At 36.1% G+C, this 212008-nt stretch overlaps 3 protein-coding genes and 1 long non-coding RNA gene across 6 annotated transcripts; 2 read left to right on the top strand and 2 right to left on the bottom strand.

The window, feature by feature from the left end:
* Positions 1-1867: 1867 nt before the first annotated feature.
* Positions 1868-198709, top strand: LOC123876891 (microtubule-associated protein Jupiter-like). Its single transcript, XM_045923292.1, has 7 exons — positions 1868-2111; positions 15467-15559; positions 191704-191866; positions 192325-192487; positions 195149-195241; positions 197010-197263; positions 197395-198709. The coding sequence occupies exons 1-6, from the start codon at positions 2053-2055 to the stop codon at positions 197144-197146; spliced, it is 708 nt and encodes a 235-aa protein (XP_045779248.1). The 5' UTR covers positions 1868-2052; the 3' UTR covers positions 197147-197263; positions 197395-198709.
* LOC123876895 lies at positions 141095-165507 on the top strand. The gene is made up of 4 exons (XR_006798452.1): positions 141095-141106; positions 143326-143330; positions 156180-156184; positions 165380-165507. It is a non-coding gene; the product is annotated as an uncharacterized LOC123876895 (long non-coding RNA).
* Positions 198710-199569: 860 nt separating the features above from the next.
* On the bottom strand, positions 199570-202814 carry LOC123876892 (D-aminoacyl-tRNA deacylase). Of its 3 annotated transcripts, none has more exons than XM_045923293.1 (5): positions 202681-202814; positions 202052-202142; positions 201315-201441; positions 200872-200980; positions 199570-200140 (listed from the first exon to the last, which is right to left on the bottom strand). In XM_045923293.1, the coding sequence occupies exons 1-5, from the start codon at positions 202721-202723 to the stop codon at positions 199980-199982; spliced, it is 531 nt and encodes a 176-aa protein (XP_045779249.1). In that variant the 5' UTR covers positions 202724-202814; the 3' UTR covers positions 199570-199979. The 3 variants fall into 3 exon arrangements, with proteins under 3 accessions (XP_045779249.1, XP_045779250.1, XP_045779251.1); XM_045923294.1 differs by having other exon boundaries at positions 202688-202814; XM_045923295.1 differs by lacking the exons at positions 199570-200140; positions 200872-200980; positions 201315-201441 and having other exon boundaries at positions 202048-202142.
* Positions 202815-206009: 3195 nt separating this feature from the next.
* Positions 206010-210823, bottom strand: LOC123876821. Its single transcript, XM_045923186.1, has 2 exons — positions 210664-210823; positions 206010-207361 (listed from the first exon to the last, which is right to left on the bottom strand). Exons 1-2 carry the CDS (start codon positions 210695-210697, stop codon positions 206973-206975), a joined length of 423 nt encoding a protein of 140 aa, XP_045779142.1. The 5' UTR covers positions 210698-210823; the 3' UTR covers positions 206010-206972.
* Between the last annotated feature and the right edge of the window lie 1185 nt (positions 210824-212008).

Below are 212008 nucleotides of genomic sequence, written 5' to 3'. Positions count from 1 at the left end.
GACATGGCGGATTATCAAGGATTATCCTAACTCTTGACTCTAAGCAGCATTGACAATGATGCCAAGCTGCCAAGAGTCAAGAGTTTCAATTTCACCCGAGCGCACACATCAGAAAAAGAAATAAAGGAGAATTATTATCATAGATAATTACTAATAACGGGTACTTATTATACTAAAAATCTAAAATCTTAGAATTAAAGCAGCCGTAGATCGAAAAAAACAAGCAGCAGACATCCGTTTTCGTGCGGACATGATTTTTTTAAAAACTAGGTCGGATACACGTACCGTGAAATTTATTGGTGTTGATCAACCATTTAACTTTTTACTTTCGCGCTCACTGATCTCTACTATTATAATTTAGATGAAGAAGCGGACATTGTCTAGTACTTAAATGAATACAACGCTCTTTGTACGTGTATTCCATACTTTCACACTGAAGGATTTCAGTTTGAACGCCTTCATATTGCGTTAGTCCGTACAGTATTGTATTATTAAATGTTTGTGACTATACCATTTCACTGAGATGGTTCGTTAGGTAGGGCGCGGGTTGTGGGAGGGCACAGCCTATGGGAGGGTGACCGTTGACTTAAAAATCAAGAAATTTAACATCGCACTCTACCCCACGAGCTGCTGTTTCAGTCAAAGGCACCCGTACAGTCACTGCCCGTACCGAGTAAATTGATAGACTGGGGCCACATTTGCGACGCCGTACCTTTGCATTACAGATTTAGGCCCTTCCACAATACTGGCGGTGCGATATCGCATCGTAAGAACGACGTCGTATCTCAAGCTATTCCCAAACAAATTCCCAGTTGCGTTACGTAGTGATATTCTTTGGAGGTATTGTGCGTTGTCGTAGAAATATTATGATGCGATGTCGCTCGCAAGTATTGTGGAAGGGCCCAAAGGGTTCGGCTTTGGAGTTGAACCGCATCACCCTTCCTCTCTGGTCCTGTCCGTTGCGGCGCGGTGTGGTGCCGGAAGACATCGCGTAACGCAACGGGTACCATGATGAGAATGGCGACTTCTACTTAGGATAACGCACCGCCGCACAACGTATAGTGTGGCTTTCATTCATATAGTGAAAAATCTTTGATCTACATTCTATACGAATGATGCGGTGTGGTAATTGCATGGCAGGACGCCACAGTGAATGCGCGCGTACGTGTGTAGATTTATACTATAAGGAACTGTATGAAGTCCGTTAAATGCAGGAGCGCGGCTCCTACATACATACGGATTTCAGTGTTCGAACGTCTTCATGGACTGTCTGATACTAACAAAATCGTTTAGCAACTCTAGTAGTGCCGGATTTCAAGAATTGAATTACATTGCGATGTACTGTCAATACTCAATATATACTCGATAGATCGCGATATCGCGTATCGCGTGATAATATTGATAGTGTACCTAATATGCCTCCATACAATTCATTGTATTACAAATTTTGAATTAGGCTTGGGGCGAATTTGGCGTTAGAAACTTGATAAAAAAGAATATTGGCCATGTTAATCATGACTTACCTACTCTTTACCATCTAAGCGTAAAGCTTGTGCTAGGTACGACAATAGGGCAACGGGTGTGGTTTGAACCGCCGACCGACCTTTTTAATTTCAGTCCGCCCCTTAACCGTTTAGCTATTGAGGCTATAACATTGTAGACGGTTAGAGCTCATTTACAAGATGACATCACGGTTCTAGAAGTTAGAGCTACATTTGAACGGAAAAGATTAGCAAATATTAATTTAGTGACAAAAAGAACAAAGGGAAATCATATTTCATAATAATAACTGCCATCTGAGGCCAACTCGAACACCTACTTGCAATTCGCCCACATCACAATTTTGCCATAAACATAATGTGCCACAGTTCGCTTTATAAACTCGCACAAACTGGCACGTAGAGTATTAAAAAAGAAGTATTTTCAAAGTATTTTGACATACGTTATTATTAAATTTTAGTGTGAATTTGTTATTATTTGTTTTAGCTTTAGTAACGTGAATATTTTCGGTTTTTGTGCGAAATTTTAGTGTCGTTTGTGTTTTTTTGTGCAATGTCGTCCACACTCATATTTGTTGGTCTGCCGGAGGATTCCAAGAGCTCTATAACAAAGTAAGTTTGTTATATAGCTGTTTTATTATACCTAATTTATTTGTTATAAGATGGGGTTGTGTCCATGGCTATGGCCTAGATCTAGAAGGTCATATTTGATTTAAGGTGAATAAAAAAAGCAGGAAAATATCGTGAGGAAACCTTGAGGAAACCTAGATGCCTGATAATTCTTTCACCTTTAAAAAGGTACATTATTCCAGATGTACATAGGCAATACATTATGTTGTTCAACCGGAGCAATGTCGGGGCGGGCTAGTAATATTATGAGTAGGTATCTAATAAACCTACAGTATAAAAAAAGCTTTAATTTTCCGTTCCAAAATATCATCAGACTACCAAGTAGGTAAGTAGGCTCATTCAAATGAATGATAGCTTTTTTTTGTGAAAGCATAAGTTTAATAAAATTAAGTTTCATAAAATAGAGGTTTTATCTTATACTTAACTTTTCAATTTTATTATCAGTAGTTAGGTGTTACATTTCCCTTTCGAAATAGCAGCTTCTTTGTAGGACCTCATCTTCACTTTCCATCAAGAGAGAGTGAAATTATGCTTATGAGCAAACTTATTGCTTAAAAGTTTTATGCCTTTTATGGAATAATTTTGCGCAAGGAAACGCCAATATGGATTATGACATTGAAGCAAGAGCTTTTGCACACGGCGACCTTTGCACGTGCTGCAAACGCGCTTAATTCTGCATACCCACCTACGCTTACGAAATCATTATGCAGCGTTTGTGAGACATGACTCACACGAGGCTACGCGCATAAGTGTGGGGCTCTATAGGAGAGAAAAGTGCAGGCTGTGCTTTATCATAGTGATCATCATTATTATCAACCGATAGACATTCACAGCTGGGCATAGGTCTCTTGTAGGGACTTGCACACCCTACAGTCTTGCACCGCCTGAAACCAGCGGCTCCCTGCGATTCGCTTGATGTAGAATGTCCAGCTAGAGGGGATCACTCAAAACGCTGCGCTTTCCGGTGCGAGGTCACTATTCTAGCGCCTTGGAACCTCAATATCTATCGGTTTTTTAGGGTTCCGAACCTCAAAAAGAAAAACGGAACCCTTATAGGATCACTTTGTTGTCTGTCTGTCTGTCCGTCCGTCCGTCCGTCCGTCCGTCGTGTCTGTTAAGAAACCTATAGGTTTGACCTAGATCATGAAATTTGGCAGGTAGGTAGGTATTATAGCACAAGTACAGGAATAAATCTGAACACCGCGAATTTGTGGTTACAATATCATTAAAAAAAATTAAATGTGTTTGAATTTTCAAAGTAAGATAACTATACGAAGTGGGGTATCATATGAAACGGCTTTACTGTATATTCTAAAACAGATTTTTATTTATTTTTATGCGTAATAGTATTTGATTTATCGTGCAAAATGTTGAAAAAAATACCCCAGCACGGAACCCTCAGTGCGCGAGTCAGACTCGCACTTGGCCGGTTTTTTCATACTATGTGCCCTGCCCATTTGCCACTTCAGCTTTGAGTAAACTGTCGGTTACTCTGATTCAGACTATGGATGTCATTTCTCAGTTGATTATGTAGAATTCCAAAGCTCTATCCACTGGCCACTGAGTGACTCTGAGTTTTCTTATGAGGTCCACAGTTGGCGACCATATCTCGAATCCATATATCATCACTGCCAAGTGCTAACACGCACTGTGCCTTGTTCCGCCGTCTTTAGGTAATTGCAAAAAAAACGCGTATGCGAACCGAACAACTGAAACCACACGGTTCGAGCTGGCAGGCGGCAAACCGCCGGTTCTACAAGACAACAATACAATTAATATAACACAACAATCTACAATACAATACAAACACTACAATACGCAACAACAACAATCAATCTCTATATCAATTAATAGTGTTGTACTCACACACACACACACACACACACACACACACACACACACACACACACACACGCACACACACACACGCACGGCTGCAAAATTTATTGCGTGTCTTTGAATCCCTCGCTTCGCTCAACATTCTATTTTTGAACCACGGGCATAGCGAGTGTTTCTAAAATAGAATCTTAGAAACCTTCACTTGCTCGGTGTTCAATACAAACACTCGCGCCAAAACAACTTTGCAGCTTTATATAATACATAACAAGGTATTATTTGAACCTAATTTGTGAGCAACGACAAGAGAATAATATAGCTAAACCGAAGGTTACCCACAGATATAGGTATTTAATTAAACTAAAGCGGATAATTTCAATTACAAGAGTATTTAACTCTGGCGCCAGGGTGCCTTTAGCTTCTAGGATGTGGTCTTAAGTCTAATTGAACGTGTGGGTTGCACCAGATTTATTTGTACTTGCAACTGGTGGGTGGTAGGCGGGCTCGCTACCTTGACTCGCCCGGATAAGGAATACGATGTTGTTATGTTTTTGTTTAAATTGGGCATTGTCTCGTTTGTACTAATATAGTAATTGGACCAGTAGTTTTCTATTACGTAATAGACATTTAACTAAAAATAGACTATTCAAATAGCTAGGTTTCCCTTTTAATTTATTAGGTAACTAGCTATAAAATATTCGCTATTTGTGCCTCACTGTATGAGGATGGCGGAGGCATTGCTCTTATAAGGAAAGAGTGCGAATTTCGTGAGTTTATAAGTATTGTGAGATGAGATATAATGTGGAGACTGACGAATAATCTTCGGAACCACTGCAATTATTTGATTTGAAGAATTCTTTCATTATTCCATATGGATATAGCCGGGGCGGCCCACTAGTAGATAATAATAAACCAACTGCAATTTATTATGGCGACATCTACGTACTGGATACATCTAATCTAGATATCTTTAGTAGGGATTTCCACAAACTACGATCTTCCACCGCTTATCGCCAGGTATCGATTCGATTCTCGTTTTATTTAGTGGATAAATAGGAAGAAGCATTGTCGCTAGGCAAACAGAAGAATTTTTTTTTCAACTGCTAAGTCTGCTAAAGCCCATAAGAGTGAAATATATTATGTACCTATATAGAATTGGTAATGTTAGTGTACCAGTTAAAGGAGTTACTACCTACTACCTTTTAGGATTTGCTAAAGACGAGAGGATAACATTATTAAGGTCTTACTGACTTTAATCCTAGCCTTATTTAAAGTTAAATCAGTGTTAGATAATTCCGTCATAACTAAACTAGGTTACGTAATAGGATTACTGGGAGCTCAGACGTGACAGGAGTGTAACTGGATAGATTTCCGGGAAGCCTTGCAGTCTTAGCCGGCGACTGAGGGCTGGGGGCAAACGCATAAATCCGCCTTGAAAACAATACTGATTGCAGGGGCGCGGCGCCGGCTTACACTCCTGTTTAATTACGCAGTCGCTGCGAGATTTTTTGAAGGGAAGTTGAAAAGCGTCGTTTCCAACCGGGAACTTGACATAGCTACTATGTACCTCGTACATGTAGACACCATTTCAACCCACGTTCGATTTGCTAAAAAATGTTTAAGTGTTATCACCAAAAATATAGGAATAATTTATAAAATGATTCTAAATAAGTTTGCTACGGACCAAATAAAAACTTACTTAAAACTTTGGACCATTCCAACATAGGTAGTGGCCATTATCCATGACTCTACCACTGGTTGACCAGAAGTAGATTCTACGGATATTTGCATATTTTACCTGAAACCCTGAAAGTTGTATTATCTAGTCAGTACGGTTTTAAGACCGCGACCCAAAAAGAGGGGTGTTATAAGTTTGACGCGTGTATCTATGTATCTGTGTACCTGTCTGTCTGTGGCATCGTAGCTCCTAAACGAATAAACCGATTTCAATTTAGTTTTTTTAGTTTCCTTATAGAGGTTTTTGTGTCGGGGGTTTTTAAATTTTGAGTTATTAAAATTAGAGGCGTACTACACACAACCCATATGACCTTGTTACCACGACAATGAAATTATGATAATAGTGAAAAACCTAACTCCAACAAAAGAACAGGGCAAAAGCGCTGGACAAATCGTGTTGCTTACGCATTTCTGCAAGGTTTTTGCGATTTGCTTACCTTTTAAGCAAACTAAGGAAAACTAAAGAGTCTGTCTACAATGAAAGATGACGAGACAGAAGAGTTACTAGATTACCAGGAAGCTGGCGTCTGGCGGGTACCGGGTGCAAATAAATCCGCAAACAATGCAGATTGCTCGGAACTCTGAAGCGACGCGACGGGGTGCTACAATGCTTTTAATTAAAATAAACTAGTCCATTATTTTGAAATAATGCTTCGTTACGACTATTCAAGATACTTTACAGACGTAAATAACGCTTGAGTACCTATATTTTATAAATAATAGGTAGTTAGGTTAATTTTTCTGAGGTTCAATAAATAAACTAAGGTATACTTAGTAAATAAAATATAATAACTATAATTTGAGTATCTCAGGGGCGATTCCACCAACGTAAAATGACGAGTCTTATCCGAGAGTGAATTTGATATTTTGGCAGGTTTTCAATACAAAAACTGTCATTACGCCCAATTTATTCCTCAGTTAAATCGACGACGACAACATTGGTTTTCATCAAAATAGACTTCTAGATTAATATGAGATAATCCTCATAAATTATTATTAACACCAGAAAAGGAGTCATGTATCTCTGAGCAAGTTTCCCGCATGCACCATCCTTCCAGTCTCGCGCACATACTACTTTGACATTTAAAAACTTTCAATCATAGCAAAATAATATACTTAGCACACGTAAAACTACAATAATCAGGCAACACAACAGTAATAATACTAAATTCCTACGTACTTCAATACACACTGTCGTAATCATAAAGAACACATATTTTACTAGACAAGTAAACAAACCAGCCCTCGTGCAAAACGGTGGATGCTTGCTATTGACCTTTTAGCCACGACCAATGACCACTTTGACGTTTAATTAGCAACAAAGTTGGGTTTGAAATATGATTCAACTCTCCTACCTGGTCAAGTCTCCCGGACTTCCCCTAAGTACCTACTAGGTATATTATTAAGCGATATCGTTGTAAAACCAATGTTTCGACGACAATAAAACGATCATTAGCACATCAATACTCACATAACATATCGTTTAGAATGATTAAAAGCTTATGAGAGTCACGCACGTTCGCCGCAAACAATGGCCGCCGCGGCGCTCCCTCGCGGAAGCTGCGCTATTACGTGCTCCGCTACTCCGGTGCTCGTCTGCCGCCCTGGTATTTTGGGCGAGGTATTTCGTATTATTATGAGCTATTTTTGACTACATTTACTGTTTAGGGAACATAATAATTATGGGTTCTAAAAATAATACCTACTTACTTAGTCATTGGAAACTTTAATTAGTTGTGATTGATCCTCGGCAACCTGGGCGGTCTACTTGGCTTCTGGAGCGAGCTTGGATGGCTGGAGTGAAGACTTCGGCGGGGAGGGGCAACGCACGCACAACAGACGGAAACGTTTAAGTGCGGAAACCAGCCCAGAGAGAAGATAGTTGTGATTGAATAGATCACAAAATATATCAGACTATAGCTGACTTCGTTCCCGACTCTCTCTAAAACTCATTGATTTTCCGGGATAAAAAGTAGCCTATGTGTTAATCAAGGGTATATCTAAATCTATCACCATTTCTTTTAGCCAAATCCGTCCGGTAGTTTTTGTGTACAAGAGTAACAAACATCCATACATACATATATACTTAAATACAAACTTTCGCGTTTATAAGATTAGTAGGAAGTAAGGATTACAATAATTTATTGTTCATCACCGAAAATGCAGGAAATGATAAGTGTAAATATGTGTAGGTACATATATTTAAATAAAGGATAGTAATATTATATTATTATTTATTCTAAACTAATTTTCCCAATTTAAAAAATACAATCTATACTAATAAATAAAATTGGAGCGTCTGTCTGTAATTTCGAAATAACTACCTCATATTAAGCTCATATGGTTATTTGAACGATACCATAACTGAATCACACGTTTTTAAAATTTTTGTCTGTCTGTCTGTCTGTCTGTCTGTCTGTCTGTCTGTTTGAAAAGGCTAATCTTTGGAACGGCTGAACCGATTTTGACGGGACTTTCACAGGCAAGTAGAGGATTGACCAGGGCGTAAAATAGGCTACTTTTTTAACCGACTTTTAAAAAGGGAGTTGTGTTTTTCTACCTATGTACACCGAAATCTCCGAGATTTCTGAACCGATTTGCGTCATTTCTTTTTTAATCGATAGAGGAACTTTGCGACATTGTTTCATAAAAAATTTGGAGTCCAACTCCTCAATCCTGATGCTGCAGGGGATCTGACCAATCCACGCGGGCGAAGCTGCGGGCATCAGCTAGTATTTAATAATAGGCGACATGTTGCGGTGTCATAATTCATATCTACCGGTTTCGTACCTTGAGTATCTTTTATACTCCTTTTATACCTACTCACAATACTTATACATATAATTATTTCTACAAGAAATATTTTGTCGAAGGCTTACTTAATATCCTAGTTATCTACGAGTAGCTTCATTATTATACTGGCTGGGTATGGCAGAACCTTATTAAAAATACACCCAATCGAATTAGGTAGGTATACTTACATGACCTACTAGTCAGAATGATGTAGTCTATATTGTAGGTGGTATACGTGACATATTTTAAGCTTTACGGCGTTGCCTAGATAGCTTACTTGCGTGTAATGTCTGTATTTTACTCGTATAAATTAGAAACCAGGTTTTGACACAGGTGTGATGCCCCACTGACATCCCTGTGGCTTATACGTACAGTGGCCTGACCACTTTTCAACGAGTGACACATCTCGGTCAATCCATTTAGGCCTGGGCAGACTAAACGGTGCGGGTGGCCGGTCACACAGACCGCGTAAGCGATTTGTAAGTGTGAAGCCACACGATGCGTTGCGTCGGCGGTGCGGCGCCTGAGCGGTGCCGCTGTATCATCCTACATAGATATTGGATCTTGGGATCAGTGAGACCAAGCAGGGAAAGCTGGTGCGTTGCAACGCCATACTTTTTGCGGGAGCGGCAGTGGCACCCAATACTCAAATACACAGAGGTGCGGCGCACCGGAGACGCATCATGTGGCCTCAGACCGAGAACTACGCAGTCCAATTTTTACCAGCTTTTGGAACTGCGTGGGATGCCGTCTAGCTATTCACACGCACGCACTTTAAAAGTGCGCAAACTGGCTTGTGCAGGTAAGCTCTAAGGTACTCGTAGGACCATAGTTTTTAGCTTAATCGTAAGAAGTATTCTTGTTTTTGAAAATTCCCATGTTTTTGGCGATAACTCAAAAACTACTTTTTGGATATAAACGCTTTTATGATTCCATAGCAAGGCACCCTGTAGTGTGTAAACTGTTTCGCCATGTCCGTCTGTTTGTCCATCCGTCCGTTTGTCCGTGGTTTAGCTCACAGACTATAAGTACCTACTAGAAAGCAGTAATTTCTAGGATCCGTGTTGGACTTGTTACCGTCTCTTGTTCTGTCTGCCCAAGTCTTTAGAGTCTGGGTTCATTACTTTATACACTTCTTTTACTGGAAATCCGCAAGTATGGAAGTAAGATTTTCTGAAATAGAGGATTCGATGTACATTAGTCTTGTAAACTTTCTGTTCGGAAAATGGGAATTGATAGTTCAATTATCTGTGCGTACCTAACATGAGTTTTCTTGATGTCAAATAAATACTTACCCATCTTTTCAGTATTAATCAAATAGTTAACGACTGCTTCACATTATTTCTAGTCGCTGGATCCAGTATATTCATTCTAGTGCTAGAATAGAATGTGTCATTGTCTTCATCTTTATTATACTCTATATATACCCTGTTAAATTGTTATTAATATGGACTGTGAATAACTGGATTGGGTGTCTTAGTTATTCCAGTCGCGATATAGGTGAGCGCACTGAATTCCAGACTATATCTTAGTCTCAGCCGGTAGATGCCCATTGCTGAACATAATCTTATAGGATCTTCCACACTCAGCGCTCTTTTGCCACTTACGTCCAGAATCTAAACTCCATTTTATTACACTAATACTGGAATCATTAAGTGCAATTTTTCAGCTCCTACAGTTCTGTGGCCTAAAATTTTGTAAACGTTTCCTACTCTATCGCTTTAACTCTTGTGAGACAGAATTATGCGAGAGCAGTCCAAAGGGAGCACCACCTTAGGTAGGTACTTACCTATATTTTTCAGGGCATGTGACCAAATGAGTCTGACCTGATGCTACTGGAACAATGTGGACCAGCCATTATCTATTTGCGGATCTGTCATGCGGATGGTTTTTACTCTTATCTGGTCATGTTTAGACAAACGCGTTAATTAGCTTGTCAAAATAGAAAGTGTTGCTTCTACGTAGTTGTTTAAACAGTAAATTCATCGATATCAGATGGCTAAGCCGATTGCATTGTTGCTTCACTTGCTATAGTTAACAGTTGTAAAGGCTGTCGTGTCTTGAAGGATCGTGATTGTTCGTTCGCCCCATCTTGGTTACGATATCTGTTAATTAATGGTCTCGATAGAGTACCTACGTAGAGAAATAGATAGTGTCAATTAGAGAGTGCAGTTGATAGAGGGGGTTTTGTGTTTGTTTCGGGCTACAAATTGGTTCGGTGAGTTATAAATTAAGTAATGTTTTATTAGTTGCTTCCTAATTGTTTTCGAGATAAGGTGTTACTTACAGTTTAATTCAATGGTAGTTCATATACAAGGTGAGCGGTAAAACGTCAATTACGTACAGGTTTATTGTTAATATTTGAAAAAACTATGATAGTTAGAACAATGGTTTTATCTTTCCTGTCAAATATATGTATTCTTCTATCGACCATAATCATTTCAGTTATTTCAGTTTTTTCGATCGATAAACTTTGGAGATAAGGGGGGCGGACCGGTATTTTTTTCAACATTTTGCGCGATTAATCAAAAACTTTAGTAATGCGTAAAAATAAATAAAAATTTGTTTTATAATACGTACAAGTAAAGCCCTTTTATATATGAATACCCCATTTGGTATAGTTATCTTTCTTTGGAATTTCAAACTCCAAATTTCCCCTTTTTTTAATTAAATTAAAAATAATTTTCGATTTGTTTTGATTCCAATGATGTTGGGCTACTATTTGTTTTTGGAATAATCGACTGAGACAGACAGACAGACGGGCGGAGAGAGGAAAGTGCAACCATAAGGGTAACCCTAATACTAAATTCTTTCTATGTACGATGCTACCTACCTAATTAATTTATTGTGACTTTAAGTTCTTCTAGATTTCTTATACGTACTTACTTAAGTACTAATAAGGTAAGTTATGAGCGACCATCCATCACGGGAAGTTTAATAGCTGTCACATACTAGTTCTCATTCGCACCTATACCAATATATAACTTCCTTTTGCACTTTACGAGTTTAACTTTTTATTTATCTACGTGAGATAAATTAAACTTCGATAAATTAAACGTTAATTATTATGAACGAGTAAACTCACTATTTTCAAATAGGTAGGTAATAAATATACCACCTACGAGTACTTAAGAGAACGCAATTAACGCTCTTAAAATGTTTGTACTTAACCTTTTTTAAATATTAGGCCTGTTTTGTGCCAGGATTGGGGACATTATGGAGAACTCTCAGACATGCAGGTTTTCTCATGAAGTTTTTCCTTCACCATTAAGGTCTCGGCACACATATGGGATCGGAAAGGGAACGTCACCGTATCGCCTCGAGCCGTTCAGAATGATTTGTATTAAACTCCCTACTGCAACGCACACTAATCGGAATCGTAACGTAATCGCCTCGCCTCGGAACAGGCTCCGAACTTGCAATTCCCGCGCTTACGGCTCATCGTCCCCGCGCTTACGGCTCATCGTCCCCGCGCTTACGTCTCTCCGTACCCGAGCTCACATCTCCACATCTCCACCAGCGGGCGGCGAGGCGTAAGCGCGGTGTCGCCTAGCCGTAGCCGAGTTGACGTACAGGCGCTGCTGATACGCTTTCGTTACGTGCATACGGTAGGTTGACGCCTGGTTGACAGCGCGGCGAAAGGCGTTACGGTTACGATCCCTTTCCGATCCCATATGTGTGCCGAGACCTTTAAGGTGCAACACGGGTCTGCAAGCGAAATTCCAATTTAATTTGGTTTTTCGCAATCTGTAAACTAATACGACAAAGTAGGCTTATGGCACTTTAATTGCGCTGATGGCAAACCTCCTCACAGGTTTATATAAAAATCTTAACTTGAAAGGGTCCAGTTTAAGAAATTAGTTATAGCATCGACTAATTTGTGAGTAACTCATGCCAAACTCATTATTTTGACTAATTTCTTAAATAGAACACTTTCAAGTAAAGATTTTTATGTAATCCTGTGAAGATGATACTGCCATTGTCGGAATTAGAATGCCATAAGCCTACTTTGTCGTATTAATTTACAAATTGCGGAAAACCAAACCCGTGTCATGCATCTTAAAGCAATCTTCCTATACTTTAATCGAACCCCGGACCTCCCGTCGAGGCCGACGTCTTTACCACTAGGCTGTCACCTCTAAAATGTACCTACTAAGAGTATACTGGGATATAGAAGTAAGTAGATACTTGCTCTGACCGTTGCGCCAATTACTGCGCTCAAGTAAAATCCGCTGTTGACCTGTAAAAGTACAGAGAATAGCTTTTACCATTACCATTAATGAAAACGCAATCCCGTAGCCCGTAGGCGTTAGACGTACGTACATGCATTAGAAGCAGCCCATGTAATGACTTACCATCTATGTAAAGTCGGCTTCACATTATGACGCTAAAGCTCGCGAAATTACTCAAACTAGAATGCGAGCTTTCTATGAAATCTTTGAAGTTCCTCGTCGTGAGCTACTTACTCTCACTGAAAATGTCTGTCTATCTCGTAACAAAAGATTTTATGAAGGTAGGTATATTATCTTTACTAGAAAGTGAGTGTGTGTGAAAAACTGAAAACTGAAAAAAAAATGCCAGTGCATGTTATAAGCTCGCGATAACCATCTCATTATAGTAATATGTGGCTTTTATATTTCAAGTTCATAGACTCTTTGATAATAATTGGATAGGTACCACATATCTAACAGACTTTGGAGTTCCTTTGACCTTTTCGTTTCCCCCGAGCATTGAAGAGCAGGTTAACCGTCGGCTAAGTGTCAGCATGTGCTGTATGTGAAAGATCTAGAAGCCCACGGCATTATTATCTTGGCATAATAACTCTTACCATTTTTGAGTGGAGTTAATTTTGCGATGCGCTCGTTAATGTAGAGTAGGCTTAATGTTAGGGCGAAATTCACTTTCGAATTGGCCTAAGTAATAACGCCTGTTCTCTGTTATTCATGATTGTAAGAAAATCGTGCCGATCATCTCTGTAATAGAATCATAAAATAGATTGCGTTTCTCAATTCGTCCCAGTTATCTGTGGAATAATGAATTGTATCTGCTATTAATAGGTATCTAGCACAAAAAGCTGTCGATATTATTAAAAATGCATTAGTAATTTAGTGGCTGGTTAAACAGATAGTGCTTTAATGATTTAAGAACAAACTTTTCTTTAACGAGGGTTTTTACAGCATTCCTTTGCTGGCATTGTAACTAATTCTGTATACAATTTCTAAACAAAAATAACAGGTCTAAATGTTGCTATTAGCTTTTATGATTTAAACCTGTCTATTTAATTTACCTTAGGATTATATCCGTACAACTAATGAGTACAACAGAATTAGCCATATTGATTTTTTGATTTAATTTTTTTACAGCCCTGGATATGAGTCCTATAAGACCTAACCACATTGTTTGTACTTAGGTACCTACATACGAGTAAAATACAGCGTTTGAAAATAAGAGAGTGGAATAGTTTTCATGGGTCTCGCTTGGATGCCGGTAGCTGCTAGCTACGGGCGGGAAATGGCTAAGTTTCACTAGCGCTAATGATCTATAATACGTAAAGGACCTTACACAATGTAACGCTGCGTTTTTGACTGCAGATTATCTCTACTAGTTTCCATCGCTTTTTAAGTTACAGTGGGTTATAAAAAATTTATTCTATCAGAGATTGAATACGTTTAGTATAACGAATAGCGAGTACTTAATTACTATAATACTTTTAATAATATGTAGGTATACTTACACAAATATTATAAAGAGTTAAAGGAATGTAAGTTTGCATGTAGGAATTAGAATCGGATTATTGGTTCCGGGGAATACCCTCATCTCCAGAATCAATAATCAAATTTTGAATAGAATAAATACTTTGCACGCTGTACCTTATTTATAACTGGATGATAGGTACACCGTCCACGGCTGGACATAATCTTGTAGGGACCTCCACACGCCGCTGTCTTTCGCCACATGACTCCCTGCCATATCGTCTTGTATATGTCGTCTGTCCATCTAATGGTAAGGTTCGCCAACACTTTCCGGTGCCAGGTTGCCATTCCAGTACCTTTCTCAGATGCGTTTTCTATTTTATTTTATTTTAGATTCTTGCAATGCTCACAGCTGATGCCAAAGCGCATTACAAGTTACGACTTACATATTAACATATATTTTTTATAACTACCTATACATGAGACAAACCTATTTATACTTATAATTAACCACGTTTAGGCTCTGATGCTGAGCAATTAACTGATTTAGCGCAGAAAGTGCGCGGAGCATTAAACGCGTTGCGTTTAATATTCTTATGGATAAGGTGCTTTAAACAGTAGCGGTTTCATGCTACCGTGACCACTAGCTGCTAGCCGCTGACGTGGCGAAGTGGTGGCCATTAGTAAATGATTGCCAGTAATTGATTTGTGCCCTCTAGTTTATCCGTTCTGGTCGAGCGCCTTTTCATTTTCTAGTTTTGTTACGTTCTTTGACATTATATTTTATCGTAGTCCAAAGATATTGTCTGCAGAAGGTATAATCAAAGAATTAGTCTGTTAATATCCCAATGGTGCGTAAACCTCTATTATGATCTCATAGAAAACGGTGAAGCCAAGCCATTTAGCGCACCTACTGGTGCAAATTACAATTGCCTGTAGAAATAGAAACTGACAAGGGGTGAGTATGTGTTTAATAAAACTGCCATACCCCTTCCAACTTAGCCCTGTCTAAGTGGAGCGGAGTGGGTGATCTGGTGAGCTTCAATTGTGATCTCGGATAACTGGAGTAGTCTCAGTAGTGGAACTGAACCAGCAGCCTCATGTACTTACAACGGACGGACAAGTGCATATACAGACCTAAGAAGAAATAAAGATACTAATTACTATTGCATTCAAACTACTACCATTAGGGCTTCCTTGCTTATCCTTACTAATATCCTATGCCTCTGATTATTCTTTGCCTTTCCTTTCCTAACATATCCCTTGTTCTTTCATTAGGCTTGCGTCACCGGTACCTTCAGGGAGTGAGTGCGAGACATTGGTTTCACAAGTCGAAATCCAAAGTACTGCCGCCGACAGCACCTCCATAGGGTGAGTAAATTGACATCATCATCATCATCGTCAAGTTCAACCGATAGACGTCTCAAATTCATTCAAATTCAAAATATTTTTATTCAATTAGACTTTTACAATTTCTTTTGAATCGTCAAAAGCATCTGCCACTGGTTCGGAATGCATTTCCTATCGAGAAGAACCAGCAAGAAACTCGGCGGTTGCTCTTTTCAAATCTATCCGCTAGACATAGGTCTGGACTACCATATGCCATGGTGCTGCGCCGCCTGAACCTAGCAGCTCTCTGCAGGCTGCGACTCATATTAATTTGTTATTGTCTGTCTATCTTATGAGGGGTCTGCCAAGGCTGTGCTTCCCGCTATGAGGTTGCTATTCTAGCACCTTGGGAGTTGGGACCTCAACGTCTATCGGTTTATCGAACGATGTCCCCATTGCCACTTCGTGAAGATTCGGGATAGCACCCGCTTAAGCATTTCTCCGAAAAGTTTTCTTCGATTTATTTATTTTTAAAGATAGCTTTAAAGTCAGGTGAACAATTACTTACAATATTAGGTAAGTACCATAATTAATATAATGACATTATATTCATTTTAAAGTTATTCAAGTTTTTGTAGTAACAACTAAGGCTGGTAGATTTTAGTGTAAACAACTTTAAAACAGAAATGTCTGACATCCAGATTTAGATGAAAAATCGGCGTGTACTTTATTTAAACATCTGGTAAAACTTACCAAAAAATTGGAAGATTCGAAAGCCTTGAAGGTTTTCGAATCTTCCAATTTTTTGGAAGAAACCCCTGGAGAAAGCTATGTAAATAGTTAGTTCCCATTACTCATAAAACGTACCTACATAGAGCAAGATATTGCGGGTCGGTGTGTACTGTGTGCCCTCTTTGTATTGCGAATGGGAAAGCGGTCGAGAAGCGTTAATTTTGGCTCACTTCCAAACTGCAAATCCGTTTGACGGAAAAGTCTAGTAGGGAGTAATGTCACGTAAACAAACATTGTATCTAATGTATGGAAATGTAGGTATGGAAAGAATAGACGATAAGTTTAATGTCATTTGTAAAAAAATAACAAATAGTATAAAAATATTACGCAGTAGAAAATTTGATGGTAGTAAAAATTTCAGCGATAATTTAAATTGTAGGATAGAAATACCATAGCAAATTCATTTCCATCATCTCAACCCTTCGCGTCACTGGCCCACTATTGAGCACGTGTCTCTTGTTAGAATGAGAAGGATTTATACCATAGTTCCCCGCTAGCTACTCGTAAGTGCGGATGGGCAGATTTTACTCCCTTTGAAAACATTAAGACTATAGAGACCTTTTAGTCATGTAGGCATATTTCCTCGTGTTTTCTCTTTCACCATTAAAACAGTTTTATATTCTAATTGCTTTAAAGGTAAGTAGGTGTATAGTGCGTTTCATCGAATAGTACCTATGGCGTTATGTGGGCTCCCCTGTCTGTCCAAGTCATTGGCACGCTATTTGCATAAGAAGACGCAGATTTCGTTTATTTTCATTTGATTTTCCTGAATGAATGAAATGAAAATAAACAAAATCTGCGTCTTCTCATGCCAATATGGTGCCAACGACCACCCAACAAACAGGGGAGCCAACATAACGCCATAGGTACTATCCGATGAAACGCACTATACATAATATAGGGATCTCCGAAAAGTTTTAGGTGCATCTGGCGTGCCGTGTCCGGGATAGAACCTCTGGAATAGAAAGTCGAAGTCGTAACCATTAGGTCTATCACTGCTTTTTAAAACTATAATACGAGTAGGTACTTACTCAAAAATATCCTCACATTTTTCTGATTAATAGAGACTAGAGGATGCCCGCAACGTCCGCGTGGATATAGGTTTTTGAAGATCCCGTGGGAACTCTTTGATTTTCCGGGATAAAAAGTAGCCTATGTCCGTCCCCGGGATATAAGCTAACCGTGTACCAAATTTCGTCAGAATCGGTTACACTGTTGGGCCGTGAAAAGGTAGCAGACAGACAGATACACTTTCGCATTTATAATATTAGTATGGATAATCGTGCAAAGAAATATCAGTGAAGTCTCGGTAAATTGTCGTCGAACTATTGTCAGCTCAATTGCCTATCAGGAAAGCGATCCCGCAAGACTAATCATAAACTAATAGATTACTTACGTAAGACATTAAGGTATGACATAGTAAGAAGCAAACATGAGCACGAATCATGCGAATCGTCCCGTCTCCGGCTGGCACGTCCCAATTCATAGCGGGCCGATACCAACCGATCGATACGACAAATAATACCGTGATTGATGAGTTTCGGCTGGCTGAGTCGTTCCGAGAGTGATTGTGATCCCGACCTGGTTTTGAAACGAAATTATTTATTTGGGGCATGCGTGAGAAGTAATTCTTTATTAAGGACATGCTTAAGAAGTTGCGAATTTTTGTAAGGCTAATATCCGCCTACTTTTCTGTCCTCGATCCTTAGTAGTAACTATCTAGTACTAGTTGGCTCTGAATCCGATAGGATGTGGTTGAATTTTTAGCTTGGAAGCTTGGAACTGGTTTTGGCAAACGATACCTACTTGCTAACCCAACCAGGTGTTAGTCTGATATTGCAGCTTTGTGGTTACCAATTTCTAGATGAACAGAAATATTTGCAGTACTTATGTATATAGATTATGAAATATGATGACTGTATGGGTGGTTGATTTGTATGTTTGTACAAAACGCTTTTAGTGAATGGTGCTTAATGTTGCATCATCATGCTTATTGCATTCTCTCTAGAAATTGTGCCGTCATTTCCTTACTTGCATATTTCGACGCATAATAATCGAGGGATACCAGCAATACGGATAACTGAAAATTCCTATAGTTATAGTCGTTTCGGTATTCAGAAATTGATTAAAAAGCTCGGCTCGGTAAAAGCGTAATTTAAAGCTCTGTAAATTATTTACTTGTGCAACAGATTGCTCTTTGTGAATTTGAAAACAACAAACTTTTTTTCTCTCGTCTGGCTTTACACAGATTAGCCAATGTCAAGTTTGTAGTTATTTACAAGTTAGGGAAACTATATAAGTATGGACTTCGTCAGTGCCGGCGCTCGCCGACACACGCGCGGCGCCCGCCCCCTTAGAGCGTTTCCAGTCAGTTCCACCACCAAAAAACACCAGGAAATTACAAAAACCGGCCACTTTTAACAAAAAAATAAACACTCCAAAAAGGCACCGCACGGCCGCCAGCAAACGCCAACACAGACGAAGTCAACAACAAACTTAGATATTGTAAAGCTTGCAAAATTTCGACTTACATATTTAAATAATTGCATAATATGAAGTGAAAGTCGATGCAAATGGGTACACAAGATTTCAGAACATAGTTAAAAGTAAGTACTCTCATAGAAAGAGTATCGTCATTCGAGAAACAAATTCGAAAATTCCTGATTGTGAATTGTATTTACCAGTTACCTTACACCACTTTATAATAATCATTTTGTAAAATACATCTTAATAGCCGTTTGTGAAATGCCAATGAACTTTATGAAACCAACCTGGGATGATGAGTCTATCTCCTGAGTGACGCAGCAAACCACTGGAGCCCGTGCTTAACAGGGCTCTCTCCGTCACTCGTTTCATACAATCGTAGTTCCAATTTCATTTGAATATTAAGCAACCAAAGTCCATGAAATTTTCCAGACATATTCTAGAAACTAATATCTGTGTCTCTGTGGTGTTTTAGATTTTTTTAAAAATATGTAGTTTTGAAATTACAGGGGCTCAAAGATTTGTATGAAATTTTCTAAGACCGCGTAACTTTGAAACCGAATATTTTAACAGAAATCTGGAAAACCACAGACATAGATATTAGTTTCTAGAATATGTCTGCAAAATTTCATGGACTTTGGTTGCTTAATATTCAAATGAAATTGTAACTACGATTGTATGAAACGAGTGACGGAGAGAGCCCTGTTAAATGCACGCCCATTCATGTTTCAATACATTTATCACTATTATCGGAATGCTCACAATAAACAACATAATTTACATTCTAGGACGATGTGAACAGATAAATAGTTTCTAGCTTTGAATTATTTGCAATAGTCCGCTCTGAGTAAATTGTTGATGTCGATGGTATTCTTAACTTTCTGAGAAGATTTTAGGACGACCGACGACGGTTTGTAGACTCAGGAAGTTTGTTATCAATTTGTTTGTAACTGCTCGATTCTATAGGAAGGACATTCCTAATTCTTAATTAGTATTAGATTAATTTAAATATCTATATTAATATGAATAGTAGGGCTTTGAAGAACCTTATTGAAATAAAAAAATTCTACTCTATTTTTTTTATATTTCTGTTATGCGCTGCAGGGTCTTGAAAAGTCAAGGCAAGAGCTACGAAGCTGATTCCGATGCCAGTAGATACACACTTTACAATGAATTGATTTTAAAATTTCTGTAACCCGGTTATCTTTGTATAAAAAAACTTAATTTAGAAAGGAAGTATATCTAAAAACACGTAACAGGTAGGTACCTACTCTCACTTTGGATGCATAATTTATATCTGTTCATGAATTGATAAATAATGGTTCGGTTTGGAAATCTTAAACCGCATAACCGTTTCAAGTATTTGGTGAAACAATGGAGAGTTTATGCCAGTTGTGGCCATTTAGTGGTCACAAATAAAATGGAGGTGTCCGTTAAGATTCCAATTCAATCTATTTTACTTGTTAGTTTTTAGGACAGAGCATTTCTGAGGGAATTCTGCTGCACCTTTGTTCAAGTTTCAACATAGAAATTCGTAGATAACTTTGCTAAGGTTATGGTTTTAAGTATATTAAGCTCAGACTACCGATCAAGTAGATTTTTAACCCCCGACCCAAAAAGAGGGGTGTTATAAGTTTGACGTGTGTATCTGTGTATCTGTGTGTCTGTGTATCTGTGTATCTGTGTATCTGTCTGTGGCATCGTAGCGCCTAAACGAATGAACCGATTTTAATTTAGTTTTTTTTGTTTGAAAGGTGGCTTGATCGAGAGTGTTCTTAGCTATAATCTAAAAAAAATGGTTCAGCCGTTTAAGAGTTATCAGCTCTTTTCTAGTTTTCTTGTAGAAAAGAAGGTTAGATAACCGTTAGGTTCATAATATTATGTCAATAGACAAATGTCAAGCTGTCAAGATGGACGTTGCCTAAATACATAATTATTTATTTAAAAATGATGTTTTGAAAACTCAGATACTTTGGATCGTCGGGGGTGTTATAAATTTTTAATTTACACTTGTTTGTGACTAAGGAAACTTAGTTTAGCGAGGAACGAGTTATTCAACAGTAAAACTAAAGCTGTTTTTAAGAGGATCATTGTCAACGATCCCCCGTCGATTTCCTACGTATGATATTATTGTTCTCATCTCTATCTGCCCTGGTTCGTGTATTCTCGGTTCCTAGATCGGTGCATTTGTGATAACCAATTCTAATTGCTGTGATTGGCTGAATTTACCATGTTCTTGCTGCGACAGTGAGTTTGAGCCACTAGCGGAACAATGTTAGCCGGTCAGAAATGATTGCAATTAGTCAACCTGTATGACGTCCGTGTTCTGTTTTTGATTACAAAAAAGAAAAAATTGTTGTTGCAATCATCAATTTTAGCAAATAGTGAAAGAGAGTCGACCAATCAGAGGTCACAACTACCGTCACACTTTCTGTGAAACTATGGCAGTAGGCTTACCGAGTAATGAAAACAATTTTTCATTCTGTAATGTCATGTGGCAAGTAGGGTTGCCACCTGCCTCTTTTTGATTTACAGGCTACCACCATCAAAAATACGGGGTTTAGATTTGAAGAAATTTAAAAATTTGAAGTATTTGAAGAAATAGGCGGTGGTTCTCTCTGAAATGCATGGAAAGCCTATTTAGATATTTCAGTTTATTTGTAAGTTTTGTATTTTTTCTCTGTATGTTGCCGTGTCTTGATTGGTGAACTGTGTTTGCAATGTGATTTTAAATAAAAGATTTATTTATTTAAATAGCTTTTAAAAACTCTAGTTTTGTAAAGCAAAATGTTATACATTTCATGCATACAATCTTTGCATTTTAACTTAAATTTACATTTAACTTGTAATTCCACCTTCACAGTATCAATACTATGGCCGTAGCCAGGAATCGATTTCGGGAGAGGTTTTATCAGGGCCGGAACTGAATCCTGTCATGAGGAAAATAACATTCGCTCAACTTTATGGGCTAATTACCTGGTTAGTGGAATTTCGCCTTTCAATTTGACAGTGAGATAAAATACAACAATAAAAAAGCGCGAGCGCAGTGAGCGTAAGTGTTTTTGGTTCAATTACAGAAAGAATTAAAGTGAAAGGGAAACGAGTTTAGCCATAGCAAGATTTTATTTTTAAAGCTCCCTATCCATACTAATATTACAAATACGACAGTATATCTATTTGCCTATCTATTTGTTACCCTTTCACGGCCCATCTTCTTTACCAAAATTTTGGTACTTACTATTCAGAGGTAACTTGCATCCCAGACATAAACTTTTTAGCCCGGAAAATCCCCCACGGAATTTTTAAAACTCTAAATTCATGCAAACGAAATTGCGGGGCTTACACCAAGTAATACAAATTCAAAGCGCGAGTGAAGTGAGCGCGAAATGTTTGATATATTTCCAAAAAAAAATTGGTAAGCAAATGCAAGAAATAGTGTAAGTATTATTTTAGGCTTAGGTTTTTGACGGCTTCCCAGGCGCAGTCGCCATTTCTAAATTTCTGGTCTGGTGGGAGGCTTCGGTCATGGCTAGTTATATGGTTAGTATGGCCCTAACGGCCAAGAAATTAGACTGCATCATCACTTACCACTAGAAAAGATTAAAGTCACGGGCTAACTTGTATAAAAAAAGGCTAACATCCTCAAACCAAGCCCCGCCGCCTTGGCTACGACCATGATCAATATCGAGTGGGTTTCGGCTACGCATTGCCGCAAAAGGAAAATATTCTTTCTACTGGACATAACGTCAGTGTTCGGTTTCGCCAGCCAAGTGCGAGTCAGACTCACGCACCGAGGGTTCCGATTCGGGTATTTTTTTCGACATTTTACACGAGAAATCAAAAACTGTTATGCATTAAAAAAAATATGCATAAAAATAAATAAAAATCTGTTTTAGAATTAACAGGTAAAGCCCTTTCATATGATAACCCACTTGATATATGTAGTTATCTTACTTTGAAAATTGAAAATACTAATATTTGTTCATGAACACAATGACAGACGGATAGAAGGACAGATGGACAGACGGACAGACGGAAAGACAGACAGACTGATAGACAACGAAGTGATCCTATAAGAGTTCTTTTTGCTTTTGAGTTACGGAACCCTAAAAATATTTAGTTTTATTTGCCCCGTATTTTATTTTCATAATTACCGGTTTCTCTATCCTGACATACGGGGTAACCAGTAAAATACGGGGCCTCTGGCAACCCTATTCGGAAAACACTGTCACATTCAAGTTAATGTCAAATATTTTGTTTTCAATTACAGAAAGCTGCATCAATCATTATTACAATATTTTCTTTGTTGTGATTGGCTGAATTTTTGAGTTTCAGCCAATAAACAGACTGTTTGCCAATTAAACGTCATAACAATATAAATGCCAGAAAGTTTAACCAAATAAAACAAACTTAATGAGAACCTAGTGAGAATGCAAACGGCACACAATTTATAATACATATTATGTTAGTCGTATATAATAGATATTATAGTAGTCGTTCACTTTGGTAATAGTCAGATTGTCATCAGTAAAATTGATATTGGTCGATGTATCGTAAATTATTGTTTCGGTGACAAATATTTTTATTATCTATTTATCTTTGAACAGAATGGAATAGAATGAAATGGAATGGAATACAATGATAAATTTTTATTCCTGTAAACTTTTAGGTAAACTTCAAAGTGTTTTTGGATGGTCAGAAAAATTTACCACTGGTTCGGAATGCCGTTCCTACGTTTTCTAGGGTTTCGTACCTCAAAATGAAAAACGGAACTCTTATAGGATCACTTTGTTGTCTATCTCTCTGTCTGTCGTGTGTGTCAAGAAAACCTCTAGGGTACTTCCCGTTGACTCAAAACCATGAAATTTGGCAGGTAACCTAACTGCGTAATTTTGGGTAGTTTTTTTAATCGATAAAGAAAGTTTGCGACATTGTTCAATAAAAAATTTGGATTCCAACTCCTCAATCCTGATGTTGCAGGGGACCTGACTACTAAAGCTAATGGGATTTAAAAAGTGTCGATTATTAATTGATATTGAAGGTATCTATACCAAGTAAACACTTTGTCGTTGACCTCAACCCTGATGCTGTAAGAAATTGCATTCCTAAATCCTGGTGATCCCTCGGGATTTGAAAAGGATAATCCGTTTAAATATTCTTACGTGATACAGAAACAAGTTGCATCCCGGGGACGGGCTATTACGGAGAGGCAACTTTTGTTCTGGGAAATGAAAGGATCGGGATTTTTAAAAACCTAAATCCACGCGAGCGAAGCTGCGGGCATTAGCTAGTTGTAAATATATTTAGAAGCTACTATAAGATAATAGATAAGGTACTTATTTCCTTATATTTTTATTGTATGGCAGCGCGCGGTTTTAAATTATAAATTGCACGTCCTGTCCTTTTCTGTAATACATTTTTTTCTCAATATCTACCGCTTTATCTCATAGCAAGAGTCCGTAAGACATAATACAGTGAAAATAGGCAAAATATACAATTTTTGCAGTTTCCACGTCAGTACCTGTCGAATTTTTCTAACAGTGTAAGCAGCAGAGCTTACCATCAAGTGTTGATATGTGGGTGTTCCATAGAAGCTTTGCATCAAACATTATACCGAGAAACACGGGGTTCTCCTTTATTTTCAACATATGATTATTTATCAATGAATTTATGTCATTTAAGGTCCTGGTATTGGGCAGTGTGAATTCAACACACTTAGATTTCTTTGCATTTGGAAGTAAATTGTTAGCAATAAATCAGAAAGTGACCTGTGATATGGCATTACATATAGTATACATTGTCAAAAATTATAATATTAAAGCTGTGCGTATTGCGTGAGGAATAGGTTGCAAGAGAGTTGCAACTTGCAGGGTTTGATGCATACGCTATTGCCAGCAAACATGAGACATATTTTTATCTACAGGCAACGTCTGAGTAGGTAACGCATACGTCTAACGCAAGTTGAAATGTATTTAGTTAGACCTATCGACAAGTTTGGAGTCGGGTGCAGTCTAAATGTGGCCCGTGTGTTTAGACTGTCCGTTTCTGTCAGTTTCACGTGTCGTCCCCCGCACTTCACCACCCCGCTTGCACAAATCGAGACAGCACGAAATTTTCAAGATTTCTGGGTGTAATTTCTGGTTTTCGTAGTTCCCACATAATTATAACAATATAAAATATATAACGATAATTTTTTTACTACATAATATTCATTAAATTTTCTAGGTCTGTGGTTTTTCCAAATTTCATTAAATTGCTTCGTTGTCTAGAAAAACGAGCACAAAGTTGGGCCTTTTTTTAAAGAAAAATACAAATCTTTGAGCCCCTGTAATTTTAAAACTACATATTTTTAGAAAAATCTAAAACACCACAGACACAGATATTAGTTTCTAGACTATGTCTGCAAAATTTCATGGACTTTGGTTGCTTAATATTCAAATGAAATGGGAACTACGATTGTATGGAGTAAGTGACGGAGAGAGCTCTGTTAAGGCATCATGGGTGTCACTTTACTGATGACCTTTCTAACATACCCTGTCCTCCGCCTTTATCATTCAGTAACTTCCCAACCTACTTTTTTAACCCCCGACCCAAAAAGAGGGGTGTTATAAGTTTGACGTGTGTATCTGTGGATCTGTGTATCTGTCTGTGGCATCGTAGCTCTTAAACTAATGAACCGATTTTAATTTAGTTTTTTTGTTTGAAAGGTGGCTTGATCGAGAGTGTTCTTAGCTATAATTCAAGAAAATCGGTTCAGCCGTTTGAAAGTTATCAGCTCTTTTCTAGTTACTGTAACCTTCACTTGTTGGGGGTGTTATAAATTTTTAATTTACACTTGTTACTATTATGGCATTATAAAGTTAATAATGGACTTCGTCTGCGATGGCGTTTGCTGGCGCGCGTGCTGTGCTTGTTTGGAGTGTTTTTTTTGTTAAGAGTGGCTGGTTTTTGTGTTAGTTGGTGTTTTTTGGTGGTGGAACTGACTGGGAAGCGCTCTAAAGGGGCGCCGCGCGTATGTCGGCGGGCCGGCGCAGACGGAGTCCATACTTGTATAAATTCAATAACTTGAAAATATCACAAACTTGACATTGGCTAATCAGAGTAAAGCCAGATTAAAGAAAAAAAAAAAAAGTTAATAATTTCGTCTAGCCTTACAGACAAAAGAGGTAGATAAACTAGTAAGAAGCATTGGTACAAAACCATGAAATTAATCAATATGAAAATTGCTGGCTGTCTGCTACTATTCAGAAAGTATTTCGTGGCCTGAATATGGAGACTGCCTATAGAAATGAGAGATAGTCGACCGAAGTTGATGTTACATTTTGTTACGGTATCATTTATCAAGACATCTTTTTCAATAATCACAAATACAGACTAGCCAACTTTCAAATCCAATTTATAACGGTAGCCTTTCTTACCACCAACGGATTTTCTCGTTTACTGAAATTTTTCAAGGTTTGCGTAATCATGCAGCCTAGCTGTAGTAGTATAATATTATTATAAACTAACAATTTAAATCATCCCCGTCCATAAGACAAGTGCAAATAATATTAATATGTGTAATAGGTATAATAAATACATTTGGATGACTGAGATTCCTACACCGGCTCAGAAAAAGCTGATAAATAATAATCTTCAAGAGATTGAACAGATTTTTATCAAACCTAGCTAATAACCATCTCGATGAAACAGGCTTTCGAATAAAAGAAAGCGCATTCAAATCGGTTCATCCAACGATGCCACAGACAGACACGCAGATAAAAGACACGGGGTGTCAAAAACTAGGGTGAATCATAGTTTATAGCCAGCTTGTTGATGCATCTATAGAAGTTTTAAAGTCGAGTAGGTAAGTACCATAAACCATTTCGTTTTCTCTCAAATGGAATTTATTAATATCCGTAGATCATCGCGGGAGATTGCACTGGATCCAAAGACAATTCCGAGCCTGTCGACACTTCAACACCTCTTGATATAGCTGGAGGTATCGCAGACGGACGACAATAAAACTATCCGTCATAATAATGTCTATATTTTGTTGAACAATCTGGGCCTAAATATGAATAATATTACGCTATTACTTCTAGACTCTAGTACAGCGGGTAAGGTATGAACTTTGGTTTGGGATTGGTTTTCACAATATAAATAAGGAACTAGGAATAAAATAACTCGTAATTTGTTTGTTTTGTTTGTTTGAAAAATGTCTTTATTATCAAATATTAAATATATACACAGTTTATGTCCCGGTAACACAGGATAAACACAAAATAATAAATCTAACACAGTTTGGCAGGCTATACACGCCCCTTAAAAAACTTACCAATATCATAGTTAACACTCCATTCACATCATAAATACATCACAATAGGTTAAAAAACTAAATATGCAAACCTTAGTACACGGTTAACACTTCTACACATATATTCTAACTCGTAATTAAAAAGAATAAAACCCGACTGCCCCGCCAAAAACGACCTAAAAAGACTTTTTCCCATCTGAAAATGGCAGCACGCAGCCCGCATATTTATTTAAAAAAACAATTTAGAACCAGTGTCACTCGGGTTGATGTAAGGATACTAAGGATATGGATGTTGATACAACCAAATTTGTACAGGCATTATAAGTTATAGTGGAATAAAGAAACTTACATAGACATATCCTGAAAAAATTACATTCCTTTTTTGGGAGCCGTGTAATAATTTTCAGAACATCGAACTTAAAACCGGTGCTTGTGAGTTTAATTCATTTAAGCCCTACTTGCTTTAAAGTGATTTAACTTCTTAACATCCTGACTGCATATGAGTTTTGGTTATACACATACCTACTACCTCTTACTCGTGGATTTTGGACGTAATGTTTGTTAATATTTGACAATTTCCGATAGCTCTATAATCGCGACTCTATATTCGAAAAGTCTCAAGTGTGTCCTGTTCCTTATCCTCAAAAATGTCGGTGAGTTTGCAACTTTTGTGCACAATCACTCAGCAATGTAAACCAGTGAATAATGATATGGCTGTAACGATGAGCTATTCAACATCAACCCATTGTCAGTTCACTACTGAGCACGGGTCTCCTCTCAGAATGAGAAGGGTTTATCCATAGTCCTTGGAGAACTCATACTCCTTGAATGGACTTCATACTCCCTGGAGAATATTCTGGAGAACTATCAGGCATGCAGATTTCCTCATGATGAATTCTTCAGATTTCCTTCATCGTTACAGCAAGTGACATATTAATAACTCAAATCGCACATAACTCCGAAAAAATAAAGGTGCGTGTCCCGGATCGAACTCTCGATCCCCGAATAAGAGGCGAACCTCTTAACCACTAGGCATCGCGGATCTCTATCAACAATTATATTGCAGAAAATTATACCTACTGTCGATGTCGGGAGGGTAATTTTGTTAGGTATAAGTGTGCCTATCTGTAACTTGACATTCGAGTCAATAGTTATTAAGTATTTAATATATTCAGTTTAAAGTATAATAATATAATTAAAAACGTTTACTTGAAGCGTTGTCAGACATTAATAATTGCAATTTGTCCAATAATAATAATTGCAGGACTGTTAGATATACCTAAGTATTTTTCTTGAAGGTTTTTGTTGAAGGCATAATAATATTTATTATGTCTACTGGACTGCATATTGCACAGAAAAGATACTTATCTAAATTGTAAAAATTTTATTCAAAGTTGACGGAAAATTATTTCAATTCACTAATTTTGAGCCCATTTTACGCATGTAAACTTCCATTTCGAAAGCTTATGTAGTCATATGCAAGTATTTAATGAGTAGATGCAACTTCTATAAGTAGATATTTAAATATTTACTAATTTATTTCCCTTTTTTAAATAACGCCAATTAAAAAAACCAAGAATTTATTTTCTTTTTGAAGGCTGAAAATATTATAATGTACGAGTAATTCAGGTAAAGGTTGCAATCTTTTAGTTTATGTATAAAAAACTAGGAAACAACAAATAGCATAAACAATCAAAGCTATCTTTCGTGTGATGGATTTAGGTAGAGAATCTAAAACCTTTGAAAAAGGCATCCTTCGCGTCGCACTTTCGAGTACAATATAGAATAGATCCATGGTTGACAAGTGTAAATTAAAAATTTATAATACCCCGGACAAGTGAAGGTTACATTAACTAGAAAAGAGCTGATAACTTTCAAACGGCTGAACCGATTTTCTTGGATTATAGCTATGAACACTCTCGATTAAGTCACCTTTCAAACAAAAAAAACGAAATTAAAATTTGTTCAGTAGTTTACGAGCTACGATGACACAGACAGATACACAGAACTTATAACACCCCTCTTTTTGGGTCGGGGGTTAAAAAATCGGTAAACGAGCATCAATTAATTAGGACGATCAAAACTAAAACCTTTGACAGCACCTTGTCTGTCGACGAATGTTTTACAGCGAAGGGCGTGCACGGTCGAACGCGCCGAGCTTTCGATCGTGACGCGATATCGTATCGGTTTCGGATTACACCATCGATGCGTAGTAGAGGAAAGTCAGTGTCAAGTTGTGCGTTAATAAATATAGCGTGTATTACGTGATACGACATCTAGTTTTGAAGTTTTTTTTTTATTGACACCCAGTTTTGCTCCCGGTGTGAACTACTTAATTAGTAAATACTCGTACATGTTAACTCAGACGTGGTGTAACAGTTGATGTCTCTCTTTTTGCGTTGTCGAAATTCCACGGATATATAGGTACGAAGCGAATTGCCTCCTCGTTCCAAATTTGAACCGTGAGGATATGGAACGCCCTTCCGGCATCAGTTTACTCCTGCATTAACATGGCCCATACCTTCCAGCCAAGGTATGGGCGCAGAGAGGTACTTACGGGCAGAGTATGGCAGCTAGCTAGTTCTTGGTGTTCAATTTACTGTTGTTTCGCCTCCTAAAGAAGAAATCCATTAGATTTAATCAAGAATTGAATTGTAATTAAATAGAGTATAATTGTTACGTTATTCGTAAAGCAATTAATTAAATACAAAAATAATTACGACTTCGATACGTATATTTAAGAATGTAGGCCGACAGCAAAAATATTATGACTAATAACAGCAACATCGTTATTACATTTCACTCAGCCGTTCGTTTATTGATAAATAGTTATGATACAATCCTAATTCCATCATCTCGATTGAAATGGGCGAGTATTTCGTTGAGATGGATTTAAACGACAGTTACAGTCAGTTGTAGATTATTTAAATGGCCAGCGGAATAGGTTTTATAGAAATCTGTTTTGGAATTAATGGCGGATCGCTAAATCTACTTTATAGGGTCGATAGTAAAGTCTTCCGACCGCTGATTATGCTGGGAGCTAGGGCCACTTAGGGCAATAAAGCTTGGTATTATTCTTCAATCCAATTGCATAGTTGATCAGTTGATAAATTGATAGATTACGCTCTGTAATGGCTCATTACTGTATCGGGCAACGTTCCCATGAGAGCACGACTACTTATGTAAGAATGTGTGTCTGTCATTTTGTTCGCCCGTCGACTATTATTATGAGCTTTAGCCCTAATATTCGTACGAGCGGCGTTACAACCCGGCGTTGCGCTGAAGATACAAAGTGCGCGTTAAAAAAGCGTTGACGTGTGAACAGATACTTGGGAATGCATTTGTTCTATTTATGCGCTTTTTAACGGACGTTAAAAAAGCTCTCGTGCGAATGAGGCCTTAGCGTATCTAAGTGAAACGTCAGCGATATCAATCAATCAGTCTCTGACCAACCATGTTCGACTCCATCAGAATCTGCATAATTTGTGGTAGGTCATTTTGGTAAGGCACCCCTACTTAAAGTGGCTACAGATCCTCTGCTGTTTTAACTGTTCAGTTGTAGTATTGTAAGGAGTGTAAAGGAAAGTGAGAACTGAACAGTTTAAGCATTTCAGTTAAGGGAGAAGCTTCCGGGCACGATACGCAGAGAGACGCAAGGTTAGAATGCCGATTCCGTAATTTTTAGGGTTCAAGGGTTTTTAGGGTTAAAGGAATAACGGAACCCTTATAGGATCACTTTGAAAAAATACCCGAGTACGGAACCCTCAGTGCGCGAGTCTGACTGGCACTTGGCCGGTTTTTGATGAGTAGATATTTAAAAAATATTATTTAGGAAGAGTTCTAGACTATCTGCAACTTTCAAAGTTGTTTTGCACCTATCTGTAATTATGCAGCTTTCGAAAACAATATTTTCTTATTAGATTTTTTTATGGACCATTTGAATTTACTTCCTTGTATTAGTTTGATATTACTTTTTTTACAGTGTAAATTCCTTTTCTTTTTCCCTGCAATGTCTGCAAGTCGCGGTGGTTACCTGTGTTAAGTGGGCATCATTATACCCCGCAGATGCACTTCGCGGTTTTCATGATTACAGCTGAATCGGTATTTCGTCTAGATTCTAAGCCATCACTCTAGATTTGCGGTAACTAGATGTGAAATTGATATCGAAATAAAATAAGATCATGATTTTGTATAGGTTACTGTTTGATTGGCTTCTAGATTCATAGTTTTGCAAATAATAATTTATCGAGAAAGAATTTTTATTTAAATTTTCCTTGAAGACTTTTTCAGTTTCTGTTGGATTTTTATCTATAGGTACCTACTACAACTACTTTCTGCATACAGATTTCAAATCTACAAAAGTAAGTATTTGAAAAAGTTTATAAGAATGAAAACTGTTTCTATGGGTTTTATTTTTAACCGACTTCCAAAAAAGGAGGAGGTTCTCAATTCGTCGGAATCTTTTTTTTTTATTTTTTTATTTTTTTTTTATATTTTTTATGTACGTTGCCCGATTACTCAAAAACCCCTGGACCGATTTGGAAATTTTTTTTTTGTTTGAAAGGGTATACTGTGCAGGTGGTCCCATATAAATTTGGTGAAGATCTGATGAATATCTTCGGAGATGGAGAACAGAACTCCTCAATGGATAGGAGCAAATTGCTCGCGATCAGTGTAATAGCTTAGTAAACAGTAGGGTTTTAACTGGGCACTGAGCATATTATAGTACAGTGGGGCCACTAAAAATTGTGAAATAAAAAAATTTCAAAAGAAAAATAAAACCGACTTCAAAAACGACAAACACTAAAAAGTAAAAAATAACTTTTGTTTAGCTACACGTGTAATGTACCTAGGTATGAAGTCGGGCGAGCTTCACTCTTGGATTTCTAATTTTGTTTTAATATGCTCGCTCGACTTCATACCTAGGTACATTACACGTGTAGCTAAACAAAAGTTATTTTTTACTTTTTAGTGTTTGTCGTTTTTGAAGTCGGTTTTATTTTTCTTTTGAAAATTTTTGATTGTCGATAAGACTGTGGTAATTACGTCTACTAGGAAGTATGTACAATGTACATAATTATATAACAGTGCAATCATGTTTGATTGCAGTCATATTATCTGATATTGCTCGTTAAATGCTCCCGCAGTTAATTAAATATCCTTTGAGTTAAGTAAACAGGAAATATTAGGAATTGAGACGGCATTAAGTGCCAATCCGGGCTAAATTGATCGTATGAAAAGGGCAACCATACACAGGATTAGAATATCCTGCAAGGTATATTGCCGTTCGATCATTTCATTTTCTTGGAAAAAGTAGGTATTAAAACTTAAAAAGCCTTATACTTACATGCAGTGGTAATTTTCATTTTTTTTTTAATCTAAATTAGTATAACTACCTATAGAATTTTCGACAAATGATCTTTCTTACTGCCTGGCATTTATCCATCTATGCGATATGATAATCGAGTGTAGGTATATCTGGTAGTACTTAGTTTTTCACCTGAGGAGCACCTTAGGCTGCATCATCATTTTTCAGCAGGTCTGATTGCAGCCAAGCGCTAGTCTATTGATTGAGAATTTAATGTTGCACATTTCTTTTCGGCTTAGAAAGTAGAAACTACTTAATTACCTATTTATTTTCAATCTCCATTGCATTATTTGGCATAATATAATGCAATAACATAAATAATACATAACAGCACACAATAATACAGTTTTGCATCATACAATTGCAGATTGCTGTATTGAAACGTACCATTCTACGTCGCATCGTTAGAAACGAGAAATTATAATTTATTACGCATGCGCTATGCGTGTCTATTACGGCGATTAGAATAATTTATTGGTGTTTGATTGTGGCTGCGATACTTACGCGTGGCCGGCGTGTTTCTCATAGCTCTATGCAACGAGCTGAAAGGAGCTTATGGAGATATGGCTCCAGTACACATTTGGCTTAATAATATATTCGTCCAGCCTACAAGCTAAGGGAAAAATATGGCACGTGACACGTCGCATAAGTTCTAATAAGACATAATTAAAAAATTTAGAAACGCGACTGCCCTGCCAAAAACAAACTAAAAATTTAAAAAATCAAATTTGAAAATTGTGCTAAGTATATTGAATTAAAAAAAAATGTAGCTATTGTCACAATGAGATGATATTATAAGGATTCTAATGATATCCCATACATCCAAAATTCAGACATTTAGAAGTTATGATGGAATAAAGAAACTCACATAGATAGATAAATACTAAATACATATTATACATGAACCCTAAAATCATTATATTTACTTCTTTTTAGGGGCATTCGTGTAAAAATGAAATAAGTATGGCACAGATAAGTATGACACATGATTTTTCCGCGTAGCGTAATCATATAGGTATCCTCATTCCATGAATTTTCCAAAACCCTATGAAGGTGTAAAACTGGAAAATCGAATTTGTTTTAAGGAAGTACCTATAAGTTTTATTTTAGTAAGTTCTTAACTATTCAATTTTAAAATGTTAATTAATCGAAATTCTGTTTTTGTGACATTCCATGTTTTGCCCCTGTGCCCTTTCATTTATAAACACTGATGTTGTGAATTGCGGTAAGATTCTTTGATGTTTGTATATAAAACCTACTTGCGGAAAATATTATATACCAACTGGCACTGTAGATACATAATATTCGCCGAGAGTGTGCCATGTGTGCTTGGCTAATGTGTACAAGGCTTCAGAGGAATGAAGAAAATCAACTTTGATATAGACTTAAACAGCAACAATGCCAATTATGTTTACCGCTAATACTTGATGTGATTTATGAATTAACCTATCTAGCTAATCCCAAAAAGGTGGTATCCCCCGTCTAAGGCGACAAAGACAAAAGTGAAGATGATGGCGATAAAATAAAGTAACATTCAGTAAATAATTTGGACGAAGAAAATAATTCGTGTACCTACTTATTATACACAGGTAATCGTAGAGTTTGATATGGTAAAGACGTTTTAAAATAAAGCAAAGAATACTTATTATTTATTTTTAATCCACGACCCAAAAAGAGGGGTGTTATAAGTTTGACGTCTGTGTCTGTGTATCTGTCTGTGGCATCGTAGCTCCTAAAAGAATGAACCGATTTTGATTTAGTTTTTTTTTGTTTGAAAGGTGGCTTAGTAGAGAGTGTTCTTAGCTATAATCTAAGAAAATCGGTTCAGCCGTTAGAAAGTTAACAGCTCTTTCCTAGTTTTCTTAGGTTTTGTGTCGGTGGCTTTTTAAATTCTGAGTTGTATATTTCGGCATACCTTAAAGTAACATCTATTACAAATAACGATTACCATTTTAACTAACAAGAATACCTTGAACGACACAGCAGTTACAGAAAGTTTTAGAAATAACAGTTTATTTATGCCACAACAATATTGGCTGACCAAATTCACGACTTATTGATTCAAATGTCCAACATCATGCACTTCAGTAAGCAACGAAATCAAGAAATGAATTGAATGACTTAGTCATTACATTTTGCTACACACGAGTACGAGTGCAATTCCGCAATAGATCCAAAACGATGTGCCCAATAAATCAAGTGGGTTCGTTACGAAAGAGCCGCCGGCCGGAGCCCTATTCGCGCGCCCTGAAGATGCATAGATTGCCATGATTTGTGGCCGGTAGCCCGTTAGCTTTTGTAACATCCACTTGTGTATCCGAACCCTGCCATTCTTCATTTATAAATAAGATTAATAAACTTATATTGCGGTACTCTAGCTCTGCAATACGTCTATCATTCTTGGAGGTGTTCTAGATTTACATCCATTAAAACGTCCAATAACACTCCAATGATATATTGTCGTCGTCATCAACCGATAGACGTTCCAGTGGGACTAGGTTTTTTAACCCCCGACCAAAAAGAGGAGTGTTATAAGTTTGACGTGTGTATCTGTGTATCTATGTATCTGTCTGTGGCATCGTAGCGCCTAAACGAATGAACCGATTTTAATTTAGTTTTTTTTTGTTTGAAAGGTGGCTTGATCGAGAGTGTTCTTAGCTATCATCCAAGAAAATCGGTTCAGCCGTTTGAAAGTTATCAGAATTTTTCTAGTTACTGTAACCTTCACTTGTCGGGGGTGTTATAAATTTTTAATTTACACTTGTTGTGAGAGCGATGCGATGAGGCTCCCTGCAAACTCGTTTGATTCAAGATTCAAGATTCTTTATTTGCAGAAACATTTCATTGATTTCATCCGTCAACTTACCAACACTGCGCTTTCCGGTGCCAGGTCACTACTAAACTAAGCAATAGAACATTTAATTATTTGGTCTTAAAACCGTACATTTATATCATGTTCTAACTTAATTAAACCATCAGAACCAACAGAAGAAAACGATATACGATTGGGCATCGGATTGGGATAGGAATTTGTTTATCCTCTGTTTAATCTCTTGAAAAATTCCCTATATTAAGCTTTGCAGGAATGCGCAGAAGTTATTCAATACTAGCTGATGCCCGCAGCTTCGCCCGCGTGGATTGGTCAGATCCCCTGCAGCATCAGGATTGAGGAGTTGGAATCCAATTTTTTTATGAAACAATGTCGCAAAGTTTCCTCTATCGATTAAAAAAGAAACGACGCAAATCGGTTCAGAAATCTCGGATATTTCGGTGTACACAGGTAGAAAAACACAACTCCCTTTTTGAAAGTCGGTTAAAAAAAGTAGCCTATGTTACTCCCTGGTCAATTCTCTACTTGTCTGTAAAAATCCCATCAAAATCGGTTCAGCCGTTCCGAAGATTAGCCTTTTCAAACAGACAGACAGACAGACAGACAGACAGACAGACAGACAGACAGGCAGACAGGCAAAATTTTAAAAACGTGTGATTCAGTTATGGTATCGTTCAAATAACCATATGACCTTAATATGCGGTAGTTATTTCGAAATTACAGACAGACACTCCAATTTTATTTATTAGTATAGATAGGTATAGTCAAAATAATTTAGTATTCATTGCAAATTGAATTCTAATTCATTTTTAGACTTCCGCTACTTAAAAATCTATGCCGAGCGTTCTGCGTTATGTACCCTTCAGCTATCACACGCAAACATGTTATCAACTTAAAGATAGTTTCATTGTAACCTCCCATCTATACTTTTTAGGGTTCTGTTCCTCGAAAGGAAAAACGGAACCCTTATAGGATCACTTTGTTGTCTGTCAGTCTGTCTGTCCGTCCGTCCGTCCGTCGTGTCTGTCAAAAAACCTATAGGGTACTTCCCGTTGACGTAGAATAATGAAATTTGGCAGGTAGATTTTCATTTATTTTTATGTATAACAGTTTTTGATTTATCGTGCAAAATGGAAAAATCCCCGATTACGGAACCCTCAGTGCGCGAGTCTGACTCGCACTTGGCCGTTTTTTTTAATTTATTTATATTTATTATACTTAGAGAATATACAGGGCAATTTTGTTAGATTCAGCGCCACAAAAACTTATCCTAGTTTAGTCTAAGAATAAATAGGCTATTTTAAGTCCAAACAAATGAATACAATGTCAACTTCTTGTCCAGAAATTAACTCATAGATAAGATTAGATAAATTACAAAGCTTTCTGTTTGGAATTCAACGGTTGTGTCCAAATCTATTCTTATGGCAAGCGAGACTAATACAAATGCCATCTCCTGTCGCCTACAGTTAAATTAATCCTATAATAATAATAATTACATTATCTTATCGCCTTGATGATATCTATTTATTTAATTTATAAATTATTTATAAAATATTTTATGTCTGTTTGTTAAACATATTATTATTTATTTTCTTGTCGAAATCAATAATTAAATTTGAATTTTACGATCATCGGTGTGTGGGCGGATGTTTGAATGTGGAATCAAAAACTAATAAAAATTTAAATCACTCAAGCTCAAGTTGCTCTTTGATTGATTGCTTTAGCTCGTTTTTGCTACTGAGGAAGCTCATTTAATTAATATTTTATTTTTTATTTTACAGGTAAGTGCCTCGTTGAGCTTGGAAAGCATTTTGGTTAGTATTTATATAAGTTTTGCAATAAGGCCGCCCTTGCACCCTTTTTAAGTTTCTTCTATATATTGTATTCTTTTCCTGTACTGTGTATGTGCAATAAAACTGCTAAAAAAATTATCAGTAAGTACTTATGAATATTTAGCATAAGGAAACTGTTAGAATTGGTTTTGAATATTTTAATTTCATAAGTTTCAGATTTTAGTAGGTTTCAGAAGTTAGCTAAAAGAGTGGAGAGTTCTAGGACTTGGCATGGGTGTCACGTTTCACCTAGGTATACATAGACTAAGTACCTACCTACTTACTACTATGAAATCTATGAATAATGTGCAGGGCGCGCCATCCACTTAATAACATAATTTTTGACCAAAAAACACAATAGGTCCAAACTACTCTGTTTAGCAATATAAAATAAAATATATTTTAGAACTTAAACTGTCTTCTTCTTCTTTCTCTTGCCCTTTTCTCATTCCATTTGGGGACTTTCTGTCCTGAAATGTCATTGGCTAGGACCACCATGTGCCTAGGGATCTTCCACTCCCTCGTGGTTTAATTATGTAATTAAAACTATGTATTAAGTATACAATAACTAGGTTATATATTATAACTAGGTTAGTATACCTAGAAAACTCTTGAATTCATGATGCCGTGTACAAACCAAAGGAGTATGGGTTTAATGAAAATTGCCATACCATTTCCAGGTTAACCCACTTCCATCTTAGACTGCATGATCACTTACCACCAGATTAGATTGCAGTCAAGGGCAAACTTTACAAAGGTAAAACCCCGGCCAGTTTCGAAGTTTGAATCCATTCGGGAGAGTAAAATTATGTACTTAAAACTTAGGTTGGTATACCTGAGAAAACTCCTTCATGATTTAATTAGTGAAGACCCGGCTAGTTTCGAAGTTTGAACCATCCCGGGGGTTTTCCATTACTCATGAGCTAAGTCAGCGAACTTAGTTCAGTTCAGGATGCCGCAACTATATAAATAAAATAATTACTGTATGAAAGCAATAATTCATTAGAAAGCGCATCCTAACTCAACAGCGAACGTCCAAACAGCCGCATTAGTCCAACATTAACCAGAGTTCTGCGTCGAGCCCCGGGGTGGCCGTTAATAACTTTACGGTTGCAACAGAGAGCGGCGCGCGGACGCATCCAACTCGTAAACTTACGAAACGCGTAAACAGAAATAGATGCGAGCAACAAAGGGCTATAGGCTAAGAGCTGATGACTAAAGAATTTGTAGCAAGGATTAAAATCACCATAACCACTAGGTCGTCGTCGGCCTTCGATTGACTATTCGGGTGATCGGGGTTTCGAGTTCGGGCACCACACCTCTAATGCTTATACCCGCGACTTCGTTCGCGTGGATGTAGGTTTTTTAAAATTCCCGTGGAAACTCTTTGATTTTCCGGGATAAAAAGTAGCCTATGTGCTAATCCAGGGTTTAATCTATCTCCATTCTAAATTTCAGCCCAATCCGTCCAGTAGTTTTTGCGTGAAGGAGTAACAAACATACACACACACACACACACACACACACACACACACATACAAACTTTCTCCTTTATAATATTAGTGTGCTGAATGAATATAATTTTATTATACACCACAAAATTAATACAGATAAGTACAAAGCAAAACAAAAATATAGGCAGATACAATTTGGCTGCCTTATCGCTCAGAATTATGATCGTTTTTAGCAATTAAATATCACTTGCTTTAACGGATTCTTCATCTAAGTTTAACAGTGAAGGAAAACGTCGTGAGGAAACCTTCTCCATAATGTTCGCAAAAACGTTTGAAGTCTATTAATCCACTCTGTGGCAGTGTGGAAATAATTAGCAGATGGCTCTGCGCCTATTAAGCTGAAATAGGCCGGCTTCCTAGTAGAGCGATCTACTAATTTTAGTCACGGAACCCGCTGAACTGTTTAGGTGAGACGCCTGTACGCTTCCGTGAAAGACTTGCAATATGATGAGTTTGTTTAGAAATCGTGTTTTTAGATTTTGTAACATACATGTTTTATATTGCAAAAGCCATTAGAATACCTTGATTTTTTTACAAACAGAAACTCTTTAGAAAAGATAGCAGCACCAGATTACACAATTTGGTTTTATACCTACCTAGATTTTTCCAGCGACTTAATCTGCTTTATGTAATTAGTATTTTACAGCTTATCTCTCGGGAATAACTATCTATCAGTGAAAGAGTTTTTAGGATCAGATCATTAGTTTCAGAGATTATCCTACATTCAAACTAACAAACTCCGTAAATCCTACGATAATCTCTATCTATGGTGTTTGCCACTATGCGCATGAGTGTCACAGTCACACACAAAAGCGTATGAAAAATGCACTTTTTAAAATTCAAATGAAGTTGTCTTTTAATATCTAGAGTTTTATAATATCTTTTACTTACCCCTAATCTCAAGCTGCACGTGTAGTTCAGTGTAGAAATCATGGGAAGGTATTGAGTGGAAATTTATTAGTCTCACAGGAGCGAATCACTGACCTTTGCCCCGTTCCCACAACTAATTCGAGAGGCGTTAGAAAGCTACCTGCGCCTGCGCCGGTACATGGTGTTTTAATGGTTCCTCCACATCAGAGAGCTGATATTTTACTAGAGCGTGAAATATCCCGGGAAACATTTCTTGACAGCTTTTCTTAATGCAGTCTGCTTTCCGAAATAGGGAAGAGTCATACCTGTACCTATATTATAACCCATAAGAACCTGCATGTTGGCCTGGATGAAATTTTAATTGAATAAAATAAGTGTAAGACTTGCTTTTACGCTTTTGTCTGTCTATAAGACCGATAATTTTATCAAGTAACATATATAGGTAAGTATGTTTATTAATTCCAACTTCCAAGCTTACGTATAAACAAAAGCTTGGATGTTGGAATTAATAATATTGCGTTTTTTTCGACGCCTATAAATGTATCAAGGTTTGCTCTTCCATAGATATCATCTCCCTGCTCCACATAAGGTCACAAATCGCGTTCACTAAAATGTAACAATGTTTCACAGTGGGAGGTGCCGTGCACCTTACTGTGTTTTTGATTAATGAAAAGTAATCAAAATGGCGGAACAGTTCGACATTCAAAAAGGAGAAATAAATTTATACTCTTGCATGCTCTTATTATACAAGTTTTCATTTAAGAGGGGTCTCTCCGTCACTCGCTCCATACAAGCGTAGTTCGTCTCTTATTGAAATACTAACCAATCATACTCAATGGAAGTTTGTAGGAACCTTCCAGGAACTAATATCTATGCATGTGGTTTTCCAGATTTCCGTTAAAATATTCGGTTTCAAAGTTACGCGGTCTTGGAAATTCACATACAAATCTTTGAACCCCTGTAATTTTAAAACTACATATTTTTAGAAAAATCTATTTAACACCACAGGCACAGATATTAGTTTCTAGAATATGTCTGCGAAATTTCACGGACTTTGGTTGCTTAATATTCAAATGAAATTGGGACTACGATTGTATGGATTAAGTGACGGAGAGAGCCCTGTTAACTTGCCTTATTAGTTAGTGTGTAATCAAATCTTGCAGTTGCAACTTAATGTTAGACCAGTTACCGCCAACCAATAAAGTTGGGAACACATAATAATAAAACTTATATAGCAAAGCAATAATAATTATGGTATTTACCAATGGAGGCGGAAAGTGGCCTAGGGACTTTAACTTCACAACAAACTCATATGTTTTAATACATGACTTAAATAAAAGCGTGTTTTAAGATAAAGTTGAAAACTAGAACCCAACTATGATCGTGTTAATAAACGCTGAAATATTATGGTAAAATTGTTTTTCTGTTACTCGGTATATTTTAATGCTGTAGTAAATTTATATTCATAAACTCCTAAAATTTTCTCCTCTTTCATTTGATATCCTAATCGATACAATAGAATTTTTTTTTGGAGACCCGCACAGTTTTAATGTAACATCCGTTAGGTCAATTTTTTTCGTATCAGATATGGCCTATGTTACCCGGATCTTTACAACGAATCAATTGACACCCCATTCATGAAAATCTGTCCAGTAGTTTAAGCGCTACGGTGGAACACACAGAATCTGGATACATACTTACATACATACATACATATATAGACTGCTAAAAACACAACCCTTCCGGTTTTGGCGTAGTCGGGTAAAAGGGGGGTTTTAATTGACTTAGGTATATTATTATTTATCATTATTTACTCAAAGAATTGTGGAAATTATTCCGACTGAATTATAGCACTGGTGTGGATTACACTTTAGAAACTGTGCGTGCATTGTGGAGTATCTTGTAGCGAAGAAACGTTACATGAACGAGTCATATTTGGAAAATCTAATTAGGTTTAGGGAATATATACCTGTAATATGCAAGAGCATCCTTAAAAATTTTATATCGTGTGAATTTTTGTTTGCCATACTTAATAGTTAAATATTTCGAAAACTTAGTAGTTAAATATACCGAAAAAAAGATTAGGTAAGTTTATAAAAAAAAACTAACTGGATGATTACGTTAAATAAATTTTAACAAATTTGATCAGACAAAGCGTTATTATCGATAGGTAGCTATAGAGCCCAAAATAATTACCTAATTTAATTATATATTTTCTAATAATTTAATTTTCTAATTTTCTAATTTTTGTCTGTGTCTTTGCACGCTTCACGCTGAAACTACTGAACAGATTTGTACGTAACTTGGCATATTTATAGCTAATATGTACTGCGGTCTATGGGTAAATGTATGTGATGGTTCTTATACGTGAAAACAATAGGGATAGTCCGGGATAGAGGAAGATAATTTTTGTTGATATTAAGTACTTCATAATTCCGTCAAATCTCAACCGATTTTAACAATACTTTTATGAACAACTTCAAAAAAGCAGAATAGGTATTGATTTGATCCGTTTATTTTTTTATTATTAGCAATAATAATCTCAAGGACAATTTTTTTCCCAATCTTAATTTACATAATTTCAGCAGGTGATCACGAAACTTCTGCAAGTAAAGACTCTTTCTATTTTATACTCATCATCTGTTTTAATATCGTTTATTAACGAATCGCCCGTTGCGGTTGTCCGATGATTACCTTTCTAATCCCAAGCTGGCATTATGCTTTTCATCGCTTATGTAATGGAATCGGCTCAGAAATCTTCGGCATAAGCAGTGATTTATCAATATAATCCGGTCGAATTTAATTGTACTTGACGTTATTATAATCTATAGATTCTATAGAGTGACTACTCCATCCAGTTCTATAATAAAATAAGTGGATTTAATGCTTCGTATCTACAGAGTCGAAAGCGATTCGAAACGGTGAGAGATTTTTTTAGCTGTTTAAAAAGGGCAAATGTATATTTTGTTTAAGAAAGTATTTACAGAATTTCCTAAATAATCTTAGCTTATACTACTTAACATTATTTAGGATATTCCACTATACTACATCCATACTAATATGATAAATGCGAAAGTGTGTCTGTCTGTCTGTCTGCTACCTTTTCACGGCCCAAAAGTTAAACCGATTCTGACGTTTGGTACAGGGTTAGCTTATATCTCGGGGACAGAGATAGGCTACTTTTTTTCCCGGAAAATCAAACAGTTCCCACGGGATTCCCAAATACCCATCCGCTTAACCGATTTGTATGTTTGGTACCGAGGTAGCTTCCGTCCCTGTAATTGACATAGGCAACTTTTTATCCCGGAAAATCAAACTGTTCCAACGGGATCTTTAAAAACCTAAATCCACGCGGATGAATCCTCTAGTAAATAATTAATTCTATAATACTAAATAAATATACTACATACTAGGTAATTTGATTTTTTAACCCCCGACCCAAAAAGAGGGGTGTTATAAGTTTGACGTGTGTATCTGTGTATCTGTCTGTGACATCGTAGCTCCTAAACTAATGAACCGATTTTAGTTTACTTTTTTTTGTTTAGTTATAATTCAAGAAAATCGGTTCAGCCGTTTGAAAGTTATCAGCTCTTTTCAGTTACTGTAACCTTCACTTGTCGGGGGTGTTATAAATTTTTAATTTACACTTGTACTTATCAATAAGTAAATGCTACTTATTCTGTTACAATAGGTTGCTACTTAAAAACTTCTTTTCTATCTCCTATTTTTCTTCTGTTATACTAGATACCAAAAAAACTCTACGAGTACTAACAGTCAATTATTATCGTAATAAAACGTTTGCTCGTGAATCCTTTGACGATGCCATGCTATCATTATGATCGGAACGAAAACAGTGAGTCGGTGCCTTTATTATACTATTCATGCCTGGTTTCGTAATGCAGCAAAAAAAAAGAATCGAATCAATATAGATCGGCAATTTGATTTTATGATCGAAAGTTCAGACAAATGATCGCTTTACTTTAGGGTTGCCATATCTTAACTATGACTATAGGACATAAATTCTATGCATGAAGCATACATAAAATGATATATTATGTTTACGAGTTTTTTTGCTAAGAATTTTGGCATGCATGAAAATTTTAGCTGTACTAAGGAAAAGTGCAGTTTCTCCTAACCGTTATTTTGCAAGTGCTGTGTTTTCAATACGAAGGGCAGAATTATTATTAGGATCATTATAATTATTAGGATAAGGATAGGATTAGGATTATCAGGATTGTAGGAAATTTAAAAACTTAGCTCGTTTTGTAAAATCAGGACGATACCAATGAATGGGTAACTTTACTGTACTTCGCTTGTAATTGATTATTATTATTAAACTAGCTGTGCCCGCGACTTCGTTCGCGTGGAATAGTGACTTTTCGGGCAGCATATTTTGAATTAATTGACATAACTTTTTTATTTATGAACTGATTGACATGAAATAAACATTAAATGTTAAATGAAGCTTATTACAATATATTAGTGAAAACCGTATCTAAATCGAATAAGCCGTTTCTGATATTAGCGTGCACAAACACACAGACAAACAGACAAAAAAAAATTTAATTACAATTTCAGGTTCGGCATCGATATAATAACAACCCCTGCTACTTTTTTTATATATTTCCACTGTACAGACACCACTTTTCTACAATTTTATTATATGTATAGATATTACGTCTCAAAAGGAAAAACTATTAACTTTTAATGATTAACAAAGAAGTAGGGGCGTAGATATCAGGTTAGATTTATTATTTAATGAAAGTCAGTTTTATGTAACTTGTTTATAATATGCTTGTAGAATGTAGGCAGTGTCGCTAAGTGGTTATATTAAGTACGAGTGGATTCCTCGAAACATGATATAATAGGGAATAGGCGTCTATTGAGTAGATATAAATGCGTATACAGGATGAAAATAAAATAATCTTACCTGCTTTTGCAACAAATATAATTAGCTTAATAATTTTTTTTTTTTAATAAAAGTGGGGAATGATCTGCAATCTGTCTGTTTATCTGTTACTTTTAGAGAAAGTATTCATTCTGAATGGACATCGGGAACTTAAAAATAACTGTTACGCGTATAAGTTACGGGCTTCAAATGCCAATCAAAACCAATGGAATGGTAGATTAATAAAATAACCAATAGTTAATAAATAAGTAAATAATTTTAGCGATTCGTAAATTGTAAAAATCAGTATAAAAATAAATTAGATAGCAACATATTACATTCAAGTTGGTACATAAGTACATATAATAAAATATTTCTAAGTTCTCTATCCTCCTGTAAAATGTTATGTTCATGTAAAAAAGGCAATTAAGTAGGTATATACGTTCAGTGGTTTATTGAGATTTAATTCACAATATCATAAAAACTCATGCAATTAAAATGTATGAATGAATTCCCGCGTCGTATTAGCGAGGAAAGCTCTTACGAATGGCTTGCAACTTTTACATGTACAGTTAAGCGAAAATAGCAATCATAGCACGTGGCGGATTGAGAAATTATTTCCTTTATAGTCGTAGAGAAGCTACTATGGGACAAGCACCGCCTAGACTGACTGACTGACTGTTTCCGGTGCGTTGTGGCGCGCGCCGCACCGCGCTGCTGTGGATTTGAGTATTGGGTGCTACACCGGCGCGGCGCTGCATTGCCGCTCCGGCAAAAAGTATGGCATTGCAACGCACCACCACTCCCCGCTTCGTTTCTCTGGTTCCAAGTCCTTTGCGCTTGCAGTGCGGCGCCGCACGACTTATTAAATCAGTGGATAATCCGTACTTTCGTGTCTAATAAGTATCTCAGGTCAAACTATTTTTGATCGTTGAAGAAAATAACTTCTATGTCTTGTCGAAGATGATATTTTTATGAGCGTTAGAATGGGTTTTTATAGAAAATATTATATAAGTTTTATATAAGTTATAAGGGACACTGTAGGTACTCGTTAGATTTCTGTAATCTGTTGGAGTCACTAGCTCTCCCCCTATAAAGACTTCGCGCATTAAACTCAACTTAGCGGAAAATGTAAATCGACTTTGAAGTCAATAAGACATGAATAACGCGTATATCTCCGATTATAATCTGTTCGCGGGGTTATAAGTTACTTACTTATTTATACACCAGGTACCTACATGAAATGGAGCCTTCGGAATTTATCTACCAATAGGTGTCAGTAGAAATCGCTGATGTGAACTAAATGTTAGCGGTTTCTCGGTAATTTGCTGTTACGTTATTTATTGTTTACCAGTTTGCATTTGACGGGGCTTTACATACTTATTCGTATGTGTGACTAGCTGATACCCGCGACTTCGTTCGCGTGGATGTAGGTTTTTAAAATTCCCTTTGGAACTTTTTTCATTTTCCGGGATAAAAAGTAGCCTATGTGCTAATCCAGGGTATAATCTATCTCCATTCTAAATTTCAGCCCAATCCGTACAGTAGTTTTTGCGTGAAGGAGTAACAAACATACACACACACACACACACACATACACACACACACATACACACACACACATACAAACTTTCTCCTTTATAATATTAGTGTGATTCTACGCTTAGGCCCAACTCACACTTGCAGAGTGCAGTGTTAGCTGAAGAGCAGTGTCTTTTTTTAAATAAGACCCACATAAATAAAGTAAACGGCGTAAATGGCGTGCGGCGCGCAGTTCGGCCAAGTGCGGTCCCGCCGCCATCTAAGTACTCTGTGCCGCCGCTATAATACTCCTATTTCGGAGCTTTATAGTGGGCACCTTTTGGCAGGTCGGGGGTTCGATCCCGGGCATTCTATTCTTTGAGAGTTAAGTGGGTTTTAAATAATTAAAATATCACTAGCCTGAACGTTGAAGGAAAACATCGTGCGGAAACCTGCATGCCTGAGTGTTCTCCACAATGTTCTCAAAGGTGTGTGAAGTCTGCCAATTTGCACTTGGCCAGCGTGATAGACTATCCAAACCCTTCTCATTCTGAGAGGAGACTTTAGCTCAGTAGTGGCGCAGCGATGGCGATCATGATACCTATTACCTATCGCATCTAAAATTACAAGCAACGTTCAATAATAATAATAACTCTTCAGAGAGTGAATGCATCTATATATAGCGAATACTTATCGCTCCATATCTCAACTGAGTTTCGAACCAAAGCTACAATAAATCATTGTCGAAATTCCACGGTATTGTACACTTTCTTCTAAATATTTACTAATTGTAGTCGTTACGGGACCGATGCAGATCGCTTATCTGTTACCCCGCCCGATTCTTCATAAAGGCGCGGCTACATGGAACAGATACGTAGATTATAATTAAGAGTGAATAGGCACCTTCTAGGTAAACGCGTCCCATCTTAGACCACATCATCACTTTCCATCAGGTGTGATTGTGGTCAAGCGCTTACCTATAGTGAATAAAAAAAAATATATTACTTTAGTACTATTAAACTACTATGCACTATTATGTACTAATAAGGAAAGAGGTTTAAGGCAGATCAAGAGTGGGACTCTCATAGAATCATGTAAAGGCTGTAGTAGCCGAGCAGTAGTAGATTGCTTGAGTATAGTAGGTATCTCCCTCAACAAAATCCAGAAGGAAGTTCCACGAGGGGAATAAAGGACTGAATCATTCTCATCGGAAAAGCAGCGTTGGTAGACCCCATTAGATGGACAGACTATATCAAACAAGTTGCAAGGAGCCGCTGGATTCAGACGCCACATAACCTTGGCATGTGGAAGTCCCTGCAAGAGATTCATGTCCAGCTGTGAACGTCTATCAGTTGGAAACAATGACGTAAGTTGGATGTTCGAAATATGTGGTTAGGAGGCATTTAAGAGGCCTTTACATATCATAATTTCTAAAGTCCAAAGCAGTAGGTATCGAGTTGTGTCGTCTTTGAAATTTTAATATCTCAAGAAAATAGGAATGGTTTTGGTCGATAACTGTTAGGAATATTCTAATACTTAGAATGTCAGTAAAGATCTTTCTCGCAAACCTACGATGAAAAGTGCAAAGGAAGAAATACGTCAGTACGAGTTTAATTACTTACATAAAGTTCCGTACACCAAAGGTTGCCAGTAAGAGATTGCTATAGCAATTAGGCCACCTTTGCATCATCAAGTATAGTTTCTTCTAATGTTTAATGTGTATATTTTTGGGTGTGCCAAATAAATAAAGTTTACTGTGAACTAAAACACAGTTTCAAACTTTGTGAAATAGTTAGCTGTTAGCAACTGGCAGTTGTCAAGGAGTGGCTAAGGGTATTATGTAATATCTGTGCCAGTTAGAAGGTAAACTCATCAAAAGTTTTATAGAAGCACGCGCTATTTTGCGGAAGTCCATGATATGATTAAGCTTTTGCTTCCTTGTATATCATCAAAAGTTTACCCGTTACAAGATGGGGGAACAATAGATAGTGTGTTCCGTCGTGATAATTTCGTTCCTTGTTATTTCGCCATTCTAAAACCATTGCACCTAAATCTTGTGGTGGTCAGGCAGCTCACGCGTCCGCAGCACGACCGCTCGTGCTGCGAGAGACAAAAAGGCTAAAAGCAGCCAATAAACTGTTACCGGCCAGTGCCATTACTTTTATTGTTGACTAGAATAATGGAGTGAAAGAAATTATTGAAAAGTGTGGTGCATTTATTTTCACGCGAATTGATAAAAAAATTACCAATGGCGTACGGTTGCGGAATAATATTAAGCTAAATCTTCCGAAACACAGAAAACTTTTCCTACTGCCTATTCTAGAGATCTTTTATAGAGATATGTGCTTCCCTGTCCACTTTTTCTTACCTTTTCTCTTTATTGTTACAACTTTCTGGTACGAATAATAAATTAATAAATAAATAAGTTTTCATATTTAGTTTCAAACATAAGTAGGTATTTATTTTGTTGGAACTTGGAATAACTTTATTACCTGGTACTCGTTACATCCTACAAAACAAAATAATCTGAAATATCCTAATAAACCTAAATTTAAAATGTAGGCTATTGTATCTCCATAATATTTCCAACGCCTAGTCAGTTTATAGCAGCCTTTGATCTCTCTAAGACTTTAATATACGGTTTAACTATTAAGATTTAAATAAGTGTAGCCTGTTAGAAACACCATATTATTAGCATACATGTCGGAAATGGTCTTCTTTTATGGACTTGGTTATAATTATTTTAGCATCACTATTTTATTGATTTATATGATTTTTATGATAAGCGGTCAAATGATCTGGGTTTCTTCTACATTACCTGGTAATAAAACTACTAATCAAAATAACGAAATATGTACTCTAATTTCTAATTAATCTTTAATTAACTTCACATAAGTGTTTCTTGGTTAGAAAATTTAGTTCAAATGCAAGCCAAATTGGAACCACCTATTTTTGATCTTCGGATTTTCAGTTTTACACTCGCTCCAGGTCTGATGTCTATCGCGGACATATACCTACTTGGAAGGTATAGAAAAAGCTTACATCCTGCAGACAAACGTACTATTTTTTATTTCGGCTAATCAAAGTTTCAATGGAATTTTCAAAAAAACTTCCACGTGAACAAAGTTTAGCGCCTAAAATCTATTTGGTACAGAAATAGCTTGCACCCTGGGTAACGGACTGGTTCTAGTACAGATCTCCTTATTTCTGATTTGATCACGTAAAGAAACTCCAAGCATAGGCAGCTCTCCCCATCACCCGCTGTAGATATAACTGAGATATAAATGATTCAATTTTCAAATCCAACGCTTTTCCTTGCTATGGAAGTCGGACCGGTCTATTAAACTGTATCGAACGTTTAACATCAGATATCGTTGATATCTGTACAAGTGTACATGTTGAACTGAATTGGAATTAATCAAGTTTGACTCCATTAAATAAGTCCTAGATAACGTCCGCTTTGCGGTAGGTAAGTACCGCGGCGAGCAGAGAGTTGTTACATCGCTAGAACAGCATCTCCTTCAAAACCCATTTCGAAGGACAGTGCTTAGGTTGAGTCCATCAAGCTGATTGGTGTACAAGTTCACTAGTCGTGCGTACATAACCATAATTGGTGCTGGATAATTAAATAAGTCCGAGATGAGTCCGCTTTGCGGTAGGTAAGGACCGCGGCAAGCAGAGAGCTGTTACATTGCTAGAGCAGCAACGTCCATTTCAAAATCCATTTCCAAGGACGTGATTGGTTTGTGTCCACCCAAGCTGACTGGTGTAGAAGTTCACTAGACTTACTTATGTATAAATTGGTGCTGAATAACTAAATAAGTCCTAGATGACGTTTGCTTTGCGGTAGGTAAGGACCGCGGCAAGCAGAGAGCTGTTACATTGCTAGAGCAGCAACGTCCGACAAAATCCATTTCGAGGGACGTGCTTGGTTTGTGTCTACTTAAGCTGACTGGCGAAGAAGTGTACCTACTAGTGTTTTGCTTCTGTATAACTGGTGTTGGATAACTAAATAGTCCTAGGTAACGTCCGCTTTGTGGTAGATAAGTAGCGCGGAAAACAGAGCGCCGCGCCGTAGCATTGCCAGAGAGATTTTCCAAATTGTCTCTGGTCTAATCTGGTGGGAGGCTTCGGCTGTTGCTAGTTATCGTCCTACTGGCAAAGCCGTGCCCCCAAGTAATTAAGTGTTTTGGTACGATCGCGTGTAGAAACCGATCAGGAGTATGGGTTTAATGAAACTGCCATTATAGGGTTTGCTTCTCCATGAATTACACAATGGCGAAAAGACTCAAAACCGGTACGAAGTTGATTGGAAAACAGCATCACCGGTGGCTTTATAGGTTTTAATGAGTAATCGGTATCTGCGGTCGGTATCTTTTAAACATTATACAGTTGTAACTTGTAATATGCTCAAATACAAAACATACAATAGGTACCGGTTCGATATTTGCATTAAAAATCAGACTAAGTATTTTCTTATAGATATTATACTTACCAGTACTAATGGAAAGCTTGCGGTCAAATACTAAAGAGGCCAAAGACAGAAATAGTAAAAGACCCTATAAATAATAAAGTTTCCGAGTTTAGGACGTTACTAGGTAAAAAAAAAATAACTACATTTCCGTCATACATTTGACATGTAACAATAATAAAATTATAATTAAACGGTGGATAAGTTTTCATAAGTAGGTATTTGGTAAGGGCATTGCTGCTTTCTAAGTTTAAGATTTTAGGGAGCTATTTAAAATCCCCCGTATGTTTAGTTAAAAAGTAATTTAAAAAGATGGCTCATAGGGATGACATAGAATTCCCTTTATATATTTTGTCACTAAAATAAATGTTTATTTACTAAGGCTATATCAAAAAAAGCCAGAATAGCAAAAAGTTAACATCAAATACCATGCTCTCTAAATAAAGATTAAAAAAAATCAGATTTTATTCAAAAGCTTTCTACAAAACAAAAGTTAAACAAGGCCGGATATTGATAGTAAAATTTGTGCTAGGAAATAAAGCAATGCACAATACATATCGTGTTATACTTGTTAGATAAAGATTAGAGCTGAATAAACAGCACATTCATTCAATACAATGTGGTACAAGACAGATACGAATGTTCCGCGGTTGTAAGCAGTTTATCAGAGAGTCCGCCAGCTAAAGGTTAGTTTGCGACACGCTGTGGTGGTGTCGCCCGCCCCTTATCTGTTTACGCCGTTGTTCGCGAATGTTGATAAGGTACAAGCGTATGCGCCGACGCAGACGTTAGATACGTATAGGTACATAAATATAAAGTCAGGACACATCTGGTGAAATTCCGCGTTTAAACCCAAGGACTTCATATTCTTTATGTACCTTCTGAACTTCACTATGGAATATCCCAAAAAATATCTAGTATAGGTATGAAATAATATAATATGTAGTTAACAAAAAGTCAAAAACTCATTTTTTTGTTTTGGTGTTTATTAGGTACGGTAAATAGATTGATTGGCATATTTAAAGCTTGCTCTTGTCCGGTTTTCTATTTTGTTTGTATATTAAATTACTTTAAGAATGTGTTCCATACAAACGAAGTTTGTTTGTTATTTGAATACTAAGCAAAGTTACACGTTAAAAATTTTCATACTACATGTTTGAACTTTGAACTCCCTAACGTAACTTTGAAATTACATATTTTTACGGAGTCTGAAAAACCATATTATATACAGAGTAATATTATTGAATTGTAGTGTGTCTACATAATTTCATTGCGCTTGATTCCTAAAAGTAGGTATCCAAATAAGAATCAAACTCCATAATATTTAATTTTGTATGTGATGCGTTTTAGAGTGAACTGTGACATTATTAAAGCATTTTCTTTCATAAACTCCTACTTGTTTTTAACCCGACCCAAAAAGAGGGGTGTTATAAGTTTGACGTGTGTATCTGTGTATTTGTCTGTGGCATCATAGCTCCTAAACTAATGAACCGATTTTAATTTAGTTTTTTTTTGTTTGAAAGGCGGCTTGATCGAGAGTGTTCTTAGCTATAATCCAAAAAACGATTCAGCCGTTTGAAAGTTATCAGCTCTTTTCTAGTTACTGTAACCTTCCCTTGTCAGGGGTGTTATAAATTTTTAATTTACACTTGTAACTACACTAACAATGTTCAAATATAAACATTTCCGTTCGTAATAAATAGTTTCAGAAAATGTTTTTGTCGCATTCCTTAACTTTGGAAGGGGCGCTACCTGAGCGCTACGCTACAGGCGTGAAATTTATCACAATGAAAATCGTGAGCGCCGCCTGCGCACAGTCCAATGTTTACGCGATCAGATTCTATCGACTGGAGATAGCCTGGGTTGTAATTAGAACGTAAAATACAGTTAATTTTTCTTAAAACTTCGAAATTATGGAATTCATACCGACTTGCGTTTTGAGATACGAATCTGAGTGACTAACATACCTATACAATGTGGTTGATGTAGTGGGTAGCATGTAAACGAACACTGTATTATATTACTGATTTTTTTAGCACTGCGTGCTACTGTTTGTTGACCCTAATAAATAAAAATAAAAATGAAACTAAGAATAAAAAATAAAAATAGAAAGTCGAGAAGCCGATACAAAAAGTTGGTCTTTCGTGATCGTTAGTAGCCAAAGCCAGGACGGAATGGAAATCTACTGTTTTGCTACTATATAAGTACTATTAGGTAATAGGTGTAGGTACTAATGGCAAAACCCATAAAGGCCATAGGCTGTACCTACCTGACATAATTATTCTTTTAATTCTTTTATAAGGGTCTTAGAATCAAGTTTGTTGTGGGCTTTACTCAGACTTGGGCGCGTTTGGAACCCTCGTAGCTTTAGTTTTAAGTTACGTAATTAATTATCACCACTATATCGTACAAATTTAACAATTTCGACCATCAAAAAGAGTACAATTGTACCTACTTTGAATAAATGAATTTGAGTGATTAATCTTACAGGACTAAAATAAATGATAGCCGTTCTATCCATATATGAAACCTAGTTAACCTGCTCAACCCTTGCATATCCGTTATGAAGATTATCCACTTAATTTGACTGTAATCGTGATGACAGAAATAGGTCCCACATCCTGAAAATCAATCAACGTGCATAATAGGCACGGGATACTCTAATCCATACCTACTAATTAGGTATGTCTGTTTGTCTATAAGATAAATTTTTTGAGGCTGAGATAGCCTGAATTCTTGAGACTGACGTTTGACTACTTCTAACCACGATTTACTTTTTAATTATCCTACGAAAAAACAGGTATTCCTTACTGATTCCCGCCATTTTTTCCGCTATTTCCCGGATCATCCGCGCAGATTAAGGTTTTTAAATATCCCGTGGGAAATCTTTGATTTTTCGGGATGAAAAGTATCCTATCTCCGTCGCTAGGATGTATGCTATCGCCTTGCCAAATGTCGATTTTGCTTTGGCAGTATAGGTGGGAAAAGGTAACAAAGAGATAGCTACTTTCGCATTTATAATATTAAAGTATGGATTTGCTTTTCATTTGGTATAATTATTTAGCATTTTACTTTTTTACTTTTACTTCCTTTACTTATCAGCTGTGAGCTGTCCATAAACCAAAAAGAGAGAGTAAATTACTATTTCAAATTGAATATGATATTACTTAAAAGATAAGTAATAACAAAGATAATAAATCAAACTAAGTACCTACCTACCAATTTTTTGCAAGGCTTAAGTACTCTATAATTTAGAATTGATATTTATAGTGTAGTTTAAGCAATTAAATATCACTTGCTATAACGGTGAAAGAAAACATGAGGAAGTCTGCCATTCGGCAATTGGCAGCATCATAGACTATGGTCTATGGCCGAACCGTTCTAATTTTAAGAGGAGACCCGTTCTGAGTAGTGCGCTGGCGATGGGTTTATGATGATGATGATGATGAAAGATGCATTTCCACTGAAGCGGAGCGGAACGGAATCTTGTGGTTTCAACTAATTAGATTATGTATTGATGACGCCTAACATAATCTGATTGGTTTATTGAACACGCTTCAATGGAAATGAATCCTAAGGGTACCTGCTCACTAAAGCGGAGAGGAATGGAGACATGAATGTTGACTATTGGCGTTCGCCTAATCAGGTAAATGAAATGAAATGACGTAAATCCACAGAGCCGAAGTCGTGGATATAAGCTAGTTTATACGCATACATGTGTTTTTTTTAAATATCTGTACACGTTTGACTGTTACCTCACCTGGTGGTAAGTGAAGATGCAGTCTAAGATGGTAGAAGGCTAAGCTGGAAGGGGTATGGCAGTTTAATTAAGGCCCATATCTCTAATCGGTCTCTACACAGTACGCACGGGAACACTAAATCGCGTACGAACCTTCGCATATGAAAGTCGAGTTCCATATACCTAAGTTACCAAACTGCCCCCGTCGGGAATCGAACTCGGGACCTCCCACTTAAGACAACAGCGCTCACCACTGCGCTGGTAGGTCGTCATAAAGTAGTAGCATGTAGTTGAAAACTTAAAAATTGCATCGTTGTGCAGTTTCCAAGCCACCATTAATTACAGCCCTAATGGAAAGCGAGCCGGATAGTGCTAATCATATCCCATCTGTTTTATTACGAGCATTAAATAATTAAATCCAATGCGTTAAATAATACCTACTTCCAGCTTGATAATTATTGACTCTCCGTCTCATATAGCTGCCTATGATGTTTCGTTAGGGTTGTACCCTTATGATTAGTACATACATACGGCGTACGCGATATCTTTTATTTCGAAAACGGACATAAGCTACTGCTACGGCTTCTATTTATCTTGGAAAATCAAAAAGTTCCTTCAGCATTTTTAAAAACAAAAATCCATGCTAACGAGGCTCATACCCGGCTGAGTTTGTTGTCAGCTCTTCTCAGACTTCGGCGCGTTTGGAACCCTCGTAGCTTTAGTTTTAAGTTACGTAATTAATAATAACCACTATATCGTACTTTAACAATTTCGACCATCAAAAGGAGTACAATTGTACCACCTACTTTGGAAAAATGATTTTGACTTTGACTTTGAGGTAACTGAATGTAACTTCTTAATCATTAATTTGTTAAAAAGCTTGAATAAAATAAACATTAAAACAGAAGAGGTCACTGACACAAAAGCCAGCCTTATTCGTGATATCACAAAAATATCATTAAGTAATTATTGTTCATTTAAATATTCAAATTAGAGATACAAATAACAATTCACATTCAAGTAGGTCAAATTTACACGGGAACTCAACTCTCCAGTCATTATAATATGCTGATTTATTACCAAGAAGCGTATTAATATATAAAATTACCGTACACAATTCATTACATTACAAAGTGAGAATGTTCGGTGCTATTGTAAATCACGTAAAATGTTAATCAATCGGAATCGTAGAGATGCCCATTGGTAGTATCTACTGCTTCCTTTTAGCAGCTGAGTGGCTGACAGTGTATTGCTTTAGGCGTCATTCGCACGAGAGCTTTTTTAAAGTCCGTTAAAAAGCGTTCAAATAGAACAAATGCATTCCCAAGTATCTGTTCACACGTCAACGCTTTTTTAACGCGCACTTTGTATTTTCAGCGCAACGCCGGGTTTTAACGCAACGCTTTTTTTAACGCTCGTGCGAATTAGGGCTTACTCTATGGTGCCCGATTTTTAGTCCCAAATTCTACCACCTTTCGATCGAATAAAGACGTATTAAAACGTCCCAAACGCTATGTGAGTGTCTGGGTTGACATTTATTCTACAAAAAAAATGCAAAAAACAATCCGACAGTAAATAAAACGTTCTTAAATATTAAAAGAATAATAATTTAATATAAAATTAATATATTAATATTTAATAGGTATAATTTATTATAAAAATAAATATTAAAGAATAATTCCTCTGAACCAAGTGTAGGCATCATCATTAATACGCTTAACCACTTGCGCCAGTCCTATGAGCAAGGGTATCCTCTCAAAATGAGAAGAGCTTAAGACCATAGACTATCACGCTGGTTAAGTGCGGATTAGCAGACTTCACATATCTTTGGAACTATATGGAGAACTCTCAGACATACATGTTTCCTTACGATCTTATTCTTGTAAAAACCAGTGGTAGAATAAGAAGGGTTTGACCATAATCTACCACGTGGCCAAATACGGATTGGCAAATTTTACACATCTTTGAGAACTCTTGCATGCAGGTTTCCTGTCTGTTTTTCTTCGCCGCAACCAATCGGCTCTCACCACTTTTCTGGATAATAGGGATGATGACTACTAGTCAAATCAGTGACTTTTTATCAACCGTCAAAACGCTCGCTTAGTAAGGGAGCTTGTGTGAAATTCACAGATGTGACGTCATAGACATATTTTGACATAATTGGACGTACTTTTTTAGTTAAATCGATAATTTAAAATAGTTAGCTAACTTAAAACTAATATTTGATGTGGATTTTATGAATTTTGGAAGTCTCTATATTTATTGACTCCTAATAAATAATTTATTTTAGACATAGGCACCATCCCAATTACTAGATCGAGTGTGGATATTGATATTTTTAAAGTTTATACAGGACTAACAGCAATAATAGAGTCTATCATACATTATTTATATTGTTAAACATCATAGCTCTTACTTAATGAATATTAATAGTTGTCTTTTCGACATCACTGATTGATTTATTTTCTAGTATCAATTTCTCGTAGGTATCATTGTGAACAACTAGTTATACTGGGCTGTGTTACTAGGTAACTACCTATGTAACGAACAATTGGTTAGTACTTAACCTGTAGGTTACTATTTTATCACTTAGGTAGGTAGGTAGGTACCTACTTATCTATATTTTCGTTAGAAGAGTTATATGTAAGAAATATGTAAATTCTGATATTCGAGGAAATTTTAGGCCTAGAAATGAAATATGGGTAGATATTAGTGACAGATTAATAAAGCCAAATCATACTAATATTATAAAGGCGAAAGTTTGTGTGTGTGTGTGTTTGTTACTCTTTCACGCAAAACTACTGGACGGATTTGGCTGAAATTTGGAATGGAGATAGATAACATCCAGGATTAGCACATAGGCTACTTTTTATCCTGGAAAATTAAAGAGTTCCCACGGGATTTCAAAAACCTAAATCCACGCGTACGAAGTCGCGGGCATCATCTAGTACAAATTAAATATTTAGTAACTCAGATGTCTCAATTGCATTATAAATTAAATTATTTTTATTTTGATCATAAAATCAATTCGATTGCGATTAGGCAACCACAATTTGTTCCTCTTATGAATGACAAATGAATGGCTATCGATCCATCTACTGTAGTTTGGTAAGCTGTGATTGACAGACGAACATGTTCACACGGGTATAGGTATCTTCTTCATAATGAAATTCCTAACGCCTAGAGTAGGTAGCGACTTTTGAAACTTTATACAATGTATTTAAATCGACCTACTATTACAGTTGTATACTTTTTGTTTTGTTTTACAATTATGAAACGGGTACCTCCACCCTTAATTCAATCCGGTGGTATTTTTGAAAATCCTTTATTAATGGGGGTTAAGACCCCCGACTTGAGCTGTGTGTTAACATACCCGTCAGTCAGTTTTCCTTTTATACATTTAAAGGTAGTAAAGTATAAAATATAGGTGTATTTAGCATTAATATTGTAATAACGAATCTCTATGGAGTTGTTGCTATATGATTAAAAATTGGTACTTATTACTGGTAGACCTATCTAAATAATATAATATAGAATATAGTTGCAAATACATAGGTATTTAGGTATAATATTATTGTTGCAAACTTCGGACAAACCATCGAAATTTTTGTTTTATTAACCCCCGACCCAAAAAGAGGGGTGTTATAAGTTTGACGTGTGTATCTGTGTATCTGTGTGTCTGTGTATCTGTGTATCTGTGTATCTGTGTATCTGTGTATCTGTGTATCTGTGTATCTGTCTGTGGCCTCGTAGCGCCTAAACGAATGGACCGATTTTAATTTAGTTTTTTTTGTTTGAAAGGTGGCTTGATCGAGAGTGTTCTTAGCTATAATCCAAAAAAATTGGTTCAGCCGTTTGGAAGTTATCAGCTCTTTTCTGATTTTCTTATTACTTTTATCCCAGGACCACCAGAGGTTACGTATTTTCTGACACAGGAAATATGTACGCTTGAGTAGTGTTAGTAAGTACTAAGAAAGCATGCCTAGCCTACGTGCTAGCTTGCTTAGACGGCCAATTTTCAGGTATCTGATAATCAAGGTACATAAAAACATTACTTACCTCACGTAAATTCGCCAAACTGATTTTTACGTATATTTTAGGCAATATCCTTAAAAATATGTCGCCAATACTCCCAGACACTTCCCGCGTCGGCCGTATTGCTTTGCAGACGCTTTAAATCTCCCAAAATAAGTAATTACTTAACTGCACGTACATTCTGATGCTCCATTTTTATATATGTCCACCAAACAACTATTTTAAAACCTTTTACAAGAAGACAGACCGATCCAGAGGGCCAATCATCCCCTAAATTCAATTTTAATGCCTCTGTGGGTTTGAGCGCGAGGGCATCATTATCTACGCGCATGAGAATGAGTAAGACATGTATTAGGATATATTGACTTCTCTCTCACTCTCTTATAGTTTACTTATGTCAATTAATTATTAATATTTAAAAAAAAAACTGCTAAAAATTAAAAAAATTGGAGAATTTACGTGAGGTAAGTAATGTTTTTATGTACCTTGATTACCTGATACCTGAAAATTGGCCGTCTAAGCAAGCTAGCAGGTCTGTAGGCATGCGTTCTTAGTACATACTAACACTACTCAATCGTCCACATTTCGTTCGTCAGAAAATACGTGACGGCTGGTGGCCCTGGGATCTTTCACTATTGTAACAGAGGTTCATAATATTATGTCAATTGGCAAATGTCAAGTTGTCAAGATGGACGTTGCCTAGATACATAATTATTTATTTGAAAATAATGTTTTGGAAAACTCCGATACTTTGGATCGTAGGCGCGGAGTTTCTAATTTATAAAATATTATAATCACAGTTAAACGAGAAAACATCAATTCAATTATAATATCCAACAGTCAACCAAAGGCCACGAACAATCAACCCAAACCCAAACCATAGTCAAACTATTTTTAGGGTTCAGTAGGTATCTGTAGAAAAAAAAAGATGTTGTAGGTAGCCTCGACTGTTGTAGTCGCGTAGGTGTGCATGGCACCATTAAATATCGTAGGAGGCGATGACCCTCCGCGCGGCTGAGGTTCCCGCATCGTAGTCGCGCATGTTTGGATGATGCATTAGGCGCACCTTCTTTTTATTTTATCTGCTTGAACTCGGCTTATTTACTTTGACAAAATACGTTTAAAATTCATCGTCATCAGGATCAACCCATCGCCGGCTCACTACTGAGCACAAGTCTCCTCTCAGAATGAGAAGCTACCACACTGGCCAAGCACGTATTGGCACACCTCACGCACCTTTGAGGGAGCATTATGGCCAACTCTCAAGCATGCAGGTTTCCTGACGGTGTTTTCCTTTACCACTTCGTTGTCTGTCTGTGTGTCATCTTTCAAGAGAATCAAAACTTATAAATTGGGTACTTCCCGTTTACGTAGAATCATGAAAGGCAGGTAGCAATATCTTATAGCCCAAGCACTCTACTCCTGTGGCCCAAGTAAAGAGAAAAATCCGACAACTGAATTGTCATTACATAAAAAAAAACTTGTACGGAACTCTTCATGTGTGAGGCAGACTCGCACTTGACCGGTTTTTGAAAGTTATGTCAAATAAAAATTTGACATGCAATAACAAACAAAATTAAGGACTTCGTCTGTGGTGGCGTTTGCTGGCGCGCGTGTTGTGACTTTTTGGAGTGTTTTTTTTATTAAAACTGACTGGAAAGCGCTCTAAGGGGGTGCCGTGTGTATGTCGGTGAGCGTCGGCACAGACGGGGTCCAAACTTGTATAGTTTAACTAACTTGTTACAAATAACTACAAACTTGACATTGGCTAATCATTGTAAAAGCCACACGAGAGAGAGAGAACAAAATTAAATACAAGCCACTTTTTTCCTTATTTCATCGGGTGAAAGTCGATTTCAATTTAATCGTAGGTATATCTTGAAAAGCGAACTATTATACGACTACGTAAAATGGGTACATTTTTAAAGCAACGACATGTTAGAAACAGATATTTCGTTTTGGTCGTGTTAAACTATGTGAGTCATTCAGATAATTCTTGATTTAGTGATGTTCGGTCAAAAATATTTCATGGAACGTATAATTAACATAACATTGATGTTACTTTTGAAGAGATATTAGCTGCCTTATTGGATTTATATTATTATAGAAATTGGGTTTTAGAATGGCACAAATAAACGGTAATTTATGAATAAAGTTTAAAAAGCGTGAAATAAAAATTAAATTAAAAATTTAAAAAACCCCCGACACATAAACCTCTAAAAAGTAAAAAAATAATAGGTAAATATGTATGGGCCCTTTAAGAATAGTATAAATAGTAAAGTTTTATCCAAGCGCTCGTTGCGTCGGGGGACCGCTAAAGACTATTCTTTCTAAAACAGATGACTTTCATAGTTTATCATAGGTAGCGGTCCCCTGGCGCAACGAGCGCTTGGATAAAACTTTACTATTTATACTATTCTTAAAGGGCCCATACATATTTACCTATTATTTTTTTACTTTTTAGAGGTTTATGTGTCGGGGGTTTTTTAAATTTTTAATTTAATTTTTATTTTACTAACTAATATTATTCCAACTAGGTCACAGGTCATAATACAGTCATAATATAAAATTATACGTCATTATTGCGCCGTACTCGGTTATTCTAGTGTTCGTTCATCTTGTATGGAGACTGCAGAGCCTCATTTGAATGAAATGGGTCACATAGCCTTTGTTTAGTCGCGTCTTTGTGGTCAAGTACCACTTGTAAGCTCGCTCCACTTGCATGTCTACACTTCCTATCGGTTTTATTTTACTTGAAGGCTGCAGAGGAAAAACATAAAATTCAGTAACATTTAATGGCTTTCGAGTATGTTTTTCACCCTGGGAAATTGGTTTCGTCGCTCTCAGGAGCTCGTGGGGCTTGATTATATCTTTTTTATTTTTACGATTCGAAGAAAACTAAATTTTACTAATACGGCTATAACGTCAACACCCATTCTATAAAGAGATCACATTTTGAATTCTAGTTTATTCTAGGTTGAATTGAAATTCTTGGTTTTTCCCCTGTAGTCTTCACTTGGGGATAGATTATAGAAAAATGATTGTATGAATGAAATGAATAAAAATATTATTTAGATCTTTAGTAGCCAAAAACACCAGTGCAGTGGGATTCAGTTGGCCTTCGAACAAATACGATGGTAAGATGGTAAGATATAATTTGACAGTCCTGCCAAGGTACATTCAAGTTGAGTACTTAGTTCTGCAAAGAGCTTGATGACTACAATGCCACGTTATTTGGTCTATTTCTCACTTTATACATTTCAAAGACCACCAACTAGTTAGTTCTTCGTACATATTAAGTTTAATTTTACAAATTTTTTTGCTTGGATATTTTTTATATTTGAAGAAATTCAAAATACAAGAATCACTACTGTGCAGTAACTACGTACAAACAAATCTCTTTAATTAAAAGTTTACATGGTCTTCATATTTCAAACGTATTGTAATATACTTCATGACCAAGAATCCAAACGCAAATTGATGCAATTATTATCGACTAGCTGACGCCCGCGACTTCGTCCGCGTGGATTTAGGTTTTTTGAAATCCCGTGGGAAATCTTTGATTTTCCGGGATAAAAAGTAGCCTATGTGCTAATCCAGGATATTATCTATCTCCATTCTGAATTTCAGCCAAATCCGTCCAGTGGTTTTTGCGTGAAGGAGTAACAAACACAAACACACACACACACACACACACACACACACACACACACACACACACACACACACACACACACACACACACACACACACACACACACACACATGCACACAAACTTTCGCCTTTACAATATTAGTGTGATGGCATCAAGCGTAAAATCTGTTCTCAATAAAAATAATTCCTCTACTCTATTATAGGTGTACTCTGTGCAGACGTTGCTAGTGATTTATTCATCGTCCCACCATGACTGCTTTGATAAACATCGTCAGATCAGCGAAGTAATCCGTTTATTACAAATAAAGTTTATTCTCATTTAGATGGATTTACTTTGATTAATGAAGAGGGGAGAGAAAGTGCGGTCGCAGCTGCTATCGTTCGCCGGCTTTGTTTGGCTCTCGGTGTTACCTTTACTTTCATATTTTACTCACAATAATTATTTGTTAACAAATATTAGGGCAAGTGCACATCATATTGCAGCTACCTGCTACACAAATCAATTCCAGATCAATGGGAAAAAGCATCAATCAAAGCAACCTCAAGAGTAAAGCATTTTTGACTTTTCTCCCAAGTGCCTAGGATTTGCGTGATGTAGCACAGGAGTGGCAAGGACGGTTAAGAATCGGAGGAGGAGTTTATTATAATAACGGATTACTGATCCAGTCAAATAAATTTTGCTTATTAGTACCTATCCTGAACCACGATGATGAACTCAGGATTTTTATGAAGAATTTTCTAAATTACTTATTCTCTTCTGAAGATGTTTCGGCAATTCCTGATAGTACCTACTCATTGATTAGCAATGCCTAGGTAAATTTTATCAGTTAGATATTGTCATCAGGACGTGACCTGTCCGCACGTCTATCCATCGCTCTATAAAAATACTCTAAATAGTTTTTTTTTACGATCGCAGATTTAAATTAGATAATGTCCAAGAAATGTGGGCGACGGAAACGCTGTCGTTACTCGTTATCTTACGGAATAATAAAAACATGACTTTCCATAGGAAATGTAAACCTCGAAATAAGAACTAAAACCTGTTAACGTTTGGTGATTAATTTCTAAAAATAAATTCAACAATGTTTGAATTATCTTAATGGTATTAATTTGATATTGATTTCATGGTATCGATCCGGAAGCCTAAGTTGTGATCGAAGTCGTTCACCAAAGGAAATTGTTTATAGAAAAACAAAATATCCGCTAATAATAATCGAATCTGGGGCTAATTGATTACTAGGCGGACGTCGGAGAGACACCAAAGTCTGTTCTAGTTTTCTGTTTGCTAATTTATAGGCACATCTTTACAGACTATAATTTATATATCAATTTTTTACTTACCCGAGCACTTTTGTATGCTGAGGCAAAATACTGGCTTCCTATAGAACACAATATCCTAGTGTGTTATATTGAACTAGCTGATACCCGCGACTTCGTTCGCGTGGATGTAGGTTTTTTAAAATTCCCGTGGGAACTCTTTAATTTTTCGGGATAAAAAGTAGCCTATGTGCTAATCCAGGGTATAATCTATCTCCATTCTAAATTTCAGCCCAATCCGTCCAGTAGTTTTTGCGTGAAGGAGTAACAAACATACACACACACACATATAATATTAGTGTGATCATTTTCTATCTAACTTTGAAATGAATTTTGAACGCTAATTAGTAACTTTGTTATTAATATCTACCTATTATTATTTCTTTGTCTAAATACGTATTGTGTTTAGATAAAGAAATACACCAAAATATCCGCGTGAAAGACTGGCTCCGCCTTATCTGATTCTATAGCATAGGGAATCCTAGATTGGAGGCTAGGAACTTAGCTTTTTAACGTTTTATATAACAACCTATATTTATGAATCACTTGCATTAGAAAGATTTCTTTTACACGGCTTTTATTTTCACTTGCAAGTCACGGAGGTATGGACATAAAATGATAAGTAGGCAGATAATTAGATCTAACACAAAAACTCTTTTAAAGTGGCAGTAATTTTTTGGATAGTGGGTCACCGCACCGCTTATTATTTTACCGTTTATGAAGTGTCTTTTGTAAAAAACGAGTTTATGGCATGTTAAAATGCATCACAATAGAGCACGTCAATTGCCATCTCAGACTAAAGTTACAAATCATAGATGAGGCCGCTATTAATAAATTGAAATGCTGGTTTTTCATTAGGAGATGTCATGCTTTTCTATCGTAATATACCTACGAGGCTTTATAGCGAGCCATTGGTGTGGTATCCACAAATCAGATAATTTCAAAACCTTATTTCATTATTAAGGTCATCCATTCATCTATGAGGGAATGCTTAGTCCTCCAGATTAGATCTTTGATTATTTATTGGCTATCTGTTTACAGAAACAAAACACAAATAAGTAGGTAGATACTTAGGTGACGAATCTGTGATATCTGAAATTAATTTTTAACAGTTTCAGTTGGTTTGAAGTTTTAATGCACACATAGTAATGATTATTATTTGGTCTGTAATTATTATTATTGACGCTTATAAATATTGTTATGACTCTACTAATTATTATTTATTATTATTAAAAATAGGGCTGCCATTTTACCACTAGATTTACGTGATTACAACATTACGTGCGTTAAAAGCGTATGAAGCCAGTGGCTTTACAAATATTTTTGAAAGGCTCCATCTATCTTTTTTAATTTAGTCTGTGTTGCCATTACGGACGTTGCGACCAATTTGGGTATTTTCGAATCTCACTTTCATAGTCATTAGCTGTAATTTCGCTACATTTTACGAACCGTTAGACAGCAAACCATATATTTGACAGTTTTAAATGCACTATGCCGAAATGGCTATACTTTCCCGTGTCAGTTTATCTTTTTGCCTGTAACTTATTTCCCTTTTAAAATGTTATGTGTTTACGTATTTTACCATTTTTGCCTCGTAGGTACATATACACTTATCGTCATTATAAAAGAGACATTTTACAACTCAAATCTATTTCATCATCATCATCATCGTCAGCCTGTGGACGTCCACTGCTGGACATAGGCCTTCCCTAAAGAGCGCCACCACACCCGGTCCTCAGCCTTCCTCATCCAGCCACTTCCCGCCAGCCTCTTAATATCATCGGTCCATCGTGCTGGAGGGCGTCCCACACTACGTTTGCTTAAACGCGGTCTCCACTCAAGGACTTTCCGGCTCCAACGGCCATCGCCTCTACGACAGGCATGGCCTGCCCACTGCCACTTCAGCTTGCTAATAGTTTGGGCTATGTCAGTGACCTTGGTTCTCCTGCTAAAATCTATTTATTTATTTTTAAACAACTTTTAACGGCACCATAAGATTGCACATTGACGTCTAATAATAAAAGTACGCTGGACTTACTATTGCTGACTTGTTTTTGGAGCAACCTGGTTATCGCCTTTTTGCGATAGCAGCAGTGAGCGTCATGTGAGCGTACTACAAACATTGTCTTTGTTACACACTAAATGTTTATAGCGAAACAGTGTCAACACGAAGACCATTTGACACAAAGTGTGAATTTTACTTCCCGATACGCTCGCTAGGGTGTTTTGAATCGGCACAAAACTAACTGTCATTTTGTATTGTACACCTTATCTAGCGTACCTACTTGAATATTATGTCTATATCTGTGGTACCTACTGTATTATCGCCCCGCTCCCACCGCCACTCCCGCTCCGCCCAACGCTGTCGTCGAGGCCACAGCCTATAGAGATAAATCTAGAAGTTTCAACTTTCCCGCCCAAATCGCTGTCATTGTCACAGATAATGTTATAGGTACTGCGGTGCGCCCTCGATGTCGTTTTGTGATGAATTTGTGCACTTAGAGTAAAACGCTATTAAACTGCAATTTGGGTGAATTCCACTGTTTAAAACGGCGTGTAACTTTCTTTTTAGATGAGCACCATCCAAGAGGTTAAATAGACTGTGAACCAGGCTGAAAACACTGGTTATATCTATGATTTCTATGACTATGAAAGCGAACAATCGTTTAATCGTTAGACGTCAAATTAATGTAAACGACTCGCCTTGAAACACCAAAGTTTGACAGCTACTGGAGACCAGAGCTATAAAAGTCCGTCATTTTTCAACTTACATCCATGAAATTAGTATCTAGACTTTTAATTGAGTGTGTTGTGGGCTCTTCTCGGACCTGGGCGCGTTTGGAACCCTCGTAGCTTTAGTTTCAAGTTTACGTAATTAATTATCACCACATCATCTTACACATCCAACAATTGACAATCAAAAAGTGTGCAATAGGTGGTACCTTTAAACTTTGAATAAATTATTTATTTGACTTTGACTGTGACTTTGAATTAGGTACACTCCCTTGCCGATTTTTAATATTCCACTCGGGGGCGCAAGCTTCGCGTGATGTCAAGTAGGGTGACATATTATAAGTATGTTTTCAGCCTTATGTTAGTGCATACTGCATTCCATCATAGACTGACTATCAGATTCCATCAGATGTGATTGTAGCAGCCAAGCGCTGGTCTATCATGTCATTATTTTGTAAATAATAAGGAAGTGCTTTCGAAATCACCCGACAATCGGATAGCGTTTATCTTGACATCCTGACAATTGCATTTAACTTTTAAGAGAGCTCTCTCCGTCATTCGTTTCATACAAACGTAGTTCCAATTTCATTTGAATATTAAGCAACCAAAGTCCCTGAAACTTTGTAGACATATTCTAGAAACTAATATCTATGTCTGTGGTTTTCCAGATTTCTGTTAAAATATTCGGTTTCAAACTTACGCGGTCTTAAAAATTTTCATACAAATCTTTGAGCCCCTGTAATTTTAAAACTACATATTTTTAGAAAAATCTAAAAGACCACAGACACAGATATTAGTTTCTAGAATATGTCTGCAAAATTTCATGGACTATGGTTGCTTAATATTCAAATGAAATTGGAACTACGATTGTATGAAACGAGTGACGGAGAGAGTCCTGTTAAGTTATTGTATAATGAGACGTAGGTATATTATGCACCTACTCCAATTTTGTGGTAATTAACACTACATTATATTTACGAAAGTCACATACGCAGTGTAATCAGATGTGTGAAGATGAAATGTTTACACTTTCACTTTATTTTTGAATTTTCAATAAGTACACCAAAATATAATCTACCAAAATATATTTATTTTCCGTTGATATAATCTGCAATATTTTTATCTATATTATTATCGTAATGCGTTTTTTTATGTTCGTCATAATTAATTATTTTTAATTATTATTTAAAGAGCACACTTTCGAGTCCCGCAATGCATTATAATCAAAATATACATATTATAACATGATATAGCGTGCATACATTTTGATGCCTAATTTATGTGCAAAAATCCTCATTCATCTAACACTTCGCTAAGAGTTAAGACAGTATTTAGTAGGTTTTCTGCCTCGTAATAAAAGGTAAAGGCTACTTTACTTACCCATAGTTCTCAAGATTTTCTTCATATTGCTACATTATCACTTGTCTAATAAAGAAAATATTACAATAAAACTTAAAGCTATTATCTAATTACTATACAAATCATGCCCGCGTGGAATGGTGCCAAGAATACTGGCTGCATTTCCACGCTGGACCGCCAGGCTGATCCGTTGCGCAAAAAATGAGCCAGCTTATCACTTGTCTTGGGTTGCATTAAGAAAATCTATCACATTTCTTATTGTTGTACTGTTTGATGTGTTAAATGTTTGCATATATTTTATTATATCGTGTTATGCAAATTTGAAACGTCGCGTTGACTCATGTGTGAGAGTTAAAAAGTGAATGTGGTGGGCTCCACTTACCTACTCTTTTATGTGTATCTTGTCATTTACCCAATCTATTTTTAACCCCCGACCCAAAAAGAGGGGTGTTATAAGTTTGACGTGTGTATCTGTGTGTCTGTGTATCTGTGTATCTGTGTATCTGTGTATCTGTCTGTGGCATCGTAGCGCCTAAACGAATGAACCGATTTTAATTTAGTTTTTTTTGTCTGAAAGGTGGCTTGATCGAGAGTGTTCTTAGCTATAATCCAAAAAAATTGGTTCAGCCGTTTAAGAGTTATCAGCTCTTTTCTAGTTTTCTTGTAGAAAAGAAGGTTAGATAACCGTTAGGTTCTACATAATTATTTATTTGAAAATGATGTTTTGGAAAACTCAGATACTTTGGATCGTCGGGGGTGTTATAAATTTTTAATTTACACTCGTTACTCTTTTGGCATGATAAATTATACAAGAGCAAAACTTTATGCCTTTTGAGACGGATTTTTCTCTTAAGTCCCTCTTTTAAGGTTCTTGATGAATAAATTTTCTCTTACGAAGGCCACTAAGCCTTTGATAAAAATTCTTCGTTAGCTACTTATTTAATCTGAGGCCAGATATGGGTCAAGGTTACGTTGGCACCCTAAGTGTACAGACTCTAGCTTGTAAATACGGAATCAATAGGTATTTCTTTCCATAAAAATAGATTTAGAGCAATTAATACTTTGGAATATATTCCCTTTTAACTTTAGGGTGTTTGTATCTTTTACTTCCTAATCAATGTAATAACAAGTGTAAATTAAAAATTTATAACACCCCCGACAAATGAAGGTTACAGTAACTAGAAAAGAGCTGATAACTTTCAAACAGCTGAACCGATTTTCTTGGATTATACCTAAGAACACTCTCGATTAAGCCACCTTTCAAACAAAAATAAACTAAATTAAAATCGGTTCATTAGTTTAGGAGCTACGACGCCACAGACAGATACACAGATACACACGTCAAACCTTTTTTTGGGTTGGGGGTTAAAAAAGGACGGATAATAATATTAATTCAATTTATAAATGCAAAGAGCAAGTGTTTGAGCATAGTACCTGCACCTATATTTTGCAGAGAAATACTAAAAAGAATCTTTTATTTAAATTCATTTTTGGTCCTTTTTAGTTTTTTAGAACGATTAGAAGAAAAAGATAAGAACATGCTCAAACATACATGAATATTTTAGGTAAGAATAATTATTGAGATGTTGAGCTTTAATACAATATAATGAAACATAACGAAAGTAGCATTGACCTCAGCTAAGAATGAATTGGTAACGTTATAAATAATTATTATTACAATTATTCTCACAGCAAAGAAGGTCGATAGAGAAATTGTAGTATCTTCCAGGTAGCTTGTTATTGTCCAGTTTACATCTAGGTATTTGTACAATCGCGTACAAACAGTGAAAAGTTAATGAATTTTCATAGAACTCTCATAACCTTACGGGTAGGGTAAGAAAAGAGGGAGAGAGAGAAATAAAAATATGAATAAATGCAACTAAAGATAGAAAGGTTAATGGAAACCTATAAGATTTACCTATTAAAATTTGTATACAGGGTGTTTGGTAATTAGTATAGAATGACGACACGTACCCATGCTACTTTGACCTGATAAACACAATGCTGAAGTATAATGACGAAATAAAATAAAAAAAATCCATACAAAATTAAAAAAAAATTATGTCAAAGTTTTCATGACCCCTAACGTGCCCTAACTCATTGAGATCGTTGGCCATCTTCAGATAGGCCGAGGCCAACGATCTCAGTGAGTTAGGGCACATTAGAGCCATGAAAACTTGGTCATAAAAAAAAATTAAAATTGTGTATGAAAATTTTTATGATTTTATTTCGTCATTTTACTTCAGCATTGTATTTATCAGATCAAAGTAGCATGGGTACGTGTCGTCATTATATACTAATTACCAAACACCCTGTATAAGCCTATTCAGCTTTTATACTACATCACGTTAAACAGTTGTATTCAAATGTATCTAATCTAAGCCTATAAAAGGAAATTGTGACTAACTGACTGACCAGGGGATCGAGCTGAGGCATTTTTAACTATTATGACGTAGACATCCGCTAAGAAAGAATTTAAGGAATTCAATCCCCAAGGGGGTTTGAAATTTGTGTACCTAGTCTAGCTGAAGTCGCGGGCATAAGTTAGTTGTAGAGCTAGGCTATAAGGAAGTAAAATATCACCAGTTCAAACTCAATACGCGCTTAAATCTAGATATGAGTTTCTTGTCGCGTGTGCGGGGAACATTAATTGTTGTGTTCGCATCCGTTATCCAAGCCAGCTGCTGATGTTGTCTCCTGGAAATAGTATATCTCTCGTACTTGGTGTGAGACTTTATATATTTTAGGAGCTTGGATTGCGGGAATACTATTGGTTGGAAATACTATCACACTAATATTATAAAGGAGAAAGTTTGTATGTGTGTGTGTGTGTGTGTGTGTGTGTATGCTTGTTACTCCTTCACGCAAAAACTACTGGACGGATTGAGCTGAAATTTAGAATGGAGATAGATTATACCCTGGATTAGCACATAGGCTACTTTTTATCCCGGAAAATCAAAGAGTTCCCACGGGAATTTAAAAAACCTACATCCACGCGAACGAAGTCGCGGGCATCAGCTAGTTGGGTAATAAACTTGAACATTGCTGCATCAACTTTATGTTTGTATCACTAACCTATGAGCAATTCTAAAAAAAAATGTGCATGTTTTTAATCATATTTACTCTTATTATAAACTAGCCGATGCCCACGACTTCGCCCGCGTGGATTTAGGTTTTTCGAAATCCCGTGGGGACTCTTTGATTTTCCGGGATAAGAAGTAGCCTATGTGCTAATCCAGGATATTATCTATCTCCATTCAAAATTTCAGCCAAATCCGTCCAGTAGTTTTTGCGTGAAGGAGTAACAAACATACACACACACACACACACACACACACACACACACACATACACACACACACACACGCATATACACACAAACTTTCGCCTTTATAATATTAGTGTGTGATGAAAGTTTTGAGTGCGTAAATGATACTCAATACCCCAAAAAGTATAACCCTTGTGGTGAAGTCGTGATTTTTCATAAATTCGTATCATTTTAAGATTTAATGTTTCAGTGGCTAACTCATATACCTAGGTCTACATAACTTTGCTGAGGGGTACCTTCCAAAGGTACTAATTTGCCCGAAAAACAAAATATTTTGTTTACTAGTTATGTAGGGCAAATACGCGTCTGTGTAGTCAACTCACCACCTATGTATGTATGTACCTTTATTTTGTTTATTAGCACGTAAGGAACTTTTATTAATGAGTGTACGCCGCAGCCACTTTCCTGGTAATAATAATAATTAATGCAGTTGCTTATTTAGCATGATTATTGTTGTAAATTTGTTGCGTCCGTTATCGACCATCATTTTCTAATATATAACCTAGCTGTAACTTACTAGGTGATAGTAGATCCTCCTACTTATGAGGGGTCTCTCCGTCACTCGCTCTATACAAACGTAGTTCGTCTCTCCTCATTGGAATACTAAGCGATCATATTCAATGGAATTTTGTAGAAACGTTCCGGGAACTAATATCTATGCCTGTGGTTTTCCAGATTTCCGTTAAAATATTCGGTTTCAAAGTTACGCGATCTTGAAAATTCACATACAAATAAATCTTTGAGAGTAATTTTAAAACTACATATTTTTAGAAAAATCTAAAACACCACAGGCACAGATACCTATTAGTTTCTAGAATAGTATGTCTGCGAAATTTCATGGACTTTGGTTGCTTAATATTCACATGAAATAGGGACTACGATTGTATGGAGTAAGTGACGGAGAGAGCCCTGTTAAGCTATAAACAGAGCCAGAAATATAGTGATTAAACGATAGAGCTTTAATTCACACACCTGCTTGATTTTCATAAATAGCTTTAATTCATAGAGCCGCTTGATTTTCATAAATAGCTTTAATTCATAGAGCCGCTTAATTTTCATAAATAGCTTTTCTTTGAACTTTCTTCCAACCAACACAAAGATGAGATAAAATATAGAAGTAAAATGATCTTATTGGTGGTTTCACACAAATCCCTCAATTTACCATGCATCTTCATAAATGATCTCTGCTGAAAAGGCAACTGTGGCCAAGCATAAAGAATTAACAGGACCTGGATAGCCGCATCTCAAAAGAAGAAGATATAATATTTATGGCAACAATATTTGGATAATATTTCGAATAACATTTAGCCGACATGGTGACATTCCATATCTGGCGGCAATAAGTATCAGTAAGGAAATATAAGATGGTAGCGATCACAATAAATCGGTGACAGTCAACGTAACACAAGGATTTAAACTAGATTTAAAGGTCTGCATAGTTGCATCCCAAAAGAAAGGGAAGAAGAACGGAAACATCAATAGATAAGTTTTATTTATGATAATAACATATTGGTAATGCTTCAAATAACATTTAGCCGCTTGATAGAAAATGAATAAGTCTTTGTTCGAGCAATAAGCGAGGGCTGCGTTAATGTATTGGCTGTTATCGGAACATTTCAACAGCAAATTGTCTGCTCTAAAGCGCGTTGTAAAGATCTCGCGATAGCCCGTACATTGTCCGTAAATGCGTTTACAGTGAATGTTTAAATACTATAGGCAAGGTCTATTATGGTCTGCTTCAGTTGATCTTACTACAATAATATAAGTAAATTAACATTTAGATTTAAAACTTTTTGGTTTTGGTTTATAATTTTTATTTTCCCCATATTAACAAATCATAATAATGGGTTAATTCCCCGTCTTCCAAGACGACTTTGTGGATTGACGTCCCATATGCAAAATTTTGCAACACCAGAATTGATAAATTGGGAGCAAGAGAACATGTCAAATCGTGCGAAGTTCCATAAATATCAGTGTAATAGAAACAATTGAAATGACTGGAAAATTGGTAGACTAAGATTTCAATGAGACCTACGAGAAACCCTGCAATCAAAAATCATTAAATTATTTGCGAACTGTTGCAATCAGAATTTTTCGAAAAAAAAAAGATTTCTTATTAAATGTAGGTAGTATTTTATTGTTGAAGACAAAGCTTTTGAAAAGAAAATCCCATCTGCAATGTTTCTCTACAGAAATTATCTACAATATATTCTTATCGCTTTTGGACGAAATACGTACTTTAAACTAAAAATTTATTGCAATTTAGAGTCCAAGTCGAAAGGAGCCAAGTAGAAGACTTTCTTTTATTTGTGCCAAACACTCCACGTATGGTACTGAAATAGACTTATCTACTTATTCAAGTACGCTGGAAAAGGTGTGACACTTATTTTTGTGCAAAATCGAAGCGCTCCATTAAGCGTTGATTGTTCTACCGGAAATTAAAATTGACACTGTGTCAAATAGTCCTTAGGTTGGTAGTCCATGGGAACGGTGTTCACAGATGTCGCCATTAACATTTAGTTCTGAGTACACTCACATGACGTTCACTGTTTCTATCGGCGACCAAATGGCGATAATCAAGTTGTTTCAAAAACAGGTCGGCAATCGCGAGTCCAGTGTACTTGTCTTAGTAGAGGTGAGTGGTGTGTATTTGCGTAACATTCAGCTGTAACTCATAACAGCACTGGGCCGTGTAATTCTTATTTAAGCGTTGGCTTGCTAACCCAATCTGTACTGAACTGCTATTATCTAACATCTCAAACCTCAATGCAATAGGTACATTTTCTATGGGTCTAATTTTTTATTGCACAGTTAAGTAATCGATTCGGTTCAAACTTAAGCTCCATTAACACGCCCTTAGTTTCGTAAGGGACCTATGAGATATTTAAAAACTAGCCGATGCCCGCGACTTCGCCCGCGTGGATTTAGATTTTTCGAAATCCCGTGGGAACTCTTTGATTTTCCGGGATAAAAAGTAGCCTATGTGCTAATCCAGGATATTATCTATCTACATTCCAAATTTCAGCCAAATCCGTCCAGTAGTTTTTGCGTGAAGGAGTAACAAACATATACACACACACACACACACATACAAACTTTCGCCTTTATAATATTAGTGTGAAGTGTGATAGTGTGATGCCTATAGATTTTATTAGCACTAAGTCATACAAGGCTTGTTATGGATTCAATTTTACGAGTCCAATTATCGGCAGGTGTAGAAGAATCTAATCGGGGCAGAAATTAATCGGCGAATAACAGTTTGTAATACTGTAATTTCAGGGCTGGTCTGATTGCGCGCACGCAATTACTACTAGCCCGTAATCACTGATGCACTGTGGGATACGTTTATAGTAATAAGTAGGTAGTATGGGGTTTTAAATTTAACTTTCATGTGTGAAAATCTATCTATCGTACCTACTATTTTGCCGTAAACATCGCCCCAGTGAAATTCAGATGAAAGTTCAATTAAAATTGTTTGAATTATTAGACCTATTAGGGGTTGTTGCTTGGATCCTGATCTATTCTTTTTATATTATTTAGACTTTTTAGAGTTCACCTGTATCAAACCTGTTTTGTATACCTTTTTTAATAAAATAAAAAATCAATATTATATAGAAGTTTAATTTTAAAATGTCATCATCATCACCCATCGCTGGCTCACTACTGAGCACGGGTCTTCTCTAATGGATTCCGGATTGGTAGGCTTCACAGTGAACTGTGAAGAGAATATTATGGAGACTTGCAGGCATGCAGGTTTCCTCACGATGTTTTCCTTCACCATGATACTTAATTGTAAGCAATTAAGTATCATTGTTTGTACTTGTAAACAGTAGTTTGACCTATTTAAAATAATAATGAAATGATACATAAAAGTGAAATTTTATTTCTGATAACTATGCACTATTACCAACTTAATAAATTATAAAGTGCGAGTACCAAGTAGGTACCAACTCGTTGACACAAGCGATGAAGAAAAGCATATGTATGCATGTTGTGTTGTGTGTAGTTGTTTGTGTGTAGTACCTAGGAAACAATGAAAAGGATTATTAGGCTCAGCGCAAACGCCCTACTTCTGCATCCGATTGTCTGTAACAATTGTCGCGTTCCAATTAAGGATCACAACATTTAGGCTCACGGCCGCGATAATTGTCGTTCCACTTGTATTAGTAACAGTTTTGTTAGTGATACGGAAAATCGACACCAACATCAAAATGTTAGAAAAATGTAAAACGAAAAAAGGTAAATACGTATATCGTATACGTAAATACGCATTCCAGGGAATGACGTAGGCTTTTTGTACTGAAAAATCAAAGAGTTCCCACAGAATTTTTAAAGAATCTAAATCCACGTGGATGGAGTCGCAAGCATCGTCTATTTGGTACTGAGATAGCTTGCATCCTAGAGACTGGCATATGCTACTTTTTATCCTGGAAAATGAAAGAGTTCCCACGGGATTTTAAAATATAAATCCACGCGGACGGAGTCGCGGGCTTCATCTAGTAGGTAATAATTAATTGGGAAGCTTTTGTAGTAGGTACTGAAATAAAGTTTTTGAGCTATAGGCAAAAGACAAAAGCAATCAACAATTTTAACAAGTGTAAATTAAAAATTTATAACACCCCCGACGATCCAAAGTATTTGAGTTTTCCAAAACATCATTTTCAAATAAATAATTATGTATTTAGGCAACGTCCATCTTGACAGCTTGACATTTGTCTATTGACATGATATTATGAACCTAACGGTTAACTAAACTTCTTTTCTACAAGAAAACTAGAAAAGAGCTGATAACTCTTAAACGGCTGAACCAATTTTTTTAGATTACAGCTAAGAACACTCTCGATCAAGCCACCTTTCAAACAAAAAAAACTAAATTAAAATCGGTTCATTCGTTTAGGCGCTACGATGCCACAGACAGATACACAGATACACAGATACACAGATACACAGACACACAGATACACAGATACACACGTCAAACTTATAACACCCCTCTTTTTGGGTCGGGGGTTAAAAATAAACTTGAACCCCACTGTGTAGGCGTAACTTGAGACCTTAATTCCCATCCATTTGTTTTGTAGAGGCGCTGAAAACAATTGAAAGACAACTAAGTACGGGTATTATAACGCGCTAAGTCACGGAATTGTTCTGTAGGAATCGCGAAGAAAATTATTTACTTACAACCGCACTGTCAAAGGAGAAGATATACGCAACGTTTTGTCTTTATTAAAGTAGCGGATCACTGGGCCAAAAAGTTAAATAGACATGTCGCTGACTTGCAAAAGTTTCAATGACAGCAAACTTGTGGTTATTACATTGTTATTATAAATGTTGGTGTTTCGGCAGAATTTATGGCGTTCTTTCTAAAGCTGTGTAGTAAGGAGGGTCCTAGCGTCCTAGCCGCAGAACACAAGTGGTATGTGGTCCTAGCCAACGACATAGATTTCGAATAGGGCATTTCAGCGACAATGTTATGTTCTCTTTTTAAAATATCATTTTCTTGTATTCGGTTGCCACATAATATGTTTTGTTTGTATATTTTGTGGTATATGGCATGCAGAAGTGAAAATATTAACACATTTATGCCGATAGCGTCAAGGCATGCCGCGCTAATCATCGCTGTCGTCGTAATCGTTTACTGGTAGACGTCCACTTCTGGCTATTATATAGATCTTTGCACGCCGCCTGAATACAGCAGCACCCTGCGACTCGTTCGATATCATCTGTTGTACTTATCTTTCATATCGTTGACATATCGCATACGAATATGTCAGTTCGCTGAAGATGTCAATGTCTACCCCTAGGCGTGTTGCTAGTTGTCAGGCCATATTTAAGTTAAGAAACACTTTGAACAATGGCGTTTCTGTCTAGTGCTTCGTCACGTGAGCAAGAGTTCTACAGTCGTTAGAAGTTGGTATTATAATGGTGTCATGACTGCCCTTTAAAGTGACTAGCGAAATCTAACATAACTGGTTATGTTAGAGAAACTGACTGACTGACATACCAACATACAGCCTAAAGCTAAACCACATTTCAAGAACTTGTTGGGCAAGAAGTCGTTTATTCGTCCACAATATAGTATCTTGTGGTATGTATGGTCTCAGCAGCGGCTTCATAATTGATGAGTTTTTAAAATTCTGCCTCATTCTATTGTTTTTTAACAGTCGTAAGACCAAGGCGTTAAAAAGAAGCGAGGACATCTGAATAGCTTTCCCTGGCTCGTTTTAATTTACCTCCGACTATCAAACTGTCTCTTCATTATAGTTCTACCAACAGAGAACAGATACTCTGTTTACTGTTATACTTTGCTTAATTTTCTACCAACTGAACTTCAATCTAATCGTCAAAAAGCTAGGGTTTAAATTAGATTGATTAAGTTATATTCCCCTTTGTTACACAAAAGCATTGTTGATTGAATATACTGAGCGGGCTCTATTCAAATATGGCCATTGTTTCTTTGGTGTTTAAAAATGGAACTCCTTTCAAGACGTTGAATGAGGGTTACCACATTTTGCGGTTTCACGCTTGTTGAACGTCGACCTGTAATGCACGAATAATCAGAAAAGTTTCTATACCTTGCTGACAAGTCACAACTCACAAGGTTACCTTGTCTAGTCCCGTTTTCTTGTGAAATTTTAGATTTTGAATCCATATTGGGAAAGTGAGTTGGAAAGAGAATTATACGTTAAAGTAATAAAATAAACAAAGAACACCTTTTGACACGTATGATCATTGATCAGAGATGATATTTATATGAATCTTTTTACCGTACACGCAAGTATTAGCTCAAGAAGAAAATGAACCAAAATGACATTTGTTTCAGAAAGATTTGCTTGACTAATATAGTAACAATTTGATCTGCACCTACTTATGGTTAGGGTCAAATGTATAAAAAATGGCTTTTGTCTTGAACCTTGCTTGAACTCAAGAATAATATTGATATAATAATCGAAGTTTTATTAATTTGACTCTTGATTTTATTTACGTTAACGGAGAGGCATTCTACTTTCAAAAATAATTTGTACAAAATAACCATCAACGGCCAAATACAGAATTCTATCTTAATTTTTCAGTTAAAAGCATTGCTAAGTTGTTATATCGTTAGTTTTGGATATTTATTGTATCCACCTATGGACAAAATGCCGAAAAGCGAACACGCTCTTAAATGCGGTGAGATATAATAATAGTAACCTGAAAGAAATTATTTATGGGCAACCCTGACTTAAAGTATAATATGAAAATGTAGGAACGGACAGCAAGCGTCGCAAGATGGCTATGAGACGTCCCATAGAATCATGAAGTCTATTCATATTTAATATCATGCATATAATATTATTATGGTAATATAATATAATATTATGTATGAAGCTGAGAAACTTAATGTTCTTAGATGGTATCAGCCTAAAGACACACTTTATTGTTGTACTTTGATATTATTGAATTAATTTAAATGCATTGAAACCTGTAGGTATAAAACATAACGAGCTAAGGAAGGACGCAGATCCTAGTTAAGGAAATCCTTAACCAGGATCTGCGTCAAGTTTAACTCTTGGAAATTAACTTGTGGAATTTTACGATCAGTAGCAGATTCTTATTTAAATAGCTAAGCAGTGTTAACATTAAGGTATACAAATCTGAGGATTCTGATTTTGCTAGCTTCTGACTTCCCGATTTACAAAAAACTGTAAGAGTAGGATAGCCAAGACTGGGTAGAGTTGGGGTAGTAAGATATTATGTCGTTGGGGGTCGGTTGAATATTCATAAATACCCAATATGTTCGTCGACACGTCTGGTATTTACGAAGCTACTTCAGGTCGATAACAGGCACTAATATGCGAGCCGAACTAGTGTTGTTGTGCTCTGCAGTATCCTTCATAGAGTTTCTTGTATTTTTCACCCAATTGCACCTATTACGCGTTTAGTGCAACGTTCCGTCGTGCTGCAGCAGTTCCGTTTTATGTCTGACCAGGCCTTTAATAGCAGTTTTCCTTTCAGTATACTAATAGTTGTACCTTCACAACTGATAAGCGTATTAGGGGACCAAGCGGGTAATGGTTTGCTTAATCGTGTAATAGATAGTTGTCGTCGGCACTCTCAGATCGCAATCGCGAACCGTGCGCACGCATTACGGATAACGCGGTATATTGTGATAATATGTTAACTTGAATCTCAGTGCGTAAGGAACGCTTATGGGATAGAATATTGGTTTTAAGAATTACTCCTTAGTTCTTAAAAAAAAAAGATTCCGACAAATTGAGAACCACCTCCTTTTTTCGAAGTCGGTTAATAATCAGTATTCAAGTCCGATAGTATTTTTGTCCTTTATTATTTTACTTTTGGAAAATACTGGAGCCACATTAAGTGCGTTACGCCAGGTGAAGTTTACTTGGCGATTGAAAAATTAGCCTTAAAAAGACAGAAAAATAAAAAGGGTTTAAATAAATTAAATATTTTTTAAATAATATTATTATTTATTATTATGCAGTAATTATGTAAATGTATCAATAAAACTAGACGTAAGTTGGTGTCCCGCCGGCAGCGGTAGTAGGTACATGACAAGTAGGTAGATACTTGACACTTTTACAGTAGGTAATTTTTTTATACGCAATAGTAAAAATAAAAGGTATTTAACGACCCTCTTGAATATTTCCAACGATAAACTTGGATCATCTCGGGCCATTCAATTTAAGACTATAACTTAGATACACATTTCCTTAGAGCTACTGAAATTCTCAAGACACCACATTTTGTTTGAACATTGAGATTGATGTAAAAGCTCTGACAGTGTGAGAAAGCTTTCATGTGAAGCTGATGTTACGTCACAGTTACGAGTTAGCTGTTAGTGACTGCGACCTCCAGTAATGATTCTAAGCTTGACCTAAGCGTGGGAATGCTGTGTTAAAGCTGTTAGGGCAATATAGAATCATATTTTATATCAAATAAGACCGATAGAGATTTTACGAGTATATCACCTCTTAGGTACTAGATAGGTACTTTAGCTGTAATCGTAAAACCTCGTATGCCAACGACTTGGAGTTTCCATAACATGATAATAATATTCAGTGTTGTGTAGGTGGAGATGGTTCTTAAATTGCGGTTATTTTTATAAATTCACTTAGATTACATTTGGTTATATTATGCTGTTACATTATATTATGGGAAGACATTGCCTCCTGAAACACAGTTTTCACTTCCTCAGGAGGTAGGGCCTCACACTAAAGTTTGTAAACACTGTTTTGTCAAGATAATAAAGATTTATTTATTTATTTATTTAATTTTGAGTACAACGTTTTCTAATAGATAATAATCCATCATTATTACTGTCAATAATTGATAGACGTTCACTGACGTCATAATATATTTCTTGTAAGGATTTCCACATGCCACGGTCGAGCCACCTGAATCCAGCGGCTCCCTGCAACTGATGTCGTTTGTCCACTAGATACTCCATACTAATATCATAAATAGAGCCTCGATAGCTCACCGGTTGAGGAGCGGACTGAATTCCGAAAGGTCGGCGGTTCAAACCCCACCCTTTGCACTATTGAGGGGAAAGGGGAGTATTAGTCATGATTAGCATGGTTAATATTCTTTAAAAAAAAGTGAAAATGTCTTTTTGTATTACGCTTTCACGGTTAAACCGCTGAACAAGCGAAAATTGTCGTTTTTCCGTTTATTGGATGTAAGTACCTACCCAAGAATGTTGTAATATTATCATTGATTTCAAACTCCTTTCAAATGCAATTTAGTAATATAAAAAGTATATACAATAGTGCATAAACTCAACTTATCATGTTTAAAGCAAATGTATAAAGTACATTAAAAATGTTGAAGAGAAAACTATTATTTGCATTTCTACTTTCGAATTGTTCTCTACGGACCTACATAATCAATAGGCGACTTAAAACCAGAATAAATTTGAATGCAATAAATACGTAGTAAATAAATACAATTTTAAGATAGCGAATACATGCATGTATCTGCATTACAATGTACCAATAAATAAAATGTGCAGTCAGCTATGTAACATGGTAATATAGACCGTAACAATTTAACACGCATACCTAAATTAATTTTAGTGAATAAAATCCATATATTGATAAATGCGAAAGTGTGTCGTCTATCTGTCTATAAACACCTTTTCACGACTCAATCGTTAAATTTTGACGAAAGATACAGGGATAGATAGCTTACTTCCCGGGGACGGATATGAGCTACTTTTCGTTCCGGAAAATCAAAGAACTTCCAGTGCACTTTTTGATCCAAGCGGATAAAATCGCGGACATCATCTATTTGCTTGGTACCTCATAGCTTGCTTCTCGGAGGTACAACTGATTTTACGGGATGAAAAGTATCTTTTTCATCCCGTAAAATCAGTTGTTACCTATTTGTTTTGCGTTGCGATAGACGCGGAGATAAAGTAAGGTCAACCAAGTCTTATCGAAGTGTTGTTTTCTTGTATCTGGTTAGAGGCATTTACCCAAAGAGATCTGTGTAGTAATTTTTCCATCAACAACACGCCACGGAGTGCAATGAGCTCTATCTATGCCCAGGATGCAAGATGTAAACAATTATTTCCGTGAAAGCGACCGATGTTGTTGATACGTTTCAGATATATTTTGTGAACGGTCAACTGCGGTGCGTGCGCCGGTGACTACATCTAAACAAAATACGAATTACAATGTTTATTATCAAAGCTATAAAGCTCAAAATTGGTTAAATTTAAACCAAAATTCAACGTGTGTTGCGTGAAAAGCTGATCGCAGATTACAGCTGCGGGCCGTGCGCACGCGCTGAATGAAAAATATTTTTCATTTTCAGTATGTTTGAGGACTTTCTAGGCACAGTGGCGAGCGCTGCAGACTAATAAATTGATGAATTCGATATAAATCTGGATTCGATTACGGCAAGGATTTGGGAATTTCATAATTATTAGATACTAAATCGCTCTGGTTTCTAACGGAACCGGTGTACGCTAAGGAAACTTCTGGCATTTCTAACCCAGCAAAATGTTTGTACTTAGTTTTTCTTTTCTAGCACTACATCACAAGTAATTTATATAGAGAAGCGATTGCAGAATAAACTTCTGTCCCTGGTGCTCTACTAATTACACAGACTTTAGGCGTACTTGATGATCCCGATGAATATACTTACATATGTATTTTTTCCAATTACCTTTAGTACCTACTATCTCGGCATCGTTTTACTTTGACTGTATTGTTTCGATTCTATAAACTATTGACATTGTCGAGGAACGTTGGACGTTGGTTACCTCTAGTGTGCGATATCTATATTTAGTAGTACAAATTGTGTATAGGTACTGTAATGGGCAAGTGTTGAAACAGGGAAGCCCTCGATTGTTTGACGCGCGCCGCCTCGGAAGATGGATGGCGGTTACACGGAGGCGAGATGGGAAACATATGGGAGATTGATTGATTTACAATGGTTGCGAAATTGATGTAGCTACATCATCTTCTAGCGTACGGCGAGAGAGTTATTAATAGTGGCGGACAATGCCTTTGTGTTGGTGGTCATGTCTTTTATACAGATGGTGTTCCGAGTGAATGTAGACACCTGACACGTTTCGTTTCGAAAATGGCAGCTATCATAAGTTAATTAATTTTTAAAAAGTTTACAAATGACAATACTCGCCTTGAATTCGTATGGGTGGCCCCGTGCGAAGTCGAGGCTCTTATCTATTCAATAAATTAAAATATGTGATGATTACATGCGAGCTGCATTGAATGAAACTGCACCGAGCGAAACTGCATTGAATGAAATTATAATAAAATAAATAAAAAATAAAATTAAATAAAATTAAAAGTTATAATCGAAACAGACAAACGGGACTGTGATTTTGTTTTTGTATTTAGATATACAAAAATATATAAACTAATTCATCATTATCATTATTATCAACCGATAGACTTACACACTAGGTCTCTTGTAGAGACTTTCATACGCCATGGTCTTGCGCCGCGTGGATCCAGCGGCTACCTGGGACTCGTTAACTAAGTAATGGTTATTATAGTTAAATTAAATTTTTTATTTGACAATGTTAAAAAGTTTGAACCTAATAAACTCTTTTGTAATAAGTAACAACAATATAACACGCGAATAAAAACGCTACGAATTAATTTAAAAAAAGTTGGGTAAAAGTTTTCTTTACCGTTTTAGTATAAAAAATATCGGAGTAAATCAATTTCCAACGAAACTGATAGCACAGGTCGTGCGAATCAATGGGACGTCGCGATTTGCGGCGTGAAATTGAGTCGTGTGTTTCTGCAGAAACATTAGTCGATGTTTACGGTTCACCAGTTAATGGACTCGCGGTGATTTAAGCCCAAATACCACAGTAAAGAGCGTAACTCTTTTAAGAATGGTCCGAGAAAAGTAAAAGACGGTTAAGTGCGAGTAGGATTCACGAGAGAGAGTGTTCCGTATCATCCATCACTGAGTAAAGCACCTACGAGTACCTATAGCAACGACTCCAAAGCGGCTTCTATAGGAGTTATAATACAAAGAGTTAACTGAAAGGAAAGCGTTTACACTGTAGAGCTGACTATATTATAAACTAGCTGAGGCCCACGACTTCATCCGTGTGGATTTAGGTCTTCAAAAATCCCGTGGGATCTCTTTGATTTTCCGGGATAAAAGTAGCCTATGCCACTCATAATGTTCGGCTCAGTGCATGGTCTACCCACAGTTATACGCTTTTCCATTATGAAATTAGTTACGGGACCCTAATAAAGAATTGACCTAGTGCATTTCTTCGAACTAACGTTTGTGAAGAATTAATGTTTTCAATTGTGCGGTTGGGGCCGGCTGAAGACATTAACTTTCGAGAATAGCTCGTCTCTTTCAATGCAGGTTTATATTCATGCGTGTTTTCCTTTATCACTGCACTGGTTTGTCTTTATTGTCTACGATTAGTTAGTAGGTACATTCTTTTTAGGGCACCAGATTAGCATTGCCGCTGAAGGTACGCTAAAATAGCTCTATTAATAAACAGCTCTTAAGACCCCGGTCTCTCCGTCACCCGCTCCATACAAACGTAGTTCCAATTTCATTTGCATATTAAGCAACCAAAGCCCATGAAGTTTTGCAGACATATTCTAGAAACTAATATCTATGCCTGTGGTGTTCCAGATTTCTGTTAAAATATTCGGTTACAAAGTTACGCAGTCTTAAAAATTCACATACAAATCTTTGAGCGCCTGTAATTTTAAAGCTACATATTTTTAGAAAAATCTAAAACACGACAGGCACAGATATTAGTTTCTAGAATATGTCTGAAAAATTTCATGGACTTTGGTTGCTTAATATTCAATTGAAATTGGAACTATGATTGTATGGAGTAAGTGACGGAGAGAGCCCTGTTAAGATTTATCCTAAACCACACTTGCACACTTACGTTTATATCCATAGGTGCTATTATCTAAACAAAGTGAAATGTCGATATAGTATGATCTTAGAATGTCTTAGCAAAACCGCTCCTTATATGCCACCACAGCTCCACATCCGGTCTAAGTATTAATAAATAATGACTATCTTCTTTCTCACGTGAATCTGAGTAATCAATTGAATTGTATCTTAATACCTGAGATCATAGGAATTAGATAACACTCGAGAGCGCATTAATCAACGTCGGATCGACGCGCGACTCCGCGGTAGTAACGTATCGGATTGCAGGCATGGGCCATTCATCGAACAGTAGTCGATTATACGCCTCGAGCGAGTCAGATTAGCGTTCCCGCTGAAGGTATGCTCCAATAGCTCTATTAATAAACAGCGCTTAGGATTTATCCTAATCCGTACTTCCATAAGTACTTACTATTTACTAGTATCTAAACATATAAAACGCGACTGACTGACTAACCTAGTATCAACGCACGGCTCAAACTACTGGACTGGCTGGGCTGTTTGGCATGCAAATAATTATTATGACATGGTTTGTTAACAAAGGATTTTTAAAAATACAATCCCTAAGGCGGTAATCTGCTAGTTTTTACGGCCCATTATTTTAACCGATTTGGTCGAAATTTAGTGTAGAGATTGCTTTATTTTTTATTCAGATACAAGTTAGCCCTTGATTGCAATCTCACCTGGTGGTAAGTGATGATGCAGTCTAAGATTGAAGCAGGCTAACCTTGACCTTGGCCTTCATCTTGGGGATGGGCATAGGCTACTTTTTGTCCCGGAAAATCGAAAAAAATAATATGGAGAACTCTCAGGCATGCAGGGCGTTTCCTTTCAGTGTTTTACTTTACCGTTGAAGCAAGTGATATTTGATTGTTTAAAACGCAAACACAGGTAGAGGTGCGTGCCCGGGATCGAGTCCTAGACCCCTCGAATAGGACGACGATGTTTTCATCACTAGGCTATTACCTTTTTTAAACGATACTCAAGATTAATGGACAGCCGGTGGACACGACTCGTGATGGCAGCACCGTATCGAATCGCAACGAGTGTTCGTTAAACAGTAGTTGATTATACGCTCTGAGCAAGTCGGATTAGCATGCTTAATTACTGGCCTTTCAATGTATTGATTAAAGCTATGTTTTCAATACAGACTATGTAAGAAATAGAAAGATTCCTGGCAAACAAACGTGGATCCAAAGGGGGACTGTTCGACTTGTGGACGATCCCAAACTAATTGGCTAGTTGGAAAACCTGGAGAACCCCAGAAATGTAAACTCTCTTTGCGTGTTTTATCGCCTTTATAATGGGGAATGTTCTGAAGAGCTGTTTGACCTCATTCCTAACTCCTTTTTCTACAACCGCACCGCATGCCACCGCTAGCAATTTCACCCTCACCACCTGGGTGCCTGGTGCACATCGACCGATCGTTGTGTCAGATCCTTTCCATGCACATGCAAACTGTCGAATCAAACCGCCGCCCATCGGCGGTGTTCCTTCTAGATTATAACATGGGGTTATTCAAGGGGCGGACCAACAAATTCCTCAAAGGCTGGCAACGCATCGGCGGTACCTCTGGTGCTGCAAATATGGTCGTGGGCGGTGGTAATCACTTAACACCAGTTGAGCCGCCTGCTCGTTTGGTCGCTATATTTTATTAAAAAAAACAGACGTATTCGTCGAAGTGAAGTCGTTTGCCAACAATGAGCTAAGTCATTCTAGAGTTCACTGCTACGTTTTCTTTTGTTGACCTTTCCGCACTTATTCCATATCCTAACGCCTTACTTACTCTTTTGCCTCTTTTCTTGGTATTTTTCTGGCACTGACTTTGGTCTCTTCATCTTTCTGGCAATTTTTACTAGACCCCTGGTTCCGAGTCCCTTTGCTATTCCATAGTTCTGAGTTCGTTTAACACTTATCTATGTGATATGCAGTCAATTGCACGTTAAAAAAAAGTAACTAGGTATTTAACATCTCCCCATAGTGATAGTAAGTTGTCCTCTATATCTTTCCATTGTATTTGTTTAAAGTTAATGATACATGAAATAAATATACATTTTTTTCCTAGTTTGCTCACTGTAGGAAACGCGGAACGCAGATCTCTACACCTATAAATATATGAATGAATCCATATTTTAGCGTGCTATGATGTAGTTTGCCTTTTATAATCTAACATTTTCTTTTAGTCTTTGGTATTCAATCGTTATGGATAAAAGCGTCGCGAGGTAAGCTTTCGTCGTAACACGCTCTAATCAAGAAATTTCTCGAAGAGTGACGTGATGGATTGAACTGACTTACAGATTGATATCCAGCGCTTTTCTAGTTCTGCATTACTATAACTTTTCAGGGATAAGGGTGGTTGCGCACTTGCCTGAACAGAGTTCAAGAAAATACAGTTCGAAATTGTGAGAAATACTAAAAGATTATTTCCTCAGATTTGGATCGGACTGGTGTGCAAGATTCATAAGGCCATATTATTAATAGGTACATACATAATAACTATAATGATTATTATTAATAATTTTATTAATGAAGTGAATAATGTCTTAAATGGAAAAGGAATACAAAATGTTTGTGAAAAGAAAGACGAAAAGAAGAAAGAAGCTTTACTAATCCTTACTATAATATTATAATAATACGAAAGTGTGTCTGTCTGTAAGTTTCCTAGCTTTTCACGACTCAACCGTTTAATCGATTTTGAAGGTTAGTGACTTATAGGAACGGACATAATATTAATATTATGATACTTTTTGTCCCGGAAAATCAAAGTATTCCCACGGGATTTTCAAGGGCTTATCCGTTTAACTAATTTTGATATTTGGTTCAGAGCTAGCTTGCATTCCGGGGACGGGCATAGCCCACTTTTTATCCCGGAAAATCAAAGAGTTCCCATCCCAGGGGATTTTTAAAAAACATAAGTGAAGCCGTGTGCCTCATCTAGTCTATTTAAATATATTTAAAGCTAATTGACAAAGGAACTTTTTTATTATTTGTCAATAGCGATCATAGGGATCCGCTTAATATCCGTCATCGGACACTTAACGTGAACCGAAGCTGTATCCCTGTCTGTTGACACAAGTCATCTGTACGACAGATGTCACAAACAGGAAGGGCCAGGTGCGGTTGTTGAAAAAAAAAGGAAAACAAGAGGTGCGGAAGCGCATGCGCGAGGTTCACTTTTCACGCGCGGGCGGAGGGTGGAAAGCATCGACTCAAACTTAAAGCGAGGGTTCAATCGGCGCGCGCTCAGTCAGCTGACAACCGTCGTTCTGTTAGCACGTACTTTTCCCGGCGAAATCGCGCAGTGTCCGCATTTCAGTGTCTGAAAAAAAAAATCGTTGTTTTCAAATTAAACATCACAATGGCAACCTACGCTCAGTTCAAGCACGTCGAGCTCTACAAGATCGGTCATGGAAAGAACAGGTGAGTTTTCAGTGACGGTCGATTTTTCAGATGCGCGGATGCTGTGATTTTCAGTGCGGGATCTTTGTTGTGGACGGGGTTGAGTGATCATTTCTGTTTTATTGCTGAACAATGCTAAATTATTGCTGTTACTTTGAATATGATATAAACAATAATTTCAGCGTATTTTTGTGTTAATTTGCACATAGCTACTTAAATTAGACATTGGTATAAAGAAATGCGGTCAAATTCAGTCAAACTCGACTATATTTTTCAGGTCTGTGAACTCTACCTAAAGATTAATTTACTCTTTTTTGTTATTAAATGTAATGACATTAATTTATGATTTTTCATGAGGTGAACTGTAGTAGATTTACATGAGTAATTTAGAAGAAAAAAATTGGAACAGTGAAAAAAGGTTTTAACAAAAAAAGGAAGAATTTTTTTCGTGGTTATTTTTATATTTTAAATTTTTTGTAAGTATCAAAAACTATTTTAACCATCATTCATTATTAGGTATGCTATAATGTCAGCGTGTGAAGAAAATGCAAATTTAATAATTACAAAGAATAACAAACCTTTTTATAAAATTACAATTTTTAAAACAAACTTTAGGTCGTCAAGTGTAATTTTTATTTTAATCAACGATGTTTACGTTACTTTTTGAATAATTCATAAAATATATTTAATTTCATTGTCTTTTGTGAATAAAAAAACGTATAGGTGTAAAGTGTATTGAACTGTAGGTCAATGTAATGCGGAGGTCACCAGTTAACCGGCTAGCGTTGTTTCGTGATTTCAGCTTCAGACGGCGAACATGAAAGCTCTAGAAAATACCTGAAAGTGTTACAACTTACAGCACGATTATGATTTATGACTTAACACGATATTTATCTGATTATTTAGTTTATTACTCTTACTTTTATAAAGAAGGTCGTTATTAATACCTTATTTTCGTTTTTTAATTTTATTGCATTTTATTTTTATTTTTTCGTATGTTATTTATATTTATTGTTTAAGTGATAGAACACTACTTTAAGAAAAATTTCCCTAACCCGCTCTCCATTCAAATGTAGTTTGGTTCTCATAGAAAAGTTTCTCAAAAGATTTTTTTAGAATACCTATAGAACTCGCGAGTGTTTCGTAAGATCCACACGATCTGACTACGAGGTTACCAAGGCTTAATAATTGTATGTTTTGAATTAGAAAAGCAATAACAAAATATAACAAAAACAAATCACTTCCCAGTAAAAATTCCCCAAGGGCTTAGTAGGTTATTGATTACTGAGCATGACAAAAGCTATAACAATTTAGTAGGCATGTGAATGATGCAAACCCCATAAACCGTCATGCGAAATGGTAATGATCTATAGTAAAATGTTAGTGTGAGTATTTATAGCTCACGCACATTTAATATATTTTTTTTGGATATTGATCATTGATATTTATCGATTTTTGTTTGGATCAAACTCTTGTTTGGGGATTTTCTTTAGATAGTATATTATTTATATGTTGTATATTATGTACACTTAAAAACGCTGTGAGACTTTTCCACGTACTGAAAATCATTGAAGTTGAGGATCTTATTTGATACTAGATTCATCCATGTGGATTAAGGTTTATTAAATTCCCATGGAAATTCTGATTTTCCGCAATAAAAAAGAGTCTGTCACTGTCTTGGTTTTAATAACTACGTTCATGCAAAAATTACGTAAATTCTTTCCTCCCTTCGCGGCGTGATTTAAGGAAAAAATTAACAAAGAAACACACTTTATAATATCGGGAGGATGTTGCGCATATTGTTCATGTAGGTACATACGTAGTCACTTCAGTATATATTCCAGTACAGTAAAGAAATTCATACCCAAAAAATCATACAGTTTACCGTTATCTCCAACATTGCAACAAAAGAAACATGCCTTTTATATTTTAACAATTCAAATGAATCCGAAAATATCCAAGGATTCATAAGACTGATTTCATGATTTATGTTGTCTAGGGGCTGGAAAATAAAGGATTTCAGACTTTTAGCGTTTTACCTTGAAGTTTGAAGTACGGCCAAGTAGTAGTCTATGCCTTTATGGAATGAGCAGGTAGGTGGAGGTTCTCCATGTATTATAATAATTTATTTTGCTTCGGTGATTAACTACAAAATATACTAGAAGATGCTCGCGACTTCGTCCCCGTGGATTTCGGTTTTTAAAGATCCCATGGGAACTATTTGATTTTCCGGGATAAAAAGTTGCCTATGTCAATTGTACGGACGTATGCTACCTCGGTTCCTCATGCAAATGGTCAAGCGGATGGGTATTTAGGAATCCCGTGGGAACTCTTTGATTTTCCCGGATAAAAAGTAGCCTATGCCCATCCCCGGGATATAAGCTAAGTCTATACCAAATTTCGTCAAAATCGGTAAAACTGTTGGGCCGTGAAAACGTAGCAGACAGACAGACAAACAGACAGACAGACACACTTTCGCATTTATAATATTATATAGTAAATATAGTAATATAGTATAATAGTATATAGTATGGAAGTATGGATAACAATGACTAAGATTAAAGTACACAAGTATGTAGGTACATTCATATAGACAAAAATAAGAAGGAGGTCATATTTGGTATTTCTCATTATGTGGCCGAGGTACTCCAACTTCCGCACTTTTATGGTCTTTATCTTTACAGTTTACAGTTTTGATTAGGAAGGATTAGTTTAGTTAGATTATAAATTAGCCAAAGCAATATTGCTAACAGCTGTTGTGAAATGGCAAAACGCGACATGTCTGAAACAGCCTTAAAGTCGCGTGCCGCCGAGGTACATTAGCATATCCATAGGAAGTGACGTGATTACTTGGGGCGAGCAGACAGACGCACTACGCCCAACGGGATTCACACAAATACATTTTTCTATACACTTTTTTTTTTAATAAAGATTATTAGCCATGCTAATCATGACTAATACTCCCCTTTTCCCTCCAACTAAGCGCAAAGCTGTGTTAGGAGTAGGTACGACAATAGAGCAACGGGTGAGGTTTGAACCGCCGATCTTTCGGAATTCAGTCCGCCCCTCAACCGTTGAGCTATTGAGGCTCGATGATTTTCTTTTTTTTTGTTTAAATACCTATCTCATAACATTTTAACAGCTATATTACAACCGCCTAGCTTAAAGCTTCAGCTTTCAGTTACTAAATAGCGTAAAAAGTTATGAAATTATGTTTCATCATGCTCAACCCATTGCCGGCTCACTACTGAGCACGGGCCTTCTCTCAAAATGAGGAGGGTTTGGTCTTAGTCCACTACGCTGGCCAAGTGCAGATTTGGTCAGAATTGGATTGATTTACGCACTATAAACTTATTCGCATTCATAATATTATTAGCTGAAAATCATGAAAAAGTAGTTGTCGTATAAAGTTTAAGAGTTTAAAGATGCATGACGTGATTTCTAATACTATTCCGAAGAAAATATAAAAAAATTAGACTTTATACTTTGGCGTACGATTTTTTACACCTTTATTACCTATTATCTCCCAAAAGCTACCATGATCCAAACTTCACAGTCGCTGATCGTTCCTCCCTGTGTTAGGGACAATACGCAGAGAAACTTTCAGGTTTCATGAAATAACAAAGTTCTGGCACGCGCTGGCTCTTAGTCCATACCAAAAAAAAAGCAAACAAAAGAATATACCTGACTAGTGTAGAAACATAAATTTACAAAAGCGGATTTAAATTCTAAAACCTATTTCACATGGATGTAAAGCTTCAAAGTAGAGCAGTGGACAGACATGCGAAAAAGCTTGAAAGTAAAAGGCAGCACTTTCTGCTCAATTAATTCCCACATAATATACCTAACTCTTAGTAGGTTTTGCTAGAGGTTTTCCGTCAGATAATAATTTGATTTGATGTCAGTGAAGAGCCCTCATTAGAGTTTAATGGACTGTAAAATACTAGATTTCACGGTCCATTATGCTCAAAACTTGTCATTGGCTCGATGCGAGTAGATAAATACGCGACTGAAATTTGCTGCTTAATATGAAACAACAGGGTCAATTATATAGGGTGTTATTTTTGCAGCAGTTGTGTGGCGCGCATTTCTAACCAGCCAGGAGACATAGCCTGGGTTGCCAAGAAAAGAAAAACTGAATTTAAAGATTAAAAAAAAACTCATTTTCAGTTCTGTAATCGAAGTAGTAGGTAGGTACCCACACCTAGCTATTTAGTTTTTAAAATCCGGTAGCATGTCATGTTAGGAATTAATTTAGTCGTTTCAGAATAATTTAAAATACCTGCTCAAAATCAAAAATATACGGCGAATACACACAGCACGTAGATTCTGCCATTTTGTATAACACAACTCTTCTAGAATACTTTCTTTTAGCGATTCTGGCTTTAGAGTAACGCCCTGTATAAGACTACTGCTTAATATGTACCTAACAACAGGGTCATTTATGTAACCACGATTGAAACGGCAGATATGCTGATATATTGGCCACTGGAACACCAAAGGTCTCACGCTAAGGACGTCTGGACATAGCCATGAATCTTGACTGCCTTAAATTACTACCTTCAGTACTTTCTTACATATTTTATTTTACCGATTACACAATAAATCCCTACAGTTACCTACCTGATACCTAGAATCAAACTAAAACTATGTAGTTTTAGAGCTTATCTCCTAATCTATATTTTTAACATAACTATTATTTTGTAATGTTAAAAAAACATAAACTGTGGCGGCAACGTTAAGACAGAAAACTCATACTAAAAGCACAAAAGGAAGTCTTGTTCCTAGAACAAAGTAATGAGCTTTATGCTTGGTAAACATCTAAAAGTTCTTAAGGCTGGGTCCACATTAATTGTATTATATCTCTTTCTCCTTCTTTCAGGCGCGATTTGTCCAATTCTTGTTTAGTCCAAGTTACCTTTTTCGCAGGTATTCCAATTCGCGGTTGGTCCAAATCGCGATTCGTCATATTCGCGGATGGTCCGATTCGTAGATAGTCCATTTCGCGAATGGTTCAATTCGCATACAGCCGTTCAGTTAAAGTCCAATTCGCGTTTAGTTAAGTTACCTTTGAGGCAGTTACGTTCTGGTCAGACAACCAAATAGATAGTCTTGGTCTAACCAGGTGAAAGAGTCAAATAAAACGAAAATGAAAACGGCCACCAACAGATGCCGGTGGAAACAATCCGCTGGAGGGTAGAATCAAACCAGGTCTAAGTCAAGAGTGAATTGGCAACTTCTAGGCAAGCGCGCTCCATCTTAGGCTGCATCATCACTTACTAGCAGGTCTGATTGCAGCCAAGCGATAGTCTATAATTATTATTTTTCAAATTACCATGATTTTCAGCAAGGAAGGAAGGATCGTAGAGAGAATATCATAATATGTATATTTGTCGTGAGAACTGAGAATGCGTCATCGTATCACACATTGTGTATGTGTATCCTATCATCGGGCTTTCGCTGCGGCTATACGATAACTAAACCAAAATGACACAAATATGGACACAGCTTTATACGTACAAAACACCATAAAACCTCCTTTATCATGTAACTAGAAGACGTCGTATAATCCGGGCAGTTTATAGTGACAAAGTTACTATGTTGTTCCCGTTAATGGTGATAGGATGGTGAGAGATTTGACGTTTAATTAAAAATGAGTTTGTAGGCGAAGAGCCCACCATGAAAAAGTCCTGAATAGTAATTCAATTTTTTCCAGTGTATGTAAATTTGTTTTTGGTAATCGGCATTATTTAATACTTAATTACTTACCAGAATCCAAACTTTCAAAAAAATCACGAGTATGATTGTTGCATCTATCTATTCGATTAAAAAAAAGCCTTAACTTATTCTTTCCAGAGTTTCCTTTTTAATTAACCCATATTATGCTCAGTACCTTTTGCTTATAAATGATCAACACAGACAAGGGTTGTAATAGTCATTTGGGATTTTCATTCCTGATGGTAGAAATATAATTTCATTTAAAGCGAATCACTTTGAGATAAATTTAAACGTTTAAAAAAATCACGTGAAAAATAATTGTTGCATCTTTATAGGTATTAGAAATCCCGTTTAAAAAGTGCTAAACGCATTTTATTCAAGTTTAACCGATTAATTATTATTTAAAGTGTACATCGAAGGCTGTTCCTTTACCTATTATAACCTAAGCAATATAAGAACCACTAATTCTTGAAAAACAGGAACGAGTCAGCTAGTTCCTATTGTACCGTGCTAAAAAGCACTTTTCTTCTGCTCTAACAGTTGAGCAATTTGTTCTGTAGGCTCCTGGGCTATAGGTTGTTTAGAATAAAGATGTCAATCTTTATCAACGGCTATTATTATGACCACCTTTAATCGCCGATATCGGCGTAAATTGCCGATAAATATAGCCAAGCTTGTAATCAATTGATCTTTTATCTTTTTACAACTTTGATCTGGAACGTGGCTGTAAATTTGATATATGGATGAAGAGTATAATACTAGAGATCTAACAAACTACATGATACTATTACTTAAGTGTTGGGTGGTAAAACTATAAATCAACATAAAAGTAGACTAACCTACCTACCTACTTTCTTGCTTTCTTACAGTTTTTTCAACTCGCATGACAAGTAAGTTGGGTGCCCTACGGGTACATTATCAATCTGCACCTCTGCACCTTGAATAAAGTTCTATTTACATATTTATTTCATTAAGTTTTTTTTTTTTAATTATAGACAAGCGCTTGGCTGATGAAAGCGTAGAGCATCGCTTCGGGTCCTGTGTTTGTTTTTATTGTGATTCTTGCTTTAGAAAAATTTAAATTTCGAAATTAATCAATTTGCGATTCCACATTGATTATATTTTCTTAGTGAATTTAGATTTGGTTGGCTTTCAGGAATTAAGTCGCGTAGGTGTTGTTTTACATGTTTATAGCATTCACTTAAAAATGCTTAAAGCTAAAGTGTTGTACCTATGTCGATATTAACATAAATGGCTGTTTAGCCTGCAAGTGTTGTCGCGTGCAAATAACTAGCTAAATAAGTAAAGACATTTCAAAGAGTGTCGTTAAATGTTTGAAATGTTCAACAACTTTCACGCCATGCCGCTTTCAGACGCGAACACTTCCGATCTGTGTTCTCTAAGTGGTACCACAGAGGAATTAGCAGTTTCACGTAAACACTTCGAGCATGCATACTTTGTGTGCCTAGTTTACCTACCAAGTTCTTACTTTTAACCCCCGACTCAAAAAGAGGGGTGTTATAAGTTTGACGTGTGTATCTGTGTATCTGTCGGTGGCATCGTAGCTCCTAAACTAATGAACCGATTTTAAATTAGTTTTTTTTTGTTTGAAAGGTGGCTTGATCGAGAGTGTTCTTAGGTATATATAATCCAAGAAAATCGGTTCAGCCGTTTGAAAGTTATCAGCTCTTTTCTAGTAACTGTAACCATCATTTGTCGGGGGTGTTATAAATTTTTATTTACACTTGTTATAAGGAAGTAAGTATGTATGGATGTTCGTTCCTCCTTTACGCCATAGCTGGGTGTGATCTATGCTCGACAGTAAGGTATTTCGAGGTTTCGACAGTTTCGTATGGGATGGATTTTTCTAAGTTCGTAATTGTATCCAAATTACCCACGGTGTGAGTGTGTGGAACTCACCACGATTTAGGTTGCACGTTTAGTTTACAATACTATAGGTAAGTATACAAATAAGTAGAAAAACACCAAAAATTCACCTTTTATCAAACGTCGCGTCGCGCAAGCGTCGCGCCTATGAAATTCCCAGAAGAGCTTACATTATGACAGTTATCACGATGAATCGATTCTATTAAACTGTATAATTTGTAGACATTCTAGTGTAATCAGGGAGCTATGAATCAGCTTAGCTTGAGTCTAATCGTATATCTTAATGTAAGTGCCCGTTCAATCAATACGCAGAAGCGTTTTTGTAGAAATCCATCGTGTTGAAGTTACGACTTGCGGTATGGCTTTGGTACAAAAAGTCGACACATTGCCCCACCGGGATAATCGATGTCGTGACAAATTCATGCATCATTCATAACAATAAATTGAGATCGCTGTATTATGAGTTTTCAATGAAATAAATGATTACATTATTACAATCGATATCTTAATATCGATAAAGTCAGGAAGAAGAGATCATTCTTGTATCGATGCGACGCGTCGCTTTATTATTCAAAAACTTCATTGTACACTGAATTTCTGGGAGGGATGCTTATATTTTCAGTACTTATTAATATCCATATTATTCTAATTAAAAGATTCCTATTAGAAATATAGGTAATTTAACTAAACGCAGCTTGGCCATCTAATAAATATTTCAAGATTAAAGTAAAACTCGCGGATATTTAAAGATTTTATCGTCACTAAGTAGCTATGTTATTTATCTACGCCAAAATTATCCACAAAAATGTCGTTTCATTTTAAGCTCAACGGAGAATTTATTATACAAAAACCTCCCTAAATCGCAAGGTCACAGTTCGCGTGCGAAACAAATACACGAAGATGCCATGCCGCAGTACATAATTCCATGACAATTCGCAGTCAGTAAACAGAAAGGCACATCTGCAAAATTACATAAGCAGATTCGGTTTTGGAATTTATCGCTGATATAAAATCATGCAAAGCAATAAACTGTTATTTTTCAAGAACACATTTTAGCCGAATAAGAACCATTTCTCGGCTCCACCTCACCACCACTAACCGATCACAAACGAAACTATGTTTTCGAATTGAATAGATTTTTATTCAAGTAGACTTTTACAAGTGCTTTTTGAATCGTCAAAATAATTTACCACTGGTTCGGAATTCCATTCCTATCGAGAAGAACCAGCTAGAAACTCAGCGGAATTTCAAATGTTCTTCGAAAAATTGTCGGTTTGAATTTCGAATGTTTTTTGAAAACATGATTGTCATGGGTTATGGTGCCTAAAAAGGGTTAACCACCGAGACTTTCGACTTTGTCATTTGTATCGAATTACGTAAAAGAGAGAGTCCTATACTAACTTTTTTCTGTGGATAGAGTATAGAAAAATAATAATAAAGATTACGATATTGTGATGTTCATCGCACATGAAGGTGAGAGGTGTTTAGGAGAACACGAACGAGAATACGCAAGAAATGACCATGAGCTTATCCTCCGGAAAAATAACAACTTTTTTTAAACGAGGCTTATTAATTATCAAGAAAAATAAATTAAGGGCTTTGTGACTGACAGAGTAATTATTAAAATAGAATGATAAATAACCTTGAGGGCTTGTTTCTGTCGTTTGTGTAATATCATAATTATAAAAACATTAGTTCAAACGAAATTGCGCCGTAAGGAGATTTTTATTCATGCACGAGAGATTTATTAGATCTCGATAATACGAGTACCTCTCATATCTAAAAATGAATAAGATTAATCGAATTCCTCCGTATGTCAAGTCCTTTCAGAATAAAATGCCTTTTAGGGTTTTTTTTTTGTGTTTATTGTGAGTTAAGCTTGCGCTTGACGACAATCATGTCTGAGAAACAGAGCATTGATGAGGTCTAAGGCTGGAGCGCGTTTGCCTAGAGAAATCTATTAGTAACCAGCAGTAAGGCCGCCTTTCATCCATCAGCCTGTATGCGTCCACTGCTGGACATAGGCCTTTCCAAGAGCGCGCCACCAAACACGGTCCTCCGCCTTCCTCATCCACCCGCTCTCCGCCACCTTCTTCAGGTCATCGGTCCAGCGGGCCGCCTTTGCGAGACGCTATTTATATTTCTTACTAGATGATGCTTGTAGCTGATGATTATGTTTCAAAAATCCTATGGAAACTCTTTGATTTTCTGGGATAAAACTCTTTTGGTCTTTGACTATTGCCAGGTAAATAGTCACATCAAACTAACAAGCTAGAACAACAAATGAACTAACAATCTAAGATTTTTTAATATTATATTTCTATCTTGTGTACCTACCTATGCAATAAAGCATTTTCTTCTTCTTCTAAATAGTAAATGGGGCATTAAACATTTAAGTAGTTACATAGATTTCGTAGTAGATCCGACAACACAAATAATTCCCACACTAAAGCCTAATGGCTACAAACAAGCTTTCGTTGCATCAATCACATAAACGTGCTTTGTTTAAACGGCCCTCAACGCCGATTGTTCCTCGTAAAAACTTAAGGCGGTGACTATCATTGTAGAATCTAATAAGACGACCGACGAAAATAATAGAGAAGTCTTTATTCTATCTACGGTTCAAGTAACTAAAGATTTAAATTCAGACTTTAGCAATTGAGTTCCTATTTTGGTTAGGGAAGGGAGAGTGAGAGATAAAGTACTTATAGAAAAAATAAAATAAAAAGCTTGAACTTGGAAACATTACAGTGAAGAGTTAACATATAGTGAAGGAAGATTGGATAGTTTTATTATGACTTTAAAGATATTTTTAGAGATAAGAAAGCAGTAAAGGCAACAAACGAATGATATCAATCTTCGGGGAAGTCAGGTATAGTGTAAGCAAACGTGTTTATTATGACGACTGAAGCATATCGGTGTTACTTTATTACTTTACAAAGATTTAGGGGCGAGGATGCCAGATCCTTTTTTAAGGACCTGTCATCCCGTCTTGTGGAGTCCACGGGTGACCGGAAATCTGGCAGTTACCTTGGTCAGCATATTAGTTTGGCCATTCAACGAGGTAACGCAGCCAGCGTTCTGGGCACCCTGCCTCGTTACAGTGATTTGGATGATATTTTTGTTTTATAATTTTTATATTTAAGTATTTTAACATTTGTGAAAATCTGTATTATTACTTTCTGAATAAAAATCCCTTTATTACAAACATCATGTTGCCTAAATTGTAAAATTACTGAATATTTTAGGTCCATAATTTGGCTCACGAAATAGCGTTTCATATTTTTCAATGTGATATGGGTAAATATGTATATTATATCAAGTAGTCAATTTATATCGTTAGTAATTTATTTTTCCTTCCATTTTTGTCATATTCCCCTTCTTTTCTAATGGGTTTCATCGTACTATTATTTTTTTGCTTCAAAAATTATTTATCTGCACTGGTCTATTTCGCTGATACAATTTTTAAATCAACAAACTATCGTGCATATTGTTTTACCGATATACAAGAGTCTAGAGTCTAGACCTATCAAATGATATTTATAGTAGTACATTATTTAAATTTTAACATGTTTTTATGTATTTATTTATTTATTTATATATTTATGTATTTATTTATCCTAATATTATATATAAATGTATACTTGCACCACCTACCTCTAATATCTATAGCTATATCCTTTGGACCATTTTGGTTGCCTGGAAGAGATCGCTAGGTAGCGATAAGGCCGCCAAATTGTACCTATATTTTGTTGAGCTTTTTATGTGTTTTTCTCTACTAATTTTGTGGTGTACAATAAAAGTATATTCATTCATTCATTCATTCATGATTTGTGGGAAAAGATTTTATGAAAATTCCTGCTTGTGTGCTTATAAATCTTCCAAGTTGTCGGTTGCAGTAAAAGAAAACAGCAACCGCGTTCACAATGACGAGCGGAGCGTATCGAGATCCGTTATGCGCGTTTTTATTATCTATGCACTGACTTTTTATCTGTGTACCTAAGTCAGAGAGTTGTGTCATATTACTAGAGCCACATTGTATTAAAAGCACATGTTTGGCTTCTTAGAATTCTGAATTTTCGGTTGTGTTAGACTAAGTCGATATCTATTATAGAGCGCATTTCGATTTTCTCAAACTTAAGACATTTGTTAAAACGAGACAGCGTTATATCGGTGGCATAAATCTGATTCATTTCTACTGAAACCTAAGTTAAAGATGGCATTTGCACTGCACATTTTTTGCACGGTGAATTCTTGTCTTCAACTGTTCTTCAATTAGCTTATGCCCGCGACTTCATCCACGTGGATTATACAAATTTCAAACACCTATTTTACCCCCTCAGGGGTTGAATTTTCAAAAATCCCTTCTTAGCGAATATCTAAGCCATAATAGCTATATGCCAAATTTCAGCCCGATCCGTCCAGTACTTTGCCTTTTATATATTTAGTAGATAATATAGCTTTCTCTATAACATGACTTAGCTCTTATACAACAGTGAAATATAACAACAGATAATATAACAACAGTGAAAGAGAAAGATTTAGGTATGTTGTATGAGGTTTGCTACTCTATGGTCGATTTAACTCAATGGTGTAAGTACGTATTCTGTTTTTATCTGTGCGATTATCGCGCGCCGTTAGAGCGCACGCGCCGAGCGGCAACTGAAATACAACTGTCATTACAATGTCTAATTGTCGTTGTAATTATACGTTCGGGTTACGCGCCTTTTACGCCTTGGCAAGCTGGATTCTTTATCTCGTCAATCATATTGCTTACAACTATGTGAAATGTATTTTTTTTTGTTCTTATAGGCAGGCACATGCATGTGTACATTCTAAGCGTTGATATGAATATGTGACGACTAAAGGTTGAACGAAAGACTGAATTTTATGAAACTTACCACCACCACAACCAGTAGCACACAAATCCCAAAACCACTGGTGCTCGTGTATGGTGCTGCGTGGTGCTGGTGCGTATGGCTTGCTTGGTGGCTGGCTTTTCCCGCATGTTTATCAGTGGGAGGGCGAGCGGTGCATGTCGCATGCTGCATGTTGCACTACAGATTTGTTTGGTTTGGCGGATTATAGCTAATTAAGCTTTTGGTTCCGTGTATATCATGAACTTTCGCCATATAACGCCTGCTTCTATAGTACATTTCTGAAACTTGGCATATAACTAACTATACCTCCCTATAACTTTCGAGTGTCAAGTCTCGTCGCTCTCGCAAGTAGCAAGGAACGGATGCCAGTAATCGGTTACATTTGATTGATAACACAGCATCTGCGATGATGCATCGCGTTCGCCATTCACGCGTGAAAGGTGGAAACTGCATTCGTGCACTGTTAGATTTAAAATAAACGCATAAAGCCTTTTCTATTACAGTGAACTATAAGCGTTTAAAGTAGCCGTTAATTAAAGATATTTGCTGTAACGATCTAGTCATTATTTCGATGGTTCTAGTCTTGGTAAGTATATTATTAACAAACTGTTTGAAATAAGTATACGGTATTATATAATAAGAGCTATTTTCTTCTAATAGTTTTACTGTACTTGGATGTTTACAGGACCACAGGGTACAGTAGTAACTATACTATGCTAGCTAAAATTTTACTGTAAATTTTTCAATAAAACCAAAGACAATCTTATTTTATACTAAGTAGGTAAGGAGGTATTTCAAAAATATCATGTAGAATATAATATAATAGTTTTACTTACAGATCTCTACTTGTTTAGAATGTGGTTACAATATATTTAAATTAGTAAATGTATATAGTAAGTTCATGATTTCCACTTACGTAAAACCTCTAATTCAATTTAGTGAAACAGCCATCACTTTCAACTTGAATAAACTTTCATGTCTGAACGTCTATAGTCGATAGAGTCGTTACCTTTATCGCGTGCATAAATAATAAGGCATATTTATATTTAGTACTTTTTCCAGTAGTTTTTGCGTGAAGGAGTAACAAACATACACACACACATACAAACTTTCGCCTTTATAATATTAGTGTGCTTTATACCTACTGTTGCAAAGTGTTTTTCATTCAAGGCAATGAAAGAGCCGACTGTACTTATTTATATTTCGATGGCTGTCTGGCGTTTGATGGATCGAAAGTAAAGTCAATCTGTCCAAATATTTTGACAGTCAGGGGACATAAAAATTGAAAGTACCTAATCAAAATACCGGTATTTGATTGCCCATGGCTTGCCCCATAAATGTATTAATTTAATATTATATCTAAGTCGGCATTTTTATGTGACACTTAGGTACCTATATATTATCCATTTTCACTTTTTATTGCATTTTAATATTTTAAAAATGAATGTTGTGATTTAAACTCCTATTTTATGTGTATAAAACCGACTGTTTTGCGTTATACTGAAATATCTATAGGAAAATCAATATTAAACTTTTGAATTGTTAATAAAATATTAATTAAACATTGCTATATGACAATGATTTGAAAATCTCCAGCTTTATAATATTTTTTAATGAGTTTTAGTAGATTTTAACTTTTTAATCATATAGTCAAGTAACTTATGACAGGTAATTTTACTTGCATATTATTATTGGCGGTTGCACGGCTAATAGTCGTTTGTGGTTGTTGAGTTTGGTTGCCTATAACGATTTATAGTTATTCCATTATTGTTTTGCTCACATAAATACACAAAGTATTCTAAAAAAATAGTGTTCTAATGACGCTCTCAAAATTAATATCACACGACATAAATGTACCAAATCTATAAATATAGTCAAAATCAGTCAAACGGATGGATGGAAGTTGCGGGTATCAGTTAGTCACACTATTATTATAAAGGCGAAAGTTTGTATGTGTGTGTGTATGTTTGTTACTCCTTCACGCAAAAACTACTGGAGTGATTTGGCTGGGAATGGAGATAGATAATATCCTGGATTAGCACATAGGCTACTTTTTATCCCGGAAAATCGATGAGATCCCACGGGGTTTTGAAAAGCCTAAATCCACGCGGGCATCGGCTAGTACTTAATAAACTTGCTGTCAACTGCTCAAGCGCACCACCATCCAATGATATCCAAGTCTCATGCGTGTTATTTATTGCACGTACATTAATCAAACAGGTGTTAAGTGGAGTGTTCTCTCTGCGCCCAGTTATGCTAATCTACGTTCATTAAAATCGTAACGACTCAATTCGTGTGTAATTAATTGTAATTTAATAGCTTATTGGCTCGTAAAGCAAATTGTTGAAATGACTATTGCTATTTGATAGAGTCATCATAATATTATGTTGTAGTTTAGTTATGCAAAAAAGAAATTTTTATAATTACCTGATTCATCTTTATATTATTACGTTCTAGTTATGCAAGAAATACATGTTAGTATACGCAAAGTTACTCCGTTTTAGATCGCTGTAAATAATATTATTGATAGTGAAACCTGACATAAGTACTCGTAAGATCTTCTATAAAATAAAGCCATTTTGAGATTTTTCGATTCTCGTATCATTATTCATTCTCACTAAAGTTGATTAGTTAATAGAACTCGTTCATATTAGATATGTACACGTGAACTTACTTAGTAGCTTGTTTTTTCAATGAAATTTAAAACCAACAAGCAAAAAATAAACAAATATCGTGGCTATCGAATTTCCTAAGCCTCACCGAGTCACCGAATTCCTTAGCTTCTTATTCTAGTAGGAACAAACATTTTGTTATTAAATATTTGTCTATCATTCGTCGAAAGTCGGAATTTCTCATTTTTATAAGGTCCCTTGTATACGTTAGCCAAATATGGGGACTGTACTCAGCTAACTGTCGATGTGATTTTTGGCATTAATTATACCTAGTAGGTACCTAATGTTAAAGATGAAATGGAGAGTGTTGCAGACTTTACGGCCCAAAAAAGAGTTCACACACGATTTTAATAGACCAATTCAACGCAGGCCAATTCGCGGGCATCATCTTATTTATATAATACCGTCGCTGCGCATGAAAATTCCGCTATGCGGACAATCATTCAAGACACTCTATTAAACTTAATTTTTTTGAAAAAATAATTTACTTTTAGATCAAAATCACAAAGCTAAAAACGTTATCTCCTGAAATAGCACATTCGCTGAAGAACAACAGGTTTTTTCGTTTGTGTGTGCCTTTTAAAATTGAACAAAATGACATCCAGAATGAAATTTCTAAAAAAAATACATAACGGTTTTCGCATGCGCAGCGACGGTATTAAAAAAATGGATGTATAAAAATCCTTCAAACAACAGCGAAAGTGGCTTGCCCAAGTAAATAACGGACTGGAGTGTGGTCGTGACCGGCCGCGGGCGCGTGCTACGTCTTTTTTTTTGTGCTACGTCTTAATTTACTGTGCAAACTGCTCGTACAAGCATAGATATAGAATTAATAGGTACCTACACCATAGGTACAAGTTTTGATGACCTCCCTGGCACAGTGGTGTGAGCTGTGGTATTGATTAGTGGCAGGACCCGGGTTCGATTCCTGGCTGGGGATATTTGAAATTTTATAATTTCTAAATTTTCTCCGGTCTGGTCTTCGGAAGGCTTCGGCTAGTTGCCACCCTACCAGCGAAGTCGATTAATAATATTTCGTAACGCCGCCTTCTAATCGACAACAATTATTGTATAGAGGTAGGCGTTACTTTGCGGTCCATGATATACAAAGAACTACAAGCTTAATTTACTATAATCCGTTGAAACAGACTAGTCTGTATGGTGCAGCGTGTGATATGCCTCACTGCTAAATATTAAGAAAAAGCAATCGATACGCACTACTACCACGCAACACCACAGATCATCCATAGCGCACTTGATGCACGTTTCACTCCGACACTGGAGCATCCTCGAGCGATATACCTACATTCCATAGTTGCAAAGTATCTTGTGGCGTAGCGAGGTTGCTGGATGAGAGGCTTTATTCAGATATCCATCACTATCGTCGTTACAGTTAGATTGATGCACTCGAAACATAAATACGGACGAATAAATGACACGATTATTATTTTTTGTCCGTAATGCGGTGTGAAATTAACGTCGCGTCGACGTAGACTCAGTGTGAGCTCATTCTTTGAACGCAAACCCCGTTTCAGCGCTGACGCAACGATGAAATGATACATATTTTACTATTAAGTGAAATGTTATGCAACTCAAACATGATTTATGGATATCTTGTCAATGGTCACTCTTTCTTGACCAGCACCAGTGTCCAGTGTTCTTACAGAGCACCGGAATGCAACGACGAGCGACGCGACGGCAGTAGTTACCGCTGTCATCGATAAAATGTTGCTCGTCTGTAAAAACTCTTAGGGCGAGGCCACAACACTGCGATTCAACCGACTTCCAAAAAGCAGTAGTTGCTCAATCCGGTACGTTTTTATCGATGTCATATTATGTAATACTAGCTGGTGCCCGCGACTTCGTTCGCGTGGATGAAGGTTTTTTAAAAATCCCGTGGGAACTCTTTGATTTTCCGGGATAAAAAGTAGCCTATGTGCTAATCCAGCGTATAATCTATCTCTATTCTAAATTTCAGCCAAATCCGTCCAGTAGTTTTTGCGTGAAGGAGTAACAAACATACACACGCACACACACACACACACACACACACACATACAAACTTTCGCCTTTATAATATTAGTGTGATCAGTACCAATGCGGAGGTAGTTACGTAGTTCGAAAAAGGACTAAACTGTCGGTATTGGTATGTATTGTATTAAATATGTTTCGACGGCGAATTTAACGTTTACCACAGCGTCTTACATAGTAGCCTCAACCTCATGATACGTAACGTTAAAAACGTTCCTATCGTAATACGGAACGCATTGGAATCTGCGGTGATAAGTTTTTTACTTAGTTATATTATTACATACTCTCTATATTATGTTACTTGCATACATATTTTTTAAGAAATTACTTTAAATTTTGCGACATAAGTTTTAGATGAAAATTATGCATCATATTTTTCCTCTGTATTTCAATATACTAATATTATAATCTATATTACTAATATAATGCGAAAGTGTGTCTGTCTGTCTGCTACGTTTTCACAGCCCAACCGCTGAACCGATTTTAATGAAATTTGGTACAAACTTGGGATACATCCCGGGGAAGGACATAGGCTACTTTTTATCCCGGAAAATCAAAGAGTTCCTATGGGATTAAAAAACCGAAATCCACGCGGGTGAAGCCGCGGGCATCCTCTAGTAAATAATATTCATATCTGGAAATTGATCATCTGCAAGTAAAAGTAAAAAGCATCCCTACATCACATTCTATTTCATAATAACGTGTCTCAAAACCAATAAGTCTGCTAGAATATGGGTTAAAATAAAGATATCGGGAACATAATAGGTCGTAGAAAAATAATGAGTTCAGTAAAATGTAGCGGACTTTTTTTTTATTCAATTCGTAACTTTTTGCCACTTACATAAGTTTTGAAAATGTTATTGTGCACTTCCTGAAACGTGCCATTTGACAAAAAATAACCGTGACGATAAAAAGAGGGCCAGACCAATTAGATTTTATTACGTGATGTCGAATAATTTCTTTCAAAATCGTTCCGTAATTGCATCAGTTTAAATCGACTTGGATTCGATTGAGCACGGGTCTCGAAAAAAATGTGGTAGTTTTTAAATTGTATAATTGTTTCCAATTGTTGTTGCTTAACTTCCTTTGTTGTGTCGACCTTTTTCAAAGAATCTTGGCAACAAAGAAAAGAAAAAGTCTGAAAAGTTTTAATAAATAAATATGCACTAGAAAATTTTGAACTTTTCAAGAAGTTTATAGTTTTAAAATATTAATGTTTAGACGCAACAGGTAGGCTCGCTCTATTAATATAATATATAGGGCTATGTTATAACTTTGATGGGTAAAATTGCAGTCTTTTATTTCTTTATAAAAATAAATAAAATGGTCTTTAGTTTTTCTTCATGTATCTTCATAGACAATTTTTTTTTCACTCTCTACATATAGCCTAGTGAAATAAGACGTTGTGCTTCGAAAAAATATCTGAAAAGCTGGGTAATGGTAAACCGTGATATTATAAAGAGCCTTTCCTTTGTCTAATTTTACTAAGCTAAATAATTTTTTATTATTAAAATATGTAAATGCAATTAATATTAATTTACCAAATTAAACATTACACATAATGCAAGTGAGAGGCGTCTAGCGTTCTTGTGTAAATGTGTACATTAAAATAACAGTTAGCTATCATTGCAATGCGCCACTTTCCTGAGATTTCTAACGCATGACTGTTGAAATGGGTTTTTTTTTCATGATCAGTAACAGAAAATGAACGTGCATAGTGACCAATGTGTAAGTGTGTGCTTATACTCAGGGAGTTAGCGGAAATATCGTTGAACTTGATGGGTTACTGGGATAGGAGTTTTAACTTACATATGACCAAAGTATAAACAAGATTATATTATAAAGCCAGGTGTAGCATACTCTTCGAAATAGAATAGAATAGAATAGATTTTTATTCAAATATAGACTTTTACAAGTGCTTTTGAATCGTCAAATAATTTACCACTGGTTCGGAATGCCGTTTCTACCGAGAAGAACCAGCAAGAAACTCAGCGGTTGCTCTTTGATAAATAATAAATGAAAAAGTTTAAGCTGTTCTACATGATTTACTCAATCAAGTTACCTATCTGTTAATCCGTTAATTTGAGTAGATTTATTTACAATACCATTTGCTAGATATAAAATCCTTGACATTCTGATACTTAGGTAAACCAAAATTTTAAAAACTACATTTAATTACTTAACGCAGGAATACAAGTATGTATTTATGTAGAAGTTCTAGAAAAAAGTGCCAGATGCACGAGCAATTAACGAATATTGGTAGGTCAGCTTAGCAACAGCGGCAATTTTCTAGACAACGCGCTCCACCTTTGGCTGTATCAAGTTTCCAGCATGTTTCATTGCATTTTCATTCACGAATTTCATAAACTTTTTTTCATAATATACATCATAAAACCGCATACTCCATGATGCCTCTCTGCATGCAAGCTAATGTTGATTGGTTTCTACCATCAGCTCCTTATCTTTTAATGACCATACTGTAGTTGTCTCGTATACTCATTTGAAATGCGTACGAAATGCGTTTGCATTTATAATGTGGACAGTGGACACTGTTAAAAAAATGAATGTGACTTGTTTTGCTTGGGTTGTCAACTAGGATGAATAAATTATGCGCGTTGTTTTACTATCTATAGTGAATAGTGTCAATTTATAATATTTTATTATCTTTGACAGGTTTGCGCTTGACCACGATCTCACCTGATAGTTATTTAATGATGGAACGCCCTAACTTGAAGTAGATAAAAACAGGTACAGTGAAACGAAAACCGGATATATTGTATGAATATAAGCGAAACTTTGTGCATTATATCTTAGACCATCTTAGACCACATCATCACTTTCCATCAGGTGTGATTGTGGTCAAGCGCTTACCTATAGTGAATAAAAAAAAAAAAAAAAAATTATTTTACAACTGTCCACCGCTAGAGTTTCTCTATATTTTTTGGCTTCTTTGTGATCATCTGGTTTAATGAGCAAAATCAGACCTAAGCTAATAAATCATGTTCCTATACGTTCCTATGATTATATTATTTTTGAGAGAAAAAACATTCATTACTTCTGAATATTAATAAGAACTTTGGATTTAGGTTTTTTAAGAATCCCGTGGAACTCTTTTTGTTTTACGGGACAAAAAGTAGCCCGCGGTGGCGTTTATCCTTCCGCGGGATACAAGCTATGTACATTTCAATTTCAATTTTATTTCTTTGCTGATACTGGTACATACACTTGTAAATACATTGGTCCAGCTGTACCAATTCAAGTTGGCATGCAAATACATTTGTCTTAAACATAATACAAAATTTAAAATAAAAGTAGTTTTTTGGCTGACTATCTTGACCTGCTTGAAATGGTGTAGACAATAATTTATAGAAGAAAAATTACATCGAAATCGGGCAAACGGATGGGCCGTGAAAAGCTAGCAGGCAAACACTTTCGCATTTATAATATTAGTATGGGTTCTATGCATCTATAGTTCTTTAAACTGCATCATTTCACTACTATTGAGATTTTTACTATTAAACAATATTAACCTTATTTCTGAAGGTTGATTTTTCTGCTTATTATCTTCCTCTAATCGTCGATTTCACTTTTATCAATCAGATTTTCCCTATCAAGTTTATTTTCACCAAGCCCTATAAAAATATTACATTAGAAAGCTCTTCAATTTATTCAAAGCACACTCAACAAATTATGCGCGAATCTTATGCTACTTGTATGATCATACAGCTATTGTACAAACAGTATTGACACTTGACTGTAGGACTTGAGGAGAGCTATTAGAATTTATTTATGTAATACATTAGATTGATTGCTTTTTTGTATGTACTATTTTGCTTGAGGTTTCGTTGTAGTTTTTTTTTAATTTCTTGCTTATTAAAAGGATTCTTAAATATATGCCGTAATCAGGTGGACTTTGCGTGACTAATGATTGTATAGTTAAGTTGTAGTTATAGATTAACAATTTATTGAGACCTTGGCAATTAAGAATAGGCCTTACATGTTAAGAGTCCAAAGACCTATGTTACCAAGACCCGTCCCATGGGAGTTGGGACTGATTTCATGAGCTACCTACCAAATCCTTTTGTTTATCAAACTTTAATTAATTTTGTTAGTCTGCAGTACAGAATCAAATCATTGAAACATTTAGTCATTTGATTAATTAAGTTTTTTATTGAAACGATGATGGTAGGTATATGAATAAAGTAGTTTTGTGGATAAGCTCGTTTAATACGATAGAAACGCAAGAAGCATAAATCATATTCATTAATAATAATCACCACCTGACGATGGTAGACAATACCCGTCTAAAGAAATGTTTAAATTAAAACTTTCTATCGCAAATGATAACAGTACTTAAAATATAAGAAGGTAGCCGTACGTTGTAATTTTCGTGGCAAAACTGTTTATGTAAGTGGCTTTGTGTATAATAGATTCATTTTTGCCATGTCATTGATTGTCAATTGAGATGTAGATTTTTGATTTCACTTTCTCGAAGCGCAGCTTGATGTTTCGGACGTTGAAAATTAAAATCTTTGGTGCTTTTTTTGGTTGAAATTGTAATTGGTCTTTAGACCTTTTAGCTTTATAAAGGTAGATGGCATACTGAGATAGAATACGTGATATATTATTGTTTGTTATGTAATCGAATTTAGATAAGTGTTAAATTGAGAGAGCTCATTCTTCTCTTGTGTGATTTTTATATGATCTGGTTAGTTAAGATCTAGCTAAGTCTTTATGGTGGTCTTTATGGCTTTTTTGGTGGGTTATTAAGTCTTTATTGCTGATAGTTTAAAAAAATATTTTTCTTTAGAATTTATTTAGTCTAATTCTAATTTTTAATCTAGAATTATAGCATTTATTGTAAAGTTCTAAATATGGTAATTGAATGGATTATTTTGAACAGTAGTAATATCGCAGTGATGCTAAACGCGGCAGGGATACTTGGGACAGGTTTATTAACCGTAATTTCGTTCAAATGAAGATCATCCGAACATGGAGCGCAATTGAAGGCGATTTCCGTTTGACCGGTCCTATTACGATCCTTCATCTTAAGTAACATCTGCGAGTCAGCGTATGTATCGAAGAGAAACTCGGTTTTGAATGCAAATCTATGAAGGTGTAATTTAAAAAATTTGGCTGGTTTGTATAAAATGAACCTAAGTTATAGATCCGAGATACAGTCTAACCGTGAGCTATTGGTCTAGAAATCTCTAGAAATCTAGTTTTTTAAGTCTAGAAATACTAGTATGGGAGGCGTAGATAACAAATAGATACGCCTGTAACCTATAAATTAACCTACCCATCTGAGAATCTAGCACGCAATGTTACTGATTCACAAGTAAGTACAAAATGCCCAAAGGTTTATTCCCTGCGAATAGCATTAATTACAGAACTATCAATATTTAACTTTGGTTTATATACCTACCTACTAGCCGATGCCCGCGACTTCGCCCGCGTGGATTTAGGGTTTTTCGAAATCCCGTGGGAACTCTTTGATTTTCTGGGATAAAAAGTAGCCTATGTGCTAATCCAGCATATTATCTATCTTCATTCCACAGCCAAATCCGTCTAGTGGTTTTTGCGTGAAGGAGTAGCAAACATATGCACACACACACACACATACACACAAACTTTCGCCTTTATAATATTAGTGTGATTATGTGCATTTTTTGCTCTTAAATGCCTAAACCCTAAAAATGAACCCAAAAATGCATTTGTTGATTAAAGCCTGGATCGGTCACTTCAATAGGAACCCTGCAGATTTATACATGACATTTGGCAAGCAGTTGGCGCGTGGCACAAAGTACCCCACGCTTTTCATTGTTTTACCAAAAAATCTCAATTATGAATTATAATCCCACGGAAAGGTGTCAATTGTTTTCAATAGGCGCGGCCTTTATCAACAATGCTCGATTGTGTTACGCTTGAATGGTTGATTTTTGTTGATTTTGCTGCCGGTATATTGCGCATTGTTGTTATGGCATATGTCGTTTGAAAAATTGCAGTTATAAAATTCTAAATAATTGAGTCCACGATTATATTAATTAAGATAAGCTAAGCAAATTAAAAAGTATGAACTACTCATAACTTACCCCGTGTTGTATTGAAAATACAATTCTTTGCTTTTATTCCTTTGTACAATACAAAAGGTAATAAACAACAGCTAGGTACATTTTTGTTTCCCCTAAAAGCTACTGTAGCTTTTTTCATTTTAGTATTTGAAAAGAGCAACCACCACACTTCTTGGTGGTTCTTCTCGGTAGGAAAGGCATTTCAAACTAGGTGGTAGATTCAAAGACGATTCGAAAGGATTTGTAAAAGTTTATTTGTATAAAAAATCTTCCTATTTCTATTTCATGGATAATAAGAAGCTCTAGTCATAAATTTTCTTAATTTCGTGACCTGAGACTTTTAAATCCAAATCGCCAATATAACATTTTCAAAATAATGGCTTACCTTTGGCATACATGATTTGATTGTAATTCCGTGAAGTATCGACATAAGAAATTATAACAATCTGTGCAGACATGCTCCGGAAAACACAGTGTTTTTACCATTATTTCTATCTTATTGTTATATATATTATGTAGAGAATATAGAGTAGGTAAACAGAAATAAATAACGAATGGAGCTATTGCGAACTTTTTCATAAAATAGAAGCCAGTTTTATGTGTGCTACACATATCGTGGCATTTGTAATGACTACGGTGGATACCTTCTTCTTTTCTTGAAATTCAAAAGACGATAAAAGTTTACCTATTTATGGATGTTCCTCATACAGATAAACACAACTACACAGCGCACACTCGTATTGCGCAAGCGTTTTCATTGTCAGAAAATCGGTTTTCATCAAATCTTTTAATTCTGGTTTATAACATTCATTGTTTTTACTTCAGACAGTCCGTCAAATGATCTCCGATCCATATCGTGGCGGAAGAGGGTTATTACCTTCGGCAAATATCGATGTATCGCCAGTTCTAGCATTAAATCAGACCAACATGCCTCTTCCGGTTATTGTTCAGAATGTAAGCGCTATTGTCTTTGTATAAGGGATTTGATTTTGTTTATATGATTATGTGCGCATGAAAATAACCAACTCCGTGATTAGCTAACGAAAGGTTTTGGTGGATTCAAAACGGTGTTTTTTTTATGAAACTAGCTGACTCCCCGGATTCGCTCGAGTGGAGATTTTAGAAATAAATGCACATTCTCTGTTGCTGTATCAATCACTTATTTTCTTGTTTTTCTTTTCAGGTAAGAAAGAGTTTTTATCACATCACTACGTAAACAAGCTTGGTTGAGCAATGAGCATCTTACTAAGCTCAACAACAAGGTCGTAATAGACTACAGGCCCATGTTTAAAAATGGGTGGGTCATATGAACCACCAGGTGACGTATACAGGACGATATAAGAGCATAAAATAATAAGTTTCAGCACTATGCCGTCACTTGTAAGCTGTCCAACAGAGTGCTGGTGAGAATTGAAAAGTGCAGGTAGAGTGAGTACATTTTGGTCATATATTTTTGTACGGCATTTTTACCATCGATAGATCCATGAAAAATAATAAGAAAGCGCGCAGTGCCGTAAAAAAATGGTGCGCCACAAAGTCAGTAAATGTTTTGATTTTCTGACAATTTCCGGGGTAAATTTGGTCATTTAATTCTGTACGGCACTAGTTTCATACTGTTTCAATACAGCCTCTAATCCATTATTCCGCAACGCCGTACAAAAATCATGCGACAAGGGGAAAAAATTGAGGGTAGCAACCCCCTCTCTTTCCGTGGTCCGGGGGGTGATTTGAAACAACATAAAATTAATTTATTTTGAAAGTGTTTTATGCATAGATAATATTTTTTTACATGCCGTACATTTTCGTTGGTCCAAAGGTTTGTAGGGGATGTGGATATTATATACACACCCGTTCACTTCAGTTAGACGGCATAGTGATTTTATCATATTATCAATTGTTCTCTTCAAAAATATGTTAATGCCGTACAGTATCAGATGGCCATAAAGTACTACCCTTAAAATGGTAGCGTCATTTTCATCAGCCTAAAAGATATGGTCTGCATTAAAATGTACGGCATAATTTTTTCCTAATTTATTTATCTTAATACTATTTAAAACAAGGGAAAAGCGTAGAAAATTGCTATATTTTATTAATCTATGAATATTTAAACTTTTGCAATAATTTGAAAAATTTCAGTTTTTGTATTTATCTATAATTTTTTTTAGAACAGTTTCTTTTGAACGGCAATACTATATAACAATAGTATTTTACACTATCATGTTAAAAAAAAAGTTGCCGTACAGAGTCAAATGATTTTACAGCTTTAAAAATTAAGTATACCATGAAATTAAGATAATTATTGATACACATTCAAATGAACACTAATTTTTTTACGGCATTATTTTTAATAGTACTTTTGAGTGCTAGATAATGTTTTGGAACCAAAGCCGTACTTTCTCAAATCACCCCCCGGACCACGGAAAGAGAGGGGGTTGCTACCCTCAATTTTTTCCCCTTGTCGCATGATTTTTGTACGGCGTTGCGGAATAATGGATTAGAGGTTGTATTGAAACAGTATGAAACTAGTGCCGTACAGAATTAAATGACCAAATTTACCCCGGAAATTGTCAGAAAATCAAAACATTTACTGACTTTGTGGCGCACCATTTTTTTACGGCACTGCGCGCTTTCTTATTATTTTTCATGGATCTATCGATGGTAAAAATGCCGTACAAAAATATATGACCAAAATGTACTCACTCCACCTGCACTTTTCAATTCTCACCAGCACTCTGTTGGACAGCTTACAAGTGACGGCATAATGCTGAAACTTATTATTTTATGCTCTTATATCGTCCTGTATACGTCACCTGGTGGTTCATATGACCCACCCATTTTTAAACATGGGCCTGTAGTCTATAAGTAATTCTTATATTTGATTGCATTTAAGATAAGATTTTCTAGCTGCCAAGTGTAAAAATATATCGTTTAATTGATTTCCTTTTATAATTTTATGCATAACCTGTACTATCATGTATTCTGAGGCATAACTTTTAAAAAAGAATGTGCCTACCGTACTTGTATAAATCCTCAGTATCAAGTTCCAAAGACGCGAGAAGAGTCATAGACGGAGCAATAAATATTATACGGGTAGCTTGTAGCCTGAGGAGGAAATCGCAGCTGTTACAGTCGGTAATGAAAATTAATGGCGGCAGTGCCATCTGTTGGCTTAGGCTTAACTTATTGGTTATTAATAAATCTATGAATTGTTACTATTGTATATCAATGAATACCTTTATTGATTTGTTTAATATTTTTTTACCCACAACTTCTGTTGTAGGTATAGTCTGGACATATAATTGTAATAGCAGCTATTCCGAAATTTTAAGGATAGATTAATGGCCTACCTAGAGGAAAAATTATCTCTAAAATTATCTCTTATAAGAAAAGTCGTATATTTTCAGTTATTATTAATAAACCGTTCGCTTTCATCGGCTATTTCTATCTTTGCAATACCAAAATAAACCATAAACTTACTAATTAGAAAAAATAATATACTTACTAATTAGGATTGAACAATATACTTACTAATTAGGAATTTTATCACACACGAAAATTGAAATGTTTAATCATCCAAACTTTTCCCAATTACCTATGTATTTCAAATATCTGTGAAATAACTTAGCCATAGTTAGTACAATCTGTACGCCTATATACAGGCTATATCTAACTTTCTTAAAATTTTCAGTTAAATAAACAAACTAGTTCTCAGAATTTTTCATGAATCGCTGTGTACATTTCGAAGTAGCTAGGTATATCATGTAACACTCATACAAATTTTGTTCCATCTGTTACTTTCAGACTTCAATATAAATAAACAGTACTCGTAACTGTACCACTGTACCTGTAACACCAAGCCCTATAAAAATATTACATTAGAAAGCTCTTCAATTTATTCAAAGCACACTCAACAAATTATGCGCGAATCTTATGCTACTTGTATGATCATACAGCTATTGTACAAACAGTATTGACACTTGACTGTAGGACTTGAGGAGAGCTATTAGAATTTATTTATGTAATACATTAGATTGATTGCTTTTTTGTATGTACTATTTTGCTTGAGGTTTCGTTGTAGTTTTTTTTTAATTTCTTGCTTATTAAAAGGATTCTTAAATATATGCCGTAATCAGGTGGACTTTGCGTGACTAATGATTGTATAGTTAAGTTGTAGTTATAGATTAACAATTTATTGAGACCTTGGCAATTAAGAATAGGCCTTACATGTTAAGAGTCCAAAGACCTATGTTACCAAGACCCGTCCCATGGGAGTTGGGACTGATTTCATGAGCTACCTACCAAATCCTTTTGTTTATCAAACTTTAATTAATTTTGTTAGTCTGCAGTACAGAATCAAATCATTGAAACATTTAGTCATTTGATTAATTAAGTTTTTTATTGAAACGATGATGGTAGGTATATGAATAAAGTAGTTTTGTGGATAAGCTCGTTTAATACGATAGAAACGCAAGAAGCATAAATCATATTCATTAATAATAATCACCACCTGACGATGGTAGACAATACCCGTCTAAAGAAATGTTTAAATTAAAACTTTCTATCGCAAATGATAACAGTACTTAAAATATAAGAAGGTAGCCGTACGTTGTAATTTTCGTGGCAAAACTGTTTATGTAAGTGGCTTTGTGTATAATAGATTCATTTTTGCCATGTCATTGATTGTCAATTGAGATGTAGATTTTTGATTTCACTTTCTCGAAGCGCAGCTTGATGTTTCGGACGTTGAAAATTAAAATCTTTGGTGCTTTTTTTGGTTGAAATTGTAATTGGTCTTTAGACCTTTTAGCTTTATAAAGGTAGATGGCATACTGAGATAGAATACGTGATATATTATTGTTTGTTATGTAATCGAATTTAGATAAGTGTTAAATTGAGAGAGCTCATTCTTCTCTTGTGTGATTTTTATATGATCTGGTTAGTTAAGATCTAGCTAAGTCTTTATGGTGGTCTTTATGGCTTTTTTGGTGGGTTATTAAGTCTTTATTGCTGATAGTTTAAAAAAATATTTTTCTTTAGAATTTATTTAGTCTAATTCTAATTTTTAATCTAGAATTATAGCATTTATTGTAAAGTTCTAAATATGGTAATTGAATGGATTATTTTGAACAGTAGTAATATCGCAGTGATGCTAAACGCGGCAGGGATACTTGGGACAGGTTTATTAACCGTAATTTCGTTCAAATGAAGATCATCCGAACATGGAGCGCAATTGAAGGCGATTTCCGTTTGACCGGTCCTATTACGATCCTTCATCTTAAGTAACATCTGCGAGTCAGCGTATGTATCGAAGAGAAACTCGGTTTTGAATGCAAATCTATGAAGGTGTAATTTAAAAAATTTGGCTGGTTTGTATAAAATGAACCTAAGTTATAGATCCGAGATACAGTCTAACCGTGAGCTATTGGTCTAGAAATCTCTAGAAATCTAGTTTTTTAAGTCTAGAAATACTAGTATGGGAGGCGTAGATAACAAATAGATACGCCTGTAACCTATAAATTAACCTACCCATCTGAGAATCTAGCACGCAATGTTACTGATTCACAAGTAAGTACAAAATGCCCAAAGGTTTATTCCCTGCGAATAGCATTAATTACAGAACTATCAATATTTAACTTTGGTTTATATACCTACCTACTAGCCGATGCCCGCGACTTCGCCCGCGTGGATTTAGGGTTTTTCGAAATCCCGTGGGAACTCTTTGATTTTCTGGGATAAAAAGTAGCCTATGTGCTAATCCAGCATATTATCTATCTTCATTCCACAGCCAAATCCGTCTAGTGGTTTTTGCGTGAAGGAGTAGCAAACATATGCACACACACACACACATACACACAAACTTTCGCCTTTATAATATTAGTGTGATTATGTGCATTTTTTGCTCTTAAATGCCTAAACCCTAAAAATGAACCCAAAAATGCATTTGTTGATTAAAGCCTGGATCGGTCACTTCAATAGGAACCCTGCAGATTTATACATGACATTTGGCAAGCAGTTGGCGCGTGGCACAAAGTACTTACCCCACGCTTTTCATTGTTTTACCAAAAAATCTCAATTATGAATTATAATCCCACGGAAAGGTGTCAATTGTTTTCAATAGGCGCGGCCTTTATCAACAATGCTCGATTGTGTTACGCTTGAATGGTTGATTTTTGTTGATTTTGCTGCCGGTATATTGCGCATTGTTGTTATGGCATATGTCGTTTGAAAAATTGCAGTTATAAAATTCTAAATAATTGAGTCCACGATTATATTAATTAAGATAAGCTAAGCAAATTAAAAAGTATGAACTACTCATAACTTACCCCGTGTTGTATTGAAAATACAATTCTTTGCTTTTATTCCTTTGTACAATACAAAAGGTAATAAACAACAGCTAGGTACATTTTTGTTTCCCCTAAAAGCTACTGTAGCTTTTTTCATTTTAGTATTTGAAAAGAGCAACCACCACACTTCTTGGTGGTTCTTCTCGGTAGGAAAGGCATTTCAAACTAGGTGGTAGATTCAAAGACGATTCGAAAGGATTTGTAAAAGTTTATTTGTATAAAAAATCTTCCTATTTCTATTTCATGGATAATAAGAAGCTCTAGTCATAAATTTTCTTAATTTCGTGACCTGAGACTTTTAAATCCAAATCGCCAATATAACATTTTCAAAATAATGGCTTACCTTTGGCATACATGATTTGATTGTAATTCCGTGAAGTATCGACATAAGAAATTATAACAATCTGTGCAGACATGCTCCGGAAAACACAGTGTTTTTACCATTATTTCTATCTTATTGTTATATATATTATGTAGAGAATATAGAGTAGGTAAACAGAAATAAATAACGAATGGAGCTATTGCGAACTTTTTCATAAAATAGAAGCCAGTTTTATGTGTGCTACACATATCGTGGCATTTGTAATGACTACGGTGGATACCTTCTTCTTTTCTTGAAATTCAAAAGACGATAAAAGTTTACCTATTTATGGATGTTCCTCATACAGATAAACACAACTACACAGCGCACACTCGTATTGCGCAAGCGTTTTCATTGTCAGAAAATCGGTTTTCATCAAATCTTTTAATTCTGGTTTATAACATTCATTGTTTTTACTTCAGACAGTCCGTCAAATGATCTCCGATCCATATCGTGGCGGAAGAGGGTTATTACCTTCGGCAAATATCGATGTATCGCCAGTTCTAGCATTAAATCAGACCAACATGCCTCTTCCGGTTATTGTTCAGAATGTAAGCGCTATTGTCTTTGTATAAGGGATTTGATTTTGTTTATATGATTATGTGCGCATGAAAATAACCAACTCCGTGATTAGCTAACGAAAGGTTTTGGTGGATTCAAAACGGTGTTTTTTTTATGAAACTAGCTGACTCCCCGGATTCGCTCGAGTGGAGATTTTAGAAATAAATGCACATTCTCTGTTGCTGTATCAATCACTTATTTTCTTGTTTTTCTTTTCAGGTAAGAAAGAGTTTTTATCACATCACTACGTAAACAAGCTTGGTTGAGCAATGAGCATCTTACTAAGCTCAACAACAAGGTCGTAATAGACTACAGGCCCATGTTTAAAAATGGGTGGGTCATATGAACCACCAGGTGACGTATACAGGACGATATAAGAGCATAAAATAATAAGTTTCAGCACTATGCCGTCACTTGTAAGCTGTCCAACAGAGTGCTGGTGAGAATTGAAAAGTGCAGGTAGAGTGAGTACATTTTGGTCATATATTTTTGTACGGCATTTTTACCATCGATAGATCCATGAAAAATAATAAGAAAGCGCGCAGTGCCGTAAAAAAATGGTGCGCCACAAAGTCAGTAAATGTTTTGATTTTCTGACAATTTCCGGGGTAAATTTGGTCATTTAATTCTGTACGGCACTAGTTTCATACTGTTTCAATACAGCCTCTAATCCATTATTCCGCAACGCCGTACAAAAATCATGCGACAAGGGGAAAAAATTGAGGGTAGCAACCCCCTCTCTTTCCGTGGTCCGGGGGGTGATTTGAAACAACATAAAATTAATTTATTTTGAAAGTGTTTTATGCATAGATAATATTTTTTTACATGCCGTACATTTTCGTTGGTCCAAAGGTTTGTAGGGGATGTGGATATTATATACACACCCGTTCACTTCAGTTAGACGGCATAGTGATTTTATCATATTATCAATTGTTCTCTTCAAAAATATGTTAATGCCGTACAGTATCAGATGGCCATAAAGTACTACCCTTAAAATGGTAGCGTCATTTTCATCAGCCTAAAAGATATGGTCTGCATTAAAATGTACGGCATAATTTTTTCCTAATTTATTTATCTTAATACTATTTAAAACAAGGGAAAAGCGTAGAAAATTGCTATATTTTATTAATCTATGAATATTTAAACTTTTGCAATAATTTGAAAAATTTCAGTTTTTGTATTTATCTATAATTTTTTTTAGAACAGTTTCTTTTGAACGGCAATACTATATAACAATAGTATTTTACACTATCATGTTAAAAAAAAAGTTGCCGTACAGAGTCAAATGATTTTACAGCTTTAAAAATTAAGTATACCATGAAATTAAGATAATTATTGATACACATTCAAATGAACACTAATTTTTTTACGGCATTATTTTTAATAGTACTTTTGAGTGCTAGATAATGTTTTGGAACCAAAGCCGTACTTTCTCAAATCACCCCCCGGACCACGGAAAGAGAGGGGGTTGCTACCCTCAATTTTTTCCCCTTGTCGCATGATTTTTGTACGGCGTTGCGGAATAATGGATTAGAGGTTGTATTGAAACAGTATGAAACTAGTGCCGTACAGAATTAAATGACCAAATTTACCCCGGAAATTGTCAGAAAATCAAAACATTTACTGACTTTGTGGCGCACCATTTTTTTACGGCACTGCGCGCTTTCTTATTATTTTTCATGGATCTATCGATGGTAAAAATGCCGTACAAAAATATATGACCAAAATGTACTCACTCCACCTGCACTTTTCAATTCTCACCAGCACTCTGTTGGACAGCTTACAAGTGACGGCATAATGCTGAAACTTATTATTTTATGCTCTTATATCGTCCTGTATACGTCACCTGGTGGTTCATATGACCCACCCATTTTTAAACATGGGCCTGTAGTCTATAAGTAATTCTTATATTTGATTGCATTTAAGATAAGATTTTCTAGCTGCCAAGTGTAAAAATATATCGTTTAATTGATTTCCTTTTATAATTTTATGCATAACCTGTACTATCATGTATTCTGAGGCATAACTTTTAAAAAAGAATGTGCCTACCGTACTTGTATAAATCCTCAGTATCAAGTTCCAAAGACGCGAGAAGAGTCATAGACGGAGCAATAAATATTATACGGGTAGCTTGTAGCCTGAGGAGGAAATCGCAGCTGTTACAGTCGGTAATGAAAATTAATGGCGGCAGTGCCATCTGTTGGCTTAGGCTTAACTTATTGGTTATTAATAAATCTATGAATTGTTACTATTGTATATCAATGAATACCTTTATTGATTTGTTTAATATTTTTTTACCCACAACTTCTGTTGTAGGTATAGTCTGGACATATAATTGTAATAGCAGCTATTCCGAAATTTTAAGGATAGATTAATGGCCTACCTAGAGGAAAAATTATCTCTAAAATTATCTCTTATAAGAAAAGTCGTATATTTTCAGTTATTATTAATAAACCGTTCGCTTTCATCGGCTATTTCTATCTTTGCAATACCAAAATAAACCATAAACTTACTAATTAGAAAAAATAATATACTTACTAATTAGGATTGAACAATATACTTACTAATTAGGAATTTTATCACACACGAAAATTGAAATGTTTAATCATCCAAACTTTTCCCAATTACCTATGTATTTCAAATATCTGTGAAATAACTTAGCCATAGTTAGTACAATCTGTACGCCTATATACAGGCTATATCTAACTTTCTTAAAATTTTCAGTTAAATAAACAAACTAGTTCTCAGAATTTTTCATGAATCGCTGTGTACATTTCGAAGTAGCTAGGTATATCATGTAACACTCATACAAATTTTGTTCCATCTGTTACTTTCAGACTTCAATATAAATAAACAGTACTCGTAACATCATTGAAAAACTACTGAGAAATTGACTAACATTTTCTGGCTGACTAATATATACCTAATACAGCTAAGGGTGTGTTTCCACTGAAGTGGAGCGAAGATGTATGTTTTAAAATTCAGATTATCTTTAGATGATATGACAATTTTATCGTGTATTTGGCAATCTAAACGTTAACGCTCAGTTTAGCTTCATTGGAAACGCACCCTTAGCGCAGATAAAAAATATCAGCAATAACAATACCGCTATCACTAGAAAGGATTCTAATATGCAAAGATAAACGTAATAACAATATAGATTGACGGACAATCAGATAACGGTTACAATATAAACTGTAAATATACGATACTTTTTTACTATCCCATTGCAATCGTGGGCTTAATGTATGCAAATAGCCTGATATGCAAATATTTATTGATCCACGTCGTATACTAGCAGTACTGGCGTAGCGGAGCGAAAACGTTAGCTGGTTAGGGGATCTTGGTTTGATGTCCAGAAATTGAAAAATATTTTCCTTCATTTTCTATTCTAAAAGCTATGATAGCCTAGGGGGCTTGCGATTCGAAGTATCAAATTTCAGGCAGAGATATATTCTAGATCCATCAGAGTATCTTGTAAGACATGCTCTAACATTCAGGAGTTATGTGCGTTTTAATAAGTGATTTAATTATCACGTGCTTTAACGGTGAAAGAGAATATCATGAGGAAATCTGAATGCTTGAGAGTGCTTCGTAATTTTCTCAAAGATATGTAGTCTGCCAATCCGCACTTGACTGTACTCAGAAAATAAAGAATATGATTATTATGATTATGCTTGACCAGTGGACTATGGTCTAAACGGATACGTGACTTTGTGCCTCATAAAATGACCCACAAGTAGGTATACTGTGCACTTTACGCAACATAAATTCAAACAAAACCTAAGTAACTATAAAAATGCTTGACATTAACGATCGAAAAAATATATAAATCTCATCACAGATTGATGCATGTAACCATGTCAAGAAATCTAATACGGAAATATTTTTAAAACATAAACAAATATCTTTCCCTAACTACCGAGTTTTACGGTTTCTCATTACAAACCCGAAGAAGTTGATACCAAACTCCTCAGATTACCGAATAAAAGGCAAATACATGATAATTCAAAGTTCTCTCAATCAAAACTTTGATAATTCAAAAGAACTTGTAAAGCCTAAATGAATAAAACCCGGTTTTTACTTATGCGGAATGGAGATATGTGATTCCATCGACAAATTCTCAATGTGAAAAAAATATCACGTCAACTTTTAAAAATCTGATTGTTGGACTAAACATGTCTCATCTCCGCTCTGCTTAGGTGGAAACTTGGCCTAAATCATGTTTTAGAACTGTCGATCTGCCGCGGTTCCGGAAAAGTTTCTGAAAATGCCTACTCAGTGGTCGTCCCTTTTTTAGAGAGAACCCACATACAATACTTTTACATGCATACAGACTATATGATCCGCCCAGGTTTTGCTCGGGTGGTCTTACAAAAAACTTTGTTTTCGTTAGTGGGTTCTATCACGTTATACGTTATAAAGAATTACCGACTTATCGAAAATACAAAATCTCAATTTTCTAGACTCCGCGGTTTTAGCTCTACGTAATACTTTAAAATATACTAACAGATTACAGTTGAATCAAAAAGTGCCTAAAGCAATTACTGACAGGCACCATAATAATATGTATGACTACGAAAAACTAATTCGACTTCTAAGTAGCGAGTGAAAGGACATCACATTCGACCCAAATCTTCCACCCACTAAACTAATATTACAAATAATAATGACCCATAAACATCCCGTTATTCCATGTAAAGGATGCCATTATACGTGACCGAATTGCCGAATAGATCAATGCCTATTAATATTGATTACGTATGGATATGCATTGAGTTTATATTCCCTATAGAGTATGGGCATTTAGTTATTTAAGAGAGAAACACACACAACGCGTGATAGAAACTTCACGGTAGGATGTCACACTGAAGGCGCGCGTACCTGAGTACAATTTGTAATACAGCAAAGTTATCAAATCAAGCATGTTAAAAGACTGCGCGTGGCTCAAATACGCGCTGCACTGTATGAATCTGCCTGCGATTTCAGCTGCATGGATTTAGTTGTTGTTTAGGAATTCCGTGGAATTTGTTTCATTTTCCACGATAGTAGTGACACATCGTCTCCAGGATATAAGTTATCTAAGGACAATGCCTAAAACCAAGCTATGTTGCGTCACTCATGCGTCTTTTACACTTCTGTATGAAAATTTCCTTTCATAAAATTCACTCGATTGTTCTAATTCCACATCTTTTAGCCTAGAAAATGTCACTGTTATCGAAATAAATCAACTATAGACAGACTGACGGACAGAGCCAATGACAGACAGGCTGACTGAAAGACAGACAGTGACACTTTCGAATTTATATACTAGAGGATGCCCGCGGCTTCGCCTGCGTGGATTTCGTTTTTTTTTAATCCCGTAGGAACTCATTGATTTTCCGGGATTAAAAGTAGCCTATGTTCTTCCCCGGGATGTATCCCAAGTCTGTACCTATCATTAAAATCGGTTTAGCGATTGGGCTGTGAAAACGTAGCAGACATACAGACAGACATACACACTTTCGCATTTATAATATTAAGTATGGAAGTATGGGTGGATTCTAAGAGCCGCGTTGGACGTGTCATCGTCGCGGTTTGTGTGTGTTTCACGCTCAAGTTATTTAACTGTTTGGAAAGTGCATCTGGAACGATGCAAATAGTACCTATGAGGCTACGATGTTGAATAGAATATGAATAAGGGTTATAAAATGCGTAGGTTGTTGCCGATGATATTATTCTTGGCCGTGAGAGGATTACGATCGCTTAGGTGTCGTCTTGTAACAGAAATCAGAATGGACGCTATACAGCTCGTTCTATTCCTTGTCATAGTTATTTGCATTTAAGTTTATTGTAGGTAGCAATTTGCCGGGGCTGGAATTGCTTACAAATAAATTGCAGAAATGAACTTTATTTATCGGCGCTCGTTATTTACTTTCTTACGCTTATTGCTAATAACATAAATAATGCTAATGTCTGTTATATCTCTTATCTTAAAACTTTTTTTTTCTTCCTCTGGCTTTACATAGATAAGCCAATGTCAATTTTGTAGTTATATTACAAATTAGGGAAACAATCCTTTTCCAAATTGAATAAAAAAAAACTGCTTTTTGTATATTAAGGAACTTAGAATTGCGGCAAATTGTGCTATATTAACCCCCGACCCAAAAAGAGAGGTGTTATAAGTTTGACGCGTGTATCTGTGCATCTGTCTGTGGCATCGTAGCTCCTAAACTAATGTACCGATTTTAATTTAGTTTTTTTTGTTTGAAAGGTGGCTTGATCGAGAGTGTTCTTAGCTATAATCCAAGAAAATCGGGTATAATTTTTTAAATTTACACTTGTGGCAAATGGAATAATGATTTAACTTAACAGCCAGTTCCCACTTGTGGGAACGGGCTGTTTGGTCTATAGAGCATACTTTACTCTGACCTATACTTAAAATAAGACAGATTTATGTAAGAGACCTAAAACTGTCTCTTTTTATCTGTCTTAAGTCAAAGCTAAATCGAAGTAGGTAAGGTTCGCTCTATAGATCTAACCTAAGAGTTAAAATCCTATTAGTCAGAGTTGAATGCGGAAGGATCTCGTAATCTTCCGCATTATAATCCGGACTCTCCTCCAAAAAAAAAATAGCCACTTTCCATCTCCAAAATGCAAGCTATCTCTGTGCCCAATTTCAGCTAAGCGAATTTTATTTGAAAAAATACCAAACAGCAATACTTTCGCATTTACATCATCAAGAAATCATCCAATCTGTGCTTCGTACAGATATGATTGTCTAGTTTTTGTTCTATCATTACACTTTTTATATTTATGCTTTTCACGTCATAAAACTTTCTAACGTAGAGATTATGATTGTATTTTTTTAAGCCTTCCGCTCTAGTGCGCAAAACTGGAACAAGGAAAGGAATTTTAATGCACATTGTTTCCGTTGTTCTAAAAACCTAATTTATAAAAATAATAATTGATTTACATGTAATATATAAAAATGCTAACAGATTTAATAGGTAAATTATACTAATTATACAGGAAGCTATTTTGCACGGTCAACAAGAGAAACACTTTTTATAAAATCTTAAAATCACTGTCTTAGACCTGATTTTTTGATCGTCAAATAACTTTTATTTAAGGAATAAGTTTAGGGTTCGACAGTTTTAATGAAGGAAATCTGTCAAAACGTCAAATTAATTCATCAGTTAAAGTTTATCCAGCGATCGAAAAATCAGCCCTTAGACAGAATTCCTTTATTTCCAATACTCTCTCAAAACAAAACACTGTGTTTCCTAGTTACTAATTAACTAGATCTAAAACTATATATTTTTAGATAACACGTATAAGTTAACATGTGATTTAATCTAAAATTATACAAACGGAGTTAACTTAATTAAAAGAAAAAAAAAAGTGTTAAAAAGGTACCGTAACGTTTTCAATTAACATGATTTGCAATTCAAACCATAACATCATGTGTTTCGCGAATAACGAGTCATTAAAATGTGCATTATAATTAATGGTGGTACCGCTAATAATCACGACTGAGTCACGATCAAGGTCGCCAGTTTGCAGCTCGTAAAGTTTATGGTAATTAAGGTGCAAGAGACGGGTCTGCCCGCAAAATTCAATTTGGTTTTTCGCAACTTGCAGTTTGGGGAGTTAAAAATTTGTGTCTGCTATCAACTTATTTAGTTCCCCAGTCTCCTCGATTATTGTTTTGTGAGATAAAGAAGCGTTACTATTATTATCACTATTTGGATTTCCATAAAGTAAAAATGCATTTAATAATATTTTTAGGCTTAGAAGGTTAAAAGATTCGGGACTCTCTTAGTGAAAGTTAACATCCATCTTCTAACACCAATAAAAAGACAGCTCTCTGTGTTGGTCACAATATAACCGATTTCACAAGCTGACTACAACATCGATACGTATGAATAAATAGCTGTGAAAAGAGCTGTTCAATTTACTCACAAGTAATAGTTACCTATGTTGTGTAATCATTTTGATAGGATACTTTATTGAATTGGATACAGTACAGAAACGCAATCTGCCTTAACGAGAAACGTGAACTAGTTAGGAGATGAACCTTCGCGGTCTTTGTAATAGAAAGAGAGAGCCAGCGCGTGCTAGACCTTCGTTATTTTATAAAAGCTCAAAGTTTCTCTGCGTATTGTCCGCAACACGGAAGGAACGATCGGCGACTTTGAAGTTTGGATCACGGTGGCTTTCTGAGATAACAGGTAATAAAGGTGTAAAAATTCTTACGTCAAAGTATATTCTTTTTTTTTTCGGAATAGTATTACAATGTAATATAGTAATGCATTGCTGGACACTTTGATGTCGTGGCAACCTCCTGCCAGACGCCCTTAAAGTTAAAAAGTTTTTTTACACCTTTTTATCTTTTATTAAAGAATTTTTACACCTTTATTACCTGTTATCTCTCAAAGCCACTATGATCTAAACTTCATAGTCATTGATCGTTCCTCCCTGTGCTGCAAAAAATACGCAGAGAAACTTTTATAAATTAACGAAGGTCTGGCATGCGCTGGCTCTTAGGCCATAAGAAGTTGATTGACCGACATGTAATAAAGATGCGTTGCGTTGCGGAAGCTCCACGAATATTAATGCTTAATAAATAGTTACATATCTATAAATGTTTTGTTGTTATATTATATAGAATGATCATGGCCTATTTCGTAACGCTTAGATAACAGCGTGGATAAATGAATTATTATTGAATTATAAAAGCAGGCAGTAAAAGTTTATGCAAGTATAAAATATTAAAAGCAAAGTAACTGCATATAAATGTCAGTGAATATCAATGGTGGTCAGTCTAGTTAAAGTGATGATAAGTGTGCTTTTATAGAGATTGGAAATAAGACCTACCAAAAGATTTCAATAAGTAAAATATGTATATATCCCTATAATTAAGGTTGTATTTGTTTTACGCCGTGCACGGGCAGGCCAGTACCAGTTACCACGGCTGGGCAAATTGACAATAAACTTTTGTGCCCTGGTGGGATACGGGATCACTCACTATCCTTATCATAAATGCAAAAATGTCTTTGTATGTCCTTTAATCACGCTGTAACGAAGAAAGAGATCGACGCGATTTTCGCATGGATATAGTTAAAAACCTGGAGAGTGATAGTTTTTACAGAATTTTAAACGTAAATTCACGCGGACATATCTTGGGCATCAGCTACTTAGGTACTACACAAAATGTCAAATTCCAATTCTTTGAACCGTGCACCGTCTGGTTCTGTCTATATTTTATTTACAGACGTAGACACTTGAAGTAAAATAAGCATCGCAACGTCGAAAGAGTCACTTCCCAGGATCCTCTCGTTAAAATAAATGAAACAATGGAACCCCCATACTCCAATTAGGATGATCTCGGGAGACACAATCTCACCCATCTTCCGGCTATTCGCACGACTTGACCGCTGGGGCGACACAGACGCGACAAGATCACGAGGAAAATGTCAAGTGATACATAATATTAATGAGATGTACAGAATAGGGACACAGATGCATTTAGCTTCAGAGCTTTCAGAGATTCACTAAAGATTTCATTTTAAATGTGCTATTGTTTTCGTTATTCATTATTGTATTGATGTTAATCCATACCTTTAGTATTTTTGATGATCTCTTTGGCGTAACGAGGCGAATAGATAGCTACCCACTTCGCAAGAATGCTGTGCCTACTATTTGTGCTAGTCTGGTTAGTATGACTAGGAGTTCCACATTTTTAGCAAAACATTACCGTCCATCGACTTATAGTGCTTGGTAAATCGCTAATGATGTCAGATAGCCACCTAGATAAATATAACCTCGATTGTGAGTTTTTATAACGTACATTAATTAAAGACTACAGTTTACCGAATAAAAAATGAAATTTACTTGTTTAATGTTCTGGAGTCTGGACAAAGGTTAGTACCGGGAATGCGATGGGGAAAGGATTACTTATTGGTGTCAAGACAGCGGAATGACGAATCACCCGTATCATGTTTCCGAGTCAGACTTTAGATCGTTGAAACTTGAAAGTGCTACGACATCTTGACTATCGTGATCACCCTCTCGTTCGCAATCATGGTTCGTTAGCGAGCCTTCTAATAAAGATATAAGCAACGAAAACTTAATTAAACCCTTATCTTTGATTTAGGCACGCCCTCGAATGAGCGTGCACGACGCTACGTAGATACCCCATTAGAAAATTGGAAGGTTTATAAGTGAAAGCTTCAAATATATCATTAAAGTCAAAAGTATTTTGGTTTTTTTTTTTTAAAATTTAGCATGATGGTCTCATTGGTATTTATTTAAAAAACTCGTTCCCAAGCAAAATTACAAGTACAAAAGTTACGATCATCGACGTCATCTTCATCGAAACCCATCCCCGGCCCTCGTCTTCTCTCAGAAAAGGAGTCAGGCCTTAGTCCACCATGCTGGCCAAGTGTGGGGCTGAATTAGACCAGACCGAACACACCTTCGAGAACTTTATGGAGAAATTATAGGTATGCGGGTTTCCTCACGATATTTTCCTTTACAGTTACAGCAAGTGATATTTAATTGCTTAAAATGCATATAGCTGTGAAAAATTAGAGGTGCAAGCTCAGCATCAAACCCCAGACTCTCCGAATAGGAGGCCAAAGTTTTAACCACTGGGCTATCACCACTGGGTGCACAAAAGTGATAGGTAAAATTACTTCTAAACCCATGTCTATGTAATGTTAAGATTTTACGTTTGTAGCTGGTACAATGCCTTTTAGTGTAGGTACGGAGTACTACTACTTACATAAAAAACATCGTATTATAATCAGCAATAAATATTCCAATTGTAAAACCACTTTGAACTATGGCCTGTAGGAAATTGCATCTGACCGATGGCAGAAAACAATTAATAGTGGATTCAATTCCCCGGTTATGCAAATCCCTGTTGCTCTCCTTTCACCTGTTACTTCATCTGTACCCGGAATAGAATCCATATCTAATGCCATGCTTAAGACAATGGCGAAAATTATGCGAAATCCAAGAAATCGCAATATTTTCTTGGCAACCCATACATTTACTCGTACCTAAGGTCTCGGTAACTTTCGGAGTCAAAATATCTTCATAATATTACAATAAAAATTAATGCTACGATGCAAACAGTGGGCATACATTTTATTTTCTGTTAGCAAAATTTCTAATTTTATATCTGGGACTACATTATTAATTTATGTTATACACATATTCAAGCAAATTATATCCTGATGTTACACTTAGATTAATCAATAACCAAATAAAAAACTCGCATCTCACATGCATTTATGTAAAAATATATAAAACAACCTTTAATTTTGAAGTTGAAGTGGGTGATTTTTTTGGGTCGGGGGTTAAAGAGTAAATATCGGGCTAAAATCTGATTCATCTTCATAGGTTTGCACCAGAACCACGGTAAATGCGTGATAGAATCTGGCCACGGGGAATGACGTCTTGGGAAAATTATGTCTATTTTACGGCAATGCACGTCGTGCGGTATGCCGGCCACCGTTCATCGTGAGGATAGCCCCAGCGTCCAACTCTAACGGAAGAATGACAGTTATCGCGCTAATGCATTTCCGTATCTGAGAATCGAGTGAAATTAGACATTGGCTTCGTAGGACTAGGGCTGTCAACATTCGCAAATTCTTAATTTTTTCCTCAAGTTTTTTTAGAGCAGACCTTTGTCGCCTTCGGTCACTCACTACAAAAAGTAAAATTAGGTTTGCTGGTTTGTGTCTTAGATCTAGCATATTCCCATCATTTAATCGTCTTGGACCTCCGTTTTCACTTTCACTGCTGGAGTTGCCTTGTGCCTCTTATGTGCAGCAATTCCTTAGGTAATGATGATGAATATGATATTTCCGGTATGAAGTCGCCAGTTTTACACTTCGGCGATTTCCTATGATTTTACCAGTTTTTTACATGGTAAGTTTTAGTTCTGTTGTAAATATACGCAGTATAAATCTTCACTCTAAACGCACGGGTACGGATGTAGGTACTCGTATGATATGTTATAATGCATAGAATTGTATGATATACACCAAACAGTGTGCTGTGCATCGGTTCCAAGCCCCGCACGTCTGACGCGTGCGCCAACGTCATACATTTTCAGTGTTTAATATTGTCGCGTCAGTCATAGTGTGTTCTTTTCACGCGTCAGTTGCTGCAGCCGTGACTTACAGAAGTCTACCTTTACACTCTCGACTACTTATATCTATCCAGCAGGATCACACAGCCCTATCTTCCCCGTGATCGATTAAAGCAAAGCTTCTAGTTGGATGGTAATTGTCACGCTCCAGTTAATTTGAATAAAATTTGCACTCTTAATGCGGTGACAGGAGAAACTTAATTAGAACATTTTATGTGGTACTCTTTTTTACGATTAAGATCTTTACAGTTTCTAACATCAAAGCATGCCACGGCGTGCCGCGGTTGGGCAATATTGGCAATTCATTTTGTGCCCGAATAGAGCACGGATGCGGCATAATGTAGAAGAAATTATTTCGGGATTCTTTGAATCATGCCCCGCCCGGGCAAAATGGCTTGGTGCAAATAAATTCAGCATAAAGTAAGATTTCCTAAATTTTTGAGGCCATCGTTATAGTGGAGTAAACGAAGCATTTTCGTCGGAAGTCCTCAGAAACAGCTCCGATTTTGATGATTTTTTTTTTAAATTCTTGTTTTTTATACATTATTTAAAATCAGAAACGTTTTGAAGCGGGGAAATAATTTTTAGTATTTTTTTATCCATATGTGCGATATTTATACACGAAGTCCAGAAAAACGCTACCTTCTCTTTGATAAGTTGTAGAGGAGGTCAAATGCTACAAATGACCTCTAAACACTTATGGGCAAAAACCGCCCGTTTTTGAGTTATTGATCATTTTCAGAAAAATAGGTATTTGTTTCTTTAAAAAAAAAAGTAAGGCATATTGCCGACTTTTTATTTAATTTCTAAGTACTAGACATCTCAATTAATAATTGTAAATACTTAAATAAAAATAATCTTTGTAGGTTCCCCGGTTAGCGATCCAAGACTGTACCAGTTTCATAATTTCTATTGGGTTACTTTGCCAAAAAATGTAATTTTTTTTTAAAGTTACAGCAATTTTCGGCCTGCAAATTATTTGCAAAGCTTCTACACATTCTCAGCTATCTAATGATGTACAAAACTTTAAAATAAGTTGAAAATTAGCAAAAAAATGATAAAATAATAGCACAAGGGAGAAATTTCTTAACGCTTAAATTTTAAACAAATCGTTCCTATTGATCAATTGAGCTATCCCGTGGCCGATTTTATGATCAAACTTGACCAGATTATATGTATATTCACAGTAAACTGTTACCTCTTTCTAAGTAGAGACTACCTCTAAACAAAGAAAAAACGATTTGTTTAAAATTTAAGCGTTAAGAAATTTCTTCCTTGTGCTATTATTTTATCGTTATTTTAGCTAATTTTCAACTTATTTTAAAGTTTTGTACATCATTAGATAGCTGAGAATGTGTAGAAGCTTTTCAAATAATTTACAAGCCAAAAATTTCTGTAACATAAAGAAAAAATAGCATTTTTGGCAAAGTAACCCAATAAAAATTATGAAACTGGTTCAGTCTGGGATCCCTAACTGGGGAACCCACAAAGATTATTTTTATTTTAGTATTCACAATTATTAATTGATACGTCTAGTACTTAGAAATTAAATAAAAAGTCGGCAATATGCCTTACTTTTTTTTTAATGAATTTTAAAAGAAATAAATACGTATTTTTCTGAAAAAGATCAATAACTCAAAAACGGGTGGTTTTTGCCCATAAGTGTTTAGAGGTAATTTGTAGCATTTGACCTCCTCTACAACTTCTCAAAAAGAAGGTAGCGTTTTTCTGGACTTCGTGTATAAATATCGCACAAATGGATAAAAAAATACTAAAAATTATTTCCCCGCTTCAAAACGTTTCTGATTTTAAATAATGTATAAAAAATAAGAATTTAAAAAAAAAATCATCAAAATCGGAGCTGTTTCTGAGGACTTCCTAAGATTGGCTATTTTACGGCTTTATTTACTCCACTATTATCATCGCACAAGCATTCGAATTTATAATATTAGTATGGAATCAGTAAAGATTAAAAACATGAATATCGAAACTTTTTTTTTTTTTTTTTTTTTTTTTTTATTGAAAATATTACAATAAAACTTAAAGCTAGCCTTATCTAATTACTATACAAATCATGCCCGCGTGGAATGGTGCCAAGAATACTGGCTGCATTTCCGCGTTGGACAGCCAGGCTGATCCGTTGCGCAAAAAATGAGCCAGCCCTTCTGTCACCCGATGAGGCTATTAAACGCGGTGAAATGTCTCGTAAAAATTTCTTTGCACTAAGACTCCATGGCCCCAGGGTCTCCACGGCAAACGGAACAAAAATGTAACTCTCAATAAGAGAGGCATACTTGCGCCGCTTGCCGTTTTCAGCCATTTCTGCTGCGGCTCCCGGTCTTGATACTGTCTCCCTGATATGACACGGGGCCAATGTGTCAACGCACGTTGCGTCCCACATTAGCGCCCGTCCCCGTTCCCAGGGAACCAGCGTCAATCCATCAGGTCTCTTGCCATCATCCCGACTAATCCCTGCCGGCTCAATGAGCGCAGGAACGTCTATGGTGGCAAGAGCCCTTTTGATCGTGTCGTTAAGAGAGCCATGCCTAAATAGCCTACCAGCGCTCCTTTGGCAAGAGAGTCCGTGGATTCCAAATTTATCAACCTCTTTTCCACACGGACATCTGTGCTGATGGCACAGCGGTGTTCCCAATCTGAGACCTAGAGCCACACGAAAACTTTCATTATCTAAAAGGGTGCCGAGATTTTTGGATGGCAAGGCATGAAGCCAATACCCAGATTCCTTTTCCGATAATGCTAGGAGCCTGGCTTGATCTCTGTCACTTGTAAGATTTTGCAGCAAATTTGAATGTGTCAGCTGAACCAATGGCAAATCCCAAAGTTTTTGTGTAGAACGTTCCTTTGGAATATCGACATTGGGACATCTGACCTTCCAACTCTCTAGGGCCTCTGTGGCATAGGTCAATGATATTGAATTTGATTTGAGAATTTGAGAGCTAAGCTCTCTTATACTATGCACAGAGGACAGAAAAGCCGGAAGAGCTACACTGGAAATTTTCCTCACGCCGATGCCACCGTACTTGACCGGTAAAGTAGCTTGGTTCCAGGAGTGCTCATCAAAAGTTAAATTTAGAATTTGTTCTAGTGTACTTTTAAGGGTGGCATCCATATTATCGAGTAGTCCAGGAAATTTCCAAATTGGGCTCGCGCGAAGGATATAAATTAATTTAGGTACGAAAAGGCAATATTTTAGGATCGAAAATGCAATGTGAGAATTTAGAGCGCCCAATTTGTCGGTATTAGTCGAAAATGTTCTAATTTTTTGATCCAAAAGTGGTTGTATGGATTCATTATAAAGAGGAGCACCAAGAAGGCAAAGTGAATGTTTATCGAGTATCTTAATGCTAGGGGTAATTTCATTAAATAAATCAGAGGCCAATCGTATTCTATCTTGCGACAGTTTTTCTGTGAAAAACAATTCGCATTTCGAAAAATTTAGTTCTAAACCAATTTTGCCAAACTGTTGCTTAATATGGTTAAGATCTTTTAGAACGTCATCCACGTTGCCCCCAATGGTTCCATCATCAAGATACCATATGTTAAATTTAGATGTTAAATTTGAAATATGGTTATGGATCCCTAAGCTGAACAGGGCCGGACCTAAAGGATCCCCCTGCTGAACGCCTACAGAAGACTTAATATCGCTATCTCCAAAAAATAATTTTGAAGCTGAGCTGTAACATTGCCAGACATATGGATAAATTTCAGGAAGTTGCGTTGAGACTTCGGTCAGCAAAGTTGCCCTGTCCAAAGAATTAAAGGCATTCTTTACATCTACTTTCAGCAGTACTTCAACCTCGCCATTCGCTAAGAATGTACGAGCCGAATGAACTGCTGCTTCACAACCTCCTTTACTGCCGAATCCAACTTGAATAGGTTGGAATTTATCCTTTAGGGTAGAGACTATGTGTTTACACGCTAATTTTGACGCCAAACGGCGAAACGTACAACCAACAGCGATGGGACGGATGCCGCCATCTTTCTTATTAAAAGCACAAAGCCTCGCACCATAAAGGAATGGTAAAAAGGATGAATTTACCTCGCCAGATAACATGAGATTACAAAGTCTGGTAATGTCGCTCAGTAGCGCCCTGCCGGCGTCCCTAGCAGTAACTCCCACAAGATCCTTAAGATGTTGTGGCGTTATGCCGTCCATGCCGCCAGCAGAGCCACTAGAAAACGACATTATCGCAGCGTAAGTATCTTCGTCCTTTATCTGTAAGTGAGAAGTGTTAGAAGGTGGGTCTGGCAGCAAAGAATCGATATTTGGTAAAGGATGCTTTTCACGTAAAGCTTCTAGCGTTATATCATTGAATGGAGCTAGTGTATCATTAGAAAACAAAATGCGGGCAGCGTTTTTAAGATCCCCATCCATAACTTTGTTTTCCACAATTTTCTTCAAATTATAATTTTGTGTACGAAAAGAGCAGTCAGGAATTGGAAAAACGCGATTAGCCAAACTATTTTTTTTTAATTTACTACATAACGACCCGCTTTCTGTTTTATTTACATAGAAATGTCTGTATGCGAAAAAAAAGAGGTTTTGCCAATCTAAAAGTGAATTTGATAGTACATTTTGGATAGTATGCGATAAGGATCTAGCTAACGATATCCTAGCTCCTCGGGGAATGCGTTTTACTAATGGGATATTTTGATTATATTTGGATAATACAATTTCAAATGGTACCTGGTTATCGCTTCCTGATTGGGTTTGATCGCACATTAAATTTGGGCATGTAAGAGGCCGTGTAGGCGGTCCGTGACAACGTGCGATGTGAATATTAAGGCCTTTGCGACCCTTAAACCGCCTGCCATCGCTACAGTGGGAGCATTCTAGGTATTCACCTTGAGAAGCACTGGGGTTCATACTTCAAAACACGTAAAAAGAAAAACACTAAAACACTACACAATAGCGTCTATAAGCGCGCGGAGCCCCGACTGCAGCAACCAGGAAGCCCGCAGAGCAGGCGCTGCCCGTTGAGGCCCCTGAAACAAAAAGTGCTGTTAGTATCGCATATCAAAGGTGAAAATAATACCACGGGGTATTTCGCGAATAAGAGCCAATTTGATGCCAATATTACTCCAAAATAACCGCGCCAAATATTAAATAAATAAAAATTTTGAAACGAGACAATTTTTCTCATTGACATCTCATTGACATTTTTTTCAATAAGACCTTTCAATAGAAAAAAAGCAAGGGTTATTCAGTGGAAGCAGATAAACTTAGATTATAATTGATATACTACGCACCAATTGATGCTGCTGCCCTAACTAGTTCCTTAAGGATCAAGGCGATTAATTAAATAACCTTACATCATATCAAGTTCCAAGGAACCCATCGTATCTCTTATATCTTATCGTCAAACTAAGGTCAAACTTATTATATCAATTATCTTGATAAAATTATATCGAAACTATAATTTTATCAAGATAACTTGAATTTTATAAGTGTTATTAGAATGACACCTTATAAAAGTGTTATTCTAACTTTTGCAATGTTTTTTTAGTTATAAAACTGTAACTGAATAGACATTGAAGGGAAGTGAACGGGCAGACGGCTGGCTATAAAGTTGACAAGTCAATTTAAGAGGAGATGATTGATCATATATATGGCACGATTAGGTCATAATTCTGATATCTATCCATTAATAATAATGTAACGTAAGCTGTTACTTAGCAAAAAATAGTAGTTATGAAGGCAATAAGAAGGCAATAAGGCAATAAGTAAGACGATGTTACTTACTAAGATGTAATCACAACTGTAAAATTATGAACAGGTAGAAGGAACCAAAAAAGCAAGATAGATGGCACAGGCTAACATGACATAGTGTGGGAATACTAAATCTATTCTTAAGGCCATAGCAGACACGATGCTTTGGGTATTAGCGATTGGCAATTTTGCGACTGCATTGAAGGTGCATCTCGTTTTTAGAACTTTCTGCGTTCAGTCGCTGTATTTAATGAAGACTGAAAAAGCGCGTTTTAGCGATTGTTTCGATGCGGTATTGCGTTTTGACGACTTTCTGTGTTTGAATGTTCTACAATTTTTTTCGCAGCCAATAAGACCTACCGACAAGGCTATGCCACCAAAGGATTTAGCAATCCCGTAGGATGCCGCTTAAAGCAATTAGGAAACTGCCATATGCGTTCCAGGTTAACTCGCTTACATCTTAGACTGCATCGTATCACACCACCAGGTTTGATCATAGTTGAGGGCCCCTTTAATGAAAAAACTAAGGCATCACTAAATAGTCTGAGGCGGTAAAAGAAACCGTCAGATTTTAAAATAACTATTCACCTAAATTTTACTTCCTGAAAGCTGTGTCAACATGCATATGTATTTTAGTCGGTCATTAGTCGGACCACACCATTAGAACGATACAAGAGAATTATTAATGGTCTCCGGTCGGACTCACGACCTAATAGCTGGTGAACTTTGTCAGTCCATCTTTCACTACGACTGGATGAAATTTTATTAAGAGTATCTGACATCACTATAAAGGTGAATTCACACTTTTTATCCTTTGTCAATGTGGTCAACATAATAAACTTTTGGAAAAATGGGAAGGACTTTAAAAAAAAGCAACTCATTATCATTAGTACTCTATTGCTATTAGTATGTACTTAGGTTCTTTTTGGAACAATTTTTATAAAACTAATTGTGTTCTTTATCAAACTGACATGTAAGAATTGCGAAATAAAGATCTACTTATAGGTATAACGTAGAAAAATCATATAAACTATAGAAACTTTCAGCTTTAGCAAGCTTCTAAAAATTGCGCCTACAGCTATCAAACTATCATCGTGCCAGCCCAGAAACCATACGTGTCTTCCCTTAGAATGAGTAGCTGGTTTAGGCCATGCATCACCACGCTACGTACGGATTGGCAGACTTGAAAACACTATGGAGAACTTTCAGGCATGCAGATTTCCCTCACCATTAAAGCAAGTGACATTTAATTGCTTGAATCGCAGATAACTCCGAAGAGTTAGAAGTGCGTGCCCGGTATTAAACCCCGGACCTCTGACGTCTTAACCACTTGGCTATCATAGCTTTTTTATCTCGAGTTTAATAACATACAACAAATCGTCTCGTGTGGTAGATTTATGTGTCTCATTAGTCGTGTAAAGATGAAGACACAAGTGCACTTTATTAAGGCTATCCTTGTCAACGATCCCCCGTCGATTTCCTACGTATGATATTATTGTTCTTATCTCTATCTGCCCTGGTTCGTGCATTCTCGGTTCCTAGATCGGTACATTTGTGATAACCAAATTTCAAATTGCTGTGATTGGCTGAATTTACCATGTTCTTGCTGCGACAGTGAGTTTGAGCCACTAGCGGAACAATGTTAGCCGGTCAGAAATGATTGCAATTAGTCAACCTGTTTGACGTCCGTGTTCTGTTTTCGATTACAAAAAAGAAAAAATTGTTGTTGCAATCATCAATTTTAGCAAATAGTGAAAGAGAGTCGGCCAATCAGAGGTCACAACTACCGTCACACTTTCTGTCACACTATGGCAGTAGGCATACCGAGTAATGAAAACAATTTTTCATTCTGTCTAGGTCGAAGTAGGGTTGCCACCTGGCTCTTTTTGATTTACAGGCTACCACCATCAAAAATACGGGGTTTAGATTTGAAGAAATTTGAAAATTTGAAGTATTTGAATAAATAGGTGGTGGTTCTCTCTGAAATGCATGGAAAGCCTATTTAGATATTTCAGTTTATTTGTAAGTTTTGTATTTTTTCTCTGTATGTTGCCGTGTCTTGATTGGTGAACTGTGTTTGCAATGTGGTTTTAAATAAAAGATTTATTTATTTAAATAGCTTTTAAAAACTCTTAGTGTTGTAAAGCAAAATGTTATACATTTCATGCATACAATCTTTTCATTTCAACTTAAAATTACATTTAATTTGTAATTCCACCTTCACAGTATCAATACTATGGCCGTAGCCAGGAATCGATTGCGGGAGAGGTTTTATTAGGGCCGGAACTGAATCCTGTCATGAGGAAAAAAACATTCGCTCAACTTTATGGGCTAATTACCTGGTTAGTGGAATTTCGCCTTTCAATTTGACAGTGAGATAAAATACAACAATAAAAAAGCGCGAGCGCAGTGAGCGTAAGTGTTTTTGGTTCAATACAGAAAAAATTAAAGTGAAAGGGAAACGAGTGTAGCCATAGCAAGATTTTATTTTTAAAGCTTCCTATCCATACTAATATTACGAATACGACAGTATATCTTCTTCTTCTCTCTGGGCTGGTTTCCGCACTTAAACGTTTCCGTCTGTTGTGCGTGGACAGTATATCTATTTGCCTATCTATTTGTTACCCTTTCACGGCCCATCTTCTTTACCAAAATTTTGGTACTTACTATTCAGAGGTAACTTGCATCCCAGACATTTTTTTTTTAGGCAGCTTTTTAGCCCGGAAAATCCCCCACGGAATTTTTAAAAATCTAAATCATGCAAATGAAATTGCGGGGTTTACACCAAGTAATAGAAATTCAAAGCGCGAGTGAAGTGAGCGCGAAATGTTCGATATATTTCCAAAAAAAAATTGGTAAGCAAATGCAAGAAATAGTGTAAGTATTATTTTAGGCTTAGGTTTTTGACGGCTTCCCAGGCGCAGTCGCCATTTCAAAATTTCTGGTCTGGTGGGAGGCTTCGGTCATGGCTAGTTATATGGTTAGTATGGCCCTAACGGAAAAGAAATTAGACTGCATAATCACTTACCACTAGAAAAGATTAAAGTCACGGGCTAACTTGTATAAAAAAAGGCTTACATCCTCAAACCAAGCCCCGCCGCCTTGGCTACGACCATGATCAATATCGAGTGGGTTTCGGCTGCGCATTGCCGCAAAAGGAAAATATTCTTTCTACTGGACATAACGTCAGTATTTGATTTCGCCAGCCAGCTCCTGCTGAATTTGTAAAAAACCAGCCAAGTGCGAGTCAGACCCACGCACCGAGGGTTCCGTATTCGGGTATTTTTTCCGACATTTTACTCGAGAAATCAAAAACTGTTATGCATTAAAAAAATATGCATAAAAATAAATAAAAATCTGTTTTAGAATGAACAGGTAAAGCCCTTTCATATGATAACCCACTTGATATATTATGTAGTTATCTTACTTTGAAAATTGAAAATACTAATATTTGTTCATGAACACATGACAGACGGATAGAAGGACAGATGGACAGACGGACAGACGGAAAGACTGACAGACTGACAGACAACGAAGTGATCCTATAAGAGTTCTTTTTTGCTTTTGAGTTACGGAACCCTAAAAATATTTAGTTTTATTTGCCCCGTATTTTATTTACATAATTACAGGTTTCTGTATCCTGAAATACGGGGTAACCAGTAAAATACGGGGCCTCTGGCAACCCTATTCGGAAAACACTGTCACATTCAAGTTAATGTCAAATATTTTGTTTTCAATTACAGAAAGCTGCATCAATCATTATTACAATATTTTCTTTGTTGTGATTGGCTGAATTTTTGAGTTTTAGCCAATAAACAGACTGTTTGCCAATTAAACGTCATAACAATATAAATGCCAGAAAGTTTAACCAAATAAAACAAACTTAATGAGAACCTAGTGAGAATGCAAACGGCACACAATTTATAATACATATTATGTTAGTCGTATATAATAGATATTATAGTAGTCGTTCACTTTGGTAATAGTCAGATTGTCATCAGTAAAATTGATATTGGTTGATGTATCGTAAATTATTGTTTCGGTGACAAATATTTTTATTATCTATTTATCTTTGAACAGAATGGAATAGAATGAAATGGAATGGAATACAATGATAAATTTTTATTCCTGTAAACTTTTAGGTAAACTTCAAAGTGTTTTTGGATGGTCAGAAAAATTTACCACTGGTTCGGAATGCCGTTCCTACGTTTTCTAGGGTTTCGTACATCAAAATGAAAAAACGGAACTCTTATAGGATCACTTTGTTGTCTATCTCTCTGTCTGTCGTGTGTGTCAAGAAAACCTCTAGGGTACTTCCCGTTGACTCAAAACCATGAAATTTGGCAGGTAACCTAACTGCGTAATTTTGGGTAGATTTTTTAATCGATAAAGAAAGTTTGCGACATTGTTCAATAAAAAATTTGGATTCCAACTCCTCAATCCTGATGTTGCAGGGGACCTGACTACTAAAGCTAATGGGATTTAAAAAGTGTCGATTATTAATTGATATTGAAGGTATCTATACCAAGTAAACACTTTGTCGTTGACCTCAACCCTGATGCTGTAAGAAATTGCATTCCTAAATCCTGGTGATCCCTCGGGATTTGAAAAGGATCATCCGTTTAAATATTCTTACGTGATACAGAAACAAGTTGCATCCCGGGGACGGGCTATTACGGAGAGGCAACTTTTGTTCTGGGAAATGAAAGGATCGGGATTTTTAAAAACCTAAATCCACGCGAGCGAAGCTGCGGGCGTTAGCTAGTTGTAAATATATTTAGAAGCTACTATAAGATAATAGATAAGGTACTTATTTCCTTATATTTTTATTGTATGGCAGCGCGCGGTTTTAAATTATAAATTGCACGTCCTGTCCTTTTCTGTAATACATTTTTTTCTCAATATCTACCGCTTTATCTCATAGCAAGAGTCCGTAAGACATAATACAGTGAAAATAGGCAAAATATACAATTTTTGCAGTTTCCACGTCAGTACCTGTTGAATTTTTCTAACAGTGTAAGCAGCAGAGCTGAGTTTACCATCAAGTGTTGATATGTGGGTGTTCCATAGAAGCTTTGCATCTAACATTATACCGAGAAACACGGGGTTCTCCTTTATTTTCAACATATGATTATTTATCAATGAATTTATGTCATTTAAGGTCCTGGTATTGGGCAGTGTGAATTCAACACACTTAGATTTCTTTGCATTTGGAAGTAAATTGTTAGCAATAAATCAGAGAGTGACCTGTGATATGGCATTACATATAGTATACATTGTCAAAAATTATAATATTAAAGCTGTGCGTATTGCGTGAGGAATAGGTTGCAAGAGAGTTGCAACTTGCAGGGTTTGATGCATGCGCTATTGCCAGCAAACATGAGACATATTTTTATCTACAGGCAACGTCTGAGTAGGTAACGCATACGTCTAACGCAAGTTGAAATGTACCAGTGTATTTAGTTAGACCTATCGACAAGTTTGGAGTTGGGTGCAGTCTAAATGTGGCCCGTGTGTTTAGACTGTCAGTTTCTGTCAGTTTCACGTGTCGTCCCCCGCACTTCACCACCCCGCTTGCACAAATCGAGACAGCACGAAATTTTCAAGATTTCTGGGTGTAATTTCTGGTTTTCGTAGTTCCCACATAATTATAACAATATAAAATATATAACGATAATTTTTTTACTACATAATATTCATTCAATTTTCTAGGTCTGTGGTTTTTCCAAATTTCATTAAATTGCTTCGTTGTCTAGAAAAACGAGCACAAAGTTGGGCCTTTTTTTAAAGAAAAATACAAATCTTTGAGCCCCTGTAATTTTAAAACTACATATTTTTAGAAAAATCTAAAACACCACAGACACAGATATTAGTTTCTAGACTATGTCTGCAAAATTTCATGGACTTTGGTTGCTTAATATTCAAATGAAATGGGAACTACGATTGTATGGAGTAAGTGACGGAGAGAGCTCTGTTAATGGAGTCGTGTCGGCCCCGCGACCTAATCGCTTATGAACTTTAACCGCGGACGTACATCTTTAACCACCTCTTAAATCTCACCTCTAGTACATGCATATATTTTTAACCCCCGACCCAAAAAGAGGGGAGTTATAAGTTTGACGTGTGCATCTGTGTATCTGTGTATCTGTCTGTGGCATCGTAGCGCCTAAACGAATGAACCGATTTTAATTTACTTTTTTTTGTTTGAAAGGTGGCTTGATCGAGAGTGTTCTTAGCTATAATCCAAAAAAATTGGTTTAGCCGTTTAAAAGTTATCAGCTCTTTTCTAGTTACTGCATTATTTATTAGTACGCTTCATGTGAGCATTGTTTAAATTAATTAGCCAACTGTAAACATACCATTGGGGCATCTAATAGCGTCTATAAGTAAAATAAACACAATAATTAAATCAAAAATTATAAAAACCAACACAAAAAACTCTTCTTAAAAGTAAAACCATAATAATATGTGTTGTATGCATATAATGTACCTATTAATATTTTTTTGATCCAAGCGTGCGTCGCGTCGGCAAAATATGTCCTTTGCTGAAATGCAAGCTATCTCTGTACCAATTCGTCAGGAACGTTTAAACCTGTGGGTTAAACAGATGGGGCGTGAAATTAAGCTAACAGGCAAACAGAGACACTTATAATATTACCTAACTAGCTGATACCCGCGACTTCGTTCGCGTAGATGTAGGTTTTTTAAAATTCCCGTGGGAACTCATTGATTTTCCGGGATAAAAAGTAGCCTATGTGCTAATCCAGGGTATAATCTACCTCCATTCTAAATTTCAGCCCAATCCGTCCAGTTGTTTTTGCGTGAAGGAGTAACAAACATACACACACACACACACATATAAACTTTCTGGTTTATAATATTAGTGTGATTAGTATGAAAATGTGGATTATATTTAATTTATGCAGTCAGTTACATATTCCAACGTGACACAGTTAAAATCACTTGCCCAGCAAAATAGCCTCAGCCTCAGCACTAGGTTATGAGTCCATCGCACCGTCAGCAAGATATTATAACCTTGACGTCACACGTGACTCCTATTAAATGGGACTAAACCAATGTTGTAGTATTTAAATGTATAAATTTTGAGCCCGTGTAACTTTAAAACTACATTTTTACCGAAATCTGGAACTACACACACAGGTTTTAGTTTCAATAGAACGTGTCAAAAAAATTGCATTGAGTTTGATTGATTAATGTTCCAATGAGAAAAAAAACCACGTTTGTATGGAAAACGCTGGGGAAAGTCTTAAGATGAAGGTAGAGCTATGATAACGTAGATCAATAATTATGTAATATTAGCTGATGCCCGTGACTTCGTCCGCGAGGATTTAGATTTTAAAACATCCCGCGGGAACTCTTTGATTTTCCGGGATAAAAAGTAGCCTATGTATCAATATCAAATATATCAATAGTGCAAAAAGTTTAATACATAATAATATATGTGATTCATAAAAAATTGGAAAAGGAAAAGCTTTTTAAGTTGTTCACAACTTTTATAAAATGAAGATAAATAATTATCGTCTTTTTTGCTAGAGGATGTTTGAGCGAGTGTAAATTGCTACAGTAATAATAATTAATACTTAATAGAGATTGTTTCCGTGATAAGTTTTTGCGGGTTCCTGCTATTAATATGATAATATTATTTCAATCAGTTATACTACATTTTGCACTAATGGTAATTAAATTACATTACGGCGACTTTTGCCGGCGAAAGTCAATAAAATTTTATGATTATTAAGGTACTTATTTAATTATTTTTTATGTTTATTGAATAAATTAGGTATAGTTTTTATAGTATGGAGTAAATGAATGGTATGGTGATAATTTTTGTCCATTTTATATATATCTAAATGTTTAATGGATAGAAAAATTAGGTAGGTAATTACTTACAGCCTTAATAAAAGATTTGACAGCCATTCGGGAGACTGATTAGAAAAGTCTGCGATATATTTATTTAACTACTTACTAGCTTTTTCCTATCCACGTGATATAATTTACTTATAGTATATAAAAATTAAATTAAAAATTTAAAAAACCCCCGACACATAAACCTCTAAAAAGTAAAAAAATAATAGGTAAGTATGTATGGGCCCTTTAAGAATAGTATAAATAGTAAAGTTTTTATCCAAGCGCTCGTTGCGCCAGGGGACCGCTACCTATCATAAACTATGAAAGTCATCTGTTGTAGAAAGAATAGTCTTTAGCGGTCCCCCGACGCAACGAACGCTTGGATAAAAACTTTACTATTTATACTATTCTTAAAGGGCCCATACATACTTACCTATTATTTTTTTACTTTTTAGAGGTTTATGTGTCGGGGGTTTTTTAAATTTTTAATTTAATTTTTATTTCACGCTTTTTAAATTTTTATTCATAAATTACTGTTTATTTGTGCCATTCTAAAACCCAATTTCTATAATAATATAAATCCAATAAGGCAGCTAATATCTCTTCAAAAGTAACATCAATGTTATGTTAATTATACGTTCCATGGGTTCCATGAAATATTTTTGACCGAACATCACTAAATCAAGAATTATCTGAATGACTCACATAGTTTAACATGACCAAAACGAAATATCTCTTTCTAACATGTCGTTGCTTTAAAAATGTACCCATTTTACGTAGTCGTATAATAGTTCGCTTTTTTTAAGATATACGATTAAATTGAAATCGACTTTCATCCGATGAAATAAGGAATAAAGTGGCTTGTATGTCATTTTGTTTGTTATTGCATGTCAAATTTTTATTTGACATAACTTTCAAAAACCGGTCAAGTGCGAGTCTGCCTCACACATGAAGAGTTCCGTACAAGTTTTTTTTTATGTAATGACAATTCAGTTGTCGGATTTTTCTGTTTACTTGGGCCACAGGAGTAGAGTGCTTGGGCTATAAGATATTGCTACCTGCCTTTCATGATTCTACGTAAACGGGAAGTACCCAATTTATAAGTTTTGATTCTCTTGAAAGATGACACACAGACAGACAACGAAGTGGTGAAGAAAAACATCGTCAGGAAACCTGCATGCTTAAGAGTTGGCCATAATGCTCCCTCAAAGGTGCGTGAGGTCTGCCAATACGTGCTTGGCCAGTGTGGTAGCTTCTCATTCTGAGAGGAGACTTGTGCTCAGTAGTGAGCCGGCGATGGGTTGATCCTGATGATGATGAATTTTAAACGTATTTTGTCAAAGTAAATAAGCTGAGTTCAAGCAGATAAAATATAAAGAAGGTGCGCCTAATGCATCATCCAAACCTGCGCGACAAAGCGACTACGATGCGGGAACCTCAGCCGCGCGGAGGGTCATCGCCTCCTACGATATTTAATGGTGCCATGCACACCTACGCGACTACATCTTTTTTTTTTCTACAGATACCTACTGAACCCTAAAAATAGTTTGACTATGGTTTGGGTTTGGTTTGATTGTTCGTGGCCTTTGGTTGACTGTTGGATATTATAATTGAATTGATGTTTTCTCGTTTAACTGTGATTATAATATTTTATAAATTAGAAACTCCGCGCCTACGATCCAAAGTATCGGAGTTTTCCAAAACATTATTTTCAAATAAATAATTATGTATCTAAGCAACGTCCATCTTGACAGCTTGACATTTGCCAATTGACATAATATTATGAACCTCTGTTACAATAGTGAAAGATCCCAGGGCCACCAGCCGTCACGTATTTTCTGACGAACGAAATGTGGACGATTGAGTAGTGTTAGTATGTACTAAGAACGCATGTCTACAGACCTGCTAGCTTGCTTAGACGGCCAATTTTCAGGTATCAGGTAATCAAGGTACATAAAAACATTACTTACCTCATGTAAATTCTCCAATTTTTTTAATTTTTAGCTGATTTTTTTTTATATTAATTATTAATTGACATAAGTAAACTATAAGAGAGTGAGAGAGAAGTCAATATATCCTAATACATGTCTTACTCAGTCTCATGCGCGTAGATAATGATGCCCTCGCGCTCAAACCCACAGAGGCATTAAAATTGAATTTAGGGGATAATTGGATCTGGATCGGTCTGTCTTCTTGTAAAAGGTTTTGAAATAGTTGTCTGGTGGACATATATAAAAATGGAGCATCAGAATTTACGTGCAGTTAAGTAATTACTTATTTTGGGAGCTTTAAAGCGTCTGCAAAGCAATACGGCCGACGCGGGAAGTGTCTGGAAGTATTGGCGACATATTTTTAAGGATATTGCCTAAAATATACGTAAAAATCAGTTTGGAGAATTTACGTGAGGTAAGTAATGGTTTTATGTACCTTGATTATCAGATACCTGAAAATTGGCCGTCTAAGCAAGCTAGCACGTAGGCTAGGCATGCTTTCTTAGTACTTACTAACACTACTCAATCGTACATATTTCCTGTGTCAGAAAATACGTTACCTCTGGTGGTCCTGGGATAAAAGTAATAAGAAAACCAGAAAAGAGCTGATAACTTCCAAACGGCTGAACCAATTTTTTTGGATTATAGCTAAGAACACTCTCGATCAAGCCACCTTTCAAACAAAAAAAACTAAATTAAAATCGGTTCATTCGTTTAGGCGCTACGAGGCCACAGACAGATACACAGATACACCGATACACAGATACACAGATACACAGATACACAGATACACACGTCAAACTTATAACACCCCTCTTTTTGGGTCGGGGGTTAAAAATACTCGGGAATAGTCTATCAGTGAAAGAATTTTTAGAATCGAAGAATTAGTTTCCTTACATCAAAACTTACTAAGTTTGCGTCTTTATAATATTAGTGTGGATATATCTAGATTTCACCATGACCAAAATTAGCAACGAAGCTCGTACCTAACATTACTACGAGTAGATATCTGATACATCATGTCAGATCATCATCAGCTGACAGTTAATTGAAGAGCTCTTGAATTATTTCTGTCGATTAAAAAAGCTTATTTGGTACTATTCTCTGTGAAAGTCGAGGTCGTCGGGTTACACGTCAAACGCTTTGAGCTTTTTCATCGCTCTTCCCAATTTAGACGAAGTTTTTTTAAATGCTTCGATGAATCGGCGTTTTGCAGCTTTTGATACAAAGTTGAAGGCTCTGTTCAAAAGTTGAAAGCGAAGAGGTTTTAAAAGTAAAGTATTTATTGGGAATTCAGATGAAAGGAAATGGTTTTTGTAAAGATTAATGATATAAGCAAATTATTATATATCAAAAGCGTCGTTTTTATAAAAATGTAGGAAACAATTAAATTGTCTGTCTGTTATAAGTAGTAAAGTGCTCGTTCACACTGTGAACTTACTTGATTCATACCACGTCTTCACTACAGGACAAATAGGTGAAGGAGAGTTTTCTCTCTTAAGAGATTAATATCTTGAGAACTTTAAGCGAGAGATACTTTAATCTAGCGGAATTTCTGTTCGCCAGTCTATTTGAAAAGTTTATCTTTAAGTATATCATTCAATAGTTTGTTACTAGATCATGCCTGCGATTTCGTTCGCGTATATTTTGGTTTTTAAAAAATCGCGTGGGATATTTCTGGGACAAAAAGTAACATATATGCCCGTCCTCGGGATGTAAGCTAACTCTGTACCAAATTTCTGCAAAATCGATTGAACGGATGGACCGTGAAAAGCAATAAGACAGACATACAGATATACTTTCCCATTTATAATATCAGTATTTGTTAATTAATTAAATCTCGTAGAAAGCGACGTAGTTCAACATCCTACCTATTCCAAGCTCAAAGGAAGAAATTATTTTCGTAGAACCAATTTGTTTTAATGTTTTCGGCTACATTAAACAAACGTGTATATCCGTTAATGGTTAGGCTTTAGAGGGCAGTAAGTAAACGTATAGAAATAATGCACTACACTATCCCTCGGTCGACAACACTGCCACTCTACAAATAGATTATACAGACGAGCCGTTATTAGCTACAAAGTTCCAATTATAGTTTTAACTAGCCGGCCGCATATGGTTCCGTGTTACATGATTGCCTACGCCCTACAGGCATGTGTTAGTTTTAGGTAACAAAAATAACTAGCCAGCCATATTCCAATGATTCGCGTGAGTTTTAGGCGTTGATAGTTGTTTCTAATGAATATCACTCACGACAGTCTACATGCTAAAAATTAACTACTGTTATTACAATGAGTATTCGTATATACTTGTAGGTAGGTAAGAAATGAAAATTTAAATTTCTAGGCTTCAGATATAATACAGTAGAAAACAAGGCCACTATTCAATTTCAGATTGAATTCAATTGCAGATTGATCAGATTAAAAAATTCTTCTACAGTTTTCGGTCCATTTGTTGCTAGGTTATTTATAGTTCAAAGAAAAAACAATGCAAAAATACATAGATATATTGAATTCTAAATAGCTATCAATGAGTTCGTCCGCGTGGATTTGGGTTTTCAAAAATCCCATTGCAACCTCTGATTTTCCGGGACCAAGAGTACAAGTTAGTCTTTGTCCTTCCCAAAATTCGGGACAAAGATGGCTTGCATCTTTCCTCGTGATGTAGACTATTTTTGTGCTCGTCAAAATCGGATAAACGGATGGAAAAGCTAGCAGACAGACACACTTTCACATCTACAATATGAGTATGGATATGGATTATGTACGGGTGTTTTACGATTGAATACCAAAAGTAACAGGACGTGAAATTATCTCTCTAACTATGCCACAATGCGAATTTCGCTTTGTAATAGCAACATCGAGTTGTGGTCAACTTTCGTATGTAACAACTCACAAAAAAGCTAATGCGGTAGGAAGGTACGCTAATGTGGTTAAATAACTTTTCCTTTTTGCGATAAGTGGAAATTTTCTAAATATATATTATAATTAAGTAATTCAAAATAATTTTAGATTTTATGTAACATATTATAAAACTAATTAGTTCAGGCATGGTATTAAAGCTAGCTTCGCGCGTGTTCCTTGTTCGCAATAACTTAAATTATTATTAAGTAGGTAATTCTATTTCAAAATACCTTTTCATCAACCTTGACATGAAAGATGCCTAATTGCTTCATGTGAAAGCTCAATAAATGGGGAAAATTGTGCTACTGCAGAAATTGAAGTTCATTAGTTTTCTAAAAGCTTATTAATTAATGAAAGTTCTGTTTCAATTTTTTTATGTGATGGTCAACCTTGATGATGGGACGCTACTTTTTGAAGCTCACTCGAGCCGAGAGGTGCATAAACCATACGCCAATATCTATTGTAGTTTGTGTCCCTACGCAAATGTGAACACACAAGCGTACGAATTTGTCTTCACTTTTCATTACAAGTGTAAATTAAACATTTATAACACCCCCGACAAGTGAAGTTTACAGTAACTAGAAAAGAGCTGATAATTTTCAAACGGCTGAACCGATTTTCTTGGATTATGGCTAAGAACACTATCGATCAAGCTACCTTTCAAACAAAAGAAAACTAAATTAAAATCGGTTCATTAGTTTAGGAGCTACGATGCCACAGACAGATACACAGACACACCGATACACACGTCAAACTTATAACACCCCTCTTTTTGGGTCGGGGGTTAATAAAATACAATTGTATGTTTTTAAAATATCTTTGGTTAAAGTCTATAATTTATTATTGCTGTATAAGAGCACTTCCCGCTAAAAAGTTTTGTGATTTTCTTACAAAAACCATTCACAATCCCTTCGAAAGTTTCATGACTAGTGTTACATAATTCACTTTCTACCATGATTTGTATAGTTTTTATTAAAATTATTGAAAGACTAACAAATCAAGTCGTGATCGGTGAAGTTGTTGTGGTAGTGACGTAACGTCACTCGTTAATCCATACCTACTAATAAGTATAATCCACACTCCATACTTAATATACTTAATAATTGTTAATGTGAAAGTGTGTCTGTCTGTCTGTTAGCTTTTCACGGCCCAACAGTTTGACCGATTTTGATGAAATTCAATACAGAGTTAGCTTACATCCCGGGGACGCACATAGGCTACTTTTTATCCCAGAAAATCAAAGAGTTGAAAATGCGGCAGTTGCGTTATTTCTGATTTCAGATCCGATCAATCATCGATGCTAGACATAATATGCTAGACACCCGCTTATATTATTATAATAACACTTACGTAAATTATTTATTACTAGCTGATGCCCGCAGCTTCGCCCGCGTGGATTTAGGGTCTGAAATCCCGTGGGAAAGTTGTCACAAAGTTCCTCTATCGATTAAAAAAAAAAAAACGCAAATCGGTTCAGAAATCTCGGAGATTTCGGTGTACATAGGAAGAAAAACACAACTCCCTTTTTGAAAGTCGGTTAAAAAAGTAGCCTATTTTACTCCCTGATCAATCCTCTACTTGTCTGTGAAAACCCCGTCAAAATCGGTCCAGCCGTTCCGAAGATTAGCCTTTTCAAACAGACAGACAGACAGACAGACAGACAAAAATTTTAAAAACGTGTGATTCAGTGTTGGTATCGTTCAAATAACCATTTGAGCTTAATATGAGGTAGTTATTTCGAAATTACAGACAGACACTCCAATTTTATTTATTAGTATAGATTAGGAAGTAATGGTACATGATTTTTATGGTAAATTCTTTTGAATTGTAAAGGTTAGATAAGAATCATGATTGCATTTTATTTTATAACTCGAATACAAAATAGAGGAGGCTACCTAACTTTGGATATGTAGCTATTTTTTTGGCACCGATTCAGAGATTCCTCGCAAATATGAATGCTCTCATACATATTGATTAAAATTGTTCTTTTTAGGAGTCGATTGAAACATGAATTTTTAATTAAAAACATTATTTTATTCTTTATCAGTTTACACGCGCTTTTGAAGTGTGACATCGGCTTCTATTATTAATTACGTACTAATTTGTTATTATACGGTTGATAAACTTTAAAATGTAATAAAAACATGTTTTATAAAGAGCAAGCACTAAAGAGCGTAACAACGTGTGACTTCGTTATTCATGATAACGGTACCTACTTAACACTTTTTACGCGATTTTGAATCTTACCATAAGAAAATCAAAACAGGATTGTGATTTTCGAAGGCTATGTTTCTATATTCACAGTCATATTCTGATATTCCATGACAAAAATGAGTTTTATGAAAGATTTCATTAAAGGGACAAAAACGATTCTTCTTCAAGCTTAATTTTTTTAAAGATGGTTTACCTATAACGGATTTCTTATTAAAATAATTTAGCACATTAGATGACTGCTACTTCATCCGCGTGGATTTAGGGTTTTCCAAAATTCCTGCGGGAACTTTACGATTTTCCGGAACAAGAAGTATTCTACGCATAATACGGAACGCAATCCGAACGCTATTTCGTTAAATCGATTAAAAGGATGGGCCGTGAAAATCTAGCAGACAGGTAGACAGACAGACAGACAGACGGACACCCTTTCGCATTTATAATATTAGTATGGATTGGAATTCTAAGCAAGTCTTATTAGTTCCTAGAAATGCTGCAATAGCAAAGTGATATGTGGTAAATAGGTATGTGAGTAGACAGATAGGTGTTTGAGTGCTTGGAGCACGGGCTATAGAGTGCACTTCAAAAATTATTGATAAAACTGTTTGTCGTCAGGGTTCGTGCCTGGCAGGGTGATCGCGGCTGAAAAAACGCTGTAAAAACCTACCCTTTGCACGATATCGTGCCATATGCCAGTATTTTATGGCTCGGCTCGCCAAATGTTAACGTGCGTTTTGCCTTTTGTAGCTTGTATTAGATTTCATTTTGTAGGTCTTTTTTTATTATTGACGTCAGATTTGACTAATTTGGAACAAGCTAAATTAGAACAGCTAGTAACTATGGCACGTTTACAAAAATGACTGGTTGCGCGTGTACAAGGGTAAAATATTTTTAGGTAAATTGTACTCATAACACAACTTAAGCTTTTTTCATGAATACTTTTATCTTTGTTGTACCTATTACCTCTCGTACTGATAGAGATATCTTGTAGGTGCTTCTCTCTCCATTTTTTCTTTCTTTTTCCCTTTACAACTTTCTGGTAAAAAAAAAAAATAACAATCGACCGACTGTTCAGTCGTTTCTTAGTCGGCACATACTTTTATTAATTAAAGCTTTAATACTGACTATTTTATGACGTATTATGGACGATAAAAATGCCAATAATTAGTAACTTACTATAGAAACTTTGACATGGATAGACTAAAATGTATAAATATTCGCTTGTATGTGTAAAATTCTTTTAAGATTTGGGGGATGTGATGCTCGATACGGTTTCAACCAAAATTCATCAGAATGCACATCACATTAATGTCAATAGTTAATTATATGAAACAGATGCCATTGCAAGGTCACTTCGTGCAACTCTTAGTGACAGTTATATAGATCGCACACATCTTTAGTGCAAGTGTTATTCCCGACACAAACCAGACACATACAACTGTCACTAAGAAAATTGGCAATATATTTTGATGTTTAGGCTGAGCGCACATTGGCTTCTATCGCCTGAGCATCTAGCCACTCTGCCACCTATAGCGCCTAAGAAGCAGCTTAACTACTTCAACTACGGTGTCTGGTGTGAGGCTTTGGTCGTGGCTAGTTACCACCCTACCGTACCGCCAAGCGATTTAGCGTTCCGGTACGATACCGTGTAGAAACCAAAGGGGTACTTATGGGTTTAGGTAATAAAAACTGCCATAGGTTAGCCTGCTTCCATCTTAGACTGCATCATCACTTACCACCATGTGAGATTGCAATCAAGGGCTTAATTGTATATGAATAACTAAATAAAAACTAAAATATTTAGGATTGGACGCCAATTTCTATAGTGCCTAATCAGATGCTCAGCTGCTAAAAAGAAGCAATGGTTGAAGCGGTAGATTTCAATGGGTTTTCAGCTTAGGTATATAATATCCATTATTAGTGGGCACACTTTGAAGACCTACTTACGATAATTGAGTCGGCTCTTGTGTGCGGGGTAACGTCTGAATGCAGTTAAATGTTATGCAAATTTATCGATGGGTTATTTTCGGTGCAAATATTTTGAGTCTGTAGGTCTTTGAAGAATAAAATAATTGTTTTCGAAGGTTTCAATTTATTACATCCATCCATCTACCATTAACTACAACTGCATGCGTCCACTGCTGAAGAAGGAATTTTCAAGAGCGCGCGTGCTACCATACAGGATTCTCTGCCTTCCTTATAAGCCACCTCCTGAATCCTCCATCGTTGCAGGTCGTCTTTATTCCAGACCAGAACACGTTTGCCCCATTGACAATCGGTCTGCACGTCTGCGATAGACACAACCTGTCCACTGCCACTTCTTGATAAAAAAAATTATACTTACTTACTCGTAATGTTTTTTACTTTGGTTCTATTACCCCATTTTACGGCTTTCCTCGTTTGCGATTTCGAATTATTATTATTTTAAATAATTAAAATACTCTAAATTTATAATTCTCATTTATAACCTTCATTATTGACGTCGGCGTTATATTATTTCAACAATTTCTTGAAATAGACAAAACACAAATTCTACTTTCTTTATAAGAGACTAGCTTATTCCCGCGACTTCGTGCGCGTGGACAATACAAATTTCAAACCCCTATTTTACCTTCTTAGGAGTTGAATTTTAAAAATCCTTTCTTAGCGGATGTCTACGTCACACATGCCGAATTTCAGGCCGATCCGTCCAGTAATTTGAGCTGTGCGTTGACAGATCAGTCAGTCATTCAGTTAGTCAGATTTTCTTTTTATATATTTAAAAGATTTAAAAGAAGATAGGTTCTATCTATTCATAGAATATACTTAAATATTTAACACTAAAAATAAAGCAAACTGGTAAGGTGTAGAGAACTTAATTGGACATAACAGGGCGGGCGCTCGCGTTTATGTCACCGAGAGTCTTTGATAGCGCCGCCGTGTCTTTACGGCGATGACAGGCCGAGCTAACTATGTCATTCAGACGATGTTGGAAGGGAAAATGTTTGAAGAATGAAACTGATAAAATTAAATAAACTAGAGCATCAAGCAACTTGTAAAAGTCTAATTGAATAAAAAAACATTTTGAATTTTGAATAAACTAGAGCATCGTTTTACATGTATTTGAATACTAGTTTATTCTTAGATAGGATTATAAATCGTCGCTTAAATTCTAACACTACTAAGAGCCGATTTTTCAATCGTTTTCAAACTTTTATCTCAGGAATTTTGGGGGTTTTACAGGTTATGTGTGGGAAATTTGTCAATACGTCAATTTTATTCCTGAGATAAAAGTTATTTGACGATTGAAAAATCGGCCCTAAGTAAATTTTTGGCTTAGATTGAGGAAAATTATGTGTTTTTAGTGATTTTGACATTTTGTCATTTCTGCCAATCCAGCTATTGAGGCAGAGCCTCAATCAGTCGAAAGGTCGGCAGTTCAAACCCCACCCGTTGCACTATTGTCGTACCTATACTCCTAACACAGGAGGAGAAAGGGGAATATCAATCATGATTAGCATGGCTAATAATCTTTAAAAAAAAACATTAACAAGAAAATGTCTAACAGAAACTCCTAAAGAAATAAAAAGTAACTGCACGCTATCCATCAAACAATTCGAACCTCTGGAAACAGAAAGTTTTTCGCTCTTTAGGAAAGTTGCTAATTTTTATGTGGTGCTAGAACTTAAGCGAAGAAATGCAAAAGTGTGTCTGTGTTTTGTTGGTTGTATTTTATAATTGTAAAGAATAGCTTACAAATTCTCAGCTTTTTATCCCTGATTCCCACGGTGCGTGATTGTGTGGATTACCACACACGGCCGACGACCACGATCAGCCACGCACCACGCAAAAGGCTTGGATGATAACGACGATCTGTCTGCGCTACCACGAACGATACTCTTCCCACGGTGCGTCGGTGCGGGCTGGTCCGCATCCGTCTGTAATATCACGCACCGTGGGAAGCCGTTTTAAGACCGTTAATAGTTTAATAGGTCAGAAATCAGAGAAACAAAAAACAATAGAAGTAGAACATCTCATTTATCACAATGCAATTTATTGCGCACCTTTTGCTAGGAAGTATGCCGATTTATTATTAGGTAGATCCATTTGTTTCAAGGATTTCAAATTATTCATCTCGATCACGCAAATGGACGGAAGGTAAATGAATATTCAAAGGCGTCAGGTGCGGTGAGAGACGTGTGCTCTATATACCTATTTACCGTCTGCTATTTACCATAGTGACCATGGAGTAGACCATGGAACAGCAAACCTCATGCATCAGGCATCAAAAAAGCTCTCTCATCTAATTATTTATTATCGTATAATAAGATTATCACCATATTCAAATGGTAATCTTTGGCTAATCCATGTATTATAAATGCAAAACTATGTCTGTCTGTCTGTTAGCTTTTCATGGCTCATCCGTTTAACCGATTTAATGAAATTTGGTACAGAGGTAGCAGCATTATGGGGAAGGACATAGATTTCGAAATATCTAAATCTAAACGTGGGCATCATAATATATTTACTACGTAGATAGTTTGCATCATGCAGACGGATATAGCCTGTTTTTTATCCTGGAAAACAAAGGATTCCCACGGAATTTTTAAAAACCAACATTTACGTGGACAAAGGAATCATTTGAAAGGTAAAAATGTTCAGTTTGACAGCTCCTTGATTATATTTTATGAGAGAAGCTAACAGATGTCAAACTGTACCTACCCAATTAGAATATGAATTGGTCCACCGCCAAATTACTGACTGATTGTATAACAAATCGCACTACTGTTTAACTTCTACGTCAATGAAGTTGAGTTCGTGTTGTGGGGCATTGCTGCTCTAATAAAATGATTACTCTATCTTGATGAGTCACTTTTCTATTTAACCTACGCAAATGTCATTAACGTCGAAAAAGGCAAGGAAAATGGAGCTATATATTCGTCCGAATATGGTAATTGGTAGTGGAAGATTGTTATACTTACCTAGTGATTTAGTAGCGTAAGCTGGCATACAATAATCACTGTGTAATGAAATATCTTTGGTAAGTATTATGTTATTTCTGTTGTATGTAGATTGTATGAGATTTACGAGAAATAACAAGACGATTATCCGATTTTTTACGTTTGTAAAATTCCGTTCAAAACGAAAAAAAACCCTAATCGCTTTGTTCTCCGTCTGTCTATCTGTCAGTCTGACAGTCAAGAACACATAATACCTATATGGTATTTCCCGTTGATCTAGAATCATGTTTGGCAGGTAGGTAGGTCTTATAGCACAAGTAAAGAGGAAAATCCAAAAACCGTGAATTTATGGTTATATTACAGAAAAAAAGTTGAATGTATGCACGAAACAATTCCATATAAGTAGATAGATGGCGCAGTCCGTCATTAACTTGCAGTGTTCTTAAAAGTGTTAGATATATCTTGTGCTATGGTACGGAACCCTTCGTGTGTAGGCCGAGTCGCACTTGACCAGTTTTTTGAATCGTGTAAAATAAATACGATGCTATAGGTACGTACTCTTAGGCTGTGTACTAAGTTCATTATTCGAGGAAAGTCTAAAAAGCTCCATATCGTGAAATTTAAAAGTGAAAATACAAGACTGTTTAGTTTAGTTACGGTTAAATATGAAGGGATCCTGGAGTGTTCTAAGAAGAGATGAGTCTCTGTTGATTTCTTTGATGTTTTCTGAACTGAACTTTGACATTTCAAAATATACAAAGTACATCAAACAGAATTAATATTTCAGTTCTCGTCTAAAAATAACTGCAAAGCCAAAGGGGATGAAGAGAAGAAAATTGCTATGAACTTGAATATCCGATATGAATGTAGGGTTTACTATTATTTTTAGAACAATAAACAAATTACTATAGATATAACAGCACTTTTACTTTACAACGTCGTTGAATTTATCTTTTTCAAAATCCTGTAGGAAATTTTCTTCGGCTAGTGTGTCTGTCTGTCTATCTGCGCCATAGATCCATTTTAAAAATCATCTATTAGAGCATTACAACTATAAGAGCAAATATAATACAGTAGAAACCTATCACCATTACGTCCATGTTTAAATTTTGAAAAAAAAAAATTAAGGGTTAAGGTCTTATGAACAAGAAAACCGTGAACCGAAAAAAATTTGGTTTACCCACTCGAGTGATGCCTTATTTAAACCATTATGAGGTACTTTAAAATCATTATAAGATTTCTTCAACAGTTTTTGGCAAAGTTCTTAGCAACTATAGTGCGTTTCATCGAATATTACCTATGGCGTTATGTTGGCTGCCCTGTCTGTCCAAGTCATTGGCACCATATTTGCCTAAGAAGACGCAGATTTTGTTTATTTTCATTTGATTTTCCTGAATGAATGAAATGGAATTCAAATGAAAATAAACAAAATCTGCGTCTTCTCATGCCAATATGGTGCCAATGACCACCCAACAGACAGGGGAGCCAACATAACGCCATAGGTACTATGCGATGAAACGCACTATAGCAAGGCTCTATACCTTACCCTAACCGAGCACAGTCAATCCAATCCAATCCTTAATCTATGCCCTACCCTACCCTACCTTAACCCTACTTTATGAGTGTTCTGACAGGCACTTGACCAGTTTTTATTACATAGATCCGAATGCTTTTTATTTATTTATTTAATATCCTCGTTCAAGTTATAAATAATAGAGTGAATAGTTCTATAGTAAATGTGTTATGTAAAAGTCATGCTGAGCGTACATAATCTGCCAATTATTTCACACTTTTCCATTACGGAATGGGAGCATTAGTCGACTGTGAAGCTTCCGGTTATCAGATCGTGTCGATTTGTTCCGTCTTCGGATCTTATAAGGACGACTAAGAACTTTATGTAAATAATGAAACATAATAACATCGGCCATAATATTGCTTCAACACCCTTATAAGTAAATGAATGAATCATTTAATGTAGTTGACTATTTTGTAGACTTGCAACGAATAGTATATTCGGCAGTATACCTTATACCGAATATTCGGCGAGGCCCCTGACCGAATAGCCGAATATTAGGCAAAAGTATTCGGTTGGATTTTTTTATTAAATTGGATTAAATTATGTACCTGTTTTATGTACCAATGACTACTTAATAAATGATGATAAAAGAAATGAGAACCTTACCCTTCTAAATTTTGATTACCACAATAATTCAAATACATAGAATCCTCCATTTTTCCAATTCAGAAGATGATTATGTTCCTGTGTTATGCACCAATGACTACTTAAATGATTATACAGAAATGAAAATATACGTAATCAATCGATTTTAATTTTTCATTTACCAATTATTTCTCTATGACAAAATATATTATTTAAGTATTCGGTATTCGGCCGAATAATATGTAGATATTCGGTATCCGGCCGAATATAATAAAAGCAGCCGAATAGGCCGAATACCGAATAGTAACCGAATATTCGTTGCAAGTCTACTATTTTGCAAAAGCACCAGAAAAAAATTAAAATAACATTAAGGCCTCCTTCGCACGAGAGCTTTTTTAATGTCCGTTATTAAAGCGTTCAAATGAAACAAATTATCCCAAGTATCTGTTCACACGTCAACACTTTCTTAACGCGCACTTTGTATTATCAGCGCAACGCCGGGTTTTAACGCAACGCTTTTTTAACGCTCGTGCGAATTAGGGCTAAATATGTGTGATGTGTAAAATTAATTTTTATTTTAAAGGAGCTTGGCGAATTTTGACCCAGCATTTTTAAAAACCGTTCAGATTCAGAAATCATTTAATTTTAATAAAAAATTTCAGAGTATTTTTCTGTGTAAGCCTGATACTTTTAGAAGATGGGGATCAAAAATATAATTATTCACAAGCATACATTATAAATAACCGTTACATGGCAATACGAGTGTCATATCTTTTTTATCCCAACTTTATTTGATAGGCTTTGATGAAGTTTTTTGTTAGACTGGTTTACTAGAACAAGCATGAGAAGTTTGATTAAGTGAACGTGGGCTTGAGGCAGTGGCGTAACAATAGGGTGGCAGGGCTGGCAAATTGCCACGGGCCCCCGACCCAAGAGGGCCCCGGCCCAAGAGGCCGCGAAATCCCAGACAAAGAGAAATTGTTTTCAAAATGCATGATAACTAGTTCTCGAATTTACAAGCTTTTTGTAAATTTTTCAAAAATTTTGCGCTCGCTTCGCTCGCGCTTTTATATTGTATTAGATTACCGGAACTTCGTTCAAACCCCGTGGAAATTCTGAATTTTTGGGATAAAATACCTATACAAATTACAATGCAAGCTACCACTGAATAGTACCAAATTTTTCCCAAGAAGATAAGCCCTGAAAAGGTCGCTAATATTAATATAGATTTTTGTAAATACAATTAATAAAAATTTCGCTCTCGCTTCGCTCGCGCTTTTGTTGTATTAGTTGTTATTGTAGTACTTACCCGGAACTTCATCCGCATGGGTTAACATTAATAAATATCCCTAGAAACTCTTTATTTTTCATGAGAAAAGTTGAGTGAGGTGCTTTAAAACATAACATTTTTTATGGCTGAGCTCGTTCATCTCTCGCTTTTTTATCTGTATTAAACAAAATAAATTGCGCTCGCGCTCCTATATCTTGTTGTTTTCTATCTTGCTGTCAAATTGAAACGGCTGTCCTGGCTACGGCCTTGCCTATGGCCATTAGTGGGATATGTAGTTAGGTACAACGTGTAATTGAGTAGGTATGCTGAAACTCTCGAAGTTTATTAAAATTAAACTGAGTACAACGTGGCGATTTTTACTGATAGGGCCCCATTAAAAGAATTTGCCACGGGCCCTAGATGATATAGTTACGCCACTGGCTTGAGGCACACGGTTCTGTTAGTTTGGGTCTGAAACTCTATGGGATTCGCCAGTCTCTTTTATTAAATTAAAAACTCCCTATGATTTTTCGCCGAGACTTTTTTATTTCAACTGTTATTAATTATTCGCGTTGTTCTCAACGATCCGTGATTTGTACACTTTTTACCGGCGTCATTCAGAGCGCGACCGATTCTGTACCGTTCCTTACCGCTCGACGGTCAAGCGACCGGAACGACTTTACGAGTTCATTTTGTTGATTATTATGATACTAATATCGTAATCGGATTTATCGATCAGAGAGAATATTTCTCTATTAAAACTTGCACCTCGTTGCTAAGTTATATAATTAAAATCTAAAAAAAACCTCCGATACAAAAACCTCTATAAGAAAACTAGAAAAGAGCTGATAACTTTCAAACGGCTGAACCGATTTTCTTGGATTATAGCTAAGAACACTCTCGATCAAGCCACCTTTCAAACAAAAAAACTAAACTAAATCATTCGTTTAGGAGCTACGATGCCACAGACAGATACAGAGATATACACGTCAAACTTATAACACCCCTCTTTTTGGGTCGGACTCAAAACAGACAAATTTAAGTATTTAACTGAGAACCTCTATGGTAATTTTACCCAAAAGTGCGAAAACACCGCACCAATACGAGTAGTATGTAATCCGTGCCCGCATGCGCGTATCATACGAGTGCATACGATATACACAAACGTATGATTTTTTCTACTTTTTAAATACCTAAAGCTTTTTTCTTTCCCCTATCTGGAGGGTAGTATAAAAAACCCAAGCTACTGCATGCTTATTTAAAAAAACACGTACAAAACTACGCAATAATAGACAGCAATCAGTCTACTAACTGATACCCACGACTTCATGCGATTTGAGTTTTAAAAATCCCGTAGGAACTCTTTTATTTTCAGGGATAACCTATGCCACTCTTCAGGTCTTTTAATAATATCCTTACAAAAATTACGTCGAACCATTGCTCCGTCACGTTGCGACGTGATTGAGGGATAAACCAAACAAACTGACGAACCAATAAACCAGCAGACCAACACACTTTCGCATTTACGAGTAGGTATAACATGGGTAGTGATCCAATTCACCAGAAATAGCATTAAGTACTTTTCGATTACTGTTTAATCCACTTGTATAATTAAGTATCGAATCACAACCTGTGAAATTAAGTATGGTATCGTGATTTACCTACAGAACTGTCCCACGATTGCCAGTGAAAGTGTGGGAATATGATTTTTTCGTACTACTTAAATAAGTAGTTCGCAAAAAAGTAAACTTTCGCGGTAAACTTCAAAAACCAATTTAATTGTACAATTGCCTAACTCGTACAAGTTTATTGATTCTCTAAAATGTAAAAAAAACCGGCCAAGCGCGAGTCAGATTCGCGCACTGAGGGGTCCGTACTACAGTCGTATTTTTTCGATATTTTACACGATAAATCAAATACTATATGCATAAAAATAAATAAATAAGCTCTTTCAGAATGTATTATATAGGTACCCTTTCATATGATACCCCACTTGGTATAAAGTAATCTTACTTTGAAAGTTGAAAGTTATTTGTTCACGCGGACCACGAAGTGATCCTATAAGGGTCCTCAAAAGGAAGGAACTCTAAAAATAAAATAATCAAATTAATAAACCTATAGTTATTTCTTTTATGTCAATAACTTTGTTAGATATAATATACTATCCATACTTCGATTCATACTTAGGTTCCATACTATAGTTTTTAAAACCTCTTTTTTAAATCCACGTTGACGAAATCAGCATCATCTAGTTATTGATAAATAACAACGTTGCTAAATAATTTATCGAAAGATTACAGATAGATTGATTTTTAATTTCGGTCGGCAGTGAGTAGACCGTAGGACACGATCGATTATGAAAATTATCAAAATATGAATCAAAAATCAAGTCGTGATACCTGTACAGACAACAGAACTGTCGCACGGCACATCATAGTGAAAGCTTGGGAATATTTTTTGTACCTAATTACATTTTGGAAAGGGCATGTCTGGGTAGGTATGGTTCATTTCGCCGATACTAACAAATTGGTCTCATTAATTTTTTGCTTGCCTCTTTTCTAACTCAGCGCTGAAGGCGTCTCCAACTCCATTGCTCTGATTTACTGAACATACTTATTTGGCATTATCTAAAGGACTTCTCAAGGTTTCGAGGTATTTTAGGCCCGAAGCCTTGGGTGGACCCACACCTTCCGCCTCACCCTTAGCAATTAGCACCCTTTAGTTAGTTTGCATAGGATTATTATCGCTCCTAAATCTTATTTTAACCTCATTATTCGTATCAAAAGCAATGCCTAGTGGTTAATACGTCGGCCTCCTATTTAGGAGGTCAGGGGTTCTATTTAAGGGAACTCCAACTTTTCGGATTTGTGTGCGTCTTAAGCATTTAAGTTGCTTTAACGGTGAATGAAACCGTATCCTGAGAAAACCTGCATGCCTGAGAGTTCTCCATTACGTTCTCAAAGGTTCGTGAAGTCTGACAATCCGCACTTGGTCAGCGGGGTGGACTATGGCCAACTCATTCTGAGAGGAGAGATGACGGCGATGAGTATTAAACTCGATAAACAAACAAAACAAGGTGCAAATGTATGTGTAACTGATAAATTGTTTTCCTTTTCGCAGGTACGTGGCAACATTGTTGGTATAATTGAAACAGAGCCTCGTTCGGTATGTATGAGCTTATGTTAGTCCCGCGTTAACGCGACGTAGGCGGAAGATTTTCATTTAAATCTGCCAACTAGTGGAGTTGGGGTTTGGGCACACGAGTGGGTAAAATTTCTTTTCTGTTTTAGGAATTAAGTTTAGTCTAAGTTAGGTACTTACCAAGTATATCTTACTAATATTATAAATTTGAAAGTTTTGATATTTGTTACTCCTTCATATTATAATGATATCCTCTTATCAAACAGGCAAATCGGTTGATTTGCCTGTTTGATATTGCGTGATAGTTTAGACATTTTATGCTGAAAAATTAAATAGCTTCTGCAGGATTAAAAATAGATTCCTATATCCGAGCGGACGAAGTTGCGGGCATTATCTAGTATGCAATACAGTGTTAGTTTTATCAATCTTTGTATACCTAGTCGTAACAAAATTAAGAAAAACACCAAAATAACGAACGCCGCGTATATTATATCCCAAGTCCTTTGTATTTAATTAGTGTATCTAGTAGGTACATCGAGACTTGCATAAGCCATTTGAAATCATTTCAATGTATCGTAAAATGCCCTTAAAATATTTGACGCAAAACAGTTGCTCCTGCTTTAGCTAGTTTTTCTAGCGGTTTCTAGATTTTTTAGGCGGGCGGTGCATGTCGCATGCTGCATGCTGCATCATACAGATTTCTTTGGTTTGGCGGATTATAGCAAAATAAGCTTTTGGTTCCTTGTATATCATGGACTTCCGCAAAATAACGCCTGCTTCTATACTACTAGTGTTTCTTGTTAAGTTTCATGTAATGCCATTTTAATAACCAACGTTTAAATGTAATGACGCTCATATGAAAGTAGAAGTGTAAATACGAGAAAAAATACGACAAATTACACGTGCTTATAGCAACAAGAACAACCGGCTTCAGGTGGTCAAGTCGCCGGCGGCAATGCTACCGGTGGTATGTAATTCGATAGTTTTCATTCATTAATAGTATAAACTAGATAGATTAGTTCAATTTAAGTTCATAACCTACTCGTAATCTCTTGCTTACGCGTAAGTCGTAGTTATCTTAGAGGAAATGATACTGGGATTCATAATTTAACTCTTTCTCGGAAGTCGCACTGATTAAAACTTTATGTTCCTACTAGCTGATACCCGCGACTTCGTTCGCGTGGATGTAGGTTTTTTAAAATTCTCGTGGGAACTCTTTGATTTTCCGGGATAAAAAGTAGCCTATGTGCTAATCCAGGGTGTAATCTATCTCCATTTTAAATTTCAGCCCAATCCGTCCAGTAGTTTTTGCGTGAAGGAGTAACAAACATACACACACACACACACACACACATACAAACTTTCTCCTTTATAATATTAGTGTGATGTATGTAATGTAACTTGAAATACTAATGCGGAATAAATAGGTAAATATTCATAATTTTCGTTATTATATATTAATGAGTACCTACCTACCTTCTTCCGGATTTAAATTAGCATTGTGTAACTATTCTGATTTTCTTACGATATATTAACTCTTTCATCTCGTACTCACGTAGGTGGAACTTCGTCACTAAAACAAAATACTATTTCCAAGACCATCTGTAGAATTTGAATCCCATCTGAAAATGCTTTTATCGGCGAAGCTTACAAGTTACAATCCCTTATTTCCTTGATATAGAATTTGGCTCCTTTTTCACATTTATGTTGAAGAATATCATAAATTCTAGTAAAGTTGATCCATCGTCTTCATATTAAGTATATTAAAATAATATACTGCTTAAGTCCGAACTTAACTCCATTTTCACATAATAATATGTTTCAATGGATAAGTATGATTGTGAGTATTCAGCCTTATACTGACTGCCCGCAGCGTTTGCGTCGTTTTTCAGTCCAAAGCGTCAATGACTTTCCAACCAAGGACATCGCACTGGCGCGCATAACAAGGGACCAAGTAAGTGTGCTTATACTCGGTGTAAGCACACTTTCTTCATTAGTCGCATGTTCACTGCAAAGCTGTCAAGACGTCTAAATGCGCCATCAAAAAGTGCCGAAATAATACGTTAACGACGCAGAAAAAAGATGGTGTGACTTACCACCGGTAAGTTAATTTTATTTACGTAAGATAACATGAGAAAAAGTGTAAAATACTTAGTAAAACCATTGAAAACACTAGAAATATCTAAAATTATTTACAATGTTCCCATTCCTTTCTCTCACGCACATCGGAAAGAGACAGATGGAAGGGCGCGTCACGAATGTCGGAAAAACAAAACTGTGGAGTAGCTTTTTTTTGTTCAATGTAAAATCTATTGGCCATTATTGTATCACATTTATTTTATGATCTTTTGACGACCTCCGGTGCGCAGTTGTAAAGCAGTGGTAAGGCAGTCATAGAAAGATACATTGATGTTCGTCTACATTACATATGCCAGAAGGATACCTTAGAAAAGAAAACTAAATCTAAAAGACAAGTTTTTAACAAATTGAATTTATTCCAAGGCACTTAGTATATTTAAAATTAAAATTTGAAGTAGAATAAACTTATATTTTCTTAAATTAGTTATTTTTCTTTACACACACTAAGTTTATAATCAGTGAACAATGAATTTCAATTTTTAATTTTTTTTTAAAATATAAATCATCCCACGTAAAACCATAAACACAGTAGGGCGCGAGAGTTCGCGGCCCGCAAGCGGACCGCAATTTTTCTGCTCATCAAGTTGAATTTCGGGTCCTGATCATTTTTTGCCAAAAAACCACTCTTCCATCTTTTATAATCTTCGAGATAGACACCAGCGAAATTTGTATGGCCGCCATATTGAATCCGCCATTTTGGAGTTTTTTTCAGCTCCCTGTCAATTGAATGAGGTTCTGAAAGACTTGTTCGAGCACCCCCCACCTATCTTCAATACCCTGGCCGTGCTTTTCACCCGTCTCCAAAATCCTCAATCATCAGCTCTCATCATTTGTCAGAATGAGAATTCTATAAAAACAAATTTTGAAAAGAAACCGCATCAAAGTCTTGCATAGTTCCCAACTTTTAGTCTCTTCAATATTCGCCATATATTTTATATCAAAAAAAAATCCACCATCTTGAATTTTTTCTGTTCACCAAGTAGACTTTCGGGTCCTGATCATCTTTCGCCAAAGAAGCATTCTTGCATCTTTTATATTCTCCGAGATAGACACCATGAAATTTGTATGGCCGCCATCTTGAATCCGCCATTTTGGTTTTATTTTTCAGCTCCCTGTCAATTGGATGAAGTTCTAAATGACATTTGTTCGAGCACCCCCCACCTATCTTGAATACCCTGGCCGTGCTCCTCACCGAAATCCTCAATCATCAGCTCTATCCATATTTTTCCTCCGAATCATTTTTTATCCTCTATACGAAACCATCGGTAAAAAAAAAATCATACAAAATTTTACAGGAGAGGTGATCAATGAGTCAGTCAGTCAGTCAGTCAGTCAGTGAATCAGCACGAGCAGATATATTTATAGTAATATAGTATAATAGTTTCATATTTACAAAAACGAAAAATCTCTCAAAGAAATAACAAAAATTAATAGTGCTACACTACTCCATTCCATTTTTTGTTCAAGTCTGCTTCTAAAATCACCTTATTCAGCTTCGAGTGCTTTAATCGATTTACATTGCGGCTTAATCACTGAGGTTAGTTTACAGGACTTGAATGTTAGCGGGAATGTATAAATGCAGCAGTTGAAGCTACATAGGGTGAATTTAGAAACGTGTGCCATGTTTGGGCTCTTGTGTTGTATGCCATGATATGTCCATGTGTAGAAAGTCATTGCCAAAGCGTTTAATTTGCAATAACACAGCCGTAGGTGGAACTTTGTCACTAGAACATAATACTGGTTCGATCTAGAAACGTTTAAATGGGTGTATTTAAATGCAATTTAAAAGCAAATCGTACTATTGTAGTTCTTCGATCAATTTGTTTCGAATAAACGTGGGTTTTAGATTCAGATAAGGTAAATACGCATTGTTTACAATAGATGTCTACATAATTTTAAACTCATGTACAGTATCAATATGCAATAAATTTTTGCATCTTTGGTTTAACTATTTTAAAGGCTAACTTTAGGGAGCTACTTGGTGACTACAGCATAATAAACGGTAAGATTTTAGTGCTATTGTAGCACGGAGAAAGCTGTGATAGCCTAGTGGTTAGAACGTCCGCCTCCTTATCGGAGGTCGGGGGTTCGATTCCGGGCACGTACCACTAACTTTTCAGTTATTTGCGTTTTAAGCAATTAAATATCACTTGCTTTAACGGTGAAGGAAAACATCGTGAGGAAACCTGCAAGCCTGAGAGTTCTCAATGTTCTCAAAGGTGTGTGAAGTCTGCCAATCCGCATTGGGCCACCGTGGCAGACTATGGCCTGAACCCTTCTCATTCTGAGAGGAGACCCGTACTCAGTAGTGGGGCGGAAATGGGTTGATCATGATGATGATGATGATGTAGCACAGATTGTAGAATAACAAATAAGTTCTAGAATCACTTTTTAAAGTGATTATACATAATGCTACGGCAGAGGGTCACTAGGTAGTCCGTTGACCGATACCCTCATTACCAACAAGGCAGTATGTCACAGACATGACGGCGATGTCACGTTAATCCAATTAAAGTCCGTCAATTGATAGCGCGAGGGCTTCGGTCATTCACTGATTTGCATTTATTTTTCTTTAAATATGTACCTAATCAGGGACAGGTATACTAAAATACTTTATACGTTTCGTTCGCCTGGAATTCCCGTTTTTCCGAGGGGCTAAGCTGTAAATTAGGAGGGGGCATTAAAAGTAACCTGTGTGCGTCAGTAGAATAAATGCTAAACACACTCGATAGCTCAACGGTTGAGGAGCGGACTGAATTCCGAAAGGTCGGCGGTTCAAACCCCACCCGTTGCACACTATCGTCGTACCCATTCCTGGCACAAGCTTTACGCTTAATTGGAGGGGAAAGGGGAGTATTAGTTATGATTAGCATGGCTACTATTCTTTATAATAAATAAATAAAAATAATGACAAAATTGACCAGGTTTAATCATTCTATATCGATGGGTTCAGTTTAGCAAAGGTAACCAACAGACAGATCCTCAGAACAGAACAGACATTGTGGATCCTCTAGAAATTCTCTGTGCATCAGGTTAAGAAACTTTTTTAGCGTTAAATGAGGCTTCTTATAATTTCTACGAGTAATTTAAAACATCATCGAGAAATAGTTATTTATTTTCAAATTGGTACGCTGATTCTTTGCTGTTAAGCCATCTCTCATCCCAAGATATTCCATGAATACTCCATAAGGGATTTTCAGTGCATTCTTTGAAAAAAACAAATGATATTATTAATTAAAAATATTAATATATCAAAGTAATCATGTATATTATCCATACTAATATTATAAATAAGAAAGTTTGTCTGTCTGCTACATTTTCACGAGCCCAACAGTTTAACCGATTCTGACGAAATTTACTACAGGGTTAGCTTATACCCCGGGGACGGACATAGGCTACTTTTTATCCCGGAAAATCAAAGAGTTCCCACGGGATTCCCAAAAACCCATCCGCTTAACCAATTTGTATGAAATTTGGTACCGAGGTAGCTGGCGTCTCTGTAATTGATTGACATAGGCAACTTTTTATCCCGGAAAATCAAACAGTTCCCACGGGATCTTTAAAACCTAAATCCACGCGGATGAAGTCGCGGGCGGAAGTCCTCTAGTGTAAAATAATCTAGCAAACATAAATTTAATTAAATAACAAGGTTTTCCAAGCACATGACTAGTTTTACTCTCATGACTCTAGAATTGATTTTCTCTCGACTTCCGTGCTCGGGTGTATCTAATCCCGCAATTTGCAGGTAATTTCGCCACCTTGTCGGGCTGCGCATTCCCACGTAGTAACCGCGACGTTCTAATCACCAAACAGGCCAGAGGTGATCATACAGACGTGTCTTGTACTACCATAACCGAACTGCAATGCAACAAAGTTCCATGTTCGTTGTTTACAGCTTCTGACATAGAACCTTATGAAGTTTTAGTAGAGTCACAAATTACCAGTACTGGCGATAATTCGTGAGCTCAGTGTAACAAAGTTCCATCTTCTATTGACGGTTTCAACATTTTACAACCCTGTCGTTGTTAGGTTATAAATTATAGCCAATAGTATTGAATTACCTTACTTTACTTGATTGTGGAAGCTCTCACTTATCAGCAATACTTCGTGAAGATCGTCTTGTATTACTGCCTGGCATTACGGTTTTATCTATGAGAGATATCTAAGTAGAAACGTGATCATAACCCGTGGAAATTTGAAGAGCCTAGATGTGTTTATTTACAAGCCGTCGCCGTGGGCGGATTTATTGCCATTGAAATTTCCTCGTTTTAAACTAGCGATGGATTAATTACCAACCTTTGCTACCAATTATTCAAAAGCGCCGTGTAAAATTACCTATTTCAATAATAAACTTTTATATTTGAAACCTTCATACCTGCTTTATTGACATCTATAGGTATAGTCTGCTAACACCCGTGAATTCGTCCGCGTGGATTTAGGTTTCCAAAAACCCCGAGGGAACTCTCTAATTTTTCGGGATGAAAAGTAGCTGTCACTTTCTAGGTCTACCCGTGCAAAAAATCACTTCGATCAGTTGTTGCTCCGTTGCGACATGATTGAAGGACAAGCCAATGTATTTTTTATACCTAGCTTATAATATGCAAATCTTATAAATTATTATATTCTTGACTGTAATAACCTACTCGATTCAGTTGTAACCATTTCTCTTTTACGCTTAAAAACGTAATAAATAATAATTAAATAAATAATAAATAATTAAATAAAATAAATAAAAATTAAATAAATAAATAACATCTTCCTCCCCAGCTAATGAGTAAAACATGTATACAAGTAATTAATTGAATGTATTTTATTCATTACTGCCACTTATAATAAACAAGAGTTTATAATTGATGACTAGGAGTTAATCGATATCTTGGCAACTCTCAATCATTGTCTTCATTATCTTGGGAGTTATTATTTTTTATCATATTTGTTTAATCTAAACATTCATTAAAATGAAAGTTAGGTTCTAAGTAGAATTTTAGGTAAGTAGGTAATAAATTTTTCAGAGACGTTTAAAAGATCTCCCGAAAAACAGGGGTTCAAGCGCATTCTCTATCTTGGGGGGAAAAAAAAAATAAGGTTCATTTGTGCCTAATTTTTTTGTATTTTTTTAAGTAAGTATGTATTCTAGATTTCATGTCATCTCACTCAATCGAGATAATGTAGTTCGCTAGTTTTCTTATTAATAAACTTGAAAAGTTTGGATTTGATCCGAGCAATTTCAGACTTAAAACATAAGCTTTATTGCGATTTCTAGTTTTACGCATAAGAAATTAGCTTCTGAAAATATACAGTTAGATATTAATAGGTACAAGAAATACAAAAAGTATCAGCTTATTAGATCAAAGATCTCAGCATTGATTTAACATTATGAATACAGACATGAATAGAAAGATTCATTGCCTTTCTATTGAAATATCATATTGACAGTCGTCGAGTTCGCTTTGTGCTCTAAGAGTTGGTGGGAAATTAAAGGCTGTATTTAATAAAATCAGATAGTTTGTAGTGGTACCATGCAGTCTAAGTTTTTGTGTCAGTTTCAAGTTAAAAACTTAATATTGGCAGTTGTGATTTTGTTTTGTGCTAAAATTAGATGCGTTTGATTGAGAAATTTAGCTTAAAACACACATGTCATGTAAGACTCGATCCATCTTACCTAAACAATCAAATCATTTTCAAAGCTGCTTTCCTTACTTCCTTCGGTTTCTTTTTAACCCCCGACCAAAAAAGAGGGGTGTTATAAGTTTGACGTGTGTATCTGTGTACCTATCTGTGTATCTGTCTGTGGCATCGTAGCTCGTAAACTAATTAACCGATTTTAATTTAGTATTTTTTTGTTTGAAAGGTGGCTTGATCGAGAGTGTTCTTAGCTATACCTAATTCAAGAAAATCGGTTCAGCCGTTTGAAAGTTATCAGCTCTTTTCTAGTTATTACTGTAACCTTCACTTGTCGGGGGTGTTATAAATAATTTACACTTGTCCCAAGTAAAGTTGAGGTAAAAAGTTCAAATTTCTACCCTTTATTAATCATCATCATCATCATCATTAACAACCGATAGATGTCCACTGCTGGGCATGTGTCTCTTGTAGGGACTTCCACACGCCACGGTCTTGCGCCGCCTGAATCCAGCGGCTCCCTGCGACTTGACTGATGTCGTCCGTCCACCTAGTGGACCACCACCACCTTCCGACGCTGCATTTTCTGGTACGAGGTCGCCATTCCAGTACCTCCAGCTTTTATTACCTTGTCAAAATTTTCCACCAGCTGAATATTATTTTGTCAGTCATCGGGTGCGCTCCGGGTTTTTTGTGCGTTTTGGCTCTCGTACGCTTTGCATTGGTTGTTTTGTACCACTTGTGTGGTTAGCGGTCGCGGGCAATTTAATTAATTGCCCCTTGGAGAAACAACTCTATCAATTAACGTAATCGAGATGCCAAATGAAATTGAAATGTAATTGATTGAATTACTCTGTTTGTGCAAGACCACTCTTAGCCGTATATGTGAAGGTGTTTCGGTATACGTTTTTTTTAGAGACACGGCATGTCTTTGCACGGAAAATCTACTGGACAAGTATTGCGTATATTTTCGAAATTATAGAAATTTTTATATTTCCGAAACTATAGAAATCTCAATCTCGTTTGACCAACTTTTTATCCACAACAGAATTATTTCGCAACGGATTTTCACCTATCCAAATTTCTTCGAAAAAAAGTCCGTTCCACTCTGGCTGAGTGGAACGGACGCATGAATCCTCTAGTGCTAAATAAATCACCGTCATTACCTCGTCAATTATGAACTACATTGTGCGTTGTCTACACTCCATAGTAAGCATCAATAACTCTTCACTTTTCCTCCTACGCGAGCGTTTAGCGGTGCTCTTGACGGCTTATAATGCTCGTAAGTCGTAATTCACATTAGATTTACTTTAATTGATCGTTCGGGTGATTCATTTATGTCTTGTTTTATTGAAATGCTTCTACTAGCTCAACGGTTTTTAAGGAGCGGACTGAAAATCGAAACTTCGGTGTTTCAAACCCTACCGTTTGTACCTAATACCTACTATATTGTCTTAGCACAAGCTTTACGCTTAGTTGGACGTGAAAGAGGAATATAATTCATGTTTACCATGGCCGTTATTCTTAAAAACAATTTTCGCGAAAATTCAAATATCAATTTGATGTTATCCATAACAAATTAACTTCATTCAAAACTAGAACTTCTGCTTCCAGTATCTCCTAGGTAGATACCTACTTGTATCAATCTGAGTATACATAACCTCTGCGGTACTGCAAGTGTTTACATGTAACGAATGCGAAGAAATTTCATATTGTCATCTGGAAACCTTACCTACCAATCCATATTTTACCTGCGAATTTTTAATTTTAATTGCTCTTGGAAAAAATCGTAGGTAAAAACTATTATCTTCATAGTGTCTGCTGTCAAAGAAAATAGATTCTACTCAAATAAGATGCTAGGACAAGGAATATGATGAGAACTAAAAAGCCAATAGGCAAGACTTGTAACAAAACAAGCTCAAAACTTGACTACTATAAATCTCTATGCATGTCACAGTTAGGAACTTTGATACATGTAGGCTTTATGAAAAGTGCTTACAACCAGCAAAGCTCCCTTGTTTAGCTGGCCGACCGCCAGTGCTTACGTACGAGCAAAGTTGTTATTGATTGATGGAGGCCGACTTTTGCGCGTAGGTAGAACACGAGGTCGGCGTACCCTACCTCTGCTTTATTAGACCTATAATAGCTAGATTTTGTTCAGGCTTTCCTTTTAAATATAACATACTTAAATTCTTCAATATATAAACTAGTAAATTATGCATACTATTAATAAAATTGCAGTCTATTTATGATTTAATGTGGTTACGCGTTGTTTGGATTTCTGGAACCCAAACGAAATTTTTCAAAACTTTTGCCTGTCGGTCTGTTTTTTCGAGCTAATCTTGGAATCGTCTGAACCGATGTTGACGGAGTTCTCAAATGCAGGTAGAGTACTAAGAAGGCTACTTTTTATATAAACAAAGAGATTTTTAAGAGTGTAATCGAAATCGTTGGCAAAAGCTCTTAAATAAAAAGTTCTTAATAACACTTCAGCTGAAACCAACATCGTTTATTCATTTATTGTATTTTAGAAATAAAGTGGTTTCAGCGCCAGACGGCCTCACTTGTCTGTTAAAACAATTGGTGTTTTGTAAAATGGCTTAGGTCAAGGTGTTCTTTGTGGTGAAGGCAAGTTAACACCGGAAAAGCCGTAGCTAGCACGCCACTTAGCGTTTCGAAACGATGCCGTATAAAAGTCAGTTACCTAGGGCCTAATAAAGTTATATAGAATTCGATAACGGTGCTGAATATCATCTAGCCGCAAAAGACAAGCTCAAACTTCTCTAAGAAATAAGGATCGCTCAAATGCTTCTGTTCGGTCGGATGAGTCGCCCCCAAACGTATCCAGAATAGCCGAAGCTGCAAAAACTCGGCCGCTTCAGCTACTGAAAAGAAGATATCCCTGGCGACTAAGACGCAACACCCACAGACGGAGTGGAGGGGCTTTGGCCGCGCAAGAAGCCATCCGATTTGCGCTCATAATAACCATGCGTTAGCCACCAATGCTTGCCGCCTTTGCTGTGACACCACTCGTCGCCATTCGACTCTACGCGCCGTCACTCAGCGCTCTCGGTCTGCGCTGACCCTAAGAATAGCTTTATAATAAATTTTACTGTCGATCATACTATTAAATGATCGTCGTTAAACTTTACAACACCGATGTCTATAATAGACCGTAATACCTTTGTGCGCAACGGAAATGCATCAATTAGACCAGTTCGTGTACCTACGTCTAGATGCTCTTGTAAATTTTATCACCGGTACCGTGCGCGAAATCACGATCTTATCTTCCCGATTCCGACGATAATTCGCGGAGAGATATCGATTTCTCCCCGCGATCGGACGTCAAAGGAACGAATACGCTTTGATCGCTACACTACCGAGATTTTATCGATTAATTTCAAACATCGAATAGAGCAGCGAATAATGAGAACTAACCTACCTACGTTTGCTTTACTAATCGAAGATTTTATCGCTGAGGGTTACGTACATTACGCGTTTATTGATTGTTGTTGCTAATGGACGTGTATACTTAAAGTTCAGTGGATATAAAGCACGTAATTTTTTTGTGTTGTTAATTGTTATGAGTGTAGCGGTAAAGGAAGGTCGTAGACGCTTGGCAGACGGGCGCCGGGGGTAATGACCGTGTTTCGTGTCTGGAACTGCAAATAACTGGCCTAGCGCGCTGACAAGGGGAATCGCTGCCACTCGAGTTGGTAATCGGAATCGATGTGCTTGTAACCTAGATCGTTTTGTGCTGCAATATTTCACGGCTAAGCATGATTGATATAAATAATCCTAGTAGGTAGGTAGGTATTTTGCACGGTTTTCAGTCATTGGATTAAAATTTTTTGATTGAGTATTATGATACGTGAGAGGTATTTATCTATAGCTATCTATTAGGTATGTTGAAGATTATTCGGCGTTTTATATGTGCCTATTTATTTTCAAACATTAATACCTATTTACATAAAAAATAGGGGTTTCTATAGTAAAATACTCAAGTAAAATATCTACCTGAAAATATTTCAAAATACTTTCAAGAATGCTGAGGATGGATCTCAAATTTTTCGTGGAGCCTTAAGTAAGTAAGATCTGAGTTTACCTAGGTAAATTGTAAAGAAAAATGTGTTTATATTATGTAAGTCGCTTTAACGTTATCCATAAAGAAATCAAGTTAAGTAGGTGTGTTCCTAATAAACAAACAGAACAAGATAAAATCGGGCAAAATTTGTAAAAGCAGCCAAAAACTTTCTCAAACCCCCTTATTGCTTTAGTGAATTTGTTTTATAACGTTTTTCAAAGCTCGGCACTTGGCGACCTCGTTAGCCAGTGAGCAATTCATCCTTCACCGCATTTAAAAGGGAAAAAGCCTTCTTTGAGGCTTTTTCTTTAGTGTAAATACGTCGCTTAAAGTTCTACGGATGTGTTGCTTTAGGGAGCTTTTATGGGTAACAGTCCCTTATTAATAAATAATAGGTATGCCATAATCGTTATGAGACTAGGATAATCTTTGCATAAAATATTTAAATAGACCACTAAGTATATTTGCGTAGTTTTACTTGAAGAAATTAATATTACTAGATATCTAGTAATATCTAGTTTTGTCTAGTCTTGTCTAGTACTTAATATCATTTTAAGTATAGAATGTACCGGCTATATACTCACGTATTTAGCCGATTTTAAAATGGAAATCACTCACTATATAGAGTATAGTTTAAACATTAAAATACTTAATATCACTCATAATATTATATCAGTGAAGCGAAGATAACTATTAAATTTAACAATTCAAAATAAGTATTAACACACTACGATAGGGAACCCTAAAACGTGGTGGCTAAAGGCTAGCTTGCTGAAATCTTAACTATGTAAGAAAATAATATCGCAATATGTCCATAGTATTTATAGCACTTTCACTGAACTAGTCAAAAAATTGGACAATCTCAGTCATAATAATAAAGGTAAGTAGATGGTTACTCTACCTACCTATTACGAAGTAAGCTGGTATTTTCCTGATCTAAACATAAAATGCGCGCATGCATGTTAGTTCTTATTAGTGTACAAGTCGCTAAGTGGAGCTAATTAGAAACGAAAGCCTCATAAATGCAAGGAATGTGAACACTGAACAGGTTCAAAGAATGCCTCTTTGAATAACTACAATAACGCCGGCAATTGACAGCTTTTTAACCCCCGACCCAAAAAGAGGGGTGTTATAAGTTTGACGTGTGTATCTGTGTATCTAAACTAATGAACCGATTTTAATTTAGTTTTGAAAGGTGGCTTGATCGAGAGTGTTCTTAGCTATAATCCAAGAAAATTAGTTCAGCCGTTTGAAAGTTATCAGCTCTTTTCTAGTTACGGTAACCTTCACTTATCGGGGGACGCGACGGGGGTGATATAAATTTTTAATTTACACTTGTCGTAACATTATAGACTTACGACAAGAGTATTTTGGATGTCGATTCTTCCACAGTTCATTCAGTAGCCTATGTCACTCTCCAGATCTTTCACTACACGGTATGCAAAAAATTACAACGATCCGTTGCTCCATTGAGACGTGATTGAAGGACAAACCAATAAACCAACAAACACACTCTCGCATTTATAAAATGGGTAGTGATTCAGCCAATTACAATGATTGCGATTGTCCCGATATTGTGGCAATCAGTAGACGTACGTAGGTATCTCTTGCAGTATTTTTTTAATATTTTTTTAAAGTGAAGTGAAACACACTACACTCCACCAGCTAACGTGTAGGCAAGTACTGGGTGGGTACGACTGGTAAATGGAAGTATTTATGAGTGAACAAAAGACTTGAAAGCAATGCTAAAACAGTTTCATATTATTTTTTCATGACCTTCACCTCTGCTAATGACTCTCCAGTCCACAGAAGACCAATTGAGTTTTCTTTACGTGGTATAAAATTGAAAGTCACGTAGAAAACAAATTATATTCCACACGGCCTTAATGACCTTGGTACCTTGGTTTACTTGAAGTTTATTATATATCTAAATACAATATAATATAGGTTTTTGAGTATCGCGTTATCGTTCCTAATACAACAATTTTGTTTCAAACCGGTAAGACATCTCCTCGAGTTCGCTCCTCAACCATTGAGCTATTGAGGCTCTTAGATAAAATGTAATAATAATAGCAGAGTGAACAAGAGTGAGAGAACTCTCGATTAGATCCTGAATCGACGATACGTCAAATATTAGGCTGTAGTGATGAAAAATCAAAGAACAAGTGTAAATTAAAAATTTATAACACCCCCGACGATCCAAAGTATTTGAGTTTTCCAAAACATCATTTTCAAATAAATAATTATGTATTTAGGCAACGTCCATCTTGACAGCTTGACATTTGTCTATTGACATAATAGTATGAACCTAACGGTTATCTAACCTTCTTTTCTACAAGAAAACTAGAAAAGAGCTGATAACTCTTAAACGGCTGAACCAATTTTTTTAGATTATAGCTAAGAACACTCTCGATCAAGCCACCTTTCAAACAAAAAAAACTAAATTAAAATCGGTTCATTCGTTTAGGCGCTACGATGCCACAGACAGATACACAGATACACAGATACACAGATACACAGACACACAGATACACAGATACACACGTCAAACTTATAACACCCCTCTTTTTGGGTCGGGGGTTAAAAATAGGGCTGGCTGCTTTAGGCCTACCTGCGTCAAATGCACTAACATTTGACGCCTGCCAGTGACGTCGAAGCCACGTCGTTTTTTTAGAAGTTCCCTAAGGCGTCATTCGCACGAGAGCTTTTTAACGTCCGTTAAAAAAGCGTTCAATTAGAACAAATACATTCCCAAGTAGGTATCTGTTCACATGTCAATGCTTTTTTAACGCGCACTTTATATTTTCAGCTTTTTAAACGCTCGTGCGAATTAAGGCTTACTGTCGTGAATTGTGATATTAGTTATAGTTAGATTAGATTATAGTTAGTTGTGATATATATCTATATTTATCTATACTATTAATAAATAAAATTGGAGTGTCTGTCTGTAATTTCGAAATAACTACCTCATATTAAGCTCATATAGTTATTTGAACGATACCAACACCGAATCACACGTTTTTAAAATTTTTGTCTGTCTGTCTGTCTGTCTGTCTGTTTGAAAAGGCTAATCTTGGGAACGGCTGAACCGATTTTGACGGGATTTTCACAGACAAGTAGAGAATTTATCAGGGAGTAACATAGGCTACTTTTTTAACCGACTTTCAAAAAGGGAGTTGTGTTTTTCTACCTATGTACACCGAAATCTCCGAGATTTCTGAACCGATTTGCGTCATTTCTTTTTTAATCGATAGAGGAACTTTGCGACATTGTTTCATAAAAAATTTGGAGTCCAACTCCTCAATCCTGATGCTGCAGGGGATCTGACCAATCCACGCGGGCGAAGCTGCGGGCATCAGCTAGTATAATATATAATCAGTTGGAACTTAGATTGGCATTTAGACAAAGTGTGTCAAAAGTCAAAAGTGGTATGAATAAAAATTTAGATTCGAAGACGTGTCGGTAACAATAAAAAGTTAATGTAGGGTACTGTAATCATGGGACGACAACATAATGATACAGTATAATGCTCCATCTCAGAAATATTTGGTTCATTCTGATCCGAATATTTTCTATTGTGCTGTCTAAGTACAAATGTAATCTGCTTAAGCTTACTACACACAATACTTTTTACTTTACTATATTCCAAACAAGAAACATTGGGAAAGGAGATTATCCTAATCCTAATATTATATTATCCTAATTCTAATCCTAATTAATATTATAAATGTGAAAGTGTGGATGTTTGGATGTTTGTTACTCATATTTTGGAATGGAGTTAGATTATACCCTGGATTAACACATAGGCTACTTTTTATTCCGGAAAATCAAAGAGATCCCACGGGATTTCGAAAATCTACATCCACGGGAACGAAGTCGCGGGCATCAGCTAGTTATTCATATTCTCTCAACTTAGAGCTGCTCTAAAGAGCTTTTTCGTTTTCCGTTTGTAAGAAACCTTACGATAAAAATGCAGTTTGATAGTTAGAAGCGAAATCGTCGGTGAAAGAAGACTAGGAGCCACGTACGACTCGTGTAATTTCATCCAATTTGTTTTTTATTTACCTAATTTGTAGCGACGTGTGTTATTTGAAGCTTTCTTCACACTGGAGGCGAGGTTTGAGAAATCGATTCAATTACAAAATAAGTGGTAGTATTACTCCCATGACCAATGTGTGTCTAGCTTAGTTTAAGTTTTTCCGGTCGAAATTATAAATGCAACAGTGTGTCTGTCTGTCTGTCCATCTGCCAACTTTTCACGGGTCATGCGGTTAACTGATTTTGATGAAATGCGGATTTTGGAGGAAGTTAGGGACTGAGATTGACTATTTTTGCTCCGGCAAATAAAGAGAGTCCACGGGATTTTTAAAAACTTAAATTCACGCAGACGCTGTCACGGGCATTATAATGTCATGGAATGAAAGTTTGGATATCAGCCCGGCTAGCCTGGGCAACTGATAAAAATTATATCCCTAATTATATCCACTGATTTCTATGACATCAGTGGATATATTCGGGGGATATAATTTTTATCTACTGCCCATGCTAGCCGGGCTGGGGGGATCGCAGGTAATTCGAAATACCTTTGAGAAATATTTATATCCAGCTGAGGACATAGTCCGTTCGTCATCTGATCTGTTCATTGTACAAGATGAAGACTAGATAAATAAAACGCAATCATTTTTATTAACAGCCATCATTCCAAAGTTTATCAAAAGTCAATATATCACAAAGACACTGGTACGTCGATAGAAGCAATTTTGAAACCTAATTTGCCTAGGCATTACATGACCGAGTTTTCATCCAATCGCCGATGTAAATTGACTTGTTTATTATTTACTACTCGCGTTCCCACAACCTTTATGTACGGACAGCAAAAACATTGTAGGTAACATGAAATTTTAGGTCGAACCTATTGTCTACTAATAGGTACTACAAGTGGTATTTAAAAGAGAAATCTATAAAAATGGTTGAGTGACCTAACAAATATAAAGCTGTTAAAAGTTTCATATTATACATATATATTATACATATATATTTTTATATATTATATATATATATATAATTACTTTTTATGTTTATTAGTATATATATAAATCTTTAAAAAAAAAAAAATTCCTTGCGACTTGGTACTATCCAACCTCCTTCCTAGAACTTCTCCTTTCAGCAAAGGTTGCCTGGTAGTGATTGCTCCAAGCAATAAGGCCGCCTTTGCACACAATTGTTTTTTTCTGTTTTCTTCTTACTGTGTTGTTATCCTTTACATGTGTTTTTGTGTGCAATAAAGTATTTCTATCTATCTATCTATCTATCTATCTATCTATTATGTAGAACTGAACTAATTTTAATAAAATTTTGACGTTGAAATGATGGCGATTGTCATCTTTGTACTTGTGGATAGTGTAGATCTACCAAGGTACAGTGTTAAACTAAATTTCATTCACAGACTTTCATGTAACTAATATGTACCTACAAGCAAATTCAGCATGCATCATCATTGAATAAAATAAAAACCTACTTAGATTTATTCCGGTCAGTAGGTCATAGATACAGCAAACAATAATTGTACTCTAAAATTCAAAACTGAACAAAAACATATTACAATTTACAGAAACTATCAGTAAGCTATTTTGTGATTTTTTTGCAGACCTTAGGTAATTGGTTGGCTACTATGACAGAATTTATTATTAAAATATTGTGCAACATATCAATCATCTATTGCAATAAGTAGGTATCTTAATAAGCAATACTGATGGAGTAATTTTCTTTTGTTGAGAAACTGAAATTGAAAATAATAAATAAACAGGTTTTTTAGTGTAAAATCATGTTACCAACAGTTCATTTCAGTGAAAAGGCGAAACATGGGTGCTTCTAATTTAGCCTAAGCAATCCTACGAGACTAAGGCGCAAAGCATACCGGCAGAGTCAAAGCGCGGCGGCGTTCTTGTTTACATTTCAGATTATAGGTTTATTTACTTTGGTGTAACGGTGACGGCACGTGTCTTCCGTGTTTTGTTTTCAGTACATAATTATTTTCAAAGTTGCGTATTATATTATATTAATTACGTAAACTCAAAACTAAAGCTACGAGGGTTCCAAACGCGCCCAAGTCTCATCTGTTTGTACTGGCCCTTACTCTACCAGCCAAAAAAGTTTTACTAGTCATCTACTAGTTAGATGCTTGATCTACTAGAAAACTACTATCCTTACTATGCCTCTAGGGTCCACCGCAGAGTCATGTTGACTTATTGATTCATTGATTTACTGGTCTGGGTGGTCTACGACTAAGTATGAGGTGTAAAACATAGACTAGAACGCCCGTTAAATATTAAGTCTGTTTCTTCTAGGATTGCCTGGAGAATTTCTGGTACACTGACTTTCAACTAAATAATCAGAAACAAGAATATATCATATCTACGTTTAATTTCCCCTTTAACGAATCGGATAGGTTCTAGAATAAAAACGCAAAATCACTACCCATATCATAAATACGAAAGTGTGTTTGTTTGTTAATTATTGGTTTTTGGTTTCTTTCAATCACGTCACAACAGAGCAACAGAGCGACGGGATTTTTTGGATGGGTATAGTAAAGACCTGAAGAGTGATATATAGGCTACTTTTTATCCAGGAAAATCAAAGAGTTCCACGAAATCGCGGGCATCATCTAGTGAATTCTAGTGGTTTAAAATAAACATTCCATTGCACTCATCCATATCCATACTAATATTATAAATGCGAAAGTGTGTCTGTCTGTCTGCTACCTTTTCACGGCCCAATAGTTTAACCGATTCTGACGGAATTTGGTACAGAGTTAGCTTATATTCCGAGGACGGTCTTAAGCTACTTTTTATACCGGAAAATCAAAGAATTCCCATGGGATTCCTGAAAACCCATCCGCTTAACCGACCGAGGTACTACTTGCGTCTCTGTAATTGAAATAGGCATTTTATCCAGGAAAATCAAACAGTTCCCACGGGATCTTTAAAGACCTAAATCCACGCGGACGAAATCGCGGGCATCCTCTAGTTTGCTATAATTTTTTTTTAAAGAATATTAGCCATGCTAATTATCATGACTAATACTCCCCTTTCCCCTCCAATTAAGCGTAAAGCTTGTGCCAGGAGTGGGTACGACAATACTGCAACGGGTAGAGTTTGAACCGCCGACCTTTCGGAATTCAGTCCACTCCTCAACCGTTGAGCAATCGAGGCTCAATGTATAAATGTTGTATGAATGTCATTAAAAACGAATTGCCGCGAAAGTGCTCTCTACATATAGAAGGTATAAAACGTAACGTATCGCCTTTCGTTCGGAAACTAAAAGCATTTTCTCCCGTCGCTCCACATATGATAAAGTTACTGTCTCTCGTTACCATGGATAACATGGCATTGCCGTGTTTCTTTCTATGGACAGGTGGCTAATTGCGCAACACGGTCGCAATCATCATAGGTTAGAATTTCATTGAAGTCTGTTAAACAAACATTTCAATTTATTGTAAGGGGAAACCTGACAAGTGCAAGTTGTTCTTGTAAATGTTCTTGTACAATAATTGTTCCGACTATAAAAAACTCTTTACATTCACAAAGTTTTTCGAATTGGACTATCGATGAATAGACTGTACCACTACCTACCACTGTATCGTTTTTAATCCCCGACCCAAAAAGAGGGGTGTTATAAGTTTGACTTGTGTATCTGTGTATCTGTTTGTGGCATCGTAGCTCGTAAACGAATGAACCGATTTTAATTTTTTTTGTTTGAAAGGTGGCTTGATCGAGAGTGTTCTTAGCTATAATCGAAGAATATCGGTTCAGCCGTTTGAAAGTTATCAGCTCTTTACTAGTTTTCTTATAGAGGTTTTTTTTTTAAAATTTTGAGTTATTTTCTAGTTAAATAGTACCATGTTTGTACCTCTAGTGACCAGTTGTCGTCGGATTACCTTGGTCGATTTTATCGATCGAGAGGAGATCCTCGATGGTGGCAATAATTTTCGTTCAAACTAGTGTGATTGCTTGTTGGTTTGTTGATTTATTGGTTTGTTGATTTATTGATTTCGTGGTTTATCCTTTGATCGCCTTTCAACGTTGCACCGGATCGACTTGATTTTTGCAGACCGAGAGTGACATACACTTATTTTTATCCCGGAAAATCAAAGGTTTTCACGAGCGAAGACATTAGGTGTCAGCTAAGTAGGTGAAGGACATGCGACGAATAGCATTTTTTCTTAAACAGTACCTAAATTCGAGCAGCTTTATCGAAAGCTAGGTCAATGTATGATCGTACTTAATATAAAGCAACCCTATCTCTCCATTACCATGAATGTTATGTCTGTTTATAATAACATGAAATTTTATGAAAATTAAGTAAATGTTAGAACCGTATCTATAAACCATTAATATCCAGGATACGGTACCTTATCTTCTTCTTGTAATGGTTATAATGTATTTAATGCATTACCAACATTATAGTAACTACATAAACATTTATGAAAAGTAGATACTTTTAGAAATGTTTATGTTTAGTATTTCCTCTCTAAATAGCAAGATATTAAACTAAAGTCGCGATTCGTGTTTTTCGCGAAGAGTTGTCGCACTACTTGTGCTTGGCCTGCTGAACACCTCTGCCCCATCGCCCTCGGTATCTTGAACCTTCTAATCTAACTACCTATTTTAAGTTCTTAAGCAGACTTTGAGCTATGAGACCGCTCCGCGCGATATTGGCGAGGCGACACTTGCATACTTTGTAATGAGAGCATTTGAAGTGAGCGACTGCGACGGCCAACACTTTGCATACAGTACAGAGAGTTCCAAGTGGGTACTCGCATATAATAGTTTATCTTTGATACAAATACGCAACACTGATGTCGCGTGTCGCCGTCTCCCGTCGCTGTCGCATACCTCCAAAGTCTAAAAAAAAGGCTGGTCGTGACTTATTTGATCAATTTTGAATTGATTAAGTGGTAACTGATGCCCTCCATTTCATCTACGCAAACTTAGGTTGAAATCTTTACAACGCACTTTGATTTTGCTTAGAATTAAGTTTCAGTTAAAACGAGACAGATTTATGCCAGTGGTATAACGCTGTCTCGTTTTAACAGTGTTTTAGGTCTAAGAAAATTCAAAGTGCCCTCTATAGATTTCAACCTTAGGTTTTTAGAAAATACCCCTAGGTGCAAGCTATATCTTTGCAAAATTTTATCGAAGTCGGTTCAGTGACGTTTAAAGCGTGGAAAGCCGCATTTGTAATACTTATTACTATTAGTATGGCAGTACGGATACTAACCAAAGTAAATAGGTAATAAATTAGTGACTCTTTAAAACCAATAGTAATTATTATCATCAAGTGATTAATTACGACACTGTAACTGCACACGAGCGTCTAATAAATCCTAAGGCATATCAAATGAATCATTCTACGGTGTTATGTTAAATGCCTACCACTGCCACATATCCTCCATGTGACATTATCTTCTTCGCGATCGGTAAACGGAGACGTTACGGTATTTATAGATGGGATTTACGCAGTTGACATTTCTTATTTCTGAACTTTCTATCTTCATCTTACTAAAAGACAAATCATGGTGAAGAAAATTTTAAGACACAAACAAAAACTACCAATACATCAGTAAATACTATTGCCAGGGGCCGTAGCCAAGGACTCAGAAAATATTTTTCTAGACATGGTAAGTAGATATTTATCCTTTAACAAGCCTTTTTCTAGAAAAAATGCTATAATAATATTATGGATTTAATTTTCGTCTGTTAAACGAAATTAAATCGTTCAACTCTGAAAACAATTTTAAAATTGTTAGGTATTAGGTCTCTGAGATAGTTTTTGAAAAAAAACTACCGTTTAGAAAATAATGACTGCGAAAGTTTTTAGCAACTAGTAAGCCACTACTAAGTTAGCATTGCTACGGAATAATATGCGTGTTCTGTGTAGAATTCTGATACAAACTTGAGCAATTTTTGTTGACTTATTTTGTGATTGCATGGGGTACCTACATTAGTCTTATTAAGGTACTCCACCGTAGGCCTTGACCTGGTGAATAAAAAGACGATTAGTCACTAACCAAAAGGGACAAAGTGGGTTTTCTTTTAAATGAATAGGGTAGCTGTCTGATATAAATTAACCCAGGTACCAAGGTTGGCCCATACTATATAAAACTCAAATAATTAGCATCATTTATAAAGAAGGTAACTATACCAAATAGTCAACTAGTCTATCACCATGGCTACTAATAGGTAGTCTGGTGTCTAGTAGGTACTAAACTTCAAACATCTTTGAGAACATTATGGAGAACACTCAGGCATGCAGGCTTCTTCACAATATTTTCCTACAACCATTTACAAGTTCATCATAATAAATATTTAGAGTAAGAAGGGGTTTGGCCATTAGTCTACCACGCCTAGCCAAGTGCAGATTGGTAGACTTCACACACCCTTGAGAACAATATGGAGAACTTTCAATCATGCAGGTTTCCTCACATTGGTACTTGTACCTAATACAAACCAATAAAAGTTAAGCAGATAAAGCAACGGGATAAGACTAGTTGTCTTCTAATGATAACTGTCTTACATTAACAGTAAAATAATATTTGAAACAAAATGGATTTTATTGTCTTCCGGCGTCTGTGCTCTGTTCCATGGCGTCCGTTTGACAGCTGCCTATTTCTGTAACGACGCCCCCTAGCCGTGCAGGGCTGATAGGTATCCGGTTACTGAATATTCAATACCTACACATGATTTACTTACACCAGGTTCAACACTTCCACCTATGTCACTAAAGAAGTAAATTCTAGGTAATATTTCGGAGAGCATACTCAGGAGCTTTTCAAAATTTAAGGTTTCGCCACCGTACCGCAAAGCGGTGGGTGAGTCCAAACCATAATACAAGGTGTAACCAATACTTCAGCAAAAACTAAGCGATATTATTATAGTACCTGAACACAATCCAATGCCAAAAACCATTTAACTTATCTTGTGCAAAACTCGTTCAATACGCACAAATCATTCGTACCACGAGATTTTTCAAAAATTCAAATCCACGCGGATGAAATCACGGTCATCGCCAAGTAGTATATATGTATATTTCGTCATTAAAATGTGTAATTCAGGAAATACTAGCAGGCTTAGACAACCCTTCCAAAGTTCGCGCCGCGTGTGGCGCCCGCGCATGCCTGTTATTTGTATTACAAAATAACAAAACTACGTTAGATATTTACTCTCACGCACTTTCTTATACGTAATTATACCGTCCAGTGTGTTTATTAATGTGTGTTGTTTGTTATTAAGGTTGGTGCGGTATAATGTAATTATACGTTTGCTTTTCATACTCCACCAAGTCTGGTAAAGCGACTTTGTATCTCTAATAAGATTTGTAAATAGGTACCTCTTACCACTTAGTAACTTTACCTTCAAAATAGCAACTATTTGTACTAATACTTACCTACTAATCGAATTTTACGCTTTACATTATTGTGGCTATTTCAGCGTGGAGTTTACTTTGTCTCATATTTTCCGAATTCAATTAATTTCTCCTCAAAAATTTTGTAATCCTACGGTATTCATAGGTCCATGAGCCTACGTTATCTTATCACTTATCAATCATCATATTCTTAACCCGATAATAACATAAGTAGGTATGGCCAGTAAGAATTCCCCTTAGGTATAAATTTTTTGTATCTAACTAACCTACTTACAATTGCTTAAAGTAAGTCAATAAATAGATAGGTAGGTAATATGTACTTAAAGCTAAATGTCAGGGCAAATTCTTTGTCTATAATTTATGAACTTTTAGAGCCTTAGACATGCCCTTAGGCTGTTTCTCTTCGTATGTTTGACCCAATTTACCATGAAGACCTGAGGCTTCATAGAATACAAAAATACGTAAATAAAATACGACCGTAAAGCGAACCTATCCCTACATAATAAATATTCTTCGGACGAGTCTTTCCTACTCGAATATACCTATTCTGTATCATTATTTATAAAAACAACTACGTAGGCATGCATCTACGTAGGCTATTTTGACAAACATAGAAGAAATTCAACATTATTCCGCTGATGCTAAGAGAAAAAAATCTAGACAGTAGATCCGCAACTTCTACGAAATACTTACGTAGGTACCGAATGTAAATTGCCATTAATCCTCCTTCCTTTAGCTGTAATTAAATCTAGGTAAGGTCAAGTGGGGTAAGAGAAACATACTTTACTGGTTTGTGAACATTTTGGCCTTCAGCTATCAAAATTATACATTTATTTCGATATTAATTGAAACAAATCTTCGCTTTTGAAATATACTAACATTTTTTTTGATACAGAACTAGATTGTTCGTATAATTACGGCACAATTTAGCAACAAAGCTAGGTCATAAAAATGTTCCTCTTACCCGAGATTTGGGGTAAGAGGAACACTCGATACTTTTAAGTAATAACTCGTGTTTTTAACTGTTTATATAGCATGTATTAAATTATTTTTTGAGTTAAGGGAATGAAAACCTTACCTCGTTTAAAATAAGGTCTTATTTAGGCTGACAGCATACAAAAACGAAATTTGGGGTAACAGGAACATATAGGTAAGGTCAGAGGTGCTAAACTTTTTCTGGTATTAAATGAACGTATTAAAAACTAGCTTTCCGCCCGCGACTTCGTCCGCGTTTTGGTTATATCGCGCTTGGCACAATTTTTCAAAACATGAACCCCCTTTAGTGTCCCGTGATCGGTTAAAATGAAGCCTATGCCCTAGCCCCGGGTGTCAAGCTACCTACCTTCCAAATTTCTTAAGATTGGTTCAGTGGTTTAGGCGTGGAAACGCAACAGACAGACAGACAGACATACAGACAGACAGACAGACAGAGAAAGACAGACTTTTGCATTTATAATATTGGTCGGAACAGTTGGGATAGAAATGTATTCTAAAAACAGATATGGTTTTAGTAAATTTCTTTACTTAATTACAATTTAAAAAATTAACTCGTAAGAAACAAAACAAACTTCTAACAATTTTGAACTTTTCTCACTTTGGCCTATACGCGTAATTGTAAACAACAATGTATCACAACAAAAATACTGTCACAAACAATAACATTCGTAGTGAAATATAAACTATAACATAATGTTTTGAAATATAACTATAACATAATGTTTTGAGGTTGCATAACCTGACAAAGCGCCACTTTTAACGGCCCTAACTGCTTCTAATAGTTTTTCTTTCGGGTAAGAACTTCTATCGGTCTTTTTTTCGTAAGCTCGAGGCATTTTGCTTTTTCTGTAACAAATAAACAGTTAAACAAATCATGGCTATTTACGGAACGTGTTATACCGGCTGACTTTTTAAGTCCTGGCCAAAATTTGTAGGATAAACCTTAACCTTTTGTATGGGACCAACTTTCGTACTCGAAAAAAAAAATCTACTAAGTATTTCATACATTTTGGTCACAGCTGATCGATACTTTTGTATGGAACAGCTGACTTTTTATTTAGAAAAAGTTGTTCATATTCATAGGTAGGTTTATCCTACAAATCTTGGCCAGTACTTAAAAGTCAGCCGGAATTTAAGCGGTATTTTAAAAATGTTTGTTACCCCCTGAAACCGGGAAAGAGGAACATATGTTTCTCTTAACCTAGTACAGCCGTTCCTCTTTCCCAGCTTGCCATTTTGAAGGTTATGTTTTTATTGACATCGAAAAAGCACTAAAAACACACACTACAAACAATACAATACGTAGAAAATAAAGATTAAACGTAATAATTACACTTACCATAGCAATCAACCGCAAAACTGATGTTTTTAATATTTTAATAACACAAACACGGAACGCCGCTAGGTCTTGGTTTTTTTAGTTTGACAACTGATTTTTTTTTCTCTCTTTTACTCGCTTATCTGCCGTGTTGTAGCGCAATCTATCCAAGAATATATGAACTACGCCTAATACTGTTATATCAACGTAGTGACCATAGAGCTCGCCGTTATAGTTTTCTTTTTACTAGTTACAGTTTCTCTTCCCCCCGCGTCCCTCTTACCCCACCTGACCTTATCTATAAGACCCATCTATTCAAATATCATAGAAATTTCCGCTCTTCAATAAGCAAACACATTACAGACGGAGCGTAAACTAATTTGAAAGGCAGGCGTTGCGAAGGCAATTTTCTAGAAAACATCATTACAGCAACATCGATGCGGTGTGGGAGAGAGACTAATAAGCTCTCGGCGAAGCAGAAAACACTCGATTATACTCGTAAATCTAGACGCCTGCTTAATGCGAACCACCTGATCGCCAGATATGAGACCGCAAACGTTGTAAGTGGAAACGGTTTGAGGTTAAGACTAAGGCCGATCACAAGCTTTGCCTAGATACTACTGGATCAGAAAAGAAAGTGGAAATGTGAAAAATTGACAACGGTGTGTTGTCAATTTTGCCCGGCAACATTTTAGCGCATGCATAAAAAATAAAATGTAAATATATAATATACTATCATCATCATCAGCCTGTGGACGTCCACTGTTGGACATAGGCCTTCCCTATAGAGCGCCACCACACCCGGTCCTCAGCCTTCCTCATCCAGCCACTTCCCGCTAGCCGCTTTCATTTTCATCGTCGGTTCATTGTGCTGGAGGGCATCCCACACTACGCTTGCTTAAACGTGGTCTCCACTCAAAGACTTTCCGGCTCCAACGGCCGTCGCCTCTACGACAGGCATGGTCTGCCCACTGCCACTTCAGCTTGCTAATAATACATACTAAGTATACTAAAACTATAATAAGACCATTTAGGCTTACTGTACCTAGATGAAATGATGTAGGTACAGGGTCTGGCAGTAGGTATATAGGCACTCACGTACCTGCCTATACCTACTTATCAGTTCAAGTTCGGTAAGAAATATATTCTAAAAATTCCAACCTGCTCTCTCTCTCAATATTCCTCTTTTTTACCCCCAACCCAAATAGAGGGGTATAAGTTTGACGTGTGTATCTGTGTATCTGTCTGTGGCATCGTATCTCCTAAACTAATGAACCGATTTTAATTTAGTTTTTTTTTGTTTCAAAGGTGGCTTGATCGAGAGTGCATGTTCTTAGCTATAATCCAAGAAAATCGGTTCAGCCGTTTGAAAGTTATCAGCTCTTTTCTAGTTACTGTAACCTTCACTTGTCGGGGGTGTTATCAATTTTTAATTTACACTTGTAAATATATGTGAAAGATTTATCCAGGCTGTAATACCTGCGTAAAATCACATTAGGAAAAGGACTAGGTAAATCCTTACTTGAATTTTTGTACAGATATCTTGGCTAGGCTCACAGAATCGATACGCCAGCAGTGCAGTGCGGTTTCCGGCCCGCCGACGCTATGCACCACTGCCTTCTGTGATTCTAGTACTGAAACTATTTGTAAGCTTCCGCAAACTCAAGCTGCTCCGTATTAAAATAGGACTGAGAAAATTATGGCAACAACAGTCCGTTGACACCAAAATGCAATATGTATGAATACACAAACATTTTTGTTGAGTTTTCTGGCGTAAACGTGAAAATGCGTATAATTCAAAAAAGTCTACCGTTACCTGAAAACTTACATAAAGTTTTGCAATTTTAACAGACTTCTACAAAACGAAGAAACATAACGCGTAAGTAGTTATTAATTTATTTCTAAATATCGACGCCTTAGATCCTGTTTCAATAAACTTTTTCCTCTCGTTCATTATTTATTAATCGATTCCACTTCATCTTCATCATAATTTCAGCCTATGGACGTCCATTACTGAACCACCACCACCAGGTCTTTCACCACCACGCCCTATATTGAGCCTTCCTCATTCAACCACTTTTCACCATTCGCTCTATATCGTCGGTCCATCTACGCTTGGGTAGTTGTTCGGGGTCTCCACTCTAGAATATTCCGGCTCCACCGGTCATCGTTCCCGATTTCACTGATGTAGATATACCAGATACCTATTATTAAATCCAATGGTTACTTACCTATAAGCTTATAACCAAATCCCTATCCGATTACCGAAATTCGATCCCTAGAATGCATTATTATTAATAGACCAGCGGTCACCCCACAGCTGACTGGACACGCATAGCCATTACCTGTGTAAGGGCCGCCTCTACTTCCGTAGGGGAACTTGTAGTCAACAAATACCGCAAACAAATCGCTCAATTCGATTTTCAAAAACAGAGTTATTGTAGGGCATGGTAGGGCGGGTGATACAGTTCATTGACACGGATAAATGAATTTCCGATCCGATTCAAGCTATTTCAGACGTGCTGACTAGTCGGTTGTAGAGTTAGACGGGGATGTGAGTCTGTAGATGCTCTAATACGGACATTTTATAGAAGTGATTTAGTTACTGTTGTAAACATAAAGATAAAAGCACTTTCGCTATTTTATTGACACTAAAGAATTAATTAAAATCATGTAGGAAGGTAGGTACTTATCTAAGGTTACACAACTGGGTCAAATTTTTTAGGGAAACTTGATTGATGATGTCAAAATTATTAAGGCTTTATCAAAGAGTTTCTTTTGGGGTTTTCTCGTTTGATTTCCGGTCGCGTAACTTAATTAGGTATTAAGACTGGCTTTACACTATCATGGGTAAAATAATATGATTATTATCGTTTTTTTGTCTCAGTAAAGATAAACCAGACTGACTTCCCGAATAATGATGGATTGGGAAAATTTCTAGCTTTCAAATCTAAGTATTAAAACTCTAGAACTTTGGTTCTTTATATCTAAATCCCTATTTCTTAAGGTCAAAATATGCCCTACCTTGCAAGACACAATCATCTCAGAGCATCATGCATAGAGCTGTGTGTGACTTATGTTTTTTTTCTTATCAGGCAGCTAAGGCACAATGTTCACGACAGTTATGGAACTTGTAAGAAAAACTCTTTTTCACTGACAGGCGTCAAATGTTTCTACATTTGTTGCTAGGTTTCTTTGATTTCACGTCACCCTTAGCCTAATATTTGACATGATATCCTCGATTCAGGATCAAACCGAGTTCGCTCATTCTGGTTAAGGTGACATCAGACGGTTCATTCGAGTGAATGTCAAGTGGTTGTTTCTTTTTGTTTGTCACTTTTGAATAATAATAATAATAAATTCTTTATTTGAATAATGTGTGTTAAAAAGATGGTTAAATTATTATAATAGTACAACACATTAGCCGTAGCGGCGTAAAAATATTGTGTTAGTTTAACATGTTGTTCTTAAAATGCTTATACAAAAAATAAAATAAATTAGATACTAAAATTAAAAAAGTGAAACGTACAATAATAAATAATATCAAAAACCGAATAAGAACCAAACACATCCATTCAGGAAATTCTAACATACAAATCCTTGACAAAATAGTTAGTTGTTTAAACAACTACGAATATAATGCACAAATCTTAATAAATAAAGTTTTAAAATCAAATCTTAATATTTTGTGAATCATTTTGTGTTTAGATCTTTCGATTGAAGGATGCCTACCGCATGAAAATCAGAAATGAACAAAAAATGAACCGTCTGATGTTGAACATGATGATGTTTCAGTTCAGACCCGTACTTATTTGTGTCTTTTTAAATTCAAGTTATTTAATTTGACTATTGTCTCATTCCAGAGTTCCCAATGCGCCCAAGAGCTGCATCGCGGAGATCTTCAACGGCGGCGACACGCTGGACGGCGGCAGCCCCATGAAGAACGGCTCCACGCGTCCCCGCATCGTCAGGGACACTCCCACGCGCCCGCGGGACACGCACACCAGGCTTTTTGGACAGGTGAAGGTACTTGTCATTTTTTTAATTCCCATACCATTTATCCCATGTTTTTTACCCAGTGTAAAGAGCTGTAAACGATTGAAAGTTGCCTACCCACTTACGGCTCTACTGGTAAGACAGCAGCTAGATACAGCTCTGCTGCGAAGCTTAAGAAGCTATTTAGGAAAAATCGGCCAAGTGAGAGTCGGTCTCGAAGGGGCACGAGGGTTTCGCACCATCATACAAGAAATAACATTCGGACTGAAATCAGATCACCGCTACAATATGGAATGCCCTTCCGGCTTCCATTGTCACCTCCAGTTTCAATATTGGGCCCATAGATTGGGACCTTTAATAGAAACAGTAACGTTAGGGCCGATTTTTCCGTTTGTGTTGAAAATTTATCTTCGTAAGTTAGGTACTTACATTTTATTAGGCAAATGATTGGCGAGGCGTTAAACACTTCCTGCACCCCCTGATTCCAGACCGCCGGCAACTCGTCAGTGTCGCCAATGATCACGGACACCATCCGCAGCCACATCCAGTTCGGCGACGGCGAGGTGAACGGCAGCCCGGCTCACTCTCCCAAGATCAACGGCAGCGCGTCCTCCACGCCCAGCCGAGGTGAGACGGAGCCCGCCGACCAGTGTGAGTCGTTCTCAATGTAGGCACGTGAAGCATTGCCAGCACGTAACGGCCGGTTCACACATGTCTCCGTTTTACTGTTCCGTTTTATCGTGTACGTTTTTTTTTCGTCGATGGCGTATGTAGTTGTATGAGCGACTTCACACATGGCACAGTATTCTGTATACAGTAAACAATATCGTTCCGTAAAAAAATGACATTCCGTTTTGTCATCGAATACTGGACGACGGAACAGTAAAAATATACGGATACGTAGAATTTTAACGGATAGATCCATCCTTGTAGTATAGTGGCGGAATACTGCGAGTTTTCTGTTCACACATCGCATCCAGTAATGATGGATCCGTTGAACGTTATACGGTGCCTATGTGTGAACAGAGCATAAAATTATGACGTATCCGTTAAAAACGTACCAGTAAAACGGACTCCCATGTGTGAACGGGCCGTAACGCAACAGCCTAGCTAAGCTGGACGAATGTGGAATCGAATTTCGGTGGCGTAACTGTAGGGTGACAGGACAACACCATCACGATATTTTCACGCGTAAAATTTAAAATGATTTTTGAAAAATCATTCAAAGACAACGAAGGAGAAAACATAGAACCATTCCATAAGCTCCATTATAGCATAACGAAAACTCTACCGTGGTAGGTGGTGCATAATAATAGGTATACTCAACCGTACGCGACTTCAATTCAATAATAGTAACTCATGAATACTCAATTTGTCGCATGAGCGAACGCTTCAGCGCAGAGCGTCTGATTTTTATCAGCATAGGCTTTCTTTGAGACGCTCGTGAGCGTTCCAGTGGCAGTAGCATTTCATTGCTGCTGCAGGGATGCTTGAGCATCTTTAGACGCTATGAATACTTGACAAGCAAACATTTTCAGCGATAATTATAGAATTATTGTAGACAACGCAAAAATGTAGTCCTGTGCCTCAGAATAATTAGATACCACTCTTTATTAATAGACATAGGGATTTCAGAAGCCATCTGTCCAAACAAAATCATGTCCTACACTTTTATGTTACGCCACAGTCACTTACTGTTCTTCAATGTAGTGCACTTTCTTATACTGGCAGTAGGTACCTACATTTTAAGTCGTTCTATATGGGAAATCATTTATTACAAGCCAATTTTATTATACTGTTTCAATACGTCACAAGCAAGATTACGGTCGAGAGTCTGATCTTCCAGCTACGAAATGTATTAAATGCAACGTAAATTCACATTAGTGCATTATTTGTAGATTACTCTAGTGCTTATATAAAACTTCTCTCTATTTTATTTTCAGTGCACTTCATTAACACAACTTTTTAACCGACTTCCAAAAAAGGAGGAGGTTCTTAATTCGTCGGAATCTTTTTTTTAATTTTTTTAACAGCTGTGCTGAATGTTAGAATTACAAACATTCAAACATACCTTGTAAATAAGCACTGACAGGAGCACATTCATTGTTGTTTTGCAAAAACCACTAGAATGTATTATAAATTATAATAGAAAGTTCTGACAAGAAATGTAGTTGTTAAATAACTTAAAATTTAAAAAACCCCCGACACAAAAACCACTATAAGCAAATTAGAAAAGAGCTGATAACTTTCAAGATTTTCTTCGATTATAGCTAGGAACACTCTCGATCAAGCCACCTTTAAACAAAAAAAAACTAAATTAAAATCGGTTCATTAGTTTAGAAGCTACGATGCCACAGACAGATACACAGATACACACGTCAAACTTATAACACTTCTCTTTTTGGGTCGGGGGTCAAAAATACCTGAATTCTATTCCACTTTCGAACAAGTTGAACTAAACACCGAGCATGCGCTACGTATTCTTTGACGATTATATTCCTGTGACATCGTCAAGGGGACGTTTGAAAATCATCATAAGCAATTAATTAGGCACTTATGCACGCTAGCATTGAACTTAAAAAAATAATTATTTCGCCAAATCATTATTAAGCTCGATATAACTGTTCTTAATACTATCATAACATATTATCATAATAAATCATACCTACATTGTTCACAGTTTTAGCATATCTAATCAGTACCGGGTCTTATAAATAAAGAATTATTATCATCGGTAGAAACTTAGAATTATACGATAGAGATTAATGAGAAAAACCAAATAGGTAGGCTATATATAATGAGGCTTGATCTCCAGTGCAAAAAGATTTATTTATGAGACCCAAATGATATTAGAATAATAACTATCGAAGAACTGACTGATTAAATAAATACTTAAATATAACTAATATAATTTACGTAAAATTACTTGTCAAAGGTAACAAATTAATAAATAGCTAATATAATTTATATTAAATTGGTTTGGTGACGCGACCATAATTATTTTGGATAAGACTTAACAATATGATATTCAACTATGTACTAAGTTACGAATTTTTCAGAAAATAATGGAAGATGTGGTCGCGTCGCACTCTGTTCAAGTTAAAGCGATATATCCATAGATGATAGATTTTATGAACTTGGATAACTTAAAAGTATTAGCATTAAAAATCCGGTGACCGTATCTCTATTAAAATTTTAGACCCACTAAAACTATGTTCGATTGCATAAGGTCTTCCTGTTTTTATTGCTAATACTCTAATGTTGATCTCTGTCCGTGGTACAAATGAAAACAAGTTTGTTCTAAATGGTCAGTATCGTACACGCCACCGAAGAGGAACCCGGTGACCGGGGACGGAGTGCCCTTGCCGACTCCGCGCCGCCGACACCCGGCCGCCAGCCTGCGAGGTGCCTCACCAAACTATCCGAACACCTACCCATTCGACGACCTCCTCGAACCGCAACCCACCCACCGATACTTCACTCGAGATTGGCCACCGAAACCAGCCCAGTATTACGTGGAATCCGCCACAAAGCCACCTATAAACATTCCACACAGCCCCTACACCTTGCTAGGCCTCAAAACTGACGATCCCGAGAAGGTCCACCCTGTAATCGATCCGAATTCTCTTTCGCCTCAGCTAGTTCTCGACAAACATTGGCCACCTTTCCCAGCGCAACACTATCTAGAGCCGCAGGAACATTACATTCCTCATCACCCTTTGCCGCCACACGCTTTTGTCGGCATGACTTCCGCTTTGGGCGATCGTCCCCAGCCAGATTATAAATACAACCCCATTCCTACTTTGGATGGACCTATAGATCCGTTTACATTTGCCAAGTACGATCCTCCCCCTACTCTTTTTAAATACGAACGCGATGGCCCAATCCCGGACGTCACTTTGCTTCCGACATCTTCGGGTCCCGGACCCAGTACGCTCACCGGTTTTCCTCCGATATTCCATAAATACGTTCCTGGATACCTTTTTAATCTCAACCGGCATGCAGAAGACTTCAATCAAAAGACGTATTATGTAGACTATGTTCGCCGAAGAGAATTGGGTGGGTGCTTAATTTAGACTGAATCAAAACACTTGACTTGTCTGACAAAGTATTTAAGCAGACAAATATTTTGTCAAACCGTTTTGCACCGTCACTGTATGTACAGAATGCTTTAACCCTAACAAAAGATTTACAAGACGATTCCATCAAGTCCTCAATTAAGCACTCAACTTCGTTATTATTTGCTTTTTGAACTTTAATATTAATATAGTTCGTTATGCGACTTATACTTTTATAGTTGTAACGTAATTTAGTATTAGGTACTCTTAGTTCAATTTTATTGTCTTCTATTACTTTTGTCGTGTTGTCATTGTCATAGGAATTAGCTTTCTAAATTAAAACTGTATTGTTTGTTTTAGACTTAACTTTCTTACTATCGCACGCATCTTCTATGATTTTCAGTAGTTTAAATATTATAAGTAAATCTGTTTCGTAGTTAGCATACTATGTATTATGTAATTGTGATTATAATTCTGTAATTCTAGTTTTAATTAAAGGTATTTTGATACTGATAGATCGCTTCAACAAAGGCCATAGGCATATGTAGTTGCATGATCCGCATTTAAGAAATATTTTTGAACGCGGCGCTGTTTTTGATGAAAAAAGTCACAAGTTATTATCGTGTGCGACTCGTAAACTTTTTTTTCAATTTGGAACTTTTAAACGTAGACCTTAGGTTACTCATAGTAATGAACTTAATTTTAAAATTGATAAAAAATTTAAAAACATTTTGGGTAGATTTGCATGAATAAGTTACTTATATTAAAAGAAATCTGTGTACATTTAACTTATCAATTTGATAACGTAAAAAATATATGTTATTTGTAAAACTTGATATTAGATATTTGCACAGTTAGGTAAATTTAGATTTTCAATAATTTATTTGGGTATTATCATATTGATTTATTCATTATTCGTTATATTCCCTTAATTCTTCCTTCCCTTAATTTTCAGAAACTGATTGGGCTTTATTTTAGTCAGAAATATTTATACAAAAAGTATCTCTTTAAATGTATGAAAAATGAAACTATCAGGCCCAGTAAAAGCTGACCCCAAAAATTCGTTTTAAATACTATTTAGGGTATCTTTTATAACTTGTTTTGCAAATTTACAGAAGGCAACCCGATCACTGGCGACGGCTACAAATCACTGAACGGCCAGATCAACACAGTCACATCGTTAAATGGCAACAGCTGCAGCATTCTGCATAACCGCGTACCCCCTGGTGGGTTCTCTTCAGGACTTTGGTAGATCGCCCTGCACCTGATCCAATTAAAGCGGCCAAATAATATCAACCGCCGCACGACACCTGGCCGTTGATACTTTCAAACGAACGATTCTAATTAGAATAAACAACGTCCATTTTTGTAATCTCTCTCTCTCTCTTCTGGCTTTACAAAGATTAGCCAATGTCAAGTTTGTAGTTATTTGTAACAAGTTAGTTAAAATATACAAGTATGGACCCCGTCTGTGCCGGCGCTCGCCGACATACGCCTTTTGTAATCTTAATATCAAGTATTAACAAATAATCTTTTACTAATACAGTTTAAACAGATATGCCATTAACTTGCTCTTGGAATTGGACCATAAATTTAACAATAAGGAATTTTTCACTCTACTATTCACTCAGGCTATTATTATTCTAATTAGAATCGCATTTTTATCGGAACTACATATAAATAGATTGATTTGCGGTGCATAAGAACGCATTTATTTCATAATGACGACATGACATTTTATTGTATCTCTTAAAATATAACAGTAGAATTTGAATCGTTAAAATAATAAGTAAATTTGCACAGAATTAAAAAAAAAATACAACGTCCACTAAAATTGAAAGGGTATTTGTTGTTCATAAAGTCCTTAGCCTGTCCCAGTAACATTTTATTGGAATAATTTTAGAAATAGATTATAGATATTTTTGTAATAGTAACATTTCGATAGATTTAAAATCATTTGGTGGGGAGATTTGAATTTTTTATCAACAAAGCTGGCAATAATAATTTTACGCTCAAATACTTCGTAATAAGAAAGGCTATAAGGTAGGTAGTTGGAATTCAGATGTATAATAAAGAATATTGTATGCGTGAAAGTAGTTTCCAGTTGATTAGAAATTCAAACCTTCGCACCAATTTATCGTTTAAGGATATGCAAATTGTAATCTATCACACTTATAAGCGCATGTAACGCTACTGATATTGAGAATTAGGAGTGAGGATACGTATCAGCAATATACCAAAATGAATAGTGCCTTGATTGGTGATGAAATGAAATTGAAAATTCTATAAGAATTCAAAGTACGAATGTGTGTGGAGGCGTTATATGCATTCGAAAAAAGACAGTGATTATATTATCTATATTTCACAGTATAGAAATAGTAATCATGCGGCACTCGGGCTATATTGATAATATTAAATTACGTAACTTAATAATATTCGACACTATTTATATAATCTTAATCTCGTTTGTTGAATTTCATTGTCGTAATTTAAAAAATAGAAGGTTTATAGAATGCATTTATTTTGTCTGTTTATACATTTTTTAGTTTATTTTCTACTCGTTTAGAGTTAATGTACATGTTTGAATCTTGGTAGATTATCTGTTAACAAATTAATGGACCACTCTGTTGTGTATTCGTATAGGCGGTGTTATTTGTATTGACTATTTAACTGTCGTTTAGAATTAGCATATCATCTTTGTAAAAACGTTTAATACCTATCTAACACAATGTCGCTGCCATTGGCCTAACTTTAACAAATACATAATGTTAATAGATAATAACCACTATTTCAAAATAAAGTTTTTTTAATTATTTGTTTTTTTTTTAATTCCAATATCTTAAGACTTCCCTAAGGTTTTCGATAAAAAACAGATTCATATCAGTTGACTGACAATGATTCATGACAATTTTTAGGATTCCGTACCTCAAAAGGAAAAACCCTTATAGGATCACTTTGTTGTCTGTCTGTCCGTCCGTCCATCCGTCGTGTCTGTCAAGAAACCTATAGGGTACTTCCCGTTGACCTAGAATCGTCAATCAATTTGGTAGGTAATCTGAAAACCGCAAATTTGTGGTTACATCATTTAAAATGTTTTAATTTTCAAAAAAAGATAAGGCCGGTTTTTTTTTCAAGGCCTGAACGGTACTAATCAATAAGTAATCGATAGTAGCAATCAAATTAGTAGATGCAGATGGAACCAGCATTGCTATTCAAATGCTACCAGGCGCGATTGTGCACTTTCAACTATCTTCACTCGATACTTTGTAAATATGGGTACGAAACTACGAACAGTACTTATTACTCTTAGTAGCTTTCTAATGGTGAAAGAATTATTGAAATCGGTTAATCGGTATTAATTTCAGAGTTTATCGATTACAAACAAATCTTTCCTCATAATATAAATATTATAATATGTAACCTACGTCTTAGGGCCGGTGTACATATGGCGAAGCGCAGCGCAGAGCATTTTTTACAGTCAAAGTATTATCGACATTGTCATCATTGAAATAATATCTAAAATCAATTGTGCATCCGTGCGGATATTCGCGCATCCGCGCGCAGTCGCGCGTTCTCTGGTAGAATGGTCTGGCATGCTCTGCGTTGCGCTCCACCATATGTGCGCCGGCCCTTATGGTATAATATCATTGGGTTAGAATCAGATACACACACACGCAAATTAAGGAGTTTATTCTCATAAAAGCAATGCACATGAGAATATAAAACATTTGAATAAAACTTACTTAAGTTAGGTCTTGTTCGCGACAGGTCGACATGGCAATCAGAGTGGCCCCGCCCCGCACAGTCCCCGCGCAAACCGGGTGCGGGATAGCGCCTCATACCTCGATTGCTATCTCGACCTGTCGCATACTGTGATTAAGACTCGGAGGGTCCAGGGTTCGATCCCAGGTTCGCATCTATAACTTTTCAGTTATCTGCGTTTTAAGCCATTGAATGTCACTCGGGTTAATAGTGCAGGTATACATCGTGAGGCAACCTGCATGCCTGAGTCTGTCAAACCCTTCTCATCCTGCTGAGTTCAGGAGGAGAGCGAAGGCCCGATGGTTATGATAATGAGTTTAATATTATCTCTCTGCAAGATCTCCTGTGTCTTCAGTGGTTTTATTTACATGAGCAGATTTGGTTTTCTTTGAAGTTTTTTCAGGTTGTGCAGGCGACTCGATTTCTAGCGTGACTGGTCCATCGTTTTGCAAGGATACTTGCATGTATGCGCCGAAAATGCCATCTGTAAATAAGAAACTAACTTCGAATCCAACCCTTCAGGTTGTGTGCGTCCATTGTTGGACATAGGGCTTTTTAAGAGTGTGTCACCAAACATGGTCCTCCTTCTTGATGGATTCCCAAACACACACTCAATTCACACTCAATCGTGTAACAGTGTGACTTGTTGGGAATCTATCGATTTTTTGTCCATCAAGTCACACCCACACTAATGTGTAATTCGTTAGGAATTCTAATGGATAAAAAAGTTGTAACTAGTAACAGTGTGACACAATTGGGATAATGCAGTGAATTCCCAATGGGTCACACTGTGACACAGTCTCTTTGGGCACCCATCACCTTCTCATACACCCGCTTCCTGCCACCTACTTCAGGTCATCGGTCCAGCATGCTGGAAGTCATCTTACACTACACTTACATACAGTCTCTTAAACTGACTTAAAGGAAGGCAAATCGCTAAACTTAATCAAGATGAAGAACACCAAAAGTGAATTATGTATTTAGGAAAGTGCACTTTATGACTTACTATGATATTGAGATGCCCGTGGCGTTTTAAAAATCCCATAGGAGTTAGGACTCTTTGATTTCTGAGCCGAGTCTGTCACATTCCAGATTTTTGACTCTACCTATAGTGTCCTGATTGAAGGGCAAATCAACAAACAAATAGAATTTCGTATTTATTTTTTGATTAGTGATTATTTTGACTAAAAACAATGATTTCATATTTTTTTTTACCTTTAACTTTATCTGGTTTGTATTTACTTTTTAACATTTCAATAAAGTTTTCATAAAATTCCTTTGAATGTTCTGATGGCATTGCAAGATGGAAATCCGGTTTGAGACCCTGAAACCAAAAATGTATTTTATTACATTCATTATATTGATAGGACACAAAAATAATGCCAAAAGAATAAGTAGCTAGATTTTAAATGGACTTCGCCAGAAGACTCGCTTCTTCACCTCTTCATTCAGCTTCACCTACTTGACCTAAAGTATGACAAACGAGAATGCGTGGAGTCCTGTTCACTTTACTATCTCGTATACAACCTTAGGAAGATGGCAGATTGCTCTGGCACAAGCTTTCATATTTGGTGAGGTGTGAAACAGAGAGCTATTTTCGCTGGGACGAGCCTAATGGCAGAAATTACCTAGAACTGACTGACTGAGACTGTACCTACCTTCCATGTGTTGTATAGTGTGAACTGACTAACACACAGGACTTCAAAGTCATTGTCAACAAGACTTTTCTTCCATTTCTTTTCATTTTCATCATCAAATATTCTTATGCTTAAAATTTTTCTAACCCTGTAAGAAATCATAGTGGACATTAATAGTAACTGGGTTAAATTGCTTAAGATAGGTATTCAATGTATTAAAGTCAATATATAGAGATATTATTAGTTTCGTAACCAGATTTTTATCAAAAGTGTGAAATTATTAGGTGCTGCAGGAAATTACTTTTTGTTGACAAACTATTTTTACCTCTTCACAACCTTTCCTCAAAATCAAGAACTCTTTTTTTCAAGAGTTCTTATTAAAGTACTGCACATCTAAAGGAAAAACGGAACCCTTATAGGATCACTTTGTTGTCTGTCTGTCTCTCTGTCCTTATTAAAGTGGACACATTATAAAAGCTAATATCAAGCAGATGAAAAGGAAGCAAAATTAAAAAATAAGAATGACCACAGACCACTACAATGTTGGGCTATTGTTAAATGTTAAGTCTATTTTCTTTACTAACTTTAAAGCTGAGAAAAAAAAAAAGAAAAAAAAAACTTTAAAGCCACAAAATATACAATACTAGCTGATACCTGCAACTTAGTCCACATTCATCAATTAAATGGATGGGTAGTGAAAAGGTAGTAACAGACACACTTTCATATAGATGAGAGATTAAAATAATGAACCTACTTACATATATTCCATATCTTTAGCATTGTCGGTGCTACATATACCAATAAATACTAATGCTCCCTGGCCAATACTGCTTACAATTTCTCCATTCACTGTAAATCATCAACATAACTTATTATAAGAAATTTCACAAAACACTCTCAAATTCTCAAATCTGATGGCAGAAGGGATGGTTCTTAAGGATTGGCCTAGCTGTTTAGCGTGGATATGCAGCTAGTATTTTTAGCACTATAATTCTACATAGGTATGATCCAGCTAACTATAAGTACAAGTTTAATAATGAGTTGGCACCTATTTTTGTCAACATAAAACTAAAGTTATGAAGGTTCCAAACATGCATGGGTCTAAGAAGGAACGCAGTACAAACTCGGCTATGTATTATTTTATCATCATCACACAATGTGATTGGAAACTAGACTAGAGCATGTAGTTCACTTCACTTCCACAATGTTTTATCATCACTTGAAGCTTGTCGGATCAGTTTAGAATAAAAGCAAATTGTTTATAAAATGCCGGTAACTTGCTGGGGCGAAGAAAAAGTGTTTAAAAACAGTGCAAAAAATTTTTTTAATGCCATAACCTAACCTAAATAATTGTGATGATAATAATAGAAATAAAACTGAATCTCACCACTAACTTTAGCATTCATGACTCTTTGTATTATTGCTTTCATTATAAAAATTATTTTGCGCTATGATTTAAATAGAGTTAGAAAAAGCGTGAATGTTTACAATAAATTAATTATATACACTTTTTTGCACAGTTTTTTTTTTCTTCTCGTCTGGCTTTACATAGATTAGCCAATGTCAGGTTTGTTTTTTGCACAGTTCACACCACCTATAATATTGTTTGACAGTTGGAGGGTGACCAGATTTAAATTAATGATCCTGCTAATTGCTGTTTTAAAAACTGCTATTTAAATAATTGAGAAAATGCTATAAATTATTCATTTTAGAAAAGCTCCAATTTCTTACTCATGATAGCCAAGACGAAACCATCTAATCCTTCAACAAATAATGATGATGTTCTGATCACAGATCACTATTATACCTACTAGTCTGGTTCTGAACATAACTTTATGAGGTTTCATTTTCTTTTTGATTTCATTGCATTGCGCATATAACAAAATAACTATCTAACTTTTTATCAATCACTACGAAAAAGATGTTACAAAAGTGAAGAAGTTGCAAGTGAGAGGGAACACTTACACAGGTTTGGAGGATTCTCGTAAAAATATTCCTACTTAAAGAAATTGGCAGTATATTTAGAAAAACCAACCAGTTTTTATCTAAAATGTGAAAAAATCTGCGCAAAACTATGTTCCGTATCCTGCTAAAATCGCAGGATTCTGCTGAATCTGGTCACCCTGCATTGCACATGACATGAGTGATGTGTCAACTGTGAAAGCTGACAGTGGCAGCTTCGTGGCTGACAGTGACCACAGAGTACATTCGTAATTGATAAGCCCGCTATTTAAAAAAAAAAATTACGGCACTGAATACAGAATAATCTTTTGGTGGTGAAGGTGAAGCAAGCTGATATCTAAGATCTAGGGATTTTGATTGATAATAATAATTTAGTGGTCTGCATGATGTCATGTAAGTTATGAAAATAACCTACGTAATCATAATCATCTTACTAAACTGAGCACGGGTCTCCTCTCAGAATGAGAACGGGTAGGCAATAGTCCACCACGCTGCTCAATTGTGGATTGCCACTTGGCAGACTTCACACACCTTTGAGAACTTTCAGGCATGCAGGTTTCATCACGATGTTTTCCTTCACCGATAAAGCAAGTGATAAACTAATCAGGTATGTGCTTAGTTGCTTAAAAACTCACATAATTCTGAAAATTGAGAGGTGCGTACCCAGGATCGAACCCCGGACCCCTCTGGCCCCGACCGATATCTTAACCACTGGACTATTACAGCTTTTCACTAGGAAACACAGCTACAATACCTATCTCCTTATAATATTTTGCTTTGTATGGGCCATGGAGATTCACTCATCGCTGTTCGCAAAAGGATTTTATATTAGGAAAACGGAAAGAAAATATTTAGGTATTAATCATTCAGACTAGTTTATTTTCAAAATAACAACTAAAAGTTTTTACCCATAATAAATAGAAAACAAATTTTAAGCGTAAAAACTTTAGGATATCCTAAAATTAGACACAGGAAGTGTTGTGCATTTAAAATTACAATACTTAATACTTGTTAAAGTAGGTTTTTGATTTTATGTCGCGCAATAATACTTTCAGGAGTTTTAATATAAATACTTTAAAGCTACGTTTACACTTGTACAGATTTACTTAATAAAAATTCAAAAAGTCTGCAACTTTAATTCCGAAATATTTTTATTCAAAGTAAATAATTGATCTTGGATGCTAATCAAATTAGAGTTCACTTGAAACAAAAAATACAAATGTACACGTAGTTTGCAAATCATTTAGAGTTTATACAGTTTTGGGCAATTTCTTGCCGGACAAAAATTAAAGAAAATTGACTTAGAACTTTGGCATAGTACCAATAAAAATATCAATATCATTATAGTATTATAATATTACTTATATCAAATATTTCTCCGGTGGGCGGCGAAAAATAAAATGTTTCTATAAACCTACTAAACATAATATTAGGTATATTCTTTATTATAATAGGTAAAGTTTTATTGCAGACTGAGAAAATACACGTTTTTGTATTCAAATTCAGGCATTTTTCGATAAATCTATTACTTTAATTTACAAAATGTGTTTCATTAATATATAAGTAATTATTTAGTAATAACTAAGTCACAAAATTAAGATGCAGTTATACAAAAACATATTTTAAATATAACAGATTTTGTGAATGTGTCATCAAAAATCATTTATCTAGAAACTATGTAGGCAAAATGAACACAGGTTTTGGTAGATCTGTGTGCAAATCATCTAAAAACTATTAAATGCTTTCTAGATTTTAATTTATTTGAATCTTAAAAACAAGGTATAGTATTACTTAATTATAAAACCTAAAGAAAAGAATCCTTCTTGCAATTAAAAAAAACAGATAAATTAATTAATTTTACTGTTAACTAAGAGTATTTTTCATATTCAGCTCATTGTAAGTTAGGTACAATCCTAATTTTGCACGACAAGATTAACAATATAATTTTTAATTACAATAAGGCGAATCTTTAAAAGTCGCGAAGTGTATAGGGTCTTTTATAAAGCTGGCGGTTTATGTTCAAATGTAATGAAATGTAGGTAGATCAAAATATTCAGCGTAATTTTAATTTGCTTTTTCAAAGATTAGGTAGGTAGGTACCTAGTGTATTTTAAACTTTTTTTATAACTGGCCTCACGGCTTTGGATTCTGGCCATTTAGGTAAGTACCTACAAAGTACCTATTATACCTACCTTATTTGTACTACCTAGAATCAAAATATTACGCTTTCAGCAAGGACTTGAATATACCCAATTATTAATTATTATTATTTAACTAATTAAAGTAATATTTATCTACGAGAATATAATTGAATTGAAAAGGACTAAATCTTAAACCATTTAGGTAAATACCTTGTTTCCTTAGAATTTTAGTCTCTGACTAGGTCTTTTTTCGTTCTACTGTTTTTATAAGAATATCTAGGTACAATTTTCTTTATATATAATACAATAAAATAGGGGATACGAAGATAAATCTAGATACATTAACAGCCTCGTGAATAACAACCTCAATAGTTTACAACAAGAAGGTTCCCTATATTAGCCACAACGTTTTTAAATAAGACACTGCATTTAAATATTATTGCTGGAAGGTAAATAAGAGAAACGTCTGTCAAAATACCGACACTTTAAACGCCGAACTTTGATATCAACAATGTGATCCGTAAAGGTACCCACGCACTTGAACTGAACTGCAGCTAAACTGCGCGTCGCGTCAGCTCACTGCCGCGCGGCGAGAATATCGTGCGGGGCGCTGATGCGACGCGCAGTTCAGCTGCAGTTCAGTTCGAGTGCGTGGGCACCTTAATCGTTATCCGTTTTGATTTGCTGACATTCTTGCTTATGCTATTAGGCTCAAGGCATATTGTTATCTTTTCTAAAATGTTATGTAGCATACTAAATTTTAACTACACAATCGACATAATAGGTACATTTATAAAAATCATTCTCTAGTGATTTGTTCTATATAATACCTATCTAGTAAGTAGGTACCTAGATTGCGTAGCCGTGGAGATAAATTTCAGTATAGGTACTTTGTAACATTTTAGAAAAACGCGTCGCGTCTTTTTGATTTTGCGTTTTTGCGACAATTTCCTTTGAGCGTTAGCTACCATAATAGTAGGTCATTATTATTGATCACAATGTGATAATCCCAAATCCGATGCTAGAAATACGTATTTCAGATAAATTTACCTTCGCCAATAAGTACTTAAACAAAATAACTCTAAGAGGTAAATTACTAATTAACATGTTCGCAAAAAATTATCACAATATTATATGACAAAAATTCAACCAAACGTTATAACTAGGTACCACAAATTAATTTAAAAACTAAACTCATTCCCATACATTCACACATTCACTCGCCATCACAAAATCCCGTCATGTTAGCTGAGACTCGACGAATAGTTTTTCTCGTCTGTACAAGTCCTGCTAATTTCAAAAACGAGTTACAAACGTTGTTTTCATTACAACCTGTAAGTCAAATTAGCAGCTGTCTGCACTTTTGCATATTTTGCAGTACATATTATTTGCATTTCGACGACGCGACGCGAGACGGGGCGATGCGAGTCTTGACCACATTCTGGACTTGAATGCAAAGGGTGGAAGGTGGCTTTGTAACTCTGCACCTTTTTGCGTTCAGAAAATTGTCAACTGAAAAGTCGATCACCCAGTCTCATCTTACATGACAGTACCCGTAATCAACATCATTCCCTTTTTAATCTTTCGGCTCTATTTTCAAGGGGAAATTCCGCGCTTCTTCCGTTGGCTGCAAGGTGATGAGGCCAGCGCCGTATAGTCGGACATGTTCCAAGTATCGCCGCCTGTTCTCAGGATTGCTCATGACCGAAGTTACAAATTCAGAGGTCTCCTTCTGTAGGGCGATAATTTTCTGTTGGATGAGCCTATTTTTTTGCATTAACGCAATGGTTTTCCACGCCAGCTCGAGAATGACCCGGTTTTGGGTTGTCTTGTCGACGGCCGCTTGTGGTACCGGGACTTGTACCTGCACGGCTGGTGCAGGAGCTTCCTCGGCCGGTGTCGGCGAGGCCAACCATTGCAGCCTTTGAAGACGCCTGGCCTCACGAAGACGGGCTAAATGAGACCCTGTAACAATGGAAAAGCTTTATTAATATTTTGTTTATCCAAGTGAATAGACAAAAATTAATTTAAAGGTAAATTCGGTGTAGGTAAAGAAATCTGAAACAGCACAGAATTGTCGATTTTAATTTCCTAATCATTTTAGATGCGGTGTTCAGGTCGAATTGATAAGTATCACCATAATAAACTTATGCGTCGTGTGCCTTCTTTGAAAAAATGTTTGACTGTCATCACGGCAAAAGTATCTCAAAGTATTTTCCGCCGTAACTTTTAATTTCTTTTAAATAAAACTGTTAAAGTTAAAAAATGTGTCTATGTTAATTTACTTGATACTGTTAACAATTACTCAAGGTTGTCCAACAAAAACAATGTATTTAGTACTACGTCTAGTTAGTTAGATCCACTCTCTCTAACTCAGCAAACGACATTGAACTACTGTTTCTGTTTACTCGACCATTCGACACGTCTTTACAGAGTTTGAAAGTTTCCAAGTCTATGACCTAGAAAGGCTAGACTTAATCACTAACACACATTCACCTTAATTAAATAAAAATGTTTAAAATATTAGTTTTAAGAATTATTCGATTACAAATTAAAATTACTGAAACACATCGGAATACTACTATCTTTACGTATTCTACATAATATCGTCATTTATTTTGCATTTCCAAAACTGAAATGATTAATTAAATAAGGGGTCCTATCTATTTATGTGGCTATACTAAAATATTGTATACTTAAATAAATAAATTTCACACTGGATGATGATTTTAAACAATGCAAGAATTTTCTGTGGTAGTAGTAGATCAAGTGAAATAGAGACAAAAATCAGTCTCACCAAAAGCAAGAACTATTATTATAACAAAGTTGTTTTTACGGCAAATTCAAACAAAACTTTTTGCGGATACCTTTTGAAATGGAATTCTAAAAGGAGACGAAAAACTTAACTTGGGAAAACTTTCAAACAAACTTGAAATAAAAGTTTTGTAGCATTTTGCAACTTGATGATGCTATTCATTATGATTTTTTAGCAAGTGGGTGTGACAATGTGGCTAATTCACACAGTACACGCTGATCTAAAATGATCTAAATGTAATCTAATTTAATTTAGAGATCGTGTACCAGTAGCACATGAGTAGATATCCATACCAGTAGTACAATAGCCGCAATGAAACGAATTCAAGGGGTAGAGTACGAATCACGCAAGTTGCGTTGTACTCGTAGTCACGTTACGATGGCATACGTTCAAAAACCGGCCACCAACAAATACAACGTGCCATTGCCACGTGCGGGACAGGAATTCGACGTGATCACCTGTGTCACCGTCTACAATGTACGTACCTACCTAACTTTGTGTACAGAATTATAGCGACATAGTCACGATTGACGATAACATTATTTCGCTCCGTCCGCCGCGTGGAAAATCTGGGAAGCTGAGATCTATAAATCGTACCTTGAGCTGAACTTTATTAAGACTTTACTTAGAGTTAAAATAATACAGATTTACGAGTAGGTAGGTATGTGAGAGATACACTAAAATGGGCTTAAACAAGGATGCTAAAAGAGGTGTTGCACCGATTCGAAGCGCCTCACTGAGCGTACCGGGAATAAAAATTTCATGATTCTAGGACAACGGGATGTACCCTATAGGTTTCTTGACAGACACGACGGACAGACAGACAGACAGACAAAGTGATCCTATAAGGGTTCCGTTTAGGGATTACATACTAATCATACTAATACTACTAATACTATACATACTCGTACTAATCATAATCAACCCATCGCCAGTCCACTACTGACCACGGATGTTCTCTCAGAATGAGAATACTTTATAGTTTATACCATAGTCTGCTACGCTGGCGCATAGCGCAGATTAGTAGACAGCTGCCGTTATAAGTAAATAGGTAAACTGTATACTTTAATAATAACAATTGTGACGTAGCTTAAAGGAAAAATAGTTCTGAAAATTCGTGACTATGACGCGCACGCTAACATGTAGCTTATACTAGGTAAATAAGCACATTAGTCATCATGGAAACAGTATTTTCCATATCGATAGGATCTGAGTTATCTTGAATTCATATTGTACAGTATTGTCAAATTAATTTATCCCAGAAAATCTTATTGCAAAAAAGGAGTAGATACGGGTAGAACCTATATAGGCTCTTCCAAATTAGTCGTCTTCCATCGACTGCATGGTCACTTACCACCAAGTGAGTTCGCAATCCCTTGATTTGATGATAATTATCATCAAACGAAAAAATCGGTCAAGTGCGAGTCGGACTCGCACACGAAAGGTTTCGTACCATGCCTAAACATTTTTATGTAGGATTGCAAGTTAATGTGATTTACTTAGTAAATTATTTTTTTCGTGAACACATTTTAATTTTTTTTTTGTAATGTAATCACAAATTCATGGTTTTTGGATTTTTCCTTTATTTCTGCTACCAACCAAATTTCATGATTCTAGGTTTCTTTATAGACACGACAGACAGAGATTTTCTTTTTGAAGTACGGAACCCTAAAAATGGGTAGGTGTTCAACTTCTGTCTAGAGTCTAGACTAACGCCTACTACCTATCCTCCTACGCGCTCCTTGCAAACAGAAAATTAATAAATAGGTACTGAGGTACTTATTGCAAACACGTATCCATACTAATATCGATATTAAAGATACGAAAGCTGTTTGTCTGTTCGTCTTTTACCATTTCACGATCCACCCGCTTGATCAAATCTAGCGTTCAGCACTGAGCTATCTTGCATACCGGGCAATGGCATAGATTAATTAGTTTTATCCCGGAAAATCAAAGTTCCCACGGAATTTAGATCTAGTTTAGAAAAAGCCGTGTTTATTCTGTTGAGTTTAACTTGTATCCATGATTAAAGTAAAACAATAATAAAGCAATACTGAACTTTCAAGAAAGCTCATCTTCAGTATAAAAATAAATATAATCAAATACTGAAACTAACTTCTGTTGGTACACTTAATAGTTACTATACATAACAATAATGCTTTTTACTTAACTACATATTTACTTTACTTTTTTATTTAACTGTCTATTTCGATCACTTTTCTAGCAAGAAAATTAACAATAGAATCTCCCATTTATAGAAAAAAACAAGGGGTCACGTAAAGTTAAAATTACAGCTGAAAAAAATAAATGTTTCGCGACATAGCCCAGTAATAACACTCATTATTTAAAACTGTTTTCCAACGGTATGATAGGTCAGTGCCTCATGTTGTTAAGGCTTCGCGATTTTCTTTAATAATCAAGGTAATTTTATTCCAATAAAATATAAACTGACCTTTTTTAATTTTCCTTATCCTTTTTTCACACATATTTATATAACACAGCTTGGAAACACAAACACAAAAATAACTCGAGTGGTTTCTGAACGCGAGATAGACGCGTGCGAACCGTTTGAGATTCGAACGTGAAGTTATAAGCGCCGGGCCGGGTTTGAAAATCGAAGGCCCGGATGGCTCGCGTCGCCGCACCGGCCATGGAGATAGCGCCACAGAGCGAGATGGAAAGTCGTATTGTCATCCGGAAAATTTAAATTTCCATTTTTCAGGCGCTGAAAATCATTGCATGAGCTTTGGCAGAGTGAACTAGCTTTGGCATTCTTATATATGACCGACACATATACTACTTGCACGAAACGTTTTTGCTCAATGTTCTGATACGAACTGCTAAGATTTGATACCCTTCCGGCGTCCATATTCACCTTTAAGGCAAGAGTGATTCGGCATCTTCTAATCAAGCGCGCTCCAACCTCATTATTGCTTTCCATAAAGCGGAATTTACATTACGAAATTAGACATTAAATTCATTATCAGTTGCACGTGTAAATGTCTAATTTAGTAATGAAATGTTTTTCAAGTTTTCAGTAATCTAAATTAATTTAAATATTTTAATAAGTAACCTCCAAGTTGAACTGCTGCGATCAGCCATATTAAATAACGATTAATGTCAGAATTTATCCAAAAATATAAATGAAATGTTATTTCGATTCTAATTACGAAAGTAGAGTAACTAGTTGTACTTGTTACAAGTACATTCATGAGTTATCATGAGTTACGAAAAAAAATCGTTGCCGGTTTTTTAGAAAAGTTGATCTGCCCCTTGAATAACTCCATGTTGAAACTTACTGGCAACAGCACCGGAAAAAGTCGTTGTTGGGCGAAAGCACAATTTGTATGGTTTGGAAAAAGATCTGGCGTACCAGACACCCAGGTGGTAAGGGTATAATAAGGCAAAGTTAAAGTCATTTATTCAAATTGGGTACTATAGTACACTTTCTGATTGTCAAACAATTATGTCGTGGTGATAATTAAATACGTTGACTTAAAACTAAAGCTTCCTATAATTCCTGTGATTTTTCCTATTCTCCAATAAATCGAAAAAAATTCCCTGAAACCAGGGTAATTTTTTTCAACAAGCAACACACAACGAGGTGGGCCAAACGCCCCTCGCATGGGTCAACACGTGCGTGAGAATACACGGTGTATTTGTACTATACATGCCTCTAGATATATTATGTCAATTTATGTATGATGTTTCATTGTCTTCCGTTTTCCATCGTACTTCCTTTTACATTTAAATAATTGTATTTTCCATAAGCATTACTATTGGTTTGAGACCATAGA

The sequence above is a fragment of the Maniola jurtina genome, chromosome 22 (assembly GCF_905333055.1).
Source record: "Maniola jurtina chromosome 22, ilManJurt1.1, whole genome shotgun sequence".
NCBI classification, from domain to species: Eukaryota; Metazoa; Arthropoda; class Insecta; order Lepidoptera; family Nymphalidae; genus Maniola; species Maniola jurtina.
The sequence above is the reverse complement of the archived record's forward strand: the minus strand, read 5'-3'. Positions and strand labels throughout refer to the sequence as shown.

Excerpts from the sequence above, each read along its gene's own strand:
- LOC123876892 (XM_045923293.1), bottom strand. The coding sequence starts at position 202,723 with ATGAAAGCAATAATACAAAGAGTCATGAATGCTAAAGTTAGTG. Across the intron at positions 202,143-202,680 it reads CATGAATGCTAAAGTTAGTG|TGAATGGAGAAATTGTAAGC; the intron begins GTGAGATTCAGT and ends GATGATTTACAG. Across the intron at positions 201,442-202,051 it reads GCTAAAGATATGGAATATAT|GGTTAGAAAAATTTTAAGCA; the intron begins GTAAGTAGGTTC and ends GATTTCTTACAG.
- LOC123876821 (XM_045923186.1), bottom strand. The coding sequence starts at position 210,697 with ATGTGTGAAAAAAGGATAAGGAAAATTAAAAAAG. Across the intron at positions 207,362-210,663 it reads GATAAGGAAAATTAAAAAAG|GGTCTCATTTAGCCCGTCTT; the intron begins GTCAGTTTATAT and ends CCATTGTTACAG.
- LOC123876891 (XM_045923292.1), top strand. The coding sequence starts at position 2,053 with ATGTCGTCCACACTCATATTTGTTGGTCTGCCGGAGGATTCCAAGAGC. Across the intron at positions 15,560-191,703 it reads GCCGACAGCACCTCCATAGG|AGTTCCCAATGCGCCCAAGA; the intron begins GTGAGTAAATTG and ends GTCTCATTCCAG. Across the intron at positions 192,488-195,148 it reads GACGGAGCCCGCCGACCAGT|TATCGTACACGCCACCGAAG; the intron begins GTGAGTCGTTCT and ends CTAAATGGTCAG.